General features: G+C 29.3%; 68 protein-coding genes and 6 non-coding genes across 74 annotated transcripts; 39 read left to right on the top strand and 35 right to left on the bottom strand.

Moving 5' to 3' along the window:
- Positions 1-25,254: 25,254 nt before the first annotated feature.
- VNE69_12803 lies at positions 25,255-27,738 on the bottom strand. The gene has a single exon (XR_010574026.1). It is a non-coding gene; the product is annotated as a 5.8S-23S ribosomal RNA (ribosomal RNA).
- Positions 27,739-27,772: 34 nt separating this feature from the next.
- VNE69_12802 lies at positions 27,773-29,017 on the bottom strand. Its single transcript, XR_010574025.1, has one exon. It is a non-coding gene; the product is annotated as an 18S ribosomal RNA (ribosomal RNA).
- A 43,430-nt stretch (positions 29,018-72,447) lies between these two features.
- VNE69_12136 (DDE-TNP-IS1595 domain-containing protein) lies at positions 72,448-72,894 on the top strand (the record flags this gene model as incomplete). The annotated part of the gene is made up of 1 exon (XM_065475224.1): positions 72,448-72,894. One exon carries the CDS (start codon positions 72,448-72,450, stop codon positions 72,892-72,894), a length of 447 nt encoding a protein of 148 aa, XP_065331296.1.
- A 3,568-nt stretch (positions 72,895-76,462) lies between these two features.
- VNE69_12135 (dolichol monophosphate mannose synthase) lies at positions 76,463-77,167 on the top strand (the record flags this gene model as incomplete). The annotated part of the gene is made up of 1 exon (XM_065475223.1): positions 76,463-77,167. The coding sequence occupies one exon, from the start codon at positions 76,463-76,465 to the stop codon at positions 77,165-77,167; it is 705 nt and encodes a 234-aa protein (XP_065331295.1).
- A 235-nt stretch (positions 77,168-77,402) lies between these two features.
- VNE69_12134 (actin-related protein) lies at positions 77,403-78,392 on the bottom strand (the record flags this gene model as incomplete). Its single annotated transcript, XM_065475222.1, has 1 exon — positions 77,403-78,392. One exon carries the CDS (start codon positions 78,390-78,392, stop codon positions 77,403-77,405), a length of 990 nt encoding a protein of 329 aa, XP_065331294.1.
- A 569-nt stretch (positions 78,393-78,961) lies between these two features.
- On the bottom strand, positions 78,962-81,994 carry VNE69_12133 (valine-tRNA ligase (VARS1); the record flags this gene model as incomplete). Its single annotated transcript, XM_065475221.1, has 1 exon — positions 78,962-81,994. The coding sequence occupies one exon, from the start codon at positions 81,992-81,994 to the stop codon at positions 78,962-78,964; it is 3,033 nt and encodes a 1,010-aa protein (XP_065331293.1).
- Positions 81,995-82,281: 287 nt separating this feature from the next.
- On the top strand, positions 82,282-83,121 carry VNE69_12132 (meiotic recombination protein SPO11-like protein; the record flags this gene model as incomplete). The annotated part of the gene is made up of 1 exon (XM_065475220.1): positions 82,282-83,121. The coding sequence occupies one exon, from the start codon at positions 82,282-82,284 to the stop codon at positions 83,119-83,121; it is 840 nt and encodes a 279-aa protein (XP_065331292.1).
- A 534-nt stretch (positions 83,122-83,655) lies between these two features.
- On the top strand, positions 83,656-84,630 carry VNE69_12131 (glycolipid 2-alpha-mannosyltransferase; the record flags this gene model as incomplete). Its single annotated transcript, XM_065475219.1, has 1 exon — positions 83,656-84,630. The coding sequence occupies one exon, from the start codon at positions 83,656-83,658 to the stop codon at positions 84,628-84,630; it is 975 nt and encodes a 324-aa protein (XP_065331291.1).
- Positions 84,631-84,777: 147 nt separating this feature from the next.
- VNE69_12130 (peptidyl-tRNA hydrolase) lies at positions 84,778-85,182 on the top strand (the record flags this gene model as incomplete). The annotated part of the gene is made up of 1 exon (XM_065475218.1): positions 84,778-85,182. One exon carries the CDS (start codon positions 84,778-84,780, stop codon positions 85,180-85,182), a length of 405 nt encoding a protein of 134 aa, XP_065331290.1.
- A 108-nt stretch (positions 85,183-85,290) lies between these two features.
- Positions 85,291-85,857, bottom strand: VNE69_12129 (uncharacterized protein; the record flags this gene model as incomplete). Its single annotated transcript, XM_065475217.1, has 1 exon — positions 85,291-85,857. The coding sequence occupies one exon, from the start codon at positions 85,855-85,857 to the stop codon at positions 85,291-85,293; it is 567 nt and encodes a 188-aa protein (XP_065331289.1).
- Positions 85,858-86,665: 808 nt separating this feature from the next.
- Positions 86,666-87,277, top strand: VNE69_12128 (uncharacterized protein; the record flags this gene model as incomplete). The annotated part of the gene is made up of 1 exon (XM_065475216.1): positions 86,666-87,277. The coding sequence occupies one exon, from the start codon at positions 86,666-86,668 to the stop codon at positions 87,275-87,277; it is 612 nt and encodes a 203-aa protein (XP_065331288.1).
- A 212-nt stretch (positions 87,278-87,489) lies between these two features.
- On the top strand, positions 87,490-88,884 carry VNE69_12127 (elongation factor 1-alpha 1 (EF1A1); the record flags this gene model as incomplete). The annotated part of the gene is made up of 1 exon (XM_065475215.1): positions 87,490-88,884. One exon carries the CDS (start codon positions 87,490-87,492, stop codon positions 88,882-88,884), a length of 1,395 nt encoding a protein of 464 aa, XP_065331287.1.
- Positions 88,885-89,192: 308 nt separating this feature from the next.
- Positions 89,193-90,347, bottom strand: VNE69_12126 (actin-related protein; the record flags this gene model as incomplete). The annotated part of the gene is made up of 1 exon (XM_065475214.1): positions 89,193-90,347. One exon carries the CDS (start codon positions 90,345-90,347, stop codon positions 89,193-89,195), a length of 1,155 nt encoding a protein of 384 aa, XP_065331286.1.
- A 570-nt stretch (positions 90,348-90,917) lies between these two features.
- On the bottom strand, positions 90,918-91,274 carry VNE69_12125 (eukaryotic translation initiation factor 1A; the record flags this gene model as incomplete). Its single annotated transcript, XM_065475213.1, has 1 exon — positions 90,918-91,274. One exon carries the CDS (start codon positions 91,272-91,274, stop codon positions 90,918-90,920), a length of 357 nt encoding a protein of 118 aa, XP_065331285.1.
- A 1,607-nt stretch (positions 91,275-92,881) lies between these two features.
- Positions 92,882-93,535, bottom strand: VNE69_12124 (uncharacterized protein; the record flags this gene model as incomplete). Its single annotated transcript, XM_065475212.1, has 1 exon — positions 92,882-93,535. The coding sequence occupies one exon, from the start codon at positions 93,533-93,535 to the stop codon at positions 92,882-92,884; it is 654 nt and encodes a 217-aa protein (XP_065331284.1).
- A 32,895-nt stretch (positions 93,536-126,430) lies between these two features.
- VNE69_12123 (pol polyprotein) lies at positions 126,431-127,114 on the top strand (the record flags this gene model as incomplete). The annotated part of the gene is made up of 1 exon (XM_065475211.1): positions 126,431-127,114. The coding sequence occupies one exon, from the start codon at positions 126,431-126,433 to the stop codon at positions 127,112-127,114; it is 684 nt and encodes a 227-aa protein (XP_065331283.1).
- Positions 127,115-130,337: 3,223 nt separating this feature from the next.
- Positions 130,338-131,846, bottom strand: VNE69_12122 (protein sel-1 like protein; the record flags this gene model as incomplete). The annotated part of the gene is made up of 1 exon (XM_065475210.1): positions 130,338-131,846. The coding sequence occupies one exon, from the start codon at positions 131,844-131,846 to the stop codon at positions 130,338-130,340; it is 1,509 nt and encodes a 502-aa protein (XP_065331282.1).
- A 4,157-nt stretch (positions 131,847-136,003) lies between these two features.
- On the bottom strand, positions 136,004-136,702 carry VNE69_12121 (uncharacterized protein; the record flags this gene model as incomplete). Its single annotated transcript, XM_065475209.1, has 2 exons — positions 136,004-136,198; positions 136,256-136,702. The coding sequence occupies 2 exons, from the start codon at positions 136,700-136,702 to the stop codon at positions 136,004-136,006; spliced, it is 642 nt and encodes a 213-aa protein (XP_065331281.1).
- A 9,446-nt stretch (positions 136,703-146,148) lies between these two features.
- VNE69_12120 (uncharacterized protein) lies at positions 146,149-146,868 on the bottom strand (the record flags this gene model as incomplete). The annotated part of the gene is made up of 1 exon (XM_065475208.1): positions 146,149-146,868. The coding sequence occupies one exon, from the start codon at positions 146,866-146,868 to the stop codon at positions 146,149-146,151; it is 720 nt and encodes a 239-aa protein (XP_065331280.1).
- A 5,381-nt stretch (positions 146,869-152,249) lies between these two features.
- On the bottom strand, positions 152,250-152,870 carry VNE69_12119 (uncharacterized protein; the record flags this gene model as incomplete). Its single annotated transcript, XM_065475207.1, has 1 exon — positions 152,250-152,870. The coding sequence occupies one exon, from the start codon at positions 152,868-152,870 to the stop codon at positions 152,250-152,252; it is 621 nt and encodes a 206-aa protein (XP_065331279.1).
- Positions 152,871-154,704: 1,834 nt separating this feature from the next.
- On the bottom strand, positions 154,705-155,406 carry VNE69_12118 (uncharacterized protein; the record flags this gene model as incomplete). Its single annotated transcript, XM_065475206.1, has 1 exon — positions 154,705-155,406. One exon carries the CDS (start codon positions 155,404-155,406, stop codon positions 154,705-154,707), a length of 702 nt encoding a protein of 233 aa, XP_065331278.1.
- Positions 155,407-159,276: 3,870 nt separating this feature from the next.
- On the top strand, positions 159,277-159,978 carry VNE69_12117 (uncharacterized protein; the record flags this gene model as incomplete). The annotated part of the gene is made up of 1 exon (XM_065475205.1): positions 159,277-159,978. One exon carries the CDS (start codon positions 159,277-159,279, stop codon positions 159,976-159,978), a length of 702 nt encoding a protein of 233 aa, XP_065331277.1.
- Positions 159,979-167,816: 7,838 nt separating this feature from the next.
- Positions 167,817-168,545, top strand: VNE69_12116 (putative SP-containing protein; the record flags this gene model as incomplete). The annotated part of the gene is made up of 1 exon (XM_065475204.1): positions 167,817-168,545. The coding sequence occupies one exon, from the start codon at positions 167,817-167,819 to the stop codon at positions 168,543-168,545; it is 729 nt and encodes a 242-aa protein (XP_065331276.1).
- Positions 168,546-171,618: 3,073 nt separating this feature from the next.
- VNE69_12115 (protein sel-1 like protein) lies at positions 171,619-173,127 on the top strand (the record flags this gene model as incomplete). Its single annotated transcript, XM_065475203.1, has 1 exon — positions 171,619-173,127. One exon carries the CDS (start codon positions 171,619-171,621, stop codon positions 173,125-173,127), a length of 1,509 nt encoding a protein of 502 aa, XP_065331275.1.
- Positions 173,128-173,783: 656 nt separating this feature from the next.
- Positions 173,784-174,479, top strand: VNE69_12114 (putative SP-containing protein; the record flags this gene model as incomplete). Its single annotated transcript, XM_065475202.1, has 1 exon — positions 173,784-174,479. The coding sequence occupies one exon, from the start codon at positions 173,784-173,786 to the stop codon at positions 174,477-174,479; it is 696 nt and encodes a 231-aa protein (XP_065331274.1).
- A 343-nt stretch (positions 174,480-174,822) lies between these two features.
- VNE69_12113 (tryptophanyl-tRNA ligase (WARS1)) lies at positions 174,823-175,977 on the bottom strand (the record flags this gene model as incomplete). The annotated part of the gene is made up of 1 exon (XM_065475201.1): positions 174,823-175,977. One exon carries the CDS (start codon positions 175,975-175,977, stop codon positions 174,823-174,825), a length of 1,155 nt encoding a protein of 384 aa, XP_065331273.1.
- A 96-nt stretch (positions 175,978-176,073) lies between these two features.
- Positions 176,074-177,057, top strand: VNE69_12112 (uncharacterized protein; the record flags this gene model as incomplete). The annotated part of the gene is made up of 1 exon (XM_065475200.1): positions 176,074-177,057. The coding sequence occupies one exon, from the start codon at positions 176,074-176,076 to the stop codon at positions 177,055-177,057; it is 984 nt and encodes a 327-aa protein (XP_065331272.1).
- A 519-nt stretch (positions 177,058-177,576) lies between these two features.
- On the top strand, positions 177,577-179,565 carry VNE69_12111 (GPI ethanolamine phosphate transferase; the record flags this gene model as incomplete). The annotated part of the gene is made up of 1 exon (XM_065475199.1): positions 177,577-179,565. One exon carries the CDS (start codon positions 177,577-177,579, stop codon positions 179,563-179,565), a length of 1,989 nt encoding a protein of 662 aa, XP_065331271.1.
- Positions 179,566-179,928: 363 nt separating this feature from the next.
- VNE69_12110 (ribosomal protein eS31) lies at positions 179,929-180,384 on the bottom strand (the record flags this gene model as incomplete). The annotated part of the gene is made up of 1 exon (XM_065475198.1): positions 179,929-180,384. One exon carries the CDS (start codon positions 180,382-180,384, stop codon positions 179,929-179,931), a length of 456 nt encoding a protein of 151 aa, XP_065331270.1.
- Positions 180,385-180,436: 52 nt separating this feature from the next.
- On the top strand, positions 180,437-181,354 carry VNE69_12109 (geranylgeranyl transferase type-2 subunit alpha; the record flags this gene model as incomplete). The annotated part of the gene is made up of 1 exon (XM_065475197.1): positions 180,437-181,354. The coding sequence occupies one exon, from the start codon at positions 180,437-180,439 to the stop codon at positions 181,352-181,354; it is 918 nt and encodes a 305-aa protein (XP_065331269.1).
- Positions 181,355-181,438: 84 nt separating this feature from the next.
- Positions 181,439-181,690, bottom strand: VNE69_12108 (nascent polypeptide-associated complex subunit alpha; the record flags this gene model as incomplete). Its single annotated transcript, XM_065475196.1, has 1 exon — positions 181,439-181,690. The coding sequence occupies one exon, from the start codon at positions 181,688-181,690 to the stop codon at positions 181,439-181,441; it is 252 nt and encodes an 83-aa protein (XP_065331268.1).
- A 162-nt stretch (positions 181,691-181,852) lies between these two features.
- Positions 181,853-181,923, top strand: VNE69_12905. Its single transcript has one exon. It is a non-coding gene; the product is annotated as a tRNA-Ala (tRNA).
- A 464-nt stretch (positions 181,924-182,387) lies between these two features.
- On the top strand, positions 182,388-182,663 carry VNE69_12107 (putative SP-containing protein; the record flags this gene model as incomplete). The annotated part of the gene is made up of 1 exon (XM_065475195.1): positions 182,388-182,663. The coding sequence occupies one exon, from the start codon at positions 182,388-182,390 to the stop codon at positions 182,661-182,663; it is 276 nt and encodes a 91-aa protein (XP_065331267.1).
- Positions 182,664-182,759: 96 nt separating this feature from the next.
- Positions 182,760-182,830, bottom strand: VNE69_12904. The gene has a single exon. It is a non-coding gene; the product is annotated as a tRNA-Ala (tRNA).
- Positions 182,831-183,747: 917 nt separating this feature from the next.
- On the bottom strand, positions 183,748-184,293 carry VNE69_12106 (serpin-type proteinase inhibitor 11; the record flags this gene model as incomplete). The annotated part of the gene is made up of 1 exon (XM_065475194.1): positions 183,748-184,293. The coding sequence occupies one exon, from the start codon at positions 184,291-184,293 to the stop codon at positions 183,748-183,750; it is 546 nt and encodes a 181-aa protein (XP_065331266.1).
- Positions 184,294-184,340: 47 nt separating this feature from the next.
- VNE69_12105 (uncharacterized protein) lies at positions 184,341-184,898 on the bottom strand (the record flags this gene model as incomplete). The annotated part of the gene is made up of 1 exon (XM_065475193.1): positions 184,341-184,898. One exon carries the CDS (start codon positions 184,896-184,898, stop codon positions 184,341-184,343), a length of 558 nt encoding a protein of 185 aa, XP_065331265.1.
- Positions 184,899-186,006: 1,108 nt separating this feature from the next.
- VNE69_12104 (serpin-type proteinase inhibitor 10) lies at positions 186,007-187,149 on the bottom strand (the record flags this gene model as incomplete). The annotated part of the gene is made up of 1 exon (XM_065475192.1): positions 186,007-187,149. The coding sequence occupies one exon, from the start codon at positions 187,147-187,149 to the stop codon at positions 186,007-186,009; it is 1,143 nt and encodes a 380-aa protein (XP_065331264.1).
- A 5,358-nt stretch (positions 187,150-192,507) lies between these two features.
- VNE69_12903 lies at positions 192,508-192,578 on the top strand. The gene has a single exon. It is a non-coding gene; the product is annotated as a tRNA-Ala (tRNA).
- A 33-nt stretch (positions 192,579-192,611) lies between these two features.
- VNE69_12103 (ATPase-AAA-core domain-containing protein) lies at positions 192,612-193,436 on the top strand (the record flags this gene model as incomplete). The annotated part of the gene is made up of 1 exon (XM_065475191.1): positions 192,612-193,436. One exon carries the CDS (start codon positions 192,612-192,614, stop codon positions 193,434-193,436), a length of 825 nt encoding a protein of 274 aa, XP_065331263.1.
- Positions 193,437-193,579: 143 nt separating this feature from the next.
- On the top strand, positions 193,580-194,191 carry VNE69_12102 (glucose-induced degradation protein 8 like protein; the record flags this gene model as incomplete). Its single annotated transcript, XM_065475190.1, has 1 exon — positions 193,580-194,191. One exon carries the CDS (start codon positions 193,580-193,582, stop codon positions 194,189-194,191), a length of 612 nt encoding a protein of 203 aa, XP_065331262.1.
- A 1,423-nt stretch (positions 194,192-195,614) lies between these two features.
- On the top strand, positions 195,615-197,012 carry VNE69_12101 (aspartate-tRNA ligase (DARS1); the record flags this gene model as incomplete). Its single annotated transcript, XM_065475189.1, has 1 exon — positions 195,615-197,012. The coding sequence occupies one exon, from the start codon at positions 195,615-195,617 to the stop codon at positions 197,010-197,012; it is 1,398 nt and encodes a 465-aa protein (XP_065331261.1).
- A 2,685-nt stretch (positions 197,013-199,697) lies between these two features.
- VNE69_12100 (serpin-type proteinase inhibitor 9) lies at positions 199,698-200,885 on the top strand (the record flags this gene model as incomplete). Its single annotated transcript, XM_065475188.1, has 1 exon — positions 199,698-200,885. The coding sequence occupies one exon, from the start codon at positions 199,698-199,700 to the stop codon at positions 200,883-200,885; it is 1,188 nt and encodes a 395-aa protein (XP_065331260.1).
- A 2,655-nt stretch (positions 200,886-203,540) lies between these two features.
- Positions 203,541-204,731, top strand: VNE69_12099 (serpin-type proteinase inhibitor 8; the record flags this gene model as incomplete). The annotated part of the gene is made up of 1 exon (XM_065475187.1): positions 203,541-204,731. The coding sequence occupies one exon, from the start codon at positions 203,541-203,543 to the stop codon at positions 204,729-204,731; it is 1,191 nt and encodes a 396-aa protein (XP_065331259.1).
- Positions 204,732-206,962: 2,231 nt separating this feature from the next.
- Positions 206,963-208,132, top strand: VNE69_12098 (serpin-type proteinase inhibitor 7; the record flags this gene model as incomplete). Its single annotated transcript, XM_065475186.1, has 1 exon — positions 206,963-208,132. The coding sequence occupies one exon, from the start codon at positions 206,963-206,965 to the stop codon at positions 208,130-208,132; it is 1,170 nt and encodes a 389-aa protein (XP_065331258.1).
- A 1,111-nt stretch (positions 208,133-209,243) lies between these two features.
- VNE69_12097 (serpin-type proteinase inhibitor 6) lies at positions 209,244-210,410 on the top strand (the record flags this gene model as incomplete). Its single annotated transcript, XM_065475185.1, has 2 exons — positions 209,244-209,709; positions 209,770-210,410. 2 exons carry the CDS (start codon positions 209,244-209,246, stop codon positions 210,408-210,410), a joined length of 1,107 nt encoding a protein of 368 aa, XP_065331257.1.
- A 2,905-nt stretch (positions 210,411-213,315) lies between these two features.
- VNE69_12096 (WD40 repeat domain-containing protein) lies at positions 213,316-214,659 on the bottom strand (the record flags this gene model as incomplete). Its single annotated transcript, XM_065475184.1, has 1 exon — positions 213,316-214,659. One exon carries the CDS (start codon positions 214,657-214,659, stop codon positions 213,316-213,318), a length of 1,344 nt encoding a protein of 447 aa, XP_065331256.1.
- An 85-nt stretch (positions 214,660-214,744) lies between these two features.
- VNE69_12095 (RAD3-like DNA-binding helicase) lies at positions 214,745-216,793 on the top strand (the record flags this gene model as incomplete). The annotated part of the gene is made up of 1 exon (XM_065475183.1): positions 214,745-216,793. The coding sequence occupies one exon, from the start codon at positions 214,745-214,747 to the stop codon at positions 216,791-216,793; it is 2,049 nt and encodes a 682-aa protein (XP_065331255.1).
- Positions 216,794-217,098: 305 nt separating this feature from the next.
- Positions 217,099-220,935, top strand: VNE69_12094 (endonuclease; the record flags this gene model as incomplete). Its single annotated transcript, XM_065475182.1, has 1 exon — positions 217,099-220,935. The coding sequence occupies one exon, from the start codon at positions 217,099-217,101 to the stop codon at positions 220,933-220,935; it is 3,837 nt and encodes a 1,278-aa protein (XP_065331254.1).
- Positions 220,936-221,660: 725 nt separating this feature from the next.
- On the top strand, positions 221,661-223,670 carry VNE69_12093 (heat shock protein HSP 90; the record flags this gene model as incomplete). Its single annotated transcript, XM_065475181.1, has 1 exon — positions 221,661-223,670. One exon carries the CDS (start codon positions 221,661-221,663, stop codon positions 223,668-223,670), a length of 2,010 nt encoding a protein of 669 aa, XP_065331253.1.
- A 4,186-nt stretch (positions 223,671-227,856) lies between these two features.
- Positions 227,857-228,321, top strand: VNE69_12092 (uncharacterized protein; the record flags this gene model as incomplete). The annotated part of the gene is made up of 1 exon (XM_065475180.1): positions 227,857-228,321. One exon carries the CDS (start codon positions 227,857-227,859, stop codon positions 228,319-228,321), a length of 465 nt encoding a protein of 154 aa, XP_065331252.1.
- A 79-nt stretch (positions 228,322-228,400) lies between these two features.
- VNE69_12091 (uncharacterized protein) lies at positions 228,401-229,540 on the top strand (the record flags this gene model as incomplete). Its single annotated transcript, XM_065475179.1, has 1 exon — positions 228,401-229,540. The coding sequence occupies one exon, from the start codon at positions 228,401-228,403 to the stop codon at positions 229,538-229,540; it is 1,140 nt and encodes a 379-aa protein (XP_065331251.1).
- Positions 229,541-232,096: 2,556 nt separating this feature from the next.
- VNE69_12902 lies at positions 232,097-232,168 on the top strand. The gene has a single exon. It is a non-coding gene; the product is annotated as a tRNA-Phe (tRNA).
- A 47-nt stretch (positions 232,169-232,215) lies between these two features.
- Positions 232,216-232,839, bottom strand: VNE69_12090 (uncharacterized protein; the record flags this gene model as incomplete). Its single annotated transcript, XM_065475178.1, has 1 exon — positions 232,216-232,839. One exon carries the CDS (start codon positions 232,837-232,839, stop codon positions 232,216-232,218), a length of 624 nt encoding a protein of 207 aa, XP_065331250.1.
- A 1,427-nt stretch (positions 232,840-234,266) lies between these two features.
- VNE69_12089 (uncharacterized protein) lies at positions 234,267-234,896 on the bottom strand (the record flags this gene model as incomplete). The annotated part of the gene is made up of 1 exon (XM_065475177.1): positions 234,267-234,896. The coding sequence occupies one exon, from the start codon at positions 234,894-234,896 to the stop codon at positions 234,267-234,269; it is 630 nt and encodes a 209-aa protein (XP_065331249.1).
- A 3,163-nt stretch (positions 234,897-238,059) lies between these two features.
- Positions 238,060-238,671, bottom strand: VNE69_12088 (uncharacterized protein; the record flags this gene model as incomplete). The annotated part of the gene is made up of 1 exon (XM_065475176.1): positions 238,060-238,671. One exon carries the CDS (start codon positions 238,669-238,671, stop codon positions 238,060-238,062), a length of 612 nt encoding a protein of 203 aa, XP_065331248.1.
- A 2,506-nt stretch (positions 238,672-241,177) lies between these two features.
- VNE69_12087 (uncharacterized protein) lies at positions 241,178-241,786 on the bottom strand (the record flags this gene model as incomplete). Its single annotated transcript, XM_065475175.1, has 1 exon — positions 241,178-241,786. The coding sequence occupies one exon, from the start codon at positions 241,784-241,786 to the stop codon at positions 241,178-241,180; it is 609 nt and encodes a 202-aa protein (XP_065331247.1).
- Positions 241,787-245,748: 3,962 nt separating this feature from the next.
- VNE69_12086 (uncharacterized protein) lies at positions 245,749-246,417 on the bottom strand (the record flags this gene model as incomplete). Its single annotated transcript, XM_065475174.1, has 1 exon — positions 245,749-246,417. The coding sequence occupies one exon, from the start codon at positions 246,415-246,417 to the stop codon at positions 245,749-245,751; it is 669 nt and encodes a 222-aa protein (XP_065331246.1).
- Positions 246,418-248,819: 2,402 nt separating this feature from the next.
- VNE69_12085 (uncharacterized protein) lies at positions 248,820-250,184 on the bottom strand (the record flags this gene model as incomplete). The annotated part of the gene is made up of 1 exon (XM_065475173.1): positions 248,820-250,184. The coding sequence occupies one exon, from the start codon at positions 250,182-250,184 to the stop codon at positions 248,820-248,822; it is 1,365 nt and encodes a 454-aa protein (XP_065331245.1).
- Positions 250,185-250,392: 208 nt separating this feature from the next.
- VNE69_12084 (armadillo repeat-containing protein) lies at positions 250,393-252,627 on the bottom strand (the record flags this gene model as incomplete). Its single annotated transcript, XM_065475172.1, has 1 exon — positions 250,393-252,627. One exon carries the CDS (start codon positions 252,625-252,627, stop codon positions 250,393-250,395), a length of 2,235 nt encoding a protein of 744 aa, XP_065331244.1.
- A 547-nt stretch (positions 252,628-253,174) lies between these two features.
- On the bottom strand, positions 253,175-254,971 carry VNE69_12083 (putative regulator of nonsense transcripts; the record flags this gene model as incomplete). Its single annotated transcript, XM_065475171.1, has 1 exon — positions 253,175-254,971. One exon carries the CDS (start codon positions 254,969-254,971, stop codon positions 253,175-253,177), a length of 1,797 nt encoding a protein of 598 aa, XP_065331243.1.
- Positions 254,972-255,316: 345 nt separating this feature from the next.
- Positions 255,317-259,678, top strand: VNE69_12082 (serine-protein kinase ATM; the record flags this gene model as incomplete). The annotated part of the gene is made up of 1 exon (XM_065475170.1): positions 255,317-259,678. One exon carries the CDS (start codon positions 255,317-255,319, stop codon positions 259,676-259,678), a length of 4,362 nt encoding a protein of 1,453 aa, XP_065331242.1.
- A 238-nt stretch (positions 259,679-259,916) lies between these two features.
- Positions 259,917-260,507, bottom strand: VNE69_12081 (uncharacterized protein; the record flags this gene model as incomplete). Its single annotated transcript, XM_065475169.1, has 1 exon — positions 259,917-260,507. One exon carries the CDS (start codon positions 260,505-260,507, stop codon positions 259,917-259,919), a length of 591 nt encoding a protein of 196 aa, XP_065331241.1.
- A 266-nt stretch (positions 260,508-260,773) lies between these two features.
- VNE69_12080 (putative signal peptidase complex subunit 2) lies at positions 260,774-261,310 on the bottom strand (the record flags this gene model as incomplete). The annotated part of the gene is made up of 1 exon (XM_065475168.1): positions 260,774-261,310. One exon carries the CDS (start codon positions 261,308-261,310, stop codon positions 260,774-260,776), a length of 537 nt encoding a protein of 178 aa, XP_065331240.1.
- Positions 261,311-261,571: 261 nt separating this feature from the next.
- VNE69_12079 (DNA replication licensing factor MCM4) lies at positions 261,572-263,881 on the top strand (the record flags this gene model as incomplete). The annotated part of the gene is made up of 1 exon (XM_065475167.1): positions 261,572-263,881. One exon carries the CDS (start codon positions 261,572-261,574, stop codon positions 263,879-263,881), a length of 2,310 nt encoding a protein of 769 aa, XP_065331239.1.
- A 290-nt stretch (positions 263,882-264,171) lies between these two features.
- Positions 264,172-264,507, bottom strand: VNE69_12078 (polyribonucleotide nucleotidyltransferase; the record flags this gene model as incomplete). The annotated part of the gene is made up of 1 exon (XM_065475166.1): positions 264,172-264,507. The coding sequence occupies one exon, from the start codon at positions 264,505-264,507 to the stop codon at positions 264,172-264,174; it is 336 nt and encodes a 111-aa protein (XP_065331238.1).
- A 4,387-nt stretch (positions 264,508-268,894) lies between these two features.
- On the top strand, positions 268,895-269,395 carry VNE69_12077 (uncharacterized protein; the record flags this gene model as incomplete). Its single annotated transcript, XM_065475165.1, has 1 exon — positions 268,895-269,395. The coding sequence occupies one exon, from the start codon at positions 268,895-268,897 to the stop codon at positions 269,393-269,395; it is 501 nt and encodes a 166-aa protein (XP_065331237.1).
- Positions 269,396-269,522: 127 nt separating this feature from the next.
- Positions 269,523-269,876, bottom strand: VNE69_12076 (homeobox domain-containing protein 13; the record flags this gene model as incomplete). The annotated part of the gene is made up of 1 exon (XM_065475164.1): positions 269,523-269,876. One exon carries the CDS (start codon positions 269,874-269,876, stop codon positions 269,523-269,525), a length of 354 nt encoding a protein of 117 aa, XP_065331236.1.
- Positions 269,877-272,348: 2,472 nt separating this feature from the next.
- Positions 272,349-272,867, top strand: VNE69_12075 (uncharacterized protein; the record flags this gene model as incomplete). Its single annotated transcript, XM_065475163.1, has 1 exon — positions 272,349-272,867. One exon carries the CDS (start codon positions 272,349-272,351, stop codon positions 272,865-272,867), a length of 519 nt encoding a protein of 172 aa, XP_065331235.1.
- Positions 272,868-273,020: 153 nt separating this feature from the next.
- On the top strand, positions 273,021-273,596 carry VNE69_12074 (uncharacterized protein; the record flags this gene model as incomplete). The annotated part of the gene is made up of 1 exon (XM_065475162.1): positions 273,021-273,596. The coding sequence occupies one exon, from the start codon at positions 273,021-273,023 to the stop codon at positions 273,594-273,596; it is 576 nt and encodes a 191-aa protein (XP_065331234.1).
- A 273-nt stretch (positions 273,597-273,869) lies between these two features.
- On the top strand, positions 273,870-276,935 carry VNE69_12073 (condensin complex subunit 1 (CND1); the record flags this gene model as incomplete). The annotated part of the gene is made up of 1 exon (XM_065475161.1): positions 273,870-276,935. The coding sequence occupies one exon, from the start codon at positions 273,870-273,872 to the stop codon at positions 276,933-276,935; it is 3,066 nt and encodes a 1,021-aa protein (XP_065331233.1).
- A 173-nt stretch (positions 276,936-277,108) lies between these two features.
- VNE69_12072 (transcription initiation factor TFIID subunit 11 (TAF11)) lies at positions 277,109-277,534 on the bottom strand (the record flags this gene model as incomplete). Its single annotated transcript, XM_065475160.1, has 1 exon — positions 277,109-277,534. One exon carries the CDS (start codon positions 277,532-277,534, stop codon positions 277,109-277,111), a length of 426 nt encoding a protein of 141 aa, XP_065331232.1.
- A 146-nt stretch (positions 277,535-277,680) lies between these two features.
- Positions 277,681-279,561, bottom strand: VNE69_12071 (glutamate-tRNA ligase (EARS1); the record flags this gene model as incomplete). The annotated part of the gene is made up of 1 exon (XM_065475159.1): positions 277,681-279,561. One exon carries the CDS (start codon positions 279,559-279,561, stop codon positions 277,681-277,683), a length of 1,881 nt encoding a protein of 626 aa, XP_065331231.1.
- Positions 279,562-280,928: 1,367 nt separating this feature from the next.
- On the top strand, positions 280,929-282,704 carry VNE69_12070 (DNA ligase 1 (DNLI1); the record flags this gene model as incomplete). Its single annotated transcript, XM_065475158.1, has 1 exon — positions 280,929-282,704. One exon carries the CDS (start codon positions 280,929-280,931, stop codon positions 282,702-282,704), a length of 1,776 nt encoding a protein of 591 aa, XP_065331230.1.
- Positions 282,705-282,990: 286 nt separating this feature from the next.
- Positions 282,991-285,087, top strand: VNE69_12069 (protein transport protein SEC24; the record flags this gene model as incomplete). Its single annotated transcript, XM_065475157.1, has 1 exon — positions 282,991-285,087. The coding sequence occupies one exon, from the start codon at positions 282,991-282,993 to the stop codon at positions 285,085-285,087; it is 2,097 nt and encodes a 698-aa protein (XP_065331229.1).
- Between the last annotated feature and the right edge of the window lie 3,271 nt (positions 285,088-288,358).

The raw sequence follows: 288,358 nt of genomic DNA, 5'->3' as shown, positions 1-288,358 counted from the left end.
GTCTACCCACTGCTTTTTTATTAATGGAAGCTATATCTAGCTTAACATCTTTTGTTTTAATATTTTTATTAATTATAGTATTTGTAGATGTCTTTGAAACATCTATACATTTTCTTTTGCCATCTTCGGACAATCGATCTTCTTCTTCTACTTTGACAGTAGAGTCGATGTTTTTGACATTAATTAAAAAAATCTTCCTTTATAATTTCTAATTTAGAAATATCATTATTTCCAGTAGCTAACTGAAGGGTTTCGCTGCTGGTATCATTTGGAACATCGGAAGGTTTATCCTTTAGTTCTACACATTCTTTTGAGTGATTCTCAATCATTATGTGGTATAATGGATCATACCACATGATTGTTAAAAACCAATAAATACTTAAACGCTGATGCTTCTTCGGAACGATAAGTTATGGTCGACTATTATTGGTCAGCCAAATCTTATTTCTTCCTATTGGTTACCATGTATATAAATAAAGAAATTTCATGAACAAACATGGTACATTATCAGAACAACTACAAACACTCTTCCTTCTACAAATCAGATAAACAAAACTCTTTCCATAACAATAAACAATCCTTTCCCTCTAACTCTTTAACTCCGGTTTTCACGGCTCCCCAAACCGTAGCATCATTAAATGCTTTCTTGGGTTAAATTGCGATGTTACCCCCCCCCCCACCCCTAAAAAAATAAAAAAAAGGGGAAAAAATAAAAAAAGGGGAAAAAATAAAAAAAAGGGGAAAATAAAAAAGGAATAAAATTATGCCCCCAAAATGAACATAAAAAATTTTAGAAAATTAATATATAAAAAAGAGGAATTATTGATATTTCTTCTTGAAAAAAATATATTAAAGGTACCAATGTGCAATAAGTGCATGACGCCCATGACCAAAATTAGAAATAATTTGGACAAATATCGTTGTTACTTACGACGAAATGGGAGAAAATGCTCAAACAAAGGTAACATTTACAAAGAAAGCATTTTTAAAAGTTCTAGATTAGATATCGAAGATCTTTTAATTTTGCTGTGTGAATGGGTTAAAGGTGTAAGCAATGTTTCGGCTACTATCGAATTGGATATAGATAGTAGTACCGTATCTCGCTAGTTTACGCGTTTTAATAACGCTGTATTCTTATCCTATTTCAACTACCTTCAAAACAAAACCATAGGAGGTTTAAATTGCGTAGTTGAAATAGACGAGACATTGCTTGTTAAAAGTAAAAACCATAACGGTAGAATCCTTCAATACCAAGTTTGGGCCGTTGGTGGAGTTGTACGAGGAGACAGCAATTCTTTTTTTTTCGAAATTGTTGAAAATCGATCAAGAGCTACTCTTGTCGATTTAATAAAACGAAAAATCGCACCTGGATCTACAATTATTACTGATTGTTGGCGGGGTTATGAAGGGTTTTCGGAACTATGTCCGGATTATAACTATTTACATTTAACTGTAAATCATAGCCAAAATTTTGTAAATACAACAACAGGCGCCCACACCCAAACAATTGAGGGAATGTGGTCTGTAATTAAAAGGGAATTGCGCAAAGAAGGAACAAGCCATGGTTCTTTAATGAATCTCATTCGAAAGCTTTATATAGCTCGTTTTAAGTTAATTTATAGAGAATCACTACTTGAAAGAATGTTGTGCTTTTTTGAGATTGATAATATATCATTTTTAAATTACGATTTAGCGCCCGAATTTGATTTTAAATTGATTGAATAAATTTTGTTCCCTATTTTTTTATTTTATTCCTTTTTTATTTTCCCCTTTTTTTTATTTTTTCCCCTTTTTTTTATTTTTTTAGGGGTGGGGGGGGGGTAACATCGCAATTTAACCCTTTCTTGCTATAGGCAGGCTTCCCGGTAAACACGCCAATTTGAGCTCAAATGGCTATACAAAAAAAGAGTTCTTATCTGAATATAAACATTTCTACGCTTAATTCACGCGAACCGTAGAAGGAACCGAAACTACCATCAGAGAGCACATTCAAAAAATCTATAATATTAAAACAGAACTTTCGCTCAGAAATCTAAATGATTTTGAAACACTTTCCAATTATAACAAGTGGAACGACTCCCAAGCAGGACAGTTTACCATAGTTTAATTTACGATAGCATGTACAAAGAAAAACTTGCTAAGAATAGCTATATTGCTCTAAGAAAACAGCTTCTTGACATAATTTACCCAAAAACTAAATGCAGAATACTTTCTAATAAAATAGATAAAATTAAGCTGACGGACTATAAAACCATAAACGAATATATGGAGAAAATTTTACAAGAATTAGAAGGATATATACACGTAAATGAATTGACAAGGAAGGAGGTAGAAAGAAAACAAGTAGAAATCTTCTTTAAAGGTCTAGGTACACACACCACAATAAAAATTACAGACCAACGACTTAAAACGGCTTCATTCGAAGAAGTAATTAATTTTTTATCGGAATTTGAAGAAACCATCATAGCACAATTGACAGACGCTAAACAATACTGTGCAACCACGATATCTGACTCTAAAGTAAAAAAAAACCTTTTCAAACAACCAATGGTGTAAGTATCACCAATCGAAATTTCATAACACAAAGGACTGTTCCCTGCATAGGAATGATAAAGAACTGTGGTATCCCACAAGTAATTCATTTTTTTTTGTTTCTTTGTTTGTTTGATCTGAACGAATTGTTTACAAACAAACAAAGAAAACTATAAATATAAATTTTGCCCTTACCCATACCTAAAATTTGAACTAACGATGAATATGAGAAAACAGAGGAACGAGAAACAAAACATTGTAAATAAAAAATTTAATATAAACGACCACGACAACATGCTGGAGCATTTTTACCAGCATGGCTACGTCAGATTGAATTCAATAGACACAAAAGTAGCAATAGAAATGACAAACAAAAACAACGAAACATACAAAACAATGACATTCGAAATTCATATCGAAGGACTAAACGAACGACTCAAACAGGAAATTGTAATTATAGAAGACATTGAAAAGATAGATATTATTAGGTGGTGTAAAGATTTTGAAGAACTGATAACTAGTAACAAATGGAGTAAAGTGATAGTATCTAAAGTCCTAAAAACACTCATAAAAGATGAAAGAGTCGAAAGGGAAGAATTGGAGAATTCTTGGAAGGACATTAAAACATATCTGTTTTCCATACTTTATCCCAAGGAAGAGGAGAGACTATATGCTAAGAAACTGGAAAGGATTTATCAAATTAAATTTAGATCGATAGTTCAATATAACAAAGAGATAAAAAAATTAATGAACATTTATAATAAAATTTCGGATATGAATGAAAAAGAATATGACAAAAAAATAGCGACCGTATTTTTTAACGGCTTAAGCAAATATACCTATGGAAAAATCTTAGAACTACAAATAACAAATTATGAAGAGTGTTATGCATATTTACTGGATATCGAGAAAAAATTAACTACGAAATGCAAAGAAATGAACGAAGGAAAAGGAAAGAATGAGAAGATAGTTCCAACGAATATTCAACAAGATGAAAATATTAAGAAGAATTATGAGGAGAGAAAATTTTGCAAATTACATCGCTGGTGTAATCACACGACCGAAGAATGCACCAAGTATGATCCAAAATATTATCAACATAGAAATAATCAAGAAAAGAAAGAGAAATTCAATTTGATAAGGGAAAGTAAAACCAAATTAAAAAGGATTGAGTTGAATGTGGTAATAAATAAGATAGACACAAAAATTTTATTAGATACTGGTGCTGAAAGAAATTTTATTAGTCAAAGGATGGCAGATAAGTTAAATCTAGAGATTGTAGAAGGACAACCAGTGACAAATATTTTCGCAAACGGAGAAATGGAAACTATTTGCAAGTTTACTGAAACAGAAGTATTTATTCATGGAATGAGTAGACCGATAAAAGCTGAATTTTATTTATTAAAAGAACTTCCCGAAGATGTGATAATTGGAAGCCAATTTATGTTAGACAATGAAATGGTTTTGGATTTTAAAAACAAATCCGTGATTATAAATGGTAAAGTTTTAAGGATGAACGAGACTGATGACTTAACTAAAGATGAGATCGACAACATTCTATTTGAACGTATAGGATTAATTAAGAATAAAGAAATTCTAAAAGGAACAAACTTAGAAAGAAATATAAAAAATTATATTAAAGAAAATGAAAATTTTCAAAGAATAAAAATTGCGCCCGTGAAATTGTTTTTTGATGAAAATATAAAAAATGAGAACAATACCATACAAAAAGATGAAAAAGAGAGAATCAAAGTCGATGATGAAAAAAGAGAACAATTTATAAAAGACATGCATGTTTTATCTGTACATGCAGGAATGAGCACTTTATATCAAAACTTAAAAGGTATATACAAAGTCAAAAATATAAGAACAACAATTAGAAAGGTAGTAGAAAGCTGTGAAGTATGCATTAAATGTAAGGAGAATAAAAAGAAGTCGAAGATAAAATATAGAATATTTTCAGAGAGGATATTCAAGGTATTATCCAGTGACATATTTGGACCCTTCAATTTAAATAAATACCAGCATGATGAGCTTGATAGCAAAGGATATTTTTTGACACTGACCGATGTATATAGTAGATATACGTTAGTAAAATTTTATACGAAAGTAACTAATCAAGAATTGATAAATACCATAAAGGCTTGGATAAAAGAGTTCGAAGCACCTGATACAATTATTTGTGACAATGGTAAACAATATACGAGTAAGGAATTTGAAAAATTTTGCAATGTACAAAAAATCAAAATAACGAATTAGCCAATGTATCACCCATCATCGAATGGAATTAGTGAACGATTAAATCAAACGATAGCTGAAGTTTTGAGAATATACAAAGGAGAACAAATCGATAACGTAACACAAATGATAAACAGAAGATTAAACATCAACTTTCATAGAGGAATTGGAATCGCACCGATAACGGTTATAAAGTCTTACTCCTATTTTGATTTGGATAAAAAGGAGGTTAAATATGATTTAAAATCATTGGTAGAACCAAAACATTTGTCAAAATCGGAACGAACAGAAATAAATATCAATGATGTAGTCTACATAAGAAATTTTAATGCTAATAAATAGAAGACAGATATATAGGGCCTTACACAATTGAGAAATTAGGTGATAAAAAACTATGGTGTAAAATAGAAGGAAGAAGTGAGTTGATTCATGTAAATGACATTAAGGCTTTAAGAAAGTGATATAATAAGTTTTTTTTTCCGGGAAGGGTAGACTGTGGTATCCCACAAGTAATTCATTTTTTTTTGTTTCTTTGTTTGTTTGATCTGAACGAATTGTTTACAAACAAACAAAGAAAACTATAAATATAAATTTTGCCCTTACCCATACCTAAAATACGAACTAACGATGAATATGAGAAAACAGAGGAACGAGAAACAAAACATTGTAAATAAAAAATTTAATATAAACGACCACGACAACATGCTGGAGCATTTTTACCAGCATGGCTACGTCAAGAACATAAAAGGAATTTACTAATTACTGAAATAAAAACGAATACATCCGATGGAATTAAAATTTTAGGAAAAAACAATGTAGCAGCAGACACCTTGTCACGGTGCTTCATAATTCAGCCAGCACCTCTAAAAACCCAATATGAAAACGCTGTCAAAGAATCATGCGTATATAAGGATGAAAAGTTATTTAGAAATCGAAATGGGAAATATATTATTAAGCAAAATTGTATTGCAAAAATTTTAAAAATCATCCACGAAATTTCAGACCACAGAGGTATATCAACGATATATAATAACATTAAAAAATACTTTCACATAAGTAAAATAGTAAAACACATAACAAAAGTGGTCAAAAGATGCAAAATATGTAGACATTACAAGATTATCAATAATAAACACCAACAAAATGCAAAAATGGAATCTCCAAAACTATATGAACGAATCTCAACAGACATATTTGGATCGTATCAAATATTACGAACAAAAAGACAATTCAACTCCTGAGGAAAAGACAGGATATATCCTACTATATCAGATATATTTTCAAGAGAGAGCAAATTATTTTTTTTTAAATCTATTAAAACAAGACAAATAATCGAGTCGATAGATTATTGGACAAAAATAAAAGAACAGCCTAAGCACGTAATAGCAGATAACGGCAGGCAATACACGTCGTCAGCACTAAAGAACTATTTTGAAGAAGTAGGAGTAAATCATCTATTGATACCTACTTATACACCCAAATCTAACGGAATCTCGGAGCGAATAAATCAGACCATCGCATTTATACTATCCATTAATAAAAATCAAAGTATACTAAAAACAGTTAAAACAGCCGAGGAAACTTTAAACATAAACTATAATAGAGGAATTCGAACATCTCCATATATTATAACCAATAAGCGAGATTTCTATGACATTGAAAACAAGCCACAGACATACACACCAAAGCAAAAATCTATTAAACATATTCCACCTCTCATGAAAGGAGATACAGTTTATAAAAGAAATTTGACCGCCTCTAAACTTGATCGCAAATATGGACCAAAAAGGTTAATTGAAGAAGTAGGATCTAAAGGGAATTGGGTAAGACTTAAAGATGAAAAAACGTGGACGCACATTCGAAATTTGAAGTTCTGAAGGAGGCCAGTATGTGTTATAATGGATCATACCACATGATTGTTAAAAACCAATTAATACTTAAACGCTGATGCTTCTTCGGAACGATCAGTTATGGTCGACTATTATTGGTCCGCCAACTCTTATTTCTTCCTATTGGTTATCATGTATATAAATAAAGAAATTCCATGAACAAATATGGTATAACATCAGAACAACTACAAATACTCTTCCTTCTACAAATTAGATAAACAAAACTCTTTCCATAACAATAAACAATCCTTTCACTCTAACTCTTTTAACTCGGGTTTTCACGGCTTCCCAAGCCGTAGCATCATTGAATGCTTTCTTGCTACAGGCAAGCTCCCCGGTAAACACGCCACATTATCTCAATTTTATTTTTTGATGCTTCAGTAATTTGATCACTGTCATCCATCAGATTATTTTTAATCAAATTTTTTAGTTTGATGTTTAGTTTTTCTAGCTTGTCATGGAAGGGCTCTGTCGTACCTCCTGCGGAAGTACAACTTTAATAAAGATAAGTTAAACCTATAATGTTTATTTCTTATATCTTCCATACCCCTAAGTATGGAATTATTTTTTATAATTTTTTATTGTTTATTTACAGGGCAAACAAATCAAGAAATGTCAAAAATGATATGTTTGACATGTGGGATACCACATCCTACCCTCTTCTTTTAATGTCTTTTATGTGGATCCAATTTTCTCCTTCGTTCACTCTGGCCCAGATTCCCTTGTTTCCAATTTCTTTGATTGTGTATGGTCCTTTATACTGTTCATCCATCTTACCGGCGTTGAATTCTTTAATAAATACATTTTCGTTTATTTAAATTTTTTTATCATTATTAAGGTTTGGTATAATGGGAGTTGTTTTATTTTTAGGCTCTTTGTTGGTGGTTTGCCTTTTGAATGGGTCAAAGAAACTGTATTTTTTCTCCAGTTCGAATGGTGAGCATCCGATTGTTCTTTTATAATTGACGTTTAGCTTGATGTTGATTTTATTTGTTGTTTCTCTGATGTTATTAGATCTATTCATTCTTAAGCACTCAGCTATTATGCTGTTTTGTCTTTCAGCCATTCCGTTACTTTGTGGATGATATATTGGGGTGTTTATAAGTTTAATTCCAATACAGTTTCCGTATTTTTCTCTTAGTTTTTTGCCTGTGAATTGAGTGCCGTTGTCAAAGATAATTTTTCCCGGCTGTTGGAATTCTTGTATCCATTTATCTATACATTTTATTATGGTATCTTCCGTGATGTTATACAGTAGGTATACCCTTGAGACTCTTGAATAGACATCTGTTATGGACAGATAATATGCCTTGTGACGAATATCTTCATAAATGAAGTTTTCGAGTTCAAATGGTCCAAATATGTCCATTGCAATCGATCCGTACATTTTATCGGAGGTTATTTGTAATTTTTGAATTTTTACTTTTTCTTTCTTGTTTAGGTTGCATATTTTGCAGTTTTTTGTTACATTAATTATCTTGCTTTTTATTCCGTTGATGCTGTAAAAGGGAGATAAATTTTTGTTCAATACGATTATTCCTGGGTGACCAGCAATTTCATGTATCTTTTTTAGGAAGTTTTCGGATTCGGAGTTTTTAATTATTATTTTATCATCTTTGTTCTTTTTCCAGTTTTTTGTCCCAGATTTATTTTCAGATATTTTCTCTGCATATAAGTCTATTGTATTTATTAGATCGTTTTCGTACTTAGCTTTTTCTGTTCTGAAACATCTTGATAGATGATCTGCTACGGTGTTGTCTTCATTAGCTATTTGTTTTATACTGTAGTTGTATTCTAGCATCATCGCGTCCCATCTTTCTATTCTTCTGCTTATTTTGCTTTTAAAAAGGCAGTTACTATTATCCGTGTGTATTTCTACATAATTTCCAAGTATAATGTTTCTACATTTGTCCATTGCGTAGACTATCGCGAAGTATTCTTTCTCTACTATTGTGTAGTTTCTTTCTGTTTTGATAAACTTCATGCTTATATTTAGTATTATTCCGTGTTCCTGTGATAATACTGCTCCCATTCCGAGTTCTGAGGCGTTGCAGTGTAGTGTAAATTTTCTGCTATAGTCTGGTAGTACTAGGTAGCTTTTATTCTTTAGTTTGTCTATTAGCTTATTTATCGTTGAATTGTCTTCTTTAGTTAGTTTAACTATCTGTTCTTTCCCTTTTAGTTTTTCTGTTAAATTTAAAATTTCTAAGCTTAAATTTGGGATGTATTTTTGTGATGACTTTTATTAATGAATGTGAAACATCATCACATTAATCATTTAGTTTATAATATTTTCTCAAACTAAATGTCATTCATTTGTTTGTTTACAAACAATTAAATATTTAAAATATTTAAAAATAGCCCCTCACCAAAAAAGAGAGGATGACGAGCAATAAAAGCAATAAAATTCAATATAGTAAAAATCATATTTACAAACAACAAACAAATAATCTCATTGAGACGTACCTCCGCTTGGGGTACGTCAATTTTCTATACCAATTGAATATTCCTATTATTTTCTGTAGGTCTTTTTTGGTTTTACATTTCATGTTTTCGATTAGTTTACTGTCTTTAGTGAGAGGGTACATTTTACCGTTAAAGATTCTTGTTCCTAGAAGTTCTGTGTTTTTGGTGCAGAATTCTGATTTAGCAAAGTTTACAATTACGTTGTGCTTCTGTAGCCTTGTAAATAATTCTTTGAGTGTGTTCAGATGAGACTCGTAGTTCTTCGTGGTATAATTATGTCGTCTATGTATACCGATATATTTTTGATCCCGAAGAGTATTTTGTTCATTGTTTTCTGGAATGCTTTGGGGCCATTTTTTAATCCGAAAGGGAGTCTTTTGTATCTGAATGTTTTGCCGAATATAGAGAATGCTGTCCATTTCCTGCTTTCTTCTGTTGGGAGTAATTGGTTAAATCCATTCGTCGGGTCCAATTTGCTTATTACTTCGCTTTTTCCGATTTGATAAATGATATCGTCCATCTTTGGAATTATTTCTACTTCGTCTCGATAAAGTTATTAATTTCTCTGTAGTCTATTACTAGTCTTATCTTGCCGTTTTTCTTTTTCTTAAAGAATGCGGGGCTGGTGTTCCTTTCGTTGCATTCCTCGATTATATTAGAGTCCAATAGTCGTTCTATTTCTAGTATTGCGTCTTCTTGTAGTTTGAAAGTACTGCATAATTAATTTTCTTAAGCTTTATGTTGTTTTTAGACACTTGTAATTTGACTTGATCTGTGTTTATTGGGTCGCTTTCTTTAATTTTGCTTTTATAGTCATCTATGATTTTATGTAATTGGCGTAATTGCCGGGAATTGTGCCAGAGGCAAGAAAGCATTCTAAGATGCTACGGTTATTAGAACCGTTGATTCCCAAGGTATGGTTTTGTTTAGTGTAAATAGTTTTATTTGAGGCGTCGTTGCCCTGTTGTGAAGGATAGGAGAGCTTATTAGATTTCTTGTGCATCATATTTATGTTCATAATTTCTTTATTTATAGTTGTTGGTAACCAATAAGAATATATTGTTTCATGATAGACCAATAGACGTCGTGTTTCAAGATGTGTAAGAAACATCGTTGACGTGTGTTGTTCTATTGGTTACTTATGATCCATGTGGTAGATATTATACCACAGTAATCTTGCTTCATCTTTTGTAATGAGCGTTTTCTCAAAAGGTTTTTGGAATTCTGTTTCTTCTTGATTAGTTTTCATACTTATGGTTGAGTTGTTCCAAATTATTTTCCTTCTTGTAAAGTCAAGTATAATTTCATTTCTCGATATAAAGTCTCTGCCAAGTAAGATATTAACCGGTAAGTTTTGTAATAGATATAATTCTATTTTACATGTTTCGTTTTTTCCCTTCAGCTGTAATTCTAATTCTATTAACGTACTGGTGGTTTCGTTTGATTTATTTCCAAACATTACCTGGATCTCTTTACTTTCTCTGGTGGTAAGATTCCATTGTTCTACGAGGTCTGCTTTGATGAGTTTAATCCTGCTCCACAGTCTAGAGTTCCCGTTGACTCGTGTCCCTTATTGATTATGAGTGGAATGTCGAGTTGTTCGACAATAGTAGGATTTTCTAAAATAACGTAGTTTAAAGTGTTTTTATTTTCTCTGGGTTCTGAAATCTTCCTCGTTGTATTCTTTAGGTTCAAGTTGGTATCGGGAGCTACTGTCTTCATGTTGAGGTTAAATTTTTCGTTTTTAACTTTGCTAATATTTGATCGATTTGTTTCGTTGCTTTGCCCGCAATCTCTCGTTGTATGTCCCAGAGTTTTGTGGACTTTACACCACTTTTTCATGAATCTTATACTTGAGATGTTGTTTATCTTCCTCGGTATGTTAAATCTTGTTATGATGTTTTCTTCCATTATTTTCAGGGCTGGTATGATTTCAAGTTGTGTTTCGAGGTTTTGTTCCTCAAGATATCTTACCGTTTCTAAGCCAAGTCCTCTGTAAATGGATTCCTTTGATCTTCGTTCGTATTCTTTCTGGCTGCAATTAGATACCTTACTGTAGATGGTTACTCGTTTCATGATTTCGTTTATGTAGTTATCAAAGAAAATGTAGTCAGTTTGTTTTTGATTATCCAGTTCTACTATTAAGTTCTCGACTCTTTTCTGTGAGAACACCTGTGAAATGATGTAGTTCTTGTTTTCTTCGTAGTTATCTTTCAAATTGGCTTTGTCTATAATCTGATCTTCAATGAGATCGAATAAAAATAGTTTTTTGTCTCTTCGTTCCATTGATTCCTTTGGAAAATTTCTTCAATTTTCTTAAACCATCCTAGTAGATCGATTTCGTAGATATCGTCAATCATTTCTACATTTTTGGTGATTCCTAGGTCCACTTCACCTGTCTTAATTCTTATAGGACTACTTTTGCTTCTTGAGTTTTAGAGTTGTGTTCTGCGATTTCTTTTCCTCGCGTGGGTTGGAGTTCATGATGTTTGTACTCTCTTATTGAATTCAATCTGTCGTACCTCCTGCGGAAGTACAACTCCAATAAAGATAAGTTAAACCTATAATGTTTATTTCTTATATCTTCCATACCCCTAAGTATGGAATTTTCTTTTATAATTTTTTATTGTTTGTTTACAGGGTAAACAAATCAAGAAATGTCAAAAATGATATGTTTGACATGTGAGATACCACAAGCTCCAAATATGTCTGCTGAATCAAAACTAAATCAGTAGTGCTAGATATGTATCTTTTAAGATCACTAAGATCTTTATTGTTATCTTTTTTTGATGTGTCAAAAATTAAAAAAAATTAAAATTAAAAATGTTTATTGTAAAAAGGACACTCAGCATCAAAACAAACGTTCCTAAATCATCATAATAAGTTCCATATAAAAAAAAAATCAGTTCCGCTTAAAGAAAAATACATTCAAATAAGGAAAACAGATAGAAGCAATACAGAGTGATAAGAAAAATCAGCAAAAACGAAGAAAAGCCACACAGCCACCAAAAACTCCACTGCAAAAGAAAAATCATCAATAATCGCGCTTACACGCCAGCATACCTTTACGGCCTTGCTTGTAGGAGAAAAAATTCGTTCCCATAGGATACATCCTTAGTCATAATACGACTAGAGACCCAATTTCATGGATCTGATGAAAAACGACATCGCCTGGCTCAATACACCATTTAAGAACACAACTCAGTTCAGCGGAAAAAATACAGCATCAGTATCATGCCCGACCTCTCCCAGGTCAATTATATAAATATAAATTTTGTCGTTAACAAGTTAACTTAATTTTTCTTCCATTTCTGGATATTTACTTTTTTAATTAATCTTCATTAATTATTCATGTTATTGTTGATCTCCTTGAGTTTGTTATTGAATAGTATCGCTCTGGAGACAACCATCCTGTCTAGGAACTCAATGATCAAGCAGAGTTCTTTTATATGTTTCGGATTATTCTTCAACCCAATCTTATTACCAAGAAGTTGCTTTGTTTTTTCTTGGTTATTTGTTTGTGAACATGTTAGTAGAGGCAGTTTATTTCGCCACGATGATCTTATTTCGTTTAATGACGAGCACTCTAACAGGAAGTGTTCTAAATTTTCTTGTGGTCCATCGCACAAAAAGCACATCATTCTATAACTCACTGGAATTCTCTTTGCATTGGCTATTGAGGAGGACCACCTTACTAGATTACATCTTAATCTAGTGTATGTTCTTATCTTTCTATTGTTGACTTTGTTTATGACATATTTCAACTGTGAGCTTCTTATGTCATAAATATCTGCTATTGATGCAGCTACAGAAGTATTTATCGTTCTCCTTCTTCTTAGTACATCAGTTATTTTTGTAGTAACAGATACATTGTTACTTGTTTCATAGTCGTTGCCGACGAATCTTTTTAACCACCTTTGCGTTCTTGTAGACCAGGTGGTTTTTCTTTCTTTCGGATTGATTGAAATTATATCTGAGATTATGGTTTTATTGTGTTTCCACTTGTTGTATGCTCTAAAGCTACTTAAAGCTGCTTGTATATGAATTCGTTCAATACTGAACTCATCCAATAATCTATCTAGGGGAACTAATACCTGTTGGAATATCATCCCCAATGATTTCCTTAAGATCCTATTGATCTTACCCGCTCTTGTACTAGACATTCCCCAAAGTTCATTGCCATACATTAGTGTGGGAACTAGTACACACTTTATCAAGATCGCCTTAAATATTATGTTGATGCCATTATTTAATAACTTTGGCATCAGGGCGTCTAAGGTTTTCTTGCCACGCATTGCCGCGTCTCTGACCAAATGTTCTTCAAGTGTATTTCTTTTAATTAAAACACCCAGATATCTATATTCTGTGACTTCTTCAATCACGCCAAAGTCTGTATTGATGGAATACAAACTTCTAATTTCTTGAATATTAGAGTTAACATTCCACTCTAATACTCCACTCTTCTTGCAGTTAATTTTCATTCTGTTGTCAACTGCCCATTTCGAAATTCTTTTGATCTTATTATTAAGATCATCAATGTTGTTTCCAAAGACAACGATATCATCGGTGAACATCAGTCCTGGAACTCTTGTATTTGATCTTGGGATCAAGACACCATCTATGCCGTCAAAAATATCATTGATAAATATATTGAACAGCATTGGAGAACAAGGGCATCCTTGTCTCACTCCTTTTCTGTAGCCATAGCCACTTGATGTTTCTCCGGCGATTTTTATTCGCATGGTGGTGTTTTTATATATATCCTTTATTGTATTTATCAAATACTTGGGGATATCTAGATTTTCTAGCTTACTAAATAATAAGTCGTGACTTACATTATCATAAGCTTTCTCAAAGTCTATGAAACACATCACTGTGTTCACGCCTCTGAATTCTCTTCTTCTTACTACTTCAAGTAGGGAAGTAATTTGGTTCATACATTCTTCACCTTCTCTAAATCCTGCTTGGTATTTAGAGATGATGTTATTTTATTCAACAAATTGGGTCAATCTGTCGTTAATTATCTTGAGATAGATCTTACTAATTGTGTTAATTAAGGAGATTCCCCTATAATTATTCAGATCTGTCTCATCTCCTTTTTTGTGGAGGCAAATCATGTTTGACATACTCCAGTATTTTGGTGGGTTTTCTCCACTAATGTATTTATTAAATTCAGTTAACATGAATCTAAAAAAATTGTTCTCTACTCTATTGATGAGTAGATGTTTGTATAGCTAGGTTGGAATCTCATCAGGACCGGCTGCTTTGTTGTTTCCACATTTCTTTAATGCAGATATAAATTCTTCTTCTGTAATCTCTGGTGGGAGGTCAGCAAGATCTGTTTTCTTATAGATACTAATATCTAAATTGTCTGATGCTAGTTCAGCATAAAATTTGTTTGCTATTTCTAGCTTCTCTTTTTGGCAAGACTGGAGAAGTTTATTGTGGTTAGAGAGAGCCACTTGATCCAATTTAATAGACACACTTCTATTTTTCAGCCATTGCCAGAATTCTCTTGATCTATTACTTTTAAAGAGCTTTATTCCTCTCAAAGCCCAAAGTTTCGATCTATCTTTGCGAATCAATTTCTTCGTATCCTCTACTCTCTTTTTGATATCTACGAGCCGGGCTAAATTGATTTCATTGTGATTTTTCATAACCGCTTTTGCTGCTAAACGCTTTTCTTTGAAGACTTTTAAGTATCTCCATCTCATTGTAAGTCCAGTGTGGACCCTTTTCTTTTTGTAGATCTTTAAAGATGTACAAGCTTTTTTAATAATCTCGGGAAGATTATTCATACTTAATTGTTGATTACTCAACTTCATTTTAAGCCTTTTAATCACTTTCGGATTTTCCAGCATCTTTTTATCATAGACTAGTTGATCAGAGATCTTATCAACAGTTAGTGAGATATATTTTTTGAGCACTAAGTGATCACTTAGTACCCAAGACTTTGATATAATGATCTTCTCATTATCGTATTCTTTCAGCCTAAAGATGGTATCAATTTTTCTCTTAGATCTTTTCCCATCTTTGAGAATCCTTGTACCATCTTTGCTGTTATACTTCATCGTAACTGGTAAACCAATTACTACTAGTTTTTTCTTGGGAGAAGAACTCTGCATATTCATATCTCCCATTACTATAATTTCACTATAATAGTTTCTGAATTTCTCTTTTTCTAGAAGAGACAAAAGTCTGGCCAGCACCTCCCTTTTGAGATCCCTGTCTTGTGGTATGTAGACATTTAAGATTAAGTATTTAATCCACTTGCCTTCTGATCTAAACTCAACCACTGTTTGCAGAATGTTTGAGTCAGTTCCCTTTTTGCTACATCTAATAGCTCCAGTGTTTCTCACCAGAGTTATTAAACCTGGTTTATTTTTTCCACTGCTTGGTGTTTCAACAGCAGTGTATTTTTCTAGTCTAAGGGATCTATTAGATTGTCTCCAAGTTTCCTGTAGACACATAATTTCTGGTTTCTCCTTCTTAAGAAGAAACTCAAGTTCTTCTCTCTTGTGGGAGAGATGGTTGATGTTGAGACTTAAGAGTTTTATCTTCTCTCTAATCTCTTTTATTGTTTTATTAGTTTTTTCTAATCCTTTTCTGTTATCATTTAAAACTTTGAAGCCTTCAGCTTTAATAATCTTAATCAATAAAATTTTATGTGTTTTTTCAACTACTATCTTTGTTAATGACGCATTTCTACGTCTAAACTTTCGTATTGTAAAAATGGCAGAATCTAATTCAGACTCTCTTTTTACAAGACATTTTCTTAGGTCTTTACAATCGACGGGAATTCTTTGCATATTAACTATACAGAAATTTTCTTGGAGTTTTCTAGTCCATAGATTTTTCCGCTGATAAAATGAAGTTATGCACTTCATCCTTCTACGGCTTCTGAAAGCTCCAAAAGGTTTATTTAATCCTGTAGGATTAGTGATTTTTTTATTTAATAAAGATAATAAATATTGAATTTTGAAAGAGAAATATCTCTTGTAAAACTTAGACTTTAAAAGAATATCAACTTTATTCATTTTTAGAGTCCTTCATTTTCCGGGCAGGTTCACCCATCATACTATGTAGGTAGATAAAATTTTTATATGCTAAATTCTCACTACCTAAATTCTTCTTTATGTACTTACAAGCTTCCGTAAGTGGTATAAAATTTTTATTCATCTAGAAACCCTCAGAAGCTCCTCCAGAATTAAATCCTTCTTTGATTTCAGAAAGTCCACCATAAATGTCTCGTCATTACAGACATATGCCTCTGGGATTTCGTCCAAGAGATTTTTTACTGCTCTTTCGCAGGTACCTTCTCTGAGCATCAAGAGAATAGACTCTTCATCTCTAAACTGCTTTAAGAGTGGGATGCCTTTTCTCTCAATAGTGAGTAGAGCAGCCCAAGCGTCTCTAGCTTGGTGCTCCTTCCATACTCCCAGACCTCCTACCAATACAAATTTAAATTTGCATTTGGATATAGGACATCCACCTCTAATAATTTTAATAAGAACTTCTTTAGAAAGCCCTTTTGCCCAGTTCTTCTGAGGTTGAACTGGGTTTATTTTCGGATCAAGTCCATTATATGCCCAGAAAAAACTTAAGTCCATTATGTGCCCAGAGTTTGTAGTTAAGTCCATTATATGCCCAAATCTTTATAAATCGATAATTGCAAAGACAAATATCCAAAACGAAAAATATAATGAATAATTTTAATCATGTTTTGCTGCCAACAAAATTGCTAGACTTCCCAACAAATTTTCTACGAACTCATTCTTAAACATGACCTCTTCCAAAAATCCCGGTAATTGGCTTTTCTTTATCCCACACATTGCCTTAATTTTTCCTTTTATTCTGTTCCATAACGACTCGACTGTCTGTGTGTTAATTCCAGTCTTGGGATTCACAAAATAAAATTTATGGTTGACCATCTCATGATTAAACCCGGAGTATATTTTGAATTTCAACATAAGCAGCCCAGCTGTCGGAATAAATAGTTGTGCCGGGCATGCATACATCGGTGATTATTGGATATAAAGTATTTCTTGTTCTATTAGAAAAAAATTTTTAACTGAATCTTGCAGGGCTGATGCTTGTATCAACGATTCCGAATACCCATACCTGCCCACTTAGCCACCTACCGCGATTATATTTTGTTTTGTGTACAAACAGGCTTTCTTCAATTTGGCATATTTTGCCTGGACCACCTAGTCTAATATGGTTCTCAACAAAATATTTGCCCACAAGAGTTCTTAATTCTCAAAATATCTTTTTGATCAATATTTTTTGAATGCAAAAGTCATTAGCTATATCCATAAACTGTTTGTCTGCTGCCATAAGATAAATGACAGTAAAAACATCGATTATAGGCATTCTAAAATCCTTAAAAAAGGAACCATGTCTAATGCTTAAAGTGATGCTATACTTCGGAAACAACTTATTTTTGCATATCCAACAGCGACCATCTACAATTTCTTTTTGTCTTTCAACCATTTTCAATCCACAACCGCAACGAGACATTTCATTGAGAAGCATTTCCCCCCTAAGGTATTGTATGTGCTTCTCTACACTCATTTGTTAGAATATCATATTAGTTTTCGAAGTCAGAAAGTTCTCTTCGACTCATTAAAGTATTAGCAACTTGCTTTTGAAAATTCAAAAAATTGATAAAAAACTTAAGTCCATTATATGACCAGAGTTTTGAGTTAAGTCCATTATATGCCCAAAATTTCTAATCCTGGGCATATAATGGACTTGATCCTTATTTTCTTGCCAGATTTCTCTTGGGATTCCTTCTTAGCCATTTTGGGGCTTGAATTTTTCTTTCCTTTGATGGAATTTTTTTTCTCGCCTAGTGACATTGTTAGGCTTTCCTTTTTGGGAAATTTAATACACTTCCCTAGGTTTTCTACTTTAATAGAAGTAAATCTATTAAGTTCTTTTAATTTAGTATGTTTAATACTAGAGTTTTTATTAAGACCAAATTGCATCTTTGGCTTAAAGGTATGTCTGACAGACTTCTATCCATCTTTATTGATTTGGTATAGCTTAACTCCATTCTTTGGAGCTTTGCTTCTACCAGATATTATTGCTGAGATAATTTTAAGATGATTATCTACTGCTTTCTTATTTATGTCAGCTACATCGAGCTTAACATTATTGGTATTTACAACTTCATTAGTTATATTTTTTCTTTAGAGACTTCAATTGCTTCTAAACACATTCTTTTGCAATCTTCTGACAATCTATCTTCTTCTTCTACTTTAGAGGCAGATTCGAGATTTTTGACATTAATTAAAATATCTTCATTTATGATTTCTAAATTAGAAACATCATTCTTTCCAGTAGCTAACTGAAGGGTTTCGCTACTGGTTACATTTGGAACATTGGAGTTATTATCCTTTTGTTCTACATGTTCTTTTGAGTGATTCTCTATCATCATCTCAATTTTGTTCTTTGATGCTTCAGTAATTTGATCACTGTCATCCATCAAATTATTTTTAATCAAATTTTTTAATTTCATTTTTTGTTTTTCTAGCTTATCGTGGAAGAGCTCCAGATATGTGACGTACCCCAAGCGGAGGTACGTCTCAATGAGATTATTTGTTTGATGTTTGTAAATAGCATTTTTACTATATTGAGATTTATTACTTTTATGGTTCATCGTTCTCTCCTTTAGTGAGGGGCTATTTTTAAATATTTTAAATATTTAATTGTTTGTAAACAAACAAACTTATGAATGACATTTAGTTTGAGAAATATTATAAACTAAATGATTAATGTGATGATGTTTCACATTCATTAATAAAGATCATCACATCCTGCCCACTCCTCCGAATTTGATATCATCTTCATGTATTTCATTTTCAAATCCCTCTAACTTATACCACTTTCCTTTCTTTCCTGCGTTAGTTACTGTCACTGGTCCTAAATATTGATCATCTAATTTCTTTGCTTTAGAGTTTCTCACGAAAACTTGTTGACCTATTTTGAAAACTGAGGACTTCCTAAATCCGCCCGGCTTCTTGGTATTTTTCCTACAGCTAGTTTGCAATTTATCAGTTTTAATCCCGAAAGGATCATATGGACTTTGTCCTATTAATAAAGTCGTTGGAGATGCTTTAAGTGCAGTATTATAGTTGTGGTTATGTCTTATGTGGATTCCTTCTGATACTGATTTCAGATTTCTACCTTTATATAACCTAAGGCATTGCGTGATTGTTTGGTTCAGTCTCTCACTGATACCATTACTACTTGGGTGATATATAAGAGTTGCTATCTTTTGTATTTCGTGATCTGCACAATATTTAATTAACTTCTCTGAATCATTATGAGTTCCATTATCAGGTATAAAAATCTTAGGCCTTCCATAAACCTCTATCCAGCCTTTAATAGATGTAATTATACGCTCCGCTGTAACCTTATAAGTAAAATATACTCTTAGCGTTCTCGTATATACGTCTATAATAGTGATATAATATCCCTTATGGCATGTGCCATTATGTATGTAGTTCTCTAGACTAAATGGTCCATAGATGTCACTCGATGTCTTTTCGAATGGTGCAGAGGCTACAATACTATTATAAGATCGCTTTTTTTTCTTATTAACTGTCTCAATACACTCTTCCATGTCATCATTTCAGTATTTTATAGTTATCGGAGAATCCTCGACGATAGGTACTTTGAGCTTAGGAGCAACATCTCTCCTTATGACGTTTCTTGAAGCTCCAGAGTCCATAAAAAATGACGTTTGATATTCTTTAATTGCCCCTTGTAGTTCCGGTGTTTTAGTATTTATTCCTTTCTCGCTAATTATCAAGTTCCTAGTCTCTCTTTTCTGTTTTTCATCCTTATTCTTAATTTTTTCCTTTATATATTTCCGATAAGTCTCGCAATCTCTTGAATCGTGATCATTCTTCTTGTGGTATTTGCACCACTTGTTATTGTTTACTGCCTCTAAAGTCTCTTTATTAGGTTCTTTTCTTATAGGATCAAAAACTTTCTTCTCCAGGGTTACTTTTTAGATAAAATTTTCCTTTCTAACGTGTAAAGAAATCTAATTGCATCTTTATAGTCTTTAAATTCATGCTTGAAAAGCTCTCCATCTGTATATGGACCAAGTCCATTGTAAAAAGTCTCTTCTACTCGCCTATTGAACTCTGTTTTTGAGAGTTTATTAATTGCGGCATAAATGTTAACTAGTTCTTTAATTTCTTGGATGTATTCTTGGATGGTTTCATAGCTTAATTGTTTAATAGAAGCTAGTTTTGTTAATATGCTTCTGCTATGTTCTATCGGAAATCTAAGACCGATCAGATAATCGCGTGTGGAGAAAAAATCTTCCACTATCCTCTCTTGCTCGATCAATGAGTCTTTACTCATTTTCCTTATTACCATCATCAGCTGTTTGGGTTTCCATTGGTTTTCTTCTGAGATTTTCTCGATCTCTTTTAACCATTCTATAATATCTATTGTCCGTATATCTTCAATGTAATAGATATCTGTAGTGAACCTTTGTTCTAAACCTTCTATTTTGGTTTCAAATGTAATATATTTTCCTTTTAGTTTTTCTGCCTGCTTCCCTTGGTATTTCGACAGTTTCACCTTGCTTGGGATTTCACTCGTTGAATTCAACTTGACGTACCCCAAGCGGAGGTACGTCTCAATGAGATTATTTGTTTGATGTTTGTAAATAGCATTTTTACTATATTGAGATTTATTACTTTTATGGTTCATCGTTCTCTCCTTTGGTGAGGGGCTATTTTTAAATATTTTAAATATTTAATTGTTTGTAAACAAACAAACTTATGAATGACATTTAGTTTGAGAAATATTATAAACTAAATGATTAATGTGATGATGTTTCACATTCATTAATAAAGATCATCACAATATGTCTGCTGAATCGTTACTAATTCAGTAGTACTAGATATAAACTTTTTAAGATCATTAAGATCTTTTCTACTTTTATTTTTTGACATGTCCAAAAAATCATTTTTACAAATTCTTTCTGAAAGAATTTTAATTTTTTTAAGAAAATATTTCATCTCTCCATCTTTTTTGAAAGTAACGCTAGAGTTACCATCATCAGCATAAACATGCTTAATATGTTCTGTTAAATACATTTCTGTATCTAACTTGTTGTTTTGACCATCAAAGTGGTCACTTGTGGCACTACTGTGCTCGCTCCTGCTTTGTTTCTCTTTACCCTTCATTAATTGAGTTAACCTGTCATTTATTATCTTGAGATAGATCTTACTAATTGTGTTAATTAAGGAGATCTCCCTGTAAAAAAAATAAAAATAAAATAAAATTGTTTATTGTAAAAAAGACAGAATCAGCAAAACGAAGAAAAGCCTCCAAGCCACCAAAAACTCCACTAATAAAGAAAAAATCATCAATAATTGCGTTTACACGCCAGCATACCTTAACGGCCTCGCTTGTAGGAGAAAAGTTTGTTCCCATAGGACACATCCTTAGTCATAATATGACTAGAGACCCACTTTCATGGGTCTAATGAAAAACGAAAACGCCTGGCTCAATACACCATTTAAGAACACGACTCAGTTCAGCGGAACAATGCAGCATCAGTATCATGCCCGACCTCTCCCAGGTCAAATATAATTAAATATAAGTCTTTTTGTTAATAATATAACACTTCTTTCTTCTAATTCTAGATCTTCATTTTTTTTAATTAAGCTATATTAATTATTTTGTTTCGTTATCTCCTTCAGTTTGTTATTAATCATAATTCTTCTAGAGACAACCATCTTGTCTAAGTAATCTATAATAAAACAGAGTTCTTTAATCTTATCTGGGTTGTTTCTTAATCCGATTTTATTACCAAGGAGTTGCTTGGTTTTTTCTCGGATATTTGTTTTTGAACAAGTCAGTAGAGGCAGTTTATTTTCAAAAGATGATCTAATGTCAGTTAAACAGACGCACTCCAGCAGAAAGTGTTCTAAATTTTCTTGTAGTCCATCACACAAAAAGCATTTGTTTCTATAACTCATTGGTATTCTTTTTGAATGTGCTATTGCTGAGGACCACTTTACTAGGTTACATCTCAATCTAGTATATGTTCTAATTTTTCTATTATTTATTTTGTTCATGACATATTTTATTTGTGAATTTCTTATGTCATATTGGGTTGCTATTGATGCAGCTAAAGAAGTATTTAGAGTTCTTCGACTTCTTAGTACATCAATTATTTTTGTAGTGATAAGTCTACTATCACTTGATTCATATTCGTTGCCAACAAATCGTTTTAACCATCTTTGTGTTCTTGAACACCAAGTAGTTTTTCTTTCTTTCGGATTGATTGAGATTATATCCGATATGATTGTCTTATTGTGTTTCCACTTGTTGTATGCTCTAAATCTACTTAAAGCTGCTTGTATATAAATTCGTTCGATACTGAACTCGTCCATTACTCTATCTAGTGGAACTAATACTCTTTTGAATATCATTCTGATAGATTTTCTTAAGATCCTGTTAATCTTACCTGCTCTTGTACTTGACATTCCCCACAATTCACTGCCATACATTAGTGTGGGTACTAGTACACATTTTATTAAGATCGCCTTGAAGTAGAGATTGATGCTGCTATTCATCAACTTGGGCATCAAGGCGTCCAAGGCTTTCTTGCCACGCATTGCTGCGTCTTTGACCAAGTGTTCTTCTAGCGTGTTTCTTTTAATTAAGACACCTAGATATCTGTATTCAGTGACTTCCTCAATCACACCAAAGTCTGTACTGAGAGAATACAAACTTCGGAATTCTTGTATGTTAGAATGAGCAGCCCATTCTAATACTCCGCTTTTTGAGCAGTTAATCTTCATTCTGTTATTAACTGCCCAATTAGAAATTCTATTGATCTTATTATTAAGATCATCAATGTTGTTTCCGAAGACAACAATATCATCTGCGAACATCAGTCCCGGAACTCTCGTATTTGACCTTGGGATCAAAACTCCTTCTACGCCGTCAAAAATATCATTGATGAATATATTGAACAGCATTGGAGAACAAGGGCACCCTTGTCTCACTCCTTTTCTGTAGCTATAACCACTTGACGTGTCACCACCAATTTTCACACGCATGGCGGTATATTTATAAATATCCTTTATTGTATTGATTAAATACAATGGGATATTAAGTTTTGTAAGCTTCTCAAATAATAAGTCATGACTTACATTATCATAAGCTTTTTCAAAGTCAATGAAACACATTATTGTGTTCAGGCCTCTGAATTCTCTTCTTCTCACTATTTCTAGTAGAGATGTAATCTGATTCATACACTCTTCACCTGCTCGGAATCCTGCTTGGTATCTAGAGAGTATATCTTGTTCTTCGACAAATTGAGTTAACCTGTCATTTATTATCTTGAGATAGATCTTACTAATTGTGTTAATTAAGGATATTCCCCTATAGTTATTTAGATCTGTCTCATCTCCTTTTTTGTGGAGGCAAATCATGTTTGCCATGCTCCAGTATTCAGGAGGACTATTTCCACAAATATATTTATTAAATTCATGTAGCATGAATTTAAAGAATTTATCTTCTACTGCTCTAGTCAGTAAGTGTTTGTATAGCTCGGTTGGAATCTCATCAGGACCAGCAGCTTTGTTATTTCCGCATTTCTTCAGTAAAAAATAAAAATAAAATTGTTTATTGTAAAAAGACAGAATCAGCAAAACGAAGAAAAGCCACCAAGCCACCAAAAACTCCACCAATAAAGAAAAAATCATCAATAATTGCGTTTACACGCCAGCATACATTGACGGCCTCGCTTGTAGGAAAAAACTTTTTTCCGGTTTAACAGATCCTTAGTCATCTCTGACTACATATTTCGCGGACCTGACGAAAACACAACGCCTGGTTCAATACACCATTTAAGAACACGACTCAGTTCAGCGGAACAATACAGCATCAGTATCATGCCCAACCTCTCCCAGGTCAAAATAGAAATTTGCACCTAAATAAAAAAATAAAATAAAATTGTTTATTGTAAAAAGACAGAATCAGCAAAACGAAGAAAAGCCACCAAGCCACCAAAAACTCCACCAACCAGAAAAACATCAATAATTGCGATTACACGCCAGCATACCTCAACGGCCTCGCTTGTAGGAGAAAAATTTGTTCCCGTAGGTAACAGATCCTTAGTCATCTCTGACTACATATTTCGCGGACCTGACGAAAACACAACGCCTGGTTCAATACACCATTTAAGAACACGACTCAGTTCAGCGGAACAATACAGCTTCAGTATCATGCCCAACCTCTCCCAGGTTAAAAATATGAAGAATTACTCGAAAGTTAACGGTGTTCTTCTCACCAGCAATGGGTCTCCCACCCCTAGAGTATAGCTGACCCTACTTACCAACCAGCAGCCGAAGGTTGGTAAGACTTAGAGATCTGCACCTAGTTAAAAAACATCGGTCCCACCCTCCGCGACGTGGACGCTCTCTTATGGAGGGTAGAAATTTGCACCTAAAATAAAAAAAAAATAAAATTGTTTATTGTAAAAAAGACAGAATCAGCAAAACGAAGAAAAGCCACCAAGCCACCAAAAACTCCACCAACCAGAAAAACATCAATAATTGCGATTACACGCCAGCATACCTCAACGGCCTCGCTTGTAGGAGAAAAATTTGTTCCCGTAGGTAACAGATCCTTAGTCATCTCTGACTACATATTTCGCGGACCTGACGAAAACACAACGCCTGGTTCAATACACCATTTAAGAACACGACTCAGTTCAGCGGAACAATACAGCTTCAGTATCATGCCCAACCTCTCCCAGGTTAAAAATATGAAGAATTACTCGAAAGTTAACGGTGTCCTTCTCACCAGCAATGGGTCTCCCACCCCTAGAGTATAGCTGACCCTACTTACCAACCAGCAGCCGAAGGTTGGTAAGACTTAGAGATCTGCACCTAGTTAAAAAACATCGGTCCCACCCTCCGCGACGTGGACGCTCTCTTATGGAGGGTTAGAAATTTGCACCTAGTTAAAAAAAACATCGGTCCCACCCTCCGCGACGTGGACGCTCTCTTGTAAGGGTACCAAATCTAGACATAAAGTACGCTCTCTTATAGTATACAACACCTACTATGCATACAAAAAAAAGCAGTAACCTCAAAATGTCGGCATACACCTTCATTCTTACAGTTCTGCTTAAAAGAGTAGTATTCTCCTAAATGTATCTTTGAGCTACGCTTCAGGCTTAAGAGGCTTTCAGCCTTAATCGAAACGACGTAGCTAAGCAACATAACTTAATAGTTAATCGCACTACCAGTGGTCATCACTTAGAGTTCCTCTCGTACTATCAAAGTTCACTCAAAAATACTTACAGTAGGGTAAAACTAACCTGTCTCACGACGGTCTAAACCCATCTCACGTTCCTCATTACCGGGTGAACAATCCAACACTTCGTAACATATACACTACGATGATCAGAAGAGACGACATCGAAGAATCAAAAAGCAGAGTCGCTATGATCGCTTGCCTGCTACAAGCCAGTTATCCCTGTGGTAACTTTTCAATCACCCAATACATAATGAATGTAATTGGGATCGCTAGGCCAAGGTTTCCCTACTAAATACAGTCATATGCATAAAGTAAAGCAGATTTATTCCCTTATAATAAACTGATGGTTACCATCCATCATTCATCTACCTTAGGACAGCTGTGTTACTTTTTAACAGCTGTACCGCCCCAGCCAAACTCCCCATATATTCTAATAAATAAATATTCAAACATACTAGTGGTTTCACAATACTTCTCCCACCTCTCTACAATATACCGAATATTTATTAAAACATACTAAAGTCAAGCTCAACAGGGTCTTCTTTCCCCGCTGATAAATAACAAGCCCGTTCCCTTGTCTCGTGGTTTCACAAAATTGTAAGTAGGGACAGTAGGAATCTCGTTGCTCCATTCATGCGCGTCACCAATTAAATGACGAGGCATTTGGCTACCTTAAGAGAGTCATAGTTACTCCCGCCGTTTACATTCGCTTACACAACTTTAACAATAAATGCACTGGGCAGAATTCACTTCTTGTAAATACAAAAAGCTATGTTTTTAATAAACAGTCAGATTCCTTACATAGTAAAAGTTCTAGCATGCTAGAGCCAATCTTTATCCCAAAGTTACAGATCTAATTTGCCGAATTCCCTTACTTACTTTAATTTAAAATATTTGTTATGATACAAAGACACCTGATGCGGTATAGGTACGGTTAAAATTATTTTATTTTTATCAAGTATATATAATTAACTATTTCTTATCATGACAATCCATAGTTAAAATAAAATTTAATTCATTTATCTTAAATTTATTGAAATATACTGTCATTATCAAGTTACCTTATAATAATTTAATAAAGAATTATTAATCTTTTTTGTTTTTATAAATAACACCGATTCACTTCAATAATAATTGAAAACCCTAGTCTATATCTATACAAATATATTGTTACTGCCTCCAAGATCGGCTCATTTGTTTCTTCTATATATACTCACATATATACTTCAATACAAACAAATTGCACAGCTACCTAAATATTTATTAGAAACATCTCATAAAAGTAGTAATCTTCTTCCATTTTATACAATAATACATTCGGTAGGTACGTTGTAACACGTTTCTTAGCGGATTTCTACTTCCATAACAACCGCCCTACTGTCTCAATGTATTCATCATATTTATGGTATAATATCTACTATTTAGAATATTTAATGTTTCATAAGGTTCATCCCTTTTTGCACATCATTCTTACAATCATGTGCCCACTAGTTATACAATAGATTCATTATATAAATTTAATTTATATAATTCCATAGAATTAAAGATTTCTCATAGTTAAAAAACTATAACAGTGTCCTACATCTATGTCCTATATAATAATAACTGCTGTCCTGAGAGACATTTCGCTGTGAACCAGCTATCACACAGTTCGATTGGTCTTTCGCCACTATACACATCTTAAATCATCGATTTGCACGTCAGAATGATTATGGTCCTCCAATAAACTGTTGCTTATCTTCAACCAGAACATGTATAGTTCACTGTGTTTCGGGTCTTATAATTATAACTAATCAAGTTAATAAAGATTAAAAAATTTAATTTTTATCTTGCTATAATTATAATCTCCTTGGTCCGTGTTTCAAGACGGGTCCTTAAAAATAAGGCTAAACTCCACACATTTTCACAAGTTCCTTCGCAGTACTTATTTTCTATCGGTATACCATTATATTTAACCTTAGATATTTCATTCTACCTTTATTCAAACTGCACTACCAAGCAGCTCTACTCAAGTACATTATTCTATTCTATTAATAACGAATATAATATTCTCTATGAATATAATTAATAGAATAAACCATTTACAACTCCAATTAAGGATTACAATGGAGGGTTATTTCTTGTTCACTCGCTGCTACTAAAGAAATCCTAGTTAGTTTCTTTTCCTCCTTTTAATGATATGCTTAAGTTCAAAGGGTTATCAATACATTATAAATATATTAATTAGGTAAATAATATACTTTCGTATTCTATTACGACCTTCATCGTTATGGTATCCTATTGATCCCATGTGTGGGTAAATTTAATAATTACTAATTAATTTAAATTTAACTTATTATGATCCTGCTAATGGTTCTCCAACAGCAACCATGTTACGACTTATATCAGATCTAATACATATTGTTCAAGTAGTTTTCACTAATTTCACAACACATATCATCTTAGATAGCGACGGGCGGTGTGTACAAAGAACAGGGACACATTCAATTCTACTTATTTAATAAAATTTACTAGCAATTCCAAGTTCAAATATCTCTTACAAAATATTATCCCATAAAGATTATATATCTATTGTATTGCGCGTGCAGCCCAAAATGTCTGAGGGCATAACGGACCTGTTTTAATCCTTTCCTTCCTACACTGATTGTGTCTGTCTATTAATAAAAGGGTCTCACGTCTTGTTGAAATTAATCAAAACTTCACAGCATCCATTGAAAACGGCCATGCACCACTATTATCATTCTCAGATCGAAAATCTTCTCTGAATAATAAAATATTGGTAAGTTACCTCGCGTTGAGTCAAATTAAGCCGCACAATCCACTCCTTGTGGTATTCTTCCGTCAATTTCTTTAATTTTCAATCTTGCGATCATACTATCCCCAGAGCCAAAAAACTCAAATTTCTATCATCTAATACAATTAATATCATATCACATCGTCGGCATAGTTTACTGCTGGAACTACAATGGTATCTAATCATCTTCGCTCCTCCAGCTTACGTCCTTGTTCAAAAAATACATACAAGTGTACAGCTTTCGCTTCTGTTCGTCCAGTCAGGGTCGTCACATTTCATCTCTCTCCCAACTATACAGTACACCTCATATTGCTTCTTAAATATAAACTACGGACTTTTTAACTGCATCAATCATCATACACACTCTTGGAACAAGTATTACCGCGGCTGCTGGCACTTGATTTGCCCTCCAATTAATCACCTCATATACTTTTACAATATGAAACAATAGAATATTACTTCCCATAACTGCCTCAGATAAAATCCATAGGTCAAGTTTCGCCCCTGCTGCAATCCTTAGACTTAGTAGCCGTCTCTCAGGCTCCTTCTCCGGAATATTACAAAGTAATACCGTTACCCGTCATTGCCTTGTTAAGCCATTACCTTAACAACTAGCTGATAGGTCTCACTCTTACTGTATATGTCTTATGCTACACTTTAACGCAGTTATACTAATTTAATACATTAAATAAAGTGAGTATTACTGAGCAGTCCATTTTTCCATATCAAAAACATGCATGGGTTAATCTTAGGGAATAGCGTCTACGTCAGGCAGAATCAACCTGGTGTTGTGTATTAAAAATCAATATATTTGATTTTAATCAGTATTTATGAAAATATTAGAAATAAATATATTTCTTAATACAAATTCTTATAATATAAAATATGAAAACTATAATTGTTTAAAAATACTTAATAAATGATATAATATCAGATTGGATGAAATAAAATTTTACAAGGGTAAAAAATTATTTTAATAAATCAGCAAATGATTGATTAATCACTGATTCACTGATCAAAATTGTGACCTGAGATTAGCAACATTTATAATTGTGTAAAAATTGTATAAAAAAACATGGATTCTAAATGATGCTTTATAAAGAGTTGAATCTACATGATACTACAGTATTATACATGAACACAACTTATATATTTATCTTAAACTATGATTATTCTGATAATTAAATGATCTATTTTCTATTTCTCAGAAATAAAATTATATTGTCTATTGCACATTTGTTTTGTTTTATTGTTGGGTCAACAAATAAATAAGTAACTTGACATCTATATGATGATAGATGTCAAATTGACGTCGACTTATACATAATAAAAATATTCTAAACCTTTTCCAAGGTGAGTTTGTGATGTATACTACAAATATTACATCATATATAATTGTATATTAATTTATGTTAGTAAAAGTATTTATGCTCTTAAAATATATTTTTATTGCTTAACTTACTGAAAGCTTTATTGGCCTTGCTTGATTAGATTACATGCCTTTCTTTTATTTTTAATTTAATAACGTTTTACAAGAATACTAATTGTTTGTATCTTACATAATAAATATCTTTCTAAAGTTTTTTTTATTGACTTTTGCCGATCAGTGATAAGATGTTTGACAGATTTATTTTATGTGATATGTCATTATGACATGACAGTAGCCCTACAAAAATATATAATTATACAGGTATATTTTGTTAGTGTCATACCCTCACTATGACCAATTATACTCAAGGAAATAGTTGTTTCAGATCAATGTTTTAATTGGTACTCGTGTAACCAATTATATTTGATTTGATTCAGAAAAAACTATTTAAGAAAATTATTTTTAAATAAATATGAATTACTCTTCAACTTGTAAATCTATTTACATTTCCTTTTTAAAAACCAACAAGGTACCGCAAGACATGGCAGTTAGCTTGAGATAAATTCAAACAAAATCATTAAATTTTCTTAAATATGAACATTGAGCCACAAAATTAATATATAAAACGATGAAACACATTTAAAAATTATAAATCAACATACCATCATGACCAGGCCCCTTATTTGGCCGCGACAAAAAGATTAATATTTTTTTGGGGGGATAATTTTTAAGACATTTACATATAATTTTACTTAAAGAGGTGTTGTAACTGTATATAACCAATGTGGGAAATCGATGTAGCTGTTACAAGAATTGTAAATTTTTTAAATTAATATCTCATCCCTTCTTTATAAATGTTTTTAATGATATATGCAGGCAAACAAATCTCTACTTGTAAAAATATGTTTCGTCAATATTTGATCGGATACTATAGCAAGAATATATTAAAAAACATATGTTTCCAAAATATTTTGTTTCTCATTAAAAAAAATATGTTTTAAACCAAAAAACATAAGAATAACTGTTGTGGATTGAATATCCAAAGATATATTTTATAAATAAATGCCCTTTAACTTGGATATGTCTAAAAAATAAACATTAAATTATTTTAACTCTCGTGGATCCATTTAATTTGACCATAATTAACAATATTTACAAGTAACCCCCGTTTAGTGAAAACTTCAATTTAAATTTATAAGATTATGTTTCTGAATTTGTAAAACGTTTTTGTGTCTCTCAGGATATATTGTCTCCAACAAAAAATTAGAAAATATTAACAAAATGCATTTTAATGTCTAAAAAAAGAAAACAATAATTTTTTAGAAATAGGCTCTTGATTTAATAAAGAAATTTTTTTTATCAAAAACAGTCGTATAAATATAAAATAAATAGATTCCGATTATAAATTTAAATATGAAAATAATTTTTGCATTAGATAAGTGAAATAAAAAAAATATACAATTGAGAATTGTCTCATGGCTTTAGGTTTTTTGCGAAGCGACCCAAAAAACATTAGAATTAGGCTATAATGGCTTATTTCTTCTTCCGTACTTTATTATCTAAATTTTCTCTGGGTTCCAAATTCATTTTATGTATTTTGTCTGTATCATGTCTCACTGCAGTCTTCTAGCTCTAGTTCAATTGCATATATACTGTGGTGTTTGAACAATAACATATTACGTATTTTACAGTTCATACGTTTTCTATAAGCTTAATTTATTTTTGCTATAAACAATGACAACTAAATATGGTTTCAATATTTAAAGAAATCATTGTATCGTTAATCTTAAAGTCGTAATGTATGAGATACAGAACTTACAACTGAGTTTTGATTTCTAATAAAACACTAGTAGAATCTGATTCTATTTTCATTTAGATTAAAACCAATCCAAAATGTTTTTAGGTCTTTATTATCGTAAAAAATCTGGTACTTCATTTTAAACTATAATTAATTTCATTTATGCGAAATTATTATACGCCATATAAAATGTGTAAACTTCGTGCTCTTCAAAATTTATACGTCAATATGTTACAGTATAGTAGAATTTGAATTATGGATTTTTATATTATAAATTATAATTTTTTTCTGGATTATTTTTATATTGGCGATAATTATATTATAGATATTTGGCTTTTGAGTAACATACAAAACATTGAAATACGAAGAAGTGAGAAACAATAACAGAATGTACATAGTTGTTTGTCTAAACACCCTATCGGTTTCAGGCATTTAATAGGATGCTTAAACTTCCTATTTGAGTTCAGATTTATGTGGTTCGGGTTAAAAATCTTTCCGAAATACAAATTGCTGCAATATCTTTTTTATCTAATTTTTTTCAGACATACAGAGCCGATTCGATTATTTTTAAAAAAATATTTGTTTTAGAAACAGGATTAATTTACATTGTATTGTCCAGACAAACATAAACACCTTATGCTGGACTTCCAATATCAATTTACATATAACATTTATGCATTTTCTCATATTATAAAGTTTTTCTTGAATAAAGTAGTCATTATTCATCATATAAAATCAATAATCGTGTAAGACACTACCGTTACTAGTATTTTAATTTCCTTTGTACAAATCGACTTTCATCATCTTCAATAAGACCTTTGCATCCTTTTAAAAAATTTGAAATATCCTGGATGAATTTTCAATTTGTTACTTTCATATTTTTTTTATATAAGTATTATTGTTTTAATTTTTAATTATTGTTTTTTCTTAATATTTTAAAAGTACACTAGCGTATGCATTCTTTTTTTTATAACGCTATCAACTTGATTCGTTCTTCTTCTTGTTTTTTATTTAAACTTCTACCTGTGCTGGGTGAATTTAAAAAGGAAAGATCATGGTTTCTAAAAAAGTATAAATTACATCTAAGCAAAACTTAAATAGAAAATTAAACCATACCAACCTAAAAACAATAATGGGGTAGCTTCTAAATGTTTTAGGTTCAATTGTTTTATACTAATTATACACATTTTTATGAGTAATATGTTTTCGTTTTTTTTTGTGGAAATGTTAAAAAAATTCTAAAAAATGTCTTTATGATATATTGGATTTAAGTTTTACAAAAACATAATTCGAATAAAGATGTATAAAAATATAATACATGCTCTTCGAAAAATCAGTTTGAGAATCTCAACTAGATTAAATCTTAATGACACAATAAGTATGAAGTTATAAAATTGGTGTGTTTTAAAACACGAAAAAATAAAAACCATTTAACATTATTGGTGTAATATAGTAGAAGTAGATATATAAAAAATATGATGCCATCATTGACTTTATAGCCACAAAAATGGGTTTGTATAAAAATAGAAAGTTTAATCAGAGTTTGTTAATCTGACATAGATGTGACTTATAGTAATAATGATCTAAGGTGAAATGAATCCAAATGTATCATATCCCAATTTGTAAGTACAAAAAACTATACTCTAATGCCGATGCTTTTAAGTCTCATGATATGATGTATACCCTGGTCCCTACGAAATATATCATAAAATATATCGTAGAACTCATTCAAAACGAATTAAAACATAAAATTTAAATTTAATTGATATATTACCGTACATAACGAATTGTCAATTACAAAATACAAATTGATGATTTAAAATAAATATATCATTTCTAAATCCTTCTAAACTCATAAAATTTTACGTCTAATAATACGTAGACCTTTTACAACAAAAAAATGATTTTATAAGTATATAAGCCAAGAAAAAAAAAAATATGATTAAGATAAATTTTAGTAAAAATATGCTAAACAAAGTTTTTATGTAGATTAGTATTATTATGTTTGTTCGAGCAAATATCAATTAGAAATAAACTCTATTGTTGAATAACTATAAATAGCTATAATATTATTAAATACCCCTTATGTCTACTATTCTCAACATGGCACCCGGTACGGAAAACTCGTATATAAGGATGAAAGCACCCAACTTAAGTTAAAAAAGTGCACTTGTAGATTGCATGAAGTTTGAGATATATTTTAAAGACAAAAATATAATTGTAGATGAGGAAAAAATAAACACCGTCTTATTATTTTCAGACGATGAAGCCGCTTATTTCTTATACACAAACAAAGAAAATTTTACAAAAATTACATGGCGAACATTTAAGGGAAGAATTAAAAAATACATGGAAAGGAATGCTTTAGAGAAAATTTTAAAATCAAAACAAAAATATAATGAAGCAACAGCAACTTGGATAAAAAGAGTTCTTCCCCTGGCAAGTGCAGCCAACTTGCCTCAAGAATTTACTAAAATGCTTATTAAGAATACATGTGTTAACTTAGATTCAATGTTGATTATCCAAGAATGTTTGATGGAACGTAATATTTACAAAGAGAAAGAAATGATACTAAAAGATAAGATGAAGTGGAATATATTAAGAAAACTGTAAAAAAGATAAGAGCTAATAGAGAGACAGTAATGAGAAGAAAAGGCGTTTCAGAGCCAAGACATAAAGAACCCATTAAACAAACTGACAAAACTGAAATGAAAAAATTTAATCAATTAGTAAAAGAGCCTATAGATAATAACAAAAGTGATAATGTAACTGAGATAAAACTAAACAGTGTAAATATCTCCGCTTTTATGGATGAAGGATCAGGTGTAAACATTATCAATGAAAAGAAAGTAGAAGAAAGAGGACTTATTGCATTGCCCTGTGAACATACAACAATAAAAAACGTGTTTGGGGTAGTAACAGAACTGACTAAAAAGGTAGAGGTAACATTAAAAATCAATGATATTATACTTACTCAGGAATGTTATGTAGGAGCTTTTAAGAATTCCAATGAAGATATAGTTATCGGCAGGCCAACTTTAAATAAAGTAAAAAAACTTAAAAATGAACTTTCGGAGCTTGTAAGAAAATTTCCAAAGGTTTTTGATGGAAAGACAAGTAAAGGATACACGGATATAATGTGTGAGATAAACACTCCGATAGGTAAGACAGTGAATATAAAATACAGAAATATACCACAGGCCCTAATGAAAGGAGCACAAGAAACAATTAACAAATTATTAGAACAAGGATATATAGAATGTTCGACATCAGCTTGGTGTAATCCCATAAGACCAGTATTAAAACCAGATGGCACTGTTAGAATTACAAACAATATGCAATTTCTGAATAACCTAGTTGAAGATAACAACTATACAATACCTGTAATTCAAAACATAGTAGATGCCACGCGAGGCAAAATTTTTTTTACAGTTATAGATCTGACAGATGCCTACTATCAAATACACCTGAAACCTGAACATAAATATAAAACTGCATTTTATTTTAAAAATAAACTATATCAATACACACGGATGCCACAAGGCTTTAAGAATTCACCTGGCATGTTTCAAATGATAATGGATAGATTACTAGAAAACCACCTTGAAACAGCTTGTTGCGTCTATTTAGACGACATAATAATTTTTGGAACAACAGAAGAAGAACATGACAATAACCTAGCTAATGTTTTGACGATACTTGAAAAAAACAACTTCAAGGTTAACCCAACTAAATTACAATTTAAACAAGAAACTATTAAATTATTAGGAATGATGATCGATGGAAAGAAACAATATCCAATAGAACAACATCAAAAAAGGTATTAGATTTTAGTACCAACTACAATTAATGAGGTACAACGATTTCTAGGATTAGCCAATTATTACAGAAGGTTTATCTCAAACCTAGCTACAATATCTGCTCCGCTTTATGAATTACTTAAAAAGAAGAATGAGTTTATATGGAAGGAAGAGCAACAAAAAGCATTTGATATTATTAAAGAAAGAATCAACAGTAAAATTGCTAGACATATTCCTGACTACGACAAACTCTTTATACTATCCACCGACGCATCAAATACAGGAATCGGTGCTTGCCTACAACAAGAACACAATAACGAAATTGCAGTAGTAGATTGGGCATCAAAGAAACTGACAGATGCTGAGAAAAAATATGGAATTATAGAAAAAGAATTTCTGGCGATGGCTTGGAGTATTACACACTTTGATTATTATCTACGAGGAAAAAAGTTTAAAGTAATAACAGATCATTCTGCAATTTTATCTATGAAAGATAAACACATTTTTGGAAACCTACGACTAGAACGAATGAGAGAAAAATTACAGGATTACAATTTCGAAATTGAATATCGAAAAGGCAAAGAACTAAGACGCCGATGCAATTAGCAGGATTTATGAGGATCCAAAAGGAGTTGAAGAACTTAGAACTAAAAATAAAAAAGTATTAATCGCTTCGGATGGGAAGTGGTACTATAAAGTAAATGAAAATGAAATTAGATATTTCCCCGAAGTTCTTGAAAGAAAAGACATTTTATATAAAGCACACGAAGTAAACACCGTGCATGGTGGAATAAGTGCCATGACTTACGAATTGAAAAAGAACTATTATTGGCCAAAAATGACAGAATCAATAACAAATTATATAAAAAACTGTGAATCATGTGTCCGAAACGATCAAAAAAGCTTAGGAGGTGAAGAATTTGTAGAAACACAAAGGCCGTTAGAAATATTTGGAATGGACCTAATGTTTATTGATTAGAAGACGACACTTATGACTTGTATAGATTACTTTACACGTAGATGTATGATTAAACCCTTAAAATCAAAGAAAGCTAGCGTTTGTAGAAATGCAATAACAGAAATTTTTAAAGAGATTGAGTTCCTGAGAAAATTATTACAGACAATGGAAAAGAATTTACAGCTACAACTATAAAAGAAATCATGTCTAATATGTTAGTTAATTACCATAAATATCTATAGACAAGCATCAGTCTAATGGTAGGATAGAAAGATTACATAGGAAAATTTGGCAAGCATTAAAAAAAATAGAATGTAATCAAAAGGAAACAATAGAAGAAATTTTATATGATGTAGAAAATAAAATTAACAATACATTTAATAGAGCAATAGGTTGTACCCCGAACGAAGCATGGGATGATCCTGATAATAAAACATTGAAAGAATTGAATAAAAAAGATTCAAAATACGGAAAAGAATTTAAAAAACTTCCACGTGAAAAATTTGAAATTGGAGAACAAGTGTTTATTCAACAAAATCCAATGCAGGCACAGGACAAGCTCAACGATAAATACATTGAAGAGGGAATAATACATACAGTGTTAGAAAATGACTCTTACTTAGTAAAAGTAAACGATAAACTGATCAAAAAGAGCCACTCTCAGCTCAAATCAGTACCAACTATATGATTGCTTGTTATAAAACCAAAATACATAAATTTTTATTTATTACCCTTAAATGGAAACAGAAACTAGTCAAAGAACTAAAAGTATATGTAGATCAACTTTAAATATGGAAATAAGACTCTTGAACCTGCAGTCCAATCTAAAAGACGAAGAAAAATTCAATTATATAATTAGGAATGCAAGTACAGATTTGGGAGAGTATATATTACAAGAAGGTTTTACAACATGGAAGGGCATCGAAAAATGTGCCGAAGACCAAAAACTCACAGCTGACACCGTTTTAAAAGTATGTGCAAACACAAGGAAAAGCACTGAAACAGTAACTGAATATCTAGGCAGACTTGGAAAGGACTTAAAACGGCTCGGAGCCACGGATAAAATGATAATAAAATATTTAAGCCTTACTGTTGCTATGGGAAATGTGGAAGTCACATGATGTTAAGCCTACACACTGATATGGAGGAATTTTTGGCTCACACTTCTAAAATACTTACAAGCAGAACAAGAATGAATAAGCTCACCAATAAGAAAAGTTGCAGTTTTTGTAAACAACAGGGACATGAATCAAAAAATGTTTCAAAAAGCCAAATTTTAAAAAAGATCAGTAGACCGCAGTCGTATTTTCGGGCGGGATGTTGAATAACTATAAATAGCTATAATATTATTAAATACCCCTTATGTCTACTATTCTCAACATCTATTAATAATGATTTTCATAAAAAATAAATAATGCATATTTCACGCTTGTAAACGACATGAGTTCTTTACAAAGACACATTATTATAAGATTCAAATTCAAACTTTTAAGTCATTACTTTAATAGTAATATATCAGAAAAAAAAGAAGTGTTGAAGAAAAGTGTTTTTTTTTGTGTATTGAGAAAATATGTTACACTAAGTATTTATTTAATTTCTAAATCTTATGAGATGCAATTGAAGCATTTCCCTATCTTTATTACATACTTCTTCAAGTACTAACTTTCTACATGTTATGTCAACGTGATACATCTTATGATTTATCATCACAAATAATAAATCATCGTCAGTTATATATAGACACACGGGCATACGATGCTTGGAACTGAGTTTACTAGTAATTTGATAGAGTAGGAATGGATCATATAATTTTCTAGGGATTTTCAACAGTTTACCATCACATTTGTCAATTACTATTTCTTTTTTTGTGTGTTGATATGTGTGTTCATTTTCTGCTAAAGAAATATTTCCATCTTCGACTGTCTTAAATTCAAAAGATTTTGATTTTATTGTCGTCGTTTTATTTTTTCTTTCTTCATCGGCATAAAAAAATTCTTGAAAATATTCATTATGTTCGATAGTAGGAGGTACTAAGCAATTATCTATTTTCACGTCACAATATTCTTCCGAGCTCTGAATATAAATGTCCGAAGAAGACTCGCTTTCTTGTCTTGATCCATGAGATTCTTCGTAGTGTTCATTATCACAACATGATCTTGAGGATAAGCAATATGAGCGATTATCACAAGGTCGTCGCTTATGATACTTATCATTGTATGAGTTTTTATCAATACAACATCTTTTTGTTTTAAAACAATGCTGTTTATAATCATAACTGCAGCACGGTCTTTTATTTAAATGACATCTACAATTATTTTTACGATCATTAGTGCAAGCTCTCGGTCGTGTCTGTTTACAGCACGATCTCTTGTCAATGTAACAACATGAACCTTTATATCTTTCAAATTGACGGGGCGCTGATTCTTGAGTTAGAAAACACTTTTTGGATTCTGTCATTTTACCTTCTTGATCTTTAATGTTACAGAATGATGTTGTTTCTTGCGTATTACAACACGACACGTGAGGTTGGTTTTTCATTGTAAAACCAGATTTGTTGACTAGCATCTGATTGCACGAGCATAGACTTTCGGCCCTTTTATCTGTACTACAACAGGTCTTAGATTCTACATTCTTTGCTCCGCAACATGATTTAGGTCTCTCTTCCTTAATAGCACAACATTCTTTAGTAGATTCACCTAGTATTTTAGGTCTACATGGACAATCACCTATGCACATTGCGTATTTACTACTGATTCTGTCTTTGATGTATGGGACAAGAGCTCCATTAGAATACAATACCATGGTCTCGGGGCAATCTTCCCACCCGAATACATAGGCCTTTTCAATGTTCATTTTATTCAATAAGTTTACCATGGCATTGATATTTGTAGAATTAGCTACAACCCCTCGTCTACCTACAGCCTTACAAATATCTTCGGGTATTTGTTCGCATGTTCCTTCTGCAATGACAGCAGTAAATGGTCTTATTGTTTTAATGAAAACAATGAGCAAGTTCACGAAAAACATATTGGGGTTAAATTTTTTTCTTTATTTATAGTTTTATTTGTTTGTTTAAATAACTTTTTAATCAACAAACTTAAACAATTTTACATATAAACTCAAACAATTTTACAATATTACAAACAAACTCAAACAATATTGCAAACAAACTTAAACAATTTTACAATGGAACTTTAACAATATCGCACACAAACATAAACAATGAAACAAATTTATTAATTCAAAAGATTATAATGTAGATATAAATTTAACAGGACAAATATGACAAGTCATGTTTTTTAACATGATAACAAAAGTAAAATAAGTGATGTTATGAAAAACGATTCCCACCACCAAGTTGATATTGTCGGTATTTATCCTTAATTCTATTTAAAGAAATTATTGTGCTAGTTGACAACATAAATTTTAGTTAATTATTGAGTTCTGTACGTCTATGATATTTTAAAGAATAAATTCCTGATGAATCTCTATTGTTGTGACTATATGTATGTTATTTTTGTACCATACAACACACAATGAATGTTTATTGTTTTTTTCGCATCATTCTTTAATTTTTCAAAGAATTAAAATAAAGAAATGATAGCTATAGATCTGTGTACATATAATTATACTAGAAAGAATTTAAATTAAATTTAATCAGAAAGATACTACAAAATCAAATATTGATTCGATATTAAAATCCAACATTGTAGAATCTCTAAATATACTTTAATCGATACATGACCGTCTGAACCCTGCATTTAAAATTAAAAAAAAGTAAATGTCGTAGCCCATCAAGTCCAGCCAATCATCTTTCGACAAATGAACGTATTTGATTGGCTACTTAAACTATTTAAAACCATTTCCAAAAGAGGGGATGGAAAATACAAATAAAGCAATTGACATGGCGACAACTGCAAATAATGCAAACTATTTCTCCGGGGAGCCAGGTGAAGATGTAAACACCTGGATACGAGATATAATGATGTTGGGAGAGGTCTCTGAGTGGACAGAACAACAAATAAAAAAAGCGCTTATTTTTAAAATGAAAGGGAATGCTTTATCCTGGGCATCTCAAGTCTTAGCAGGAAAGATGAACTTAATAAGCCTAGCAGACTTTATAAAAATGTTGAAGGCCAGATTTGGAGCGAATAAAGATAGTGACATAACATTGAGCCGATTTCTCTCTCTCCCCATACCAGAAACAAGGGAAGACTTCTCTAAAATGTTGACACAAGCCACGATCATCTCTGAAAGAAAACAAATTTACTTGAATGCTTTATTTCAAATGATTATTAACAAATCCCCACCTGAAATAAAATCATTATTATTCCAAGCTTCTAAATCGGCCGAGACGTGGGAAGTATTTGTCCAAATGGCGGAAGAAATAGCATGGATTCCATATCCAGATAAGATGTTGTCTAGAGTAGAAGAATACGGACGTAAACCATCATTCAATTACAATTATGGCAGAGGGCCAATTAACAACAAAAAACATGGCAGAGAGACACCATATAACAAAAAACATGACAAGGTGTCATTTATCAGAGAGAGACAATCATGAAATTCTCACTTAAACAAAAAACATTGCATCGTGCATGGAGAAGGATTCCACGCAACAAGAGAATGCAAAAAATTATCTAAATTTATTGAAGAAGAAAAGAGAAAATCATCTGGTAGCATCAACATAGTCGAAGAAGAAGAAAAGAAACATGATAACGAAATAAACGACGATATTTTTTATTCCTTATGTAGAGTTATAAATAGCGATAATCCCTTTTTCGTAGAAGGTTATATCTTTGATAACAAGAAAAGTGTTTTATTGGATACTGGAGCAGATGTGTCACTCATCGGACAATCAGATATACCAATTGATCTGCATAAACATATTAATACATATTCAGGAATTGTTAAAGGAGCAGGTAATAATACACTAAAAATTATCGGACAGTTAAAGAACGTTACGATAAAAATAAAAAACAAAACTATAACATTCTCACCACTAATAATGCAAGATACAAGATACATAATTCTAGGATCTGAAGTAATTAAAAGAAATTTAAGCTTAGTCACTGAGATATTTACAGAAATATCACCAGATAACCACAAAAAAGTTAGATACTGCAACGAACTAAATAAAACAAAAATCGAGGAACAATATAAAGATTTATTCAAGACCGAAATAGGAGAATTTAATTTATGTACAGCGGGGAAACATAATATACAAGTTAATAGCGGTAAAATAATCTGTCAAAGAAATGGTAGAATACCAATTATGCAGGAGGAAATAATTGAAAAGGAAATCCAAAAATTACTAGAGCTGGGCATAATTAGAGATAGTAAAAGCCCTTGGTGCAGTAGGATAGTCATGGTTCCAAAACCAGATAAAACCTGGAGAATGTGTATAGACTATAGAGGTTTGAACTCTATTACAATAAAAGATTCCTATATGTCACCCAGAATCGACGAAATTTTAGATACTTGTTCCAAAGCTTCATTCTTTTCAATCCTAGACGCCACAAGTGGATTTCAACAGCTCCCCATGGAGGAAAAAGACAAAGAGAAAACAGCTTTCTCATTTAAAGGTCGTTTATATGAGTACAATAGGATGCCGTTTGGGCTGTGCAATGCTCCGGCTACATTTCAACGTGCTATGGACAATATTTTCAGATGCGAAAATAGAAAATTTATCATACCATACCTAGATGACATAATTATTTATTCTAAAACAAAAGACGAGCATGATAAACATTTACAAATAGCATTGGGTAAAATTAGAGCAGCCGGATTATCATTAAACCTAAAAAAATGTAAATTTTATAAAAATGAAATTAAAATACTCGGAAATATCATAGGAAGTGGATACATAAAAGTTGCCCCAGAACGAATTAGTCAAATAAAGTCCTACCCAATACCTACCACTATAAAAGAGCTTAGAGGCTTTCTGGGGACTATAAATTATTGCAGATACTTTATAAAAAATATAGCAACCCTCACTGGACCACTATATGATGTACTGAAGGGAGAAAAACAAAGCTCAAATAAAAAGATATATCTGAACAGTGAGCAAATAGAAGCTTTTAACAATACAAAATTGGAAATGGGGAAAAGTACTATCAGGACTCAGCCCGATTTTCAAAAGGAATTTATACTCATGACGGATGCATCAGATTCGGGAATAGGAGCCGTTCTATTACAGGATAACGGACAAGGTGAAGAAAAAATGATTGCGGCTTATAGTAAAAGACTAGACAAATGTCAGAAAAACTACTCAGTAACAGATAAAGAATTACTTGGACTAATAAAAGGAATAGGTCACTTTAGACATTATCTATTAGGGAAAAAGTTTACCCTTAGAACAGACCATAAAGCACTCGTCTATCTAATGCAAACAAAAGACCTATCAAGCCGACTCTTAAGATGGTCATTAAAACTTTCCGATTATGACTTTAAAATAGAACATGTAAAAGGAGATCATAATATAGCGGATGGATTCAGCAGATTTTTTCAACAAGAACAAGTAAACCACATAAATACACAAATACTTAGTGTAGAAGATAAGAAACAGATTTTGACAGAATATCATAAGATCTCTGGCCATGGCTCCGCGAATACTATGAAATTTATGATTTTGCAAAATTACGCATGGAAAAATATGCATAAAGAGATTGAAATATTTTGCGCCCAATGTACAATATGCCTTATGTCGAGGGGACCAAGAATTAAAACTAAAAATAAAGTAATCATATCGGAAAGACCCAATGAACTCTGGGAAATTGATTTACTTGGGAAAATGTATGAAAGTACTGGATCAAAATATGTATTTGTAGCAATTGACCACTACACGAAATGGATAGAGACTAAAATACTGTCTAATAAAAGCTCAAAAGAAATTTATTGTGCTGTAGAAGAGTTAATAATAAAAAAGCACGGAATACCAGAGAGAATTTTGACAGATAATGGACTAGAATTTAGTAATCAAGAAGTACTATCACTACAACAAAAATATAATATAAAATGGAAATTTGGTTCTCCCTAACACCATCAGACAACTGGAGCAGTCGAAAGAGTAAATCAAACTCTTAGAAACACATTAAGAAGAATGTCATTATTTGGAGAACGTGACTGGAGCCCATTCTTAAAAAAAGCAACATTAGCTGTAAATCTTTCGTTTAATCGAGCTATAGGAACTTCACCGTATATAATGAAATATGGACATCAGATAGAAACAAAAAGAAAAGAAACTTGGAACAATTCTTAAAAGATATTCTAAACAACACTTGCTAGAGAAAAGAAATAAAAATTTTATTAAATACAAAAAAGACATAATTAAGGGTAAAAGAGACATCAAAGAAAAGTTAGAAGTCGGGGAACCAGTAATGATCTATAGAAGTTTGCCCGGAAAAGACAAATTAAGCTCAAAATGTTTGTTGGGTATAAAATATCAGAAATCTTATCTGACGATGCTTATCTAGTGAAGCCGATGAATAACAAAGGAGAATTTAGAGTTAACAAAAGTCACGTAAAAAGAGATACGTCAAAAACTAAGTGAGGGGGTGTCGTAGCCCATCAAGTCCAGCCAATCATCTTTCGACAAATGGACGTATTTGATTGGCTACTTAAACTATTTAAAACCATTTCCAAAAGAGGGGATGGAAAATACAAATAAAGCAATTGACAGTAAATATAAAAAAAATTATATAAAGAGACTTTAAAATTTATTTTGAATCAAAAAAGATGATTTTTATTACATCGGTTTGGGGTATTTTATAAGACAAAGGAACTATAAAAGGTACTCATAGTGTTGTCCTATTAATTTTATTCTTACTAAATATATCTCTTGAAACGAAAACAAATTCTTTATTGTTTGGTATTGTGTCTCGGGATCGTATAAGTAAACGAAATTGACGACGTGGTTCATAGTCCTGTGCTTATCAGCGCGATTTATCTGTACAGCAACATATGTTCTCCATTGATCAGTAACCACAATAGAACATGATGATATATTATATTGCATTACCTCAAGGAGAAAAGCCGCATTTATACAGCAAACAAAACAAGTAAGGCAACCGTCATTTATGCATTATTCAAATTTTATAAATGAACTTTAATTTTTTTCCATATAAAAAACTCATCTGTTTTTAAAATTTTGGTTTTTTTTGTATAAAGGGTCTTTCAAATTTTCAATGCGGGTTCCAAACGGTATTGTACCATTTTTTTTCTCCTTGTGTCTTTTATTGATTACATTGACAAGGTTTACGACGTTTAAGATATTGAACAATTGATTCGTTTTATTTGGGCCATTGATATTTTCTTTTTATAGCATGAAGCATTGTATCTCTTCCACCATAGTTTGTAACTTTTTATATGCATCCTCAGGAAGCGCTGGCCTATCTTCGACTGGCGATATGTTCTTTGTTTTTGTGTTATTTACTTAATAATACTGTGTACCTTTAGAATCGATGAGCTCATCTTTTGGGCACTTCAAATCGTTAGTTCGGTTTGAATGCTCATCTGTTCTATTTGATACATCGGCCTCAATGATTTTTGTGCCTTTCTTGTAGTGTATCGGGGAACCAAAGTGTGGTATCCACCACTTAGGAAAGTATGTAAAATATTTTTATTATTAATATAAGATCTTCTTTCCATTACTCCGTACCCCTCTCCGGATAAAATTATTAAATAAATGTTGGAGGGAAAACTGGAAGAATTTGGCGGGAAATATTTATAAATTATTTTTATGATATTTGGAATATCATACAAAGCTTTAAAGTTTTTACCCTATGTTCTAATTTCATATTATAAAATATATGTTTAGTTTAGGAACTGTGTGGGCAGTGTATTTGATTATTAGTTTTAAACCAAGTCCAAGGATATAGTTTATAGTGCTTTATTCCCCAAGCCATTGCTAGATATTCCTTCATAGTTAATAAGTATTTTATTCGCTTCAGGCAGTTTTTTTAAGATCCCCAATCAATAGTCATAAGTTCACCAACTTTAAATTCTTAAAAGCCGCACTTGATTCCGTTATAGCAGTAATTATTGTAAGAACAATAAGTTTTGTAAAGTCTGTTACGTTTGTTGCTATGACAGAATTTATCTATAGTTTTATGTTGCAAAATGCGTCTCACATTCTTCATTCCATTATAATTAATCTTTGTTTTAAAGATTATCAAGTGCATCATATAATGGTTGCGAAACTGTTGCTAGCCGTGCGATATATTTTGTATAGTAATTAGCAAATCCTAGTTTTTTTTGTAGGTTTTTCTTATTTTTGGTACTTTAAAATCTAAAATCTTTCTCTGATGTTCTCTTTTTGGTCTTTGAGTTGACTCGTTGATCTTAGATGGCAAAAGTTTACTTTTGTACATTTATAATGCATTTTTTTCCTATAACTTATTGTAGAACTTCTAAAAAGCTCTGATCAGCTCTTTTCGGGATCGCCATATACAATTATGTCGTCTATATAGGCCTTTTATTTAGTTTTCATGAATCGCATAAGATGTTGTCCATTATCTTATGAAAAATTGCAGGTAAATTCTTTAAACCTTATGGCATTTTAGTACTTTGATACAAATTGTTCTTAAATAAAGGGATGTTTTAAATTTATCCTTAGAATCAATTTTAATTTGGAAAAATTTATCCGTTAGGTTTAATACTGTGAAAATCTTTTTGCTCTGTGTCATATCGATAGTTTCATTTATTTTTGAGATCGAGTAAAAATTGTCCTCTACGATTTTATTTAACCATCTGTTGTAACAGATATTCTATATTTTCATCGGGGGTTTTTACTGGGGGCATGATTGCATCATGGCTAGGTTGTCTTTTTATATAACTTGAATTTAATAGCTTTGTTATTGCTTTTCAGTTACCTTTTATGCCCCATTTGGTATATTTCTTTTTTTTAACATTGACTCAGGTTACTTCTTTTGTATTTATTGTGCCTATTATTTTATTAGAACCTTCTGATGGTTTACTTTAAATACTTTACAACCCTTCTTCTCAAGTTCACCTATCTCATGTCTCAATTTTTTTACATTTACAATAGTTAGGGGTTCAATCAAAAAAATGAACTGAATATTGGTCATAATGTTGAAGTTGATCGTTATTTGGATGTTATATAAGGTGAAGTTATTTCTACTTACTCTGTTAAAGTGTTTTCTTGTCCAAAGATATTAGTTTTAGTAGTCACTTTTATTTTGTTGTTAAGAAATATCTTTTCTTCTACCAGCTTCCAACTAATTAAATTACAATTACTTCTAATATCTACTATTGCATATATTTTATCGCCTGCAATACATACTACCGTTGTCTTGACTTCTCCTAATGGTGTTTGTAGATTGTTAATTATAATTTTTTAAGTACATATTTTGTTCTCTTCTGAAACATATTTGTTGATTATTTTTTGCTTAATGCTAACCCAATGGATTTTTTATTTCCAAATTTTCCTTTTTTCATTAAGTATTCTTTCCTCCTTAATAATTCTATCTTATTAGAGTAATCCTCGAATAGAGACTGGTTGGAAAAGTAGTCTCTAAATGTTACAAATCCTTCTATAATAAAATGTCCTTAAAATTATTTAATTGGCGATTTCTTCCTAATGCCCGAATCATAAGCAATAGTTATAACTCTTGCTAGTCATTCTCTCACTGGTTCATTCAACTTTTGTCTAGCTTCTAGTACTTTAAAAAGTGTAATTTTTCTCTGTCATTTTTTTCAATTCCCCTTTTAGTTGCTTCATATTACATTTATAGATTTTTCTATTTGTGTAAGTAGAATTTGGGCCTCCCACTCAAAAATCATAAGAAGATTTCAATCTTCTCCTTGTCTTGGATAATATAATGGGGGTTATACTGTAACTCCAATATTTCAAGTCTGCCTTGGTCTTAACAATTTTGAATATTAATCCTTTCATTTTCAGTTCCATACCGAGTGCCATGTTGAGGGAGTATACAAGCGAAAGGGGTTAATTTTTTATATAGTATATAGACACCAACCTAATATACAAAGCTCTTCTATTGTTAATACATTTGTAAATTTTTTTTAATTTTGAAAAAGATTTAAATAATTCATATAATTGTGCATTTTTCCTAGATGTTAGATGTTGATAGCACTTATATTTAGGAGCGCTTATAAATTTTGAATTTCAATTTTTAATACTAATATGATAAATGCTTATAAAATCTTTTGACATACTACTATTCTCATAAACATACCACTTCTTTAGCAAATATATTCTTAGCCAGTGCACTTAGAGTCTGCCCACGTATTCCTCTCTAGCATCTTTTGTGATCGTAATTCTAATCTTTGTTCCAAAAGGAGATACACCAACGCCTTTGTAGCGAAAAATATTGGATGTATTCTTCGAAAAAAAATTAATTTTTAGTTTTTTTTTTATCGTTCTTTAGTAGTAACTTGACCTTTTTTCATCCTGTGTCTTCTCTAAAACTATTAAATGATCATATTCATTTCTTAAAGTAAAAGAATAATATTTCTTAACTCTTCATTCACAACTATGGTAAGTCTATCCTGATTGAAATTTCAGCTTCTCCAATGTCCTTTCTTTTTTCTTCTTGTCAAATTAGAAATACCTGGTATCGGGGTATTTTAAAATATTTAGATATTTTCGTCTCGACTTTATTTCTGATCAATTAAAATAAGATCTTCTATACTTAGTCACGTATATATTTTTAACTTCGTGAAAGTAGATTATAACATGTTAAATGTTATACATGTTAACCACATCTTTTTGTCTTTTCATATAATCAAACTTCCATATTCGACCACATTTGTTGGATAATTCTCTAAGCATCTTTATGAGATTTACAGTTAGGTTTTTTATTCAAAAATATTAGAGTATATATTATTTTTACAAGATTTATAAAGATACTTTATGGACTTTTTTATCAATTTTTTTATAGAAGTTCTATTTCTTTATAAAGAATGTAATACTATAATGATTTTTACTATTTCATATGTTTATATTACTCGCCGATCTTGCTATTTACAGATTTTAAGAAATGTTATGAACTTCTCCAATTCGGAAGTTAATAAATCCTTTTGGAAATTTATCTAGTATAGGAAAATTTGGACCTATATTCTTGATTATGACAATATGAAACACCAGCAAATAATCTTTCTTTTTAGTGTGTATTTTACAAAGAGTAAAATCAAAAAAGCAAATTATAAGTTATAATAAAAAAAATCTCTTCAAATTATATTATATATGTCAAACTCGTCTCTATTAAAGTATTTTAACTGGGGAATTCATTAATTTTATGTGTATAAATTTTAACGCAAGGAGTTCGTTTCCCGCCAATTTAGAAATTTTGTATCGATAGAATCACAACGTAAGAATTAAATTTAGACATTATAATGTTATTTGTAAAAAGCAAACCGAATAAATTTGACATAATATTTTTTTTCCTTTAAGTATGAATTATTGGTTTGCAACAAATAGATAGAAGTAATATATTATTTGCATGGTGTCGTAGAATTTAGCCGTAGGCGGATTTAAATTTTTTTGATTCATGTTGAAATTTCAGTATAATATTTTGATTACAGATATATGATCTATATTTCGTGCTGTATGCTCTATGAACTTTCATTGAGTATTTACTCATCATAGGTCTGTTAATGAAAATACGAACTCTATATATATATATATATTTTGGCGCTACTTCATTTTCTTGCCCCCCCTAAAAAAAACATACATAAAAAAATACAAAATCGTGTTATTTTTCAAATCTAAACATTTTTTTTTAGGGGGGGCAAGAAAATGAAGTTAAGGTATTTTTTGTCGATTTGAGAATTTTTAAATGCCTCCTTCAGATTCCTCATTAAGGGGTTAAAAAATTTTAATTTTTTAATCCTTAATAAGAAATTTAAAGGAAGCTATTCGGGAGCTAAATATCTGCGAAGATGCGTGCTTTAGGCACAATGAAGCAGTAATTGATTTTTTTTTAGATAATAGTCTTCTAAAAAGATCGATTGCTTGCAGACATTGTTCGACATCAGAACGAACTGTTCTTATGAACATTAATGGATGTTCCGGCTAAATTGACGGTAAAGCTTATCGTTGTGTTAATAAAAAGTGTAGTTCGAAGAGCTCACTTAAAAATGGTACGATGTTTAAAGGGATAAGCGTTCAATTTCACAAAATTCTTAGAACATTCTATGGCTGGGTATTAAATTATACTACTTACCAAGCAATAGATCTTTGCAAAATATGTGAATATTCATATATTAAAATCAAGGATACAGTGATGGAAGTCATTGCTTCTAAAAGCGATGATAGCTACCAAATATGAGGAACTTCTGTTATGAACAATTTGATTAAACCGCCATATGCAACGGGGAAATTGTATCCAATCCTCCTTCAACTTTGGATTCCATGTCTGGAATTCAATGGATTATAGGCGGCATAGTAGAAGGTAACTGTAGAGAATTTGTTCTTGAATTGCTACCGAATCGACAATCTGGTACTATTGAAGAGTTTTTTAGACACAGAGTAAAACGTGGCTCTATTATAATTTCTGATGGATACCCTTTATGCCCCCAGCCTCTAGAAATTTTGGGAGTGAACATTACAAAGTAAATCAATCGCTTGGGTTTATAAATGCGGAAGGAGACCACACAAATAATATAGAAAATTTGTGGTCCCATTTGAAGAATGAATATAGATCGAGAATGGGGCTTAAAAGGCATAGGATAAATTTATTTCTAAAAGAATTCGCTTGGAAAAAAAATATCAATTATTTTAATAATGATGATCATAGGTGTGCTTATATAAAAATTTTAAAACTTCGTAGGTTGGAATAAATAAAATTTCTTCTAAATAATTTTTTTTCTGGGGGGGGGGGGCAAGAAAATGAAGTAGCGCCTATATTTTGATTAATATGCTAACTTATGTTTTGCAAAAACGTGGGATTATCCGATCACATTAGTTTTTGTTATTATAAGTTATTTTCTGCATTTTAATGGCAAATACATATGGTATAGATGATTAAATTGCTTTTTATAATTTATGATGTCCAGTCAATACCTGATAAAAAGTATTTTCAATGCTCTATCTTAAGTTTTATTTAATTTTAATTCCCTATGCAACCTTGCTAATCAAAAGAATTATTGATTACTTTTTTCCATATTACAACATGTCTATTTTCTACAATATATAATTGGATCCACACATTTATCTTTGTTGACTATACGGATTACTTTTAATAGATTTTGATAATCAAGAAAATTTTATAATGAAAAGGGTAAGAAGTGTAACACATGACGAATTCGGCAGCGTCCATTCTAAAATATTTGAATGTTGTTCTTTAAATATTTTATAATAAATTAGCCCATGTTTTCATTCCAACAATTTGGCGACAACGCCAGGAACTTTATCATTTTCAGAAATGAAGAGAAAGATGATATACAGCAATTCTTGGAGGAATTATTAGATGTGAGAAGACTGAGAGAGTACGTGAGGGTAAACTTGTACTCCTGTTAAAAATGTTTGCATAAAAAAGAGGCAAGGGATTGGATAATCCCCCAGCCAATTGGCCTTTAACTTGAAAGACTGACAATTTTATAAGAAAGGTTTGTTGGTAACATGGCGACGAAAGTGACCATAGATAAACTTATGGCTCCCAATATCATGCTGGATCTCTCGTCAACTATTTAGATAAGATGGCGGGATTGGCGCGAAGGGGGAATGTTCCAAAAGGCATATTGATTGCCTTTGTGTTGAAAGGATTATAAAACAATATAGCAAACATAGTTTTAATAATCAGTAGGACATATTATTTTACGAATATATATATATATATATACAAAGCCCTAAGTAATGTTAGCGCTGAGGAAGATAGATGTTATACAATAATTTCGCAGGGGAGGTTAAAGGAATGCAAAAGCGAAAAGTTGCAAAGACCACTTTAAAATTAAGGGGATCCTGTGAGTAACGGCTAAATAAGGTGTTAGATTCGCGGGAAAAGACCATATAGTGTCAGGATGTAAATTATATAGTTTTTATAGTGATATAAGAGAAGACAAGAAAAGTCAAAAAGAAGGTAGATCTAAAGGAATTTTTTTATAATTGCTCTGTTCCAAAGTTCGAGGTTAGTAGGACTACGCTTCAGAAAGCGTCCTTAAACGATTTACGAGCTAAGTTTAAAGTGCTCATCGATAAGGAGCTGATATAAATCTAATTAGACTAGAGCTTTTGAAAAACAAACCCGCTGTTAATCGTTCTAAACAACAGCTTTGGGCAGCAAATGGATCGAAAATAAAGATCATTGCAGAAAAAGTAATTAAAATAAAGATTGGTTAGTGGGTTGATATTTGAAATAAATTTATTATAACAAGAGATATTACTATTCCATGTATCATAGGACATATTTACTGTTTAAAACAATTAAATTTGATATCTGGGGATAATAGAATGGAAATCCAATCCGGGTTAGTGACAAAGCGTAAAGCCATAGGTTACCACAAGATCATCACAAAGATGATAAACCAATACTTGGAAAATTATACAAGTTAGGTGGTGCGAAAGAAGATATAGCCTCTAAAATAGTAAAAGAATAATTGAACATGGAAATCATAATATCTAGTGAAAGTGCATGGAGAAGTCCGATAATTATTGTTCCAAAAATGAATGGAGACCACAGGTCATGTGTGGACCATAGAAGATTGAATGATGCGACTATTAAAGATGCATACCCAATGCCACGAGTAGAAGAATTTATTATAGCATTAGAGGGAGCTACTTACTTCACAAGATTGGATGCAGAATCGGGATATCATCAAATTGATATGGCCTTGTGTGATATCGAAAAAAACAGCCTTCGCCTGTAGAGAAGGATTATTTGAATTTACAAAAATGTCATTCGGGCTTGTTAATGAACCTGCTGCATTTCAGCGGGCGATGAATAACATTTTAAAAGAATTCTTATTCAAATTTGTTGCAATATATATAGATGATATACTAATTTATAGTAAAATGGAAAAGATCATAGGAGAGATGAGAAGAGGGTACTAGAAAAGCTCAATTCAGTATGACTAAAACTTAAAAAGGAAAAGTGCAAATTCAAAATACCCACATAAAAATCCTAGGTCATGTTGTGTTAAAAGAGGGAATAAGTGTGGATGGAGAAAAAATGAAAAGCATTCAAGGATTACCAGTTCCTAAAAGTAAGAAGAAATTACGATCCTTTTGGGGCTTGAGTGGTTACGAGGGATGGACCCTCGTTGAAAGTAGGCTTCTAGTACGGTACTTATAATAGGCTCCTTGGGCCTTGTTTGTTTAACAATAAATTGTTTAATGTTTGTGTCCTTTGTCTGCACCTCCTTTTCCTTTTTGTTGGGAAACAACAATAATTTTTTTTAAAAATATTAAAGAAATTTGTTTTTGGGGAAAATGAACGTTTCCATGTGGTTATAATACCATATTCTGCCCCCATAGAGTTTAATGTTCTTAATATGAGTCCATCTACTATTTCATTTCGGTTTGATCCAGTTCTTTATTGCCGACACCTAATACCTTCTTCCTCTTGCTCCATTTTTGTCCTAATTTTTTAGCATTACATATTCTTTCTCTACAAATGTCTCCAACTTTTACCAAATAGATTTTTTCTTCTTTTAAGATACTAATATGGTTGTAATCTCTCTGTAATTGGTCATAAATGTTAAATCCATTAATGATTGAAAATGTAGAAGATTTAATCGTTTTATTATAATTATAATTAATCGGATTTTCTGCCTTTATAACGACTTCTCGTATATTTAAATATTTGTTAAAGTTCAGAGTGAATGAAATTGTATTATTTATTGTTTCCGATACACCATTAGAGCTTGGTGTGTATGGGGGTATCAAGATATGTAGAATTTTTTCTTTTATTAAATAATCTTTCGTTGTTTTACTTATAAACTGGCGTCCATTATCTGATATTATAGATGTTGGTTTTCCAAAAGTTGTAATCCAATTTTCAAAGCATATATACACCGAGTCCAAATTTATAGTGCATAAGAAATTAAGTTTTGTATATCGGGAATATTTATCTGTCATAGTAAGTATATATACTACCTCTTTCCTTTCTGAAGTAATAAAATTATCAAGACTTTAAGGACCAAAAATATCGTTACTCCCCTTTTCAAATTTTCTTTATGATACTATATTACCAATGATACGTTTATTAGGATGCTTATTTTTATAAATTCCGCAAATTTTACATTGGCTTATGGTATTTCTTTAAAGATTTGTTTATATAGTAATAACGCTTTATACTGTAATATAGGGTAGAAATTCCTCTATGAAGTTCGTATTCATGCAGAAATGAAATAGATTTCGGTTCTAGGATAATTCACCGACATCAATTCACCGAAAAATTGAAATCTATAGTTTTATGGGGATATTCATGATATATATATATATGTTAAATGAAATTTTTTTATGTTTGAATCATATATGTTGTTCAATATAGCATTTGAATATTAATATATTTATATCACTGGCGTGTTTACCGGGGAGCTTGCCAATGGCAAGGAGGCATTCAATGATGCTACGGTTTGGAGTGCCGTGAAACCCGGAGTTTAGATAGTTTGAAGGAAATGCGTGTGCATTGTTACTGTGATGTTAGTTTAAGCATCACAATTATAAGGGCTATAAAATATAGACCCATCAAATATTTCATTCATGACATTTCGAATCGTGAATAAATTAACAAACAAAAGAATATTGTAAAAACATGCTTACAAATGGAAAAGCACTAATTTTTATCCAAATTGTTGAACATAACTTTTAAATTAAAAATAAAATATAAAAGAAAGTTTGTTTTGGAAGGGTACGAATGATCGAAGAGAAAGATACAATTCAAGGCAGAGAAAAAGCCATTAATAAAAACAGTTATAAAAATAAACAAATATTTACTAAAAACATTTTAGAAAGCTATTACAGAAATAGCACAGTTCCTTTTATACAGGACAGTTACGAAAAGAGTTTGGCTTATCTGAATTATAGAAGGAAGAGTGTTTTTTAGTGTTCTAGTGATGTACCACGTCGATAATGTATTTTCTTTATTTATAGTTAGAGTAACCGATAGAAGCAAATGTGATATAACTAATCAATAATAGCTGCCAATCATTGTCTGTTCCGGTAAAGGATCTGCTTTTAAACCAAATGGTTAATTATAGAACATGTGGTATAATCCATTATACCACAATCACTAAATGAATAAAAAATGTAAAAAGTATCAAAATCTTTTAAAAATTAATCTGAAAATGATAGATTATGGACAACGCAACATCAATTCCTCAAAATTAGGCCATACAATGTACTAGTATACTTGTAGCATTAATGTTTTTACATTGCATTGCGGTATAATGTTCTATATAGAGATTTTGTAAAAAAAAGTTTCATCCAGTTCGATACCAAAGTGCAATGAAGGTATCTGTGGTATTAAGTGCCACATTATTATTTTTATTCTTATTTTCCCTCCAAGTGAATTTTCTAAAAACTATTTTACTATAAATATTTTCTCTTTATTTTACCCCACACAGAAAGGATGAGAGAAATGAAGAATCATACAAAAAACTATGGGAGGCCATATGGAAACCTGCCTTCTCACAAGAGAATAACCAATTACCCGCATGGGATTAACAATAAAAACAATTCAACTAAAACAATTTTTGGTCAGGGAGAGGCATTCTTGAATGCTATTTACAATTTGGCCTGCTCCTTGGTGGTAACACCACAGTATCCTAGGCACAATTGGTAGGGCTCAGGTTTGTGAAGAAAGATGTTGTGGTACCCTCTAGTGAGGGAGCCAAAACGAAAATATTGCTCCAACAGGGAGCGGATGTAAGTTTGTTTTTTAAATGATTTATTGGGGGCGGAACTCATCTTTGTGGTTCCTATGTTGCCTTTGTTGTAATTAATATTATTCTTGTTCATTATCATTTTGTCGTACCCTTCTTTGAATATTTTTTATTTATAAAAAAATAATTTCTAGAAAATTCATTTTTGTTAAATATTGAGATAAATAAAAAATAGAAGAAATGTAAAAATTATGTGGTAGGATACCACAGATGTATACTTTACGTAAAAAATTGTACATTTTTTTTAGATTTTCAAACATTTTAATTCTGAACCCCAAATTTATATAATGCAGATTGAATATTTACTCTCAGAAAATGGGAAGAAAAAATTAATTCTAGAAGGTCATCTTTTCTTTAAAGAAAAAGAGTGATGGGAAAATCCAAAATATATTGGAAATGTGAATATTATCGAAAGCACAAGTGCAAGTTTAGAGTGATTACAATGTGCAATGGGGCAATTAAGGCGAGCAGCGAACACAAACATTCTGGAGATGCTGCTAAAGTCGAAGCCGATAAAATATATGCAAATGTTCGAGACTTGGCAAAAACCTCTAGAGAAGCGCCACAATCAATTATATCAGATTGTTTGTCCCTATGCAGCCAAGCTGCAGCTCCAAAACTGCCATTGATTGACAATATGAAGCGTAGCATTTATATTTGACAAATTGCAGAACCCGGCCCCGCATTCCCAAATTCGCAGCAAGAAATTAAATTCACGGACGAATTTAAAGAAACGACAAGAGGTGAACCCTTTATACTGTATGATTCTGGAGCAGATGAAAACAGAATTTTAATTTTTTCGACGAATCACAATTTGCGGCTTTTGGCAGATAGTCAACTTTGGTACACAGATGGCACCTTTAAAACCGTACCATTATTATTTCATCAATTGTACACAATTCACGGTCTAGAACAAAGTGCTTCTATTCCCTTGGTCTTCGCTTTATTGCCAAATAAATTAGAGCAAATCTATTCTAAATTTCTTTGCACTTTAAAAAATATGGAACCATCATTAAATCCGCAATCCATAACTGTAGATTTTGAAAAGACCACGATGAATGCTATTTCAGTACAGTTAGCTGGTGCAAGTGTAAAAGGATGCTTTGTTCATTTCTCACAGTGCATTTTTCGAGCCGTTCAAAATCATGGATTCAAACTACTGTACGATACAGAACCAGAATTTGCACTGCAAATAAGATCGCTGGCAGCGATCGCATTTGTACCTTCCAATGTTGTTGTTGAGGTTTTTGAAGAACTGTGGGACAGAATACTGCCCATCGAAGCTCTGGCCGTCTTAGATTATTTTGAAGATACTTGGATTGGCCGCCTAAAACCGAAGACGACGTCAAGCCTCGAAATTTATATAGCACATATGGAATATGTACTCCAAAACAATAGATGGTCTTTCGAGGACCAACAACACGGCCGAAGGTTGGCATCGTGGGTTCGAGTCGCAGGCTGGTGGTACTCTCCTGAATATTTGGAAGTTTATAAATTGCTTAAAAAGGAACAATCTATAATGAAGTTCGAATAGAACAATTACCGTCTGGCTTTAAAGCTCCTTCTTCTGAAAAAAGTATCGCGATTGCAGAACGAGAATTCTAAATGTAGTGTCCAATTTTAATCAAGAAAATATTATAGAATTTTTTCGTGCCATTGCCCATAAACTGACATTTTAATATTAAATTAAATAGATTTTTATATTTAATGTTATTTTTTTATTTTTATAAACATTCTGATACTTTTTACATTTTTTAATTCAAAAAGTGATATAAATATATTAATATTCAAATGCTATATTGCACAAGATATTGATACATACATAAAAGAAAAAATTTAAAATGAAATATATATATCATGAATATCCTTATAAAAAATATATATTTCAATTTTTTGGTGAATTGATTTTCGGAGAATTGCTGTCGGGGAATTCTCCGGACATCATAAATTTCTTTACTTAGTTAAATTTAACTATGTAGCGCTTTTCTTTATCAACTACAAAGTTACCTCCTTTGTCTTTTAGACAACATTCTTGGTTTAGTTTAATAATTTTTTCGTCATTATTGTTTTCATTATTTCCGATTCCAATGAAATTTCTTGATAGGTTATATGCCATAGAATTTTTATTTCCATCTATATGATTTAGTGAAAAACTAAATTCATTTAACAACAATTTCCATCTATTAATTCTTGATATTTCTATTTTATTTTCATAGATACGATTTTTACTATCAGTATAAATCATTACATAAGATCCTTGGATTATGTTTTTAAAATTAAGCATAGATAAAACTATTGCCAAAATGTCTTCTCAACAATACTGTAATTTAATTCTGGACCAGAAATTTTTTTTTTACTATAATATCTAATGATTTTACCCTTTTGTGTTAGCGTACTTCCTGACCCTATTTCGCTACGACAACTTGTAATGTAAATTTGCTATCGTAATCGGGAAATAATAACTTGTGATTACCCAGAATCCACTCTTTAATTCTGTCAATTTCCTTTCTCATTTCGGTTGTTAGTTTGATTTAATTTTCATTCTTGTTCTTTAACATATCGATTAATTTATTAATCCTTATCGATAGATCTGGAATGAACCTTCTGTACCAGTTTATTACTCCTAACAGTTTTTGTAAATCTTTTTCGTTTTTATTTCTTCTCGAATACACTATTAATTAAATAATTAATTTTTGAGAAAATTTCTTTGTGTTTTTTTTTGTAACCCAAAATTCAATTTCATGTGTAAAAAATTTCGATTTTTCGAAATTTATTTGGATATTTTTGCTGAATAATATTTCTAGGATTTTTTCTAAGGAAATTAAATGACTTCACTTTGTTTTATTATAAATCACAATATCATCTATAAAAACAAATATATTATCTAAATCTCCTAAATGTTTGAAATATTCCTTTGAAATAATTTTGGACCGGGTTTAATCTGAAAGGAAATTCTCTTGTATTGCAACTGTCGTCCTAATAAAAAAACGATGTATATTTCTTGATTTTTTCATCTATTTTTATCTGATTAAATCCGTTACTTAAATCAATCTGCGTAAAAAAATTGTTAGATCCCATTATTGTTAGACAATCCTCAATTTTAGGTATAATTTATGGGTCATCTTGCAAGGCTTTAATTACTTCCCTATAATCTACTACTAAACGCAAATCCTTATTTTTCTTTTCTATGAAAAATGCAGGGCTTATTATATCAAAAAAACCTTTTTCAATTATATCTGCATCTAAAAGTCTTTTAATTCCCATTTTCGCCTTTTCAATATGTTTAAATGAAACTGTATAGGTAATCTTCTTTGTTTTTAAAACTGGTCGTATTACATTAAACGAAGCTAGGTTTGCTTTCATAAAGGTAAATTTTTTGTTTTTATTAATATAGAAGTCTAATAGTTTATTATTCTTTGCTTTCGCTAACCTGGCATAATTTATTAACTATTTCTTTATCTAGCAATTCTTCCGCATTTCCTGCTTTATGTACCATGTCATTTCGTAGTCCATCTAATTCTACCGTTCCTTCAGCGTAATCTAACTTTGCACAATGAATGTCAAGAATTTCGTTTCCTATAACAAAATTAACGGGGAATTTTTCTAAAACGCAAAATTTTACTTCAAAAGGGGTTTCTTTTATCGTAACAACAGTATTGATTATTTCACTTGATTTTTCTGTTTCATTAATTCCAACTATGGTTTCAATTTGCGCACCTTCTTCTTTCTTTAATTGAATTCATAACTGCTCTTTTAAAAATATAATTTCTCCTTGATCCGCTATCTAATATCATTTTCGCATCCTTATTACCTATTTTTCCATTACAGTAATGTCTTCAGAACATTGTCCACGTAGTTTTATAATCATATTTTTATCCTTATGATCTGCAAATTCAGGCAATCTTTTTTTATTCTGTAAGGCGTATCGACGCTTAAAACCATGAGTACAGTTACTCTTATGAAGTTAACACCATTTCGGGCTATTAAGTTGAGTATTTCTGTCATTATCAAATTTCTCTTTTTCATAATGGGTATTAGGTTTCTCGACTTAAGTTACAATTTCATTTTCTATTAGAACAAGGTGATTATAAATGTGGACTGTTGTTGGTCCAACAGTCTGTAAAGAAGGTTTACTATTAAATTGTAATTTTATCTTTCTCATCTTCATACCCTTATGAGAATGATTTTCTTTTATATTTATGGGCGGGAAATCTGGTCTATTTCCCCGCCAAAAACATGAATAATACAAAGGTGGAGAATATCTACTTAATGGTATTCTCTAGTTTCCAGAGCCATCTGAGGACCACTGAAGAGCTGTCCCTTGACAATAAATTTTATAGATTTCCTTACTGATCATATTTTGTCTTGTTAATTCTAAATGTGTGAAATCTCCTAGTCCCTTTAAAAACACTTCTTTCATTTTATGCAGAGCTTCTCTTTTTTAGATCATTATAATATGAATAACTGTTAAGTATTTCCTCGATTGTTTCAAATATTCTTTGATACTAAAATAACATATTTGGCTTGTATTATCTAATTTATGTATAGCACGTCTTTTTTGTTCCGGTGGCTAAATAAAATTTAACAGTGACATTCTTAATGCAACATAAGAATCTGATGGTAAATAATCCTTTCTTGGATCGTGCATGAAAACCATGTAAATCAAAGCCATTTGTTCGTCATTCTAATCATTTGCTTTAGCTAACATCTCAAATTTTTGGAGTTGATTTATGGTTAAATCTTGTTGGATCTCATAAATGTTATAAATTTTTACTTTATTCTTAACTCCAGTTCCTTGTATATTTTTTCAAATTCTGTATGTTCTTTTTCTTTCTTTTGATCTTTGATATGAGTTTTCCTCGTTGAATTCAACTTGAGGTGGTCACGAGGGATGAACCCTCGTTGATAGTAGGCTTCTGGTAAGCTACTTATAATAGATTCCTTGGGCTTTTTTTAAAAATAAATCGTTTATTGTTTGTGTCCTTTGTCTGCATCTCTTTTTCCTTTTTGTTGGGGAGAAAAACAATTTTTTTTAAAATATTTAAGAAATTCCATTTTGGGAATAATGGAATTTTACATGTGGTCGTAATACCACAGGGCAATACAACTATTGCTTAAAGTTTATTAAAAACCATTTTACTACTGAACAAGAGCTGCTAGAGTTATAAAATTGATTCAATACCTCAGAGAATATCTATTATTAGGAAAATTTACATTAAAAACGGATCATCAGGCTTTGGAATATTTGTTTAAGTCTATTAATGTAAAAGCTAGGTTTGCTAGATGGTCATTACTGCTACAAGAATATGATTTCGATATTAAATACATTACGGAACCATCAAACTATACAAATCGCCTAAGCAGAGAATTTAAAAAACATGAGGAGACTGTTTTAGAAATAAATTCAATACAAAAGAAAAAAATCAAAACAGATAGGAGGTTAGTATTATTAAAATTTTATCATGATTTATCAGGGCATGGATCAAAACAGAATATGAAATATAATATTGGATGAAAATATAATTAGAAGAATTTGGGCAGAGACATAAAAATTACGTAGATAAATGTGAAACGTGTTAAAAAGAAAAGCCTCTGAGGAAATTCGGAGATATGGTGGTATTAGTATCAAAGACAATAGGAGAAATTTAGGAAATAGTCATATTAGGGCCCTTGAGAGAAAACGAGCAAGGATATAAATTCTTATAACAATGATTGACCACTTTTCGAAAGTTGCTGAGGCGGTGCCGATTTATACAAAAGACAAGAACACGGTAATTTATTTTGTAGATAAAAATATAATCAGGAAGTATGGTATGAAAAAATCTATTTTTTTCATAATGGCAAAGAATTCAAAAATTATATATGTGAGGAATATGCGAAGACCAAAAAAATTCAAGGGAACATGGCTCACCTAATAAACCTACAACTACGGGGCTTGTTGAGAGGGTTAATAGAACTTTATCCATAAAATTAAGGAATGTTACAGAATTTGGGGAAATTTGATTGGGTAAAAGGAGTTCCTAAAGTAGTCAGAGTCTATATGCAATCATATCATAGGGCAATGGGGTTTGCACCAAGAATTCTTAACAGGAAGAGCTTCAAATAGGATAGATATAAAGAGGGAATGCATCTCCCAAAAGATAAGAAGGAGTTTCAGGAGCAAGCGATTAAAAACTTGGATGTTTACAGACGAGAAAACGACCCTAGTAAAAAGCTAATTCCGGTAACAGGATGCCATTAAGGTGGGAAATAGAGTTTGGTATTATATAATTCTACCGTTTAGAAAAAAATTCAAACCAAAATGGGAAGAAAAAGGAACGGTTGATGAACTGCGATTCAATTCATTTGAAGTGATGCTCGATATGGGAAAAACGGTTATGGCAAGTCGAAATCACGTTAAGCTTTTAAGGTAAGTTAGTATAGGAAGTGTAACACATGTCAAATCCTGCAGTGGCCATTCAAAGATATTTGACATGTTGTTCTTTAAAAATTTTATAATAAATAAACCTATGTTTTCATTCCAACAATAAGATTTATATGACATGGAAAATCGACTTTGAACATTCTAATTATTCCTTATAAGTAAAAAGTTATCAAAATATTTTCTTAATACTCGTATGTTTGTTTTAAGAAATTTGTTGATTCAATTGTTTAAGTTTGTTAATTCACAATGTTTTCTTGTAGTGTAAATAAACATGTAAAATATAAATAAAATTTTTATGAGGGTAAATAAAAATGGACCTGCAACTTCTAGTATTCATATTCAACAATGTTAGTCTTAAAGAACAGCTGGACATACACGTTGAAGAATTGATCAATCTAACAGACAATGTGGCCTATTCTATAAAGACTGATGGTAGAGGAGGAATAGAAATTAAATCAAAGGGGCCAAATGATAATGAATGGAGTATGCCTAAGAAAATTGCTGTACATGAAAACGCCGGAGAATTACTTGATAGTGGAGCTCTAATTGTCAAGACTGAAGGCAACAAATACATGCTTGCATATGCCCCAACACCGAATGTTTTTCAGTTAAAACCAGAAAAATTTAATTATAATATACAAGAATACAATGAAATGGCTAATGACGAAAAAAACAATCGAAGCTGTTTATAATTCCAAACCTAGGTTTATAGATGGATTACAGACCGACAAAAGGTCTACCTTTTATGAGTATAAACCAACCTCTCAACAAAAGAATGTAGCTTCTAGCCCGCAAACGAAAAAAAAGAATACGAAAGTAAAAAACGACGATAAAAACGTTGATGAAGATTCTGTAAGTAGCAATGCAGACAAAGTATTGGTGTCTATTTCTGTCATTGGATTTACATTACTACTAATCGCGTTATAAATAAATTCTTACAAGTGATTTTTCTATTTGTATATATTTTATTTATTCTACATTTTTCATAAGACTATTATTTTTTTTGAAGAAATAAATATTAATAATGTTTTTCAGTTCTTATACATATAATAATAATTTTGGAACAAAAATCTTCCATTGTAAATAGTCAATTAGTTTTGGTGCAATAAGTCGGCATTGTTTTATGATGTTATGTGATGTTTTTGTATTGAACAGTTATAGGCAAACTGAATTTAATCTATATGTTGCTGCATGCAGATTCACATTTTTTATAAATAAAAAACTGAAGATTTTTTAGTGCAAAAAGTCCTACCAACATCTGATAAAATTAGAGCGGAAATTTGACCAAAATTAATATTTTTTTTTTTCATAATAGTTTAGATTTTGTAATTACAAAAAATTATCGAATATCTTCCACAAATATACTACGATACAACATCAACTTATAGCTAAAGGTCCAAAACTTTTAAACCGGAAATATTAAATCGACGTAAAACAATTTATTCAAAAATCTGGTTCTAATCAGTACACTTTTACATAAAAAGTCATAGATTGGCGTTGTATCACATCAACATTACAAAAAAAATTGAACGTATTATATCACTAAGTTGAATCCTATCTAATCATAATCCAAAAAATACATAGAAGATATTGGTGAAATAATAACACAGAGCAATGAATTTTTTGAAAACTTTCAACAGAAAAGGTATAATATCAAATCTATTAGTCTCTGATGTTTTTTCTTTAAAGCATTTAGTACAGATTAAACAAAAATAAAGCTATTTTTAAATAGTAATTTATTATTTCATATGATGATATTTGGTCAATAATATAGCTTTTTTCCAAGTATGTGAATGCACAGTTTACAATACGATTATGTGTATTTTTTTCTGTCGTTAATGACAAAATTTATCAAATTTAGAAAACGACTTTTTGATATCAATTCCCATTATAACAGCAGTAAAACCTCATTCTTGTCTTATATTGTCAACTTATCTCCATATTTATATGAGGAAATTGAATTCTAAAACGTCGCACTTACTTAATTGTTGACTTTTAACAGGATTAATTGATACAATTGCTTAAACTAATCATGCGTTCTTCGATTTTAAATCCAAAATTGCATTTGACCTCTATATTATGTATTTATTTTAAAATTTGTGTCGATATTATTAATTTCATGTATATATATATTTCAAAGTCCAAAAAAAAGTATGTTCTAATCTTTGTTGTCGTTTAAAATATGAACAATGTCCTGATAATAGTGTTCGCCCCGAAAACCAGGTACCGATATATATATATATATAGCAATAACTTGCCGGATTAGGACATATCTTGAAAACTTGCTCTCAAATCTCTTATTAAATATTATATAATTTTCCAAAGACGATTATAATATCATAACCACATAGTAATGGGCGCGAATGTTTTTTTCTTAAACGAATGGTTAGCAAAAAAAATATATTAAAATCTTACTTATTGAATCACATCCTGATTATATGAGAAAATTTTTGAAGAAATATATTAAAAAATTTAACATCTATTTAGAGCACTAACTGAAATAAATAGGACAAATTTGTAAATTTCAATAAATTTACCCTTATAAACATCATAAAGTTAATTTGGGGCTGTATTGTGTACTGCCTAAGAATAAAAGGCATCAATTTAAAAAAGAATAATGACCACGATACCTCTTAAATTTTAAATCTTACTAACTCATTTATGTGTTTTTTAAAAAATTGGAATAAACCCCAATTAAAAAATGAAGTAACAATGTTCTATCGACTTGAAACCAAGGACTAAACACATAAGATATTATATACCTTTTTGATACTTCTAACTCTTCTTGGATCGTATAAAAATTTAAATGGAATATAAAGCGGTTGTATCTGTATTTTTGGACAAATCATCTTTAATATAACATTAATATTTCTTGTTAAGGTACAATTGTATATTTTATTCTATTCATATTAATATTCCGGTTGTAAAGTAATTTTGGACTTTATCTTATTCTTCAACAAGCCTATAAAATATTTTTGTTAAGACATAAAGTACTTTTCATATATATATATATATATTAGAAAAACTGTTTTAGCTAGGGGCGTTCATTAGAAATGATTAATATATTATCAATTGGGTTTATAATTGAAAAAATCTATTCTTTAAGAAACTATAATAATTAAAGATTATATTAGTACAAAAAAATTGTATTTTTGTAAATAAAAGAAACATCTAGATTGAAACCGCACAATTAAAACTTAATAGCTATAACAATTTAAGAAATATAAATGTGAAATTTAAACCTTTCTTTCACTCTGTATTGTAATCCACCTGATGGTATAATTTGTAATATATTTTAGCATGAAAAAGTACTTCGTACTTGTATTTCGTGAAAAGATTTTAGATCTAACTTAAAGCATATATTCGTAAAAAGTTCTTGTGAACTATTGCAAGCATCAATTTTTTTTATTTTTTCTATAAAAAATTACTATATTTCAAAGGTATTCTCATATAATTTCTGGATAAATACATCATTATAAAGTAAACGAAATAATATGCGCAGAAGCGACTTTTCTATAAATCCATGATACTTAACTCTATAACAACTCTTGATTCATTTTTACACAAACTAGTAGTCCGTAACGTCTGATATAAAATCGATCTCGACCTAACTAATATCTTTATAAATATGAAATTAAGCAATAATTGAACTAATTTCAGACAACTAATGATATCAATGGTGATGAAAACATTCATATCTTTATAGCATTATCCTTGGATATAGTAGACACAAGTTTGTTTATTCGTGCAGCTTTCAGGCTTTTAGGAATTTTTAAATATATATATAATAGTTAAATAAAATATTGTTTTCCTGAAATAAGAATAGTAGTAGAATTAATAATTCTATTTAGCTAATTTACAAAGCCATCGTTACTAGAGAAGAGATGTTTAGATGCCTTTATAATATATATACAGGATATAAATAGATTCTCGATGTACACAAACCATATTACTGATAGTTATTTAGAATTCACAAAATAGAAGAGATATTAGATATTATTTCAATAAAAAATCTAAAAATGCTTTTTCGTCATTTTTATAGTATTGTTTTGATTATATCAAATTCTAATACAAAAACTATATACTAAAGCGTAAGTATTTCTCTTTTGGCGTAAAGTTTTATAATTAAATGTTACTTATAGACTGAAATTCATCTCTAATTTAATATGAAAAGTTTGCAGCTAGTAAATTTTGTTTATGTTACAAAGCTATATCTTATAAGAACATAAAAATGAAAATGAATGAGTAAAGATAATCATAATTTAGATTTGAGTAACTTCTATGCAACTGCCAAATCATGAAAGCGGGAATCTCCTTATGAGCTAGATATATTTGACGAGAGGTAAGACATCTTATATTTTAAAAAACAAATTTCATATTATATTTAAATTATCAAAATTATACATAGAATTTTTAAAACAAAGCGATATTTTCTCACATAGATAATCCTTTTTGCCACAAATAAAAAGATAGAATATTGTTAGGAATGACAAATGAAAAAAAACAAAAATACTTATCTAAGATGAAAATTCTACATGTTTTCAACAAAAATAACTATTTTAGAACTAAAAGTTGATAATATGTTACATAAAAATTAATGAATAAAAAACATGCGGAAGAATATTCGATAAGCCCTTTATCTACTTTTAATCAAAGTATTTATGAGTTTTTTATGTTTGTCTGGTTAAATAATGATTTCCCTTCGTTTTATTCGTTAGAGACAAATACATAAGTTTCAAGGGCATGGAATTTAAAATACATCGTACTCTTTTTTACCGATATTTAATCATAAATTCAGGCGACCTTTATAAATGAAATAATGATTGCAAAGTTCTTTTATAAAACTAATAAAATGAAATAGAATATAACAACGTGTTCATATTTGTGAGACTACGATAATATCATGGGAATACGGAAATATAGCGTGATGTACTTGATTTTAATCTGGGTATTTATCAAAGGGGATTTAATATGTAACTTACATTCTTACATTGCTTTGTAAGTGCCCATCAAATTTTAAAATTCCAGAGTTGATTAAAAAAATATACAATAAAACACACAGAAAAGCAAACAAGGCAATTAGATCCCGTAAACGATATAAGCTTTTGTTAAAGATATTTTCCCCGTGATTGTAATACAAAATCAAAAAGGAACACGCCAACGAAGTAATAACAGATACTAAATTACAATTATTCGTATCACAATATCAAAGATGGAGAAGATGATTTTTTTTGTATTAGACAAGTGATAATTTGAGAATTAGAGATATTTGTTAAGATTTGAATAGTTCAAAATTAATATAAATGTTCTTATATAGTATAAACAACCCGCATTATATTAGAGATTTGAATATAAGACGCAATCTGTGGCAACATGATAAACCCCCTATCGCTGTTTCGACTCCCAAATTTATAATGATGGAATATGCTTCTATTTCTTTGAATCTAATGAAATTATCTAAGAATATACTTTCTAAGATTTTTAACATAAAAACAGAAAGATCAACATTTAAAAAACTAAGACACCTCTACTCTGTATGTATTAATGTCGTTACTCGAACATATAATGGCCAATATGCCGAAGTGTTCTTTAGAATATTTTTATTAACGGATAATTTTAATTCTTCCGTTTGAATTCAACCCAGACACTATCGCGATTTGGGCAGGAGGAATGTAAAATCTTGTTTTGATGAGCTCCCGTCATATATTTGTATAAAACAGATAGATATTCAATAAAATCGGTAGCAAAAACTGACAATCTGTGTAAAGGCAAGAAAGCTATTCATTGCAGCAATAATGTTGGGCTTAATATAGAATACAATAACAGTCAACGTTATTAAATAAAAATCATAACTATTACTTTTGATCGACATTCATAAAAATGCAACAGCCAAGAGACTACAATGCAATTGTGAGAAAGAGAACCCTTTGCTTGCAAAAAAAAACCTTCATTACTATTAAATGCCAAATTTAATGTTAGTATATGAAAAGGCTAGTGACATATCTTTTTTTCAAATGTAATTATATGCAATCATCTTGTTTACAAGGCTACAAATTGTTTTTATTTAAACGATTTTGTATGTTTTTACAACTTTTACTTTAAATTCTTATGGGTATTCTGCCACATTTTTTTTATAAAATATTTAAACTTCATTTTGGGCAAATATCACTTATATTTTTTATAATCTTTTCATTAGTTTGTTTCAACTTTTATGATTGCATGTTCGCATAAATATTAGTGCATAAATCAATATGCCCTACGTATTTTTAACATATTGAACAAAATCAGTCCTACAGAAATATTCTAAATATCTATTTATTCACCAAAAACAAAAAATCAATAAATTATTGAATATTCTTATTCGATCATACAACTATACCTAAACATAAATAAAGCAGGCATAATTTACAATATTAACTATATGTAAAATCTTTTTCTTTGGGAACAATTCATTGAACTTTGAATTGAACCTAAAAAAACTAGCACACTAATAAAACATCTTGTGCAAATAAGTTAATATATAATTAAGTCATGTTTAAAAATTAATTACATTATGTAATTCACCTTTAAAACAGACATAAAGGTATTATAGTATGCTTTGGGGGGTTTAACTTGTGTTTCGACTCTATGCTTCAAATATTTACTTTGTTGTTTTTGTTTTCATGTAATTTTTTACTGTTTTGTAATTTTAGAGTCAAAAATCAAAGACAATAATTAATTCTGTTTAAGTGTACACGATCATAGTGTCATACCCTCACTATGACCAATTATACTCAAGGAAATAGTTGTTTCAGATCAATGTTTTAATTGGTACTCGTGTAACCAATTATATTTGATTTGATTCAGAAAAAACTATTTAAGAAAATTATTTTTAAATAAATATGAATTACTCTTCAACTTGTAAATCTATTTACATTTCCTTTTTAAAAACCAACAAGGTACCGCCAAGACATGGCATTATGACGTCATACGCCGACAAAGAAGATTTTATTCATGCAGGGAGCTTTAACAAACCAGGTTCAAATCTGTCAAAAATAAAGAAAGACTTTAAACAGTACTCTTTTACCTTTTCTCCCGATCCTACAAATTCGTTACAACTTTCAAAGTCTATCACAGAACTTAACGATTTAACAATACAGGATATTTTTCAATGGACTTCAGAGTTCAAAGAAACCATGGAACAATGCCAATGGTCAGCATCTCTTTCAATTGCCGTGCTGCATTCAGTAGTTACACCTTCGCTTTTAGATATACTTCCAAAGAAGAAAATTTTGGACATAGAAAAGCATTTTCTTGCGCTAATTTACAGCGCCTATCCCGAACAGGATTCCCATTGGTACTTAGATGCGATCCAAAGAACAAAACAGAATGATTTTACATATATCGAACAATATCATAATCGAATTAAAGACCTTACAACGAAACTAAAATGGTGTTTAAGAATCTCCGAGAAAGATATGAATAGTAGAATATCTGAGTATTTTTACCAAGGTTTAGATATAACAACGAAATTAGAAATGGCCAAGATTAATCTAAGGGATTCTATATCCATAATGAATCAAATTAAGGAAATAGAACAGACAATTATTAACCTTGGAAAAGAGCCATGTGTTAAATTGGATTTTAAATCCATGAAGAATAAAAAAGAACACAACCAACAGAAACCATTTTGTACATTTCATAAAAGCCGTGGACATTACACGAAAGATTGTAGAGCGCTAAACAGCTCTAAGGGAGGCGTTACCCAGAGAAATGATAAAAATTTAATTCTTAAAGAACCAGATACCCCAATTGGGTTGCCCGAACTACTGGGAAATGTCAACCAAACCCAAATTACCCTATCATTCGACACAGGAGCAAGCAGCAACTATATGAGTAGATCAATGGTAAAACAACTTGAACTTACCCCTCTTATAGTCAGAAACAGGCGAATCGAATATGGAAACGGTATTACCTCGAATACTAACGAGGCCGTCGAAGTATATTTAACAATAAAACAATCAGAAAGCGTCAAAGAAAGAGTTATTTTCATCGTACTCGACGATCTCATTCTGGACTGTATATTGGGAAGACCCTTTTTAAATAATACCAATACAGTAATAGACTATCACCAAAAATCTATTTATATTCTAAATAAGAGGTTTCAATTTACGAACAAAGATTATCAAGATTGGATAAACAATCCAGACTATATCATTTACTCTAAATCAAAAATGATCACAGAAGACGACAGTACATATATTCCAGATTCTATTAAATCATACATAAAAGACGTACAAGAAAACAATCCGTCACTTGGGCAACTACCTTCGCAAGGTTTTCAGATAAAAACAACTACTAATACTCCAGTATTTTTAAAACCTTACCAAGTGCCCATAAACATACAAGAACCACTCAAGCAAGAAATTGACAATCTTTTAAAACTAAAGATAATCCAAAAGAGCACGTCTCATTACGCATCACCGGCATTCCCTATTCTGAAGAAAAACGGGAAAATTCGGTTAGTAATAGACTACAGAAAACTTAACTCAGTAACAGTAAAACAAGCATTCCCATTTCCAAATATTCATGAACAATTACGATCATTACAGGAAGCATTTATTTTTTCACAAATAGATCTAAATATGGGCTATTACCAGATCCCAGTCGCTAAACAAGATGTTCACAAAAGGGCGTTTGTGCTTCCATGGGGACAATATGAATTCCTAAGAATGCCTTTTGGGCTTGCCAATGCGCCCAGAGAATTCCAATGATGTATGTCCGACCTTTTGGGTCATCTCGAATTTGTAAAAATTTTTCTAGACGACGTACTAATATATTCTAAATGTAAACAAGACCATGAAGAACATCTTAAAATTGTATTATCACTTCTATGTAAGGCAGGCGCATCAGTTAATTTTGAAAAATCCACTTTCTTTGTGCCAGAAGTAACCTATTTAGGAAATATAATTTCATCTAAAGGAATAAAACCAGACATTTCCCGGGTTGATAAATTTACTATAAAAAAAAACCCAAGAACGAAGAAAGACTTGATGAAAATTATTGGATTCATTAATTGGTTCAGACCTTATATCAAAAATCTTTCAAGTAAAATAGCATTCTTGACCAACAAACTAGCAAAGAAAAGCAAATTTTCGTGGACCAAAGAGGAAGATGCTTCAGTAAAGAACATTATTTCGGAGATCAAACGACAAACAATGTTAAATTATCCCGACTACAAAAAACCTTTTCTACTTACTACAGATGCATCCGAAGAGGGATTAGGATCTACTTTACTTCAAGACGAAAACCTTATAGGACTTTATAGTTACAAATTTTCAGAAGCCGAAAAAAGATACACGGTTATGGAAAAGGAATTTCTAGCAGTAATTAAATCACTCAGACACTTTAAGCAAATGATTTTTAATTCAAAAATACACATCCAGACAGACAACGCAAATTTACTTTTTACAACAGAAGCCCTGAATAAACGAGTTCAACGCTGGAAACTATTACTTGACGAATATGATTACACAATCACTCATATTAAAGGAGAAACAAACGTAGTTCCAGATCACTTATCAAGGTGTTGTGCACTAAGGGACTACATTTTTGGAAATTTTAAATATAACCTAAAAGAAATCTTAGAACAACAACTGCAAGATTCTAAACTGCAAGAAAGCGTAGCAGATTCACCACAAAGATATATACTCCATGATTCGGGCATTATATCAGACAATGTAAACCGACTTATCCTCCCAGATACTATATTTACAACATATTTAAAGCGAATTCATGACTATTTAGGACACCCAGGAGAAGTTAAGCTTTATAATTCCATAAAAACTTATCTAACGGGAAATAATGTTAAACGAAACATTCAAAATATTAGTCAGCAATGCTTTAAATGTCAAACAAGTAAAAACTTTCGCGCAAACTATGGAGAACTAAAAGGAAACCTTTCTTCAAACACGCCATTTAAAGATATATCTACGGACATAATAGGTCCATTTCGCTCAGACGAGTTTAAGTCAAATATAGTTGAAAACAAATTTTACATACTAACAATCACAGACAGATTGACACGATGGACAGAACTAATTATACTTCCACAGATTACCGCAGCAGCAGTTTCTGAGGCATTCGAAAACAATTGGCTTAAACAGTGCCCCATCCCTCAAACTCTACTTTCAGATAGGGGTAAACAATTTATATCGCAAAAATTTGAAAATATTTTACAAGCGTATAATATCAAACATATTCTTACTTCTCCATATAATCCTACGGGAAATAGCATCAGTGAGCGGATTAACCAAACCATCGCTACGATACTAAGAATCAATAAAGGAAACTTTTTAAGCGAGACGATTCAATTAGCGTTTAGAGCCTTAAATTACGCTGCTCATAAAACAACCGGGTTATCTCCATTTGAGTTTAGGTTTAAATATAGTCCACTCGATCCCTTCAAACGAAATTTATCATTTGACACTCGAAGTATAATCCAAAACATACATACAAAAACAGCTAAAGATAATGCTAAATTAAACAAGTCTAGAATAATCGGTCACAAATTTGCTAAAGGTGATTATATTTACATTAAGAATGTAAACGCAAAAGAAAAACTCGAGGACAAATGGCTAGGTCCTTTTATTGTGGAATCTATACAAGGGGATCAGTTGAAGGTTCTGGAAGACGATAAATTTACATTGGTAAATATCAAAAGAGTAAGGCCGGCTAAGGTGGGGGAAACTGTCATACCCTCACTATGACCAATTATACTCAAGGAAATAGTTGTTTCAGATCAATGTTTTAATTGGTACTCGTGTAACCAATTATATTTGATTTGATTCAGAAAAAACTATTTAAGAAAATTATTTTTAAATAAATATGAATTACTCTTCAACTTGTAAATCTATTTACATTTCCTTTTTAAAAACCAACAAGGTACCGCCAAGACATGGCAATGACGTAACAGCAATCTGTAGAAGTCGTATAATTACGAATCCTACTACAGAGTAAGATGATATGCCTGGAACGACCTGGTTGGTTGGGGGTATAGAAAATGAAGATAGGGACTGTTTTCTAAAAATTGTTCCTAATAGAACTCAGGCTGTGATGTTAGAGCTTTTTAGGGAGTATGTTCTCGAAGGAACGATAATAAGAACTGATGGTTTTGCATCTTACCGTTCTGCTGTTCGTGACTTCGGATCTGTTCATGAAGTTGTTAATCATAGTGTTGGCTTTACTAATGAGTATGAACATCATACTACTAAAATAGAGAATCTATGGAGTCATTTAAAAACAGAATTAAGAACAAGAAGAGGAATAATGAAGGTGAATATGGAAGATTTTATATATGAATTCCTATTTAGAAGTAAATATCTAAAAGACAAAAATATCGATACTTATGCTGAAATTTTCAAAAAAAATACTTTTGTTAGAATAAATGTGTTGACGTTAGACGAAATATGAGATTTAGTTGAATTGTGTTTATTTTTACCCATGATTGTTATTCCAAAAAGATATTTATATTTATTTCTGAAACATTGTTTCAGACTGAGACGTTTTACTGATTAGAATTACCAATCATGATATCTGGACTATCCGCCGTCCACATAAATGGTTTTGGTTTTTTTTAATTTTTTATTTTTTTTAACCCCTGTGATTTTGAATTTAAGGAGCGCCTCTTTTTTCAACTAAATCATTTAGACTCATCAAGTTACTAACAAGTCTTACGCCTCCGTTAAGTTTACCTATAGCCCCAATGGGGTTCCTCAAGCCAGATAAAGACCTTCTAATAATCTTTCTCTCTTCTAAACTTTAACTATATTTTTAAGTGTCCCCAGCAATGTCTGCGGGTTAGTATGTCTTCTTTTTACTACTTTTTTTTCTGGAGGGTCACAATTTTACATTTTTCTATCTTGTAATATCTAATTTCTTCCTGTTGCAGGTATAAAAACTTCCTTAAATTCTACTTTTATGCCCTTAATGCTAAGACCCTCTTCTTTTTTATCTTGTTTTCGTTTCTTTCCGTTCGACTTTTTGCTTGCACTTCTCCACATTTTCTATATTCTTGCGCACTAAGCTCTGTGTTTGTAGACACCTGCTCTTCCTGACCCCGAGTACAAATTAAACTATTTATTTTATTATCTTCTTCCCTTCGCTTCCTTACGAAGCAATCCCCTGCCATGTGTCTTAATCTACCACAGTAAAGCAATATTTATTTCCCTCGCTTACATTATTTTTACTTACCCTTAAGACTGCTTCTCTAATCGCTAATTCCTCTAACTGACTCAGCAAACATTTCCATCATTCTAACTTTGTTTTCTTCATCATTAACTTTATCTCTCCCTTTCTAATTTCTTTTTTTATTTCTTCAATAATTAGAGTCCAATTGTCTCCTTTCCTTATCCTTTCAACCATAAAAATTTTTATTATTTCTAAACCCATTTCATAAATTTTGCTTTCCACATAAGCATGTCAACAACATCGTGCTCTAGCCTTCACACTGTTCTCTTAACTTCTTTTTGAAACATTTTTCTGGTCTCTTGACCATAGCCATCACTTGTTGACTCTCGATTAGTATCGCCATAGTATTTATTTATCATAATGAGAGGTAGATATTATGTAAATTTAAAACATTCAATCTAAAAAAGACAATGTTTGAATATTTTATTTTATCTTTGTTAATAGGTGCAAAAAATGAAAATTATGATGAAACTTAGAAAAAACATCAGATACATGATAAATAACATTTCAAAAACTTATTATCAAACTTCTTGTTATCAGAACAAAATTGTCAGTAGTTTATTGATAACATTAGTTTTTATTCATGATATTTTTTTTATACAGCGAATCGCAAAATATTTTGCGACTTTCCGATCGGAAATTCAAATGATAGGTGCTCTATTGCGAGCATTATTAATTAAGAAAATAGATCGAAAAACGTTAAATTAAGAAGCATCGATAAGTTGTTGCTAAAATTTGATTTGAGATATAATGTTTCGAATATGTATATTTTCATAATTGACGATGATGCAGATATTAAAACCTCTCATTTGTACTTATGCCAAAAATACTAAACGAAATATTATAATGAACAAATTTATTTAAAAAAGATTCAGCTTTAACACCCGTCGCACATTTCAAAATAAAATGATTGATTTAGATAATGCATTTATGATCGACAAAATAAAACTTTCATTGTTTACATATAATTGAAAAAAAATTGATGCTAAACCTACATTTACAATCAAACACTCAAGGCACGATCTTTTTGATTTATTCTTACATTCTTTAAAAAATTTTGCAAATATAATGTTAAGAAATTATATCTGCAGTTTTCTGTTAGCAAATTTGTAATTATTGTATTGACTTTAATTTATCTCGTATAAAATGCTCCAAATCTATTTTGTGAATTACTCTCTGAAAAAATATTATGTGTTCAAGAAAGTATTGTTTTGCGATTTGAAATGTTCTTCCATCAATATTTGATCTTGAAAAATAAGGCGCAATAGAGGTACTATTATAAAAGTATTATAAATTTTCAATATTTGTTTTTTTCAAAAAACTGTTATTTTTTTTATTGTGAAGAGAATTTTCCTCGTTTGTCTGACTGAAGATGTATACTTTGAGTATAATAGTATCAATTATCCAGTTGAAATGTATCGATGAGAAAAAACGCTTTTTTCTTGTAACACCGTTGTTTAATGTATATATTGATATGTTCAATGTTAAACTAATCAAAAAAATTTCAATTAAACGTAAAGTTAAAATTGCGATATAACCATTCAATAATGCGAACACTACATCTCGTGCATTAAAAGTTCCGGTAATTTTTTTTACAGAAAATTTTAAATTTCAGAAAAAAAAAACACGATTTTCAAAAGATGAATAAATCATAAATCTGCTTATCTTAATTTTTAAGAGTACATTAATTTTTTGAAAATTTGCAAATATGCTTACATATTAAGGTAGTCTAGAAAATTGTAAACCTTTTTATTAAAAAAGTTGTAAATTCCTTATACTCGGAATAGAAAGGCGAGTATATACAAGCTACTTGTAGTTTAGACCCTTTAGTCATCTAGAAATTGATTGAAACCAGCTACTGATTCATTGAAATTTAGCTACAGTAAAAACTGTACTTTATATTTACAATTAAGCGACAAGTTGCCAAATACATTTTTCGCCCACTATTGACAAAGACGAATTTCTTTTTTACCTACTCATAATAGACATATCCTTTGTAATGTTATCTGAATTGCACTCGCTCTATTCACCTCTATATTAACTTTTAGTTAAAAGCAAGTTGGGCGTTTGTTTTAACTAGCGTATTGCTAAACACTATAGGGTTTAAGATGCGTTTCATTCTAGTCTCTTGTTGTCTCATAAGATTGTTCACAAGCGTAGAGGTTTATATGATCCCGAAAAAAACCTACGTTTATTAGCAATAATAGGCACAATAATGTACCCTTAAAAAGTATTTCTAAATAGCTCTAAATCACCTTATTAATGAGCACATACGTAATTTGAATCCAGTAAATATTATATGTTCCTCATTAAATCATTAAAGATAGACCAACAGCTCTTTTAAAAAAACTTAAGTTTGTCAGGTATCGAACCAGTTTTAATGTATCAACACATTGGGTTTGTTGTCTGAGTCATGATCTCTTTTCAGGTTTTTTAATATAATAAACATTGTTTTTATGGTAAATTTTTTTTACTTCAGCCCCAGTCAAAATGTTAATAATGGAATTTTTACCTAAAAAACATCTCTCTTTTTTTATATTCCTAATTTGTTTAGCTCTTTATTGTTTTAACCAAATCATCATTTATGTTTCTACCCCCAAGCCCGTAATTTTTCCTCCGTTCAGAAAAACTTTAATATTTTATCACAGTTATATTTTCTCTTTATTTACTTCAAAGACTAATACAATTATAAAACTCTAAATTTTAATTAATACATATTTTATGTTATAAACAAATAAGCCATATTTGTTATCTTTTTACATTTCTGGTCTTGTCTTTGTTTTGCCCTCAAATGTATAATGTTATTATTCCTACTAATAATGAACAAGGCAATATTGCTTGTCTTCTCAAAATGTTACAAGAAGTCTTAGACAAGTTAAATGTCATTTATCAAATTATAATAGTCGATGACGGCAGTACAGACGACACAATAAAAGAAATACACCAGTCTAACACTAAGTTCCTCAAATTAGTTTTAAGACCCACTAAACTAGGCCTAGGCTCGGCGTATCAAGCCGCTCTAGAATATTGTAAATACGAGTATACAATAATATTAGACGCTGATTTGTCCCATGACCCGTTTTACATTCAATCCATGATACGAATACAGAACATTACTGGCTGTGATTTGGTCTCAAGCTCTAGATATATAAAAAATGGCGGAGTTTATAACTGGTCACTGTATAGGAAATTAGTCAGTAGAGGCGCGAATAATCTGGCCAAATTGGTGTTAAATTTACGTAGTTCTGATTTGACAGGTTCATTTCGACTTTATAAAACTGAAGTCTTGAGAATATTATTAGGGAATTGTGTTTCTAAAGGATATTCAGTACAAATGGAGATGATGTGTCAAGCAGAAAAAAGAAGATTTAAGATTGAAGAATGTCCGATAATATTTTATGAGAGAGAAGTAGGAGTATCAAAATTGGGAAGTAAAGAAATTTTAAATTTTTTACTTTCAATACTACAATTATTAAAAAATAAATTTGAATTTTAAAATTATTATAGTAGTCGATTTTATATAAAATTTGTAATAAATTTTACTATAAAAATTTTAAATATGAAAATTTTAAATATAAAAATTTTAAATATGTCAAAATTGTTACAATAGAAAATTTTAAATATGAAAATTTTTAATATTAAATTTAAAATATAATAAATTTTTAAAATTCAAATTTTTTTACACTATCGATATTTTTGATTATAATCTAATAATATAAATATAAAATACTTTATGGTTTATTAAGTACCCATGAATAATTCTTCCTTTTTAAGATATTCACTCCACATTCTATATAATCCGCTTTCCCTATATTCAGTGCTTTAAAACTCCCTATATTCCCCATAACTGCCCCACCAAAAAATGTATGAAACAGACTTGGCTGGTTAAAAATGCAGAAATTGTTTTTTGATATTTTCTCGCTTATATTTTTCTCTAATAGATTGGTGATATTTGGTATTAAACTTCCTCCTCCTGATATCAAGATATTATTTAATAAGTCGAATTTTCTATCAGGTGAATTTGACTGGAGAATGTCTTCTAAGTAGTCAGTAATTTTTAGTATTTTATCGTGTAGATAAAGAAATTGTTGAATATTGTTTTCTTTTTTATAGAAATCTTCTTTTTTAAATCTAGCGTATTCTAATTTCTTAAAATTTAATAATCCTTCATTAGTATTATTATCATTAATACATCCATTCTTATTAATTGAATCAAACTTCTGTTTTATTTTCTCTTTATTAATTTTCTCTAGATATTTCTTACTTATATCTTCACATCCATATTCTATCTTCTTCCTACATGTTATATACCCATCTACTACACTTACTATCTGTGTAGATCCTCCACTTATTACTATATTTATACTAGTAGTCTTCCCATACGAGAATGTGTCAAGTATACTACTTTTAGAGAACATAAGAGAAGAGGCGAGACTCTTCTCCATGACTTCACTGAGTATTCGCTCTTTAATATTTTCATCTTCAAATGTGTTTTCACTTATTAGAAGATAAGAAGTGTCAAGAGGCAAATGAGAAGTCATAAGTGAGATATAAGAGTCAATATTGTGGATAGTGGAGGATTGTACAGGAGAAGTGAAGTCATTCTTGAATGTCTTGGATGAGTTGTAGTGCATGGGATATTCCTTGTCAGAGTAGCCTATTTTGAATGTCTCTGTGCCTATGTCTACGATTACAGAACTTAAATCTGAGGAGACGAACATAATCAGAAAGGGGGCTAAGAAATGATGATTTACAATCCACTAGAAAGACAAGATATTATAAATATGGTATTTTTTAAACATATAAAATGATCAAATCTAATATGGCGTGCTTAATCTCAATTTTACAAGTATAAGTTGCATGTTAGCGTCTTTTGCTCGTAGGTAGAGTCTAAGCTTATAATCTTTTCCACATTGGCTTCGGTAGTCCAGAGGAATGCTTTCTAGCGTGATCATCTTGGTGTACTCTTCTAATAAGTCTTGTGAGACTTAGTCACAAGACTGTCCAAGTAACTACGTATAGATTTTTCTGAATTCATTTATAATGAGTTCGTTCTTAAGGACATATTATTTTCTTAACTTATCGTTTTCTTGCTGTAGATTTTCTTGTGATGTGACATCTATTCTGATAAGTTTGATCTATTCTTATTTCCACATCTTTGTTGTTTATATACTTTTAGTTACCCCATATGTCCATGTCGCATTTTATTTATGCTAAACTCAAAATAGTCAAAATATAAATAAAAATGCATAAATATAAAATACAATATAAATTATAAAGAATATTTTTATTATATTCCATTTATACTCTTGATATGAGGTACTAATGCTTTGATATATTCTATATCTTCTTCTTCTATCCCTTCTACTTCTATATCTTCCTTCTCTTGGTTTCTTATATTCTTAACTTTACTCAAAATTTCTTCAAAATTTGTTTTAACTATTTCTTCACAATTTATCTTAATTATTTCTGGGAAATTTGTCTCGTTGATTGATTCCTTGAAATATTGACTATAAATCTCTTGAGTTATAAATGGCATATAAATACTGAATATCTTTATACAGTCAATGAAGACTATAAATAAGACTTTTATATATTCTTCTTTTTTGATCTTCTTGACTATTTCTATATAAATATCACAGAAGTCGTATAAGAAGAATTTATGGATTGACTGGACAGCAGTCATAAATTTATAGTCTCTGAAGGATTCATGAGTAATTTCTATTACTTTATTTCTTTTTTGTATTAACCAGACTAATAATTTATCATAATGTATGACATGTATGACATCATCTTTTATGACATTATCATGTATGACATCATATTTTTTATTTTCGTCTTTTGAGGCATCATCTTTTAAGACATTAATAGAGACATCATTAGAGACATCATCTTTTTTAATATCATCATCATCATCTCTTGAGTAATTTAAAAATATATTTTCTTTAAGTACTTTCTTAAGGAATATTGATGCATTGTATATTTTATTACAAAATCTTCTTGTTCCTATTACTCGTTCTATATCTAATTTTATATCATTTATCCCATTCATATAACTCAATAATGTAAATCTTAATGCATCAGCTCCACAGCACTCTATTCCATTTGGATAATCTTTCTTTATTATTTCTTCAGCACTCTTCTGATTTTCTTTACTAAGATTCCCTGATCTCATATTTTCTAATAAATCTTCTAAACTTGCTCCTTCTATAATATGTAAAGGGTCTATTACATTCCCAAGACTTTTACTCATTTTTCTACCATTAGCATCTCTTACTATTCCATGTAGTAAGATATTCTCAAATGGGATCTTATTAGTTAATTCTAGAGACATCATTACCATTCTCCCTACCCAGAAGAATAAAATGTCTTTACCTGTTTCTAATAAATTAGTAGGGAAGAAATTTGAGAAATCTTCTGTCTCTTCAGGCCAGCCTAAAGTGGCAAAAGGCCAGAGGCCTGAAGAGAACCAAGTGTCTAAGACATCCTCGTCTTGTTCAAATTTAGATTCATCTAAATTTGTATTATATTTCTTATTAAATTTCTCTACTGCTTCTTTCTTAGTTCTTCCTATTGTCCAAATATATGATTTATCAATACATGATTTATCAATACATGATTTGTCAATATATGATTTGTAACTTGAATCTTTGTAATTTATATCTTTGTAAGATGAGTCTGTATAATTTATGTCTTTGTAAGATGAATCTGTATAATTTAAATCTTTAGAAGACAATTCTTCATAAGATGATTCTTTAAATTTATAGGCTGGAATTCTGTGTCCCCACCATAATTGTCTTGAGAGACACCAGTCTCTTGGATTTTCAAACCATCTATACCAATCTTCTTTAGATTCCTTAGGAAATATTTTAATTTCTTCATTTTTCACTACATTTATCGCTTTCTTAGACATTTCTTCACATTTCAGCCACCATTGTTCTTTGATAATTGGTTCTATAAGATCATTAGATCTTGAACAAAATGGCAAGGTTTGTTCATGAGGCTTTTTCTCAATGAATAAATCTCTTGATTTTAATATTTCAAGTATTTTATCTCTAGCATCTAATCTTTTACATCCACACAGAGATGATTTCTTATTCTGTTCATTTATTATGATTTCATTTTTAGAGTTAAATATTTTGATCTGTTCTAAATTGTGCCTTTTTCCTATCTCAAAATCCACGGGATCATGAGCTGGCGTGATTTTTAATACTCCACTTTCGAAATCTTTATCTACTGCCTCATCAAATATAAATTTCATCTTTTTATTTGTAATTGGATTTATAGGGATAATTTCCTTATATTTATTGTATCTTAAGTCATTAGGATGAGCACACAAAGCAGTATCTCCTAATATTGTCTCAGGTCTAGTAGTAGCCACAATCACATAACCATAAGAATATAAACTATCTTCTTTATAAAAGCCTTCATTAAATTGATGTATGTCTTCATTAAATTGATAAATGCCTTGACTGGCTTGTTCATTATATTTGATATATTGTACTGGGTACTTGATTTTGTAAATTACTCCAAATTCATATTCTCTACCATCTACATTTATAATTGTATTTCCTTTTACACTCACATGATCTATTTCTATGTCACTCAGAGTAGTGTTTAATTTACTACACCAATTTACTATCTTATTTTCTCTGTAAATTAACCCTTTCTCATAAAATCTACAAAAGGCTTCATTTACACTTTTATTCATTTTCTCATCCATTGTGAACTTCATCCTCGTATTATCAGAACTAGTACCAAGTCTCTTAAACTGTTCTATAATTCTATTACCATATTTCTCTTTCCAATCCCAAGTGGCTTTAATAAATGTATCTCTATCAATATTAAAAGATTTATCAAATTTATCATTGTCTAATTTAACTTGATCAAACTTATTTTGATCTCTATCAATATTATTTTCACTTTGTTTAGATTTAGTTAGTTGTTTCATTACTACACTTTGTGTGGCTATTCCAGCATGATCAGTCCCTGGTAAATACAACACTGAGTAATCATTAAGTCTCTTATATCTCACTATAGAATCTTGTATTGATACCATCATAGCATGGCCTATATGAAGGGAGCCTGTTATATTTGGAGGAGGCATGCACATGACAAATTTCTTAGATTTATTTACAGGAGAAAAATCTCCTAAATTTGACCACTTTTTTTCTACTTTTTTCGGGTCATAACCTTTGGTGAGTTTGATGGGTTTAGAGTGTTCCTTGGTGGATATTAGAGATATTTTCTTGTTTAGAAATTTCTCCATTTTTTGTTTCTTTTTTTCTTCTTTTTGTTTTTTTCTGTCTTCTCCTGTGACCATTTTATTTTAAGAGGGGGATGTAAATAAATATTTATGCATTAAAAAATTTAATATTTATGCATTGAAAAATTTAATATTTATGCATTAAAGCATTATGTGTAATATTTGATAAATATTAAATTTTGATCATGCATTAAAAATTAAATTTACTTCATAATATTGTATATATTATAAAATTAGGATTATGTAAGATTTGATAAATATTAAATTTCTCATTTATGCATTATAAAATTTAATTATTTTATATGTCAAATCATTTATTTAAATTTTAATTTTAATTTGCATAAATGAGGAATTTTCTTAGGGATCTAACAAGACACACTTTAAGAAACATTTCAAAATTCCCAAATATCCTCCAGAGACTCAAATTCTACGAAGAACTAAATAACTCTCTTCTCTCTAATACAAAGAAGAACAAGAGAGAAATCTACTACAACTCTGTGGAAATATTCAAGTCTCAGTCTTCAGTAGACCGGCTTATTAAAGAGACATGTATCAAATTAAAATGTACTCAGTCTGATTTATTAATTTCTACTACACTTAAAGGGATTTATTATGGGAATATTGTCTTTTATAAAAATAATAAGGAAATTATAAATTGTAGAGGGACTTCTTTGATACCAGACATGAGTGAGATAGAAAGAGTAGAATGTAAGAGTAAAATGATAATAGTAGTAGAGAAAGACACAATATTCAGTAAAATAATACGGAGTAAAAATCAAGAAGATACAAAAGATGTATTAAATGATACTAATTTAAAGAGTAGTGATGACATACTCTTCATTTGTGGAAAGGGTTACCCTTGTCACAATACCCTCGCTCTCGTGAATAAACTCAAACATATAAAAATGTACGGAATATTCGACTTCGACCCCTACGGCGTAGAAATATGCACCAAGTACAAGACAGTACAAAGGATAGGAGTAAGAAGAGAAGACATAAACAAGGAGAATGTACTAGAACTCACTGAGAATGATATAAAGAGAATCAGATCATTAATAAAGAAAGGCATATGTGTAGAAGACATGGAATATATGTTAGAGAATAATATAAAGATGGAGATAGAAGGAATATTTAACCGGCCGGGATTCGACATACTAGAATATATAAGAGAGAGAACTGAATAATAAAACATATTGGAGGAACATTAAAGTATATAGCAAATATAATATAAAATAAGATTATATAACAAATATTAGTAAGGATATATATGACAAATATATTATATAATAAGATTATATAGCAAATAATATATAATAAGATTATATAGCAAATATATTATATAATAAGAACATTAAATTATAGAAGATAACATATATTAGTAAGAATATATATAACAAATAATATATAATAAGATTATATAGCAAATATAATGATTTATATAATATCATAGACGAAGACATTATGGCGCAAAGAAATATTAAGAGTAAACAATAAGACAATTTCTTCTTGAAATATTAAGGTACTTATGTATGAGTCAATGTTTCTAATCTCGAATAAAACATAGACATACAAAACAACAAAATGCAAATCAACTAAATACAACTTACATTAACTAGTATTAACTAATAATAACTAATTACATACAATATCAAAATCATTTAAGGGTTGTTTATATTCTGAAACATATTATATAAATACTAATATTTACATTTAGTTTTATGATCTTCCTGTACTTCTTAAACTTAATCTACACTAAAGAAAATGCAGTCATTTTCATCTTGTGTAGAAACTCAGATCTAAAAGGAATATCCGGGACACTAAGAAATTTCGAAGAAATGTTTAATAAACAATACAAATATCCTTATGTAATGGTCAATGATCAAGAATTCACTGAAGAATTCAAAAATACTATAAAAAGCATCATATCAACCACAGTCCAATTTGGTAAACTTACTGAAGATGAATTTGGAGTCCCAAAATTCATAAATATGAATATAGTAAAAACAAATATGGAAATATTAAAAGCTGCACAAATAATTTATGGTGACTCATTATCATACAGAAAAATGTGTAGATTTTTCTCCGGTAAATTTTTCAATATTCCACTTTTAAAACAATACAGATATTATTGGCGTATAGAACCAGATGTCAAATTCTACTGTAAGATAAATTATGACCCATTTACATATTTAAGACAAAATAATAAAGATTACTCGTTTGTAATAACAATTAAAGAGTTTATGGAGACTATACCCAGTTTATATAAAGAAACTATAAATTTTATAATGAAAAATAAAGTTTTAATAGGTAATCCTGTTATAAGTAAATTTGTAGTTGATAATAAGATGACTTATAATGGATGTCATTATTGGTCAAATTTCGAGATTGCTAGTTTTGATTTTTGGAGATCAGAAGTTTATAAAAAATATTTTGATTTTTTGGATAAGAGTGGTGGGTTTTTTTATGAGAGATGGGGTGATGCTCCTGTGCACACTTTAGCTTTAAGTTTGTTTTTAGATAAAAGTAAGATACACTTTTTTGAGGATATTGGGTATGAGCACCCGCCTTTTAATCATTGTCCTTCGTCTCCTAGTAGACAAAAAGAGTGTAATTGTAATCCGAGGAATTCTATAGACTGGGCTCCTCAGTCATGTTTAAAAGACTGGATCAATGATGTAATACTTTCTAAATAAAATAATTACTAAAATGTTTTCTAAAATGTTTTTATATATAATATATTTTTTATATAAATATTATATTATATAAGTATGTAATATAAGTATGTACTACTCTATTGTATAATTATAATATGTTTTTATTGTATGTTTTTTTTAGTCCCAATGAAGGGCCTTCTTATTATAGGAATAGTTTTTATATTTCTGATTCTTCTCGTTTACTTCTCATTAAGGAAGTCCAAATCTTCTCCTTCTACTACAATCTTCCTTATTAATTCCTCTCTTAAGATGTCAAAAGGCAAGATCATCTCCCAAATAGCACATGCCTTTTCTAATATTTATAGACTGAATTATAGTGACTGGGAGAAGTCTAGTATTGTAATTTATAAAGCGAGTAGTAAAGAGATGGAAGATCTAGCAGGGAGAGCTCATAATAGCGAGATTAAGTATAGTAAGATACATGACGCGGGGAGGACACAAATAGCATCAGGGAGTAATACAGTCCTGATAATAGGGCCACTTAGAAATACATATTTAGAGTGGTTTACTGACCTAAATAAACTATTATGAAACTTATATTAAAGGCGATATTAACAATGTATTAAATTATATAATGTACTATATAGAATTATATACATATATAATACATTATTTACTTATTAGATTTATTCAGTAGATTTATTTATTTAGTAGATTTATATCATATTTCTCTGTTATTGATTCCCACTCTTTTCTTAATATCTCACTTCTTATTTCCCTATACTCCAAAAGATAATTAAAATTATCTTCATCCACTTCTATAAATGGTAAACTACTCACATACTCCACTATTTTATTATACTGTCTCTTTATACTCTCAATATTACTAGTAGCTTCTTTCATATCCTCCTCATACTCTAATATCTTCTTAATATTATTATTTCTATTCTTAATATTATGTATCTCCTTAGATATATTCTGTATTTTATTTATTAATTTGTCTCTTATAGACAAATTTGTATAATATTTGTTTATATTGATATTTGAGTCTACTACTAGATCAGTCTTCTTTCTCTCATATGTGAATGAAGAAGGGAAGTGGATGATGTTTCTTAAGACGAAGTTCTTGAAGATGAACATGTTCTTCTTAGACGCGTCTAGGAGTAACTTGTTATTGGTGAGGAGTTTATTAATATCAGATTCCAGTTCATTGACGAAATGGACAGGGACGAATTCAAAGAACTCTATTTCTCCCTTGTCATTCATAAGGGGAGAGAGAAATCATAAACACAAATAAAGTGTAAAATAGTATTGTAATATTGTAATAGTATATTATAATATTGTAATATTGTAATAGTATTGTAATAGTATATGTATTGTAATATTGTAAAGTTATAGTATATATACTTTATACATAACATAGAATATTATTACAATACATACATTATTATAATACATATTATAACATATAATACATATTTATATATATATGATTCTATGACTAATAATATTCCATCTCATTGGAATCTTCATAATTCAAGTCTAAAAATGTACTGGGAGAAAACTGCTCATTCATAAGAAAGGACATGAGGACATTTAAGAATAAAATGATCATTAAGAAAATGAATATTCATTTCTTAAATATCTTCATGTACCAATTAGAACATAATCAAACATATGTACCAATTAGAACATAATTAAACATATGTACCAATAAGAACATGAATATCAAAGCCATACGCACATTAATTTAGTACATAAGTAAAAAGATGAATCTGTGATAAACTGAAAGATGAAACAATTGATAATGATCTGAAACTATCTAAGAAATCTTAAATAGAGTAAATATGCCAAATAAATATAGTTCTTCAATACTAGTTTTTCTTCTTCAGTTTATGCTGAATTTTATTTTTATAGACCAAATAAACAAAACTTTAATAAATTATAAATGTAAAATACAAAACTATTATAGCCCATTACTATAATAATTATAGACAATACTATTATAATTATATACAGTACTATTATAGCACATTACTATATCATATTTATTTCCTTTTTTTTTATCCCTCATATGAAGAATCTTGATATCTTTAAGAAGATCTGGGCTCTCTCCACTCTTTTCTTCGTTTTAAATTACTTCCTTTTCTTATTCCTTCTCTTTGTCAGACTTCCTTTATCTCCCTTCCCTCATATTCTTAATATTATCTCTCTTTTTATTTCTTACTCCATAGGCTTAAGGAAGACTAAAGATCTTTTTAAATTATTTAATGAGTCTAATTTCTTCTGTCTAGTCTGTTTCTTATTCCTTCCTTCTAATATTCTTCTTTTTCCTTTTTTCTTACTGGGAATTTATAATTTGATAAGTTTCGTCTTAAGTAACAGGAAGGTATTTGAGAATATGTTTATTCTTGACTTATGTATGTCTCTCAGTACAGTACATGTCATGATAGGGAGAGTGGCTTTGTTTTCTGAGTTGATATGTCTTAGTATTAATTTCTTGATGTTTTTAGTAAGGAAGAGTTCTTTAGGGAGTTTAATAAGTTATGGAGTTATGGTTAGACAGCAGTATATTTATAATAATAATATGAGGAGTGTAGTAAATGAGATGAGAAATAAATATCAAGAGATCATAAATAAAAAAAATATCTTCTATAATAATAATAAAAATAATGTATTATTATAATATTTGATAAAACATAGTTTGATAATATTTGATAAAACATAGTTTGATAATATTTGATAATACTGTATTATACATTACTAATACAATATTACTAATACAATATTATAAATATTATTATAATATTATTATCAAATTTATTACATCTAGTTTTCTTTTTTTTTTTTTCTTGAAAATTTTTTATATAAAAAGAATCTTTTTTTTTACCCCCCTAAATGTCGACTCAAGATAAAAAACAATTAAATGTTTGCTTCATTGGTCACGTAGATTCCGGAAAATCTACTGCTGTAGGTCAACTCGCTTATCAATTAGGAGCTATTGATAAAAGACTCATTGAGAAATATAAGAAAGAAGCTTCTGATAATAATAAATCTTCTTTCTTCTTAGCTTACGCTACTGATACTACTGCTGCTGAAAAAGAGAGAGGTATTACTATTCAAACTTCTTTAATTAAAATTCCTACTAATAAATTTACTCTAAATGTTTTAGATTGTCCTGGACACAGAGATTTTATAAAGAATATGGTCACTGGTGCAGCACAAGCTGATGTGGGTGTAGTAATGGTCCCTGCTACAGGATTTGAAGCTTGTGTAGGGGAAACTGGTATCCTAAAAGCTCATATTACAATATCAGCAGTATTAGGATGTAGTAAATTAATAGTCTGTGTTAATAAAATGGATGAAGTAGAAGAATCAAGAAGAGAAACAAGATTTCAAGAAATAAAAAATGAAATGTTAAGAATTGCTAAATTATATCATAGTGATAAGAATCCTATAATATTACCAATATCTGCTTTCTGTAATATAAACTTAGTAGAATCTAGTCCAAGATTTGAATGGTTTAAAGGATGGACATGTCCAAAAACTAAGACAGTAGTAAATACTTTAGAAGGTGCACTTGATTTCCAAGAAGAACCACCAAGAATGAATGATAAACCTTTAAGAATGCCTATAGTTCAGAAACATAAGATTTCTGGTATAGGATTCGTCTATACTGGTCGTATAGACACAGGATTCGCAGTCCCGAACATGCAAGTGCAAATTGAGCCAGCAGGCGTGACTACAGAAATTAAGACACTTGAAATCCACAGAGAAGCAAAGCAGAAAGTTCATTGTGGAGAGAATTGTGGAGTGGCATTCAAGAATGCCACCAAAGGAGACTTCAATCAAGTCAAACCAGGAAATGTCATCTCTGATGCTAAAAATAAACCAGTACAACTTTTTAGAGGGTGTATTGCTAAAATAGTAGTAGTAGACAAGAAGAAAGGCCTAGCAGCGGGTTACACACCCACTTTAGATCTTGGAATAATGCATGTACCAGTTAAAGTACAACATATTTTAAAGAAGAAATCACCAAAAGATACTGCGCCAGTAGACAACCCAGAGAGAATTGAACAAGGAGATAATGCCATGGTCGTTTTAGTACCACAAAAGCCTTGTGTCATGGAAATGGCCTCAGAGTTCCCATCTCTAGGTAGATTTGCTTTAAGAGATAGTAATAATATAGTCTGTATTGGAAGTATAGCGTCATTATGTAGTGATGAAGAATTAGAGAAGTATGGAGTGAAGATTGAGAAGAAAGCTACTGAAACCAAGAAAGGTAAGAAATAAACTTATTAGTTTTATTTAAAAAATATTGTTTTATAATTGTCTTGATTAAATATATTGTGTTTTATTTTGTAAAATTTAACTTGATTAATTATGACATGTCAAATGTACTCCTGTCAAATATATCAAAAATGTGCTCCTGGTAAATATAACCCTGTCAAATATATCAAAAATGTGCTCCCGCCAAATGGAACCCTGTCAAATATATCAAAATTATACACATGTCAAACATATTAAAACAATATATTTGACACATTTGTAACATAACATCATAACATTTTTAATAAATTCTTTTAATTTTATTTTTGTTTTTATATATTAAATAATATCTTGTCTTTTAATACTCTCAATCTCCCCGCTTCCCATTCCTTGTCACTAATCCAGCACTCTTTACTAATCTCAAGAGATTTAAACAGTTCACTGCCTTTATAAACATAACTCTCATCACTCAGGACTGGTATGACATTATTATAAAGAAATTTAAGCTGATCACAGAGATCTGAAATATTAATCTTCAGATTCTCAGTGTAGACGACTCTAAGATTCATTCTCTTGAGTCTATCAAGATTAAAATAAAGGAATCTTATTCTACTTATAATTTCACTTATTAAATCTTTATGATTATTCTTATACTTTACAATATCATTTTTAATCTGACTTCTTTCTTTATTAAATATAGGCTTCCCCATTTTATTATCATTATTAATAAAATGTACAGTCTTAATATGCTCAGAAATATTATTTATTTCTTTACTTTTATAATCACAGATCTTACAACCATAATATTCTATATCTTCTGTCATTCTAAGTTTCTGATATTCTTCTACATAGTCCTGATCATCACTCAAACACACACTAACTAAGAAGTCTTTATTATTAACTTGTAAATAATCTTTATTATTATTATCCAAATTATCTTTTAAATTATAATCTTTTTGATTATTATCTTTTAAATTATAATCCTTTTTTATTGTAAAACAGTCATGTAAGACATAATCTTCTACTATATACACATTATAATGTGTATTATACTCGTCTACAAAGATACAATGTTGTATACCAAGTCCCATACTCAGACTTAGAGAATAAGGCTGACACAAGATTCCTTTACATTTGCCCTTAAGAAACATGTCAATAATCTCAAGTAAGGCAGTTCTACCCAAGACACCATTGAAAATAAATGAAATGTAAGAACCAGGCGGGATGGGGTCTAGACACTTGTAGAGAGAGTCAATATACTCCCTGATATTGTAAATAAGTGGAGGAATATCTTTAATAATGTATTCTAAGTCTGAGTGGATGATAAACTTGTCATGGTTTAATAATACAGTGATTATATCAGAAGAAGGAATAAAATCGTGTGTGGATTCAGATTTACTGAATGTACTGGTGAGATATTTACTGACAATATTGAGTTGATCAATTCTCTCAATATTAGTGTTCTTAGGCTTATAATATTTGGACATATAAAAATGAGGGGGCAAATTATTAAAACTTAATTCAAGTGTATTTGAAAATGAACAAGATAAAATTTACTAGTTGAAGCTACACTGGGGGATAAATTTCATAGTAGAAAACTGGCAAAAAAATATTTAAAATGGGATATGATAACTTTTTATAAAATGTAATAAATTTCTATAAATGTAATAAATTTTATAAAATTTAATATGATAACTTTTAAAACATGTAATAGATTTTATTAAATATGATAGATTTTATTTCTATAAATATTTTGAGATTTTATTTTTAGCATAAATTACAAATAGAAAATTTCAAAAAATTCCAAATTTAAAAAATCACAGAAAAAGATTCTGACGATATTTTGGAACTGAGTTTTATAAAAAGATATCGACTTATAGTATACGCACTTAAAATAGTTAAATCAAGGCACTAGACTTATTTAAACATAATACGATAAAACAAATATATGCAAAAAAAGAAGGGGGTAGAAATATAAAGAACTTCTTTAATGACACGCGTAATGTTGACACACTTCACTTCATGTTTTTAAATTTGTGTAAGAAGTTTATTTTGGTTTATATTCTATCAAAATCTATCTTTATATTATCCCCTTCTGTATTAGTGAAACTATCTTCTATATACCCATTATCTTTTAATATCTTTATCTCCTTCTGCATATACTTCAGTTCTATATCAGCCCGCTCATTATTCCCTTCTCTTAAACTTAATAAAACAATATCATTAGGCTGAATCCACACACGCTTGTAGTCCTTTCCTCTTACTTTAGCTATACGCTTGATAGAATCAGAACAATCAGCGACAAACTGGCCCTGGCCGAGGGGGCTCTGGATGATACCGTAGACTGTATTGACATTGTCAGCGAAAGACAGTGGTCTGTCTATCATATTCTTATTCCTCTGTTTCTTAGCCATTTGGGGATAGAAAAAAATATAGAGAGATGAGAAAGGAATGTGGAATAAATATGTAATAATGTAAAGAGAGAAGATAATAAAAAATGTAAACACATGAAAGAAACTGGATTAGGGGCAAGTAATAAAGCGACACATATAATAATTTAATCACATAAATGAATACTCACTGTAGATCAAGACATATAAAATGTGAATAAATTCAAGACAGAATTGTATTAGACAAATATTGAACAGTGTAAGGAAGATAAGTCGATCTTAAACTAGATCACGTCGAGATACAAGACTCTGTCTTAACTAAAATATTATTTCTCGAAGGACGATTTAAAAAGCACTTTATAACTACCAATAAACACATAAGCCCAGTGCACCTGAAAATAGTATCTTGCTGTATATTCAATTGTAATATATTAAAAGAGAAAGGGCACTACAGGCCCCCAAACTTAAGGGTCGAATAGTTTTCTAAAAATTAAACTCAAAAAAGAATATCTGAACACTTATTATAATCAAGTATTATAAATATATGTTTGTACAAATCATCTTTTTACATATAAATTACATCTCAGAAACATACTTGTCCATAAGAATATTATTTTCTTTGCACTACTATAAATATTATAGAATATAAAATATGTGTTCTATATCTATCATTAGTCCTATATTTTAGAAAGCGAGATGTATAAAGATCACCAGATAAAACAAAAGGTGCCCTTGACCCAATTATCAAAGGAAGAGTTCCAAAGAGCATGGCGGGTTCGAATTTCAGAGACACCAAATTGTTTCTACCTTATAAGATAGACAGACAACTCAGATAATCAAAATGTCCACGAGAATCAAGAATCTAATGAAACTTGTGTGCGTCCAGTTATAAAAGGATTAACATCTAGTGTAGAAAAGACTCTTAAGTCTAAAAAAACAGTATCCTTCTAGCGGGATCTAATACCACACAAAAGTATTTGGTATAGCCTTTTTGAACCCCGCGGCGCAAATTCTAGAGTTAAATATTAAAATTAACTAAGAGACTAGACGAAGTAAAGAATATGTGACTCATGGGCTATAACTTACAAAAAGTTGCTAATACGGCAGCCGAAACTAGAAGGAGACTGGTGGTCAACGCAGTCCAATAAAAATGCCGGGCTGGTTATGTGGCGGGGTAAGGAGCGTGTGCGCGATACAGATGATTTTGGGATCTTTGAGTTTGTAAATTAGTGTCTATCATCTGGTTATAGATACCCATGTTTGTTAAGTATATCCGCCGTGAGGTCACTCTAGATGCGATTTGAGGTCTAAATGAGAAAGTGTTCTCTTGGAGCCAAAGTATGATGATACGGCGAAGCTTGCTGTGTCGATAAATTATAAGTGGGGAGTCTATGCGAATAAGAATCTCATAGTATCAGTTGGACAAATGCCAAATCCTTTGGTCCCTATGTAAGGGTTCTCCCCATCTCTTGCCTGAAAAGAAGAAAAAACAAACAGAAAGATTTAATAAAAACATCTATCAACTAATTTAATACCACACTTGCACATGTAAATTGACCTTACATATCCAAAGTATATTAAAGATTATATAAATAAATATCTAGTATTGTAAAATACAAACTTATAATATATTAATCTATTGCGTGATATTCAGATATTTCACTTAAATACCTTACATCTATACATTTGCTCTTTACTAAACTTCGTATTATTTCTAATTTGTCTTTCTCTCTACTTTCTATTATCTTCTTCTTAATTATTTCTAATTCTTTATCTTCATATCTTTCTAATATTAAATTTATAATGTCAATTCGCTCATACACTAGAATACTTTCTATAAGAAGATTATAATCGTAAGAACCTTTCAAGAAAATATTATATATTAATTCCATGAAATATGTTTTAGAAGAATATGTATTTAGTAAATATTTATATTTACAGTATCTACTACATCCTGGGAAAAGACATGAACACACTTTAGTAGACTTAATAATAGTACTTGAAATGTATTCATGACCCATTAGTTTATATTTTATTATATTAATTATAAGGTCTTTATACTTTGGTACATTTATATTGTACTCATTAAAATATATCATATAAGATAAATAATCATCTAGATGAGAGATATCAGGATTACGTTTGAAAAATGAGAAACCATCTCTGTATCTATTAGAAAGATAATAAAAGTCAGAGATGATACTAATAATATTATTAATTGAAAGGATAGTAGAATCGTCTTCTAGTATTAAAATAAATATTTCCTCGTCTGACAGGATTAACATATTGAGGGAGACAAACTAGAAATATGTTGAAAAAAATTTGAGATTAAATAGTCGATGACTTAATTGATAGAAAAACATTAGATTCTTTATATTTTATACGATCTAAATTAGATACAAAGTCGAGCATTTAATATTGAATTTTATCAACCTCTTTATAGTTGTAATTAAATCAGTTAGAATTAATTGTAAAAACTAACTGTCCCGTATAATTGAAACTCTACTATATTTAAAACAGCTTTCTAAAAAATTGTTAATATTAATAACTTTATTGATGGTGTTATTGCTTCTCTGACATTCCATACCCTCCAAAGACAAACTTCTAAAAATATTTTATTTTTAATATAAGAATTAATTAGCAATTAAAAAAAAGGAGAATTCTTTTGCATTTATAACCGTATTACCAGAGTATTATTTTATTTTTTTTATTGACGCATTGTGTCGACGTTATAAAATATTTGACAGATGATATTTTTGACACCTACTATTGTGATGTAGTCCTTAACATCACTCTAACTAACTCATTTTTAAAAGAAAATACAAGATCATTGTAATAGTGCTCTTCTTATATCATAATAATATCAAAAATTAGGAACTTGTTGAAATAAAGGAGATGTAATTCAAGTCCTCACAGTAATTAATTAATACGCTGCATCTATAAATATAATTTTTTATTTGTTCTTTATTTCCCTTTTCTTTATACTTGAAGGCGATTATTAAGTCACAAATGGTGAATAGTTTTAGGATTTTTTGAAGTTAAGGCATGAAATGTGTGCAGCTTCCAACCACAAAATAATTTTCGCCTATTTTCGAAGTTCATTTATTGACCGAAATAATACAATTAGATCTAATAAAATTGTATGTACACACCTATAATATTTATAAAATCGATGTTTGATACTTAGTGGGAATTTTTTAAAATTTACGAAAAAGATAAATAGAACAGCGGATTATAATGTAAAGTACATAATTTCGTAAAAATTTGATTTATATCTGTAGTAGACAAGTGTGTAATACGCACCACAAAAGGAGGAAGGGTTGAACTACGCGAGCTTGCTTATAATTATAATACCTCACGGCATTGATAGTTTTGCAAATATTGAAAATATATATATTTATAGGAAGATCTAAATGAGGGTAAGGACAGAGTATGAGGAAAAAATAACAAACCAACCTTCCGAAACGGTAAGGGGCAAAATTAACACAAGAGAAATGACAGGGGCCAGAACACACCATTGTGCCCACCCAACCCACTTCTGAGACTCTTGCAGCAGTACTTGTGAGTACCTAAGCGAGTGAAGAAGAGTGGTCTCAAAGAGTATTTCTATCAATCATAAATAGATTTGGTAGAATGACAAGAGGGGGGTGGAATAAAGCTACCGAGTTCTTCTGTGGAAAATTTGGGTCTAACATGAGTTCACTAGAATTTAAGGGCAAAGCGAAGAAAGCGCTCACTGGAAATAGTGGTAGACAAATGACGGTCCGGGAATTCTTAGTGAATATTACCAAAAGAAGAAAGACTGAAACTGGCTCGAAAGAAGGGAATAGTCTCTTTGAAACCGAGCTCTTTCTAAAAGCACAAAAATTGTTCTTGGAGAAACTTAGTTGTATCCATACATGTGTGGACCAGGTAGAAAGAACGTGGAAGATTTCTTCCTTGAAGTTGATCTGTTGAAACTTGATCCTACAGTCTAGGCGGTAGATAGTCACGTTAGATCCCACCCCTCTCATAACATGACAGAGATGGCAAGGATACTGCAAGCTGCACAGATCTGCTATCAGGAAATGGCCAGTAAGAAGCCCAAACCTTCGTCTTGGAAGGAAAGTATCTTGAAAAAGAACACTGAGATCGAAGACAAGGTAGTGCTTATCAAAAAGGCCAGGGCTTTTGATAAACTTATAAATGATGAAAAGCATGAAGCCAAGAGGGTAATGCGTGAACTTAACATGCTTGCATGTTTATACCGAGATACTTCTAAGGCTATTGCTATACCTAACGAGAGGAAAGCCATATACTCAAGGAAGCTAGAGGTCTCAGACCGACGCAGAAAGTATAGGCGTGAAAATCAAAAATTTGAGCTATATAGGAGCAATTTCTATAGAAGACTCAAGTATGCCAATGAGGTTACTCATAATGTAAGCAAAAAAGATATTAGTTCATTCTGGTCTACCATGTGAAATCAGAAAGAGCAATTCGAAGACTGCAATAATCTCTAGGAATATCTTCTAAAATACATTCCTGATAGCCAAGGTTAGATCACTTCCCCGACCTTGCAAGAATTTGTAGAAATTATTAAATATTTACCAAATTGGAAGGCTGCAGGCTGTGATGGAATCTTCGATTTCTTTATTAAGAAGTGTGAAGTTCTACACCCATTCCTTTACAAGATTATTAAGGAAGTATGCCTGGATAGTAAAGAACGCGAAGCTTGGTTCTACAAGGGGATTACTTATTTAATACCTAAAGGTATCCCCACCAGTGGTAATGACTTCGGGCCTATTACCTGTATGTCGAACCCCTACAAGCTTACAACGAAATGCACTACAAAGGCAATGCAGCTAATTGTAGAAAGTAGAGGGCTACTAGCAGAGAACCAACTAGGGACAGTTAGATAAGTCCAACAAGCAGGGAAACAAGCTGAAGACCATGTGGATAGATGTAAAGAAAGCCTACGATTCCGTAGACCATTCTTATCTATTAACGTGTATTAGTAAGTTAAATCTCCCTCAATGGATAAGTAAATTCTTAGAAGCCACCGTTAAAAGGTGGCACATTGAGATAAAATCAGGATCGGAAACGATACTGAATAAGAAGATTGAATGAGGCACATTACAAGGGGATTCCTTGTGGCCGCTTTTGTTTGTACTATGTATGGACCCGTTGAGCAGGAAACTAAATTCAATTTACCCAAAAGTAGGAATACAGACTCACAAAAGTGTTTATGTAACAAACCATCTTCTATTTATTGATGATCTTAAGCTCCTCGCAGAGAACGATGTCGTTTTAAAACTGATGAATAAGGAAACTACAAAGTACTTCTCATCTGTAGGTTTGGAAATAGACAGAAGTAAGTCTGCAACTAACTGTAGTGATTGTAGTGAAGATGCTGTAGCACTAGAAGGGCATCAAGGATACAAATACCTTGGAATTACAGAGGATGCCTCTAGTGCTGTCAAAAGAGAGACTTTTGAAAAAGTAAAAAATGAGATCTTACAGAGGGTTGAAAAACTGTGCAAGACTCAATTAAATGGTAAGAACAATATTCGATCTAATAATAAGCATGCTATATTAGTAATAAACTATCATATAGGTCTTTTTAAATGGAGAACAAAAGATTTCAAAAGTCAAGATTATGATAACTGACAGTGTACGTATTAAGTATCAGCTCCATCTACATCCAGACTGCAAGGAATGACTATACCTTCCGAGAACCTAAATGGGAAGAGGCCTTATAAGTATCGAATATAGAAGCGAAAATATTCTTGAATATTTATATATAAAATATTAGATGGATCTAAAAATAGCTCACTAAGACGAGCAGCGATACTTAAGGTAGAGGCAGAGGGCAAATCCCACTTTTTTACAATTTAAGAGCATCTAAGGATTATGTATAGCTTTGCAGGAGAGACAACTTAGAAGATGCTAATAGAAATCCACAAAAGAAGCGCTTTACAACAAAATTAACATATATTAAAACCATGGAAAGTTGTTTAAGCTAGGATTAATATTATAGTAAGCATTATAGACCCTTCTACCTGGCGTAATGGAACAATCAGGCTATATCCGAAGTAATTTACTGCTTTCTACAGGATAGAAATATTTTCTGTGGACAAGAGGGACAATGCCCCCATTGTGGATCTCATAGGAATGCCGTGGATCATTTAGCTACTAAGTGTGATCGAATGTTGGGTTTTGATTATATGAAAAGACACAACGAGGTAGTTGCAAGCATTCATCTCTTACTATGTATTAAATATGGTCTTAAGAAGACAAAGAAAATACGAGGCATTTCAGTACAAGAGAACATGGAAAATGATCGTGCAGAAATAAGAGTAGATACGAGAATATCCACTAATTTAAAGGTGATCCATAATAAGCCCGATGTTTCAGTTGTTTGACAAGAAGAAGAAAGAAATTTTTATAGTTGAAGTTGGTATAACCAACCAGGATCGACTTACTATAGTTGAGAATGAAAAACTAAGAAAATATGACCTTCTTGCAAATGAACTGGGACTAGTACATAAATTCTACACAAGAATAGTTCCTTATGTAATGACATGGGATGGAGTGGCGACCAAATATTACAGAAAGTACATCGGGGAGCTGGAAATTCAACCTCTCTGGAAGCATACATTCAATCTATTGTGCAGAAGAAGACTCTAGAGTCCTTCTCTAAGGAACGACGGCGAGTATACGATCAGGAGGATGCAGGAGAAGAAGAAGTGGCTAGAGTTGTAAGCGCACTAGCGAATATGGCGACCGTTAAAGAAGTGGTGTCGGCAAAGATGAATGAAGCTGAAAAAGTGAAGTTGGAAAATATTTCTTATTCCACAGAAACTGAAGTCTATAAAACGCCAAATCCCATAACCGATACCGGTAAAGCTGTGCTATAACCATTTACGACCAATGATACATTAACTCTTAAATCTTTCTTTGTTTCTTTATAAATCGTGTTATTAATAATTTATAGATTGATTTGTATTTTTAGTAATATTCGTTTTTTATAGACAACGGATTAAAAAATGCATATCCCCTCATTTCGAATTTTTTTTATCATATAGACCAGGGTTCGGCAACCTTTTTGAAAGAAAGTTCGAAATGGGTAATATAAAAACCTTAAAACGAAAAACGGGTTAAGCTCAAAAAAATATTTAAGAAAATTATAATAAATCCTCTGGAAATCTTTTTAAAAAAACATTCGTAGCAAATAATACGATTATGAGTTTTTTCAGTATTTTTATATTAAAACGAAAATTATAATTAAATTTATTTACAAGAGTTTTCTTAAATTATTAAGAGAATCGAAAAAAAATTTAATGGTTTTATATAGATTTAATAGACATTGTTTTCATAAGAATGCGAAGCAAATTTCTTCATAATTACTTTGAAAAGAGGTTTAAATTTTGTTTTCGATTAAATCTCGAAGAAATAACAAAAATTAACTACGTGTAGAGAAATTCTAAGAACAATACTTTTTAATGAGAAACTTGATTTTGATGTCATCTGCAATTTGGTCATAATTAATGATTTAAGATGAATTGGCAGCTCTTAAACAGTTATCTAAATGTTTGTCCGTAAGTTGTGTTCGATATTTTGATTTTAAATGCGTCATATTCGAAAAAAAAGCTTCACAATTATATGTGGTTCCACAATAAGAAAATATTTTGGTTGCACATTTTCTTAAAATGGGGAAACTATTATCTGAAACCCATTTCCATAAGTCCTTGTCTAAATAATGAGATTTTAAAACTATATCATTCTTCAAATATTAATTTCAATTTCTAAGCCGTCCATGTTAACTATATGAAAAAAAATAAAAATTTTTACTGGTAAATCAGAATCAAAAACATTAGGGGATTAACAAAAAATGGAATTATTTCCTCTAATGATCGCAAATCATGAAATCTTTTAGAAAACTCAATCAGTAATAAATCTAATGCGCCTATGTACGATGTAGGATCGAATTCATGAATACTTAAATTTATTTTTTCAATCATCAACTTAGTATTTTGAAAATGAGATAAAAATTTCTTCATTAAATTGTTTCTAAAAAGTTTTAACTTATTTTTAAAAGAATTAATTAAGCTTATCATATCTGCAATATGTGAATTCTTTTGTTGTAATTTTAAATTTAGCTCGTTAAATTTCATTGTGATATCCGCTAAAAATCCAAGATCTAATAACCAACTTTTGTTTTCTAATTCTATATAAGTTTCATTTCTCATTGCAATAAATTCCTTTATTTGAGGTAAAAGCTTAATAAAGCGTTCAAGAACTTTGCATCGGCTAATCCATCTCACTTCTGTATGAAGAACTAAAACTTAAAAATCTCCGTTTTCTTCTTCCATAAGCAGCTTAACAGCCTATGTTGAGTTGTTTTGGCTCTTATCGAATTTATAATTTTAGTAACAATTAATAAAATATGAGCCAAAATTAACACTTTTTGAAAATAAAACTTGTTGATGAATTATACAGTGATATGAAATAAACTTTTAGAAACAATATATCTTTTCTACATAACCCAATAAATCCGTTTTCTTTTCCGACCATTGCTCGTGCACTATCAGTAGTAATAGAAGAAAGTTTTCGAAGTGGTATATTTTTATCGACAATAAATTTTTTAAATATAGAAAAAATGTCTTTTCCCGTTGTACGAGCAGTTAAAGGTAGAATTTACAAAAATTTAACTTTAGTTGAAAAGTCATTAAATACCAGTTTTATAGAAACAATTAGTTGTGCTGTGTCAACTACATCGGTAGATTCATCAAGCTAAAAAGAGAAATACATACAATTTCTTAAGTCTTTATCTAATTCTGATTCTAAATTATTAGCAATTAATTCTATTCTTCTTGATGCAGTTCTAGCTGATAACTGCAACATATTAATAGCTTTTAAAATTTCTCTTGTTTTCAAAATCTTCAAAAAGAGAATCCGCTGCTGTTATCATAGTCTATTTTATAATTTCTGCATCAGTAAAGGTTTTTTTCTTCTTAGCCAACAGATGTGCAACTTTTATTGAAGCTACAGCGGGCGCCTTCGAAAACTCTTTTGGCTTTGTATAATATCTCTGCTGTTTTACAATGGCCGATTTTAATGATATCAACTTACTTTTTCGCAGTTCGGAATTCAGTGGGCATTCAATATTTATATTTTCAAGCAAACCATTAAAGTGTCGTTCCAAGATACTTTTTTTGCATATTGCAATGCTTTTGTTGCACAAAAAACAAATACACCTACCTTGAAATTCTATAAAGAAAAATCTTCTTCCCATGAATTATTGAATTAATAATTTCATATTTTTTTTTGAAGGTTCCATAAAGGGGTAAAAAAATTTTGTAATAAATTTTTAAAATTTTTTGAACGTTGCATTAGCATGTTTTATGGCATAATTATTGTTAAAATAAATTTTAAAGAACTTTATAATTGAAAGAAAATAATTTTATTGTTATAATCATCATATGTAAGAAAATTTTTGTCGAAAGGTCTTTTTGCTTAACGAAAAGTAGATTAACTCCTTATAATGTACTCCCAATATTTAGCATTAAAAATATAATTGATCAAATTTTTTTCAAAAAATTGAAATTATAAATTTTTAAATTTCTTCTCAATATGAAAAATGAAAACGGGCGCTTTTTTGTCGACCCCTGTTGTATACTATATATTGAACGGGCAAATAAAATGTAATCTTAATACAATTATGGTCACCTATTAAACTAAAACGAATTTTTGTATATGAACACAACATCATATTTTCGAATTTTATTTTTTTTAATTTATTTTCCGAGAAAATTAATACTCGAGATTGAAGCTAATGAATGAGAAACAGGGTTTAGTTTTTTTTAAAACTTTTTTTATTTTTTTTAGTGTTTATAAAAATTCTTAAAAATTGAACTTTAATAAAATTTTGAGAATTCATGAAGCATATCTAAAAAATTAAACGAGAAAAAGCATTGTCGTAGCCGATCAAATGCTGACCAATCATATTCTTACAAATGGACAGATTTGATTGGCTACAAAAAGTATTTAAAAACATTTCCGAAAGAGGGGATGGAAAATCCAAATAAAACATTTGACATGGCGACAACGACAAACAATGTCGGATGCTTCACAGGAGAAGCAGGTGAGGATGTAAATGTCTGGCTGAGAGACATAATGTTGGTAGGGGAAGTTTCGAAATGGACCAATGATCAATTCAAAGCGGCATTGGTGAGCAAGCTCAGGGGGAAAGCATTATCATGGGCTTCCCAGACATTAGGCGGGAAAATGGAGACAGTCAGCTTAGAGGAAATACTTCATTTAATAAAGAAAAGATTTGGATCGTATAAGAACAACGATATAACACTAAGCAGGTTCCTCTCAATAATGGTCCCGGAAACGAGAGAAGATTACTCGCAGATGCTACAGGAAGCTACTGTAATATATGAGAGATCTCTTATAAATTTGGACGCTTTGTGCCAAATGGTAATTAATAAATCACCAATGGAGATAAAAGCTCTGTTATACCAGACCGCAACTACAGTCCAGACGTGGCAAGGATTTATACAAAAGGCGGAGGAGATATCGTGGATTCCATATCCCGATAAGATGTTAGCTAGGACTAAGCTACACGACAACGCGGGCAGAGGGCCCCACACTAATTTTTACAAAGAAAAAGGATTTAAAAGAAACATAACCCATGAAAAACTACCGCGGCATCCTAATAAACGGTGCACACTCCACGGGGAATGTAACCATTCCACAAGAGACTGCAAAGCACTTACCATAATACTCAATAGAGAAAGAAACAACTTGAAGAGAAAAAATATAAATGCCGTTGAAGAATACGAAAGTGACGAGAAAGATCATGACAATAAAGAAATTGAATTCTATTTACATCATATACAAAATAGTTTTAACCCATTTTTTGTGGAAAGCCGTCTCTTTAATAAAAATACGAAAGTACTACTAGACACTGGGGCCGATGTTTCGGTCATAAATTACAATGATATTCCACAAGAAGAACGTAATAAGATTATTAGATATAATGGCGTAGTAAAAGGTATAGGAAATGAAATATTAAAAATAGAAGGCTATTTAAAAGACTGTATAATCGAAATCAATGGAAAAGGTGTGATCTTCTCACCCTTAATAATCAAAGACATAAAATATGTTATAATAGGAGCAAATGTAATATGCGACAATAGAAAACTGATTTTAGATATTCTAAATGCACCAAAATATAGAATCAACCAAATGTCGAATTCCGCATGTGATTTAGAAGAGAACAAAATTTTGAAAGAGTACGAGGACGTCTTCAAAACAGAAATAAGCGACTATAACCTCTGCACTGCAGGTAGTCATCGTATACAGACGAACAGTACGAAGATAATTTGCCAAAGGAACGGAAGAATGCCAGTATCACAAGAAGAAGCCGTAAATGAAGAAATCAACAAACTCCTAGAACTTGGAATTTTAAGGGAAAGCAGAAGTCCCTGGTGTAGCAGAATACTGATGGTACCGAAGCCTGACAAAACATGGAGAATGTGCGTAGACTATAGAGGTCTGAATAGCATAACAGTAAAGGACGCATACATGACACCTAGAATCGACGAGATTTTTGACAGTCTATCAACTGCAACTATTTTTACAATACTGGACGCGACTAGTGGATTCCATCAAATTCCTTTACAAGAAGAAGACAAGGAAAAGACAGCATTTTCGTATAGGGGGAAATTATACGAATTTAATCGTATGCCGTTCGGACTATGTAACGCCCCAGCAACATTTCAAAGGGCAATGGACAATATATTCAGGAAAGAAAACCATAATTTTGTGATCCCATACTTAGACGATATTATAATATATTCAAGGAACAAGGAAGAACATAAGAAACATGTGAGAATAGTATTGGGAAAAATAAGAGCGGCAAATCTATCGCTTAATAAGAAAAAGTGTAAATTCTTTAGATCGGAAATAAAGATCTTGGGGAACGTCATTGGAAACGGAATCATAAAGGTAGACGAAACGCGCATTAAGGATATACAAGCGTACCCAATTCCTACCACCATAAAGGAATTAAGGAGTTTTCTAGGAATGGCCAACTATTGCAGGGATTTTGTGACAAAGATGGCAGAAATTACGGGACCCTTGTATGATGTACTTAAGGGCGAAAAACAGACATCTGGTAAAAAAATTAAACTTACTGACAAACAGCTGGATACGTTTAAAACCGTTAAAAAAGTACTAAGCCAAAATACAATACGTACACAGCCAAATTTTAAAGCTCCATTCATTCTGGTTACTGACGCATCTGAAACGGGAATAGGAGCGGTGCTGCTGCAAAAGAACAAAACTGGAGCTGAAAAAATGATAGCCGCCTTTAGCAAAAGACTAGATAATTGTCAGAAGAATTATTCAGTTACCGATAAAGAACTTCTTGGCTTGGTTAAAGGAATAGAACATTTTAGACATTACCTTTTGGGAAGCAAATTTACGCTCAGAACGGACCACAAAGCCTTAATCTATCTATGGACAGTGAAGGATCCAACTAGTAGGATTCTCAGATGGGCACTCAAATTGGCGGAATACGACTTCGAATTGGAGTATATAAAAGGAGAGCATAACATTGCTGATGGCTTTAGTAGATTTCACCAAGAGTGTGAAACATGTAACATTGATTTACATCAGTTATCGAATAATAACATCAACGACATACTAGAGGAGTACCATAAAATATCAGGGCATGGGACATCAAATACCATGAAATTTATGATTTCACAGGCACATAAGTGGAAAACAATGCACCAAGACATTTCGAAATTCGTAAGCAATTGCAAAACATGTCTTCGTTCGGGATATCAACGCGTGAAGACAAAGAACAAAGTAATACTTTCAGAAAGACCCAATCAGCTGTGGGAATTTGATCTGCTTGGAAAACTTTCGGACAACAGCGGAAGCGGATACATATTTGTAGCGATCGATCACTACTCTAAATGGATAGAAACCAAGATCTTACGAAGCAAAAAGAGCTGTGAAATATATAAGGCGATCGAAGAATTAATCATTAGTAAGCATGGGATACCCGAAAGAATCTTGACAGACAACGGCTTAGAGTTTGACAACAGCGTGGTACAAGCATTAGGTTCAAAGTATAATATATCATGGGAATTTTGTTCGCCATACCATCACCAGACTACAGGCGCGGTTGAGAGGGTCATACAAACATTGACGAACAAAATTAGAAAATTAGCAAACTATGGCGAAATTGGCTGGAGGAAAGTTGTCAAAGAAGCTACATTGGCAGTAAATCTATCGTTTAACCGATCAATAGGAACATCGCCGTACATTCTAAAATACGGTCAGCAAATAACAACAGCCATAGATGAGAGAATAGGAGTTACCCCTAAGACCTATACGAAGCAAGAACTTTTACGGAAGAGGGACTTAAACTTTAAAAAATACAGCAAATACATCGTTAAAGGGAAAAAAGATATAAAGCAAAAGTTTAAAATAGGAGAAGATGTTTTAGTTTACAGAGATTACCCAGGAAGTGGAAAGTTAGAAGCTAAATGGTCACCTGGTTATATTATTGTCAAAATTTTAAGTGAAGACGCATTTCTGGTAAAAAGGAAAAATTCAGCAGGCGTATTGAGAGTTAACATAAGTCATATTAAGAAGGACACGTCGAAGACTGATTGAGGGGGTGTCGTAGCCGATCAAATGCTGACCAATCATATTCTTACAAATGGACAGATTTGATTGGCTACAAAAAGTATTTAAAAACATTTCCGAAAGAGGGGATGGAAAATCCAAATAAAACATTTGACAAGCATAATGTGGAATTTTTGAAGAAAAAATGGAACACAATATGTCATTGTTCGAAGCATAATCCAGGGAAATGCTCACTTTAGAAGGGTAAAAATTAGAAAAAAAATTTCCGTTCGGAGCGGACTTCAAAGAAATTGCTTACTTGAGAAAGGTAAAAATTACGAAAAAAAAAATATCCGTTCAGATTCGACGCCGGGGAAAATGTTTTCACGAGAAGGGTAAAAAAATTAAAAAAAAAAACGTTGGTATTTATTTGTAATTTGTATATAAAAATTCTTTAATTTTAAGGGCAAGAAAAATAAATTGAACAACAATGAAAGACAAGAAGTTTTTGTCTTTTTAATGACTATAATTGTTGCAACAAGGTTAGTAGAAAAACAAGAAGAGGTGCTTTTATGAAAAAAGCAAAAAAATTTATCTTTTTTGAAGATGTGATTGATGGTATCACAGAGCTCACGGCGAGATTTACAGTAGGTCTATATAGATCATAAGATTCTTTACCACCAACGAGAAACGCTATAAAATTGATTATATAAATTTTTATTTACGTCTCAAATGGGCATGCTGGACGAGACAGATTGTTTCCATTATTGCATACAAAAGTCGACGACGCAACACAAAAAAGATTTCCAGGGGGTCTTGAATAGCTGTGATATATGTCAATCAAAGCGAAATCTAGTAACTAGACCAGTTATTAGACCAATTGTAGCAAAGTATCCAAGGGAAAGATATGTTGCAGACTTGATTGATCTCCGGCTATATCACGAACTCAACGAAGGATATAAATGTTTATTGAATATTTTAGATTCTTTCACCAAATTTTGTTGGATGATATCACTGCTTGACAAAACAAGTATTAGTGCAGGGAATGCCTTCGAAACATTGTTTAGGACATTTGGTTCTTGTTTTATACTTTTTACTGATAACGGCAGAGAATTTGTAAATCAAATACATGTCGATATATGTCAGAAATATGAAATAAGACACGTAAGGGGAAGAGTCAGATGTCCATGGATACTAAGACAGATAGAACGATGCAATCTGTCAATAAAGTGAATGATTGCATTTACTCTTAGGACAAAAAATATTTTTTTGCAATGGACCAAGTTAAAGAAGAAGTTACTGGTCATATAATATTTAAAGACTCTCTACTACCAGTTAAACACCATTTTTTAATGTTTGGCAGACCCATTAGGGACATAATGGACGAGTCTAGAATCACGGGTATTCTAGAATCGATTAATAGCGAAAATCACGAACAAGAGTGTGAGGACGAAGAACGCGCTGAAGAAAATTTATCAGATGTTCTAGATTGCAATACTTATGTAGAAATACATCAACTATATGCAATAATAGCACAAACCTTTTTTAAATGAAAATTTAACACGATGCAGCTAGAATTTATACACGAACTGCTGCAGATAGAATGGTACAAAGAAGTATGCGGAGAAATGATTTCTTAGAATTTTAAATAGGGGGTAGAGTCCTTGTAAGAGCTTATTTGGACAACAACGTCAATACAAGAAGACATTCTCTTTATGAACATTTAGATGCAGAAGTCTATGTATAACAGACATTATACAATTTAATAAAGTAAACTTATGAAGAGAGGATAATAATGGAATTATAATAGAAGAAATAAGTTCAAGAGATCTGAGGTTGCTTGGCAATAAATAAAGTACTAAAAATATTGTTTATTTTATTTTCTCCTTTTTTTCATTATTCCCTCCCATTATTATAAAAAAAATTTATTCCTCAAAAAATCGAGAAAAAATTTGGGCAGTCATTAAAATCGAACATTTATTTGTATTTATTTTCTGGTTCGCTCCTTACTGAAGAGATTTTTTTAATTTTTTACCCCCCCCCCCGGAGTCCGCTACAAACGGGCATTCCTCCGAACTGTGACCAATATACTCATTAATTTGTAAAAAAAATATTTTATATATATATACATCCAGATGATCACGCTAAAGAAGACGCTAGAAAGCATTTCTCTGGACTACCGAAGGAGAGGAGACGAAGCCGATGTGGAAAGAACTATGGAGACGAGAAGCCACCTACAAGCAGGAGACGCCAACGCGGAACCTATCCTTGTTAAACTATAAATATAAACTACAATAAGCATACCCTAATTAAATTCATTTTTTTTTATATATACATATAATTTAGCAAATCAAGTAATTATTAGACAGCAGCTCTTTGTTATAATCTTAATTCGCCCATTAAAAACACAATGAACTGATCCAATTTGGCAAACCCCTATTTTTAATTTAAAAATCTAATTTCATGTTTTATATGTTCATAATGTATGTGGGCGTTAGAAAAGTGTTGCTATAGAAGCAAGATCTTTCCTATAAATTTTGTTTATATATTTTAAACCCCAATTAAAAGTTAGATTGAACACGCTTCATCCTTAGGGACATTTTTTAACAAATTGTTCCGTCGCGCGACAATTTTAAAACAGTCATGTATCTGTGGAATATTGGATTATATCACATGTTCTATAATTAACCAATGAAACCTTTAAACGCTGATGCTTCATTGAAACGATCATTGATCAGCAGCTATATTTGATTAGTTATATCACATTTGCTTCTATTGGTTGCTCTATACTAAAAATAAATAAAATCCATCAACGACATGGTTCAACATCTGAACACTAACAAACACTCTTCCTTCTATAAGTCAGATAAGCCAAACTCTATTTATAACAATAAACAATCTTTTCCTTCCAACTATCTAAACTCCGGTTTTCAAGGCACTCCAAACCGTAGAATCATTGAATGCTTCCTTGCCACGGGCAAGTTCCCCGGTAAACACGCCAGTATCCTTGGCATATAGCCTTTTGCTGGAATACTTATATAGTTTTTTATGTAGTTATGTTTATTACATTTTTTAGCGTCGTTATTGTATTTATTTAATGATTACCTCTTCATCTTTCCGCATTCCCTTCTTTGCAAACATTTTTTATATTTTCTTTTTAATTTATCATTCTTTGTCAACACTTTAGACATGGGCTTGATACTGAACAGGAAGGGGTATTCGAGAATCCAATATGTGGATTTCGGGAGGAACTCCGGGAACTAACAGAAAAAATTGTGAGTATAGATTGTGAAAAGTAATTAGTAAGAAAGATATTATATTATACCCAAATAAAATAACTTCGTCGACACTATACACAAACATTGGCGTATTTACAAATGTAGAAACATACAAACAACTTTCGTTTATTGTGGGACTAAACTCGACAGACTACTTAAAAATTTTAACATGTATTTAGATAGGTGTGACAGATGATGTTTATGACATCTGCCCAAGTGATTTAGTAGTGTACGTCACAAAAACATTCTTGGCTAAAATCAGCATTAGTGTAAATAAATTTGGGGTCAAAATTTCTAAAATTTTGCCCTTTTTTAAAAAAAGAAAGGAAGAGAAAACTTCAGAAAATACCTAAAACTGGATATGTATATAAAAATGTTCTAGAAATAAGATTTTAATAAATATAAAATTTTAAAAACAAAATTTTAATAATTTTTCGAAGGTATTCTGGTCAACATCTTTTAATAATATAAAGTGCCTAATATATATCTGAAAGATAATATGAACTGCACCTAATGGGTATAGAGGCTTTATATGACCTTTAATTCCCTTTGATAATGTCTGTATGGACACCCGTTTCATTATTTCGAAAAGTTTGACTATGATTTACATTTTATGGTCCCTATAATAGTCCTTCAAATTTCCATATGCCTTTCACATATCAGAATAAATGAAGGATCTAAAATTTACGTGCTTTAAAAAGATCGGAAGCAATGCATTCCTGTTTTTTTTTTATTCACGAAAACTATCTTTTTTCTTCAGTTCTTTCCACCATGCGAAACACCAAAAACCTTAACAAAAAAAATCCCTCTATGATATTTATTCTTTCATTTTACTTTCGTCTATCCCTATATTGAATTGCTTTCCTCCTATCTGTCATAGATTATTCGAATACCTCTCATAAATATTTAATTTAAATAATTTTTCACGGGGTAGCTTACATTTTTTATGTATCAATTCAATGTTATTGTTATATGTATTACTTTAATTTTCATTGCCTACAAATTTACTATTTTTAACATAAGTAGGTGTTCTACTTTAGTGTATGAAATTATGTATTATTCAAAATTGAAAATCTATGTCTACATTTGAAGACTTACACCGTAAGAAAAAGTTTAATTTGATACGAAGGCTCTATCTCAACCATATTTTATACATTTCTATTTGTATTTGGAGTTTGCTAAACATACATAAAAATTTACAATTTTCTCGTTACTTAACATTTCTTTCCTTTTTTAAAAAGGTGCAAAATTTTTAAAATTTTCCCTAATTTTTTTCCACAATGCTGTTTTTAGCCACATTCTTACATAACTACATTTAAAACATATATACCTAAAAAATTTACATTATGTTCAGTTGAACAAAAGCATCTCTGTATTATACATTACAATCTTAATAGATAAAGTCTTTATTAAACAAAAGAAGACACAAAATTTAGATATATTGCTATAATATGCAATTTCCTATGAATGTTATGCGTTTTTTTCTTCCTGTTGTTGGTTGAATATTTAAAAGACTAAAAATGAATAAGAGTGATTTTATGAAGAAGCCAAACTAAAGTTTTAATGACCTATTGATTAGAAACAATGTTGTACGCAAAACTGTTTAGAAAACACGAGTTTATTTATTTCTGAAGTTATAGTCCAAATGTCATTCGCTCAAATATTTTGAGCGAATGACATTTGATAAATAATTGGAAGACATTTGACATGTTATACTTTCAATAAACATTGTTTGAATTTCATTTATAGCAAATACACTCGTATGAGTCAAGATAAGATTATTGGCTAAAGTAAGTATTAGCTACAAAAAATCGATATAGGATTTTTTTGCCCCATTTTTTCAAAAATGAAGGAGAGAAAATGATCAAGAGAAGAATTGGAGATCATATATAATGATCTAATAATTAAGAAACAAAATAGAAATATGTAGCGTCTGTAATCAAAAAATGAAACAAAGAGGGGATCAAAGAAGTCTCATAAGGTGTCCATGTAGCTCGTGTAAAAACACAATTTCAATTTAAAATGGAACTTTCTTTCGGGATTCTTTACTAAAACACATTAATTTATTACAAATACTAAATATGTGGATTCTAGGTTATTCACGTAAGTCCATTTCTCAAGTTTTAGGTTGTATTAAACTTTCTATATCAACTGTGCTAATAAAGTTAAGAGAAATGAGTCTTTATGATAACTATTAATCAAGTATAGGGACTATTGGAGGCGAAAATACCATAAAGGAAATTGATGAGACTAAGATTGGGAAGAATAAATACAAAAGAGAGGAAGTAAGTAAAAGGATTTTGGTGTTTTTGAATGGTTGAACGTACCATCCAACGTAGAATCATAGTTGTATATATTAAGAAAAGAGACAAAAGAACACTTACTGAACTTCTTTTAAAGTATGTAAGTAAAAGCAGTATTATATATATAGCGATATGTGGGGAGCGTATCATTCTTTAAATACAATATTTAACCAACATCATATGGTTAATCATACATTACATTTTAGAGATCCAAATACAGGAGTACATACATCATCATATATATAAAAGAATTTTATTTAATTTTTTACCCCTCTTTTTTATGATTTTGAAAAATCCAAACTTCTTATTAAAGCTTATTGTATCATTGTAATATCAAATATAGATTTACTGCCTTAATATGAATATTCTAAGTGTGTATGTTATTAGTTAATACTTTTTTTGATTTAATTATTATTTTTGTAAAACTCAGTTCCAAAATATCGTCAGAATCGTTTTTTAGAATTTATTTAACCCTTCTAGAAAAAATTCAAAAAAACATTAACCAAAAAAAATTGAATAAAAATGTCAAAAATTGAGCTTAAAAGTTCTCAAAATTATCTCATTATAATGATTAAATCTTTTTAGCCCAACTCTACTCCTTATATGTTACTAAAAAGTATTTTCCAAAATCATGTTTCCTCCTTTTCAAATTCATCCCAAAATGGAAACTTAACAACATTAAAAGGAAAAATACATATTAAAAAACTAAACATTCAAATCCCGTTTTCAAAACGGGAAAACATACGCTAGTCATATATATAAAAGAATTTTATTTAATTTTTTACCCCTCTTTTTTATGAATTTGTAAACTTTAAACTTCTTATTACAGCTTATTGTGTATTAAAAATATCAAATTTACATCTAATGTTTCGATATAAATATTGTAAGTGTGTATATTATGTGTAAATGCATTTTTATTTTGATTATTATTTTCGTAAAACTTAGTTCCAAAATATCGTCAGAATCGTTTTTTAGAATTTATTTAACCCTTCTAGAAAAAATTCACAAAAACATTAACCAAAAAATAAGTAAAATATAAGTGTCAAAAATTGAGCTTAGAAGTTTCCAAAATTATCTCATTATAATTATTAAATGTTTTTAGCTCAACTTTACTCCTTATATGTTACTAAAAAGTATTTTGTAAATTCATGTTTTTTCCTTTTCAAATTTATTTTTCCCAAAATGGAAACTCAAAAAATAAAGTAGAAATAAATGCTATGAACAATATATCAATCCCGTTTTCAAAACGGGAAAGCATACGCTAGTCATCATATATATAAAAGAATTTTATTTAATTTTTTACCCCTAAAACTCAAAAAAAGAGAAAATTTAAAATGATATAATTTTTGTTTTAAAACAAAATTAAATGCTTTCACTGTATTTTATAGACAATTTTAGACCAGATACGTTATTTACATTTTATTTATAAATCATTTTCGAAATGCTTAGAAATATGATTTTCTCCCTTTTAATTTCTTCCTTTTAGAGAATGAAAACAAAAACAATATGAAACAAAATGTAGAAAAAATTTGTTACTAATGTGTGAAATTAACTCAATTGGATTAAAATTTGTTACTGAATTAACGTTACCACTGCTATGTTGATTCAATAATAATACTTAACTTCTAAAAATCACATTTGCTCCTTTTTAATTCTTCCTACCAGAAATGGAAAATCAAAAATCAAAAATCAAAACAAGAAACAAACACTAAAAAGATGATTTACAAACATTAGAAATTTATCAACTGAATAACAAACTCAATTAATTTTTATTTAGACTAATATCAATGCTATTTATTAAAAAATCATAGTCTCATTTTTGTTTTCTTCTTTCCCAAAATGGAATTTCAAAAACTATAAATAAATTTTTTTTCTTTACCCCTCATTATGTTTATGAAAAATCAAGCAAACAACGATTTGAATAAACAACCCAAAGCAACTGTTACTATCTTTCAGGAGATATGTAGTAATACAAAAAATAACAATGTTATTTTCTATGAGGCCAACACCTCTGTATATAATCAAAAAAATAAAAAAACAAATGCTGGAGAAACAAAAAAAAGGAATTCTATATTCAGTTTCTCTAGCGACAACAAAACACCAAGCAAACCAATAAACAACAAAAAAGAATTAGATGACTTAAAAGATAACAGAATAATAGAAGCTCTTACGGAAAGATTAGATTTAGCATGTAGAATCACAAGCAGAAACCATGCTGAACATTATTGTGGAGATCTGAAAGAAGAATGTGCCTTTTGTGGTGCATTACATTTTGCTGGAGAAGCAAGCAGCAATGGATTATACAAAAGCTGCTGTCATTTTGGGAAAGTTAAATTACAAAGAACAAGAGACTTCCCAGATGACATTAAGAATTTATATATAGGAAAAAATAAAGATGCAAAAAACTTCAGAGATAATATTAGATCCTACAATGCTGCTCTTTCTTTTGCTTCTCTTGGTGCTCAAATAGAAACTGTATCCAATGGACCGTATGTATTTAAAATACATGGTCAAGTGTATCATAACACTTATAATGTAAATAATATGGACTCTAATGCACCAAAGAAGTATGCTCAATTATATGTAGTAGATAGTGATATGGCAAATGTTCAAAGAATGATGAATCCATCTAATAGAAATTGTGATATATATATCATGAGCAAATTAGATGGATTTATAAGATCTGCCAATCCATATTCCAATGCATACAAGAATATGTCTGAAGTAATAAAGGAGCAAAAGGAGATGGGAAAAGAAGTTAAAGACATTTCTATGGTCTTTAATAAGAATTTAGAAAGAGATCAGAGAAGATATAATGCTCCCTCTACAAGTGAAATCGCAATGATTTTTACTGATCCAAATGGAGAACCACCATTTGAAAGGGACATTAAAGTATATAGCAAGGGTCTTAGTTCTGATAATTTACATTTGGATATTTTAAGTCCACATTTAGATCCAATGACGTATACTTTGTTCTATCCACATGGCGAAGCTGGATGGAACGCAAATTTAAGGATTGAGTCTTATCATGGGGAATCACAGAAGATATCTTTACTACAATATAAAGTAGCACAAATATCTATAAGAAAAGATAAGTTCAATCCTTTACTCTATGGAGGAAAGTTATTTCAACAATGGATTGTAGATTCATATCTACAAGTCGAAGCAAATAACTTAAACTTCATAAAGTTAAATCAGAAGAAGTTGAGGGTAGATCTTTACAAAGGCTTAGTAGATTATGTGAACAATGGAATAGAAAGTAATGCTAAGCCTGTAATTTTACCATCAAGCTTCCAGGGATCTCCAAGAAATATGAGGGAAAGATACCACGATGCAATGTCTGTCGTAAGAAATTTCGGCAAGCCCGATCTTTTCATTACTATGACTTGCAATCCAAATTGGAAGGAGATAAAGGAGAATCTATTTGAGGGACAAACTGCAGTTGATAGGCCTGATTTGGTAGCAAAGGTCTTCAACTTGAAATTAAAAAGCATGATGGGGGAGATTTTGTCAGGAAGAGTATTTGGGGAAGTTGTGGCTCATGTCTATTCTATTGAGTTCCAAAAACGTGGACTTCCCCATGCTCACATATTGATAATGTTAAAGGACAAGATTCGGGATGAAAATATGATAGATAAGTTTGTAAGCGCAGAGATACCATCGCCTATGGAAAATGAAGTGTTACACACCTGTGTAACAAAACATATGATTCATGGACCATGTGGACTAAGTAACTTGACAAGTCCATGTATGGAAAATGGTCTCTGCACTAAGGAATATCCTAAGGAACATAATACTGAAACAAGGATCAATAAAGACGGATATCCTGAGTACAGACGATCTAGAGGGGCCGAGTACAATGTAAGGGGCAACGTTGTTACTAAAGCTAACGTGGTCCCTTATAATGCTTATCTACTTGAAAAATACAATTGTCATATCAATGTAGAAGTTTGTACTTCTATCAAGTCAGTAAAGTATATTTTCAAGTATATTTACAAGGGATTTGATTGTGCTGAAATGAGAATAACTGACAACAATGAAATTGATCATTTTGTGAATTCCAGATATGTCTCAGCACCAGAGGCTACCTGGAGATTAATGGAATACAAGATGCATGGAAGATCTCATAAGATCCATAGACTTCCTGTGCATCTTCCACAAGAACAATTGATCACTTTCGAAGAAGGCAGAGAAGAGGAAGCCGTTAGATTGTCCGATCTTAGACAGACTCCTCTTTTAGCCTACTTCAAATTGAATGAAGTTGATGAAGGAGCACATCGATTTTCGTATAGTGAGATACCCTATCACTATACATATAAAAGGGGAGAATGGATTAGGAGAAAGAATAAGTATAGTAAGATAATTACTAGACTTTATTCTGTATCTCCAATAGAGAAGGAAAGATTTAGCCTCAGAGTTCTATTGATCAATGTAAAGGGGGCTAAATCATATGAGGATTTGAGAACTGTAAATGGTGTAGTTTACAGTTCTTTCGCAGAGGCGGTGGAAGAAAGAGGACTTCTTCAAGATGATAAAGAATGGGAAAGGGCTTTGGATGAGGCCGTATCGACCGAGTCCCCATCAATAATAAGAGCATTGTTTGGATATATTTGTGCTTTCAATAAGCCTAAAAATACCAAAGAACTCTTTGAGAAGTATCTTGGAGATATGTCTGAAGATCTAGATCAGAATAGTAGAGACGAAATATTAAGTAGATTAAAAGATATAGTTAATGCTCATGGATGGAGCTTAAATGCTCTGGGTTTAGATGAGCCGATTAACTATATCAAGAATGAAAGAGCCGTCTCTGGCATTGAACATGATCTAGATCAGATGATATCCTCTTTGAACGAAAAACAGAGAAATGCATTTAATACAATAACAGATAGTATAGATGAAAAAGGCAATTTATTCTTTTTAGATGGACCAGCTGGATCAGGAAAGACATATCTATACAATGTCCTGATTGAATATCTAAATAAGAATAAAAAATCTTCAATACAGATGGCCACTACAGGAATTGCTGCAGATCTATTAAAAGATGGAAGAACAATGCATAGTTGTATGAAACTTCCTGTTCCTTTGACAGAGACCAGCGTATCTAGACTAAAGCAAAATACTCCAGAAGCAGAGAGAATAATAAAGGCCTCTTTATTGCTAATAGATGAAGTTTCGATGATGTCAAAACATGCATTGAACGCAATAGATGAGGTGCTTAAAAGACTCTGTGACAATGATGATGTCTTTGGAGGGAAAACTCTATTGTTGGGTGGTGACTTTAGACAGACATCAACCATTGTAATGAAGGGTACTCCAAATGATATCATCGAGAACTCATTAATTAGTTCAAGACTTTGGGTACATGTCTGTGTACTAAAGCTTGAAACGAACATGAGATCATATAATCAATTGGAGTTTAATAAGTGGTTGTTAGATATAGGCGAGGGGCGTACTAGAGATAGTAAAGGATGTGTGGAGATACCCAAAGAATATCTTGAAGAAGGGGACATAGTCGATAGCATTTTTGGAACAATCAAAATTGAAGCAGGTGATGATTCTTTGTTTGATAAGATTATCTTAACGAGCAAAAATGAACATGCAAATGAATTGAATGCCAAAGTGTTAAACCTACTTAATGGATCTTCGAGGGTATATGTGAGTTCTGATGCTATAGAATCAGAGGATATCGAAGAACAACTGAGATTTCCTCTTGAGTTCTTGAACATGCAACAGCCATCAGGACTTCCTCCACATAAGTTAGTATTGAAGATAGGGGCAATAGTGATGTTGTTACGCAATATTGATCCTAAGAATGGATTATTAAATGGGACCAGATTGAAGATAAAAGGTCTTAAAGATAATTACATCTTAGGTGAAATAATAACAGGAAGGGGAAGGGGCACCCTTGCTGTTATACCAAAGATAGACATGATGCCAAGTGACACTCTTCTTCCGTTTGTACTTAAAAGAAGACAGTTTCCTGTGGTATTGTCACATGCGATGACAATACATAAAGCACAGGGACAGTCTTTTGACAAAGTGGGAGTGTATTTGCCTGAGGATGTATTTTCTCATGGTCAATTATACGTAGCTTTGTCAAGAGTGAAGAAGAGTGAAAACTTGAGAGTCAAGTTGGGGACAAGAGGAAGCAATACTAAAAATGTAGTTCTACGTGAACTAATTGGCCCATAAGAGCCAAGAGATGAAGAAATGCGCCGTGAGCGTACAAGCACTATGCCATTTTTCTTCCAATAAGGATGAGATAAAAGATGATAAAATGCGCCGTGAGCGTACAAAAACTATGCCATTTTTTTAAAGAATAAATATAATGTGATAAAATTAAAACATGTACCCATGCAAACACAAACAACCCGTTCTCAGAACGGGTGTGCATACGCTAGTATACCATAAAAAGTAATTGGAGATCTCTAAAACATTCTATACCAAATAGAAACAGATCATCAAATAGCGCTAAACTTTATTTATTTAGATATATGATCCAAAGAAACTCCACAACTCCAGTGTTTGAAGCTTTATAAAAATATTTATTCTAGTTTTTATTTTTGTTCCTTCCTCATCATTTTCTCTCCTTCATTTTTGAAAAAATGGGGCAAAAAAAACAAAAAAATCCTATATCGATTTTTTGTAGCTAATGCTTACTTTAGCCAGAATATTATATATATTTTTCTGTCTATGTGTGATCCGGCATGTAGCCTGATCCGAAGTAGAAGAGGGCGAGTCTAAACTAACATATTTATTTATATTGTTCTCTTGTTTTCTGCTCATCGGAATTGTGGGTTAGGGGTAAATTCCGTTTAAATAGTTAATTAGATTAACTGTCAAACTCTTTGAGATGTAAACAAACAAACAAGAAACCGAAGTTCTACTAAATTAGTAGTACTTCATGAGACATGCACTTTTCCTACTTTTAGTTTGTGTATGTCAAGCATATCCAATGTTTGTTTACAATACTTCGAGATGTTTGACAGCATCAATGATCATTGTATGATTGGAAGGCGTATCGTCAGTGCATGTCTGCAGCCTGACACTATGTATAAAGATTTAAGTCAGATTTAGATTTATATTAACTTTGATTTCAACTTATTTGACAGGAATATAAAAATTAAAAAAACAAAATATTATTTTTCTCTTTCTAGTCTCCTAAGAGCTTGTAAATATTTGCTATTATAATAAGTAGTACGTATTGTTGAGTATGGCATGTCAATCTCTGATATAGTAAATATCATCTGATATTTACTATAAATTGATTAAATAAATAAACCCATGTTTTTCGGTAATTATTCTGACCACAACAGTTTGGCGACAACCGCAAACAAAAAAATCTTTAGGAACAGTAGAGAAGATGATCCTGATGCATTCTTGGCATACATAAGGGGATGGGCAGTAATTACAAACTGTGGAGAAGAGGGAAAGGTTTTCTTCCTTTGTGATAATTTAGCAGGGGAAGCAGCTATATGGGCGGAATCGGTGCCATGGAGCTGTCAATTTGAATTCTTGTGTGAGGCATTTCTAAAAAGATTTAAAGGAAGATTAAGCAGTTGTGGACACATAAAAAATCTAGCACGGTGCTTATACCAGTCGGGATCGTTTTTATCATACTTGGATCAAATGAGGAGAATTTCAATAAAAGCTAAACTTCCGGATAATGTCCTAATTGCATTCGTACTTAATGGACTACCTGATGATATTGGAGGAATTTTATTGATGAATACGCCGTCTGAACTTACATGGAACTATATCTATAATGCTTGTGAAGGACTCGATTGTAGTAATAGATCGAATACGTATACGACATTACCTCAAAAGGCCAAAGAAGAAACGATGGAGATATGCAAAGTGCAGGGCAATGGTGAGTGTTGGTATTGTGGCAGAAAAGGACATTTAAAAGAGAATGCGAAAAAAGAAAAAAGGAACAGCGTAAAACGAAGGTAAGACAAGTTGGAATGGAAATTAAAGAAGAGGATGAATGTAATGAAAACAAAACTTTTAATTATTACAACGCTATTAGGTCCTTAGGTAATGCCTCAAATAAAGACCTCACCGTAGTAGTTAAAATTGGAAAATTCCATGTACAAGCGCTAGTCGACTCAGGAGCATGCGTAAACTTAATTAAAGAAAAATACGTTAGGAATTTCAAACTGGAACACACAGGAAACCTTATCTCTGCAAACGGTACAGAAATAAGAACTTTGGGTATGACAAGACAAAAATTCACGATCGGAGAAAGAGTTTTCGAAGAAAATTTTGTTGTAACTAACGAAATAACTTCAAATATGATCATTGGTCTCGGTTTCCTTAAGAAACATAAAGTCAAAATTGAATTTGGAACAGGCTGTCGCATTGAATGGACACAAAAGGAGTGTGCAAAAGAAAATCTGGGAGAACATAGGATTATCACTCAAAATCTCCCTCCAATACGAACGCGTGTTATAGGTTTGGGGCGGAAGCGGAAAAGGAAGCGAAGAAAATTGTTAAACAATATCTAAAAGAAGGTGTCTTACGGGAGGCTCATAGTCCATGGAGAAGTCCAGTGGTACTGGCAAAGAAAAAGAACGGAGATTGCAGGTTATGCGTTAACTACAGAAGACTAAACGAAATAACAATAAAAGACTCGTACCCCATGCCACCCTCCACAAGAGAGCGTCCACGTCGCGGAGGGCGGGACCGATGTTTTTTAACTAGGTGCAGATCTCTAAGTCTTACCAACCTTCGGCTGCTGGTTGGTAAGTAGGGTCAGCTATACTCTAGGGGTGGGAGACCCATTGCTGGTGAGAAGAACGCCGTTAACTTTCGAGTAATTCTTCATATTTTTAACCTGGGAGAGGTTGGGCATGATACTGAAGCTGTAATGTTCCGCTGAACTGAGTCGTGTTCTTAAATGGTGTATTGAACCAGGCGTTGTGTTTTCGTCAGGTCCGCGAAATATGTAGTCAGAGATGACTAAGGATCTGTTACCTCTGGGAACAAATTTTTCTCCTACAAGCGAGGCCGTTGAGGTATGCTGGCGGGTAATCTCAATTATTGATGTTTTTCTGGTTGGTGGAGTTTTTGGTGGCTTTTCTTCGTTTTGCTGATTCTGTCTTTTTTACAATAAACATTTTTATTTTTGTAGGAATATATATCAATGTCAATGTCAATGTCAAATATATAATCGAGTTGATATATTTGACATTTGTTCTTTTAAATAATTTTATAAAAATAAACCCATGTTTTGTTCCAACAATTTGGCGACAAGCGACAAAAATATTCTTCTCATCTTCAGAAATGAAGAGAAAGACGACCCACAACAGTTCATAGAGGACTTGATGGAAGTGGGCAGGTTGAATGAGTACAGCGAGGGTAAGCTGTTACTTACATTCAAGATGTCTCTTAGGGAAGAAGCAAAAGATTGGATAATGGCCCAACCAGTAGGGCTAGACTTGGGTGAACTAATAGATAGATTCAGGGAGAGATTTGTCAGTAATATGATTCTGAAGATTAGTTTAGAAAAGCTTGCAGCATTGAAGTATACAGGTGGATCTATTCTGAACTATCTCGACAGAATGGGTGCCATAGCGAGGAAAGGAAATGTACCAGAACAAGTCCTGGTAGCGTTTACATTGAATGGTCTGCCGAATAATCTAGCTAACATCGTGCTTATTAACAACAAAGAGGGCCTTACGTGGAAATACATCTATGATTCATTAAAGAATATTAAGGATACGAGAGAGACCGAGCGAAACCAGATAGCATCCTCATACGGTCAAGAAGTTAAAGTCGAAGCAATAAGAAACAAAGTTAATAGTAAAAAATTAAGCTATTCAAAAATTAGATGTTTGATCTGTAGCGAGCAAGGACATGTGGTCTCTCAATGTCGTTTTAACAGTTTAAGGAAAAGCTCTAAGGTGAAAAAACAAGTTAGAGAGGTTAGTATACCATTAGGGAATGATGAGATAGATGTGGAAGAAGAGGACTTGAATAAATTTATTTTTAATTATAGGTTATTAAATAGCAGAAGTAATCGATCCACTGTTAAGTTGGCTACACTTGAGAACAGTAAACGACCGTTTAAGGTATTATTAGATACAGGTGCAGAAGTTAATTTGATTAGGCCGGAACACCTTGAAGACAAAACAAGATTGACTAGAGATAATCTTCAATTACGGGCGGCCAACGGGTCACAGATAAGAATCATAGGGAAAACGATGCTGAAAATAAAAATAGAAGGATACATATTTGAAGACGAATTTATTGTAACACGGGACATCACCATGCCGTGCATAGTAGGATGGACATTATTGGACAAATATGAAGTTGACCTAAGATTTGGAAATGGAAAGGTCAACATGGAGTCGGGACAAATCCTTAAAGGAAATGCAATTGGATATCATAGGATTAACACGGGAGATAGTGAGCCAGTCATGGCTCAGCTATATAAATTAGGCGGAACGAAAGAAAAAGAGGCATCTAAAATAATAAAAGAATACCTTGAGCTGGGGGTGATACGGCCAAGTGAGAGTGCTTGGCGAAGTCCAGTGATTGTAGTACCAAAAAAAGATGGAGGATATAGATTGTGTATAGATTACAGGCGGCTTAATGATATTACGATTAAGGATGCATACCCCATGCCTAGAGTGGATGAGTTTATTGATGCACTAGAGGGTGCAAGTTATTTTACTAAGATGGATGCAGAATCGGGATATCACCAGATCAATATGGCTCCAAAGGATATTGAGAAGACTGCCTTTGCATGCAGAGAAGGACTTTTTGAATTTGTAAAGATGCCTTTCGGTCTAGTAAACGGGCCAGCCACATTTCAGAGAGCAATGAATAACATACTGAGAGAGTTTTTATACAAATTTGTGGTTGTTTATATGGATGATATCTTGGTCTATAGTAGAACGTTCGAGGAACATCAAGCGCATGTTAGGCTGGTTATGGAGAAGTTGGTAAATGCTGGAGTAAAGCTGAATGAGAAAAAGTGTGAATTTAATAAGAAAGAACTTAAAATCTTGGGGCATGTGATCTCGAAGGAAGGAGTTAGGATCGACACAGAAAGGATAAAGAGTATTGAGGAATTGCCGATTCCAAAAAACAAAAAGAAATTGCAATCATTGTTGGGGCTATATAATTACTGTTCGAAATTTATAAAAGACAGTCATAAGATAGTAAGCCCATTGTATAGGATCATTAAGTTGAAAAAGGAAGAGGAAATCAAATTTTGGAAAAGGGCATCAGAAAACAGGCAGTTTATCGAAGCCATAGAAGCGTTAAAGGCAGCTGTGAATAAAGCGACATTATTGACTATCCCAAATACGAGAGATAAATTCATTTTGACGACGGACGCGTCAAATGAAGGAAGTGGAGCCATGCTATCCCAGGTAATAGAAGGAGAGGAAAAAATGGTAGCATACTTTAGTTCTTTGCACACGAAAGCGGAAAAAAATTATTCTACAACAGAACAGGAGTTGTTGGCGGTAGTCAAAGCATTTCAACACTTCAGAGAATATCTACTGTTGGGAAAGTTTACCTTAAGAACGGACCATCAGGCTTTAAAGTATCTTTTTAAGTCAAGGAATATTAAGGCAAGGTTAGCGAGATGGTCGCTCCTCCTTCAGGAATATGATTTTGAAATTGAGTATATTGCGGGACCCTCAAACCATGTAGACCATTTAAGTAGAGACTTCAAAATAGAGATGAAGAAAATTGAAACAGTAAGCACTGCTGAAGAAAGGAAAGTTATAAACAGGGAAAGGGGACTAGAACTGGTCAGATTTTACCACGATATGTTGGGCCATGGCTCAAAGAAAAATATGAAATATAACATGAGACGTAAATATGAATGGAAGGAAATTAACAAAGATATAGATCAGTTTGTAGAGAACTGCGAAATCTGCCAACAGGAAAGAGAACAAAAACAATTCAAAGATATTGTACCATTGGTGGCAAACAACATTGGTGAGATTTGGGAAATTGACATAGTAGGACCATTCAAGGAGAGTGAGGACGGGTACAGGTATCTACTGACAATGGTAGATCATTTCTCAAAAACGGGGGAGATTATCCCGATCCATACAAAAGACATGAACACAATAGTGCATTTAGTGGACAGATACATCATAAAGAAATATGGAATTCCGAAGGCAATTTTAACAGATAATGGACGAGAGTTTAAAAATCGAATCTGTGAGGATTATGCAAAAGAGAAACAGTTTACTTGGAAATACGGATCACCATACAGTCCGACCACCACAGGATTAATAGAGAGATTTAACAGAACAATAGGAATTAAACTGAGGAAGATCACGGAATTTGGCAAGTTCGATTGGGCCAAATGTGCAAAAAAAGTAAATAAAGCCTATATGCAGTCCTATCACCGTGCCATAGGCTGTGCGCCCATAGAATTGCACCAAGGATTAGTTCTTAATCATATGGATCTGCAGGAAGGAATTAATATTAGAATGGATAGAACAGACTTTAGGACTAGAGCGAAGGAGAATTTAGAACGATACAGAGGGGAGTATGCAACACATGAGAAAACGGGTGCGCCCCAATTGGAAGAAATAAAGGTAGGTGACAGGGTATGGTACAGACTAATTTTGCCCCAAGGAGGGAAACTGGAACCAAAATGGCAAGATAAAGGAACGGTCTTGGATAAAAGGTTTAAATCGTATAGTGTTTTACTTGACGACGGAAGAACGATTACAGCGAATCGAAATCATGTAAAACTTTTAAAGGGGAAGTAGTGTAGGAATATATATCAATGTCAATGTCAAATATATAATCGAGTTGATATATTTGACATCTGTTCTTTTAAATAATTTTATAAAAATAAACCCATGTTTTGTTCCAACAATTTTTATTTTTTTTTTACTCGTACCCCATGCCTCGGGTTGACGAGATATTAGACTCTCTGCACGGATCAATCTTTTTTACTAAATTAGATGCATTATCAGGATATCACCAGATAAAAATGAATGAAAACGACATAGAAAAAACAGCTTTTTCATGCGGGTGATAACTTTATGAATTTATGTACATGCCATTTGGTCTAGTGAATGCTCCAGCGACGTTTCAGAGGATGATGAATAGAATATTAAAGCCGTACCTCGGGAAGTCCACCATGGCGTATATGGATGACATTATTATATATAGTAGGACTTTGGAAGAACATAGGGATCACGTTAGAAAAGTGTTAAAATTAATTAATAAGGCAGGATTAAAGCTTTACGATAGCAAATGTTAATATGAACAGAAGCAAATCCAAATACTTGGACACGTAGTAGAACATAGAGGGATTAGAATTGATTCAGAAAAAATAAAGCGATTAAAGAACTAAAATTCCCCAAAACAGAAAGGAATTAGAATCTTTTTTAGGGACGATTAACTATTGTAGTAAGTTTATAAAAAATTTATCGAAAGAAACTACATACCTTTACGGATTAATAAAAAAGAATTCGGAAGTAGATTGGATTAGAATTAGTAACGAAGACAAATATATTAAAGCTATCGAATCGCTAAAAGATAATATTGGAAGGACGTGAGTACTCGGAATGCCCGATCTTAATGAAAAATTTATTCTTACTACAGATGCATCAGATCTTGGTTCGGGGGCAATACTTTCACAGATACAGAGAGGAGAAAAAAAAATCTTATGTTATTATTCTAAAGTGCATTCTAAGGCAGAAAAAAAATATTCAACGACAGAAAAAGAATTATTAGCAGTAATCAAAGCAATTGAGCATTTCAGACATTATTTAATTGGAAAGAAATTTCTGCTAAGAACAGATCATAGTGCGATAAAATTTCTATTCAAGAGTACAAACATGAAAACAAAGTTCGCAAGATGGCGCTCTATCTACAGGAATATGATATAGAGATCGAACATATTAAAGGACAGAATAATCCAAGCGATTCGTTAAGTCGAATGATGGGGGAAACGCAGAGCATCAAAGTTATAAAAGAACAAAGTGAAGTCCTGAAACTTGTGAAATGGACACACGAACGGTTAGCACATGGATCAAGAAAAGCAATGATGTACGCCTTAAGGAAAAAAAAAAGGTCTACAAAAGGAAGTTATAAAGACAATACAAAATTGCCTTAAGTGTCAACAGATGGGGTCATATTACATCAAGAAGAGCATCATTCCGGTTAGAGCAGATAAATTAAACGAAAATGGGAAATTGACATATTAGGGCCTCTACCGCAAAGCCAAAAAGGATATAGATATTTGTTAACCATAATCGATAATTTCTCGAAGGTAGCGAATGTAATACTATTGCGGACTAAGGATGCAATGGAAACGAGTGGGGGACTCGAAGAAACTATTAAAAAAATGGGCGCACCAAAGGTTGTTATATCTGATAATGGAAAAGAGTTCGTGAACCAGAGCATGAAAAATTTTGCAACGATACATAAAATTGAATGGAGACTGGGGGCACCATATACACCTACAACTACAGGGTTAGTAGAGAGATTCAACAGAACATTTGTGGAAAAGTTAAAAAAGGTGTCAAATTTCGGGAGGATTGACTGGGTGCAATGCATTAAGAAACCGTTGGAAGGATATCTGGATTCATTTCATCGAGGAATAAACTGTTCACCGCGGGAAATGTAGTCGAAGAAGAAAATGTCAAAACAACAAAAACAGCACATAATTCAATATAAAACAAGTTACTGCAAACCTACAAGAAGTAAAACTAGAGAAGAAATTAAAGTTGGAGATAATATACTTTATCATCACCCAGTCAGTAAAGAACATAAATTAGCAGCAGATTATAATTTTAGTGGAACAATTATAGCTAAGAGGTTTGGATCTGTTGACATCAAGCTAACAGATGGAAGGATAATTACTTTGAACCTAAGTAACGTGAGAAAATGTTTTTTTTGAAAGGAGGAAGAGTGTTGAGTATAGCATGTCAATCTCTGATATAGTAAATATCATCTGATATTTACTATAAATTGATTAATTAAATAAACTTATGTTTTTCGGTAATTATTCTGACCACAACACGTATGATGAAAAAAACATTTTTTTAGATAATTATCTATTAATGATACTGGGAGCTGGGATACTTACAGCCCCCGCATTTGAGGCGCTACGATTTTTTTTTTCGAACCCCAAAAATGAAGTGTAAAAAAAGGAGGAGCAAAGAAGAGACAAAAATTACTAAGCACTTATTACATTAAAAACAATAAATAAATATATGATTTTATACAAAAATTAATTTTAGACTTAGTTATAATAATCTCTTAGAGTATTGTGTCTTTTTCCGCCCTTCTTATTTTTTCAATTTTTTTTAATTGTTGGTTTATTATGAAAGTAGATTTTTGAAGAAAATCTACTTTAAAAATAAACCAACAATTAAAATTATAAATATTAGTTATATAAGAAAATTTAAATAAATGTTCAACGATCTATACAGATTGTTAAATCAAAAAATTTAATTAAATATGTTAAGTTATTTAGAATTTTATAGTTTTATGGTTATATTCTTTTTTTAAATTAAATTTCGTATAAGAATATATATTTATTTGGTATTTTTACTGTTTGAAGATGCAAGTAATTTGAGTACTAATGATTGCTTCTCCTTTATTTTGCACTTCGTTTTTGGGGTTCAAAATAATAAAGTGAACACCCTCAGAGGGAGCGTTTTTGTCCCCAATTCTAAAAAATAAGAAAGGTGAAAAAGACACAATACTTCAAATGATTATTATAACTAAATTTAAAATTAATTTTTGTATAAAATCATATATTTATTTATTGTTTTTAATGTAATAAGTGCTTAGTAATTTTTGTCTCTTCTTTGCTCCTCCTTTTTTTACACTTCATTTTTGGGGTTCGAAAAAAAAAATCGTAGCGCCTCAAATGCGGGGGCTGTAAGTTCTCTTTAGCCATGATACTGTGCTTGAAAACTAAACTTAAAAATTATTTTTTTATCCTCCCAGGATGTTAATGCATACTTTAATGGTCGTTTTTATTTTATATCTAGGATATATATTTAGAAATTATCAAGAAACAAGAAAAAATACTGAACTACAATATTTAAATTCGAAAAAAAATGAAATAATGGAATGTGCAGAATTATTATTTATGGATAAACCTGATTTTATATACCAGGATTATAGTATAAAAAAAGACGAAGAAATAGCAAGAGTGATTTATAATTCCCTTCTGACGAAGTTAAAATTTCCCATTAAGGTAAAGGTTGATGAAAGGGAGGAAGCAATTAACCTTGAAGAATTGGAATTTACACCATATTGGCATTCACTAAATGAAAATCTAGATCTAAATGGCTACGTTGGGAAAGAGAAAATGATTTGTGAGTTACTTTATTTTCTAGGAGAAAAAACAAAAAGACTTTATAGAGGTCTTTTATGTTTGAATTTTAATGTATTTACAATTGATAAGAGTGAATTAGAAAATGGGATTTCTTCTTACATGAATATAAAAATGGAAAAAGAAACTAGCCATGAAGTAAAAAAAGTATTTAAAACAGGATATTATAAAGAAATCATTAAAAAAATACTCGATGGAGAAGATATTAGATTTAATATTAAGCCAACTACAGAATCTTCTCCTATAATGGAATTTAGTAAAGAAAAGGGGATAACGCCATATGATAATATTATTGATTTAGAAAATAATTAATAAAAAATTTATTATGAAGCAAAAACCAAATTTTATCTTTTTTTTTGTTTTATAATATATACAGTATTAATTAAAAAAATTCATAGTAAAGTAAAATACCGGATAAAAATAAAATATTGCGCTAACTATTATATCCTACATTTAATTCAGAAAATTTCTAGCTTTTGTAGTATGAAAAACGCACCACAATAATCAAAATTTAAAAAAAATTTCACAGAGCAACTTTCGACTAGTTTTGTAGGTAAGAATGTTTTTTGCAATCTTTTATTATTATTTATTTTCCTGAACAATTATATTAATATTGAAAACAAAACTTTATAAAATTTACCTAATATATTTAAAAATCTTTACAACAAGCTATTAATTTTTATTTAAATATAATTTCAACGTCATATTTTTTAAAAAATTTGCAATTAAAACAATTAAATATTCGTTTCTATTAAAAAAAAATTAAATAATCAGAAATTTTGTCCTCGAACGATAAGGGAAAGCTTTAAATATATACTCAAATATCTGAAAACATTTGAGAAGATTAATTTTTTTTAAAAATAATTTGTTGACATGTTATCAGAAACAGCGAGAAACTAATAATAGAATATAAGAAACCAAAGATTGAAATTATACGGAAAATTGATATTCTCAATTTTATCATAGGTTTAAAAGACACATAGTTTTTACAAACACAATACAATTATTGTATTTTAGTATAATGATAAACCCGATTTAATATTTTTCACAAGAAACACGTAGTCTTTTATTTATTCTCTTTGGGTTAATCAAAGACTATTATAATGTGTTCTCGTGCAACCTGCATTGACAATAACAAAAACACGTCTTATTACGGATTTAGTCTTCATAAAATTATTAATGTCCTTTTAATATGTATATCTTTCGTATGTGGTATAATCGAAGTCTTTTGTATTTTGCATTGAAAAAAAAATCGCCATGTATTTCTCTAAAAATTTTTAGATTGTAATATATTATATAAATATTTTAAGAGAATTTGTACAAAATTATAAACTTATGAATTAAATTTTTCTTCCTTTGGAAGTAAGAGGCTGGGAGAACCCTCACATAGGGGCCAGGGGGATTTAAGTGTGATCCTAATCCAATTAGTACTGCGAGATTCTTATTCATTAAAACTACCCCATCTTCTTACGAACAACAAGCTTTGCCGTATCCATTATACTTTAGCTCCAGGGGAACACTTTCCATTTATACCTCATATCGCGTCCTAAGTGATCTCACAGCGGATATACTTAACGGAGATTGTTATCTATAACCCGAGGAGAGACATCATCGTACTAACTCAAAGGTCCCTACAATCACCTGTATTGCACACACGGCTCCTTACACGATCACATAACCAGCACGGCATTTTTTAATGGGCTGCGTTGACCACCAGTCTCCTACTAATTTCGGCAACCGTGTTACAGAATCTTGTAGGATAGGGTCCACGAGACCTTCTATTGCCCTACTTCGTCTAGTCTCTTAGTTAGCTTTAAGACCCCACTCTTGAGTGCAACAGCTTTGGATTCAACTAGGCGTACCCATTAAAATACTTTTATGTATCTTTAAGTCCCCATAAGTGTGATACTGTTTTTTCGGCCTTAGGGTGCGTTTCTACACTAGATGTTAATCCAATATTGGCTTGATACACACAAGTTTCATTGAATCAACTTAATGATTATCTTGGATATTTTCATCATCTAAGTTGTTCAAACTGAATCATAGAAAAAAGAAAAAATTTTGGTGGCTCTGGGAATAGAATCCAGCCATTGCATGTTGAAAGCATCGCCTTCTACCACTGGGCTAAGGACACCTCTTATGAATTTAATAAAATTTACAATTATATAAAGAAAGAGTGCAAATTTGATATCATGTATCAAAAGCCTCTCGAGGACACAAAATGAAAAAACATACAAAAAAATCTAGAGATTGTAGTGCTTCTCAGTTTTACGATTCTATAAAAACGGAGCAGCAAAAAAAAATAAAGTTAAATTTAATAAAATCAATAGTAAACATCCATTTCCTAATTCAACTTACATGATTTTAAGATTTTTTAAAGTGTTATCTATGAGCTATGAATTGATAAACTCTTTATTCCGCGTTGTATAATCATTTCGATTTCATACTAGACCAAAAATTAAAAATGTTATTAGTGTAGAATCCATTTCATTGATAAATTTAATGAATGATTTACAATAATGTGTTCAAGATTAGGATTTACTGCTCCGCATAGATAACTATGATTGCCGTTGAAATAAGAACTGACCATGATAAACAACAGTTCCTTTATTCTTGTCAGTAAATTTATCCTTTGAACAAAACTTTACACAAAATAAAATTAATGGTACATGACCGTTTGGAACCCGCTTTGAAAAATTCAAAAAAACAGGGAAAAAATAAAAAAATTATAAAAAAGGGACTTGATAATTTATTTTAAATAGTGACAGAAGACAATTTATCCGTGATTTTTGGGAATTTGGAAAGCCCAGTGGGACTGTAAAAGGTACTCATAGTGTTCTTCTTTGTTTATATCTAGATCGAATATCTCTTATAGAAATGGGCTAAAACCAACTAAATTATTTGGTATTGTGACTCAAAATCACAAGGGGTTGCCGCATTGATAAAGTGGTTCATAGTATTGTGCTCCATTCCTTTGCTTGTCTAATGTGGCATCATATGCTACCAATTGATTAGAGATCATAATAGAAATAGGTTATACATTATCTTGTATTACCTCAAGGAAAAGGCAGCATTCTACTAGTTACAGAAACGAGCAAGGCGCATGCTGATTCAGCATCAAATGTTTCCAAAATAAACTTACTTTGTATTCCATGTATAAATACATTTCATCACTAAAAACCTCATCAGAATCAACAAACTTTAATTTTGCGAATTTTGCCATTTTTTTAAAGAGGGGTCCTTTAAAATTAGAGGAGGGTTTTATTTTCTTAAAGCGGGTTCATTTTCCCACAGCGGGTTCCAAACGGTCATGTACCCTTGTATATTATAGGAGATAATCTTTTATGTAATGAAAATTCTAATAAAAATATATATTTTAATTGTTCGACTAATTGCTTTCGGTTTTTTTTTATAACATCATTTTAGTGTAAAAACATATTTTACATCGCTCAAATTAATATAATAATATTTTTTTGTTATTTAATAACTCAAATCAATATATAAATATATTTTGTTTTTTTATTTAATGCTTGATTTATTGTTTAAAAATAAGCTTATCGTAGATTCTGTAGGTTATGTAACAAGTCAACACAGTCCCAATAATATAACTATTTAGTAGAAATCTTATTATAAAAATTATATAGATATACAACTTCAGTATATAATTATTATCATTAATTTGTATCTTTTTTATACATTTATATCCTTTCATCATATCTTTCTTAGTGCCAATTCCCTGCGTATAGGCGAAGTATAAGCTAATTAAGCCTTCTGTATTGTTTAATGAACCAGAGGTCAAATAATAGGCGAAGGCGGTCTTATAAGACTGCTTTACTCCCTTACCATAATAGTAACAGTCTCCTATACGATTAATATATGACAGAGAAGTCTTCTCATGTTTCAAATACAATCTAAACAATATTATATCTAATAAATCTCTAATATTCTCGTCTTTCGTTATTTTACAATTTTCTAATAAATATATCGCATTTTCCAAGCTTGACTCAGAGCCCATTTCTATTGTCATGAGTAGATACATGAGACAAGACATGTACTTTCTATTTTTATATTTTTCATACGCTTTATTTTGTAGATCCATTACAGTCTCGTCATATTCTAATATAGGCTCAAGTCTAATGAGTGCAGACTTGTAGTCTTTTTTCTTATAATAATTTCTGCCGTCTATAAAGATAGCGGGCAAATAGCCCGCGGAAACAGACCTAGACAAATAATAAGAAGCATAAGTCTCTATCTTAAAATGATTCTTATACAATAAGTATAGTCGGAAATTTGTCTCGTTGAAATTACTATCGAAAATAACATCAAAATGCTCTTTAGCTCCATGAAAATCTTTGTATTCATTGGACATTAATATTTTCCCTATGCCATTGTAAGAAATATAATCCGTGCCTAGATCCTTGCCCTTAATAAAATAGTTAAGCGATCTATCTAAAGATTTCTTAACTCCGACTCCATAAAAATACGCTTCTCCTAAGTAGCCAAAGGCTTTGGCTTGTCCCTTAGAAGCCAAATATTCAGGAAGAGAAATTTGGCCTTTAAGATCAATTTTCTTATTGGACAAATATTCAAAATATAATTTTATACTCTTAGGATCTCTATTTCTTGCCATAATAAGAAGATTTTTATAATTCTCTTCTTTATTTTTATAATAAACTTTTGGTATGAAATCATATCCATTTTCTAAATATCGAAAATAACATTTTCTACAAATTTCTACTACCAAATTACAAATATAAAAATAAGATGCATACATCCCATCTGAACTTAATACAAGAGAAGAATAAACAAGTCTCATGTATTTATCAGTCATCAACAAATCCAGAATTTTATCATTTTCATTGAGAGTGGAGGATTCATTCTCTGGCATAAAATATTTCTTGAGTATGTAAGAAATAAGATAATCTTCATCACTTTGAAGGTTTTCTAACATATTTATTCCTTTGACGATATTCCCTTCTTTTAAGACTACATCCTCAAGTGAGGAAGAAAATATTGAATTTAGAAAAATCAATAATATTTTCATGCCCCTGTTTGGCATAAATTTTTCTTTGGGTATAGATGCCCGAATATCGCACTTTATCAGAGGATGTTCACCTTGTTTTTTTTGAACCAAAAAAACGAAGTGCAAACAAAGGAGGAGCAGGTGGAGTACCATAATCACTAGGTACTTATGTTTTTAAAAACAACAAAAAAATGTCCAATTGGATGCAAAAAACGATTTTAAATTAAATTTCTATCGTTAACACTTTCCGACTTTTTTAATTTTTTTTAATAGTTGGTTTATTATAAAAAGAGATTTCCCTTTGAGCCCCATTTACATTAACCAACAACTAGAAAAAAAATACCCTTGAGATATAGAAAAATGCATTACATATTTACGGTTTTGGGAGAATTCACCAAACCATCAATTCATCGAAAAATTGGTATATACTTTTATAGTGATATTCTTATTTTGGGTAAAGACGAAGAGGAAACAACTACAAAACAAGTCTCGAAGCAAAAGGGGAAAAGTAGACACGGAATTATAATAACAGGTGCCAGAACACACTAGTGTGTCTAATCAATTTATGAGTACCGAAAGAATGAAAAAGAGTATCCAAAAAGTATTTTTATAAATCATAAATAGATTTGGTAGAATGCCAAGAGTAGGATGGAATAAAGCTACCGAGTTCTTCTGTGAAAAATTTGGGTCTAACATGAGTTCACTAGAATTCAAGGGCAAAGAGAAGAAAGCGCTCACTAGTAATAGCGGTAGACAAATGACGGCCCGGGAATTCTTAATGAATATTACCAAAAAAAGAAAGACCGAAACTTATTCGAAAGAAGGGGATAGTCTCTTTGAAACCGAGCTCTTCCTAAAAGCACAAAAATTGTTCTTGGAGAAACTTAGTTGTATCCATACATGTGTGGACCAGGTAGAAAGAACGAGGAAGATTTCTTCTTTGAAGTTGATCTGTTGAAACTTGATGCTACAGTCAAGGCGGTAGATAGTACGATAGATCCCACCCCCCTCATAACATGACAGAGATGGCAAGGATACTGCAAGCTGCACAGATCTGCTATCAGTAAATGGCCAGTAAGAAGCCTAAACCTTCGTCTTGGAAATAAAGTATCTTGAAAAAGAACACTGAGATCGAAGACAAGGCAGTGCTTATCAAAAAAGCCCGGGCTTTTGATAAACTCTCAATGAGGAAAAGCGTGAAGTCAAGAAGGTGATACGGGAACTCAACATGCTTGCATGTTAACACCGAGATACTTCTGAAGCTATGCTATACTCAACGAGAGGAAAGCCATATACTCAAGGAAGCTAGAGGTCGCAGACCGACGCAGAGAGTATAGGCGTGAAAATCGAAACTTTGAGCTATTTAGAAGCAATTTCTATAGAAAACTCAAGTGTGCCAATGAGGTTAATCATGATGTAAGCAAAGAAGATATTAGTTCATTCTGGTCTACCATGTGGAATAAGAAAGAGCAATCCGAAGACTGCAATAGTTTCGAGGAGTATCTTCTAGAATACATTCCTGATAGCCAATATCAGATCACTTCCCCAACCTTGCAAGAATTTGTAGATATTATTTAATATTTACCAAATTGGAAGGCTGCAGGTTGTGATAAAATCTTCAATTTCTTTATTAAGAAGGGTGAAGCTATACACCCATTCCTTTACAAGATTGTTAAGGAAGTATGCCTGGATGGGAAAGAACCCGAAGCTTGGTTCTACAAGGGGATTACTTATTTAATACCCAAAGGTACCCCCACAGTGGAAATGACTTCAGCCCTATTGCCTGTATGTCGAACCTCTACAAGCTTACAACGAAATGCACTACAAAAGTAATGTAGCTAATTATAGAAAGTAGGGGGCTACTAGCAGAGAACCAACTAGGGACAATTAGCAAGTCCAAGGAGCAAAAGAACAAGCTATGATTAATATAGCAGTCAATTAGGAACATAAAAACAAGCTGAAGATATGTGGATGGATGTAAAGGAAGACTACGACTCCGTCAAACCATTCTTATCTATTAAAGTGTCTTAGCAAATTAAATCTCCCTCGGCGAATAAGTAATTTCTCCGAAGTCACGGTTAATAGTTGGCACATTGAGATAAAATCAGGATTGAAAACGAAAATAAATAAAAGATCGAAAAAGGCATATTACAAGGCAATTCATCTTCGCCGCTTTTGTTTGCAAAATATGGGCCCGTTGAGCAGGAAACTTAATTCAATTTACCAAAAATTAGGGATACAGATCTACAAAAGTATTTATGTAAGGTATCATCCTTTTTTATTGATGATCGGAGACTCCTTGCAGAGAACGATGTCGTTCTAAAACTGATGAATGGGGAAACTAAAAAGTTTTTTCCGACTGTAGGTTTAAAAATGAACAGACTTAAGTCTGCAACTAACTTAATGATTGCAGTAAAGATTCAATAATACTAGAATAACATCAAGAATACAAATACCTTGGAATAACAGAAGATGCCTCTAGTGCTGTCAAAAGAGAGGCTTTTGAAAAAGTAAGAAATGAGATGCTACAGAGGGTTGAAAAACTGTGCAAGAAACAATTAAATGGTAATAATATGATTTGATCTAATAATAAGCATGCTATATCAGTAATAAACTATCATGTAGGTCTTTTATAATTGGATTTAATGGATTTCAAAAGTCTCGATTTTGATAACTGACAGGTACGTATTAAGTGTAAGCTCCAGCTACATACAGACTGCAAGGAAAGACTATACCTTCCTAGATCCTAAATTAGAAGAGGCCTCATAAGTTCGAAGATAGAAGCGAAAATATTCTTGAATATATATATATATATATATATATATATAAAACATTAGATGCGTCTAAAAATAGCTTACTAAGATAGGCAGCGATACTTAAAGTAAAAGCGGAAAAGCAATCTCACGTTTATTATTAACGAGTATTCTAGAGTTAGGCATAGATTTGTAGTAGGTATAACCCAGAAGGTGCTGATAAAATTCTAGAAAGAAGCGCTTTACAACAAAATTAACATATGTTAAAACCATGGAAAGTTGTTTAAGCTAGGATTAATAATATAGAAAGCATTATAGGCCCTTCTACCTGGCGTAATGGAACAATCAGGCTATATCCGAAGCAATTTGCTGCTTTCTTCAGGATAGAAATGTTTTCTGTACAAGAGGGACAATGTCCCCATTGTTGATCTCATAGGAAGACCGTGGATAATATAACTAACTTGTGTGATCTAATGTTGTTTTTTGTTATATGAAAGACACAATGAGGTAGTTAGATGCATCCTTCTCTTACTATGCATTAAATATGGGTTTAAGGAGAGCAAGAAAATACGAGGCCCTTCAGTACAAGAGATCTTGTAAAATAACTGTGCGAAGATAAGAGTAGATACGAGAATATCAACCAATATAAAGGGGACCCATAATAAACAAGATATTCTTGTGTTTGACAAGAAGAAGAAAGAAATTTTGATAGTTGAAGTTGGTATAACCAACCAGGACCGACTTACTATAGTTGAGAATGAAAAACTAAGAAAATATGACCTTCTTGCGAATGAACTGGGACTAATACATAAATCCCGGACAAGAATAGTTCCTTATGTAATGACATGGGATGGAGTGGTGACCAAATATTACAGAAAGTACATCAGGGAGCTGGAAATCCACCTTCTCTGGAAGCATATATTCAATCTATTGTGCAGAAGAAGACTCTAGAGTCCTTCTCTTAGGAACGACGACGAGGATACGATCAGGAGGATGCAGAGAAGAAGAAGTGGCTAGAGCAATAAGCACACTTGCGAATATGGCGGCTGTTAAAGAAGTGGTGTTGGCAAAGATGAATGAAGCTGAAAATTCGGAGTCGAAAAAACATAAATTACTCCACAGAAGCTAAAGTCTGTGAAGAGAAAAATCTCATGAGCGATACCGGGTAAAGCTGTACTATATCTATTTAAGATTAATTATAAATTGATTCATCAAATCTCATTATCTTATATATTTATTTTCATAATCTGATTAAAAAGAGATTTCTTATAAGTGAAAACCGAACCCTAGCTTTCTTGTGAGATTTAATTGTATTTTATGATTTTTTAATCCATGTTTATACTCAAGTAATAAACATTTTTTTATTTAAATAAATACATCAAATGACTTCTTATTAATGAGTAAAAAACAATAAACAAAATATTTTTATTCCAATTCAAAGGCCCCATAAGAGTTTGTTATATTATGAGAGGCATTCATCTTCTTATATTGTAAATTAATATCATCTTTTATCATAATTGCATCTTCTCCTAAACTCTGATTAATTTCTTCTGCAATTTTTTTAAAATCTTTTTTATTAAACACTCTTAATACTTGATAACCATAATGTTCATTCATTTTCTAATCTTTTAACTTATTAACTATTATACGCATCTTTTCATTGTTTATCTTTTTCACTTTAACATGAATACACCTCATAGTTCTATAAAAACTTAAAAGATGATGTAAGATAGATCTAAATAAAACATAAAGCGCTGCTTCTTTCCCGTGACGAACCTTGTTAATATCAAAAATATTCAAACTTTTCCGATATGTTGAAAATGTAACATCTTCTTTTAAAATCTCATAATCTGTCGTGTTAGAAGCTGCAGGCCAATTATATTTACTTTTCATAGGAAAATTCAATTTATCTATAATAGCTTCAAAGATAATTTTTTCCATTGTTCTTCCTTCATAGAAATCAACTTTATGATAAAATGGTTCGACATCTGGATGAAAAAGTATTTTACAACACTTTTTTAGTTCTTCATTCGTAAATTCAATTTTTTCAAATGAAGAATCATCTTCGGAGTTTGTCATTACCTTTTTTATATTTAAAATAAATATCAAGGTAAATATTAACATCTTAAGGCACCAGTTCTAATTTATTTTAATAAATTAAATTAATTGTTTGGAACTTTCAAATATGTAAATTAGGATATTAAACAAACTAGTGAATGTTTTATTTTTAATTTAGCTTATTTTATGAGTCATATCAGCACAATCATGATATTTTGATTAATAATTGACTAGTATGATTTTTTAAAAAATTGTTATAGATCTGCAAATAATTGGATTACCACTCGACTATTTTTGATATTAAATTTACATTTAAGATATTAAAGGCATTTGTAAAAAAAACAAAACTTTAATCTTTATATTGCACCCCGTCACCAATAATGCTGCTATATATGATTTAATACGAAATATTTCTTTCGCGTACCTATCTTTAATAAAATTTAGCTTCTAATTAAAAAGTAAAAGCAGAGTAAACACACTGTTTTAGTTATTATAATTGATATCGTGCGTATCGTTCATAATATACTATCCACAATACGTAAATATAAAACGATTGCATGAATATAAAACCTATCTAGCTAAAAAGAGTTAAGCATTTTATAAAATTAATATACATAAATAAATCTTATGTAACTGTATGCTGATACAAATACTAATATAGCCAATAGTAAAAACAAATAAGTAAATTGTATGTGAAATACACGCAATATATAAATTAGATATTTAAATTTCAAGAAGAAATTGGCACAAAATCATCATTCTTAGTCTAAGTTATGGTATAAATTGTTTCAATAAGTACATATTAAAATTATGAAGCTTAATCTGGGGTTTAAATTATTAAATATAACTTAGTTAAGAAAAAGAACATGTTAAAAGTGCAGAACTTTAAAACCATTACATCTGTGTAAAGAATACTTCAGTTTGACTTTGTAAATACAATATTCACTGATGTAGAATTTGTGTTTAGCCGCAGTTGTATGGATTAAATTCAGAGTTTATTATAGATAATTGTCAACGAAAATCAATAATTATTATAGTAAAAATTATATTATGTGGAGATTTAATTGACACAACAAAATTTTAGCTTTTTATGGTATCGTCAGTCTACAATATTTAAATGTTATATTGAAATTTAATTCAATAAATATAAAAAAAATGTATTTTAGACCATACTAATCTCTTTCTAGAAAAACAATTATATTATTATTTAACCATAATTGTTCCCGGGTTCTTTAGGTTTAACTAACAAAACCATTTTCGAGATTTTGAAACTTATCTTGTATATTGCCAAACGAAATCTCTAAAATTTATATTCTGAACTACATTTTTTATAAAAATTATCACAATATATTTTTCATGCAAAAAGAAAAAATCTTTTTAATATATCGACGAAGTTTTGACGAACTATTAATTTATAATTGACATTTATAGTTAATATATCAAAACACTATTAACTTTTACATAATGGAATATTGTAAATGTAACTATACAGTAATATATAGAGATAAAAAATTTTATATATTGTATGTGTTTTAAATAAATACTAGAATGTGAATAATAACATGCTATAAAAAAAAAAATAGGAATTATTTGTGGCGCGCAAGCGTTGACCCCTCCCAACAGAAAGTAAAAATAATAAAAAATAAAAAGAAGACAAAAAACTTTTTATAATCGATGTTTAATATTAAGTTTTTTAAGCCTAGACATGGGGAAATCTGTGTACCTTCTTCAGTTTTACATTTCACTCTGTTGTTTGAGAGAATTTTTGTAATTGTAACTTCTTTAGAAAAAAATAGATAATTTTAGTTTTTTGTTTTATAATTATTATCAAAGTCTCTAGCTACAATTGCCTTGTCCCAAATTTCATAAGTACATTTAGAGATATGGACCAATGAATACTGATCCATTCTTGCAAGGAAATTTGGATCAACTGAACTAGTTTCTGTTTTTTCTTCAAGAACACTAATCACAACTTCATTTTTATTTTCTGAATCAATCATCAATTCAACTTCTTTCATGCTATCATCCAAAGACTCGTTGCCATCCAGGGCAAAAACAGATTATAATTCTGGTATTTTTAAAAATAAGTTAAATAAAATCTGCTTTGTCGCACTATGTTTGACTAAATTATAGTGGTATACGACCTTATTAAGATCATTAAGCCATTACTTTTCATCTTTGGTTTTAGAATTGCCAACAGCAATCAAATCTTCTTCAAAAACATGTTATTAAATAGTGTGAGTTAAAGTTTGGTTGAACCTTTCTATTTGCCCGTTTGATTGTGGGTGAGCGATTTACTATGTTTTTGAACAATAACAAAGTTTATTTATATGGAAATTGCAGAAATCCTTTTTATTATCGATTTGAAGGATCTTGGGAGGACCAGTCTTATTGTATAATAAAAATTTTAGGTTTTCTGTAACCTCTACCCCTCGTTTTACTCTTTAATGGAAAGGCCCAGGTAAACTTAGATTACACATCAATTATTGTCGAAATCCAACAATACCCATTGATTAACTTTTTATAGCGCGTCATATTGATTAAATCGATCATAATTAGTTCCATTGGTTTAGAGGCCGTAATATGAATTTGGCGCTCTTAATTTTTTAACGGTTGCGATTGTCCACATACGATACATTCGGAGACGACTATTCTAGTAATGTCCCTAGGAATTTAGAAAAAACCTTATTGCATGATGCTATAAATCTGTTAACGCCCTGTGAAGAAGCCAGTTGGAAGCTCTTCATTCAACTTCCATGGCTTTAAGCTGTTCACTATGAAAAGCTTTAGATGGCTTCCATTAACCTCATCCCTTAATATAATGCCCCATCTATAAGAAGGGAATAGACAGCTTTTTGATGCTTTTCTAAAACAACTTCATTATCCTTGCCTTGTAAAATTAATGTTAAATTATCATAATCAACAGCATTTCTGGTGGGGTAGAATCATTTTCCAGGCATAAAAAATCATTTTATTTATCAAATTGAATAATTCAAGTGTTTTTTATTGGAAATATTTATGTTTTTTAAGTATGCCATATAGCAGAGGTGGGCAAAAGCCGGCCCGCGGGCCGGATCCGGCCCTTTTGCTAATTTTATCCGGCCCGCTGAAAAATTCTAACGCAATTTTTTTAAAACTCTTATGAGATTTTGTTGACATAAACATTATTAGTATGCGAACTGTATATATAATAGGCGAAATAAAATAAGCGTTTGGCTGATTACACTAGTGTGAACGATGCGGGTCGCTCGCATGGCGGGGTTTTCATCGAACACAAAGTAGATCGCGCTAGGTTTAAAATGCATGTGTGGACGACATATGCTGCACTCCTCTTAGCCTCTCAATGTTTGGGGGACGGCAGATAGCAGCCCAGGTATTGTTAATTATTATTTTATTCTGGTCGCATACTTATTTTTAGTTCGAATCTACCATTGGTTTGCATATATAAAATTGAAAAAGTGGACTTTTTGTAAGTAAATTTTTAAAACTTTGGTGTTTTTTTATTGTTTTTATTTAACTTATTTTTTTATAGCCCTTTTAAAATGAGAGAAACTAAAAAAAGAAAAGTTGATTTGGAATGCAGAAACTTCAATGAAGATTGGACAGTAAAATATCTTTTTACAAACATTAATAAGAAAGCAATTTGTTTAGTTTGTCAGGAAACAATTGCTGTTTTCAAAGAATACAATTTAAGCAGGCATTTTACAACAAAACATCAAAAATATGCATCACTTTCTTTACAAGAACTTCAAAACATAGCTGAAAAGTTAACAAGAAACTTGAATCAGCAACAAAAATTTTTTACCAAACGAATTGATGCTGAAAATCTACTACAAAAGCAAGTTATGCTGTCGCACACAAAATTGCTAAGTTCTGTAAGCCGTTTTCAGAAGCAGAATTTGTTAAACAATGCATGGTACAAGTGTCGGAGATATGTTGTCCTGAAAAGAAACATATTGTTAAAAATCTAAGCCTTTCGAGAAGAACAATAGTACTCCGGATTGAAAATATTTCAGGAAACTTACTTGACCAGCTAAGCAGAAAAATTGCTGATTTTACCTATTGTTCTCTGGCTAGATGAGTCCTGCGATATTACTGATACAAGTCAATTATTAATATTTATTCGCGGCATTAATAAGAAATGTGAAATTAGCGAGGAACTTCTTAGTGTGCATCCAATGAAAAATACAACTACTGGTAAAGACTTTTTTCTCGCTGTTGAAGAGTGTTTAGTTAAAGTTAGTTTAATTTGGAATAAAATAGTAAGCGGCACTACGGATGGCTGTCCTAGTTTAACAGGGAAAAATATAGGCTTACTTAAACGAATTCGCGACAAAGTAAAAAAGTTTCAATTAGAACACGATATAATATTTTTGCACTGCATTATTCACCAAGAAATGCTGTGCAGAAAAGTTTTGAAATTGAATCACGTCGTTACTGTTGTGACCAAAGTTGTAAATTTTATCCGAGGACGTGCCTTAAATCATCGACAGTTTCTTGAATTTTTGAAAGAAATCGAGAGTGACTACTACGAAATTCAATATTACACTAAAGTGAGATGGCTTAGCATTGGTAAAGTTTTACATAGATTTCAATATTTGCTTGATGAAATAGTATCATTCTTGTCGATAAAAGAAAAACTACAAGATTTTCCTGAATTACAAAATGAGGCTTGGCTAAACGATTTTTCGTTTTTTAGTAGATATAGTTAAATATTTGAATGAACTAAATATAAATTTACAAGGTAAAAACCAATTCGCTTTAATATGCACTCAACCGTCAAAGCATTTGGCGTGTTTACCGGGGAGCTTGCCTGTAGCAAGAAAGCATTCAATGATGCTACGGTTTTGATAGCCGTGAAAACCGGAGTTAAAAGAGTTAGAGTGAATAGATTGTTTATTGTTATATAAAGAGTTTTGTTTATCTGATTTGTAGAAGGAAGAGTGCTTGTTATTGTTCTGATGTTGTACCATGTTTGTTCATGGAATTTCTTTATTTATATACATGGTAACCAATAGGAAGAAATAAGATTTGGCTGACCAATAATAGTCGACCATAACTGATCGTTCCGAAGAAGCATCAGCGTTTAAGTATTTATTGGTTTTATATATCATGTGGTATGATCCATTATACCACAGCATTTATGAAAAAACTCGATTTATTTGCTGAAAACTTTCATAATAAATTATTAAATCATTTCCCCCATTGCAAGCACTGCGAGGATCATTAAAAAATACAGATTTTAGTAAATAAAGTGCAATAACACAAGACCTGCATTCTGAATTCAAATGAAGATTTCAAAGATATTGAAAAACCTTTATCATTAATTAGCCATCCTTTCAATTTCGACGTGCAAGAAGCTCCTGTTGAAATTCAACTATAACTAATTGACTTACAATCAAATAAATTACTAAAAGAAAATTTTCACTCAAACGAATTGAGTGCTTTCTATGGATCGTTAAATAATGAACATTTCAAACATTTTAAACTATGCTCAGAAACATCTTGTTTTATTTGGTTTGACTTATATTTGTGAAAGAACTTTTTCTTTAATGGTTTCAACGAAAAATAAGTATCGACCACAAATTACTGACGGAAATCTAAACTCGGTATTAAGGATTGCTACAAGTGATTTAGAACCTAATTTTGAAGAAATAATGTCGGATGAATATTCGACATTTCATGTTTCGCATTAACATTAAATATTTATTTTAACGTTTGATGTTTTTTTCTTTTTTGAATTTTTTTTACTATTATATTTAGAGATGCAATATAAATGTTAAATTGTAATAACCATGTGTCAATATCAAATAATTAATATCGTTAGGACATAAATAAGTAACAAAATAAAACCTTTTATTGTGTGGTCTATCTAATAGCCATTTATTTATAATAATATTTCCTTAGAAGGTACTTGACATATTTTATTCTAATTGAAATGATACTTAATATTTTTGTTAAAAAAATACGCAGGGAAAAAACTTCATCCAAAATTTCCGCTTGTGTAAAGCAAAGCCGAAATAGTCCTCCGGCCCGGGAGACATTTTAAAAAATTCATTTTGGCCCACAGCTTTAAAGTATTTGCCCACCTCTGCCATATAGTCTAGTGGCATGCTTAAGAGTCTCCTGTGTATATAAGTCGTGGGTAGAATCTATTTTAAGGCATTTATATTATCTAATTGAGATATGATACAGACAGAAGGTTTTCTTAAAAAAACTTAGTGTTCAATGCTTGCACAGGTTGGAAATTCATAGAGGTCAACGTCTGCACAGGTTGGAAATTCATAGGCCAACGTTTGCACGGGTTTGAAATCTAGGAGGTCAACGCTCGCGCGCCACATTATTTACCAAATATTTTATTTTTCTTTTATTTTCTTCCATACGTATTTTCTAGAAAAATTTTGCTATAAATATTTTCTCTTTAGTTTACCCACAAAAAATACAAAAAAGGATGAGCGAGAAGAAGAATCACTTCTACAATTATGGGAGGTCACCAAAGGACTTACCCCCTCACAAAAGGACTGCTAATTACCCACATGGGAATAGCAATTAAAAAGCAGTTTACTAAAATTAATTTAAATGCAGGGAGAAGCATTATTGAATGTTATTTACAAAATAACCATCTCTCTGGTGGTAACACCACAAAAACACATTTGAAAGTGTGTAGAACCTTGGTATTATTTTTTTCGTTATACATTGAAGCGTATAAAACTCAACAATAATATTATCTTGGTCTAAAAATTTTTTAAAAAAAATAGAACTTTTATTTAAACTTATATTGTTAATACTAATTGATATGTCGGAATCACATATATTATATGGATTAAATCAAATAACTAATACTAAAACACATAAATCATAAAGTCATGCATTTTAGTTTACATTCTTCGACATTGACATTTATGTGCTGTGTATCAGAAACCTTTTACTGTGTAAATGTAATACATTCAAATATTAACATTTACTCAATATCCTTTTTTACTTATTATATGAGGGGATCTTGTTTGTTCGGTTCCACAAGTATGCAGTGCTACGTAAAATTAAACTTTACTATTATGTTATATTTATAAAAAAACAGGAAAATAAAAAAGCAAGTTTCAACCGTAGACAAAATTTGACCTAGTATGTGGAGAGATAAATAATTTTTTTTTCTACTTTATAACGTATGATAACACATCATGATGAAAAAATTCAACTATAGAAGAATTTCGCCGTCATTATCGGGGGTTCCGAGCTGTAAGATTCATTTATAGAAAAGACCATGGATCTTTTCCATTGATATAAATTATTTGAAATTTCTTTTAAATTTTTTGAAACTTTACCCCATGAAAAAAAATCTAATACGCTAAAAGAAAACTTAGAAGGATTACAAAAATTGCGTGAAAACAATGGCAACATAAGTTTGACTGCTTTCGAGTTGCAGATTACTAGGAAACTTAAAGAGTCATTATATCTGTGGTATAATGGATTATACCACATGTTCTTTTATTAACCAATGGAAACTAAAACGCTTATCCTTCGCCGGAACGATCAATGATGGGCAGCTATTATTGATTAGTTCTATCACATTTGCTTCTATGGGCTACTCTGTATTATAAATAAAGAAATGCCATCAACGAAATGGTACATCACTCGAACACTAACAAACACTTTCCCTTTTATAATTCAGATAAGCCAAACTCTTTTTATAACAATAAACAATCTTACTCTTTTAACTATCTAAACTCCGGTTTTCACGGCACTCCAAACCGTAGCATCATTGAATGCTTCCTTGCCACAGGCAAGCTCTCCGGTAAACACGCCAATATCAAAGGGTTTCTTTTTATATTAATTTTTAGCATTTGCCTACGGGGGTGGATCTCTTTTAATAGTATAAAAATTCTTATTTAAAAAAATCGTAAATTCGAGTTCTGGGGTGGATCTTGCAAGTCGGAACCTTCGGTAATTAGAGTCATCTAGCTTTTTAGTAGATATTGTTACTACAAAACTTTCCAATTTTTTAACATAAAACCTTTGTATTGATCTTAACGCGGAATATTTGAGTTCACAACATGCTATTTGACTCATTATGCTATCATTTACTTGTATGTTTATTTTAATGTACTACTTTATTGTATTAAATCCAATAGTTACAGATAAATCACTAAAAGAGTTATTTTTAAAAAGTTAAGTTTAATTTCTACTGAATATAAAATTGACTGTTTCATTTCTTAATTGACTGATGAGCAAATTTCGTAGTTAGTTTGTTATTAAAGTTAGATAGTGTTTTTTATGAAACAATACGATCTGGTACATAACTCTCGTTATTTTATGTAAAAATGAGTTCTTATGGTACATGGCCGTTTGGAACCTGCTTTGGAAAAATGAATCTGCTCTGGAAAAACGAACCCGCTTTGAAATTTGAAAAGACCCCTATAAAAAAATATCAAAATTGGTAAGAACTAAATTAGCTAAAATTAGAGTGTTTTTGACCATAGGAATAAATTAAAGTTATTTAAAAGAATTGAATAATGCATAACCGCCGTGGCCTTACTTGTCTTGTGACTAGTAGAAATGCGGCTATTCTCCTTGATGGGATACAATATGTAACAGAGTTCTATTGGGATCATTTTCAATGATAGCATATGATGCCGAATTATACGAATTACTGGGATTGAGCATAGGAGTGTAAATTGCGCCATAAATTTCGTAAACTTTAACGATCCTGAGAAACAATACCATACAGATTGAGAGATTTTGGTTTCTTTCAAAGAAAATATGTGGCCTAGACATGGAACAAACCAGGACAGCTCAATGAGTACCTTTTAATGTCTCTCTGGTCCTATAAAAGAACTAATACAAACCTATAAATCTTCATCTTTTATTTTCTTAAAGAAATTACCAAGTCTTTTTTTGACATCTTTTTCCCTTTTTATAAATTTTCAAAGCGGTTTCATTTTTTCAATCCGGGTTACAAACGTCCATGTACTGTTCGTATGTCTTTTAGACTTCTATATCAAAACTATGTTTAATATGCTGCAATCTTTACTAAAATTATATAATTAAGTACTTTAAGAAAATAATTTTCCGATTGAAAAAAAAACGTCATTTGATTTAAGCAAAATAAATAATTTGATTGAAATACATTTTTTGTGTGTATTGTTAAAAAAAGAAAAGATTCTATAATGGCTTTCTCGATATTAATTGTATTTAAGTGCTTGCATTGATATTGCACCTAAAAACCTACTTAAATAATTAAGTTTCACTACCTTATTTTTACTTATATTAAGGTTAAATTGTTTATATAAATATTTAATTTTACGGAGATTCAACGTGAATATGTTTTAGATAGAGCTTGATGTATACAAAAAATTTTATATACGTTATTACCGATAAGGTTATAAATGCTAAATGTAATTTGTAAATTTATGTCAGAATTTCAATTTTTAATTATGCTATAATTATTAAAATGGGAGATATATAACAATTTATAATTAAATTACTAATCAAAAAAATAAATGTTTTAATTTTAACTAGGGAAATTTAATATAATAAGGAGCAATACAGCAAGAACCAGTTAAAACAGTCATAAATAGCAAATTGGATTGCATGTTGCGCCCCATATTAAAGGTATTTTTTTGTAGATTCCCACCTTGACTATTAATATTTGCTTGCATTTCATAGACAATGTTTTCGCAGTTATTATTTTTACAAACTTGCTCAAAATTTAAATTATTTTTTTCTTTTAATTTGATATCAACAAGATTATAAATAATTTGTTCAACTTCTTCTTGATTAATTTTTTTAAGTGCATAATTCATACATAACAAAGCTTCACATAATAATTTAGTTTTGTCCCCAAGATCATATAGCAAAATTCGAACCGCCTCTTTTTTTCCGAAGCGTACCTTTCTATCAGAAATCCCTGGTAAAGCATGCGCATATAAATTAAAAAATAAATTTTTCCGCTGAATTTCATACTCTGTACCGTCAGGGGCCTTTGGCCAACTAAGTTGCATTTTAATAGGAAATGTGATTTTTTCCAATTTTGTATCATACACCATTTTTGTTATTCTTTTTCCATCTTCCAAAGTAAAATTACGATAGGTATGGTGAAAATTCTTTTGTAAAAGTATTTCCTTGCATTTAGCAAAATTTCCACTGCTTTCAGTAGTTATTTTGGACGCATTATTTTCGGTGCTACAATTAAATTTTCTTATATTAAAGAATAGTAATGTAGAAAAGGAAAACATATTATAGGGGTTCAATGAATTTTTTTGTAAAACAAATATTAATTGTTAGAATATTAAATATAATCTTTAATATTCAAGTATTTATCCCAAAATATAAATATCATTTGTTTAAAATTAATTTTAAATATTTTGAAATTAAAATAAACAAACAAAAAATAAAAATTTTCATTAAAAATAACCTTAAATTTTTGTTGTTACCAGTCATTTAATTTTGGTAATCAAATACTAAATTTGTACACTTTCATAAAAAAATTGATCAAACAAAAAAAAAATCTCATGATAATTTATCAAAAAATACAATACATTTAAGCATATTATTAGGTGTGTTGCTTCTTCTGCTCAAATAAAACAAATTTAACTTTTTTTCTTGTGGTTATGAATGACCACTTATGTTTTGAATATGTAAATTGATCATTCTTTCTCATCATATTAAAAACAAATAATTTATACTACGTAAAAATAATTTGATTTTGTCAATTAATAAAATAGACTATATTGTTAATATTTATGTGTTTACATAGTTATTTAATATTAAAAGAATTTATAAGTTCTAATTCTAGATTAGTATTTTCGATTTTACTTTGGGAAAGAAAATTTAGAATTTTTATTTATCTGTAGCAAAAAAATAAATGATTAGAAAATTTGCTTAAAAATATAAAAAGTTAGATAATTGCTTACATTATAAGTAAAATGTATGTTATATGTAAAAATTTATTAACAACAAACTTGTGGAATTTTATAATATCATTCTTTATTTGCGATTATATAATTGAATAATATATTTAGATCGCTATATAGTAATAGTCACCGTTCAGACCGGACGCCCGTTCGGACTGGACGCCGGGGGTAAAAAATTAAAAAAAAATCTCTTCAGTCAGGGGCGAACCAGAAAATAAGAACAAATAAATGTTCGTCTTTAAGACAGCTCAAATTTTGTCTCGATTTTTTGAGGGGTAAATTTTTGTTTTTTTTTATAATAATGGGAGGGAATAATGAAAAAAAGGAGAAAAATAAAAAAAACAAAATTTTTAGTACTTTATTCATTACCAAGCAACCTTAGATCTCTAGTACTTATTTCTTCTATTATAATGCCATTATCATCTTCTTTGCATAATTTTACTTTATTAAATTGAATTATGTCTGTTACAACATAGACTTCTGCATCTAAATGTTCATAAAGCGAATGTCTTCTGGTATTGACGTTGTTGTCCAAATAAGGTCTTATAAGGACTCTATCAACTATTTTATGTTCAAAAAATCCTATTTCTCATTATTAGTTTTTTTTTCAATACACAAAAATAAAAAAAGAGTAACATTTTATAAAACATAATTATAATTCCCATATTCGCAACAGGAACGCATAAACTAGTTTAACCTAAAAATTACAAATAAATATCAGCGATTTTTTTGTATTATTTTTTTAACCATATAAAGTAAACATTTTCCCCTGCGTCCGGTCCGAACGGATATTTTTTACCCTTCTTAAGTAAGCATTTCCCCTGGCGTCCAGTCCGAACGGATATTTTTTACCCTTCTTAAGTAAGCATTTTCCCCGGCGTCCAATCCGAACGAATATTTTTTTTTTAATTTTTTACCCTTCTTAAGTAAGCATTTTCCCCGGCGTCCAGTCCGAACGGGCGTCCAATCCGAACGGTGACAGTAATTAAATTATTGCTGTTGTAACTCTAACAAAAATAATCGTCAACTTGTTTATTGTTATTTTCCATCTCCTACTCTGTGAATGTTTTTAAATACCTTTTGTAGCCAATCAAAACAGTCCATTTATAAGAATATGATTGATCAGTATTTGATCGGCTCGACATCAATAATTCTTCTTCGTCTCATATTAAACTGTTACTGCATAAGTTCATCTAATCTAGAATAGTAATCAACAACAATTACTTCTTACACAAATATAAAAGAAAAGTTTTAATAATAAATATGCATTTTCATTTGACTTGTCTGGTGTTTTCAATAGCCATAGTATACCTTAGAATAAATTATAACAGAAAACATATTTTTAAACCAACAACAATCTTAAAAATATTCACATATAAATTTAGTTAATAATAACAAACGTTTTATCTATTAGGCCATAGCTAGGTATAAATTTCTCTTAATCAGAGATTGATTGTTCGCTTCTTCTGTATTTTAAATCTTGTCTCTCAAATTATCTTCTCACTTTCTGTAGTTCCAAACTCAAGATACTAAAAAAATAATCTCGAGAATTCTCTATAAGACCACTAAAAAATGCAAAAATACGTATAACAACTTGATTTTTGTTGTATTGCCTATTGATTAAGAAATTGGGCCAAACTACAATTTAAAACTATCCACAAACACATATCTCGTAATAATATAGTTTTAAATTTTTTTTTTCGATGTTGTCTTCGAAAAAAGTATTATGGCTAAATTAACAAAAGACTAGAGAAATGTATAGGACAAAGATTCCAATATACACTTCTTTACTTTAAAATAAAGAAAAAAGTTATTTAAACTTTTTTAGTAATTTTTTTTGCATTTAAAGTAGAGTATTAAATACTTATTTTTGTGCGTATTATAATTGTTTTAATTCGTAGGGTATGAAGTTTTTTTTATTTTCTATTTGAATATTTAAGTAAAAAACAGTTTAAAATTTAAATTATGATAATTACAAAGCGATTATTACATAGAAATTAGATAAAAATTTTTTTATATTGATAATTAATGCACTTTTTTTGTTTTCAATGTTATTTTAATTTTATGATATATGATTAAACATCTAAGGATGTCTGGATATTAAAACAAAAATAAGGTTTTAAACTTGTAATACCTTGGGGTATGTCGGGCAATCAAATCCTTAGTTATTTTTTTACAATGTACTGTATTAATACCAAATTGACCAGTTAATTGTTTACTTCAAAACTGGGTTAAGAGTATACCCTAATTATTTATTTGAAAAACGAATAAAACTTATGTTCTATAATGGTCTGAGTATCTAATGAAGAATCTGAATTAAATATTTTTAGCTACTCTTCTAAAATAATATTTTTTTTTGGTTATACATTAGATGGTCAACCAATGATGTGTAACTGTTTTTTAATATAATTTTTATGCTTTTTCTTTTATTAATTATCTTGTTATAAACCTGATTTAGATAGCGTGATTTTTTGACAGGCATCGATCATAAATCGAAATGTATTTCGAATGTAGGTAGATTCAAATTTACGCATTTGAAGTTTTAAATACATCTTATGTATTATCAATTATTACTAATATGTAATTGGTCACACGTAATGAATTCTTCTAGTGTTTAATATACATAAAATTACAGTGACAAAGATATTTATGTGGTTTTGAATTTAACAGATGTGGAACAAGATAGACAGTAATTATGAAAAAAGTGTTTTTTGCTATTTAACAAATCTTCTTAAATTTTATTACCTTTACAAGAAAAAATTTTACGGTGGTATAAGTTACAGATTTTAAGATCTCGACGGTAATTCATTGTTATGTTATGATGATACTAGTATCGATATATTCCAGACAATGTGTTTTTATTTATGATAATAAAAGAAATATATTATTTGAATTTACATAAGTTTAATCTTGTTGAGCCATTTAAATGTAGTAATGAAATATTGATTTTTTAAAATTTTTTTTGAATAATATCAGGTAGATGTTTAATTTTACAAATAATGATATCAGAAAGTGCTATCTGGGTTAAGTTCTCGACTTACCCCCCCACCCCTAAAAAAAATAAAAAAAAATAAAAAAGGGGGGAAAAATAAAAAAAAGGGGAAAAAATAAAAAAAGGGGAAAAAATAAAAGAAATAAAAAATTTGACCCATAATGAGAATTAAAGAATTTAGAAAACTCATCTATAAAAAAAATGAGTTAATGCAATTTTTAATTGCAAAAAACATTTTGAGGGTCCCTATGTGCAATAAATGCAATATACCAATGACTCAAAATCGGACCAACACTGAAAACTATCGTTGTTATTCAAGGCGTGATGGTAAAAAATGTTCTAACAAAGGAACCATAATGAAACAAAGCGTTTTTAAGAACTCAAAATTGCCTATTGAGGATCTTTTAATATTGCTTAGCGAATGGGTAAAGGGTTCAAGTAATTTGGCCTCCACGTTAGAACTTGATATAGGTAAATGTACGGTATCAAGATGGTTTACGCGTTTTAATAACGCCGTGTACGTCTCTTATTCAACATATATAAACAATCAAACGATTGGCGGCGTCGGTTGTATTGTTGAAATTGATGAAACTTTACTTGTAAAAAGTAAAAACCATGCGGGAAGGGTTCTTCAATATCAAGTATGGGCAGTTGGAGGCGTTGTGAGAGGGGATGCAAATTCTTTTTTCTTTGAGATCGTAGAAAATAGAACAAGAGCTACTCTTGTTGAATTAATTACAAGAAAAATTGCTCCGGGGACCACAATTGTGACAGATTGTTGGCGTGGATATTGTGATATTCAAACAATCTGTGTAGAATATGAGTATCTACATTTGACTGTGAATCACAGCCAAAATTTTGTTGATAATATAACTGGTGCGCATACTCAGACTATAGAGGGAATGTGGTCGGTTATTAAAAGAGAACTAAGAAAAGGAGGAACTAGTCATGGTACTATTATGAATCTTGTAAGAAAGATTTACATTAACAGATTCAAATTAATATATCGTGAAAATCTATTGGATAAAATGTTAGAATTTTTTCAAATAGGTAATTTTAGTATTGTAGCTTATGATATTATTCCTGAAATAGACTTTACAATTGTGGAATAATTTTTTTTGTTTTTTTTGGGGGGTAAGGGGGGTTAAGTCGAGAATTAAACGTTTTTTTATTTTTTTTTATTTTTTCCCCTTTTTTTATTTTTTTTTATTTTTTCCCCTTTTTTTATTTTTTTTTATTTTTTCCCCTTTTTTTATTTTTTTTAGGGGTGGGGGGGTAAGTCGAGAACTTAACCGCTATCTGCGTCTTTCGTGCAGGGTTTACTAATTAGAGGTTCTTTCTTTTATATGAATATTTAGAAAAACTGTTAAGTGTGCATTTATAAGGTGTATTGATAATAAAAAAATCAAGTCAGAAGTTCAGAATATAAGTGTCCGAGAAAAAGATTTATTTTCAGATTATAAGTATCACCCAGAGTTCTTTGGAGTTTTAGGTATATTTTTAAGTCAAAGTGTATTTAATATTAGATTGCAAGACTCTGGTTCTGTAAAATAAAATATAAAGCTTCCTTAGGTAATAAAGAACTATAACGAGCGTATAACTAAAATTTATTACTATAAAAGGCTTCATTTTAAACAAGTGTCATACGAACCATTTGTTTTAAAAAAAAGAAGTTTGTCAAAATATATAAATTTTCATGAAATTAATTTTATTATATGAAACACATATTTAATATTTCACTTTCTACATCATTCTGAACTTTGTTCCCACTCATCTTTTTTAGTATAAATTCGGGAATCTCCTCAGATTTTAATATTTTCTCATAATACATCATTCCAAAATCATATTCATTAATACTAACTTCAGTATGACTCATTTTTACTGGTATAAAGAAATTACTAAAATACATCCTCAAAATATTGAAGAATATTTTGTTTTCCTCTTCGTCGTCTCTCGGAACATTCATTTTTATATTAGCCTCTTCATAGATGTCTAATATCTTCTCATACAAGTCGGCTGGCAAATATTTCTCTAATATGACACAAACACCAGAGTAAAATGTATAACACATTACAATATCCACATCCCTGTTCTTATAAGGAGTTATATCCTTGCAAGCTAACTCATCAAGCATCTCCTGAGAATAGACAAATATCTTATGAGATTCAATTAATAAATCTTCATACTTCTTTAATTCTGAATCTTTATTTATAACAAATTTTACTTGGTCACAGGACACATTCTCTTTATTTAAATATTGTTTAAATGTATCAATGAGATTTTTATTATTGATAGTTTTTTGAACTTCGTCAACTAAGAATGTGCTGGTCATTTTGGGGGCAAAAAGGAAGGAATTTAAAACTAAATTTATATATAAAAATTTGACATTTGAATCCAATTTTTTTAAGTACTTAGTATTAAAGCGATTTATAAAATAGATACAGTTGATTGGAACTTGAGCTTAACTGTGAACGACGTAATATATATTAGGCGATTTTTGTGATTTCTACTTGAGACACTTTTGATTGATAGTTTCAAAAATAAAAAAAGAAAGCAACTTATAGTCTAACAGTAAGAATTAACATATTTATTATATCTAAACCTCATAATATTATCTAAAATAGGTCAATCTGTATAAGTATATTGAAATTAGTTAGAATCATCTTTATATAACGTATATGACTTGAGTTATAAGACTTGTAGTATAAATAGAAATTAAATCGAGTAGTGTATTTTTTTATGTTTAGAGCTTTAAACTTCTGTTACGGGTAATTTTTAACATGTAATTCATTAAATTATTATAATTACTAACAACTTGTCCGTAAAACAGCTAAAATAATATTAAAGTTACGAAAATATAGATTATACTTAGACCCTTGCACATATTCTTAAGGTTTAACGTTTGTAGGAATTCGATAAAGTCATCTTTAGGTAATTACTTAGTATATAGGAAATTTAAGATTTAAATACGTATGATATTAATATTTACAGACAAATTTTTTAGGGCAAGTATATATTTTTTCTTAGTGTAAAGAATAGTTTTTTTTTGTTTATGAATGTGTTTTGATTATGATACTCTTTAAATTATGACCCAATTGGTATTGTTTTGAAATCTGCAAACATTTTTCAACTAAAAATTAACATGCTAACTAAATCAATTGCGATATCTTATAACCTTTCAGGTGTCTCTTTATATACAACCTCAACTAACAAAGTCGATATGGAAATTCAGACTAATGATACTTTCTTTGGTTATTTTGATTTACAAATTTTTTAAAATAAAAAATTCAAACATTATTTAAAGATGAACAATTTTTTATTTCGTAAACGATTTTTTTTGATAGAACTTTTAATATGATTTAATTCTTTTTTTCTAATAAAAGCGATTTAAATTATATCTTGACCATATTGATTGTAAGCATTGTGTTTATATGTAAAAAAGTGTTTAATTGGGATTCTCCAAACTGTATATTTCTTAAAGATGGATATTAGTATCAATATTAAGAAACAAGTTTTACTAAATGCCAATTTGAATATTATTCTTGTAGACGTCTATTACAAGGAATTATTGTCTGATTGGCGGAACTCGCCACAAATTGAAAATAAGATAGTTAAAATATACCTTGAAGTTTAAAAGTAGTTGAAGGCGGCCCTTTATATTTCCCAATACCTCTTTTAGGATTCAGTTGAATACATCAAAAAAATTTAGGTCATGGTAAATACTATTACACGATTAATTGTAAGCCATGATCATAAAATTGGAATACATATATGAAAAAATGGCAAAGACATAAAGGAATAACTTTAAAAATATATGAATATACATGCGAAATCTGAATAATATTAGATACTTAGGTTGAGTCTATAAAAAAATCTACGACCCACTTTATGCTTGATGATGATATCATCTGAAAATAACTTTAACGTAATATTTGTAACGGCTTTAGGCGATTTCCTGCAGTCAAAACTCGATTTATATCAAGAATTACGGACAGATGCTGCTCTAAAGGTTTGGGTCTAGTGAGTAAAAACCCCATAAAGGGAATTCAACAGGATCTCGGCGAAGAGTCCAATGCTCGTATTAATGTTTTCGTATTAGTTACATAAAAGAAAAAATACGTAGTTTAATGAAAATATCAAATAAAAAAAAGGTTAATAAAATAGATTTATTTCAGTCTACTTAAATTGGAAAAGCCGGTATTACTTTTTAGAGTCATATTCATCCTATTATATTCTGAATTTATATCAAATTCTTTTCTCGTTGGTATCTTATATTCTCTAAAACTGTCATTAATTTCTTCAGCAATGTTTTTATAATCTTTTGGATTAAAAACTCTCATAATTTTGAAATTATAATAATCGTTCATCTTTAAATCCACATATTTATCAACGATTTTAATTAACTTTTCGTTATTAATTTTTTGTACTTTAGAATTAATACATTTTAAAGTCCTATAAAAAGATTGAGAATGTTCCATTATAGACTCAAATATCACGAAAATAACTGCTTCTTTGCCTTTGCGGACTTTTTTCTCGGGCCAAGTGTATAAATATTTCCAATAAGAACTAAATTTAATATCTTCTCTTAAAATTTCATAATCTTTCATATCCTCTGCTACAGGCCAGTTATATTGGCTTTTCATTGGAAAACTCATTTTATTTAAAATAGCTTCATGAATTATTTTAGCTAATGTTCTAACTTCATAAATATCATTTCTATAATATAATATTTCAGTATCGGGTTGGAAAAGTATGTTAGTACACTTTTTTAATTCTTCATTTGTAAAATCTTCTTTTGAAGTTGTTGGTTGATTACCAATACCTTTTACCTGTTGCATATTATTTAATATTAAATAAACGAAAAACATCTTATGGGTTAATATTTTTTTCTTTAAATATCTAATTAATTTAAAACTTTAAATATTAAAAACTTCTTGAGCGTGATATAAAAATATATATCAACACATTACTAATACTATGTTTGTATTTTTTTAGTCACGAAACACAAAATCATAATTTTTTATTATTAAAATTTTAGATTTATTTTATTTATCTAAGATGTACATTCTCAATCCAATTTATTGAATACTAAAATTTGATTGTTTGGTATGTTTTAAATTTGATAATGATACAGTACTTTAATACTTGAAAAAATATAGTTATTATTACAAAGATACAAATCTTATGATATTTTATTTTATCGTCTATCATTATCTTTAGAATATAATTTTAATTCGATTAATACTAGATATTGTGTAATTTATTAGAAATATTTAGTGTAAAATTGTGGCATTGGCTTTTCACAAGTAAATAATAACATACTTTTAACACAGAAAAATTTAATTTTCTTTTTTTATATGATAACGTTTTACATCATAATATTATGTTTTAAAAATACAAATACAATCATTGTCAACAAGAACATTTCCTTATTGCGATTATTATATCATGAAAAAACAATTAGATAGTAAATTAATGAATTATCATAACATGTGTCATAATAATACATACGTTGCCAAATTAGTATTTAGAGCATCTACCAAGAGTATATAAAACCAGAACAGCTTTAGCAAACGTTTTGGTCGCAAATTTAAAACATCTCGCCAGTTTTGTGCTAAAGTGATAGTGAAATTGTAGTAATCAACGAGCAATTCAAGTTTGCCGTTTGCATGACAAACTTTATATCTAAATCTAAATTATTAATTAAATATAGGCATTATAGATCACAATTCGACGAGATTGACGTTATATAATTGATTGCTATTATTTTTCGTTAATTTTTTGATTATAAAAACGAACAAAAAACAATGCTAATTGATAATACAATTTACAAAAATAAATTATTAGGTTTCATAGGTACTGTAGATTAGTGTGTTATATTATTTATTTATAAAACTTAATTGATTTTTTTGATATAATATATATGCTTACTGTAATAAGAAAATATTTCTATATTATGCTACGATACTAATAAAGAGCAAAAGAACAGAATTTTGATATAGTAATTTTGTAAATATAATTCATGTATTAACTATATACAAGAGCTGTCATATGCCTTGTCCTCAATAAAAAATTATTTAAAAAGCTCAACGTAGATAAATCTTATTAATTTTTAAGTTTTCAGCTATACTTTTATAACTTACAGAGTCGTATTAAGAACACTAAATCCAAAATATACATCGTTCCGATTCACTGTTCCAGTTATTTTTAATTTTATAACAAAATAGTAACTATACTTTTACAATTTATCTGATGTTAATAGTTTGAACTTGTACTTATACATTAGCTTCGAATTTACCAAACTCATTTCGACTTTTATTGTGCAATAATGCCATATACTTCTAATATCTACAATTACTGTTATATTGCCTCTTTATAAATGCTTGATTTTTTACTTTTTAATTATTTATATCTATTTTTAATGTTGTGTCACCCCAATACTCTAAGTATTTTACTAAAAAATCGAATAAATAGAATAAGTTGTTTTCAATCTTTTACTGTAAGAGATTATAATGTAATATTTTGAATTTTAAATCATAAAACATGATGTTTTAATTTCTTATTTCAAGAGAGCAAATTTTTAGTGTTTTGAATTTTTTAAATTTTTAAAATAAGTGATTTTAATATTTGAGAAAAACTTAAAAATATCATAAATAGAATGATATTATTTTTTTGCAAAGTTATAAACTTCCAAAATAATTGTATAAGTTGTATTTATTTGATTAATATTTTTTTGGGTTCATTTGTATGCTTTGATTATTGATTTTGAAAACTAGACCTATTCAAAGCTACATGATCTATAGATTTTGTTTTCCTCTTGTCTTCTCTTCTCCTGCAGTTCATTAAAATGTTTTCAGAAACAATATTGAGATTCAAGAATTACTATAAAACTATATTTGATTCAAAATATCAGATTTTTTTTTCTTGCGTGTTACATAGTGACTGTGCCATCTTAGGTAATCGAATATAGTATTATTTGTGGTTTATATTACGAAGAAATTATTTGTTTTAGATAGATCAAAATTAAAACATTAAATCTTATCTCCTATATTTTATTTCTAGTTTCCAATATTGGTCGCATCTAATAAAAAGTAAAATTGAAAAATTTGGTAATAACACATATATTTAAAATATGAGCTATATTATGTGTACTATCCCTTAAATTATGTACTTAAGCATTGAAAATCAATTTATAAAGTGCTTTTTTATGATTTTTTATACCTTTATTCTGTATATTTACGATACTTAGAGTTACATTTCTTGTAAATTATACCATTTATTTAAATTGGGAGAATTTATTAATATAAGAATTAATAAGTATATTATAATTTTTAACATGTATTTCAATTTATATAGAGAGCATACATCGATAAATAAGAATGTTCTTGATACATGATCGTTTGGAACCCGTATTAAAAATTTATAAAAAAGAGACTTAACAATTTATTTTGATTATAAAAGATTATGATTTTACCTCGATTTTTTGGGCATAAGTTAAGACCAAGAAACTGTAAAAGGCACTCTAGTGTTAGTTCTGGGTTGTTCAATGTATAGACCGCATATTTTCTTGAAAGAAATCAAAATCTTTAATTTGTATGGTACTGCGTCTCAATATTGTAAAAAGTTTACGAAATTGACGTCATGATTCACAGTCCTGTGCTACAGCCCCTTGTTTGCCTAATGCGGCATTATATACTACCATTGATAATGATCACAATAAAACCAATAATACATTATCTAGTATCACCTCAAAATGAATAGCCCCATTTCTACTAGTTACAGGACAAATAATGCACACGCTGGTTCTGTATTTTTCTATTTTTTTGAAACTTAATTTATTTTTATTCAAAAACACTTCCTTTTTAACAAATTTTTTCATACCAATTTTGTCATTTTTTATAGAGGTCCTTTCAAATTTTCAAAGCGGGTTCATTTTTCCAAAGCGATATCCAAACGGTCATGTACCGAAATTTCTTATGTCAATATTGAAATTCAAAAATATTAATTGCAACTTTGAATAGCTGCTAGTTCTTAAAATTGTAATATATACATAGACTAAAATTACATTCGAATTTTATCATTAGATGTAATTACAATTTTTTTTATGATGATTTATCTTATATTGAAAAACGTGTTTGTGATTTTCAGATAGTAATAATGAGTAATATAGTTTTTATGTCATAAAAATAAATTGTTTTCTTTTTAGGATGTTTTTATTAAACAAAACGATAATACAAAAAGACTATTATTAATATACGTATATATATTATGTACGGGGTTTCTAGAGACAACCTCACGAATGACGCAATAGTACTTAATGATGTTTTTTACCAGGCAAAAATTCAAAAATTATAATTAAAAGATTTATTTCGCCTGGGTTTTGATTTTCATTTATTACAGGAAGATATATTTTCAGAAAAAAAAAATGTAAGTATTTGAGGATTTTCTTCGAGGAATATTCAACACATAGTTGTCTTTGACTTAAGTGGCATAAAATTGATAACTACACATTTAATTTCCGTGATTAAAAAGAATCTACAAAATCAACCATTTTTTATTCAAAAATAATATATTTTATCTTGTAAAATGATGTGATTGTATGTGTTGTGACTCATGAAATAAACAAACATCAGGAAATTAAAAAGATCTTAACATGTTTTTCTTTAGTTATTGACAGTTTATACTTTAAACATTGAAATTTTATGCATATAAATAAAAAAAAAATGGAACCCCATAATATGTTCATATTTTCTTTAGTACTCATTTTAAATATGAAAAAAGTTATGACTAATCCTAATGACGATTTACAATTCGAAGAAGTTGAATTTACAAATGAAGAAATAAAAAAGTGCTGTAAAATACTTTTTAGACAAGAGCAAGACCTAAATTATTATCAAAATGACTTTTATGAAGCAAGAACAATAGAAAAGCTAATTTTTGAAGCTATTTTAAATAAAATGACCTTTCCTTTAAAAAGTAAGTATAATTGGCCACAAACTTCGAACGTAACAGATTATGAAATTACAAGAGAAGAGCTTAAATTTGATTCATATCTAGAATGTTTAAATATGTATGATATTAAAAAGGTCCGTCGCGGAAAAGAAGCCGCCATTTATGCTTTATTTAGATCTATTAGCAATCTGTCTTTTGATTTTACTAGAACTATAAATTGTATTAATGCTGAAGTAAAAAAGATTAATATTAAAAAATTGAATGCAATTGTTAATAAGTTTATCGATTTGAAAATGAATGAACACTATAGTTTTAAGGTATGGAGAGTTTTTAACCCTAAAGATTTTAAAAACATTGCAGAAGAAATTAATTTTAACTTAGGAAATCATTCGATGAATACAATTGATGACATCAATTTAAAATTTAAAAAGATTAATAACTCTAATAATAACATGGCCACTTCTTCTAATATTCTGGGATTGCAATAAAAATTTTTCAATAACTTATTGTTTTTTATTCAATATACCATGCTTGCTAATCATGTGGCTTCTCTAACAAATAAAAACCGAAAATTATTTTTTATGTAATGACTTACGATATAATAGTAAAAAATTTTCACAACGCGCACATCAAAGAGCCACGATTAACCCTATAACAGAAGCATACATACAGACAGAAGTCCTTAAAATTGCCTTTAAGGCCTAATTATGCCAATCAGACAGGAGCTTGATGCTGATCAGGAACGGGTATTTAAGAGCCTAATATTTAGATTTCAGAATTAACTCCGGAAGCTGTCAGAAAATATTGTTAATATGTTTTGTTTAAGTAATTAGTAAGTAAGATATATAACCAAATAAATTATATTCTTTTATTCATTTATGAAATTCATGCTATATTGTGGATCAAAAATACTATCGCCACATACGAACAAACAATAAAATGTGTTAGTAGCCCCAAGAAAATGGCACATAAGGGGTTGAGCCAAGAAATATATAGATATATACATAAAAATATCTAATTTGAGAAAGATTTCATTTGCCTTTAATAAATATCAACCATCTATCGATATCAGAAACATTGATAAACGACGAGAGACTTGAGCTGCTTATCTCAACATACATATTTTTATATATCGATATTATTTAAATAAACTAAGGAATCTGCCTACTAACTAAATAATAAGCTTAGTATAGTGGGATCATACGACGATGTTATCTAGACCCATGCACAATTCTAGTTTTTATACATAAATTTTACTGTAAAACTCTAAATTCTTTTATTTATAGACTATTTCTATAATTAAAAGGTTACGTAGCACAAAGATGAATTTTTTCTTGTACAAATGTACATAGTAAAAGGCTTAAATTATACACATAATCTCCTATATTCTGTTTTAAATAATAGCTTTAAGTTTAATTATGAGAATATGCTGTTTTAATTAATGATATTGTTATAAACTTCGAATAAGCTTTAATTTAACTGAATTCCCCCTATTATACTTATCTTTTATTTTGAAATGGGAGAATATATGATTTAATTGTTTAATTATAAAGTCCGATTTTAATCAATGTACCATTACATGTGTTTTATGCATTGTATTTACAAAACAACTTATTCAAAAGACTATTTTAGAACTTTTTTGTAAAATAATCAATAATTTATACATATTTATTGTCATTATATTTCATTTTTTTTTCTTAAGTTTAAAGGAACATAAATCTTGTTATGACATTCAAAATTTGTGTTGTATTGTTTTATTTGATTCAAATAAAGAGTTTATCTAAAATTGTCTGTTTATTAAGAAACCTTTTCTTTTATGTTTGTGTTAGAAACAATTGTTTGTGATAACCGTGTAGATTGGACAAACTTGTGCTGAAACATTTTGGTATATGATAAATAACGATGATTAAAACCTATAATTTAAACAATAAAGAGTGCAAAACAATACAATCTAATTAATAAACGGTATTTTTTAAAAAATAATGCAAAAATATATGTAAATAACGTTTTATAAATATGACGCTTAAGGATTACATGAAAGAAGATTCGTGAATAGAGTACAATCGTTTTAAAAACGTTAACTTTGCGTTTGTGTGTTTCTCTTATCAATTGCCATATAAATTTTTTTTTTACAGATTAATATACGTGTTTATGTATAGTCTATAAAATAATAAATGGAATTTTCGAGTTGGTATTTACAATAATATAAAGGAATCTCCAACGAATATATATGTTGTACACATCGAATAACAACAAATATATTATACGTTTGTTTACATACTTGTTTTTGTTATTACAAACTAAAGAAGTCATTAAGAAATATAATTACCTCATATACCACAATACGACACAAATTATAAATGATGGTTAACCAATTCAAACGGGAGTATTAAGACATTAATAAATTTTACTGTATAAATCGTGCGGCTATTGATAAAAACACTCGATTAAATAATATAATTAATATCCGACTTGTACCTAAAAAAAACTAGCATCAACAGACCGAATGAAAACTAAAAAAAATTGGGAATATTATTAGAAATTGCTAGTATTTTCGTTTATTTTATTTCAATTCTCATAAATTTTTTCATATAATGTCAAATTTCTTCGTTTTAACTCTGAAATTTTTTTAACGAATAATGAATACCATTCAGCATATCGGTTTTATATCGACACAATTACTTAAAAAAAAACATACTATCAGCATTTATATATATGGAACTGAATTGGTTATAATTTTATTTATTTAATTGCTAGTGCTTTTTTCGGACCGAAACAATATATCGGGGTTATTTCTAAAACAAAAAAAAATTCGATTCTCGACATTTATAAAGTTTCTTGGGAAATAATTTTATATAATACAAACTTTGATAAATTAATGAAGCCCGGTCTTGAGATTTTAAAATTAAAGAAACGCTTATATTTAACCAAAAAATTGATATTAATACATGATCATGTATCGTCTCTATAAGAGTACCATCACGTAGCAACACAAAGTGGATGTTCCGTCCAAAAATTAAAAAAAAATTGTTTTTACACAATAAAATTCTCTTTTAGAGTAAAAAAATTAAACGTAAAGTATTGTATCTAAAAAATAACATTATAGGCACAAAAAAAGAGCAGATGTTAGGACATCATAAAACGAGATTTTCGTGTGCATACATCTGCTGATGTGTAGTAGACATAATTGGAAACACGCGAAATAATTTGAGAGATAGCTTGAAGTAATAGAAATAGCAAAAAAAAATAATAGAAATAAAGTATATAGCAAAAAGACAGAGGTAAAAGGCATGTATAAATGTTTAGAAGTTGTAGTGATGAATTTAAATTAGGTTTTATTTATATAATTAAATTTTATATGATCTATTTATCATATTTAATAAAAAGAAATAATAAATTTTAGATCAATGATCATGTATCTTTTGAATTAGAGTTTAATACGTGCTGTAAAATCTAATTTGTTTCATATGTCGGGGCAACTGGCTGAGTTCGAACCTTTTCTCACTTAAGGAGAACACCTAGAGATAAATGAAATAAACGAATAATACGAACGTTTTTTCCTAAGAAATTTTGGTAATTTTGTGGTATTATAGCTACTACAAAAAAAATTTCTTCATAATTTGTATTTTTGGAAATAGACATTAACCGGTCTATTCGAAAAATTAATTTTTTATTTAATTTTTACCTCGCTCCAGGACAATTTAAGAGACGAAAACAAGCAAAACATGCATGACTATTGCCCTTGGATTACAACATCATGGAAGAGCGAATGTGCATAAGAAAAACAATTCCCAACTTATATGGCAACGCAGCTATTCAAAAATAGTAATACTTTAAATCTAATAGAATTATATTTGCTCAGAGGTAGCTCCTCTAGGTTTCGTCAATTCCAATAAAACCCCATTGTAATTCATGATGTTTTTATAAATTGTACACCTTCTGTATTCAAATTTTATAAAAAAATCCAGTCCCATACTAACTTTAATCTCATTTCTAGTTAATATATCACATTTAAGATGTTACCAGACTACTTCTGTTGGACTTGTAGTCTCTCTTGCTTCGTTTATAAAGCCTTCTTCAGAATTACAAGACGCCGTTCGCTGTTGATGAATATTTCCCATATTTTATGCAAATCGTTCGTTTTTTATGTATTTTTTAAAACCGTTTCATAGTCTGTATAGTTCAGTTGGGTACTATATCCATTCTCAATTCAATGTTTTCCCTCTATTGGCTACCACAGAACACAATTAGCTGTATCACCTCTTTCCGATGGCGATTTAAGAATTATTCCTTTTATCATGGCCATTTCGTTAGAATATGTCTCTTCAAAAATCCTATTTTTTAGTGCTTAAAATTATCCTTTTTCAGAGCTTCATAAATTTTTTTGGCCCCGAAGACATATAAACTGACAAGGGGATTTTTTGTTTAGGTTTAGTTTGGGCTTGTTTTCCAGAAAAAGAACACAGAATATATAAAAAATAATGTATAGGTATTCTGGGTGTAGAAATGAAGTTTTATTAAATTTCTGATTGATGTTCACGTCCCGTCTTTCTCCTACACTTAATCCATGGCAGTCTATGTACGAATCGTCTTTAAATATTATTATTATCTCAGGACAACACGTCCGTTCTATGGGGGTTTTAGTAGATTTTTGTTTACTGACCAACATATTGCCTCAAGTGGGCCTTGAAAGATTTTTGATTCACTGTCTAGCGGCTCCAGACATACCATAAGGGTAAAATATATTTGAAAAAATCATCTAAAAAACAAACAAAGTTTATAACTTAAAAAAAGTTAATTCGAATGAAATTCAACAAATCTGTGAAATTTCGACCTCTGGGTATATGATCTGTAAAAAATATTCTCCACCTTACAGTCTGAGCTCAGATTTAGTACCTAAAAAAATGGGGAAGGTCCGGGCTTAGCCTAACGCCAAATTTGGTTTTTTTTGTTATAAAAGTTTTGCACTGTTAAGTCTGTGTGTGGTGAGTGCAACAACCCTCGCACTGTGTATTATGTGTATTCTTCCAATTACGATTTGTTTTTTCTGATTATTATAAAATATACATTTTAAAATATTGCAAAATCTAATTTTTTGATTAAAACATAATTCATAACAATTTGATTTTAAAAAACCTTAAATATCAATGTTAAACCTAGGGCTATAAGATCTTAAACAAAAAAGTTTTATTCACCTCATACATAAATGGTTGCATTATCATTATTAAAATAATATAAATAACACCAAACAAATTTTTTCCAAAAAGCTTGAATTGAGATCCATATCAAATCGTTAAATGAGAAAACATTATTAAAGAAACACAAGTGATTAAATTAATAATAGATGACATTAATTTAATTTCAGTGACATAAATTTTTTTGCTTGGCAATCACTGTTAATTTGTATTGTATATTTAGAAGCTTTTAGTTAAAGATTTAATATCGTAAATGCAATAATAATATAATTCTTTCGGCTCTTTATTTTTTTTGTTTCAATCTAAATCAATTAAAAATTGTATTTTACAAATTAGATATTTAAAATTAAAGTCACATTTGTAATATTTTAGCTTGAAATTTGTTTAAATCAATAAATTGAAAATTATTTTTTTTATAATATGAAACTATCTACAATCCCATAAGATGTATTTTGTTTCGATACTAATCATTCTAAATATTTTAAGATCATTAAGTAAACCTATCTCTGGAAACACAACCGAAAATCATGATGATGTAAACAGTTGTAATTGTATTATAATCCTTTTTATTATCATAATAAAAAAAACATTGAATAGGCAATGAAAATTATTAATACAATTACCAGTACTGTTTTAAATAAATTTGAACTTCCATTATAAGTAAAAAACTCATATTATTTTAATGGACAGAAAATGAAAAAACAAAGAGAATATTAATCGCGAATCGTTAAATAGGTATCAATTTTTTAGGCACCTAATTGGAACAATAAACAAACTGGTAAAGAGCAAGCGGTAAATAGAGTATTATATTTTCTGACAATGAATCTATGACAACTATATCAAGTTTTCATGTGAATTAATTTAAATATTGCTAAATTTAATATTGGCCATGTAAAATAATTGTTTATAAGTATGTTAATATCGATATAAAGGAGTCAGTTTCATTTTTTCAGATTTTATTACTATCAATAATATTGATGGCGTCATTGGAGGGTTAGGAGAAATTGCTGAGGTCCCGAAAGATACTATAAACATTTTTAAAAATGTCGAAAACGGTGTAAATACCGACTAAATCTCAACATATCGACCAATGTCAAATTTTAGGCAATGGGGCTGGTACATACACTTTGTTTGGTAATGATTCCATAAGAAAATAAGTACAATAATATAATTGTAATTTAAGTTTAAGATTTATTTATATATTTAGTACTTGTGAAAATTTTTCTAATTTTTATTACTGTTGTTTCAATACATTATAGATTTAATTATATCATTTAACTGATCCAAAATTAAAATATGAGAGTTATAATGTTTGTATAAGAAACAATGGCTTTTTTGAATGATCAATATCTTCACACTCAACGGTTTCTAATTTAGCAAAAAAAGACTAAAGTTGGCATATTGCCATAAATTATAAATTAAAAAATATAAGTAAACTGTTAACTAAATAATATAATAAGCGAAGAACAAAATTTAATTCTGTTTGGTAATTATTTGTAGAGCTATTTTTATGATTTTAGACCTAAAATATACATATACGTTAAAGATTATGTAAATAACAAAATTTCAAGTATTTAGAATTTAGTTTGACTGCAATTCCTCAGTTGTCAAAAAAGACGGAGAAATTTGTAATATTTAATATTCCTTTTATGTTTATCAGAGAAAAAACATTGTACCTCTTCTTTAAAACATTGATTGGAAAAGGAAAGAATAAAGAATAGCATTCTCCGAAAAAATCACAGGACCATTGAAGATATGTTCCATAGATTTGTTTTCTAACATTTACCTTTTTCATTTTTGGGGAAGCAAAAATTTTAAAAGGAGATGGTGTGGTTTTTTGAACAACTTTTTAGTAACATATAAATAGTAAAAGGAAGTTATAAAGATTTTTATAATCGAACTAAAATTGTTTTAACTTTTTTAATTTGCTTTTAAGCATTTTCTTTTGCGCATTTTAGTTGGTTATTTGTTTTCTTTCGGGGGGAGGTTAATTATATTCTCAAAAAGTTTTCCGAAAATATACTTTGCTAAGTTTTACAAATAAAATTATAAGCTGTATTAACAAATAGTGAACGCACTTATAATTATAAAATTGGTGCTTAATCTTTTTGGTATTATAAATACATAATAAGCATAAAATAATGGTTTGAAGATTTGAAAATCAGTAAAAGGGGAGGAAGTAAGAAATTAAAAAAATTTCTTAAAAATAGTAAAAGTAAATAAATATCCAGTCGGTATTTAATTTTTAATAAAGTTTACTTTAAAAGGTTTCTCGGGGTGGGGGAAGAGTACCAAACTATTACTTACCTTTAGAGGATGTTCACTTTATTTTTTAAACCGAAAAAATGAAAAGTAGCAGTGACCCTCAAATTACTGCTTTTTAAACATAAAAACATCAAATAAATATATATCGCATATAAAATTTGATTTTTAAATGACTAAACTCTTTTTTCTATATAGTTCAAGCAAATACGGCTTATTTAATATCTTGATTTTTACAATAAAGCTTGTTTGGATTGTATATTATGTGTTTAATAAATATATATCTGACTGGTTCCCTCTTTTTAGCAGTTTGTCTATTGTAGAAAAAATTTATGAAAAAAAAAAACCTAATATTATAAATCAACTGAAAAAAATAAATAAAATTAACGGGGCTAAATCTGCATAATAATTTTATTTTTAGTAATAACATAATTTACTATCAAAAATTTCAAATAGTAATAAGTTTTTTTTGTTATACTTAATGTTACAAGCGTTAGGTTATTTTTGTCTCGTTCCTGCTCCTAAATTTAGGAAACTAAATTTTTAGGGTTCGAAAAAAAAAGTGAACACCCTCTAAGGGGATAGTTTGGTACCCACATCCTTTTTTTGTTTGTCCCCCTCAATTAAATCCCTAATGGTTAATATACAAACAATGTAAATAATGATATTAATAGCACGGATTGAAATTTAATTTATAACTAAATAAGTACTTAAAAAATTTTTAATATTAGAAAAAAACAGTAAATGTTAACTCATTCTGCTCCTCTTTCTGCACTTCATGTTAAGGCATGAAAATAAAAATTTTGCATAAAATTAGTAAATTAACAAATATATTTGTTCTATAAAAAAAAATTAGTTAACCCCATAAAATGTTTTTAACATCTTTGTTGTTTTTCTATTTTTTACAAAAATCATATGCTAACAATGAAATCGATAAAATTATATCTACTAAAGAAAGTAATATAGAGCGACAGTTAAATCAAGACTATGTAAATGACTTATTGAATCTGCCCAAACTTGGTCCAAAAGAAATAGGACAAATACTAGTAAAGATGGTATTCGAAAGTATCTTTGACAAAATGACATTTCCGATAAAAATGCAATCTAATTGGCCCCATGTAAAGGGGGAGGACTATGAGATAAAAAAGGAGGACTTGACATCCTTTTTTTTTAATGAACCAAAAAAAATTCGCAATCTAAGAGAGAATTGCCTTGGTAAAAAAGATGCGGTATATATGCTAGCAGAAAATATTGCTAACAAGAGTAAGAAGATGTTGGGTATTCTTGAAAACTTAGTTTTGGTATCTAAGAAATTTAATTATGAGGATAGAAAAAAAAAATTTAAAAAATGCGTAAACGTTATACTAGATGAAGATATGAAATTAACAGTATTGCAGGTTTATGATGAAAATAAAATCAAAGAATTTGATGCTGAAATTACAGACAATATTTTAGATGAAAGACATGATTATAAAAATATAACTATTATAGATTCGATAGGGAGAGAGCAAATTGTTTCGAGTTGTGAGTTAATTAAGGAAATTGAGACCATCATTAACTCAATTTATAGCGCTTTCATTTTTTCATTAAATCAATAATAGTAATTTTTGTTATTGAAATAAAAAAATAAATATTTAACACATGGTTGAATAATAAATAAGTTTAGTACTAATAAAAATAATGTTTTAAAGTGTAAATAATAATTTTTCTTCAAAATTAATCTATACATTCTAAAAGTGACAGCAAGAAAATTTGAACATTGATAATGAGATTTAGTCTCGTTGGTATTAACTTTTGTTTCATTATTCTTTAAAGACAAATCGCATCGAAACAAAATCTTCGTTGATAAAGTTGTATTGCAAAGAAAGAACATGATTATAAATAAGACAAATATTTACTTCAGAGACTCATAATATTATTAAAATATCTAAAATTTCTATAAATACTTATTATTACATTTCATCTGAAAATCAGATTTGTTGCAACAGAGGTACAAACAACGATCCCATAATAAATTTGTAAGCTTAATATCGTAAATAAAATACTGAATTTTTTTAATTCCAATTGAGGCGTTTGAGAAATTTTTTTGGCGATGTCAGTAGCAGTAAACTCTTACTGATTATAAAAAAAAATTTTCTATTTCTTATAATTATGATTCTATATTAATATGCGCACCGAACAAAATTGAAAACATTACTGGAATTAACTCGAATACTTCAAGGTGTAATTCTAAAAGCATGTCAATATGGACACTATAAAATAAATTTATGTTTAAGGACAAAAAATTTGAATATGTTAAATAGCGGGTACAAATCATAGCTTTCAGTCTCATATTTTGATTTGGAAAGCTAAACACATCATTCATCTATATAAGCAAAAAAAAAGTTTTCAGGGAATATAATATTCTTCCCAATAAAATATCATGTCGTGAAAATACTCATATTAAATACTTAACCCGGCTTTTTATTTATATAGATTTTTAATGCTTGTAACTTTTAGGATCAGGTGCAAAGCTAAAGACATTGCATCTAGAAGAGCTAATCACCTCACACAAATTCAGTTCAGTCTAAAATTCATTTTTTTTGTAAATTTTGTTTTGCTGCAGTATACTAAAAAATATAAGCAGACTAATGAATCTTTTAAATTTTTTTATGTTAATATTACACTAGTGTAAAAAGACTCACAAAGTCTCCAAAACTATTAATACTTATAAAATTAGTCATATGGATTAATTATAGTTGTAGATCTAAATTATACTTACCTGATAAAAATAGTTCGTAACAAACATTGATCTAAATGTGTAAATACAACCCCCGTTATGTCATTATTGAAACATTATTAATATATAAGTGATTTATCTGAAAAATTATATTTAAAATATATTTGTTATAAAATTTATTTATAATTCACCAATACGTTTATGTGGCTGCCTTCTAGCCGTCGACGTAGAATTGTTTTTAATATAAATGTTTTATTAGATTCTGATATTTTCGAGCCTTCAAGTCCATTATCTTCCTATGTTTCATCCTCTCGGGCGCATTTGTTTATATAATTGCTGACGCACATTGGGGTCAAATCTTTTATTGTCGAATAGATGTACTTACAGGCTTGTCATGTTTCCTGTCAATTTAAGTATTTTCTTGGTCTCTCAATAGTCCTGTCTCCATATGCAACATTCTTTAAAATATACATCGATTCAGTATGCACCTGTATTTGTCACAGTACAAAAATGTTTTATGTTTTAAAAGGCAGAAAGTTGCATACCAGACATACTTTAGTAAGAACAATCGACTATATTATATATTTAGACTTCAATTGTGTATATTTTATTATGATTATGGTTCCACTAGATTCCTATACTAATTGGTATAGACTTAAAAACCATTCGGTATAAGGTCGAAGAACTATAATCATGAAACATCTAAAAGAATTTAAAAACTAGACTTCCCGATGATTACAGAGCAGAAGAAGTTTATAAATACACAAAAAGCCATTGAACTTCTCTTTTTCCGCCGGGCTTAAGATTAATCTAGTTTTTAATTACGTTTTTAATTATAATAAACTTGTAGTTTTAATTTATGAATTATACTTTTTTCAAAACAAAACGTTTCATGTAATGAACTGTCTACTTAATTTCTAAGTTTTTAGAATTTGTTGGATAAATTGAGGATTTAAATAAAAATGTATCAGGGTTGATTTTTCTTGACTTTAGATGTTATTAGCATTTATGTTTTCTGCGTCATTTATAAGTATATTGCGCATCGCATTTATGATTTCTGTAGTATTAATAATGCTTTGTGGTACTATGAACTATTAGGCCTTGATTTTCTACACACTCTGTTTCCTCGGCACTGTGCACTTTCATACACTACTTGATATTCTTCATTTCCTGGTCGTATCCTCGTCTTCGACCAGGAAATAGACACAAAAGTCTTATGGTACGAAAGACGAAATTTATGCATCGAAAAAGTAAGAAGTTTCAGCTCCCCGATACTTTTCTGTAAATTAAAGTAATTTCCCGTCTCACGTAATCAATAAAGAACTATTCTAGTTCGGATTTGTATAAACTTTATGTTTTCTTTCTCGACTATAGTAAGTTGATCCTGGTTGGTTATACCAATTCTAAATATCATTGGAAATTAATTCTTTGTTCAATTTTGTAAATTGTTAAATGTTTATTGCAGTTAATGAAGTTCTTAATTATCACACTATTTAAATAAAGCACTTTTTATTACAAATTTACAAAGGAAATGGTTTTTCATTACCCAACAATGCTTCTTTTTCTAAATAAAACAAGTTTTCCTCCCGCGTTTGAAATAAGCCTCGCGAACCATTTAAATTTAGAGTTATAAATAAAAAAGCTTCGATTTATTTGCATGTCTTATGTTTTTATTCCATAAACAACTACTTCAATTGTAAGTTTTTACTTTCCAAATTTTTAAAATATTAGTTGAACCACATTATTTGAAGCTTGTAATTATAATTTCCACCTTACAAATAATTTAAAATATAATTTAATTTTATTAAATATTATCTTAATTTAATTTTAATAAATTTTATTTTATGCTTTTTTTTATTTTTATGCTCTTTTTTTTCTTTTTATGGTAAATTTAACCAACAAACAAATTTTTTGTCTATAAATAAAATAAAAATTTTATGCCAAACAGGGGCATGAAAATATTATTGATTTTTCTAAATTCAATATTTTCTTCTTCACTTGAGGAAGTAGTCTTAAAAGAAGGAAATATCGTCAAAGGAATGAATATGTTAGACAACCTTCAAAGTGATGAAGATTTTCTTATTTCTTACATACTTAAGAAATATTTTATGCCAGAGAGTGGATCCTCCACTCTCAATGAAAATGATAAAATTCTGGATTTGTTGATGACTGATAAATACATGAGACTTGTTTATTCTTCTCTTGTATTAAGTTCAAATGAGATGTATTCATCTTATTCTAATATTTGTAATTTGATATTAGAAATTTGTAGAAAGTGTTATTTTCGATATTTAGAAAATGGATATGATTTTATACCAAAAGTTTATTATAAAAATAAAGAAGAAGATTATAGAAATCTCTTTATTATGACAAGAAGTGGTGATCTTAAGAGTATAAAATTATATTTTGAATTATTGTCTAATAAGAAAATCGATCTTAAAGATCAAATTTCAATTCTTGAATATTTGGCTTCTAAGGGACAAGCCAAGGCCTTTGGCTACTTAGGAGAAGCGTATTTTTATGGAGTCGGAGTTGAGAAATCATTAGATAAATCTCTTGATTATTTTATTAAGGGCAAAGATCTTGGCACGGATTATATTTCTTACAATGGTATAGGGAAAATTCTAATGTCTAGTGAATATGAAGATTATTCTGGGGCTAAAGAGCATTTTGATGCTATTTCTGATATAAATTTCAATGAGTCAGATTTCAGACTATATTTGTTGTGTAAGAATCATTTCATGATGGATACCCTTGCTTCTTATTATTTGTCTAGGGCTGTTTCCTTGGGCTATTTACCTGCTATCTTTGTAGACGGCGAGAATTACTACAAGAAAAAAGACTACAGGTCGGCACTTATCAGATTTGAAGCAATATTAGAATATGACGAGACTGTAATAAATTTACAGAATAAAGCGTATGAAAAATATAAAAATAAAGAGTACATGTCTTGTCTCGTGTATCTACTCATGACAATAGAAATGGGCTCTAATTCAAGCCTAGAAAATGCGATATATTTATTAGAAAATTGTAAAATGACGAAAGATCAGAATATTAGAGATTTATTAGATAAAATATTATTTAAATTGTATTTGAAACATGAGAAGACTTCTCTGTCATATATTAATCGTATAGGAGACTGTTACTATTATGGTAAGGGAGTAAAGCAGTCTCATAAGACCGCCTATGCCTATTATTTGACCTCTGGTTCATTGAACAATACAGAAGGCTTAATTAGCTTATACTTCGCCTATACACAGGGAATTGGGACTAAGAAAGATATGATGAAAGGATATAAATGTATAAAAAAGATACAAATTAATGATAATAATTATATACTGGTATTGTATATTTATATAATATTTATAATAAGTTATCTATTAAATAGTTACATTATTGGGACTTTGTTGACTTGTTACATAACCTACAGAATCTACGATAAACTCATTATTAAAAAATAAACTAAGCATTTACTAAAAAAAACATATATTGAACTTTATAGACAAACACAATTCATTTATAAAATAACTTGAGTCATATATAATAAATAACATAATATATTTGTATATTAGAACTTATAAAAAAAACATAAACTTTATATATATTAGAACTTATAAAAAAACTTATTATATTGATTTGAGCTAATAAAAACCACGAATAATATTTGCTTTAAGCTTTATTGGAAAACATAATAAAGCAATAATTAAGCTTTAAAAAAAAAATAATAAAGCAATAATTAAGCTGTATATGACAATAATAAAAAATATTATAATAGTAAAGCTTTATAAAAAAAACATAATTTAGTAATATCTAAACTGTCTAAAAAATACTTATACACTAATAATTTATAACATATTAGTCTAATACAGACTCTTAAAAAAAAAATCTAAGCTACAATTCCAATTTTAAGTTTGTGTAACAAATGTTTTTGTATGTTTCAATGTACACCAAAATGAATTATATATATTATAAAACTCATTTAAAATGTCTTATATATATTATACAACTCATTTAAAATGTCTTTTTTCTTCTATATTATTTCAAAATCTCAGTTGTGTTTCACTTTGAAACATGTTTCAAATTTTAATATAAAAATTTTTTTTTATAAAAAAACAATATGAAATATTTGGTAAATACACTAATAATATCTTTATTTACTGTCCAAATACTCTCAAGAACTGTCAAAGTTGACGAGGATGTTGTACCAAAAAATGAAAATCTAAAAAATCTTCCTGAAAAACTTACAACCAAAATCGAAGACTCAACAAGTTCAAGCTCAGAAGACCACGGAATATTTATTAAAATATCTGACAAAAGAAACAAGTCGTCAAAACCAGTAAAAGAAAAAAACAGAACTGAAAAAAAAGAAAAAAAACTTAAACCGCTTGTAAACCAGAAACTAAAAAAACAGGCTGTTAAAATTGACAAGCTTAATAAAGGCCAGATAAGTCCATACGATTTCGCAGTAAAGAATGAAGCCCATAAACCAGAAGTGAATGTGCCTAAAAAAGATATAAAGCCTACTTTGTCCTTGGATTCAACTTATAAAACACCTACTTCCGATTTCTTGCTTAAAGATTTTAAGCCTAAATCAGTAAACATTTCATTTACAGAGAAAGAAATTAAAGATTTAGAGAAGTTTAGTAAAGATCTTGATAATTTTTTACCTTCTATTAATAAAATAAGTGTAATAGTAAAGAATGTTATAAAGTTTAGTAAGAAAGATGATGAGAATAAGAATAAGAGCGACAAACCGAGTGAATTGTTTAATATTAAGGTTATAGAAGTATCAGATGGGAACACTTCTAATTAAAAAATAATTTATTTAAAAATGAAAAAATATATTAAGTATATTTTTATTTGTAAGGTTAACTTTTATTTGTAAAATTAACTTTTATTTGAAAAGTTTTAGATTTTTACTGTAAATATTTGTAATATGTTTTTTATATTTGAAAAAAAATCTCGTTCCCTTGGTTTTTTTTGCTTTGTTAAAAAATGTATTTTTGAGTTATAAAAATTATTTAAAAATGTACTAAGAAGATAATTAAGTTTAATCTTCTTAAATTGATATCGTTCTTTGGAACGAGTGAAAAATATAAAACTGTTCACTTTGAAAAGAACTTAAAAGGGCAAAAAAAAATCAAAATTTATATTTTTTATAATTTTTTGCAAAAATTATCTAAAACTTCATCTGTCACATTTTTCCTTCTTTCCTGATATTCTTTCACAAATCTCTGTATAACTTCAATACAAATATTCTTAATTTCTCCAGAAGACATATTTCCTTTTTCATATTCTTCTTTTATCCTCTCTAATTCACTACTATCAGTATGAAAATATCTAAGATATTGATAGGGTATATCAATACTAGTGTCTCCTCCTAATAACCTGTGCTCTTCTAATGTCTCTTTACCGCCACTGTAAGCGTATTTTTTTATTTTTTTGGCAATTTTGGCGGGTGTGTCAGTTAGAAATATCGAACTAGTGTTGTCGCTAGCAGACATCTTTTTATTGACTCCTTTTAGATCTGGTAACAATGAAACATAAAGTGTAGTCGGTTTGGGCTCTTTAAGTATATTCGCTTTATCTCTCGCTAGTCTAAAATATGGATCTTGATCAACTGCACATGGTATCAGACACATTGACCCTTTTTGTAAAAAATCAAAAGAAGACGCGTAACATGGCGCGATTTCTTTAGATGGGAAATTTATCATCCCAATATTGGAATTCATATCAAATCCGAATACTTTACAAGCTTCATTCAATGTAATGGATTTAGAAATTTTTAACACGTTTTTTTCAAATAAATGTGCTGACGCAACATTACTGAAAATATAAGTCAAATCAGGATCAAATCCAAATGCAATTATGTCTTTCATGTTTTCTTTGCAATATTTCATAGATTCTTCTAGAGATTGATTTTTAAATAAAAATTTTTCATCATCAGTTAATTGTATTACTAGAGGACATTTAAACGTATCTTGGAAATATTTGCACAGTTGGAAAGGTATGACATGTCCCAAATGCATACTTTCACTGCTTGGTCCTCTGCCAGTGTACAGATAAATTTTTTTATTTTTCATTTTTTCAAGTAAAATGTCAAAATCCCTATGGGCGAAGACAATGTTCCTTGAAAAATAGAAATGTGCTGTAGATTTAGAAAATTCCTCTAATTTTCTTGTTAAATCTTTTGTATAAGATTTACAACCAAATTGTGAGATAATTTTATTATAATTTATTGATACTGTTTTATTGTCAGTATTAACTTGTGCTTCCCATGGCGTGATGTTTTGAAATGTGTCTTTGTCCATTAGGGCGAAAAAACTAGAAAAAAAAAATTATTTTTTTTTTTTATTTATTAAAAATTTTCGCTGGTTCTTTTAAATTTGAGCCCTTGTTTACAAAATATGGACAGTAAGTTTATTATCAAAATATGTCTTAAATCGCCAGACTCTGTAATATTTGCAGAATTTATATGGAAAAATAAAGATATTATTATAATGAGAAATGCAATGTATGAGGAAAGTCCTACAGTGTATTTATCTTTGTCTGTGAATTTATCATACATTAAATCTATAACGACAGTTTCTGAAGAAGAATTTGTCAAATATAAGAAAACAGTAATGGAGTCTCCTGGGAATGAAGGATATTTTAGTAATTGCGCGTGTAAAGAAATTAATGATGAAATGAAGATTAATAATGTTATTAATACAGAAATTAAGACTGAAAATATAAGCGATATTTATAGACCGAATATACAGAAATTTGTGGGCACAGTCCAAATTGATGATAAAATAGAAATTAATAACTCAAAATCTTGTGTAGAAAACATTTGCCAAGATGCTCCACTTGACGAATCTGCTAAAGAAGTCGAGACAGTCAAAGAAGCCACTAGTGAAGATTTAAAGATATTAGAAGAAAATATCAAAGTCCTGGACATTAATCAAGACAGAGAGACGAGCGAACCAAAGACTAGACCATGGGACGAATTCAGAGAAATGACCCAATCTCAAGATGCGCAGGCCTCAGCTGACAAGATAAAAATGAGAATTTGGCACAACAAAGACCAAAACTGGAAGAATAAAAAAGACGACAAAAATGTACTACAAGGAGTACCAAATAGACAATTTGATAAGACTAAAAGACCAGATCCTCAGAAATACGGGACTGATAGTGTCACTATGACGACCAAGAGGGATTATATTGTCACTTACAAAGGCAAGAAATACGCAGATTTGCGGATTATGATGTCTACGATACAAGAAAATATGAAAAAATGTAATGACGACAAAGAAGACTGGGGAATTAAAGGGGACGGGACAGCGATAGAAAAAGGTAAGAAAATATTTCACAGTGGAAAATCAAAATTCAATAATAGAAAGTTCTTTTAATTTAAAAATAAATAAATCTAATCATGATAAAAAAATATACTTTAGTTATATTTAAAATATGAATTTAATTAGGGTAAGCTTATTGTTGTTTATATTTATAGTTTAACAAGGGTAGGTTCCGCGTTAGCGTCTCCTGCTTGTAGGTAGCTTTGTGGCTCCAAATTCCTTTCCACATCGGCTTCGTCTCCTCTTCTTCGGTAGTCCAGAGAAATGCTTCCTAGCGTCTTCTTTAGAGTTATATTCAAAATATGTTATAATTTTGCGTGTTTTAGATTTGTTTGTTTATGACAGCATTTTACTCAATTTTATCAAAGATTATTATGAATTTGCTTCTTGATCTTTAAAACAAATATTTTTGATTTGTTTTTATGAGCATGTCAATTATTTGAAGATTTTTATTTTTTTCGTAATTTCTAATATTATTAAAATCTTAAAACTCATTTAAATTTCTTTATTAAAATTTGAAGTTTTGATGAAAATGACAAATCATTTAATATATTTGTCCCTTTACCCCATACAATGCTTTATAAAAGCCTTTCTCTTCTTATCATTTTCTCTTTCTTAAATGGCATTTTTAAAAGAGTAACCTTTAGTCCAGAAACATCTCAATTATCATCTACTCCCAAATACAATTCCGTCATTTACATCGTCTTAGACGCTCTAAGATACGATTACATTCTCAACAATCTCCACACTCCTTCTCATTATCTTCATAACACCATGTTGAAATATTACTCTTTACCTCACAAATTTGAAGCCTTAAGTGTTTGCGGCATTCCAACTTCTACTACTTGTAGAATAACAGGATTATTGACAGGAACACCTTCAAACTTCTTAGAAGGCAGTAAAACTTTTTTAAGGTCTGAAATTTATATTGATAATTTGGTCAACCAAATGTATAAAAAATACGATGGTAAAATATCATTTTTTGGTGACTCAACGTGGCTATCTTTGTGTCCTGTTTTGTCCAAATGCCCGCATTTCGCTTTTGACCCGTACTCGAAAACTGATTTAATAAAAAATGAAAACCTATCAATTGATAATTTATTAGACAGAATAGGTGTCGATAAAGCTATTCTATGCCATTTAATATCTCTAGACTCATTTGGACACATTCATAAATCAAACATGCATTCTGATCTTAAAAATTCTCTACTTAGATTTGATGATATGATAGACAAAATATATAAAAAAATGGACACTGACACATTATTAGTTCTTACAAGTGATCATGGCGTAACTGATCAAGGAGAACATGGCGGCACAAGTTCACATGAAATGTCTTCATTTGTATCTATAATTTCTAAAAAACCTATACCAATTTACAAAGTATCAGAAAAAAAAAATTTTATACGTAAAAATTTTATAAGTAAAAAATATGATTTAACTAATAAATCCTATTCTAATCGTGTAGACACACAAAAGTGTAATATTGTTCATCAAGATGACATTTTACCAACTATTTGTTATTTACTTGGTATTTGTGTACCGTACAATACATATGGAAATTTGATACCTGAACTTGTAAATGATAACTCTTTTGAGAATATGTTTTACAATCAGAAATGTAAAATGTTAAATAAAAAACAAGAGGTATTTTTAGAAAGTGATGGTGTTTTTAAAGCTCATTATGTTTTAAGTCAAGATATTTATAATGAATTTTCTGGAATGAACACGACCTACCTAATTATTAGTTTTGTTTTGTATTTGATATTGGCCATGTATTTACTGGTAAACACTTTTTCATATTGTAAAACATATTTGACACGACAGAAATTATTAATATTTGATATTTTAAGATGTTTAGTACTCGTTTTCAGTATTATAATGGTTTCTCATTCTGTTGGAGCTATCAAAAATGAGATTTTAATTTGGATACTAGTTTTTTTAATTTGTAATAAGTCTCCCAAAAATATTCCTTTTATATTTTTATATTTCTTACACAACAAAACAGGCGCCATTTTTGACATTTTCTTCTATCTTTGTTTAATTTTTATATGTTTACAATATAAAAATAAGAATTTTTCGTTTTTTATTATTTTGAGTCTTCTTAAAGATTTCTTCCCGTCTTTTTTTTCTTCCAATTCCAGAGAGCTCATTTCTTTATACCCGTCTTTTTCTGTCATGTCTTTGTTAATTTACAATCCTAAATTTAATATTTGTCTTCTTTGTCTTCCTTATCTCAGTCTTGATGTTTTTACTACTTTTTCAGTTTTAAATTTAATAGGTGGAGATAAGTCGATAAAATCTATTGATTTTTCTGTTGCTTACACTTTTACTGATTCCCCTTCTGTGATTGATAGTCTTATTCCTGGTATATTTTATTTTACATATAGTAGGTCTCTAATTAAGAAGAGTGGGGTTATTAAGTATTTAAATTTGTTCAGTTTGTTGTGCGTTTTTGCTGTTACGTGGTGGGAGTTTGATAGTATGAGTTTTTATTTCCATTTTGCTGATCGATGTTTCTTTGCATGTCTTTTTTACATTTTGGATTTAATTCTTAAATAAATGTTTATTTTTTTTATTATTTGAATATATGTAGTTATTAAATATATGTAGTTATTAAATATATGTAGTTATTAAATATATATAGTTATTAAATATATGTAGTTATTAAATATATGTAGTATAATAACATTTATATTCTATTTTCAATATTAAATTTGTAGTAATAAATATCCGTAGTATAATAACATGTAGTTTTGTTTATATTAAAAATAAAGTTTTAATTTATATACTAAAAATAAAATAGAGTTATATTAGATAAAATTGTATGCTATTTTTTTAAGTCATATATAAAGTACTAAGTTTAGATATTATTTTATACTTATAAAATAGACAAATTGTTTTTTAAGAAATGTTTCTTTATTTTTAAGCACTAATTTCTTGTTTATTTTCGCTCAGTCCACATTTCCCACACTTGTAATTAAATTTCATATTCCTCATAAACGAGCAATCATCACATTTCTCACACATTTTCCCTATTACTTGTACAGATCCGTCCGTACCTATTCTGAAGTTTTTAAGCCACCCCATTTTTTCTTTGACTACTGCTGGCTTGACTATTTTTGGAGTTTTAAATGCTTTCTTTTTCTTGTTTCCTCCTCTAAGTCTCAAGACTAAATGTAAAGTGCTTTCCTTTTGTATATTGTAGTCACTTAGAGTTCTACCATCTTCGAGTTGTTTACCAGCAAAGATTAATCTTTGCTGGTCTGGTGGTATTCCTTCTTTGTCTTGTATTTTAGCCTTTACATTTTCAATAGAGTCACTTGGTTCCACTTCTAGGGTGATTGTTTTTCCTGTTAGTGTTTTGACAAATATTTGCATTTTTGGGGGGATAAAAAATTCTTCTTTTTTTATTTTTCTTGTTTCCCTTTTGATGATTTTACACAATACGAAAGAAGGAGAATATTCGGAGAATGTCGAGATATTAGAAAAGATTATTGAGTGTGACACGATAGTGAATAAGTATGAGAGATATATGAAGAGACTCTCTTATTGTACAGAAGATTACAAAGCTTGGAATTATTTAAAGAAGAAGTTTCTTGAAGATCAAAATGTTATTTTGAGTCAAGACTTTTCTAAGCTGAGTCAAAGACAAGTAAAAGACGATTTTATAAAGAGTCAATTAAATTGCACTGTTAAGGCCCTTGGCTTTAATCCCAAATCTTATGAAGCTTGGTACCACAGATATTTTATTATTAAAAATAATCTAAATTTAGAAGAAAAGGATCTTCTTCTTCTCTTGATCAAATTAGACAAGAGAAATCTCCACTGTTGGAATTATATTAATAAATTATACAGTAACTTCGACTTCATCCCCAAGGATGTCTCAAATTATTCCTACTTGCACTACGCAAGGGGCTTCGCCCCCCTCTCGTGCATTTTCACAGACTTGAAAAATCAAGGCATGTGGTTTTATTATGCGAAATTGAGAGAGGAGGAATTATTAGAGAAGGAATTTTATATAAGAAAATATAAGGAAGAAATATGTGTCATCTTCAGAGAGCCCTTTGAGGGCTCTCTGAAGATGCAAGATAAGACATTTAGTAATATGCCAATATTGTGCCTTACTTTGCCCTTGTGTAATTTTGAGCATGTCTTTGTAAATGACAAAATTTTTAAAATGAAGAAATTTATGCACAATGAAAAATATTTCAAAGAAATAGAAGAATTAGAAGAAAATTGCATATTTAATAAAATATTCAATTTAGACTTAAAATGGGAACTAGAAAGTAAAGGGAACAAATATCTTGAGAATATAAAAAATGATAAATATGAAATTTACATATACTAAAAAAAATAAATTTATATTGTTGAGAATATATATTTAATAAATTAATCCTAACAATAATATATATAGAAGATTTATATTATTATTTTATTTCTTTATGTTCTTCATTTTTTCAGAATACATTTTCTTAAGAAACTCAAGATCAAGAACTTGCTTAGGATCCCCTAAGATCAAAACTGAGTCAGTCTCCTCAAACTCATAAACTTTAGGATTCTCAATAAAAAACTTCCCTTTTTTTAAACTGAAATTCACTTTCTTCACATCTTCTAATTCATTGATTTTTAACATACCAAATTTACTGAGGATTTTGGACTCCTCGACTTGAAGATCTCTGGTCATAAAAAGGGGAGGAAGGAACAAAAATAAAAAACTAGTTTAATATAAGACTTTATCTATTTAAAAAGGAGTTTAAATTGGAAAAATGTATGCACAGCATCATTTTTTATATGTAACTTTGATTTATTCTTTTATTTATATAACACATATTATTTATATTTGCATGGGGCCATAGCTCAGGGGTAGAGCGGCTGCTTTGCATGCAGTGTGCCCGGGTTCGATTCCTGGTGGCTCCAAAAATTTTATAAAAATATTTATTTTTTTGAATTATGAGATCGGAAGCCTGACGATCTACAGCCGGAGAAAAAAGGGATCTATATTGGGACCGGAAGACGATAGGAGCTAAAGAAAGGCCGATTGAAGAAGTTGCTAGAACACTTATGTGAAATTCCAAATATATAAATCTATCCTTAAATTTTATCTATTTTTTTTCTACTATGATATTTAATATTGCATTTGATATAAATAGTCTCAATTTTAGATAACATAGGGAGTTAATGAACTATTTTTAAAAAAACAATTTTTCTTCTAAAAATTTTATCTTATCTTAATTGAGACTTTTCTAGCAGCGCATGATTAATGTATTAAAAAACATATAAAGTTTTCTTTTATATCATTAATATACTAGTACATATTGCTTATATATTTAGAATCTTTTCACAAGCTTTCAATATAAAAAATTTTAACTTTTAAATCCCCAATGAATTACTATCTTTTATTATTAAGTCTATCAACAGCATCAAATATAAAGAAAGAAAACGAGATCACCACATCAGAATTAAATCTAGACAAACAAGTAGGGCTAAAGTATATCAACGGACAAGTATTGTTCAATCTTGAAGAAGAACATTGTAAGAGCAAAGATATTCATAAAATGCTAAAAAAATCAGATCTTACATTTATTGATATCTTAAAAGAATACTCGTGTGTCTATTTATTTATTATAGGTGTTATAACACTGTTTAACGTACAATAAAAAAAGATTTTAATTCATAAATAATTTATTAAAAAACATAAAACATGTATTGAACAATGTAAGAAGAAAAGAGTGGGATATAACTGATACAAAAAGTGGAGCAACCGGGAATCGAACCCGGGCACACTGCTTGCAAAGCAGCCGCTCTACCACTGAGCTATGGCCCCTTAACAATCTAAGTAAACAGTACTAATATTGTCTGTGTATAAATAAGATGATAACTCGACGTTGCAGGTATTTAATAGCATTTATGATGACGATTTTATGTATAGAAAAATGATAACGCATTCGTGTGTTTAAAGTCTATCAATTTATCACAAATTATTAATCAATTTATAGCACATATTATTAATCAATTTGTATCAGTAATTATTAATCAAATTATATCACAAATTTTTAATCAATCATTGCAAACATTTTCGTTAAGAGGACTTTTTATAATAGTCTAAAATCAATAATTACAAACTATCATCAGCATATTTCACAATTTGCATGGCAAAATATATAATATAACTTAGTCAGAATCATATCATTTATTTTAAAAAACAAATTTATACATTTCATTTGATTGGAACTATTAATATCTCAATTTTGAATATTAAACAATTTTCATAGCGGCGGAAATAGAAAAGGTGCGATCGTATTTACAAATATATTCTAGTATAATTATCTAGATTCAAATTTTAATGAACTAGAAATATATATCCCAATCAAAGCTTATTTTTAAATATTAATGCGTTAAATTACATTGAATTGATACGAATAACAACTATAAATCATTCTGAGAGAATCTATATATTTTTTGGAGTAGTACAAAAATATTGTTTAGTCTGGAGATAAATTAAAACTTAAATAATTTATATATAATAAAAAATTACCAATACACGGCCTATATGTGCAATTTTTTCATAATATGATTTCAAATGAGTTTGTTTGTACTAAATATCATATATGAGAAACATTGTAAAAATATAAGTTTATTACTTGTTTTTAATTTGCCATTCTAAAGTTTTTGAGGACTTCGATTATTTTTTACGCAACTTCCTCATGCTTAATTTATAAAGCGGTTAGTTGATTTATGTTTTTAGTTCTCATTGCCTGTATATCTTCCCATTAAACAAGGTATAAAAGAATTCAAATGCGAATAATTATCTAACCTAACATGTTTAATAACATAAAACAAAAAAGGTCTATTAAATATTACCTCTTTGATCTTTTTAGTTTTATAAAAATTTTTAGATTTTTTTTCTCTTTCTTCGTTGATATCAACCATAGCAACATGCTCATAATCATTTTGAGATTCCAAAAATTTATTCGATAATATGAGAAATTGTTGGTTATTTCTCAGTACTTTTTTAACAGCATCCGTTTTCATTTCTTTAATAATATCAACTTTCGACTCCACTTTAAATTTTGGTATTTTAAGACTTACAAAATGTTTTTTAGTTTTTAACATTATGTTAAACAGTGCACCTCTGCTATTTTTTAAAATCAAATTGTGAATATCTTTCAAATTATATTTTTTAGGAAGTACAGCTACAAAACTTAGGTTTTTAATAGAACACGATAATTGAACCATTTGAAACTCGGTAGTTTCTATTTCAAACATTTTTTCTATCTTCTGTATCATTGGTATTTTAATAATTTGGTTTTTATTAATATAAAAATTTTCATTTACTAATTTATTTGTAATGAAGATTTCCAAATACATTTGTATAAAACAGTATTCACCAATTTTGGGTTTAACTTGTCCTGTATTGTACTAGGTATATTGTTTAACTTAAATTTAGTATACTTATTTATTGTAAGATTTATTAGTTGAGATATTTCATCATTTTTCAATACATTAAAAAATTCTTGAATTTTTACATACGGAGACTTGCTAATCATTTTATGAAAATCGCGAGTTAGATTTAGATCTTTGTTGCAAAAAACAAAGTTTTTGAGGTACAAAAACCCTCCCGATTTTTTATTATACCAATTGGTTTTTTCAAAAATATCGGAAAGATTATGAAATAGATTATGAAATTCTTTATTGTATGATTTTCTACATATGTCAAGTTCAAGGAACATTGATTTTTTATTATTAGATACATTACCAAATCCATTAAAATATATCCAGAGCAAATTAATAATAGACAAAGGAGAAAAAACAAATGTATTGTCTGATTCTTGTAGTAATTGAATGAAGATATTGTTAGAGATATCTAGCATCATATTATTTAAATTATACATTTAATGAGGGTAAGAAAAAAGTTTATACTTTTTGAGTATATCAACATATTTGACAGATAACTGTAAACTTTTAATAAATAAATTGTAATATTTTTATGAAAGCAAAAAATCTGTTTAAGTAAGTTATATATTTACTTATTGCAAAAAAATTAACTTCTATGAACCCCCGCCAAATATCAATATTAAATAAATTACGCGAAATTGTCAATCTAAAATTAAAACCAATAAATGTTTTTAAGGAAATATTAATGCACTCAATTACAGATAATTTTCCGTATATACTACACTTTTCTTATATATTCAAGTACACATACATTCTAACCAACGCAAAGGTTTGTAGATATGAAATAAACCTTTTATTTATCGCAATAATTTGTATTGTAATTATACATAAAATCAAAGATTTTTTTATAATACGTAAGTTTTTTTCATAAGTTATGACTTGTGTTAAATTAAATTATTCTTGTTCATTGATACATTAAAATTTACGGTATAATATGATTATGAAATGATAATATTAATATTTAATGCAAGAAATATATTTTCTGTGCATATTTGAAAATGATCAACATATTTCAATGCGACTGAGCCATCGACACAAACAAATTCGTCATCATCAACAGACAGATGACTAATCATAAAGTGTTTGTTGCATGTTATGTCATAATCTGAGAAATTGCATATGATAGACGTATTTATAAGATTAATAACGCCTATTAGAAATAAACTATCAAAGTGATTTTTTCCAGATCTATGCCAAGCGATTAAAAATAATAAAACATCTACTGCTTTTAAATGTAAATTATTTAAATCCGGCTAGCAGCTAGTAGAGCATCTCCCACTACGAGTGACAATGTGTTTTATGTGCATGTAGTAATTTTGTGAAAAAAATTTAAAATGCCGAATATTTTGTTTATTAAAACAATAATAAATTCTAATGATATGTTCTTTATGTATAAGTTCATTATGTATTAACAAACAAGATATAATTAACAATATTACAAATATAAACTAATTAATAATATAGGTATTGATAATTATTATTTAAAAAAAATTCTATATAAAGTAAAAATTAGTAAAAATCTTTAATTGATGATTTTTATTTTAATTAAAGCAAATTTTTTTCGTTATTATTACCCGAATATTTTCCCATAAATATTGGTGTATAGACAGATCTAGATAAACCAAGATTAACAAAAACTGAATCAACTATATAAAATAAAAATGGTCTGTTCAATATTATTTCTTTTAGTTCTTCTTCGTCGTCGTCTGACATATCTGATGATGAATCTTTCTCTTTAACGCCTTGTTCGTTAATATCAACCATTGCGACGTGTTCATAGTCATTTTCAGACTTTAAAAAGCTTTCTAACAAATCTGTAAATTCTGCTTTATTTCCAATAGCCTCTGTTTTCATTTCTTTAAAAATATCAAATTTTGATTCTACTGTAAATTTAGGCATTTTAAGATTTACAATATTCCTCTCTGCTTTTGCCATCATATCATGAAGTCCATAAATGTTATCTTTATTTATTTCATAATGAATATCTTGTAGCTTTTTATTATTTTTAGGAAGTACTGCGACAAATTTCAAATTTGCTATATTTAATGACACACCAACTGCTATAAAATCATTTGTGTCTAATACTAACATTTTGTCTTTTTTTTGCATCATTTGAATTTTTATTATTTTATTTTCCCTGATATAAAAATTTTCATGTACTAGCACATTTGAGAAAAATGTTTTCCAGACACTTTTATATTGTGCAGTATTCAAATTTTTTGCAGTTAACACATTATTTTTGATATTCAAAATTTCGTTTATCTTCCATTTGGTGGTTTTATTCACTGTTCGTTTTATTAGTTTTGATAAAGTCTTTGCCTTAATGCCTTGTTTAAATTCTTGTAATTTAACATTTGTCGACGTAAAAATTTCTTTATCTATAAGTTTCAGGTCTTTGTTGTAAAATACGAAATTATTTATGTACACAAATCCTTTGGATTGTTTTTTATACCAATGAGTACTTTCAAAAATATTGCAAATTTTTTCATTTAAATCTTTAAATTCTCGATTATAAGATTTTAAATCATATTCATTTCTGTCTTTTAGATTTTCAGATCCGTTGTAATACAACCAAAGTAAATTAATAACCGACAACGGAGAGAAGACAAGTGTATTTTCTGATTCTTGTAAAAGCCCATAAAACATAGTGTTAGATATATCTAGCATCATGTTATTAAATGTATTCATTTAAATGGGGAGAAAAAACTAATTTAAACCTTAAAATTTTTAATATGATTGACAGGTGCCTATTAAAAGAAATGCAATGATATCATGTCTACAATATATTAAAATAAAAAATATGACTAGTTTACGAGAGTAGGGCATTTATGATTATCAAATCTACATAAGTATTTTATAAAGATAATAGTTTACAAATTTTAATTTTTTGCCATGTTTTACGAGATATTGACTTTAGCTTTTTTTTAACACATACATAAAATAGCAAAATATTCTTGCACATGGTTTAGGCTGTATTTAGATACCTTAGGTCTTTGATACATCATCTGTCTATAAGATAACAAATCATATATTCTTATGTCAATTATAGTTTGACAGCCTACAAAGAAAGGAAAACAAAACTATAAAATAAATGTAAATATACAATATTTTTTCAAAATTATATGAATTTTTCTGACGCCCAATTTTTTTGCTCTTGGTTTTTATTTAGAGTTTGGAACTTAAGTTTACATGTTAAGTGGTAAACATACAACTTTCTTTAAGGAACATCAATCCTGGCATAAAATATATATATATTTTATAATTTAGAATTTTAAACATGTTAAGATAAATTCCATTTTGATACATAACATTTTGACCAAAATTTTTTTATTATGTGTTATAATCAGTAATAATATTAAACCCCAATTATGTTAAGCACTTATATGGGGGCGATACCTAAAGAAGAGTTCACAAGAGAGGACTGTGGCCAAGTGGTCAGAAAGATGTTACAGGAGTTAGAGCGTATATTGTATGAATTGGATTTGAGAGATGTAGATAGAGTGAAATGGAAGAGTGAGCTGTTCAAGTTGGCTTCGATGGATTTAAAAGATTTTATTGTGAGAAATATCAAAAAGGAAGAAAATATTGAAGGAATAAGGAAGAAGCTATTGTTAAGGATTAAGGAAGTAGAGGAAAAAGAAAAGATATATGAGGAAATGAGAAAAATTATTTCTAGGACTATAAATGAAGAAATTAGTAGAGAACAACCAAGACAAAAATCGAGAGTACCGAGATGCTTCTATTGTGATAGACAAGGGCATAGGGTGTTTGAATGCAGACTGAAGATTAATAGAGATAATTATTATAAAAAGAATAACAAGGATAACAGTTGCAAAATGGAAGTAGGTAGTGAATCAGAGTCAAGTCAGGAGCGAGATTTTAGAAGATCAAAAAGAGGACTTAGAGTCAAATTTGAGAAAAATCAAAAAGAATATGCCGTTAAAGAGGAGAGTAAGAGAATCAGATTAAATTTAGATAAGTATGCTAAGAGTTTTGGAGAGGTTTTTAAGTTAGGAAAAGAGGAGATAAAATATTGTAAACTGGAAAAATGTAAAATTAATACTGAAGCGGGTATGAAGGTATTTAAAAAGGGACAAATGGTTCCGCAGGCGTTGATAAAAGATACAGAGCTACATCTAGAAGATTTATTAAAAAGGAAAGTGATAAGAGAGTCAAATTCAAGTTGGAGGAATCCTATAAGGTCAATCAGAAAGCCAAATGGTGATATAAGACTGGTTAGTAATTTGATGGCATTGAACGATATTGTACAAAAGGACGAGTATAGATTGTCTAACATAAGAGATGTTGTAAGAGCTACACAAGGTGCAAAATATATGACGGTTTTCGACTTAAAGAGGCCTTCTATAGTATTGAGATAGAGGAGGAGGATAAACATAAGACGGCGTTTGATTTTAATGGCAAGGTTTATGAATGGAACTCTATGGTTATGGGATATAAGAATAGCCCGCAGATATTGCAGAGAATTATGGATAGGATTTTTAGAGATATGAAAGGCAAAGGATTAGAGGTGTATATGGACGATATTGTGTTGTACAGCCGAACGATAGGAGAACACGAGCAATTAGTGAAAAGGGTATTAAATAGACTGAAGGAAAACAATATGAAGCTGAATGCAAATAAAGTTCAGTTTTGTCAACGGGAAGTTAAATTATTGGGAGTCACTTTAAATGGAGAAGATATAATACCGTCAGAGATAAAGAAAAATGAAGCCCTAGAGTTTCCGATACCAACATGCGTGTCAGATGTAAGAAGATTTTTAGGAATGACGGGTTGTTTCAGAGATTTTATTAAGAATTACGCTGGATTGACAGTTAGGTTGACAGATAGTTTAAAAGGGAAGAATGATAATTGGAAGTGGACGGATGATATGAAAAACGAGTTTAATAATTTAAAAGAAGTATTGAAAGGCCTAGGAAAGCTGCAAATAGCAGACTATCATAAAGAATTTTTGTTGAGGACTGACGCTAGTAATGTAGGTATGGGCGCAGTACTGTTACAGAAATAAAATCAAGGAGAATGGGTGCCAGTACAGTGGGCGTCTAAGAAGTTTACCGTTACGGAAGTTAATTATGGTATATCAGAAAAAGAAATGTACGCAATTTTTTGGGGCGTTAAAAAGTTTGAATATGAATTAAGAGGTAGGAACTTTAGAATAGAAACTGATCATAAAGCGTTGGGCGAAATAAGAAACAAGCCCGACTTTAAGAATGCTAGAATTAATAGATGGGTCGAGAAGATTCAGGAATTTGATTTCGTGATAGAATATAGAACTCCAGAAAATATGGTCGTAGCCGATGCGCTAAGTAGGGTATATACAAAAGAAAAAGATGCAAAGAAAAAGAGAAATGAAACACGCCGTGATAGACAAAAAGAAGGGAAAAGAAATAAGCATGTAAAAATTGTAGAAGGTAAAGAATACTGGGTATTTGATAGTGGTAGAGAAGGCGAGATGCCTTTGGAACAAGACAGAGAGAGATTAATAATGGATTGTCATGTAAATTTGAGCCACAGAAGCAGAACAACGGTATATTATGAGTTGAGGAAACAGTATTATTGGCCAGGAATTAAGGATCAGATCGAAAAGGTCCTTAAGAATTGCGAGACTTGTCAGATTTTTAATAGAAAAACGAGTGGCGGTACTGATTTAGTGAACACGACAAGATATTTAGAGAAGGTTGGCTTAGATTTAATAGAATTTAGGGATGAGAAAGCGTTTATTGTTTTGGCAGTTGATTACTTTACAAGGAGATTATGGGGCAGAGTATTGAAGAGCAAGCACGCATCTGGAATTGCCGAATTTATCAAGGATTTGTGTAAACAGGGTAGAAAACCAGAGGAAATCATTACGGATAATGGTAAAGAGCTTTGCAACGAAAAAGTTACCGAGCTATGTAGAAATTTGGATATTAGTCATAGAAAGGTCAGCGTTGAGTCGCACAGAAGTAATGGAAGAGTAGAAAGAGTTATTAGAACTGTAAGAGATAGTATTTTAAAGAGCCAAAAAGAGCAATTCGAGAACAAGGTTTATGAAGCTATTGAGAAATATAATTTAAGTTTTCATGCTGGTATTAAGTGTACGCCAGTAGAAGCTTTAACCGATAATACAGGAAATGTTAGTATGGAGAATAGTCCAGAGGGAAAGTATGCGCAACAGTTCAAAAGTTGGTTTAGAGAAAAGTTCAAAAGGAACCAGATAGTTAGGGTTGCCAAGAATGAGAATTTAAAGGGATGTAGTAAGTATAGTAAGGGCCGATTTTTAGACATGGGAAGAGTGATTGAGCTATGTCCAGGGGATTCATATATAGTGAGATTAGAGAATGGAAGGTTGGTGAAAAAAAGGCATTATGATCTTAAGGGTGTAGGGGATTTAAAGTATGTTGAAGGAGACTAACCGTCTGGAGGGGGGATGTTATAATCAGTAATAATATTAAACCCCAATTATGTTAAGCACTTATATTATGTACATAATAAAAAACGATTTTTCGTATACTAAACCATGTTAATTTTTGGTAATGAGCTTTATTATTGCAACTATTACCTCATATGATTTATGAAATTATGTATTTTGAAATACTGGTCACATGTGATATTTTAAGGTATAAAATCACACCATAAATATAGTACTAGCGAAATTTTACATTATTTCACCCAGTTCTCATAGAAAATATCTTTATTGACAGATCTAAGTAAGTATGCATTATAGACCAGCATACAAAAAGGAATACGAGACCAGATTTGCAGCAACTTATGGTATAAAAAAATCCTTTTAAGAATTATGATCAAAATAATAAGACAAAATTAAAGAACATAGTAAATACACAAGTGTTTTATGCAGCAATAATATCAGACAATACGGCCAGAGGTTACACTATATTTACAAATTCGCTTTCGTCCTGCAATACGACATTTTTTTTCGTTTAATTTTTGGACAATTGCTGGGTAAACTCAGATTTCCAGTTCATTGTCCTCCTTTTGCCCCATGCTGTTCATATTGATTTTACACTTACGCATTATTTAAATTTCTTTTGCAATTGTCAAAATCTCAAAAACTTATTGTAAATTATCAATATATCATCGTCTTGGGTTTCTAAACTATAGATGTTTTTCATTAGAAATATTTTGTCAAGATTCAGTGTATTTTGTCAATTGTTTATAAAAATGCATTTAACTTTGTAACATATCCGAAGAATGAGACTATAATGTTGCCTTTTCGACTACCTTTTTTTTATAACGCGCTTACATGCAGGAGTTATATATAACTTAACCATATTTATACATGAAACGCTATCATGAGTCTTTCGTCGTTCATTGTGTTTATTTATTATTTTTCCAGCACATTTTATGTCTATTAGTTTTTTTGGTGTATGGCCGTTTGGAACCCGCATTGGATAAATGAACATGCGCTGAAAATTTAACCCCTATAAAAAAGAACGAACATTGTTAAAACAGAGGAGTTTTTTTAAATTTGAAAATGAAGTTAAGTTTATGTAAAAAACTTTGAATAATTTAGAATCAGTGTGCTTTACATGTCCTATGGCTAGTAGAAATACTGCTATTCTTTTGAGGGGATACAAGATAATGTATTTTCTAGTTCTGTTATGATCAATGGGGAGCACATGATGCCGCATTTTGACAAATTACAATGATGGCGCAAACGAATGTGAACCCACCCACCAATTTATAATCCTTAACGATCTTGAGACACATACTCAACAAATTTGGGATTTGGGTCGTTTTTGGGGAAACATTCGATCTAAGCATGTAATTCTCATGGTGTCACTATGAGTATCTTTTACAGTTCCTTTGTGCTCATCAAATACCTTTTAATCAACGTATATATCATCTTCTTGTATTATTCAAAATAAATCGTTAAGTCTCTTTTTTAATAATTTCTCCCTTCTATAAATTTATAATGCAGATTATAAAAGGCCATGCATTGGTTACAAACATATCTGTGTTATTATGAGATTCATTTCTTCTACACGATAAATGTGCCGATTAAATATAAATTTCTTCCTATTTTATGGGGTCATAGCTCAGCGGTAGAGCGGCTGCTCCGCAAGCAGTAGGCCCGGGTTCGATTCCTGGTGGCTCCAATTTTATTTTTATATTTTTAGTATCCCCTTTTTATGCATCAAGATGAAATTTCAGATGACTTTGATTTTTCTTTCTCTTCTTTAGACTGCGACTTTTCAAATTCCATGTCTTCAGGACTTTCTACTATTTCCAAATCCAAATTTTTGTCATTCAAGCGCGCTTTAGAAAATAGACATGACAATATTATCGTAGTCTCTGGCCCATCAGGATGCTTAAAATCTACATTTATCAATTCAGTCTTAAAAGATTTGTCTCTTGTTCCTGAATATATTGAAGATGTCACTTTATACAAAAATAAACTTTTAACAAAATCCAAGATATGTTTGACTGATATTGACGATCTGGAATATTTCATAAGAAATAAATCTAAAATTAATCAGATGACTAATTTAATAATAGAAACTCGTCTACTTCCTTACATGCACAAATCACTAAACAAAGGGCTCTGTATCACTTTGTCTTATTGTACAAAAATACAGAATTTTACTGGGAATTTTCATTCTTTGCCTTTTTCTAAGTTTGATTTTTATCAGCCTTCTCTTTCTATCTACAAAGTCTTAAACAATTTGTATGGTAGTAGAAATAGAAGAATATCTATTTCTTATGATAAGAAGATTCTTAAATATATATTTACAAATTCCCTTTTCCATCTGAGACTTGACTCTTTATATTTTGCTTATGAGTCAATTTCACTGGCTGATTATCAGATGGAGGAATTTTTAGATTATGCTGTTTATGCAGTCTCGTCTTCTTATAAAAACAAAACAAACAAATTTGTAAAAATCCAAAGTTGGGCTTATGAAGAGCATTTTGTGTGTACGAAATTGTGTACCGAATTTAAGAAATATTCAACCTGAATAAAATAACTAAAAAGCATAAAAAAATTAACAAGTCTTATAAATGCATTTTTAACTCTGTATTAACAAATTAAATTTATATTTGATAATTTATTAGGTTAGTTATTGTTATTAAATATGTTCCCTTTTTTGTGCCCTTAATTATGCTCATTCCTATAAATGATTTCTTTAATACAGAAGTCGAGTCGCTGGGGAACTTATCAAAATACAACTCTCTAATATTTGATTATTTCATGCACATGGGCTACGGAAATCTGTGCATAAACTACGCCAAAGATTTAGACATGGATTTTACATTTCCTCCTTTATTTCTCTTGAGGTCGAAGATCCGAGACCTTATAGAAAGCGGAAATATAGAAAAAGCAATTGAAGAACTTAATGAGCTAGATATAAGTATATATAGAAATAAAGAAGTCTATGTAAATATAACATGTCATAAAGCATACGAATTAAAGTTTATTAAAGATGAAGTAGAAGTAATACAATTCTTAAGAGAAGCACTTGGAGAATTGGCACTTGAATATGAAAAAGAAGTAGAAGATTTTCTGGAATATTTGATATTTAATAGTACTAATGTAGATATACAAGAAAAGCGTGTTGAGTTGGCAGATAATGTTAATTATTTTATACTGGAAAATATCAGTGCAAAGGAAAATGAATTAGAGAAAATTATAAAAGGAATAGTTTTGGAAGAAAATGTTTTATCTAAGAAAAACAAATTTACGGATTTTAAAGAGAGAATATTAGAGAAATAAAACCATAAATTGTAAATAAAGTATGAAATTGTAATAAATATAATATACATCTTAATATTTGTAACTTAAAATATATATTGTTATAGATTTTTATCATTGTAGAAGAAGTCTTTTCGTATTGCTTAAAACACATTTAAAGTGGAAATTACATTGAATTTGCTTGGTAAAAAATTAAATAAGGAACTAGTCAGATCACAGCTACCCATATACTAAATACTAGTAATTATCATCAGTAAGAAAGAACAAGTTCTTTCTAAATTTCAAAATTGGATAGCTGTCTTTACTCTTCATCCTAGTTTTATAGTTTTCATTGCTTTCACAATGCTGACTCGATGAACTAAACAAACGATTCTGAATAGTAAAATCGACGTGAGGGTAAAAGAAAAAATTATATTTATAGATAATTACAAAAACACGATTGTGGGGAGAAAGAAAAATGTAGCATAAAATGGTTTATTATTGGTTACTAACACTTTTTTATTTTTTTCATGAATTTCTAAGAAATTACTTTTTCTTTAGTATTTTGAAAACTCAAAAAATTAAAAAGCAAAAATGTCAAATTTATCAAAAATTATTCTATAAAAGCAAAGAACTACTAAATTTATAATACAAGTTTGTGTCTTATGTTATTCATTATATTTTTATATAAATCTTCATAAAATGCTTATGAGATAAATAATAACTCTGCTTATTTTATTAACAGTTGCAGAAGTTTAAAATATTTGCAAATTTATAAAATAAGTAGCGAAATAAGACAAAATGAAAAGATTTGTGATTTTATAAATATATTCAAATACTAGAATTGATTTATTTAAATACATACATGTTCTGTCTTAGCTACACATAATAATTAAACATTGTTGAGAAAATTTTTAGGATTGAATAAATATAAAGTATGCACTATAATGTCATTTTAGTATAGCCTGGTAAATTTAAATAATGCTAAAGTCACTTTTATCCTTTACGTCATGTGTATTACTTCCTATATAACATAATAATCCAACAAAAGTGTTTCTTAATGTTTTTTGCAAATATTTTGATTTTCTATTAATTCTCTATAGTTTTGCTAGTATTACATAAGCTGTTAAAATTTTTCAGCTTAAAATAATAAAATTTTATCAATTAAATAAAATCTTTAAAACCCCATTTTAAAAAACAATATTAGAGATGTCCGTTACTAATACTTCAAATAACTCGTTAAATCTATCATATATTTTGAAATATTTTACATTTATCTGTATTTTCCGACCCTTATTAAAATGTCCGTTATAAAAGACAATAAAATAAAACTGAAATTAAAAACGACTAAAAATATGATAAATAAGTCGAGTGGAAAGTAAATACCATTTCCAGCCTAACAAAGTCTATTTTTACCTATACTATTAAAAATTATCTTATTGGTAAAAAAAATATTTGCCCCAATATGAGCGAACTAGAATCTTCCCTTGAGAAATTGAACATTAATATGCCGTTAATAAATTTATCAGATCTAACAGAAGAATATCTTGACAAAGAAATAAGAATAAGAGGATTTGTAATGAATACCAAAGTGGGTAAAAAGTTTTCATTTCTTACTCTTAGAGATCTGAATGATACTTTACAATGTATTTTAAGTACAAATGAAGAAATAAAAAAAGTCAATAATGAATCATTTATGGAAGTAGAAGGCAAATTATGTGGGGTAGCTCAAAAAATAAAAAGTTGTTCTATAAATTCAATGGAATTACAAGTAAAATCTTTCTCTTTGATAAGTGAAAGTGAGGCAGTCTTGCCTTTCACCTATAAAGACGTGTCTTATTCTAAGGCCGAATTAGAAAAATTTAATATGAGTCCTGTTGCTTATCATTTGTGTCTTGATAACAGATCTTTATACTTGAGATCACCACAAGGATACGCCTTTACGAGGATAATCGACGGAGTTATGTTTAAATTTAGAGATTTCTTGAGACAAAATGGATTTATTGAAGTAAAAACACCTAAATTAATAGGTGGAGCCAGCGAAGGCGGCGCAAATTGTTTTAAAGTTGACTATTTCAAGAGAACTGCTACTCTGGCTCAAAGTCCCCAGCTTTATAAACAAATGTGTATAATTGGTGGATTGAAAAAAGTATATGAAATTGGTCATGTTTATCGTGCGGAAGAAAGTAATATTAATAGATATCTGAGTGAATTTATAGGATTAGATTTAGAAATGGAAGTTACTGATAATTATCTGACACTTATTTATTTCATTTATGACTTGATGAAAAATATTTTCACTTTTTTATCAGAAAATTATAATAATGAACTGGAAACAATAGGAAAGTATTTTGATTTTGAACCATTCGTTTTTACTGACAAACCTGTCATTTTGGATTACGTCGAATGTATGAAATTGTTAAAAGATGAAGAGAACATTGAAATGAAACTTGAAGATGATTTTAATAACGAAAATGAAAAAAAGTTAGGTGAGATCGTAAAGAGAAAATGGAATACTGACATCTTTGTAATAAAAGATTATCCTGTGTGCTGCAGACCATTTTATACTGATGTTGATAAAAATACAGGACTAACAAAAAGTTATGATTTTATCATAAGAGGAGAAGAAATTTTATCTGGTGCTCAGAGAATCAATTCTTATAAAAGACTTAAAGAAAATATTGAGAATTTCGGGATTAATGTTGAAAGTTTAGGAGGGTATGTTGAAGCATTTAAAATGGGGGCACCTCCTCATGGTGGATGTGGAATTGGATTAGAAAGATTTATTAAGGCTTATTTTGGTATGAAAGATATTAGATATTTCACACTTTTCCCTAGGGATCCCAACAGATTATACCCTTAATAAAAATTAATCTTATATATTTGCTGTTATTTTTAACAGTATTTTTATTGTTAGAAAAAAATTATAAGTTTAATGATGACTGGGATTAATTGTCAATATTATTATCCGCTTATTATTTTAACTTTAGTTAAAGATTATATATTAAATTATGTAATTAGTTTAAACGATTAAATTTATCTAAACATTTATTTGGGAAGTCATTTAACTTAAATCAAAAAATGCCATATTTTGCCTTTAGCAATCTTATTAATAATTTAAATCGTATGATGATAGACATATTTAATAAATAATTATCAAATATTAAAGGGTATTCTAAATTCATTGTTTTTTTCTCTGTTGTCGATTAAAAATTACTTTGATTTATTTTAATGAATTTGTAGATTTTTGAAGTAGATATAGCTAAAAATAAGCTATGAAGCTATTATACAGTATTTGAAGTCATATATTGGGAAATTTACATTCTTTCTTTTGCCAATAAACTATATTAAAAAAGAAATGTTGAATATTATAATTTGTAATAAGTAGCTAAACTAATACTTGTGTTTTTGATGAAATTTAAAAATCGCGAAAAACAAGGATTTATGATTTTGATTATGGTATAAAATTGAGTGTTCTCTGAAATTGATGATATAAAAGGGTAACCATATATCCAAATACGATTAATTAAATTTTTGCAGATTAGTCATAGCTCCATAAGGACTGCGATGATGATTATTTTTTTTTTAAAGTCTTTGGAATTTTTTTTAGTAAATTAGTATTTAAAATTTTTATAATAACAAAAATAATACGACAGTAATATCTAAGATCAAAAAAATCGAAAGAATATGAGAAATCTATATTATATTCTTTTCAAATGATGTCAATTTACTATTTTATAGGTTGTTTCTACAAATAAACCAGTTCTTCCTAGAAATAATTTGATTTTATAAGACGTCCATAATCTAATTATAAGAGATAAAAGCATGGACTACACAATTTGATGAGAAAATCAGAGTCGTTTTGTAGTTTAAAAAGTTTTAATTTAAAATGAAGTTTATTCTGATTTTTTTTTTGAAAAGATGTTACATAATTATTCAATAAAGAATATTGTTGTTTCAATTTCCAATAACTTTTAAATTTAATTTTCAGAAGCTAAAGAAGATCAAAAAAATGAGCTATGGTTGGTATAAATGATCTATATGTTAATAATATCAATCGTTTGTCGTCCCAGAAAACATCAAAAAATAATACCAACAGGCCTTTTGTTTTTATATTCTATTTTTTTACCCAAAATAAAACCTATTAAACCCGTTTTTATACAATTTTTATAATAAAATACACGGGTAAAAAACAAAGAATGAATGTTTATTTACCAAAAAATGACTTTTTAAAAAATAGTGACTCAAGGTAAAACATTTAGGAGCCTAAAAATATTATGGATACGTTTATAACTATTAGTTTGCTGTTTTTATAAATATTGAATTTATTTATAATAAAAAAATACAAAAGTAGAGCTTCAGTTTGTTTTTAAAAGGCGGAAAATATCTACAAAGTAAATGGCTCTTATAAAAAAATCGTTAAGATATTACGATGTTTATAAATGTAATTGTTATAAAGGTAATCAATATAAAGACATCAAAGTGATAAAAAAAATATGACAGATTTGATAGGATTACTAGAGATCATTATGGGGACATGTTTTTTATTAAAAAATAACAGACATTTAAATACACTATGTGCAACATGTAAAACAATACAGAGGGAACAAAAGTTAAGATAGGTGCGTCCCATATATAGCGCGACTACTGTTACCAGAAAATAAGTATGTAAATTGTGAAATGCTATAAAAATACGTGTACAATCAAATGCGAAATTAATGCGAGGCTTAAATTTTTTATAATAACTTGTAAGTATAAAATTATAAGAATTTATAAATGCAATAAAATTTTTATGGTAGAATACTATCACTTTTAGCGCAGTTATAATAATGAATAACTTTTATAGAGTTAAACCAATATATTGAAAACATTTCTTGATGCACAAAATAAAATACTTATAATGATTTATCATATACATAAAAAAAATCAAATAGAGAAAAATATTGTTGTTATGTCTGCGACATTAAGAATGCACTATAAAGGGCAATTCTATAAAACAAACAAGTTAATCAGTAAACAAAATAAAGTCCAATGCAGATATCATTGATTTTAAGACATTAATAATGACATTTTAATTATAAAGCGTAGCTAATAGCTAAACTATTAGATGATAACACGATAAAAGTTATTTTTGACATGCTCGATACGGCATCGATCAGTAAAATTTCGTTTTTTGGAACCTTTTCTGATATAAAATATCAAAATAATATAAAATGCTTTTAATTTTTAAAACAACCCATTTCATACTAATTTATATTGGTAAAACGTACTGTTGACTATGTATTGACAATTAACAAATTCAAAAACAAAAAATCCTATATTGAATTTTTTTTGCTAAAGCCGACTTTAACTCAATAACATTATACGCGATAACTTTTCTTCGTTGTGTCAAAATTCCATTTATTAATTTTTTCTAAATCTTATAAATTCAATTTATTCGAAAAACGATGCTTTACATTTTACAAAGTTTATACTGAAATATACATCATATTTCAAATCTATCAAACGTCATAAAAACTATATATTTTTGTTAATCGTTATACCCATAATGTACAAACTCCACGATATGATGTTAGATATATCCGATCAAGTATATGATCAAATGTTACAGGAAAATACAAATACCTTTGTGTTCTCTCCTTTGTCCATTATTAATTTATTTTGGATATATTTTAATGTTCATGAAAAAATTGTCAAACATGAGAGTCCAGAATTTGTATTTAAAGATTATATTCAATGTATTAAAACATATAATGACGAATTCCACGATTTAAACATCGAGTTTTGCAATATATTTGAATCTTCTCAATGGTATAAAAAACAAACCGAAGGTTTAGTGTACCAGGATAACTTTGTATTTTGTAACAAAAAATTAAACCTTATAAGTAAAATTAAACAAGATATTGTTGATACGCCGGATTTAGTTTTGAAAGAATTTGAACCAACTTTAGAAACTGAGCATATACCAAATCTAATAGTACAAACTGTAAATAATAAAACCAAATGGTTGTTAAACAAGATTCCAGATGTTTGTCGTAAGAATTTTGAGATAAAATTTTTGAATACCGTGTTGTATACAAGTGTCTGGGAAATTCCTTTTTTAACGGTGTTAGATGAGCAAAATTTTTATATCAATGAAAATACAACTGTAAAATTACCAATGATGCAAAAAATTGATAGAATGTTCGAATATGATACTGTAGATTTTTTAGCAATTGGATTGCCATTAAATGTATACTGTATGAATCTTATAGCAGTGCTTCCTAAAAATGGCAAAAATCTTTGTGATATTCAAAAATTTATCATGGGAAATAATAGGAATGGATTGAATGATATAATGGCAAAAGCAACAGAAAATACAATTAATCTTACAATGCCAAAATTTAAAATCGAATCTGTACTTAATCTTGCATCTAAAATGAAAAATGAACCTGTGAAAAAAATATTAAAAGAAAATAACATTGATGAAAATTTCATTAATTTTGAAAATATTTTTTCTAATTCAAAAAATCATTTTGAACATATAGCTATGGTTGATATTAATGATCATGGCGCAAATGATATAGAATTGGAAATTTCATCTGATACATCAGAGTCGGATCAAGTTAAAGAAATACAACTAAACAGACCCTTTTTATTTTACATTGTTGAAAATATAGTATTAGACGATGAAGCTAAAAGATTTAGTAGTGTGCCGATTTTTATGGGAAGATATTCTGGAGAAAATATTGAATAAATTCATTTTAAACAAATTTATATATGTTTTATTGCAAATTAAGTATCAATAAGACAAGTATTTTTATCGCCGAGCCTAGCGGATTAGCTACCAACACGTTTTTTGGAATCTCTCTTATTCAAATGATATAAGTTTCAAAATTTCATCAATTAAAGTTTAATATCTATAGTCAGTACACATTTAGATTAAAATCTTTTAGTTATAAATTAATTTTTCACACACGGGGGACTTGATCTCATATATGCAATACGCAACGTCAAAGCGAACGTCTGAAGCTAACAGAAATACATTTAAAATGATTAGACTATTAAAATTAAAAAAATTTATTTCGTATATATGAAAGTAAACAAGACTCGTTAAAGTATGATCTTCTCGCAAAATACTGCAAGGAGATGATAAGGTTTTATGAATTGATTCCGGCAATATTTGATAAAAATAAAGCCGAGGACTTAGATTTTGTAGATAACATACTCTTTCATGGGGAATCGACGAGGATTACAAATTTGTAAAAAAGAAAGTATTGTACAATATTTGAAAGTAGAAAAAAAACACAACATAGGCAAAATCCCCATTAATAAACGTCTATATGAGATACGTAAACAATTTTTTTTCAATATCCCACAAGAAAATTTATTATACCTTTTCAAAATGCAATGTGTGTTCACTGGCACAAGTTCTTTAAAATAAGCAATTTTAAAAACATTTATTAGCTAAATAGTCTTTTGAAAGATGTAACATTGACCTAGATTATGAGAGACTAGTATCGAACAAAATATTCGAAGGAGCAATCATCAACAGACAATGCATGGCTCTTATTTATTTACATAAAATCTGCAGCGTTTCAGAAGGGTTTTTATTGCATTATACTTATCTATGGATTTCATAAAAAACATTAATTAAACAATAATAAAGATTATGGTGTCAAGATTAACTGGAAACTTTAATGAGAAAAATATTTTGCTTTTTATGACACGCATCGTCATCCGCGGCCAGGATCAAGTTAAAAGATTAAATGAACACTTATTCGGCATTTAAAAAACATTTTTACTCGGGAATTTATTTCTTATATATAAATTGTTGTATCTATTATATTCTTTTTCTAATTTAACGTTGTTGTACATTCTATAATTAAATTTTTAAATCTTTTTTGGAAAAGGGAGGTTTAAGACTTGCATAGAAAAATGATGATAAAGATTGCGTTGAAGAAAAATCATCTATAAAACTTAAATTTGGTGTTGTAAACAAAATATAAGTATAGCAGTAGGCATTATTTGCTAAGAATGGGCAAAAATTGTTATTATAATTCTATAAAAATTTTCCTTTAAGCGATATAGTAATTTTAATCTTCAATATAATACAAAATTTTTAAGACTTGTTGTATTTGAGCTTAGATATGTAATTAAACTTTATGTGATACTCGGTGCAAATTGAAATAAAAAATTGGCAGAAATCGATTTTTTAACGTAAAAAAATTTGATCCTCTTATTTTGTCTTAATAATTTTTTTAGAAACTATCTTCAATTTGTTTTTTCTATAAAAAACAAATTTCATTATGCTTTATTCCAATGATAAAACATGGAGACATGAAAACTACGGACAATGAAATTTTTCAAATTAAATCAATTAGATTTATTTGTAAATTATTATATTATTCTATAAATACAATGTAACAATGTTATATATATATATATGTGTAAAGCTTAATTTTCATATCAAAGGCCGAACCTTAACATTAGTTGATGCATCTTATAACATTTATTTATAATTATTTACAAATCCAAACTGTCTTAACATATTGCAAAAATTATAATCAATATGGAAACTGCCTGGAATTAAAACCATGATTTTTTACTAGTTAATAAGCGTATAAAGATTAATTACAAACTCTATTATAATGTTTAAAAAATTGTGCTGATATTGTAAAAATGATAATTATATACTAATTGCTTCTTTATAGTTAACAACAAATAGACGTATAAGGCTATAAAGCTTATGGTAAAAAGTAAAACTAATTACGATAAAAACTAAATTACATCTTATAAAATGATTTTACCCATTTTTTTATCATTTCAAATTTTTTGATATTAAAAAATATCAAATATTCAAATATTACATACTTACAACCTTCAGTATAATTTTGTAACAAATGGTCCTCTATGGTTAAGTTATAACTAGTTCGGTTCTAGTAACACAACGAGCTAGCCATATTAAATAATTATCTACAAATTATTACATACGTCAAAATCACCTTGAAGAAATATTTAATTAGTAAAAAATACAAAGTTTTTTTTTTAATTCTTAATTAATGATTGATATCACAAATAATATTTAAAATTCGCTAATACATGTAAATTTATAAAGAAACTGTTTAGAATTTTAATTTTAATCCAAAAACCTAAAATTGAAATGTTTTGAATTTTTTTCTCAAAAAAAGAAGAAAATTATTTATTGTATATATTCTGTTTGTTCTTTTACTTGTTGGTCGTTTTGCTTGTGCTGTCAAAAATCGATAAATACATTTTTTGGCCTAAAAGGGACGATTGATAGAACCATAATACTCTACACAATATTTTCAGTTGTTATGGTAATTATAATTACAGTTCAAATCAGTCAATTTATTTTTGAAACTATATATTTTTATTTTTTTTAGCCATAATGTATAAATTGCACGATATGATGCTAGATATATCCGATGTTATATATGATCAAATGTTACAGGAAAATACAAATACCTTTGTGTTCTCTCCTTTTTCGGTTATTAATTTTCTTTGGATATATTTTAATGTTTATGAAAAAATAGCTGGAGATACTTGTCTAGATTTTGACCTTAAAAATTTTGTTCAACGTAAAAAATCATATAACGTCGAATTTACAGATATAAATCATCAAATTCGCAATATTTTTGACAAAACCAATTGGTTTTTAGAACAAGGACATTCTGAAGGATTCGTATACCTAAATAACTTTATATTTTGTAAAGACGAGTCAAACCTAATATTTGAAATCGATCAAAAAATTACTAGGTCACCAAATCTAATTATTACTGAATATCAATCATCATTGAAGTCAGAAGACCTATCAAAGTTAATAAGTCAAACTATAAATTCTGAAGTTAAATGGAGATTAAACAAGATTCCAAATGTTTGTCGTAATAATCTCAATACAAAAATTTTAAATACCGTGTTGTATTCAAGTGTCTGGGAAATTCCCTTTATAACGGAGTTAGAAAATGAAAATTTTTATATTAACAAAAATAAAACTGTAAAAATAACAATGATGCAAAAAACTGATAAAATGTTAAAATTTGAAACAGATGATTTTATAGCGGTAACATTGCCGTTAAATATATATTGTATGAATTTTATAGCAGTGCTTCCTAAAAATGATAAAAATCTTTTTGATATCCACAAATCAATTACTGGAAACAATAGGAATGGATTGAATGATTTGATGTCAAAAGCAACAGAGCACTTCTTAACACTTACAATGCCAAGTTTCAAGGTAGAATCGGTACTAAATCTTGTATTTAAAATGAAAAATGAATCTGTAAAAAAGATATTTAAAGAAAATAACATTGATGAAAATTTCATAAATTTTGAAAATGTTTTTATTAATTCTCAAACCGACTTTGAACATATAGCTATGGTTGATATTAATGATCATGGCGCAAATGACATAGAATTAAAAATGTCATCATCATCAGAGTCAGATGAATTTAAGGAAATACAACTGAACAGACCCTTTTTATTTTACATTGTCGAAAATATAGCGTTAGATGATGAATTAAAAAGATTTAGTAGTGTACCGATTTTTATGGGAAGATATTCTGGAGAAAATATTGAATAAAATAATGAATTTAACATTTCAAGCTTATTTATAAAAATTATCAATGTTTTATTGCAAAAAAATGTGAGGACACGATCTGACAACAAACGTATTTTACCTATTCAAAGCTTATAACTCGGTAAATTTTTAATTATATTTTATATAATGAAAGTTTGCTAACTTATTTTACGCAAATTAATGCCAAAATAATCAAGTTTGTCTATTTATACCGATAAAAGAAACCTTTCGATTTACGTGAATCTTAAAAATTATCATAAAAAGAAGTTCCTGATCCAGCGAGTCATTATACATTTAATTATCTTCGGTATAAAAAAAACATTTACCTCTTATATGTAGATCGTTTTATATCTAGCAGCATAAATAGTTTTTTTTGTATGTTGAATTGTCTGTAAAAAACATATCGTACTGGTTCATAAATACAATAGACCACTATTCGCTCTTTTTTCCACACGATTTTACTTGGTACTACATTGCGTCGGAGCTTTTATCTTTTTTATCTCGAATTACGTCTACAATTTATTAATTTAAAATACCAAGGTTCTTCGAGAATTAACATCGAAACTTCATATAATTTAAGAGACCACATGAAAATACAGATGATTGTCTGGGTCGTAATTGTTTTTGATTTTTCTAAACACATATCATTTCATGCCTAAATTGATGTGCGTTTTGATCAACAATTTTGTGTATTGAACCTATAAAATTGCATTAAATGCCACGAAGCGTTTTAATAAACATGTCATACTGTTATATACAAATTCCAACAATAGAAAAAAAATGTTTGTTGCATAGCGACACATTGTTTTGAGTATCAATATATTTTTTCAATCACATAACAATTCATAAATATCGATAAAGCCTACTTTTACAAAATCATGTGCTTTGAAAAAAAACTTTATATAGTATGCATTGCATTTCAATGCACGAATTGAACATAATGCAATTTTAATCGAGGATTTTAACATGTGAACACATCATAAAAATAGAATAAATGTAATTATCAAATTTGTACAAAAAACAATAAATAATTAATCGGTTTTAAAAATATTGATTTATTCTTTTTTTAAAATAAGTTACAAAATTAATATGATCAAAAATAAAAATCAGATCTATCTGTGCGCACAATTTATTTATACTTGTCAACCTAAAACTTTAATATTTACACATGTTACAAAATAATAGCGCTATATTCATTATATACTCAATCATCTGCAACAAATGACATTTCAATGCCATTTTTCTTCATAACGCATCTAATAACAGTCTCTATATTTGCTGTTAATCGAGATAACTACAATTTTAGCCTTATTCGTAAAAATACTAAGGTATTACAATTAGAACAAATGTTATTCGGCATCAACACTTATGGAGGCCAACGCTTGTGGCGTTTTGAAAAACCCTTTTCTATATTTGTGATAGTCTCTTACAAATTGGAAGGTAAAGTTTTATTAAAACTAAACTACATCGATTTTTGATAACTTTTTTTTGCTGATGTCTCAAATATACATAGAAAGTTTTGCAATTGATAACAACTAATTTATTAAGTTTTGATTTCTATTGTAACACTTTAACAATTAGTTTATACTCGTAGTGCACAATTTTAAAAGCAAAAATTAATAACAATTGGGTGTTTATCGAAAAAAATATTGTAAAGTATAAGTGCAAAGTTATGGTTCCATTACATTTATGTTTGTTGACATGTTTACCACAATATCACGAGTGGTTTTTAGATTAACCCAATTTTTTTGTTTCGCACTTTTCAAAAAATTAAAGTGATATTTAACATGTATAAGTTATGGATTTAAACAACAAATAAAAATTTTTCTTTGTAAACTAGCTTACAAAATCTATATGAATATTTATTTAGTTTTTATTATATTATATATGTTTGAATTTCTCAAAGAAATCAACATGATTATAAGGAATTTAGATACAAATTGTATCTAATAAAAGACATAACAAAGCGGATATTGCTTAATTTATTTTACACAATCACATTTTAATAAATTTTAAAAAATGTAGCTTATGGGTATATATATACAATGTTGTGCCCATTGAAAAAAAATTTATATTTCTGTCGAAAAGCTATAAAATTAAAGTTATTCAAAAAATAAACTAAAAAAATGGAATGTATATCATTAAATTTCTATTATAAATGTGCCAAATAAATCAATTAATCTAAAAATTATAAATGTTTTTTTTAATCCTTAAAAACGTATAAAATGCACGACATGGTTTTAGACTTATCTAATGATCTATTTAACCAGCTTTTACAAGAATCGACAGATTCTTTAGTATTCTCTCCTTTATCCGTTGTTAATTTAATTTGGATTTATATCAATGCATTCGTAAATTTATCCGGACATGAGTGGCCAGAATTTAGTGCTGAAGATTTAGAACAATGTAAAAGAATTTATAATCAAGAATTCAAAGATCTTAATTCACGAATCAATCGCATTTTTATTGAATCATGTTATAGTGCAAAAAGATCAAAAAGCTATGTACAAACGAATAACTTTATATTTTGTAATGTGGATTTAAAACTAATAAACACGATTTCTGATGTGATTTTAAAATCTCAGAAAATAATAATTCAAGAATTCGGATCTAACATAAAAATTGAAAATTTGTCAAAACTTATTACCTATACAGTAACATATTTGACGGGCTGTGAATTGAATAAACTTTCACAAATATGTCATCATGATATAAGGAATACGTTATTGAACACAACACTATATAAAAATGTTTGGAAATTCCCGTTTTCAAGCGAATTAATATCAGAAACATTCCACATCAACGAAAATGAATCGAAAGAAATAACAATGATGCAAAAAACTGAAAAAATGTGGGAAATCGAAACCGGAGACTTTCAAATGGTGGAAATTATATGTTCAGTTAATTCTTTGAGATTTATAGCAGTGTTACCTAAAAATAATATGAGTCTTCAGGACGTTCATAAACTAATTACAAAAGATAACAGGAATGGTATTCACGATATAATGGCGAAATCAGAAAGACGGAATGTTTGTCTTAAAATTCCAAAATTTAAAGTCGAATCTACATTCGACATTCTATCCGAAATGAAAACAGAGGTTGTCAAGAAGTTATTTAAAAAAGAAAACGGCAACGAAGAATTTAAAAAAATAATTACATTATTTTTAAATTCCAAGGAAGACTTCAAACATGTTGCCATGGTTGACATCAGTGAGAAAGGCGTAAAAGAAATTGAATCCAATGCTTCATCTTATTTCACGCAGTCAGAGCCGGTCAAAGAAATTACTTTTAACAAGCCGTTTTTATTTTATATCGTCGATTTGGTATGGTTAGATAATATAGAACCCGGGGAAATGGTTTTTATTCCATGTTTTATGGGAAAATATTCGGGGGAAAGTAACTAATAAACTTTTTTATTGACTGAAAGCAAGTTTTTTATCTTAAATATCTAATTTAATGTTTGTTATAAACAAAAAGTCCTGAAGATGTGGATATATAATTGTTTTTCTTCGATATGGTGCGAGGATGAATCTTTCTAACAAATCTTCATACAAAGACGTTAAAAAATCGAATTCAATGTATGGATGTGTAGTAGCTATAAGATTACGTGTTTTTTATGCGTTGTACTTATATTAAGTTAAAACGGGGTTTCATCAATGTAATGACATTTGCGTTATCAAATTATTTGTATTATTTAACGTTGTATTTGTTTTTTCCAGTTTTTCAATAGTATAAGATTCCTCATCTCAAAATAATAGAAAACAAACACCACGTCATTAAATATAATTCGCATTATAAAACTGACCAAAAAACTCTAGACAAATAATGTGAAGCCTTGTTATTGTAAAATGTAATATAACTTCATATAGTTTTACAAATTGACTTTAATAAACTTTGGTAATAATATTTTTTGGTATAAATTATGAGACTAAAATATGGAGAATTATTTTCGGATACAACTGTATATTGAAAGCTCTATCTATATTTTAAAACAGTAAAAAAATAAAATCAATGATGAAATCTAATTATATTTTCGAGCGTAAAACAAGTCTATATTTTGTTATATAAGAATTTGTCAATAAGTAAATCAATTTGTCATAAAAAAATAACTTGTTCTATTTTAGTATCTTTTTTCAATATGAAGGCATTGGTAAATTTGATATAATCATATAACAATATTTTTGCTCATAGTTACATCATTTTTACGATCTGATGGCATGTTACCAATTTATAATTTATTTTTAATTAACACTATGAAATTGTGTATATTAAAAAACTGAGTAATAACAAAAATATAAATCATACTGATTCAAAGTATAAGATTAATAATTTATTTATATTAATTGCATATTTTGGCGCATTGTCTCGATATATTGATTTATAAAAGTATAGAAAGATCTCAAAATAGACGCTATATTAGAGCATTGTTAGACTTGCAATCATCAAAATGATAAATTAACTTTCTTTAAAATCGGTTTTATTTATTGTCCTCCTTACATGAACAATATAAACATAATGATGCTAGACACATCTAATAATATATTTAATCATATGTTACAAGAGTCTGATAGTACATTCGTATTCTCTTGTTTGTCAGTTATTAATTTACTTTGGGTTTATTTCAACGTTTTTGATAATTTAGCTAGACATGAGTATCTGGAATTTAGTCATGAAGATGATATTGAATGTAGAATTATATATAATGACGAATTTAGAAATTTATCATTTAAGTTACGCAATATTTTTGAGTCTTCTCATTGGTATAAATTACAATCAGAAGGATTTGTGTATGTAAACAACTTCGTATTTTACAATAAAGATTTAAAACTTATAGAAGAAGATGTCAATCCCGTTCTCAAGTCTTCGAATGTAAAAATTCATGAATTTGATCCCGAAATAACATCAGAAGATTTAACGCAGCTAATAATTCAAACTGTCGATTGCGAAACTAAATGGAAGGTAAATAAACTAAAGAAGATAAGTCTTAACGATTTAAAAACTTAACTACTGAATACTGTGTTGTATAAAATTGTATGGGAAGTTCCTTTCTCATTGGAATTGGTGGAAGAAATTTTTTATATTAACAAAAATAAAGAAATAAAAATACCAATGATGCAAAAAACCGAAAAAATGTTTAAATATGAAACAAATGATTTTATAGCTATTGGAATGCATTTAAATATTTACTGTATGAATTTTATCGCAGTTCTTCCTAAAAACGATATTAGTCTTATTGATGTTCATAAATTTATTACAGGGGATAATAGAAATGGACTACATGATATGATGGAAGAATCCACAGAACATGTGATAAATCTTAAAATGCCAAAATTTAAAATTGAATCAAAATTTGATCTTTTAGCAGAAATGAAAACAAATATTGCAAAAGAGAATTTAGAAGAAAAAAAAGTAAATGAAAAATTTATAAAATTGGGTAATTTTTTTTTAGATTCTAAAAATGATTTTGAACATATTGCTATGGTAGATATTAATGAACAAGGTATAAAAGAAGTCGAATTAAAATGGAATCAATACATTCCAAGGTCGGATTCAATTAAAGAAATAACATTAAACAGGCCTTTTCTGTTCTATATAGTTGAGAATATGCCTTTGGATGAAGAATCAACTCAATTTAGCAATGTACCTATTTTTATGGGGAGATATTCAGGTGAAAATAACTAATAAATTATCTAGTTAATTTAAAAAAATTATATATATTATATTTTAAATTGATAGGTCCGAATAAACATTAAAAAACATGAAATTCGAAAATAAGTGGTATATTCGTATTTCGGGAGATTTAATTTCAAAATTTGAATTATAACTTAGGAGAATTTTTCATAAAATTTATAAAGTCAACACAATGATGTCAAAAGAAAATTTAAAAGACAATATAGTCTTGGTAAACTTTTTAAACTATAAGTTGACCATTTCATTTATAAACCAATTTTTATCGTAAAAAAAATTATAGTTGTACTTACGTTTGTATAACTTATGTAAAAAAATCAAAAAAATCAAAAAATCGTCTCAAAGAAAATTTAACCAAGGTATATAGAGCAGGAAGTATCACAGACTTATTGAATCTCTTCATTTATCTTAACTACAACTCATAGAAGGATTGCGGCCCAACGAGCAAAAAATTATTTTTTCTAAAATATCTAATTTAACCAAAATTAAATTGTAAGACTCTTTTTAGAACTTGTTGTGCGTTAACATTGTAGATCTTCTCTATAATATGATGTATATTTGCGTTTGAATCATTATTGAAAATAAATGTAAAGTACATAATAGCGATTGTATTATTGACTTGCAGATAACCCCGTAGGATAAGTATAGATAATATTTGTTAAAAAATGAAAATTGTCCCGATGTTATAGAAATAAATATCAACTAAAATATTGAACAACAATCGAAGGTATATTGCGTCTTTTGATTTTTTTTCATAAACTATAAGAAATTAGTCACTTATGAAGCCTAATTTTTAGAATTATTGGATGACTTAACACGAATTTTATACGAAAAAGGAAAGATTATAATCGGTCATTGGGCCAACTTAGACCCAATATAGGTTAAAAAACAGTCGTCTATAAAAATATTTTACTGGAATCATCTTATAATTCTTATCAAACGTGACCTAGTTCTATGCTGGTGTTGATATTGCTAAATATTAAGATTTAAGATTGAGAAAAGGATTCATTTAGAATAGGTTTGAAATGTGCCAAATATTTGCATATTTACAAGATATAATGCCAGTTATAGAATTAATCTGACTAAAGTCTAAAATTTTTCACATAACACTCGATATTAAAATAATTTAATTATCTTAGAGAATCTTAAGAGACATATAATGGACTACTGTGATTTGTTAAAGAGGACATTGATGAAAGAACAGAAATTGAGTTTTTTTTAATTATAGCCAAAACGATAAACTCAAAATTAATTTTCCTACATCATATTTTTAATTGTAACCTGGGCAGTAAACAATTTTATTCAATTTAATATTTATAATTTATTTTGGCATATATTATCTAATTGCGGAATAAATTGTTGATGTATGTATCGCACCACAAACAACAATTTTAAAAAAACAAATGGTATAATAAAATGTCTGCCTATGACTATTTAGTTTTCAGTGTAAGCATATTGATATCATACGCGCTTGTTTGAAGATCAAATTAATTTTTGTTAATATATAAATTCCCCAGCTAGTTCTTTTTTTAGATAATTTTTTTCCAGTTCGTTCAATATTATATATGAGACCTAAAATTTGGATTAATTAGGTTTAAAATGTGCTCTTGACATTTTTTATTATTTTTAGAGTTATCTAATGCCTCTTAGATTCTATTCATTGCTTTATTAGTTTTTATCTTCGATGACAATATTAGAATAAGAAATTTTATTCATATAAAATTAATTTTTTTTTTCTTAGTAAATAAAGGGTGGGGAACCTCACATGGCACCAGAAGGATTAGGTGTGATCTTTATACAACTGGCATTGTGAAATTCTTACTCACCAAAACTCTTTTCTCATAACATGTCAATGCAGCAAGCTCGGCCGTATCCATCATATTTTTATTCTAAGCATCCTTTTCCATTAATACCTAGATCGCGTCAGTGACCCTGGGCGGATATACCTAACAGGCATAGTTCACTATAATCCGAAATTAGATATCATCGTACTAACTCAAGAAGCACATAATTATCTGCATCGTCTACACGGCTTCTTACCCCGCATCACTAGCCCGGCATCTTTATATTTCTGCACTGACCTCTAGCCTCTCTCATTAGTTTCGGCCACTTTGTAAAGAATCTTGTAGAATAGGGTCCACAAGATCTTCTATTGTCCACTTCGTCTAGTCTCTTAGTTAACTCTAGTAATCACTCTAGAGTGCACCAGCCATGAGGCTTACTAAGCCGTACCATCAGATACTTATGGATCATAAAGTCACCACAAAGGTGATACTGTTTTCGGCTTTGAGGTGCGTTTCTACACTAGGTACTATCCCTTTGGATCTGTATCCCCACATGTTTTATTGGATCAACTTAATGATTATCGTAAACATTTTCGCCGTCTAAGTTGTTCCAACTTCATCTCATTAAGTAGAAGCGATTTTGGTACCTTCGGGATTTGAACTCGGGCATTGCTCAACGGAAGCATCTTTCGACCATTAGGCTGAGCACTTGATTTTATTTTTAATGCTAAAAATTGTAACGAGGACTAAATGTCTGAGTATATTAGATCCCCCTCAAAAAACCTTTAAATTAAATCTTTTACTCGCCGATCATCGGACTAAGCCTATATGTATGACACAATTCTTACAACCACAGCAACTAACCTTATGCAATTACAGCTCTTTGTTTTCGAGCCTCGCCCATCTTGATAATCACAAATCCTTCCACGAGACTTTGTTCCTTAATAGATACTCAGTCCATCAAACTGTGTTTTTTTCACAATAGTCTTAACTTTTCAAGAGACTTAAAAACATCAGATTAAATGCTTTATAGTCTTCTAAATAGAATAATACTATATGATTTTATAATATAATTAATAAGACAATTCTCCTTTATTAAATATTAAAAATTTTTATTATGTGTAAAGTAATAATCTATCCCCTTTCTTAGTAAAAAGCCAAGGTAATCTCTGGTCAAATTGTATATTTTCGTATTTGCCTTTAATTCTATTAACAAGCGCAAATTGATTTCCGCCAATATTAATATAAAAAATCAATATGTCATTTTCTGTAGACACTGCCAGAAGGGAACGAGCAGGGTTGTAAGATATTTTCAGCACATCACAATCTTGGGCCATGGTATGAATCACTACATTTCTCTCATAATCATAAATAACTATCTTCCTCAAATTATTAATTAAAAATATGAGGTTACGATAAACAGTGAAGTCTATAATGTAAGAAAAGATCTTACAATCACTAATTAGAGACTTAGTAGTTATATTATATATCTTAAGGGAGTTAGTTGTAGTGACTATCATAAGATCATCTTTGGTCTTGATATTAGTAAGCTTGTCAATCTTAGAAACTTTCAGTGACTCATTCGTCCCCATCATTTTTACAGATTTGCTTGTAATAAATAGATTATATTTGTCACAGGAGAAATTAACAATGCCATTATTTTCACAAACTGGTCTAATGGCTTGAGTCTCCAAACAAAGCTCGCATATTTTAGTACCTTCTGTTTCACATAATAAAAGTATTCTAATTGTTTCACCAAATTCAACTTTAGAAATAAGACCAGGCATTTCTCCGTCGTAAACTTTGTAAAAATTTTTCAACTCGTAAATCTTAAGATTTTTTTTGTCAACGAGTGCTACGCACTCGTTATTTTCACTTAAAAATATTTTACCACTTACGTTATAAAATTTAGAAACTTCTTTTGGTGTACTAATATCTTCAGATATCGTATTATTTTTTATAATATCACTAATCTTAAACGTCTTCTTTTCTCTAGGAAGATATTGTCTCAAATATGTGGTTCTAAGCTCTTTTTCTAAATCTTCTTTATTCATCTTTAAATCTCCCAATTTTCCAGTAAATTGTTCGTTAATATCTAAAACAAGATTTTGTTCATATTCTTCTAAATCTTCATCCCAAATATCTCCTATAACATTTTTCTTAATAGGAACAGATTTTACATACTCATGTTTTTTTACAAATTTCTTATTAATTTTTTCTTCATTTTTTTTATTGGTTGGTTTTACAGCAAAATTTAAAGGAGTTTCTTGTGTGTCTCTAGAAAATTCTAAATTGTACGGTCTGTACATATCAACTGTAGAATCCAAACAAACATTTTTTTTATATTTTCTTACCATTTTAATATCTTCTTTAGTTATCTCATAATACTTATTATTAGACTTTATTACTCTTTTATTTCTCTGTTTTCTCCTATTCAAAAATTTATCTATTCTATCCATTATTGATTTATAACGGTCGAAAAAAAAAATAATGAAATATTGAAAAAAAATCAATAACTTTGAAATTAAACAATTTTTCCCCTTAATGGCGAGAGTAAAAATTAATGGAATATCTATTGACCTCCCTTATGAACCATATGAGTCTCAAATTCAAGCAATGGAAAAAATTTTAAAATGTATGATGGAGCACACAACAGGAATGATAGAAAGTCCTACTGGTACTGGTAAAAGTTTAAGTATAATTTGTGCTGCATTGGCTTATAGAGAACATATTAATAGAAATTCTGTACCAACTGACATACCAGCAAAAAAAACAACATCTGGCGAAATAGAAATAAGTGAAACAAATGTAAGTACTCCAATAAATGATTTTAGAATTATTATTTGTTCGAGAACACATAAACAACTTGATCAACTAGTACAACAACTTAATAAAACAAGATACAAACCAAGAATATCCATATTGGCTAGTAGAAACCAATATTGTATTCATCCAAAATTACAAAATGTCAGCGATAAAAACACAGCCTGTTCCGAATTAGTGAAACAAGGCGCTTGTAATTTTTTTAATGGCAAAGATAGGTTGACAAAACGAATGGGCGCAAAAATTTTTGATATTGAAGAAATTGTAAGAGAAGGCAAGAAATGTGGCGGATGTCCTTACTATGCATCTAGGAAGTTATTAGAAGATGCTGATTTGATTTTTGCACCATATAATTATCTTTTAGATAGAAATATAAGGTCTAATACTGATATAGATTTAAATAATTCTATTATTATTATAGACGAAGCTCATAATATTGATGATGTATGTAGATCATCAGGATCGATAGAATTAACTTCTAAGATTATAGACATAGTAGTCAATGAATTATTAAATGCTGTGAAATCAGCATCTTTTTTAGGAGATATAAAAAAAGATTTTATGAATTTACTAGAATTTTTTAGGAAATTAATTCTCAACGCTGAGAAAATGACGACATTTGACAAGATAAATAAAAATACCAAATCAATAATTCGTAAAGGCAAAGCTATCAAAGCAGAATTAATCAAAATAGGTATTACTTGTGAATTTATGATATTAGTGAAAAATGCACTTTCTGCGATATTTCAAGTAGAAGAAGGTAAAGATTTATTAAATTTAAGTACGTGGCATGTTATTGAAACATTAGACTCAATAATAAGTCCTTTACTTTTTTCAGATTGTGCTGTTTACTCTTATGTTTTTACTAAAATTGAAAAGGATTTTCAAGGACGGTCTAGTTTTTCTTATAATTTTTGGCTTTTAGACGGTGCTTATGTTTTTGCTCCTTTTGTTAAACAAGTCAGATCTTTGGTTATTTTGTCTGGTACTTTGTCGCCATTTGTGTCTTTTTCTTCCGAATTAGGTCATAAATTTGCACATGAGCTTGTCGCGCCTCATTTGATCACCGAGAAACAAGTGTCTATAAGTTGTCTAAAAAAAGGACATTTAAAGCAAGATCTTCTTGGTACATACAAAATAGCAGAGAGTTTGACCTATTTAGACCAAGTGGCCAAGATAGTCTATGACATGACTCTAAAAGTAGAAGGACATGGCGGGACTCTTGTGTTTGTCCCTTCTTACAGTTTTCTTGATAATCTTCATGGCAGAATCAAGTTATTAAAACTTGAAAATTTGTTCTGTGAACCCAAAGCGGGCTCAAGTAGCGAATTCGAGAGTGTTTTAAAGAAATATCACGCCAGAATCACAGCCAAGAAGCCTGTGGTCTTGATTTGTGTTTATAGAGGCAAGGCATCAGAAGGAGTTGATTTTAAAGATTCCTCAGCTCGAGCAGTTATTTGCGTAGGAATTCCTTACCCGAGTCTTGTGGATATGAAGATAGAATTAAAGAAAGAATATAATGACAAATATAAACATTTTAATGGTCGCCGGTGGTATGAGACACAAGCTTTTAGAGCAGTGAATCAAGCAGCTGGCCGGGCTATTCGTCATAAAGACGACTGGGGGATAATATTGATGTTAGATAGTAGATATCAAGACAAGAGGATATCTAGTCAGTTGTCAGGATGGGTTAGTGAATTTATGAGAGTTCATAATGATTATGACTCATGTCTTAAAGGAATTAATACATTTTTAAAAGATAAAAAATAAATTTCAAAATAAATTTTTTAATTTTACTAAGATATTTTAAAGGACTGTCAGGCTGCAGACCTGCACTGACGATACGGCTTCCAGTTGAACAATAATAATTGGACCTGTCAAATATCTCGAAGTAGTGTAAACAAACATTGAACATTTGACATGCACAAACTAAAAGTAGGAAAAGTGCATGTCACATGAAGTACTACTACTTTAGTAGAACTTTGGTTTCTTGTTTGTTTGTTTACATCTCAAAGAGTTTGACAGTTAATCTAATTAACTATTTAAACGGAATTTACCCCTAACCGACAATTCCGATGAGCAACAAAAAAGATAACAACTCAAATAAATATGTTAACTTAGACTCACCCTCTTCTACTTCGGATCAGGCTACATGCCGGATCACAAATGGCGACAACGAAGAGATTTGTAAAGAAGAAAATATGGATTCAATACTCTTAAAATTAAAAAATTTAATGTCAATGGAAAAGTGGATAACTTTTCAAGGACTAAAAACTGAAGATCCAAAGACATTTTTAGGGCAATTCTTAGAATATGAGAAGCAATGGCCTCAGAGCACCCTATATGCAAAAGCGACTTCAATGCTTAAGGGAAAAGCCGAACTATGGTTTAGAGCGAACGAAGAATCGATGCTCACATATAAGCAATTTGTTGAAAATTTTAAACGTAATTTTATTAAAAGAGAATCAGAAATAGATAAAACTGAAAAATTCTGGGACCTAATCAGGGAAGGCCCAATTCATCCAGATATGCTGTCATACAGTTACAGCCTACATATATACGCTGGACAATCAGAATCCTTATTTAAAAGAAGTAAAGAGAAACTCAGAGATTTATTAGATGACGAATACCTTCGCGATGGTATAGAAAGATGTCATGATTGGAACGAGTTAGAGGAATACATAAAGTTAAAAGAAGAAAGATTAAACAAAAAAATTCGAATCTTCTATAAAAAACAATATAAAAATAAAAACGAATATAAAAATAAAAATGAATATAAAAATAAAAATGAATATAAAAGTAGTGAAAGAAAAATAGACTACAGGGGTAACGAGACAAGAGTCAGCCCCGATTCAAAGCCTTATAAAAAAGAATTATTTAAAAAGAATGAGCAAAAGAAAGCTCTAATTATCTCGGCAAAACTACTAAAAGTAAATGATCGAAGACCAAGAGTAAAATTAAATTTTGAAGATCAAGTTATAGTAGCATTATTGGACTCCGGGGCTAACGCATCAGTTATACGTAGAAAAGAAGCGGAAGAGCTGAGTGATGAAATTCTAAAGGAAAAAGGAGAAATAAAAGGTTTTAATGGAACAAGCAGAGTGATAGGCTCATGTAAACTTAAAATAAAACCAAATAATCGCTCAGGAGCGGAAACAATTACCTTATTAGTGGTGAATGATATGGAGGAAGCAATAATTCTTGGAATAGAAGAAATTGAAAAATTAAATATGATAGACTATATTCCAATAAATCAAAAGAAAGTCGGTAAAAAAAGATCAATACCTAAGAAAAAAAGGATTGTATTAAACGCGGAAGTTACTACAAAGAAGGAAGATAGTAACCCGGATTTGAATGAATTAATTAAGAACATCAAATGTGAAAACACACTGTTAAGAAAGAAGTATACACACACTCTTGGAAAATATACTAAACTATTCTCTGATGATAATTCGTTAAATAATATCGAGATCGAACACGCGATCGAATTAGTAAATGGAGCTACTATGTCTCCATGCCCAAAGTATAAAAGATCCCCAGAAGAACATAAGATCATCCGAGAGGAAGTAAAAAAATTCATTGAAAAGGGTATAATCGAGGAGAGTGAAAGCCAGTATATATCACCAGTGGTACTAGTAAAAAAAAAGGATGGAGGTATTAGGTTTTGTATAGACTTCCGACGATTGAATAAAATAACAATACCATATGAATATCCGATACCAAGGATTGATGAGACCCTGGATCAACTACAAGGGGCTAAAATATTCAGCACAATGGACGTTGAATCGGCTTATAACCAGATATCTGTAAGGCAAGAAGATAGATTTAAGACTGCTTTCTACACACGAGAAGGAATCTATCAATGGAGAAAAATGCCTTTCGGGTTAATTAATGCACCCTTTACATTTCAAAAGATCATGAATAAATACTTTGCGAAATATATGCACAAATTTGTAACAATATACTTAGATGATATTTTAGTATATTCAAACGATCATGATAGCCATCTACAACATTTAGAGACTATTCTGAGTATAATTAAGAAGGTAGGGCTGAAACTAAACAAGAAAAAATGTCAATTTGTACAGGAAAGTGTGGAATTTCTTGGATTTAGTGTGTGCAACGGAGAGATTTCAATACCATTGCAGCAAAAGATGCGTTCAATCAATTGGCCCGAACCGAAGACAAAAAGAGATGTCAGGGCATTCAATGGATATTCTTCATTTTTTAGCAAGTTTATTAATAATTACGCAGATAAAATGAATCCATTATACGATACGATTAAGGGAGCTAAAAATTCAAAACTGAAAATGACAGAAGAAGCTTTGCAAGCATTTAATAATATGAAAAAAGAAATCGCCAATGCATCTGGCTTGAAACTACCAGATTTTAGAAAGAAATTTTACTTATATACAGATGCATCGAATTTGGCATTAGGAGCAGTATTACAACAAGAAGATGAACATGGAGAATTGAGACCCATTATATGCATCTCAAGAACTTTGAGCCCAGCAGAAATTAACTACACGGTAACAGAAAAGGAGTGCCTAGGTGTAGTATGGGGAGTTAAAAAACTACGAGTTTATCTAACACAACAGTTTATAATAAGGACGGATCATCAAGCATTAAAATGGCTACTAAATCTAAAAGAGGCTACAGGTAGACTAATGAGATGGATATTGACCTTACAAGAGTATAAGTATATAATTGAATACATACCTGGAGAAGAAAATGTAATGGCCGATGCACTCAGTAGAATTGTGATGATAGCATCAAATACTCAAGAAGAGGAAAAGCTATCCGCCGACGAGAAGGTTCGAGTAATACTAAAAAGTCATCACGAGTGCGGACATGGCGGTGTTGATGCAACATACGTACTCACATTGAGAGAAAAAAAATGGAAAGGCATGTATAAGGACGTGATCGAAACGATAAGAAGATGTAACATATGTAATCGACATTCACGTGGGGCCACTAATTTACAGAAAATCAGACTTCCACTGATGAATCCTCTGGATAGAATAGGGATAGACCTAGTAGGTCCTCTACCGAAAAGTTATAATGGAAATAGATACGTAGTAATCGCAACGGATTATGTAACTAGATGGTGCGAAGCAGAAGCGATAAAATCTAAATCTACAAATGTAATTGCTTTATTTATACTAAAGAAGATAATTTGCCAACATGGACCCCCTAAGGAAATATTGTCTGATCAAGGGGCGGAATTCACGAGCAGATTAATAAAAACTATATGTGGCATGATGAATTGTAAGAAATCGTTTACTTCAAGTTACAACCCAAAATGTAATGGGTTGGCAGAGCGCACTAATCAAACCTTGATAGGTAAACTAGCTAAATTAGTTGATGGTAGGTGGAAACAGTGGGATGAATACCTCCCCTATGCGATATTTGCTTACCGAATATCTCCAAGAAAACAATCGAAAAGGTCACCGTATGAACTTTTATATGGGAGATTACCAAATTCGTTTCTAGAGGCTAAGATAGATGATAACATCCTTGAAGATAATGGCCTTATAGTCGAGAGATTAAACGAATTTCGGAAACTAATGATAAATGAAGAAAAAGAAATACGTGCAAAAGAAATAACAAAGGTTAAAAAAGGTAGAAGCCCTGACGATATTGAAGAAAATGATTACGTAAGAAGGAAAAAACTGTTAACTGAAAAAGAGAATAAGTTAGATGCAAACTTTGATGGAATCTATAAAGTAATAAAAAAAGGGAAGAATGGAAACTATGAAATTGAAGGTTTAAATGGAATGCGATACTCAGTGAATCGAAAAGACTTAATGAAAATTGAAGAGTCAGATCCAATAGATTGGATTCTTTCGAAGGAGGGGAGAGTGTCAGGCTGCAGACCTGCACTGACGATACGGCTTCCAGTTGAACAATAATAATTGGACCTGTCAAATATCTCGAAGTAGTGTAAACAAACATTGAACATTTGACATGCACAAACTAAAAGTAGGAAAAGTGCATGTCACATGAAGTACTACTACTTTAGTAGAACTTTGGTTTCTTGTTTGTTTGTTTACATCTCAAAGAGTTTGACAGTTAATCTAATTAACTATTTAAACGGAATTTACCCCTAACCGACAATTCCGATGAGCAACAAAAAAGATAACAACTCAAATAAATATGTTAACTTAGACTCACCCTCTTCTACTTCGGATCAGGCTACATGCCGGATCACAAGGACTATAGAAGTTTCATGTGAAGATGAAAATTATAAAAAATTTGAGATTTTTTTATAAATTTTTATAAATTTCGAAATTTCACTATGAGATTTTCCAAAATATAAAGTTATTTTTAAAAAATTTATAATTTTTTTGGATTGGTCAAATTATGTACATGTTTTCATTAAAGTTAATGGGCCTCCTTTAAATAGTTGCACAATCAAAAAATACATTTACTCTTTTATTTTTTAAATTTCTAGCTGCTCAAATAGCTCCTTCTTTAAAAAATTAGAAATATCTTAAATAAGAGAAATTAAAATTTTACTGTCATCTCACAAATAAAACTAATTTGATTTTCATTTTTTTGTTTTGTTTTTTTCTTGAAAAAATGAATTTTCTTGAATTTTTTTTTCTATAAATAAATTTTCCCCCATAAACCTTCAATGGAAAGCGGAGAAAAAAAAGAACAATACGAATTCGACGTAAATACAAACCAACTTATGGACATCATAATTAAGTCAGTTTACTCATCATCAGAAATATTCTTAAGAGAATTAATTTCTAATTCTTCTGATGCAAGTGACAAGTTTAGAACTTTGTACTTAGAATTGAAAGAACAAGGACTTGCAGTTGATGACCCGTCTTGTGCAGAAATAGAAGTAATTCCCAATTTAAAGAACAAGACTTTGACTATTAAAGACAATGGAATAGGAATGAAGAAATCTGATCTTATAAGCTTTATTGGTACCATCGCCAGCTCTGGTACAAGAAAATTCAAAGAAGCTTTAGAAAAGAAGGAAGCGGGAAATGGAGACATAAATCATTTGATTGGTCAATTTGGTCTTGGTTTTTATTCTTCTTATCTTGTCGCTGAAAAAGTTGACATTATTACTAAGCATCCTCAAGATGAAGCTTATGTTTGGTCTTCTAACGGGAAAGAGAATTACACTATTGAGAAATACGAAGGAAAAGAATTTAGCCATGGAACATCTGTGATTTTGTACATTAAAGAAGGAAATGAAGAATATTTAGAAAGCGACAAGATCATGTCTCTAATTAAGAAATATTCTCAATATGTTCTTTATCCTCTTTTTGTATACGTAGAAAAAGAAGTAGAAGTTAAAGACGAAGAAGAGAAAGAAGGAGACAAAAAAGAAGATACAGACGAACCAGTAGTAGAAGAAGTCAAAGAAAAGGTAGTGAAGAAACAGAAAGTTATAGAGAAAGTCAGAGTAAATATTGACAAACCTCTTTGGGAGAAAAATATTAAAAATGTGCCTGAAGAAGAAATCCAAAGTTTTTATAAATCCATTTCTGGAGACTGGGACAATTATCTAGCAGTAGAGTCCTGGACAATAGAAGGATTTATGACTATGAAATTATTGCTTTTTATACCTAAGAGAAGTAGAATGGACATGTTCAGTGCGAAGAATAAGAAGCCTAAGAATTTCAAGCTCTTTGCTAATAATGTCTTTGTAACTGACGACTTCGGCGAGAGCATCCCCGAGTGGATGAACTTCGTAGTCGGAATCGTCTCAAGTAATGACATTTCTATGAATGTGTCAAGAGAATTAATTCAACATGGAAATGTTTTCAAGTTAATTAAGAAGACTGTCCCTCAGAAATTACTAGATATGATCACTAAATTATCAAGAGACGAAGAAAAATACAACGCATTCTACAAAGAATTTGCGAATTGCCTAAAATTGGCCATTTCTGAAATCACAGACTCGCAACAAGAGAAAATAGTAAACTGCCTAAGATACACGACTTCTAAATCAGAAGGAAAGCAGAGATCATTTATGGAATATGTTGAAAATATGAAAGAAAATCAAAATCAAATATTCGTCTTGACAGGCTTAGGAAAAAACCAAGTCGAGCATAATCCAATTTTGCAGGCCTATAAAGATTACGAAGTCATTTTCATGCACGAATCAGTGGACGAAGTGATGCTTAGAGGATTAAAGAAATATAAGGAAAAATCTGTCCAAAGAATCGACTCAGAAGGCGTGGAAATCGCGGAAGAATCAAATGAGAAAAAGGAAGAACTTACTAAGGAATTTGAAAATGTTCTTACAAAAGTCAAGGAAGTACTCAACAATCAAGTAGAGAAAGTCGTCTTGAATTTGAGACTTGAAGATGTCCCTGCTGTAGTCACTACTACTAAATATTCCAACTCGGCTGCTATGGAAGCAATTATGAAATCTCAAATTATGGCCGAGTCGAATCCACTCGCTGCATTCGCCGCGGCATCTAAGAAGGTTTTAGAACTAAATCCTTATGACGAGATTATGACAAGCTTGAAGAAATTACTAGAAGAAGACAGGCAAGAAGAATTTAAAGAAACCACGGAAATATTATTCAACACTGTACTTGTGAACTGTGGATTCGTAGTGAATGATCCTATGAACCACTGCAAACAAGTTTATAGAAAGTTAAGAAGATCTGGTTAATAAAAAATTATTATTTTTATATCGAAACAACTTTTTATTATGAAAACTTTAAATTTTATATTGAAAATATAATAAAATTTTATATAGCAATTTTAAATTCATATATTGTAAGTTACATAGCATAATTAGATTATTTAACAAGAAATTTCTGGACCTATGGATTTACATGGCCTAGAAATATTAAAAAAAATTACAAGAATCATGAGCGATGGACAAGTCTCCAAAAGACGTATTGATACGATATTTAGGGTCTTAATTTAGGACAACGAGAAAGTAACAATCTCTCGAAGATGGACGGTAAGTGATCATCTCTTGCTGAAGAGAATGATATCTCATCCTTCTCCAGTGAGAGAACGGTCATTTGCCTACAATAGGAAGAAACTTGAGCATCCAGGAATGGAAGCTAAGCTTTCAAGAAAGTTGAATGAAAAAACATTCACACTAGATGAACTCTCTAGAGTTTTAAAAGACGTTTGTATATCGTCCAAGATAAACAGTTAAGTGGGGACATTTAAAGGATGCCCATCAGATGGAGACACGTAAATGTCTTTAAAAGTTTTAGATATGCTACTAAGCGTATGCTAACGAATAGGTCCGTAACGTCTGTGCATAGGTACATGTTACTGAAGGATAAAATTAAGGCAACAAAGATAAAAGTTCGGAAAGATCGAGCCAAACTTTGGGCCTTTAAGGGCATTGAGCTCTATAAAAGTAACAGATCCGGAGACTTCTGGAAATGGTTGAAAAGTTCTTCTAACGTCACTGTTAGATTAGACAATGTTTGCTTGAAAGATGTATCAGGCATGGCTCATAACGAGCATAAAAAGAAGTTAGAGATAGCCAATGACTTTTACGCTAATCTAGCTAACTCAATTTCAGACGTTGAAAATGTCTATCAAAAAAATATCGAAAGGGATACTCCAGAGCAGAGGTGGGCAAATACTTTAAAGCTGTGGGCCAAAATAAATTTTTTAAAATGTCTCCCGGGCCGGAGGACTATTTCGGCTTTGCTTTACACAGTCGGAAATTTCGGATAAGTATTTTCCCTGCCCATTTTTTAACAAAAATATTAAGTATCATTTCAATTAGAATAAAATATGTCAAGTACCTTTTTAGGAAATATTATTATAAATAAATGGCTATTAGATAAACCACACAATAAAAGGTTTTATTTTGTTACTTATTTATGTCTTAACGATATTAATTATTTTATATTGACACATGGTTATTACAATTTAACATTTATATTGCATCATTAAATATAATAGTAAAAAAAATTCAAAAAAGAAAAAAAAAACATCAAACGTAAAAATAAATATTTAATGTTAATGCGAAACGTGAAATTTCGAATGTTCATCCGACATTATTTCTTCAAAATTAGGTTCTAAATCACTTGTAGCAATCCTTAATACCGAGTGTAGATTTTCGTCAGTAATTTGTGATCGATACTTATTTTTCGTAAAAACCATTAAAGAAAAGGTTCTTTCACAAATATAAGTCGAACCAAATAAAACAAGCTATTTCTGAGCATAGTTCAAAAAATGTTTGAAATGTTCATTATTTAACGCGCCATAGAAAGCACTCAATTCGTTTGAGTGAAAATTTTCTTTTAGTAAATTATTTGATTGTAAGTCAATTAGTTCTAGTTGAATTTCAACAGAATCTTCTTACACGTCGAAATTGAAAGGATGGCTAATTAATGATAAAGGTTTTTCAATATCTTTGAAATCTTGAAATCTTCTTTGGAATTCAGAATGCAGGTCTTGTGTTATTGCACTATATTTAAAAAAATCTGTATTTTTTAATGATTCTCGCCGTGCTTGCAATGAGGGGAAATGATTTAATAATTTATTATTAAAGTTTTCAGCAAATAAATTGAGTTTTGTCATAAATGCTTTGACGTTTGAGTGCATATTGAAAGCGAATTGGTTTTTACCTTGTAGATTTATATTTAGTTCATTCAAATATTTTACTATATCTACTGAAAACGAGAAATCGTTTAGCCAAGCCTCATTTTGCAATTCAGGAAAATCTTGTAGTTTTTCTTTTATCGACAAGAATGATACTATTTCATCAAACAAATTTTGAAATCTATGTAAAACTTTACCAATGCTAAGCCATCTCACTTCAGTGTAATAGGGAATTTCGTAGTAGTCACTTTCAATTTCTTTCAAAAATTCAAGAAACTGTCGATGATTTAAGGCACGTCCTCGGATAAAATTTACAATTTTGGTCACAACAGTAAAGACGTGATTCAATTTCAAAACTTTTCTGCATAGGATTTCTTGGTGAATAATGCAGTGCAAAAATAATATATCGTGTTCTGGTTGTAACTTTTTTACTTTGTCGCGAATGCGTTTAAGTAAGCCTATATTTTTCCCAGTTAAACTAGGACAGCCATCCGTGGTGACGCTTACTATTTTATTCCAAGTTAAACTAACTTTAACTAAACACTCTTCAACAGCGAGAAAAAAGTCTTTACCAGTAGTTGTATTTTTCATTGGATGCACACTAAGATGTTCCTCGCTAATTTCACATTTCTTATTAATGCCGCGAATAAATATTAATAATTGACTTGTATCAGTAATATCGCAGGACTCATCTAAAGCCAGAGAACAATAGGTAAAATCAGCAATTTTTCTGCTTAGCTGGTCAAGTAAGTTTCCTGAAATATTTTCAATCCGGCGTACTATTGTTCTTCTCGAAAGGCTTAGATTTTCAAAAATATGTTTCTTTTCAGGACAACATATCTCCGACACTTGTACCATGCATTGTTTAACAAATTCTGCTTCTGAAAACGGCTTACAGAACTTAGCAATTTTGTGTGCGACAGCATAACTTGCTTTTGTAGTAGATTTTACAATATTAATTCATTTGGTAAAAAAAAAATTTGTTGCCTATTCAAGTTTTTTGTTAAGTTTTCAGCTATGTTTTAAAGTCCTTGTAAAGAAAGTGATGCATATTTTGGATGTTTTGTTGTAAAATGCCTGCTTAAATTGTATTCTTTGAAAACAGCAAATGTTTCCTGACAAACTAAACAAATTGCTTTCTTATTAATGTTTGTAAAAAGATATTTTTCCGTCCAAGCTTCATTAAAGTTTCTGCATTCCAAATCAACTTTTCTTTTTTTAGTTTCTCTCATTTTAAAAGGGCTATAAAAAATAAGTTAAATAAAAACAATAAAAAAACACCAAAGTTTTAAAAATTTACTTACAAAAAGTCCACTTTTTCAATTTTATATATGCAAACCAATGGTAGATTCGAACTAAAAAAGAGTATTCGTTCAAAAAAATAATAATTTACAATGCCTGGGCTGCGATCTGTCGTCCCCCAAACATTGAGAGGCTGAGAGGAGTGCAGCATATGTCGTCCACACATGCATTTTAAACCTAGCGCGATCTACTTTGTGTTTGATGAAAACCCCGCCATGAGAGCGATTGTCGCGAGCGACCCGCATCGTTCACACTAGTGTAATCAGCCAAACGCTTATTTTATTTCGCCTATTATATATACAGTTCGCATATTAATAATGTTTATGTAATAAAATCTAATAAAGAGTTTTAAAAAAATTGCGTTAGAATTTTTAAGCGGGCCGGATAAAATTAGCAAAAGGGCCGGATCCGGCCCGCGGGCCGGCTTTTGCCCACCTCTGGTTTAAAACGTTCTTCTCGGACAGATGGGAAACCATCAGTCCACAATATGTATTTGGGACAAAATGTTATAGCTCCGTAATTTGAGTCTTTTATAAACAGAGACAGAATGGGTAAATTATTTACTAAATAAGAATTTTCATATATTTTTTAAAACTTTAAACTATAAAAAGTAAGAAATATTAGAATGACGTATCAACATATTTAGTAATTATTTATATTTAGTTTGACTGTTCAATATACCTTTTTAAGTATTTCTCCTATTTTAAAACATATGTCTCCCTTTTAATTTCTTTCTTCTAAAAATGGCAATTCACTACAATAACCTCCTTTTAACATTAAAATTGACTTTTTAAATAAAAAGGGAGATTCTTTTGAAAGTTGTGTACATGAATTTTCTTTTAATATGACAAATTTTGCAAAAAAATAAAAAGAAATATTATTTGCTATATAAAACTAAATTCGAGAATAAAGGAGGTTTCTGTTTAAGGTTAATTTTTAAATTTTACTATAAAACAAAAAAAAATAGTGCCATTATGAATATCTTAAACTTTTTTCATGGTATTATGTTTGTACAAGGAAGTGATAGGAGACTTGAAGATGCTGTTAATGCAATCTTAAAAAGTATCAACAATGGAGAGTGTGTAGCACTTGGTACTAATGATGAATATTATAGCGCGACTTTGAATTATATGATGGGAGGGGATATAGATATCAAGTTTAACGATATACGCAACAATGGATTTGAATATTCCAACATACACAGCAAACGAGTGTCTTGTGAAAAAAAAACCATCAAAGAAATTATTATTGAAATTGAAGAATATATTAGAACTAATCCAGATATTGACAGCTCAAAACCACTTATTTTGATATACAATAAAGATGAATTAGGATCATATGTCGGTTCTGGTAAGACCATTACTTTGGGAAATATAATAGAAGAAATTGAAGAATTTGAATACAGAGGGAAAAAAAGAAAAATAGAAAAAAAAAACTAAATTTAGATATATTTGTGATGAAAAATCTTATATAAAGGAGGCATATATTGAAATGACGAAAATCCAATATGCTATTAAAATGAATCGTTATTTCCCAGGGTCATATATTAGAGTATATGATCATTGCATTAGATTCAGAATAAATATAAAAAATTTGTATTGTTTTTTTGAATTAAATGATTATGAAGCAGCAGACCTTAAAAAAATAGTAACGATTTATGAGGAAAAATGGTCTAATGATTTTTCCTCAATTTTTGATACTTTATGCAAAGGTGAATATGTCGATTTGGATTTATTACTATCAAAAGATATGCCAAAAGACAAGATAAAAGAAGATTACCAAATAGAACTATATGATGCAGAAGTAGAAAAGTATATGAAACATAAATACCGATCTAAAAATAAAAGCAAATCGTATTTGCACTTTATAAAGGAAGATAAGTTTTTTAACAAAATAAACGAAAGTTTAAGCGAACACTGTCGCAAAGAAATTGAGAATTTAATTAAAAGGACCTATGACTTACTCGAAATGGAAAACTTTGAAGAAATTGAATTGTTTGGTTACTTAATCAAAAAAAATACAAATTCTTTAGTTTTTCTTACTAGACGAATTTTAAACGATAAGAATTCGGGGTTAAAAATATTACTTGCACATTTTTTATATAAAAATTCAGTAATATTCGAAAACGATTTTAATATATTAATTAGAGAAGAAAATGAAAAGGAAAGAAATGGCGTTATAAACGCGATCTCAGACCACTTAACACGTCAAAAATTTATAAGGCTTCATTTATTATTTATTTTTCTTTTTATTGAAGCAGAAAGATTTATTAATGAAAATCATGAAAATATGGATGATTTTTTCCAAAATCTAAAAAAACTTGATAAACAAGCTGAAACTTTTTACAATATATATGAACCCTTAGAGACTAATCATAAAATAGGTATTGATTTGCTAAAATTAATGAATTTTATGAAAAAAAAATTGATTGATGACCCTAAAAAATCTAACGTACAAATTCTATGTGCACTAATATCGTTATTTACGGGATCAAAAACAAACTATATGCTTAACCTAATCACTGGCGAATATGAAATGTTTGAAAAGAATAAGATCATTAGACGCATGGGTTTAGACCCTTCCAAGGTAGAAGAATTTAACGAAAACATTAGAAAGGAGGTTATTTTGTTGACAAGAAGTTATTATCAAAGAAATTAAATAAAGATCTTCTTATATTCTTACTTACGTATATCTTTCAAATATTTTTTTGATGTAATTTATTATTTTTTCTAAAAATTATTCTAGTACTTCTACAAAAAACTATACGAAACCGCCGAATGGCCATTTCTATTATATAAGGTAAAATGGAACTTTAAGTAGTATTATTATAGGTGTTTTTTGTTGTGACGTTTAGTTTTCTAAAACAATGTAGAAAATTGAATCAAAATTGTAGTATAAATAAAAGCATGACTAGAACTTATTATCTAGTACAACAAGCGCAAAAGGAGGGAAGAAATATGCGAGAATATGCCCGATTTATCGATCGCTAGAGTACGTGAAAGTGTTAATTCACTAGTATTGGAAGATTATTTGGTTGGTGGAAAGTCCGCCAACGTATAAAAGAAAATTCGAAAAAAAATAGCCCTATAAAATGAATTTGAATCAAAGAAACAGAATCGGGAAGAAACACCATAAACTAAAAATCAATTTTATAATTATATGATACAAAATAAATCATAACAATACAATATGACAAATATATATACACTTCTTATTTAATTTTATGTCATTAAAAGACGGTATAAATTTTTTACTAAAATTTGAATTTTCTCTAATGAAAGGACTCTCCTTAAAATAGAAAATGAAAGAACATTTTAAAATAAGAAAAAAGACAATTTGAAATTTAAGACATAAAAATTTAGCAGCGGGAAGCTATACAAAGGCCCAAATTATTTATAGAACACAGCTATATTTATATACTGACTCAATTCTTTAAAATTGCAATGGCATAAGTATTGATATTATAAATCATTAAGTTGATTCAATGAAACTTGTGTGTGTCCAGCCACAAGGGGATTGGCATCTAATGTAGGAACGCACCTCAAGGCCAAAAACAGTTTCACGCTTTGGTGACTTAATGATACATAAAAGTATCTAAAGGGGACGGCCTAGTTGGAGCCCATGACTGGTGCACTCTAGAGTGGAATTCAAGAGCTAACTAAGAGACTAGACGAAGTGGGGCAATAGAGGTCTCGTGGACCCTATCCTATAAGATTCTGTAACACGGTGGGCGAAACTAGTGGGAGACTGGTGGTCGACGCAGCCCAATAAAAATGCAGGGCTGGTGATGTGGTCGTGTAAGGAGCCGTGTGTGCAATACAGATGATTGTAGGGACCTTTGAGTCAGTACGATGACGTCTCTCCTCGGGTTATAGATAACCATGCCCGTTAAGTATATCCGCTGTGAGGTCACTCTGGACGCGATTTGAGGTATAAATGGAAAGTGTCTCCTGGAGCCAAAGTCCAATGGATACGGCGGAGCTTGCTGCACAGGCAAGTTGTATGGAGAAATTTTAGCGAGTAAGAATCTCACAGTACTAGTTGGATGAAGATCACGCCCAATTCATCTGGTCCCTATGTAAGGTTTCTCCCTACCTCTTACTTGCAAGAAAAAAAACTGTTATACGTAACAAATAAAACCCCCGACTCAAGTCTTAAAACTTGCAAGAAATACTAAAAGAAGATTTGATACTTTCATCACAAAGGCTTATAAGAAGTCGGAGTATATGACTGAATGCAAATCAAAAAACGAAGAAAGCTTCTTTCACTTGGTACTTTCTTCTTACTTTACGAAGATGAAGCAAACAGATTGAATAGATAAGCTATCTAGAGAAAAGTTGCTAGATCTATCAATAATTGGAAAGCGCCCCAAAGACTGCAAATGCAAAATTGTAGTTGCTCATGGGGTTACTTGAAGTAAAACATTTCTAGGGATACCTGTGCTAAAATAATAGGCATAGAAGAGAAGAACAATCTTTTTGTAAAATAAATTAAAAAAGAAGGAAGAGTTTTTCTCATTAGAGACGATTTCTGCTTTCAAGCTGCAGTAGCTTTTGAAAACACCTCAGACAAAGTAAGAGTGACATTAGCCGAAAATGAAGTAGGCGACTAAATACCAGAAACAGATCAATTCTAACGAAGCTATTCTTCGATCTTTGCCAAAATCTGAGGAAGTCTTGCCTATTGATAGGGTAATAAAGTTATAATAAGCGACCTATCTGATAAGCATTTTCTTTGTTTTTTGTTGAGTTTTTTTTCCGAGCTGAAAATAAGTCAGTTGGAAAACGACATGAAAGCTTATAGTGTACATCTAAATGAGTAGTAAAAGAAACTCTTATCAAAAGACTCTTATTAAATAATATTTAAATTATAAAGAAACAAGTTATATGGCTTTTGGAGGCATTTAAATTTTTTTCTACTCAACAGTGACCGAACGTTAGTAACTTTACTTTACATCTAATCCTAAAGGATATTTTATCTCGTACAAGCAAGGACTTAATGATGTGATGTGTGTATCAAAAATAATTGACTAAGGATCTTTTTATTTGTTGGATGGCTTTTCTTTAATATGAATAGGTTTTTTTTTCTTACTAAAAAGGGAGAAGTTCAAGGCCCAAGTATAATTAACTTTATTCATTTTTTGTTAACATTTTGAAATAAAATTAATATTATGACTTTACTTGAAAAGTATATTTGTTTATTGATATCTTTTAAGGGAGATTAGCTCAGTGGGAGAGCATTAGACTGAAGATCTAAGGGTCCAGGGTTCGATCCCCGGATCTCCCAAAATATTTTTAAAAAAATAATTATTTTTCCTATGTTTTTTAAATTTTTTATCTCTTTCTTTGCAATTGTTTCAATATTCTTGTAATTTGACGCTTATACTTCTTATACCACTGTTTAAAAATACAATTAAAAATCTTTTTCATTCCGTATTCATCTGTTTTAAAACTCTCAATTAATCTTATTATCGCTGTTTTGCCCCATTTATCATAAAAATATAAAAGCTGAGAAATCTGGCCTATATCCCTTCCCATTTCGTCATACCTTTTCCTACAAGTTCTACATGACGTTGAGGAATTATAGTTCATGACAACATAAATCAGTTTACGACGTATTGCGTTATTTAGATCGTTAAAACATAATCTATTTTTACTTATTGTTTTTAAAAAATATTCCAGGCTTTGATTTCTTAATAAATTCTCTAAAAGCTCGTCTCCTGGCATTTCGTCTGAATCAAGAAAGTCATCACTATCATATGTAAATCGAGGTTCATGTATGTATGTAAGATTATTTTTATTAGTTTTATCCGATTGTTTTATAGAAATTTTTAAGTTTTTAACTTTTCTTTTAATTTTTCTTGTTTTATATTTAGCTCTTTTATTACATTTTTCGTGTGAATTTTTTTCTGAACTTGATGATTCGGTGTATTCGGTGCTGCTTTCAAGACTAGCCATTAATGGGTTATAGATTTGTAATGCGTTTATATAACTTTATAACATGTACTATTGCATCATAATTAAATTATTGTAAAAATTATGAAAAACCTGGAAAAATCATCTCGGCAAGTTAAGGCCACACTGCATGATTTTGAATATTGATGACTTGTTTTTGTTGTCATTTTTTCTCTAATGTTTAAATTGTGCTCTTTTTCTTTAGCATTCTTCTTTTTAAAAAATTTCTTAAAAATCTAATTAATGTAAGAATAAAAAAAATGACATGACGTAGAAATACAATTTGCAACAAAAAGATATTTCTAAATTATATGCTGTTCTGCGAATTACACTCTTTTATATATGTTAGTTTCTATAAATCTTTATTTTATTTGACCTAGAAATTTTTTCATCCATTGGAAACATTCAAAGCAAAATAATCATCATAATTATACAAGTAACCTTACAATTCAATTGTTTATTGCTATTTTACCTCCATGAGACCGTTGAGATCTCGTGACAATTGCATCAATATTGACAGAGACTAGACTGTAAAAACATATCATTATTATAAACTATTCCGTAATGTGTATAATATAAAATACATATCAATGAAATTTATACTATAAGCTTAAGTGGTTTAACTCAATGCCAGGTTCTAGTAAAGAAAACTAAATAGAAGTCCTATAATAAGGCATAGCATTGACGACAAAGAAATAGAACTTTTAGCAAAATCATTATTAATACATTTCAGAATATATAAGAAATTTTAAATCTAAGAATTTTTTATTATTATTTGGAATATATCTAATAAATTTTTGATAATAAAAATGAGCGGCGGAATACTATCCCGGCCTTAAAATAATTTGAAATATTATCTTGGATTATTTGAAGGACGAGTTGGTGAAATTAACAGAAAAATTTCAGGTTCATTTTGTTGGATTTAAGCAATAAAAAAATTCTAACATGCCGACCATGTCAAAAAACGATTTAATAAATAACTAAATTTGTAACAGAAATATGTAACGAAAATAAAATTAGTCTATGTAAACTAAGCAGTTTCTCACAATTTAATATTATCTAATCTGATATAGACCTTGGGTTTTTTTAATTTTTTCTCGTTGTATCGTCATAGAATCCCCATTTGCTTGACATAATCAGGCTTTCTAAGGCCATTTTACAGACTCTTATCTGTATACGGATCTATTGAAACTATTTTTTTAAAAAAATACTTAATTATCATATTTGTCCGAAAAATGACTTTAAAGCCTATATGTTAATCAGACTGAGCTTGATACTGATCAGGAGGGGGTATTCGATTGACCAATATGTGAATTTTAGAAAGAACTCCAGGAGCTATCTGAAAAGATTGTGGGTGTATCGTTGTGAAAAGTGATTAGTAAGTAAGATATTAGGCACAAATAAATTATATCATTATTATTATTTTTTATTTATAATTGTTTGTTTTTTTCTCGTATTCTTTTATATCTTTTTGATATGTCTCGCTTATAGTCCTTATACCATATTTTTGCCAAATAATTAAAATGTTTTTGATTTTCTGGTGTTTTTAATTCAGGAATTAGTCGATCAAACTCTACTTTACCCTCGTTTAAAAAATACCCTATGAGGTGCGATACTCGAACTATATTTTTTCCCATCTCGTCATTATTTTTTCTAGAGTTATAACATCCTATTTCGTTATTATATTTTATAATTGTTATGACTAGTTTACGAAATATTGCCCCATGTAGATCATTTAGATTTGATCTATTTTTATCTATCGTATCTGAGAAATATTCCAGACTGCGATTTTTTAATAAATCTTCTAAAAGCTTATCTCCTCGCCTTTCTTCTAAGTTTAATGTTTCATCACTTTCTATTATAAGTAAAGATTCGTCTAATTTTGCTTTTTTCTCCTTTTCTATTTCATCTAATTGACTTTGAAGAATTTTTTCGTAGATTATTTTTTCAATATGTTTTCTGTTTTCATGTTTGATTTTATAACATTTTTCCTTCAAACAGAGATAAAATTTTGAATTAATTGGGTCGGTGGACTCGGTGCTGCTTTCAAGACAAGTCATTGTGGGTTTATATTTATATTAAGTTTATATAGTTTTAAAATTCGTATTATCGCGTCTTAATTAAACTATTATTAAAAAAATTATGAATCCCCGTAAAAAAATCATAGTGATCAAATGCACTCTATAATAGTTTTTTATCTCAAAAAAGGCAATACAGTCGTTTTTTATACAATGTTATTCTTTTATTATTCATTTTGATGCTAGCTTTTCTAAAATTAAAAATATAATAAATTTTTTAAAAATCCAATTTGCTAATAATAATGATACATAGACTATCGTGTCATTACAATATCTAACGCAAATACATTTAACTCATTTGAATTTAATAACTTAACAACTATTTCTATTTTGTCCAATTCGATCTTTAATTTTTGGCTTGAAAAATAATTTACGAATTATTAATGTAAAATTGGCATCATTTCCGTTAGCTTTACACATGAATCATAAAATCATAATATTTAATGGTATGGAAAGGCTCAGAAATCAGATAAAATTAATTAATTTTAATTCAATTGTTTTTGTACATTTAAGAAGTTAGTGGTTCGATTAAAAGCTTAAAATATAATTGGAACGTATAATCATGATCACATAATTAATATATAATTTTTTAAACATTGTAAGTTTATATAAATCTTTTTATTAAAACAACAAACCTTCTGTACTATAAAATTTGCCCAAATAACCAATATTTCTAGAGAGAAATTTATACATGAGAAGATTTATATCAGTGAACCCCGCCATTTATTTACACTTATGAATATTATAATATTGACCTTATACAAGGGATTAAAAGAACCTGCGTTATAGGCCAATGTTTACTGCAACATATCCCGTATTTGTTACCCAAACTTTTTCACTTAACGATATGAATGAGACGTTACACAATATATTCTTTGCGAAAATATTAAAAAGTATGGTTTCCTTATTTAAAGAGAAATAAAACACTATAATAAATTTTATTCAAGTTTTTTTTGGAATATAAGGAATCGGGATTTTTAATATATTACGGAATTATTGGTGTTTACAAAGTTAGGCATTTTATTTTTTATTACACAAAATAAAGCTATAAAAATTTGTTAACATTATGATCAAAAGACTTATATTCACGAGACTAAAAAATAAAAAAGCGACTACAATTATTGTAAATATTCTACAAAAAAAAACAAACTATCTAGAATAAAATTTTAGCAAGTGATTTATAAATTTATGATGCCTTCTCACTAATGGAAGAAAAAAAATCTACACAACAAAATGTTTGTTGATGTGAAGTCGGTCATAGAATACTTAAAGGCTTTAACCATCTACAGACAAATTATAAAGTGTGACTGTGTGTTTTATATGCTAATTGAGATAAAACTATTTAAAATGTGTTTTTTATTGTAAATATGGCTTTAGCTAAAAATAAAAAAACCAAAACTAGTACTTTAGGGGGAGGAAGTTAAAAATGCCACTTACAAAATTTGGAATGATTTTTTTTTGCAATGAAGAATAATACAAATGACTTTTATGACTTATAGGTTTTTTTTCTTGCAAGTAAGAGGTAGGGAGAAACCTTACATAGGGACCAGAGTGGTTTGGGTGTGATCCTCATCCAACTGGTACTGTGAGATTCTTACTCACTAAAACTCACTCCATACAACTTGCCGGTGCAGCAGCTCCACCGTATCCATTTGACTTTGGCTCCAGGAGACACTTTCCATTTATACCTCAAATCGCGTCCAGAATGACCCCACAACGGATATACTTAACGGGCATGGTTATCTATTACTTGAGGAGAGACATCATCGTAGTGACTCAAAGGTCCCTACAATCATCTGTATTGCACACACGGCTCCTTACACGACCACATCACCAGCCCGGCATTTTTATTGGGCTGCGTTGACCACCAGTCTCCCACTAGTTTCGGCCACCGTGTTACAGAATCTTGTGGGATAGGGTCCACGAGACCTTCCATTGCCCTACTTCGTCTAGTCTCTTAGTTAGCTCTAGGATCCCACTCTAGAGTGCACCAGCCATGGGCTCCAACTAGGCCGTACCTATTAGATACTTTTATGTATCATTGAGTCACTAAAGGGCGATACTGCTTTTTGGCCTTGAGGTGCGTTTCTACACTAGATGCTAATCCCCTTGTGGCTGGGCACACACAAGTTTCATTGAATCAACTTAATATTTATCGTGGACATTTTCATCATCTGAGTTGTTCCAACTGCATCATAGAAAGTAGAAACAATTTTGGTCTTCCTGGGAATCGAACCCAGCCACTGCTCAATGGAAGCATCGCCTTCTACCACTGGGCTAAGGGCACCTTGACTTATAGGTTTCTGAGCCAAATAAACTCTAAAAGGGATCTAGTACAAAAAATTAAAAAAACAAAACGAACAAGTTGTTCAATAAATATAAGGTAATATGAAAATTTTCAGGCTGATGAGATGGTAATCTGAAGAACCCTATAATAATCAACCTCAACTACTACGGAATTAATATGCCTGGAAAACCATGATCAATCGAAGATACAAGGAGTAGAGAGAACATTGTTTCCGAAAATCTGCAAGAATGAACATACGCCGGTTATGCCTTCTATTTGGGTATTTTTTAGTGGAAGAGATTATAATACCCCGATAAATTTGCATCACATTATCTTACTGTTCGCGACTTCGGATCTATTTATGAAATAGATATGCACAATGTTGGGATCTTCCTTAATTTTGGTCAATACATGACTATAATATTAATCAGGAGTCGTTAAAAGGCCAATTAAAAAAGAGAAAAGGAACAATAAAGTCAAAATAAAAGATTTAAACTTCTAAACATCTAAATAAATATTGACTGTCATTCAGATCTTTTCAACAAATACTTTGTCTAAGATGATCGTTTCTTCTTTGTCTTGCCCCTGTGTTTTTTTAAAAGTGCGTCGAAATTATAACAAACATTGTTTATGCTCTATTGAGAAAAAAGTTAGTACAACAAAAAATCAGAAAACAAATCCGAATCAATAAGTATTATACATGAAGAGAATTGTATTTGAGAATTTTTTGAGTCTACAAATTATTTCCCATGTTTATTACAAAAATATTCTTTATTAAAAATTTATCATTTTACATGGCATACATTTTTATTAGAAATGTCTACTAAAGAGATAGAAACTTTATTTATAAAACATCTTTTATTGGATTTTTAATATTGCGTCCTTAGATTCCTGATAATATCTTTGTATTTCTTTTATAAATTCTTTCTTTTTGTCTGGTATTTTAAGTTCAATTATTAATTTATCTAACTGTCCTTTGCCATGTGTATTAAAATATGCCATAAGTAAACACATTTGACTTAAGATTAGTCCCATCTCGTCATTATCTTCTTTGATATTTTCACTCAAATTGTATAAAATTAGTTCTTCTAGATCATTTAAAGATGTTCTATTTTTATTAATTGTATCTGAAAAATATTCCAGGCTTTGATTTTCTAATAATTCAACCAAAATGTCACCGACATCTTTTTTTATTTCTATTTCTTGATCATTTCCAGTTCTAAATGAATCTTCACTTTTTACTGTAAATTGAGGCTTCAACATTTTTTCAAGATTTTCTTTTTCTATCTTTTGTTGTTCTGTTGGATTTTGAATATTTTTTAAGATTTTAAGCTTTTCTTTTAATTCTCTTTTTTCATTTTTTCTTGTTTCTCTTTTCCAGTTTTTATAACTTTTTTCGTCTATGTTCGGATGGATTTCTGAGGAACTTGATAATTCGACGGATTCAGTGCTGTGTTCACTACTACTCATTTATGGGGTAAATAAAATATAACGAATAACTTGCAGTATATGATAAGAATAGGATACGAGCTAATAATGAGCATGCAATATCAGTAATAAACTATCATGTAGTGGGAAAATTAGAACCAATTGATTTCAAAAGTCCTATTTTGATATCTACCATGTACTCATTTAGTACCAGGTCCATCTACGACAGGCCTGCAAGGAAAGACTATACCTACCTAGATCCGAAATGGAAAGAGACCTCATAATATTGAAGATAGAAGCAAAATTATGATTCCGAATATTTAGAAAACATTAGATGGGTCTAAAATAGCCTATTAAGACAAGCGGCGATACATAAAGTAGAAGCGGAGCTCAAATCCCACGTGTTACAATTTTCGAGTTTCTAAGATTAGGTATAGACATGTAGGAGAGATAGCCCAGAAGATGTAATAGAATCCCAGAAAGAAGCGCTTTACAATAAAATTGACACAAGGACAACAATTTAAGGTGTTTAAGGCTTGGAATAAAGATTTAATAAGCATCAAGGACTCTTCTACCTGGAGACCCGAAGGAAACAATCCGGCTAGATCCGAAGCAATCTACTGTTTTCCACATGATAGAAAAATTATTTGTGGACAAGAGGGACAATGTCACCATTGTGGATCTCATAGAAAGACCGTGAATAATTTAGATTCCAAAAGTGGTCAAATGATGGGGGTTGATTATATGAAAAGATACAACAACGCAGTTAGAAGCATTTTTCTCTTACTTGTATTAAATATGGGCTAAAAGACAAAGAAAATACTATACACCTAGTAGTACAAGAGAAAGAGAAAATGTCCGGCGTAAATAATAGTAGAAAACTAGGATATGCACTAAAATAAAGGTGACCCATAATAAGCCTGATTTTCTTGTGTTTGACAAGAAGAAAGAAAATATAATAGCCGAAGTTGACATGGCCAACCAGGATCGACTTTAAATAGCCTGAATATAAACTAAGAAAATATGACATTCTTGTAATAGTACATAAATCTCCTACAAGAATAGCTCCTTATGTAATGACATGGACTGTAGTGATCACCCAATATCACAGAAAGTACATCAGGGACCTGGAAATCCGACCATACTTGGAAGCATACAATCAGTCTATTGTGCAGAAGACGACGAAGGTACGATCAGGGGATGCAGTAGAAGAAGAGTGGTTGGAGCTGTATACGCACTAGCAAATATGGCGACTTTTAAGAATTGGTGTCGCCAAAGGGGAATTTAGCTGAAGGTTTGGAGTTGAAAAACGAAAACAATCCCACAGAAATCGTAGGCTGTGAAGAGCTAAATTCCAGGATTATTTGTGCTACAAATATTTACACTTAATTGGAAACTAACTCAATAAATAATATGAAAAAAATAATCTGCAGGATGGGTGAATATTGTGAATCTACAAAATAAAACTCACGTTTCATACGTTTTGGTCTAAAAAAGCCTTAGCAGCTAAAATTTGATATGAAGGGGGCTTTGCCTTTTTTAAAAAATGAAGAAAAAATCGAACGAGACACGAATCGGGAATCTTCTACAAAGGATTTTTTGTTCTAAAACAAAGCATAAGTGTATTATATATAAATTTTAATGAATAACTTCAGGTTTAAGGATGTGTTTATGTTCTTACAACAGAATTGCCAGAAAATGTAATTGTGACTGGTTTTTCCTTTTTATATATAGTCAGGAAATAAATTAATTCTTTCATTTTTTAGCTTTATATTCATTCTCTTATTTTTCCGAATAAAAATTTTTTTGAACATTAAAAATAGTCGAACTAAAACTCTTATTGTCGTAAAGAAATTAGGAAAGGCGAATATCTATATAGTATATGGTGTTGGGGTATTATCAACGTTTTTTGTCATATTAATATAGATTGTTTGACTATTTTATTTTTGTTACTTCCTAATCATTTTCTTTCCCATTTTGATGACAAAGGTAGCAAAAATCCCCACCCCACATCGAAGTTTTGTCGACTAAAGTGCACCTTAGCCTATAACTTTGACTTCCCACTGTTTTTGGCTTACATTCAAAAAAAAAAATAATTATTAGGCGCTACAAGAACCTTATAAAAACACAAACGGTATCATAAAATTAAATTTTTTAATATTTAAAAAAATTTTAGCCAATTTTGCAAAACTTTCAAAAAAAAATTATTTTTCTTGGGATAAATTTTTTTTAGTTTTTAAGTCGCGTCTTTTTGAATTTAAATTAAGTCAAAATTAACGTAATTTTTGTAAATGCTCCATTGAGACGTAAGTTGATTTAACAATGTCTTCAAAAGTAAATATCAACAAGGAAACAAATTTGAGGTCAAAAAAATATTAAAATAAGAGAAATAGAAAAAAATCCTTAAATTGTTTCTTCTGTTTATGTCTTATTAAATTTCAAAGAAAATGAATTTAACTTCAAATTTTATGTAATTTTTTTAAATTTTGTTTTATAAATGTAAATGTTTTTTAATATTTGCGAAAAGTCTACTAACAAATTTTTTTTATTATTTTTTTAACAATTTACGTACTTGGTCCTTAGTTTCATAATAACATTTTTCAATGACATTTTTAATAAATTTTTCCTTATTTCCTGGTTTTTTAAATGAATCTATCAAAATATCTAATCCTTCTATGCCATATTTTTCGAAATATGACATAAATATAAACAATTGACTATAATAAAGCCCAAAATTGTTGCAGTCATCTTGACAAGATTTAGTCAAATTGTATTTAACAATGTCTAGTAGATCTTTTATGCATGATCTGTTCTCAATTAATGTATCTTTGAGATATTCCAAGCTTTGATTCATAAATAATCCCACCAAGATGCTACGATGATAATTTTCTTGTTCAGTTCCGGTTCTTTCTGAAGTTTTAATATACGCTTTAAATCTAGGTTTAAGTAATACTGTAGAATTTTTCTCATCCATATTTTGTCCTTCTGTTGGATTTATAAGATTAAATGAGATTTTGCAGTTTTCCTTGGAATCTCCATCTTCATTTTTTCTTGGTTCTCCATTACATTTTTTACAGCTTTTTCCGTCGACGTAGTGATGAAGTTCTACGGCAGTTGGGATTTCGACGAATTCAGTGCTGCTTTCATTATCACTCATTTATGGGGTAAAAAAAATATAGCTTATAATTTGCAGATCAAATATATTTCAAAAGTTTGATTAATTTTTACCCCTCTTTTCAATGATTTTGAAATCCCTAAACAATTATTTTTTACTTATTATGTAAAAATAATATCAGATATAAATTTAAAATAATAATTTGATAATTATATGTGCGTATATTATATAACAATGCGTTTTTGTTCTAAATATTTTTTTCAAAACTTTGTATCAAATAACATATGAATTTTTTATAATTTATCAACTTATCCGAAACAAATAATAATCAAAAATTATAAATACTAAAAATCAAAGTTAGGCTTAAAAACATTTAATATTATCTAATTAAATTTTCTTCATGTTTTACTTTAATTTAATTATTTATATGCCAATTAAAAATGTTTTCTTATTTATAAACTCAAGTTTTCATTTTAAAATTCTTCTTTCCAAAAATGGAAAGAAAAAAATAAAGAGGTTCATGTTAAAAAAACATAATTTACAAATCTCATTAAAAACTGAAAGTATGCGCTAGTGTATGTATATTTTGAACCTACAAAATTACATAACTCACGTTTTAACATTTTTTGTTTACTCTTAATATTACTATATAATTATTTGTTATATTTCTTTAATCATTCTTAATATATAGTTAATTATATACAATAATATATGCCTCTTTATATATTTATATATATGTCCTAGTATATATTGTATTATATGTCTTATTAAAGATCTTACTATGTGTTTCATTGCATGTTTTATTATATATCTAAGAGTATGTTTTATTGTATAACTTATTATACACATAGTTACATATGTAATTATAATCATTACTAGGGTATGTTTACCCATTCTGGGGGCGAGTGTTCTATATTTGTTTTGTCACTTGTTGTTTATTAACACTAGAATTTTAATAAACAGTGAATTGGCATTTAAACAAGTATAAAGAAATTCATTGCAGAGGATTTCTAACTATTATTTGCACATAACTTCGTATGATTAGTTAAAAAATTAATTTAAACAAAAAAATTTTAACAGTTTATAATAATAAATATATGGTAGTCTTTATATTTTTACATATGAGCTTTGCGATTTTACCATTTAAACGCCGACTTTGCTGCAATTAACCAGTTTTTACGATCTATTTATATTATTTACACCATGATATTAAGTATAATTCAAAAAACTATTCATTTTTTTTGTTTAATAGATGTAAACCTTATTTAACCTATACTTTCTTATGTACATAAGCAAATCGTTCTTTTATTCTAAAAAACATAGATCAATGTATTTTCTTGAGCCAGATTGGTATAATCCGATTTTTAATTTTCAAAAATATAGTTGGTTTTTTTTGTGGGACATACACTTTGTTTTTTTTTGTGCTGTTTAATCTAGATCTAAGATAAAATTTTTTTTAATTTTATCATCATAAAATAACGTTATAATTTACCTTCAATTTTCGCCTATGATACAAAAAAAACGACAAAAATTTAATATTACCATATTGTATAGCTCCATAATATATAAATTATTTGGGTATAATATTCGGCTTATTAATTACTTTTCACAAGATACGCTTACAGTCTCATCTGGCAGTTCCGGGACTTCCTTCTGAGATTCACTCATTGGGCTCTCGAAAACCCCTTCCTGATCTGTATCAAGCCCATGTCTGGCTGACATAGTTAGGCTTTCTAAAGTCATTTTAAGGACTCTTGACTGTATATATGCTTCCGTTCTGGGTTCTAATCTGAGCACTTTGATATGCGTACGGTGAAATTAGTTACTATAGCTCCAAATATAATTATTTTTAGTTAAACATATATTTTTAAGGAAATTTGGGGTTCTATAAAAAATTTTGAAGTACAAATAGGTATAAATTAATATAGGCGGAAAAAATTTTAAATATCCCTTAAGGGCGTTAATTTTTTTCCTAACAAAAAAAAATGCGATTAAAAACGAGGAGAAATTGAAACCAAAGTTAACTTACCAATTATTCATTTTAAAAATACAAAATTTGATTATGGGAATGTTGATCATCAATCTTTATTTTAAGATCTAATCCATTTAAATATTATAAGTTACTTAATTCTATATAAACAATTTGAGTAGTAAAAATTTGTTTTCAATTGTTCATCGATGACCTATTTATTCATAAACATTATATTTTCTAAATTTCGAGACTTTTAAAAAATCCTTATGATAAACAAGACTAAAGCGTAGAATATTTACATATTGATAAAGACGATTAAAAAAACAAAATTCAATGTATAATTCTCTATCCAAAAATATATTACAGGGATTGGGTCGTTGCAGTGCCATGTTCGAGGTTCTATGACGTCATAGATTTTTGGATTTTCAAGCTCTTTAATGGTAAAAAAAGATGACAAAACAATTACAGTCGAAGTAAATACTTTGTTTTAGAGTAAGCGAGAGAAAAAAAACGTTCAAATTGAAAACCTTTTAATATGTTATTTATATCGTAAAACCGTTTCGTCTACATAAGAAAACAGCACAATCAATCTAATAGGTCTACATCGCAGACAAGAAAAAAAACGACTTACTTTTGATACAGACCGTATATATAAGAACTATAGTTGATGTGCAAGCGATTTGGTTCTTAAAGAAATTTCGAATAAAAATGCAAACTAACGTGAATTTGATCATATCTCAATATCGAAAAAAAACTTAAATAGTCGATATAACAAGAAACTATCTTTTTTTAATAAAGTTAAGGGCAATTACCCAGACAAAATAAATAAAGATGCATCTATGTCATAGACATTAGTAGGTTCTCAACCGAACACCTAGTTTTTTTTTTAAAACGGAAGTTAAACCCCACACGACAGGGACTTATAAATACTTCTCGAAGGTTACCATAGCCTGTATGGTCGTGTTAGCAAATAGTGACCAACATGTTAGCCGTATGTATCCCATTGAAATCAATTAATTCTTGGTATTTATATTTCCACTTGGGCGTCCCCCTCTGAAAGTTTCATAAAATTTTTTTAGGAATGATTTATCTATTGTACTTTGGAACAATCCTAATTAAGTGTTACCATAGTTAATGCTAGTTTTTATCATTCGCGTGAGGTTTTACAAAAATTTTATTTAGACATCAATCAAAATTTAATGTATCCTTGCTTCCCAAATACAAATCATTGAAGTTTTTTTTTCTGTGGTTAGATTAAATTTTCATTCTACGGATCGCGTAATTAATACAAGTATGTAAAATTTATTGCTTTTAGATTATGGCGATAAATGTCGTGATTTAACAGAAATATGATAGGCTGGCCAAGCATGGAAAAGCAAAAAAAGACATAAAATGATAAAATTTTTTCTAACAAATATGGTATTATAGAAATTCAAACATAGAATTTTAGAAAGTTTATTCGGTTATATAGAAATATAAACATGGCACTTTGGCGGGTCGATTTCTTGTAATCTTAAATTTTTAAGTTCAAAAATACAGGTAATTTTTGTCTCATTTTTTTTTATTGACTTCCTTTTATTTGTGAGGGAGGTTAGAAAAAAAAGAAATCTAAAAAATGCCTTTATGTACCCTAACTTGTATTGCCACAGATGTTTGATAACAAGCAGGTGCAATTTTTCGAAATCTTAGTTCTTAAGTAACAGAATTTTAAATTTAACAGTTTAAACATAAACTCATGAATTTCAAGAAATCTGATTAGTATATAATGACGTGTAAGTGACAAATTGAAGCGCCCAATTCGTGTATAGTATTAGTAATGAGACTAAGATGGTATTAAATAAAAATATGTTATGTATTTGAATCTCCTTATAATGTCAATTTTTACATAATAGATACATTAAAGTTTTTACATACTTAATTACTTGATGAAAACAATGATAATTTTTTTGTTGTAGTTTTCATAGCACTGAGGTATACAATAAAAAGAAATATTTTTAATTTTTATATTAATTTTAATTACATTTATCGGGTGTTATAGTTCCTGATAATATTTTCTAATTAATTTAATAAAACATAACTTATTTTTTGGTATATTGAGTTTATTAATTAATTTATCAAAGGTATCTTTACCAAAAAATTTATAGAATGTTGTAAGTATCCACAATTTATAAAGGATTATTCCGTCTTCATAGTCTTCATCTTCGGTCTCTATTATCATGTCACGTTTAATACGTGCTCTTAAACAATCTATACAATCTTCATGTTCACTCAGCATTCCTGATAAATCTTCTAGATTTTGATTTGAATAAATTTTCCTTCGCATTTCCCCTGCGATGTAAAATGTTCGGCGAAGAAGCTCTTTTTCTGGCAAATCTTCTCTGATTACGGTACTTTGTTGGTTAGATGTTTCTGAAGGGGGCCCTATATTTATTTCATATCTTGGGTTTATAGGAATGGCTATTTTAAATAATTTTTCGAGAATTCTGCTAGTGTTTTTTATTTTGGGTATGCCTTTGTATTGTTGTGAATACTTATTTTTTTTTGTAGTAACTAAAAGGCTTAGGTTTTGCTCAAGTCTTCGGATTTCCATTTTTTTCCTATTCACTTCAAAATTTTTATTTAATTCACTGTCTCTTTCTAATATTATTTCAGAGTAACTTGATGAGTCGCTGGATTCATTGCTTGTTTCGAAATATCTCATTTAAGGGATTTATAAAATATTTTTTATATATGTGGAAAACTAATATAAAATATTGACATCATCATATAATACAATATCATCAATACGTTTATAAAAAAGTTTGTAGTCGTTTAGATGCCACTAAAAATTTTAAATCGATTTTGAATTATATTATTGTACGAATAAATAGTGCAATGATTTTTTTATGAGTCATGGCCATGCAAAATATCGAAATTCAAATTCCATCTATATTATCGAATATCTTACTATATACAAAGAAAACATCTTTTTATATGTATGACATTTGTCTTATTACATACGATAATATATTTAATTAAATTTTGAAAAATATAACATATTATAACAATTATAGCGTAATCATGCACGTTCATGGCTTAAAAGTAATATTAAGATTAAACTTATTTTGTTAAATATAATTCTGAAGCATACAAAACATTACACCACCTTTCTGACTACGAATTATTGGTTAATATATAATCGCAGGATGCCTATTATTTAGTGTTCGAAAGCATTGTGTTGAATCATATTAAATTTCAAACGATTTCCATGAGGTAAAATTCTTATTTTTTGATGATAACTCTATTCGAATTATGAAATGTGTTCATGGCAATCTTCAAGCCGATTCATACAATTCGTTTTGCTTCGGCCAAGGATGGTTACTTCTAGTTTGAAAACAGCTCCAAAGCCAGAGATAATGTAGGTTCTATGTCTCTTGCTCAGGTGTAAAGCTCTTGTGGATCGAAATAGGCGGGTTGTGCGCTCTTGAATTTTTTTTTCAACGTAATTTTTTACCATACTGGACAACGCAGTCATATATTAAGTTTTCTGATTTAGGGTGCCATGTATGAGATGCAGAGCAGTGCTATCACGTGTTAGTACAAGGATGTCTGCCGTAGGATTAATAACCGGGCCAAAAACTTTTTTTATGAAAGGCAATTACAAATGTGATATGGTTATAGATGCGACAAATTGATATATATGACGACATTTGCTTTGCCGGCAAATTTAATGGATTGTGGTTTAACGTAAGAATTATATCGTATAAGTCGCACAGGATGACGGCTTCGAGCCATTCTGGTATCCATTCAATCTTTGTTTTATGATTTAACTTGCAATAAATACAATGTATAGTCACATTAACTGGTACTTTTCTCAGATCTAAGTTTTTTATGCGCGCTGAGTCCAAGATAATGTACATTGAGAATTATTTCGGAGATAAACATTAAAATAAGTCAATATTCTACAGGATCATCATTTGAATTATAAATTAATGTCATATTTATTTAATTTTTTTTGTCTTTAATATGTAGTATTTCAAAAAGCACATACAAACCAAATCATTTCAAGACATTCAATAGGATATTCATTTTGAAGCTGATCATACGCGCTTTTATTAAGAAAAATAGAGTTAATTTGAGAAGAAATATCTCAGTAAAAAAGGTCATACGTGAATATGTACAAATATAATTGTAAGTAAAACGAAATTGTTAAACCACTAAATATTTTTTTTATAAAATTTTGCTAAATAACCAAGATTGTCGCTTCTAAAAATACGGTTGATTTTTTATTACAGTCCATTTACAATATTGATAAAGCTTATTGTCTTAGTTCAATGGTATTCAGTATATTGAAAATTATTAACCAATACTAATGTTATGTAGTGGTAAATTTTTTTAGCAAAATATGCAGAGAATGTCGAGTATATATTAAATTTGTTGCCTAAATCAAATTAATTGTTTCAAAGCCAGCTTAAGTTTTTTTTATTTTAGGCAAACTGAAGACCACGAAAGAACACGGAAAGACGACAATATATATGAGACAAAAAAGAAAAGGTGCTCTCTACGAAGCAGTTGAATACGATTTTGTACTGTATATACGAAAAGCAACTAAAGATAGATTTTGTTTCTAGTCAGTAAAATGAAATATAAATATAAAAAAATATGGTTTTTAAAGATCAATATGCCTCGCTAGAAATGTTGAATCTACTTAGGATCCAATGTTCTTTTTTAGATTTGGTCATGCCTGGTAGGTTTAATCGCTAAAACAAATGCGAATATAAGTACTCCTGGCTTAATGACATTATATTGAAGGAATAAAAAAAGGTCATAAAAAGACATTAATATTTCTTTGATGATCATAAATCTAACATCGACCGTATAATCAATCTGACATTTCATGAAGCAAGATTAAGATTAAGTCAAAGAGATACTCATATGATGGAAAGTATTAACTTTATTATACTACAATATAAAATGTAAATCTATATAACTGTTTTAAAAAATCTAAGTCCGAGGGAATTGCGCTATTCGATGATTTTGAACAGAGAGTTCATTATAATTATAAAAATCTTAGGCAAAAAAATTTATTTTTTTTCTAGCTGTTGTGTTTTAAAATATGCTTTTTTAGTGTAATTGTTGTTCTTCATAATAGTTTTCTCTAATTTTATATCTTAACTTAGAACTCTCTCCCTTTCCAAGGAATAAATATTTATCTTCTCCAATTGTCTCTGTATAATTTTCATATAAAAATTTTTTATTATTTTTAATCTTATAGATCTTACATTTTAAATCTAAATATACATCTGGAGAGATATCGAAGATCTTCTTAATATAAATAAACTCATAATTTATATGTAGAGTATTATAAGGTAATATTATCTTAGTCAATTTCAATATATCTTCATTGTTAAATCTGTCAAGATTTACTAGTATTTTCTCTTTACTACTAATATTTCTATACACAGGCAAGGCGTATTCTTGATTATTCACTTCACAAATAAGCATATTTATATAGACAGGCATATTACTGCTTATAATAAAACTATTATTTACGTAAGAGGCATTTTCTAAATTAAAAATAATAGACTCATCCTTGAAGATTCTATTACCCGAAATAATAGTTATATCATATTTAGGAATATCTAAATCCTGATGAATCTTAGATAAAGGCATACCAAACTTGATAATATCAGATTTATTAGTCCAGTCATCAAATAATCTAAAAAGATTTAACCAGTTTGGTAAATTAAATAAATTAAAAGAAAGTGACTTAAAATGATCTACTAATTCTATATTAAGGGAAGATTTGAGTTTATCTATAATATTGTGAATAAATAAATACGAAAGTTTTGGATAAATCTTAGAATACAACATGAAAGCTCTATAATGAAGAAAAATATAAAAATCCTCATCGAGTTTAGATCTTAAAATTAGTAAATTAATATTAAGAGGTAGAAAAGGGAAAATGGTAGCATAAAAAATCTTATTTGGTTTTATCTTTAAAATTTCATCAAGTAATTTCGTTGGTCTGTAATTTGTTTGTTTATAAACAAACTTATAATTATCCACACAAATTAGAGTCTTAGACATGTATTTTTTATAAAATGCAAAATATTTATTTGCATTTTCATCTATAAAAATATTATGTCTAAAATAAAATTCTGATTTTTCAGATTTAGTCATCATCATCTTATTTTTATCTCTAAAATAAATTTCTAAATATTCAATTAAATGACTTTCTAAATTTTCTATTTGATTAGAAATATCTTCTGAATTTATAGAAATTTTTGTAGTACTAAATACAAATTTTTCATCTCTGTAAATACAAAATATATCAAAAGGAATATCAAATAAAGAGATTTTATTTGTTACTCTAATGTTTAAATATTCATTTGCTGTAATTAAATTTGTCTTAATATCTTTATAAGGTATTTTGAGTAAAAAAGATTTTTTTGTACCTGTACAGTACAAATTTATAATATTTTCCATTTATGCCCCGCATAAAAAAGAAATATTTATAAGAAAAAAAACAAACAAAGTCGTCAAAATCTAAAAATGCATAAATTAAAAACCACATATAATTATTTCAAAAGAATTCTAAAAATTACTTATATTGGTATGTTAAATACGTTATTTTTAAAGGCAAAATAAAACAAATGCGCTTTTTTACATACAAAATTCAAAACTCATATTTTTTTTATTGTTTTTTCTTAATAATAATTTCTTCGTTTTCTGTTTTTATTTTGAATTTGTAATATTGTTTTACCTTTCTACTTAAACTAAAACACTTTTTACTGAGAATTAACCCTATTAAATATTTTATATCTTTTCTATATTTCTTCTTTTTACTATCAATATAATATTCAATAATATCTCCTATTCCTTCATTAATTATTCCTTCAGTGTACAAGACATAATTAGTCAAAAGTCTAATTATAATTAGTGCATTTATATTTTTATAAATCTTAAATAAATATTCATAAACTTCTTTTAAATTTTCTATATGTAAATCTTCCGTATTATTTCTTAATATATATTCGTATGCTTGTAAACTACCACATCTTAAATTTATATCATTATTTTCTATATTTTCTCTTATGAATCTAATTATAAAATTTTTATATTCTGAATTTCTCATTAATTCTTCTAAAATGTTTTCACAGACTTCTTTACAAGTTTTATTCCCTTGATAAAAACTAATTATCAAATTATTTATGAAATTTATACGACAGAAATCTAATTTCTGACAACATCCTTTTTTCTGTCTTAAAAATAAATATCGAATTCTCCATTTTAGAGAATTATTCTGTAAATTATTGACCATGTCAAGTGCAAATAATTCACTACAAATATTTATATTAATTTTATTGTACTTTTCTAAGTAGTATAAAATTTCATAAAACTTCTTCTGATTATCTGATTTCGTTCTACATTCTTCTAAAACTTTACTTATAATTTCTAAATTTATCTTTAAATTTGGTATATAAAATTTAAATAAATTTATCTTGTCATAATTTTCTAAATCAAAACTGTGTTCTTCTTTTAGATATTTGGAAATTATAAATAACAAGTCATTCACAACTGCACTATTCTGATAATTCTTAATTATCAAATCAAATATTTCATCTTTAGTAAATTCTCTGATTATTCTTTCACTTGTTTCTTTTGGTATCATTTTCGTCAAAATTAATTCTTTTTTGAGATTTAATTCATGAGATCTCAAAATATTTCTGAGTGTCGTACAAACTATAAAGAAATCCGACTCTAATTTCATACAAATAAAATTATAAAAATTATCTAATGCATTGCTATGATCAGTACAATAATCTAAGAAATTTGGCATAATATTTATCATCTTATTATCTTGTTCATATAAATTTAAGAATACAGAAATGTCATTATTTGTACTAAATCTTACTAAATTCATATCTAGTTTTATAATCTGGCTTAATATTTCAATGTCCACTGAGGCGGCTATTTGTTGTAATATTTTCTCACTTGTAATATTTCTTACTATAGAAATATAATTGGGAATAATAAAGGCCTTGTTAATGGCGAAAAATTTTTGGACAAACATAAATTCTGTCTCTCTGTTAGTTAAAATCTCATTTAAAAGATCTTTAAACTCTTTTGTAATTTCAATAATATGAACTTTGGTCTTTAAGAAATGAATATTATTAAATTGTAAAATTTCATTAATTATTCTCAACATATCACTTCCATATTTCGTGTTCTCTTTGTTTCTTAAGATTAAATTTATGACATAATTTAATTCATAAATTTTTTCATCCAAATTTTTCTCCTTTTTGGTTTTTATGCTGTTCATGCTGAAAAGTGAATTTATATCATTTTCATGAAGAGTTTGTTTGTTTATTTCTGGGCCGTCGATGACGTATTTTGTATATTTAAGCAACAAAATGTAATGACTTCTTGAATTTAAAGAAATGAGTCTTTCTTTGAAATCTACTTTCTCTATTAGTTCATCAAAAAATAATTTATAGAATTTTATGAATTCTAAATCATCTGAAATATTTTTCGCATAGTCTTCTTTTAATTTAAAAGAATCTAGAAGATTCTTTATTTTTGGATTATCAGAATCATAAAATATTTCCAATAAACTTTTAAATAGTAAATAAGAGTGGTTGTCGTTGTTATTTAATATTTTCACCAGTCTCAAAACTTTATCTTGATAGACTGAGTTTATATGTTTCATAATAAGATTATTTAGTACTTCGTTGAATTTTATAAAATCTTTATATACGAAGATGACAGAATATAAATGAGGAATCAAAGATTCATTTTCTATATTTAATATGGTTTGAGCAGTGTATTTAATCATGTTTTCTGGAGTGGGCTGTAAATTATTATTAATGAGATTTTGCTTGATATTTGTCTGTATTTGTTTTAACTGGGAATTAAGTTCTCTTTCCATATTTTGGGGCAGAAAAAAAATTTTATATCTTAAAATTTTAATAAACACAGATAACAGTGATTAATTTGTTGTTTTAAGATAAACGTGGTATTTATTCTATTTGTTATCACGTGAACAAAATAATTAATTTTTTTTCAATAATAAATAAAACTCTTTAAGAATAGCATATAATTTTTTTTCGGTAATAAATTAAATACCAATGAGACAAGTCAAATATGATTTCTTTGCAGTAATACTGTTTAAAGAATACTTTCAAATGTAAAACTAATTTGATTATTTAAAAATTTTATTTTATTAAATTGTTAAATCATTGAAATAAAAGACTAAAAACTTCTATATTTTTTTAAGTCAGAATTATTATTTTTTGTATACCGTTATGACGTGTCTTCTAATTTTGTTTATTAAATTAAACAAAACATATTAAAAAAAAAATAAATCCAAGATAATTCAATTTAAGTTCTTTAAACAAATCGAAATTAAAGTATCCTAAATTCCGTTATTAATTAAAGACTAAATTACTCGAACACGGTTTATTAAATTCAGAATTCTATAACCTTTCCATGAGTCTTATTTCTTCATCGAGACTGTCTTCATCTACACTTACTTCATATTTAACACCTATGCTCTCACAAAGATTAAACAAAAGATTTTGTATTTCAACAGATCTAAGTTGAGAACAAATCTGCTTAAGAAACGGAATGTGCCGAGTTTTTACACAATAACCCATTCCAGATATCAGAGAAATTATTATTCTAACCTTTACTTCTTTTTTTATATTCATTTGATAAAACTTATTTATGAAATTTTCTTGTTCCGTATAATCAATACATCTTAATAATCCACTTACTACTTTTGTATAATAAATAGCTTTAAGCTTATAAGTTTCCCCAATCAAATTAATAATAAATATAAAAAAATCAATAATAATTTTATCAAGTAAAAAATTTTGAGATAAAAAAATCAAAAAATCCATATCTTTGAATTTCCAGGGAGTACATAACAAGGAAAAGACAAATTTTTTGTTTTTTTTTAATATTTCATATAACTCCCCATTAAATTTGAAAATGTCTTTTTGAAAATGATCTGACAAAAATCCATCTAAATTCATTAGATTGTTAGTTTCATTTTTAGGGAATACTTTAGTAATCATGTCGTTTATAAAGATACATTCTATATTTGAGCATTTATTTCCGTATGATAAAATTTTATCTAAAAAATCCCGAGTTCGACTATTAAGTTGTTCGTCGATCAAATAAAATCGACTTACATTTTTTAGTATCAGACAACAAATTTCGATATCTTTTTGTCTAAAAAAATGTTCTAATAAATTGAAACATTCATTTGGATTAATATATCTGAATTTTACTAATTCTGTAATTAAATAAATTCCATTGATTTGATCATTTCTATTATTAATTCGATTTTCTATCATTTCTTCTAAAATTTTATTGATACTTTTTTTACATATCATACCACAGTTTTTTATAATTCTTGCTAACATTGGCAAATAACACAGGTTATGTCTTAATTTGTTGTATACGACACTTATCATTTTTACATTTTCACTTTTACGGAGAAATTTGGAAGTTTCGTCTATTTTAGCAATATCATTTGAATTATTTTTTAGAAATTCGACGATTTCTTTAGCATTTTTAGGCACAGAAACAGATTCGTCGCCCGAACATCTGCTAGTGTAAAAATCAAATTCGTTTTTTTGTGCTTCTATGACTTGTTTAAAATTCGTGTCTTCTTTATGTTCATCATATGGTAAATCTATTACTCGGCAGGCATTAATAATACGTTCTACCTCTTTTTCTTTAATTAATTCCAAATCTATCATCCCGATTTTCTTTTTTTCTATATTTGCTAGCTCTAATAATTTTTTATCTTCGTGAAAACACATAATATATTCAATATAAAAAATTTTATGAATAATATTTTGATCTAAAAACAAATTCATTACATCTTTATTTGGTTTATAACTGTCATTATTCAATAAATGTGACTCGATGAACACTATTTTGTGCCAATAATTAATTTTATAATTTAAATTCAAATACAAATTATTGATAAATTTATTATCTTTTGAATATATAGAAATGATTCTAATGACATTTTTAATATCTTCTATTGATGATATTTTAATATTTAATAAAGAATTGACAATCTCGGAATAAAATTGTTCCATATTTTCTTCGTAAAGTTCATTAAATAATATTTCCATGTTTTCGGAATTGAGATTTTTCACTTTCTTTACTAAATTCATCTTTTTTTTTAATTGTGAGTTTCTATTTAAAAGTGGCTTGTTTTGCGAAAGATGTAAGCGTTCTAAGCTCCAGTTCATTATAAAGGGGCAAATTAAATTTCTTAGGATGATATTTTTTTTTAATATGTTTGTTATTTAAAACATTAATTTGTAATATTTACTTTATTTCGGCAAGTAATTAGTGATCTAAAGCTAAAAATTAAATGTTTTCAAATTTCGCACTGTAAAGTGTTTACTAACAAATTAACAACGAAATATTTGACACTTCTGTCTGATATATCAAAAATTATAAACAAAAAAAAAGAAAATTTTAATAATAGCCACTTAAAAATACTTATTTTAAAAATTCAAAATTGTTCAAAATATTAGCCCTTAGTTTTTCGCTTTTTTTTCTTAAATAAAATTTATCAAAATTTTTTAGCCATGTTTGATTCTGTTCATAAGATAAATCTTTACAAATCGAAAATAAATCCTTCAAATTATTTAGAAATTTTAACAGAGAGTTTAAACCAAGTCGTATCAACAGATTTATTAAACACAACATTAGAATATCTTCTAGACGACAGAGATCTACTTAGTATTGACAAATTTTTATTATTATGTTTAAAAAATTTGAAAACTAATATTTATTTTGAACAAGTCTTTTGTAAATCTAATTACCAGAAACTTCTTAATATACCAATTAATTATAATATTTATATAAAATTTAATCAAATTATAGAAATTATAAAAAAACCAGTTTTAGTAAGAAATGAATCATTTTATAATTATGTTTTGTATAAGAAATTTAGTAATAATCATAAATTGGACAAATTTTATGAAGTTAGAGAATTGAGTACGGTGGAATGTACTATTTATACTGAATTTTTGTTATTCATTTACGAATATAATGCCAGTGATGAGGAGTTTGTTTGTCATGCAAACAAACTCCAAGTTTGCATAAACGAAAAAAGTATAAATAAGGAAACATTCTGCATAAATAATGAAAAAAATTTGAAGGAAATTTTGATATCTATAAATCACAATCCTGAAGATCATTTTTATAAAGAATTAGAGAAGTTTGATTTTGCAAATAATCCTAAGGATGAAGAATGTCTAATAAGTTTTATTAAGACTTTAGTAACTAAAGACATTTATTCGTTTGGTAAAGTTATCTTAATTTATCAAAATATAAAAGCAACTAGGAAACTTAATTTCGCGTATTTTGCTTATCTTTATCTTACATATGTAAAATATTCCAGCAAATATATAAAAGATAGAATTTTAAATATTATTCTTAGAACAGATTTCTCAGATATTATTGATATGATTATTGAGTTTTATTTGGCTCAGAATGTTCCAACTTCGGATTTAGATGATTATTTTGCTAATTTAAATGAGTTTATGGAATTTAATTATAAATCGTATATCCACATTATCTATCCTTTATTATATTTCAAGTATAATATTAGAATAGACAAATATGATCATTATATCAAAGTACATTACATTTTAAAAGATAAAGAGAATATAAAAGGCCATGAAAATAATTTTGATGGTAGTATTGGGTATAAAGAAATTTCATTATGCCTTTTATATGGCCATTTTGATCTTAAAAAATATAAACAATTGATACGATTTGATATTAATAATATTTTAAATATCATTAGACATGAATATATTAATAAGAATTGTAAGGTCTGCATATTCGAAATTTTGAAATATATGGTACTTGCATTGGATATTAAGATTAGTGAAAATGTATGGAAATATTTCAAAGCTATAGGTTGTATAATTTGTAAAGAAGAATGTGAAGAATTAAAACTTAATAGAAAGAACAGCATGTTAGAAAAATGCAATAAAAATGCATTTACAAATTTTAAAGAACTTTTAAAGTATCCAGAAAATGAAGTAGAATTGATAAAAAGATTTATAGAGAAATTTGAAAATGATCAAGATTTCAAGTTGACGATCCAGAGGATTTATAATGATTTGCCTAATTCAATTTTAGACATAATTGGATATATAAAAATAGAAGAAAAAATGAAATCTCCAAATAAAATCAAGATTTGTAGTAATCCACTAGATTATTTCAAAGAGATTTGTATCGATAATTTGCGAATTACAAACTATGAATTGTACAGTGAAGCCATGGATTCATTGTTTAATAATGTTGTAAGTAAAAAAGAACTTAAGCCTGTTGATGATTTAGTCATTTTAAATACTAAGAAATATAGAACATTTTTAGAATTACTAAACGATTATCTTGTTTATCATCTGACGAACCAAGAAGATACAATATGTAATATACCAGATATATTTAAATATACTGAATTATTCAGTACCAAAATCTTAGAATTTACAACTTACAATATGTTGGCTCATATGAACAAAGACTTGATTAAGAATTTGTTTACTAAAATTATCCTAGACAAAATTAATCATAAGATTCTTAGATTCATTTTAGAAGTAAATTTCGTCTTTAAATTGGATATTGATGATGATTTACTAATAGAAGTTTGTAAAGTTGTTGATGATTTTTATTATACGATTTATTTAGTAGAGCAGAAATTACTAGCAGATAAAAATGAGTCGAATTTTGATTTATTACAAGAGACATACTATAAAATTAAGGATTATGATCGAGTACAAGGAATAAGTAGTATGTTTATTAGACCCAGTAAAACTAATTTATTTTATGAGTTTAGAATTGACAAAGAGAAGGAGAATAATGAGCATGAGATTTTAGAGCAGTTTAAAGTTATTGAAGAAGATCTCGGTGAATGGAAGAATATAAATATTGATGATAATGTATCAAGACATTTTAGTATGGATTGTAAGATAGTAGAAGAAGATATCAAAAATCTCGAGATTGTTACAAAGAGAAGGCAATTATCAAAGGATTATAGACTTATTAGATTACATGAATTATTATATAAAAGTTTAGAATATAAATATAATAAGCCCGGAGATAAAATCAATTTTGACCTGATTGAAGACAGCCTAGAGAAAGTTGAAAACAAAATCGAAAACAATTTAGTTAAAATTAATTTAGAGGTTTTAAATGAATTCTACGTGGAAATAAAAAGAGATCACATTTCTCAATACATAAATGATAAGAAATATGAAAAGGCCATAGAAATAATTTATTCTTTATTTGAAAGAAAAGAGTGGTCATTTTATTTCGAATTAGGTGAAATATATTTTCTTATGGGAAATAAGTCCAAATCCAAAGAGAGTTTTAAGAAGATTCTCGGAATTTTTACTAAAGATGATCCTGTTTATGATAAAGCCTTGATCAAATATTTAGAATTAGTAAATTCCAAGGAAATGTTTTCTAGGAATATTTCCAATATTAAGAATAATTCCAGGGTCTGGTTTTTATATGGAAAATTGACTGACAATATTGATTATCTTATGAATTCCCTTCTCATAGACGGTGAATATAAATACGAATGCATACCCAGAATATTCCATATTTTAAGTACTACGAATGAGAAGAAGTTTCTTACTAAATCTTTTAAGTCTGTAAGTCGACTTCTCGATCAGCCTTGTCTTATGTCTTTACTCGTACCATTTTTCAGTCAGATTTTGTGTAAGATAAATAATAAGTCTATGAAGATTTTCATAAATGACGTAGTAATTTCCTTAATGAATATTTATAAAGAAGTTTACTGGTCTGCTTTATATTTCATAGACGAGATTAATACAGACAAATTAGATATAGAAAAAAAGATTTATCTAAATAAGATCAAGAAGATGCGGGATGTTTTATATGACATTTCTAAATCTAAAGATATTAAAAATCTCAAGAAGGATTTCCCTGATATTTTAAATTGTCTCGGATTGCATGTCCCGAATAAATACCCTGTTATTATTAAGGACATAGAAAATGACGTCTTAATTTACAGGTCTCTTCAGGCACCAAAAAGAATATGTTTTTTAGGGGATGATGGTAAGAAATATTATTATTTATGTAAATATAAAGATGATTTAAGGAAAGATAGTAGATTTATAGAAGTATGTAGATTGATTAATAAGTTGTATGAAGATAGTACTAAATATTATATAAGGACTTATGAAGTAATACCCTGTTTTTATAATTTCGGCTTGATAGAATATATTGACAATTTAGTATCTTTAAAGACCATTGCCACACAATATTACGATAATATAAATCTAGTAGCCAGGAAATATTCCACTAAGAAGAAGATAGGAATGAAAGATTTTTCATCTGTAGTGGCTTCTTTTAAGCCTTTTATGGATAAATTTCTCAGGCTTAATGTTTCAGATCCTTACCAGTGGTATAGAATTAGAGATAATTATATTAAGACATGTGGGGTTATAAATATAGTAGGATGGTTTATGGGATTAGGAGATAGACACACAGAGAATATTTTATTAGATCGTAGTACTTTTGATATGGTCCATGTAGATCTTAATTGTATATTTGATAAAGGGAAGTCTTGTAGTATTCCCGAGTTAGTGCCTTTTAGGCTGACTCAGAATATTTTAGATGGATTCGGGGCACTTGGAGTACACGGCACTTACACTAGTGCTTGTGTAAGAACTTTAGATTTATTACAGAGTAATAGAAGTATAATATTGACTAATTTATTATCATTTGTGTATGATCCACTACATGAATGGAATAAGAAAGAGAGTACAGGGAAGAAGATAGTAGATGGATTGAGTAATAAGATAGAGAATGGAGATGTATTGAGTAAGATAGAAGATTTGAATGAGGAAGCCATGGATCAGAGCAACTTATGTCAAATGTACATAGGGTGGCTTAGTTTTATATAATCCATAAAGATATAATATAAATATAATGGATGGTCGATATTAATATTAAGATAGGTATATAGAGCAAATAACATATAGATCAAAAATAATAGATAAGATATAAAATAATATAATGATCAAATACTATTATAAGATATAAGATAAGATTTCATAAATTTATAAGATATATTAGATGTAATATAAGTTTATTTATAAACAAACAAATTCACAATACAACTAATACTAGAATATTGTATTTTTATTGTGTAAATATTAGTGCCTTGATTATGTCCTTGTTTCTTATGAAGATATAGTTCCCTTCTCCTACTAATTTAAGTATCTTCTTACACTCCACTGTCTTCTCCCCTATGATGATCTCATCCCTTTTTATTTGTATGATTTTGTCCTTGTTCTTTATTATTGTATTAATTTTCAGGATATCCACTGGCTTACTATTTGTCTTCTCTTGTATCTCCAGATTACAGTCATAGAAGATTTTCTCTCTGTTTTTATATGTCACTAGAAACCCGTGCTCCATTTCCACTACTTTCCTTATCTCGTCTACTTTCAGATATAAGATGATATCTTCTATATTCTTCATATTACTGAGTAATATCTTATAGAGAATATTCATCATACACTTCTTATTTATAAATAGAAGAAGATTGTGTCTTATTACTTTATATAGTCTTATATTAGAGCACTCTGAGTGGGAGTATATCTTTATGGTATTATTTACCAATATTAAGATATATTTACTAGTAGCGTAGAAATCATCACAAGAGACTGGGATATTTAAGACTCTGAATGAAGAGAAAGAAGGAAGATTAAAGTAAGAAGGATTATACATAAGAAAAACAGAGAGAGAGAAATAAATAAGAAATATGAAACATCATAATAATAAGATGAAGAACATGGGGTTATCAAGTAAGACTACAATTAGATGAGATATAATATAAATGAGCTATATTATAAGTAACTAAGATATAATATAAGTAAATAAGATATAATATAAGTAAGAATATTATAAAATAATATATATATTTAGATTATAAAGTATATATATAAGATATATATCTAGATTATAAATATAAAATATAATTTATAATTAAAAAATCACTTTTTATTGAAAAATTCATTCACTTGGTCTAAAAACTCGTCTGCTTGTAGTACCCCGTCTTTGTTAAACAAATCAAACACACTTTTACTCCATTTCTCTGGTATAAGTTTATCATTCTTATACACTAAAATAGTGTACACAGGATTAGGGGGAGAAATATCAGTACAAACACGCATTTCTACTTTTTCATTTTCTTTTACTAGTGTAAACTTGAAAGTAGTAGTCCTTAATAAATCACAAATATAAACAACAGAATTAAACCCACAGTAAAAAATAAGACTGAATATCAAATAAGTCTTATACTCCTCAAACTCGTAGTGAGTAGAGAAATAAGCCAAGAATGCTGCCAGGATTGTACTTGTAATACCTACTGCGAGAGTGAAATCAGTGTAGAGATTATTGAGTTTACATTTTAAAACTGACTGCATAAAATCAAGCAAGATCTCGTCAGTGACAAGTTTGAGATTTCTGAGATTGTAAATGTCGCCTTTTAGAGGCCTCCTTGAATATTTGATTTTTAACTTATCAAGCATGGGGGCAAAAAAAGGACGACATTTTATGAAAGACATTTTATTTGAAAGGCATTTTATTTAGGAATAAAAATTAAAAGGAACATTACATGGGAGATCCACAGAAGGAAAAATCAGTCAGCAAATACAAAAAATAAAAACAAATTTAAAATTAAGCAGCAAATACAAAAAATAAAATACAAATTTAAAAACAAATACAAATACAAAAAATTCAAAATCAAATTTATAAATTCATAAAATTTAATTTTTCTCCACCCCAAAACAATGACCACAAATTCTCAACAATCTTCTGTCTTCTCATTCCATGACGCCAGTAATGACGCCCAAATGAACTTAACTCCATCTCAAGAAGATTTATCATCTTCTGCTTATTCTCCTATAATAGAAACAGAACGAGTAAAACTAATCTGGGGTACATCTATAAATGTCCAAGAAACATCAGAAAAATTTAAAGAATATATTCGTAATATTCCCGATTTCCACTTAATATTTGAAAACATGAATTTGACTAAAAATTATATTTTTAATTTAGACTGCAGTCTCTTAAACTCAAATCTAAAAAACCAAATCCATTTTTATCCTCTTGAAACTCTTCCTATTTTAGAAAACAGTCTACAAGAAATATTTCTTGAATCTTTTCCTAACACTTTTAATATTTTAAAAATTAGATGTAAAAATATTGGAAAACGGGTCAATATTAGAAATATTGACCCGAAAGATATTGACAAAATAATCAAAGTAAGCGGAATGGTATTAAGAACATCAAATGTCATACCAGAATTGAGTAAAGCTTTGTTTACTTGTATAAAATGTAAAGATGAAGTAGAAGTAGAAAGTGTAAAGGGAATAATTAATGAACCAGTTTATTGTAAATGTGAGAGTAAATTTACTTATGAAATAAAACATAATAGAGGAATTTATGAAGACAAACAAATAGTGAAAATACAAGAACTTCCTGAAAATATTCCTGATGGGACGACACCTTTGACTTTGACTGTTATTAGTAGAGATGAATTGGTAGATAGTTTGATACCTGGAGATAAAATAGAAGTGGTGGGTGTATTGAGAGCAGTGCCTGTTAGATTGAACACACATTTGAAGAAAATTAAAAGTACTTTCAGGACATATTTGGAACTTATGACTTATGAAATATCTCAACCCAAGAAGAAAGAACAAAATGATGGTCTAGATGATGGCCAAGATAATGGTCAAGATGATACCTTTGAATTTCAGAATTCTAAGCGCGATGATAAAAAGTACGAAGATTTTAAAGAATACGAAGATTTTAAAAATTTTAAGGTTGACTCTAAAACTAATATAACTGAAAATATAAACTTAGAAAATATAAACTTGGAAAATATAAACTTGGAAAATATTGAAAAATTGAAAAATGATCCAAATTTATATGAAATTTTATATTCTTCTATTGCCCCGTCTGTATGTGGAATGGAATCTGTAAAGAAAGCTCTACTTCTACAATTATTTGGAGGAGTAAGAAAAGAATTAGGAAATTCTAGACTTAGAGGAGACATAAACATTTTATTAGCAGGAGATCCTGGTATTTCTAAATCTCAATTACTAAGTTTTATTAATAGAATTTCTGAACGGGGAATGTACACAAGTGGAAAAGGCACTAGTGCAGTGGGCTTGACTGCCTCTGTCTCTAGAGACCCCGACTCTGGTCAATTTGTCCTCGAATCAGGCGCCTTGGTTTTGTCTGACAATGGGATTTGCTGTATTGACGAATTTGATAAAATGTCTGACAGCACTAGAAGCGTCTTACACGAAGTCATGGAACAACAGACTGTATCTGTAGCGAAAGCCGGTATAATTACTACACTGAATGCTAGATGTAGTATCTTAGCATCTTGTAATCCTATAGAGAGTAAATATAATCCAAAAAAGAGTATTATTGAAAATATTAATTTACCTCCTACACTTTTAAGTAGATTTGATGTGGTGTGTCTTTTAATAGACAAATATGACGAATCAAGAGACAGACAAATTGCTAATCATATTATAGGCATGTATTCTGGAGAAGAAAGTATTAAGACTATAGATATAAGCTTATTAAAGGCTTATATACAAGAAGCGAAGAAAATAAACCCGAAATTAACAGAAGAAAGTATAAAAGTCTTGAGTAAGAGTTACTGCGAATTGAGACAAATAAACAATGGAAACACAATCACTGCGACTACGAGACAATTAGAAAGTTTGATAAGATTGAGCGAAGCGCATGCGAGAATGAGGTTTAGTCGAGTAATTTTGCCGGCTGACGTGCACGAGGCACTGAGAATCGTCAAGGAATCTTTGCTTATGTACGCCATTGACCCCATAACAGGGAAAATAGACATGGACATGATCATTTCAGGACACAGTGCGAGTAAACAGAAATTATTGGCGGATTTACGGGACTGTGTGGTCAAATTATTAAAGAAAAAGAAGTATGACTTTTTAGGCTTAATTAATGAGACTAGGAGTAATGAGAAGATGATGCAAGAATGTTTAAGAGATTTGGAGAATGAAGAAATAATCTGTAAAAACAGTACAGGAGTGTATGAAATAATAAATTAAAAAGGAATTTAGTATTTAATAATATATTCAAAATGTTATAAAAATATTTATCTCTTTTTTTTCGACAAAAATATTGTAGTTTTTATATATAACAGTCTTTTGTTTTTTCTTATACGACAAATTTGAAGTTTTTTTATACGACAACATTAAAGTTTTTGTATACGAAAATATTGCAGTTTTTTTGACTTAGATTGAAATTTGTTTACATTCATTAAATTTCTCTATGGTGCTTTTTATTGTGGTAAACCCACCAAACATAAAACTTTTCCCAGTCTGTCATTTCTTTCTCATTAAAAATCTTTTTTTTTTACACTTATAATCTCTTGTATATATTTTACTACTTCTTCTGCTTTATCTCCTTCTATCGTACACTTATCATCTTTAATAGTCAATTTACACTGGTAATCCTTTTCTATTTGTTTTAAAATACATCCTTTTTGGCCTATGACTTTACCTATCTTATTATGAGGAATTGAGATCTCTTTAATTACGGGAGATAGTAAACTTCTAGTGGTGATGAGATAAGTTTTGTATTTATCAGTTTTAAGTGGTGGCGGCAAATCTTTAAAATTTTTTAAAAGTTCATTAATTTTTAAAAGTCTCTGTTTTCTGATCTCTTGGAGCATGGGCGATAAATGTTAGTGAAACATCTTATTAATTATAAAAATTAAATATATGTATATTGTAAACATGTAATGTGTATGCTGAATACAAAGACAAGTAGCGTAAGCATACAAATAATGACAGTAAACAATAATCATCCGACTTTATAATATACATAAAAAACACTAATAAGAATGGGATTAAACATGTATCATAATTTACATATTAAAACATGATATAAAAATAGTATGTGTATAAAATTTTTATTCTTGTATTTTTATTAAATTACCAAAAGATTTTCGATTTTTGAAGCAGTGGCGTGTCAAATATAAAGAAAAAAAATGTTTAATACATGATCTATGATTTCAATATTAATTGGCATCTTTTAAACACGATTAAACTTGTAAGAGCGTATTTATCTTAATTTTTTTGGTCATTAAAGATACTGTATGATAGAATCTGGCTTAATAAATTTGTTGTATTTTTTATTCTATTCTTTTAAAATGAAAAAATTAGCAAAACACATATTAAAATGTGATTTAATTTTTTTAGCTTACAATTTGTGTTTATTGCTGCGTATAAAACAAAAGCGTTGATTGATTTAATTTTAAATGTTTAAAATTTGTCTATATTAAAAAAAAGATGTTTAATAACGCGTATAATCAAAAATTATCTATAGTTCTGTAATTTTATATGTGGTAGATGCACAAATAAGGCAAAAACTTTTTAACCAAATCTATGTTCTTATCTTGATTAAAATTTTATGACCGTTTTTCTGCTAAACTTGTATATTGAATTGGTAAAAAAAATTTCATTTAATTTTAATTCGAGGTAACAAATTTTTTAATGTAATTTTTTCAATGATTTTAATGTTGTACATAACAAAGTATTTATAATTCATTGTTCTTTTTTATTAGTGTAAAATTTTTTAAACTAAATATCGTTGTCAAAAAAAAATTAATTTTTTTAATTTTAATAATACGTTTAATGCGCCTTCTTAATATCAATCTTATTAATTGAATATGAGTATTTATAAGAGCAGAGATTCTTTTATTCGAAGTATCAAATAAAGTTTTGCTAAATACTATATACTTCGTGCAAATGTTGTATAAAATTAATAAATCGTTATAGAACTTCATCAATGTAGTATTAAATCTTCTTTGTTATTATTTTTTAAGTTTGTCGATTTATATTTTATTAAAGCGTATTATATTTCAAAAAAATTTTGGATATCTAATGTAAAATATGTTTTTTTTTAATGAGCAAGACATCGGCTTAATGTCTTATAGAATTCTTACTAAACAAATTTTTCCTTGACCTTTCAATACATTGGACTTTCCCACATGATTGCAATTTTACCATGGATTATGGTTTTTGATAGCTTTATAATTAGTCTATTATGATCCATACAAAAAAAAATTGTTCTAGTGATATTTTATTGAAGCGAAGAGATCAAAGCTAGATTTATAAATTTTATAATGTTATCTATGTTTCAAAATTGATTACACCGGCTTTAAGTGCCAAGTTGGTATATTTCCTTCTAAAAACTATCCTTACGCAACAGAATTTTACAGATATGCTGTACGCACTTTCAATGCATTTAATTCTAGTTTGTAATACTCTAAAGTTTTTTTTTCATCAATATTTAATTTTAAAGCGGGACGTTTTAAGATTTTTCAAATTAAAATAGCAAAATAAGTGCCTAATAGAATTCCTATGGATCATGTAAAATTAGCTGCATATTTTATGTCGACTAAACTCTTACATGCTCATAAAACTATATCTAAAGTGTTTACTCGCGTATTGATACTATTTCTAATTTTTCATGCTTATAAAAAGACATTAGGCGAAAATTTTGCTTTTTATTTGATATTAGGGCCACGAGTCCTCCAACAGTATTTCCATACCTTTAGATACATTTGTTGTCACTAATTAATACAAAAAAAATTATCAAAAGTATAATATTGGCACTGGTTGCACTGCATCTAATTTTAGCATAAGGGAATTAAAACATTAATTATTGTAATTAAAAAAAATACAAGTTTTTAGAACTTTTTTTTGATCTTATTACTAAAATAATTTATTTTTATCTTTATAGTACATACTCTATGAGCATGTCTTAGACTTATGAATAATCTATATTTCTCATACTATTATGATTCATTATGCTTACAAAATTTAAAATATGACTCATTGGCACAAAAATAGAATCATAAGGTTGGATTTATATTTTCGACATTTGTTTGTAAAAAACGAAACGCATATTATTATTTTACCAACATTTTAATGAGACAAATAATGATTTACTTATATTTGATCAAAGTTAACTTGAATATTTATAGATTTTATGACATTAAGTCATTGTCATTAGTAAAAAATAATGACATTTTTTGAATATTTTTTTAGTTTTAGATGATCATACGGTTTTTTTTTAAAACCAAGTTCAATGTACGTCTTAATTATGTTATTGTACACGTGTTTATAAACATATGCTTCTAGATGTATTTCTTAAGGTCATGATAAAATCATCAGTTAAAAAGTATTTTAAAGACTATTTACCTGTGTAATCGCTCTATTATGTGACACATTTGTACTAAAACTAAAGAATTTTTTATTTACTTTGGCTGTAGATGTTCTAAATATCACCAAAACAATATTAAGTTGTTTAAATTAATTAATTTATTTAATTAGAAATTTTACTATTAGAAAATAAAAAATAGAGAGAAAGTTTTTTTTAAAATTACTATATGTATTTTTCTTGGAATTTATCATAATAAAACTACATTAATTTGTTTCATAGTCTTTTTAATTTATATTTCAATTTTTGAGCTCTATTTATTATACTTAAAAAACATTATAACTTATTAGATGACCTTTTATCGTGTTATTACATAAATGTTGTCCCTTTCATAAATTATTTTTATCTATAAATTTTTCAGGGTTTTTTTATTTCAGGTTCTTTTTACCGTTAAATCCATATTAGGAAAAATAACTAATATTGCCTAAATATGAATTAAATGCTCTGTGAAGATCAAAAAACATATAAAAAAGTCTTCTTATAAAGTTTCATAGAAAAAATCGTTTAATTTTTCTCATATAGTTTGAATATCGGAAGTGGGTGAGATCGCGATGAGAATTTTTTATTTGGGACAACCAATTCTCAATAGTTTATCATAGAATTCTGTTTTTTGACTTAAATATAGCTTTGAGTTCCAATAAACAGAAGTTCTTCAACAGTCGCAATATAAATGCACTGAGGAAGTATTTGTAGAGCCTATTTGAAGACTATTTGAATAAAAATAGACGAAAACCTCCCATTTTCCCCACCATTTGAGTAAGTAATGTTATGTCTTAAAAACATGATTTGTCGTTTCGCCTATATTTTCAGTAATAATTTATTTAAATCTCTCTCTTTTATTTTTCCTAGGGGAAGTTATGTGTTACAGGTAGTCATAATTATTTTGTCAGGTGGATATTAATAGTACGTTAAGCGTTATATGGGAAAACTGTGTAATTGTTCTATATCGCGCGATATTTCTATTTTTGATCATGACAAAAATCAATATATGACCTGTTGTGATCTATCAATATATTTAACTGTAACTGTAAATTAAACTTTTGACATTTTTTGATTTTTTTTTGAAATATATATTAAAATTAATGACAAATAAAAAGACCAAAAGCATGTTCTTAGCGACAGAATGCTCTAAAATATATTAAAATCAACAATTTCTTATTCAGTATAATATTATATTGATGACTTCATACAATAAAATTTTAATATAATCACCAATATAAAAAATGATCAATAAATTTATAACGATATAAACTATCTTAAACAGCAATTTTTTATTATAAAAAACTATTTATTTGTCAATAATATATTCAAATACAATATTTTTACAGGTAAATAATTAAATAAATTTAAAAGTGATTTTTTTGTCTTTTCACACTTGACAATCTTACAAATATACAAAATCTAATTTTATCAATTTAAATAAAACTTTAAAGTACTTTTATAGAAACTTATTAAAAAATTTCACGCCAGGTACTATTTTTTTTATAATTTTAGTTCTTATAATACAAATTCGAAATTGATTAAGTGTCCTTGTTTGTTTAAATTTAAGAATGTTTATTGACTTTTGATTTGTTGTTAAAATGACACGTCATGACGTTATAATAAACAAACAAATTTTGACTTGTTAAATTTTCGACTCGTAACCTTTTAAAAGTTATTTAATCCTCATTTTCAGTCCATTTAAAACTTTTTTGTTTTTTTTACAAGATTCAAAAAAATTAATTTTTAATTTATTTTTATTAATTTTTAATATAAAAATTCTAAAAAATGTCAAACTTGTTTTTTTTTCTGAAACATGTAAATATTTGTTAAGAATTATTTATTTGTTTATTATGAACGAGTTTACACACAATTTAGACAGTATTAAAAATATTTTACAAATTTACAAATTAAAAAAGAATAAACTAAATGATAATAACTTGTTAGATGAAATTAAATATCTTGTTAAGTCTAATGACAAATTAGTTGATACTTGCGATATTCAACAAGAAGTTTTAAGTGATTACATAGAAGAAAGAAGGAAGTGTTTTAATTTATCGGCTGTTGCACATATTGAATCTCTTCATAGGAAAAATAAGCTTCTTAATATTGCTGAAGATACTGAGCATGTGTTTCTTCTTAATGAATATATTAAAATTTTAGTAGAAGAGAAATCAGAGCAAGTTGACTTTCTTTTAAGTAATTACGAGACTTCCGAGTCTTTTGTAATGAATGGCAGTTTTAATTTACAGAAATATAACGGAAGATTTTTTAAATGGAAAGTTTTAGTTAAGGTTATAATAATTTGCATTTTAATATTTTACACCGCGAAGATTATCTCGTTTTTTTTATAATTAAATTTTATTTCGTATATAAAAAACATTTTGAATCATCACAAATGTTTTTTTAATAAAATTGCATGTTTTAAATTAAAAATTTTGACGTGTAAATTGAAAATTTAGAAGTTTAATACATTTTTTTTTAATTTTCGCATTTTTTAGCTTTTTCTATAAGTTTATATAATATCGGCACTGATATGTCTACTATAGTTGTTTCATTTGACTTATCGTCTTCTTCTCTTCCTTTCTTTTTTATTGTTTGCCTTGTATTTTGGAACCATTTCTGTATACTTTTTGGATGAATATTAATTAATAATGCCAAGTCTATTATAGTACTTGTACTTGGGAATTTTGTAATATCAAAGACGAGATTTAATACACAAGTTTGTAATCTTGATTTTCTTATCTGTCTGCCGTATCTTTGGTCGTATCTTGTGTATCTTGTTAATTTAAGTAGGCCTAGTATTCCTTGCCATTCTTTCGGGGATATGAACATAAGGATACTATTTTTTTAGTTTAAATACACTTGTTGTGTTTTATTATGTCAGATAACGTCATAAAATAGAAAACAAAGCTAAAAATTAATTAAATATGATTTTGAATAGGTAGAAAATATTATTTATTTTTTAGTAAAAATGGTATAAATTTGATGAAATGACAATATAAGTTAAGAGACAATAAAATGAAGCTAAAAATTTTTAATATTAAGTTTCCATTTATCTGACTAATAAACGTGTCTATTAAAATGTTGATAAACAAATATGTCAGAGATCATAATTTAATATACAATGAGATAATAAGAAGAAAGACTTTTTATAAAGATTTAAAATTTAAATTTAAAGAAATTATAAGACTAGATATAATTTAGTATGTATAAAGATTTAATATATCAAATGTACTTGTAAAATATCAAATATACTTGTAAAATATCAAATGTACTTGTAAAATATCAAATATACTTGTAAAATATCAAGTTACAAGAAGATTAAGATTTACTAAAGTATAAAGATTTAATATATCAAATATACTTGAAGAAAGTCCTTTATATTTAAATATAAAGGCACTTAGCACAAAACTGTGGCACTTATATTTGCAAATAAGCCTTTTATATATAAAACTGTGCATTTATAACTAAGACTTGTTTTTTAAATTAGAATTCGCATTTTTACAAGGCTATACTGTTTTAGTATGTATATAGATTTAATATATCAAATAATATTAAAAAAATGCGCTTTTTATTGATCAGTCTTTTAAAGCATGTTTTTTTTACACTTTCAATTTTGTTTATGCAAAATAGTATTTAAATAATCTAAAATTTATTTAGCATAAAGAAATAATAAATTTGATCAGAGATCTATAAGATTAGAAATATGAATTTTCTAAATGGACATGTACGAGATGAAATCATGAAAATAAAATAAAATGACCTACCCTTAAAATTATGACTTATAATGCATTCTTGATCAGAATCAATATTTCATACTGAGAGGAAGAAGCTTGAGATTTCTGCCCCAAATAGAACTAAAATCGACCACTTAAATTTGAGGGTCAGAAAATTATGCCTTAAAGATCCAAAAGAATTTATTCTTTTGAAATTTTCTAAACATTATTATAATTATGAATCAAGTTGATATTACCAACATAATATAAATATAATAATATTATGCTTATTTTCTTCAATTTACTTCTACTGCCGCGCACTCTATCTTGTCACACCACCTTCTATCTATGTTCTTGATTCAGATCCCTTCGCCGTGTCCCTGCTGGTGTGATCCTCTCTAAATATTATAAGAATAATATATAATAATATATAATAACAATAATAATATAATAATTATATTATTAATTTATTAGTAATAATTATATTATTATTTATCATATATATAAAAGAATTTTATTTAATTTTTTACCCCTCTTTTTTGTGACTTTGAAATTTCTAAACTATTTATTTTGGCCTTAGAAGTTTTTACAATATCATATATAGATTTAATGTTTTGATTTGATAATTGTAAGTGCGTGTACTGTATGTTAATACATTTTGATTTTAATTCTTTGTTTTGTAAAACTCAGTTCCAAAATATCGTCAGAATCGTTTTTTAGAATTTATTTAACCCTTCTACGAAAAATCCTAAAAACAATTAACAGAAGAAGAAATTGAATGTAAGTATCAAAAACTGAGCTTTAAGAGTTCTAAAATTATCCCATAAAGATTCTTCTGTGTTTTTAACTTCATTTTACTCTCTATATGTCACTAAAAAGTATTTTTAAATATTATGTCTAAACTCTGTCAAATTCAATCATCCCAAAATGGAAACTTTACAAAATTTAAGAATGAAAGACATATTAAAAAACTAAACATTTAGATCCCGTTTTCAAAACGGGAAAGCATACGCTAGTCATATATATAAAAGAATTTTTATTTAATTTTTTACCCCTCTTTTTTTGTCAATTTGAAATTTTTAAACTATATATATTAGGCTTTCTATGTTATTTAAATATCAAATATAGATTTATGGCGATAATTTGACTATTCTAAGTGTGTATGTTATTAGTTAATACTTTTTAATTTTAATTATTATTTTTGTTAAACTCGGTTCCAAAATATCGTCAGAATCGTTTTTTAGAATTTATTTGACCCTTCCACGAAAAATTGTAAAAACATTTGACCAACTATAATTTTGAATAAAAGTGTTAAAAATTGAGCTTTAGGAGTTTTCAAAATTATTTCAATGAAACTTATAAGTGTTTTAAACTCAACTTAATCATTCTATGCCACTAAAAAGTATTTTTGAAAAAAGACGTCTTCATCCTGTCAAATTCAATCATCCTAAAATGGAAACTTAACAAAATTAAAAGAGGAAATACATATTAAAAAACTAAACATTTCGATCCCGTTTTCAAAACGGGAAAGCATACGCTAGTAATTATATAATTATATTATGAAGTTTTGTTCTTTCTTGACCCTTTTATGGGCTTACCAAAGGAATCAATTTACACTGCTTTTTCTAGAGTCTTCACCACTAGAGTAAAATTATATAGTAAGAAAATTGCACTAGAAAAACAAATAAATGAGAAGATTAAAGAGCAGCAAGTACTAAAAACCATTTTACAACAAGAAGACAAGTTGCCTCTTAAAGAGTTCTCTTTCTCCTTGAGTAAGGGCCCTGACACATATTTCGAGATATTAGAAATATCTCGAAATAATAAAAATGAAGAAGACAGTGGCTTAGTTTACAAGGCCAGAAGGGTCTACCAGTCATATAAAGACAGTACAAAGATGACCTATCTCTGTGAGATAAAGAAGACAGAGTATTTTATTACAGCAGAGGATGGAGTCCAATGGAAAGGACAAGATGTGTGGAAAGAGTTTAGTGAGAATTTTAAGAATACGATTGAGTTTAAGAATATTGAACATTTCTTCGGGTTAACTTACAAACCAGTACAAACAAGACTTGAGAAGATTAATGAAACAAAGCAAAAAAGATAAAAACAAAACTTAATAATAAAGCTAATACAATATTATATAGACATTTTAATAATATCTAAATATTATAATAAAAACATTTTAATTATATCTAAATATTATAATATTAATATAGACATTTTAATTATATTTAGATATTATTTATGCCCTCTTTTTATGCTTGAAAATTTCTTAAAAGACATTAGGGCAAAAATAAAAAAAATAGAAACACAAAATGAACAATTAAAAATATTTAATTATAAATTAGAATCTTTATTAGTCTCAATAGACACATATTCTATAGAAAAAGAAACTAAAGAAGAAAAAGTCTCTTATAAAAGACTCACACCAGATTTGGAAAGAGTCAGCAAAATATTAAAAAAAGAAGAAACCAGTAAAATAAATAAGAAACATTTACAAGAAGAAAGAATCAAAATAGAAGAAATTATACCACCAGACATGTCTCATTCTCTGCTAGACACAAGTTTATTATTTGATACTAAAAATGATTTATTGAGCAGAGCCCTGGCAGATTCAAATATTAAAAAATCAAGTAAAGGCCACTTGATCAAAATACTCGAGATTTTAGAGAGCCACAAGGACGGGATCTTATGGGAAGAAATAATCAAAAAAAGCGGAGTGCCGAGATACAAATGTATAGAAATATTGAACTGTCTAGGGAAGACTGATCCACCTATAATGATAAAGAGACGAGATAAAGGATTTACATGTTACATAAATAAGAACAAATAAAGAATCAAAAATTTATTAGTACTGTATTAATAAATAAACCAGTACATTTTTATTACTAAAAAATAAACTAGTATTTATTTATGCTAAAAAATAAACTAGTATTTTTTATTTATGCTAAAGAATAAACAAATTGTAAATGCATAAACAAACAAATTAATAACTGCATAAACAAACAAATTGTAAATGCAAAAACAAATTGATTTTACAAATTTATAAATAAATCACATTTATTCATAATATTTTAAAATGTCTTTTTTGATGCCCTCATTTTTTATGTTAGAAATAGAAAAAATTATTCAAAACCTGCATAAACAAAAAGTAGAGGAAAATTACGAAAAATACTCTTCTTTAATAAACATCTCAGACGACTACAAAAACAAATCCAAAATCTTCAAACTTATAAAAGAAAACTCTTCTGATTATTCCTTATCATTCCCTTTAATTTTCCAATTAACCACAAAACTAAAAAATAATTACGAAGATCTTTTAATTCTCGAAATTTTAGAATATTTCAAAAATCTAAAAAATTCAAAAGAAATCGAATGGATTACAAAAATCATTTTTTTAATTTTAGATTTATCAAAAGATAAAAAAAAGAACAACGAGATAAAATTATTAATACTTGAAAATATTAGAATATGTTCTGAACATATTAATATTACTAATTATTTGTATAATTTTATGATGAACGAAAGTTCATCAGAAATAGTTTATGCTATATTGATGTTTATACCAGAAATTAGTGACGTATTTATTAGATCATCAGTGAAACAAACAAATTCGCAAATATTGAAAAATACGGGACAAGTTTTAGTAAATTTGAGTCAAAGTCAAAAAATCAAATTTCTAAATTATAAATATTTTGATATATTTTTAGATTCAGAATATTATTATTTAAGGAATTGTTATTTAGAGATAATTTATAATGTAGTAGAATGTTATAAAGAAGATTTAGAAGAAATTAATAATATTTTGAATATTTTAAAAGAGAGATTAAATGATATTTATTTTAATGTGAGATATAGAGCCCTGACCTTGTTGGGACAATTATTTGAGAATAATAGTATACCATTAGAGAAGAGAAATGAGATAATTAAGAGTATAGGAGAGAGGATATTAGATAAGACAGTATTAGTAAGAAAGAAAGCAGTGTCAATTTGTAATAATTTATTAATTAATAATCCTTTTATAACTGAAGAGAGTCTCAAAGAAGCCCATTTAAATAACAGAGTAAATAATGATTATAAAAATATAAATATGACTCATGTAGTAAAAGACAATGTGAATAATAATATAAAAAATAAAGATGAAAATAATATAAATATGACTCATGTAGTAAAAGACAATGTGAATAATAAATTAAATAATGATAAAATAGATCTTGATAAAATAGATAATAATGTAGATAATGATAGAATAAAATACTATAAAGATTTAAAGGAATTCCATGACATCATAAAATCAATCTTAGATAAAGTCATGAGTTTATTAAATTCTGGTCAAGTACAAGATAATCAAATCTTCCTTGATTTTGTCAAATTATGTCTTTATTTCGACATAGAAGGATCTAAAGATTCCTTCTCTCAGACTTTTGATTTGATTTGGGAAAATGACTCAATAATTTCTTGTTTTAAAGATATTATCATAAGATTAAAATCCAGAAAAATCTCAATAATTAATTTCCTTAAGAAATTTATAACTGAAAAACCTTCTGAATCATATTTAAAAATAATTAGAGAATTATATAAAAGAGGTATAATTAATATTTATGAAGATTTAATATCTGAAATTATGTCAAGTAAATCTTCATATTCAGAGTCATCTTCTTATTTATTATATTGCTTAGGTAGATATATAGAAAATTCAAGATATTTTAAATTATTAAATATTGTCACTGAAATATTATTCAGTGTAAAAAATACAGAAGAATTATGTCAAGGATTAAAGATTTACTCAAATATATTGAAATGTAAAATAAAGAAAAAAGAAGATAATAATTCAGAAATATGTAATCTTGTAATACACAATCTAATAAAAATGATCTTTTTAGATTATTGTGTAATTCAAGACAGTATAAATTTGATATACAAAATTAGTAAAAATCCTGAACATTTTATTAAGATTTTGTTTGTTAAGATGAGTCATAAGAATATTAATTTATTAAAATTAGTGTATAGTGTCGGATGTATAGGAATTAGTCATATGAAATATTTAGAGATATTAGAGAAAGTATATAAAAATAAGAAAGAGAAGATTAATATGACAGTACCTGAAGAAATTAAAGAGAGAAGGAAGAGTATAAATGCGTCAAGAATCAGTTTACAATCTTTTTTAGAAGAAGATGAAGAAAAATCAAAGATTTTTAAGGAATCAGAAGATTTATTAGAAGATAAAACAGAAGAAGAAATCTCAGATTTCTTCTTTTATTTAAAAGAGCATGATATTTTGTATAACAAAGAGAGTTTACTTTATGAATTCAGTCAAATGATACCCAATTTCATTACAAATAATATTAATAATAGAGAAAACCATGACAAATCTAATCAAGACAAATCTAATTATACTGAAAACCATGATAATAATAATCAAGAAAAATCTAATCAAGACAAATCTATTCAAGACAAATTTAATCAAGACAAGACTAATCAAGACAAATCTAATCAAGACAAATTTAATCAAGACAAATCTATTAATATTAGTAATGTTGATTTGGAAGAAGTAAGTCACTTGGCTTTATTTATGCTTATGTGTATAAGTTCAGAATATTTCCTAGAACATAAGATTTTATTCCTTAAATCTTTCACTAATAGAAATCTCAAAATTAGAGCCAATGCTGTCATTGCCATGGGCGACTTCCTTCTGTCTTACAATTCCTTAGTAGAAAATGACACTAAATTATTATTTGACTGTTTACAAGATGAAGACATTTCTGTAAGGAAGAATTCCCTCCTGACTATTTATAATTTACTAAGGAGGAATATTCTCAGACTTGGTTCTAATTCTGTTTATCTTACTAATTTGATTTATGATGAGAATGAAGAGATTAAGAATATTAGTAGGAATATTATTATTAATTTATCAGAGAGTAGTCATTTTATTACTACTGTAGTTTATGAGAAGATTAGTAGTAGTGTAGAAGGATATGATAAGTTTATAGAGTTCTTTAACCCACTTCTTAAAGATAGAAGTAGAGAGACGATATTCCTTAAGTTACTTAGGGCGGAGACGAATAAAGAAGTAATGAGATTTATGTATAACAAATTTGGATTTAATGAAAAGTTTATAGAAGACATAAAACACATAGAAGAATTTAAGCAATTAGAAATTAATACAAGTTAAAATAACTTATATATATAATATTTTATATAATAATAATATTTTATATAGTACGATTAGATAATAAGAAGAAAACAATATTTATAATAATTACACTATATTAAATATAGTATAATAATAATACTATATTTAATATATAAAATATATTAGTATTATTAAATATATATAGTTTAATTCTAATGTTGATCCCATGGGGCTTGCTTAAAAACTGTAGTGTGAGGGATCTTCCCATACATTCTTCTATGGGCCTCATGAATATGAGAAGGAAGAAGCGCCCCCTCTTCATTCTTCTCTTTTTGTATTTCCTTGGCTAATTCCACCATCTCCCCCACGTAGATCTTCGCCAGTCCACTGACTGCTATGACCAAATTCGGATTTACAGCCTGGCCGATGACTGAGGCTATAAATTTCTTCACTACATTTTTAGGGAAATTTGATCTTCTAAATGTCTCATACCTGAGGAGTTCCTCCTCAGGGAGATCATCAATAGCCCCTTGGTATTTAGAGAAGTCTTCATTGTATTCTGAGTCTGAAGTATTTAAATCTAGTGCTTCTGATTCTTCGTCACTAATATTTTCATTTTTAGTTATTTCTTCCTTCATTTTAAAAGGGAAAATAAATAAAATAAATATTTAATTATGTAAAAACTGTATTTTGTAAATATTTAATTATGTATAAATGTCTTATTTTATTTTAAATTAAACTATTATACCAAATTTAAATATTTTATTAAGTTAATCAAGTATATTTATTTTAGATTTCTTCTCTGCTTGGTTGTGGGGACTAAATGAAATATAAAAGGACTATCTTGATAATAAAACCCTATTCTTTCAAATTGTAAATGTCTTTCTAATTTTAAGAAAATCACTGCTTCCTCCGCATAATAAAAGATCTCCTTCTTAGAGTCAGGATTGATCTCGTCATTCTTCAGAATATTCTCATACTCCACTGTCTTTACTAAAACACTCCCCAATTCAGAAATCCAGGATATTTTACTACTAGTAGATTTATAATCTCCTTCTAGATTTAAATCTACTTTAATAATCTTCTCATTCATAATCTTCTCTTTTACTATCGCATTTCCCCAATTCATAAGTGTAAATTCTTCATTAATTTCTAAAGACAAGGCATCTTCCAGAGAAATGAGGAGAGACCCAGAAAAAAAGACTCTTTTATTTCCTAAAGAAGGATTCTTTTTATGTAAAGGGATTTCTCTATAAAAATCCTTATCTAGATTATTAATCTTAATTCTAAAACACCCTTCTCTGGGTACTGCCATGAATCTGGGGCTTACTGGGTCTATCATCTTCTTATTCATGGCCCATATCTTATCCCATGTTATAATATTAGTCTTATTTGATGACCCTTGTAAATTTATATATTCTTTAAGGGTATTCATTTCTAGACCAAGTCTCTTTATTCCTTGTACTGTAGACAATCTCGGGTCATCCCAGCCTGAGACTTCTTTATCTTGTATTAATTTCTCTATCTTCCTTTTACTTAGTAAAGTATCAGCCAGATTTAATTTAGAGAAATCTCTTAATAAAACACTGTCTAAATTTAAAACATTCAGAAACCACTTGTATTGTTCATTTCTATCTTTGTACTCGTCAGCTCTGGCCACAAGTGTCACTCCTTCTAAAGAGTCAATTAATGGGCACACGAAATCATAAGTCGGGTATGCTTTGTACTTGTCATTTCTACAATGTTCTTTATTAGTGCATCTGTAGATTACTGGGTCTCTCATCGTCTTATTCAAATTTGACATATCTATCTTGGCCCTTAAACAAAAAGTGCTTATTTCTCCTTGTAACATTTTATTAAATATCTCTAAATTGTAGTCTACAGTATTATTCCTTGATTTTGATTCTATTCCATTGAACCTTTCATTTCTCATTGTCTCTTGGTCTGTGTCATCGACATAAGCCAAATTTCTATTAATTAAAAATAAAGCTTTATCTACTAAATAATCAAAATAATCACTACTGTGAGTGATACTAGACACAGAAATATTCAGTGTTTTTAAATCTTTAAGTATTTCTTTCTCGTATCTCTCATAATCCTTAATAGGATTAGTATCATCAAATCTCAATAATAACTTACCATTAGAATTAGTGGCAAGATTGTAATTCACAAGAAGAGCCTTGACATGACCAATGTGAAGACAGCCAGAGGGCTCTGGGCAGAAACGAGTCACCAGGGGAGAAGAAACTTGATTCTTTGGTTCTTTTGGCTTTTTATCTTTAGTATTGAAATTCTTAAGAAAAGGCTTGTTGGATTTGAAAGCGGAGTCGTAAATATTTCTGAGATTTGAGAGGGGAAGATCTTTGTCCTTGAAAATCTTCAAAGTGAGTGGGTCTGAATTTATAAGACAGAAAATTATGTCATTTACTAAATTATTAGAGGAATCTAGAGAGTCATTGAGATTAAACAGGGTCTGCTTTATGTTTAAAGGATCTGGATTTAGTAAGTCTTGTAAATTAATATCTTTAGGAATATCGAGATCTTTACTGATAGATAAATCTTTGAGATAATTTTCTAGACTTTTTTCTTCGTTGGTGGGGATTTTTTGATTATATTTGTGAATTAACAAATACTGAAGAAAATCCAACTTTTTTGTATCTGTCATTTATGGGGTAAAATCAAGAAAAGAATGTTTGAATTTAGTACAAATAATATTTTAACTACTATTGCGTCTAAAATAGTATATACTTTTGTAATTTATATGAGTATTTTGTCAAGCTGTTTAGACTTATTATAAAAAGTTTCTTTATGTCTATGATAATATCTAGGAATCATATAAAATGTAATCCAGCATTATCAGTAAAGTGCATCTTTGAATTTGTTAAAAAACAAACAAAATCTAATGCAAGTAGAAAATACTACACAAAGTTCATCTTGTTTTCTGTGCAAGTTGAGGTAAAAAGACCTTTACATAGGAATTTTGAGGATTGTATTGAAAATGTCCTTCATTTGTTACTGTGAGATTCTTACTTACTAAAATTCATACTGTCGTAGCCGATCAAATACTGACCAATCATATTCTTACAAATGGACAGATTTGATTGGCTACAAAAAGTATTTAAAAACATTTCCGAAAGAGGGGATGGAAAATCCAAATAAAACATTTGACACATACTATTAACTTACAATAGCTGCAAGCTCTGCTGTGGCCATAGGGCTTAGGCACGAAATACGCTTTCCATTGATATCTAAAATTGCATCCATTATCTTCTTGCGACGAAAATACTTCTCGTGCGTTTAAATAAATCTTGAGTACATCTTCGCACTAGCTCAAAGGTCTCCACAATCATCTGTATTGCACACACAGTCACATCAAAAGTCCGCATTTTGATGCGACTGCATTGACCACTAGTTTCAATCCCATGATAATGAATCCTCTATGATAGTGTCCTCGAGACTTTCTATTGCTCTACTTCTTCTGGTTACTAAATTCCATGCCATCTTAGAAAGCACCAGCCATGGGCTACAACTAGTAGATACTTTACTATATATGATAAGTGGTTATAATATTATATCTTCTGCATTAAGCTGAGTTTCTACACTAGATGCTAATCCCCTTATGACTTAACGTATACAAGTTTCATTATTTTAACTTAGTGATTATCGTGGATATTTCCATCATCCTTGTTCTAAATAATTCATTTCATTACAATATTTTCATGCCCTGGGCTTCGAAATCTGTCTTCGACCACTTGGCCAAAGCAACTTCACAAATTTAATATACAAGACGATATGAACACCATAGAATTTGACATTTGTTTTTACTTTCAAAGTTTTTTTTCTACAATCGTGTCAACATCTTGGCAATTTCAAGCTAATATATTTTCTATCTCTTGGCTTTAACTCTTATTAATGTCCTTGTAATTCAATAAATACTTCCCAAGTTTGTTTTAATTGTATTCAATACAACTACTTATCATATTAATTATATTGTTTATATTGTCTAATTCTTTGTTTTCTTACCCACATTAAATGTCTGACAATCCAGAAGTCAATTCATTTTTATATTTTAGCAAGATCATGGAAAAAATAAGTCAAATATCTGGTAGACTAGAAATCACTGACATATTATCTTCTTATTATTCATCAATCATCTCCAAAAAGAAAGATGATCTCATTTATGTCTTATACCTCTGTACTCATACAATCTACCCAGAATACCAAAATCAACAATTAAACTTAGGTGAGAAAATAATCTTCGATGTCTTAAAAGAGTCCACTGGTAAAACAACTCAACATTTGAAAAGTGAATATTGTAAAACAGGGGATTTTGGTACTATAGGCATGACTTATAGAATCAAGAGGTTGTTCATCTCTAAGAAAACTCTAGGTGTCAAAGATGTAGTAGAAGGCTTAAGAAATATTTCAGAAATTAATGGAGTAAAATCTAGAACATCAAAAATGAGGAAAATGCTTGACTTGATTTCATTGTGTTCACCAATAGAAGTGAAATTTATGTTTCGACTTTTTGAGGAAAATCTGAAGATCAAATTCAGGCCAAAAACAGTCTTGACAGCGTTAGCTAAAGTATTTGATGATAGTTATATGGACAAAATTAAAGAAGCTTACAATCGGAGACCAGATTTAGAACAACTTACTAAAGTAATATTAGAAAAGGGAATATCTTCACTTGATTCTGATTTTGATATTGTACCAGGTATACCTCTAAAACCAATGTTGGCTCAACCTACTAAAAATATATCTAGTGCATTTAAAAGAGTAGAAAATCACAAATTTACATGTGAAAACAAATATGACGGAGAAAGAATACAAATTCATCGTCATAATAAGAAGATGACTTTGTATAGTAGAAATCTAGAGAATACAAGTGACAAGTACAGTGACGTCATAATAAAATCTAATACTGATAAAGATTTCGTGATTGACGGGGAAGTAGTGGCTTATGATCCAAATTTGAAGAAGATTTTAAGTTTCCAGAAATTGTCTACTAGAAGAAGAAAAGATTTCTCTAAGGGAGAAGGAGTGAATATTTGTGTCTTCGTGTTTGATATCCTGTTTTTTGATGGTAAAGAACTCATAAATAAAACTCTAGAAGAAAGAAGAGAAGTTTTGTACAGGGAGTTCTCGGAAGTAGAAGGCCAGTTTTATTTCTCAGAACACATAAATTGTGAAAATATTGAAGAAATTGACGAATTCTTTAAAATGTCTTGTAGTGGCAATTATGAAGGTATAATGATCAAGATATTAGGAGAAGGATCAAATTACATACCATCTTTGAGATGTAATTCGTGGATCAAGTTAAAAAAGGATTATATTGACAATGCGTCAGATTCATTTGATCTTGTTGTTATAGGAGCTTATTATGGAAAAGGTAAGAGAACAGGATGGTATGGTGGATTTCTACTTGCGAGTTATAATGAAGAAGATGAAATATTTGAGACTGTCTGTAAAATAGGCACAGGATTTGATGACTCGACACTGAATAAGTTGTATGAAGAATTGAATAATTTTGTAGTGTCTACTCCTAGTTCTGTAAGGTATAAAGACCAGACTAAACCAGATGTGTGGATATCTCCCAAGTTTGTGTGGGAAGTCAAGGCGGCTGCTGTCTCTGTGTCTCCGATTTATTGCTGTGGATTGTATGAGGACAAAGGATATTCACTAAGATTCCCTAGATTCCTGAAAGAAAGGGAAGATAAAAAGGCGACTGATGCTACGACTTCTAATCAAATAATAATGAATTATAAAGAATATGAACAAGAAGGCAAGGCTGGAGAAGAAATATAAGCACTAATAAATCTTAAATATATAACTAAATTTAGACTTATATTAAATCCACATAGACTATTAGATCTTTATCGTCCAGGAGAAAATAGCGTGAGAAGGACTAGGAATATCTTGTTAATTCAATGTATAAGATTAATATTATTTCAAAATTAAATCTAATAAATTTTTGTATACCAACTTATCTATACTTATAGTGTAGTTGGTATAAGATTCAGTGCTATAGAATTTGTTTGATTCTGATCTATTTTATCTTTTGCCTATAAATTTGTTTGCTTATGACCCTCAAATGCCAAACATGGAAGAAAAGGAATATTCCTACTCATTAATAGACGAAAAAAAGTACTACACTTCCACAATAACAAGCATCCCTACAAATCTAACAATAATGAAAAAATCAGACATTCCTTTTACTGTAAACATATCTCCTGAATTATTCAACGAGGAAGATATTCCCATCTCAGACGAGGAGATCATAAGATGCTCATCTTGCAAATCGTACATAAATCCATTTATCCAAATATTATCTCCTGGTTTCAAGTGGAAATGCAATATTTGTCTCAGTCTGAACGAACTGACTTCGCCTTTCTTCATGACTAACAGGAAAATGGCTTATCAAAATACAGACAAATTTAAACTGGAAGAAAATGCTATAACAAATTATAACTCGTATGACAGAGTAGAACTGAGATCTACTGTATACGACACATATGCTCCTGACACATATCTGGTGAGATCTCCATCTCCCTTGACATTTTGTTTCTTAATAGAAATAACTTACGAGAGTCTTAAAAATGAAATGTATCAAGTCATTATAAATACAATACTGGATTCTATAGACTCATCTGCATTTGACCCGAGATCAAAAATGATGTTCATGTTCTTCAATTCTGAAATACATTTGTTAGATAAGAAAATGAATCTTACAGTCATAACTGACACGTCATTTGTGCCTTATTTTATAAAAGACGACTATCTTTTCAGTCTCAACGAGAAAATTCAATTTGATAATTTGACTAGACACTTCTTAGAAATGAAAAGTACAAAGAATAATTACGGGGACTGTCTCAAGACTGCGCACTCTATCGTCTGTAAATCTGGCGCCATGATCTTGTCTTTTTTGTGCACTCCGCCTAATTTCGGGCCGGGCGCCATAAATCCAAGTAAATCTCTGAAAACTGACAATATCTTCTATAAGGAACTTTCTCAATTATTTTCTAAACATTTGATCTCTGTTACACAGTTCTTATTCCCTAAACTGAATATAGATCTGCCTACTCTGTCTGTCTTATCTAAATCTACTGGTGGTATGCTTTATTATTATCCAAATTTCGACGGATCAGATCTGGTCTTCGCTACAAAACTGAATAAAGATTTGGTGGATTATTTCGATCTTAGGATGAGTCACGACTCTGTGTGTAGAATAAAAACTAGTAAAGATGTATTCATCAAGGAATATAATGGATCTCTGACTCAGAGAACTATCGATTTACTCTCTTTCCCTGGGTTCTTACCACCACATACATTCAATATTGATTTAGAAGTAGTCGACAATATCAAGGCAGATGGAATTTCAGTCCAAGTCGCACTTATGCGCACTACTAAAAATGGGACAAGGATGATCAGAGTCATAAACTTCAAGATTCCTGTCTATGATATTCCATTTTATGAATCAATAGATTCTTACGCTATTTCTAGATCTCTGGCTCTTAAATCTTTCTATCATGAAATCCAGAAAAAGGAATCAGGTTCGGCTTATATTTCGGCCAGTCTTATTTCCATCTTAAGAGCTTATTCTAAGACTACAAATTCATTCAATGTCAACAATCTACCTGACAAACTGAGTCATCTTCCTCTACTAGTCCTATCTCTTTGTAAATCTATTCCTCTGCGGCCTGTATCTTATACTCCTCTGGATTTTAGATCTTACTACATGTATTTATTAGGTAACTCATATCCAAATCTAATTGATACCATAATTTACCCTACTTTATTGCCTTTACATCATGAAGAAATTTCTCAACAAAATCTAACTCTCGATTGTTTAGAAACTAATGGACTGTATTTACTAGATACAGGTGTGACCATATATTTCTTTATTGGTAAAGATTGTCCACAAGAAATTTCCGACTTATTATTCGATCCTGATCAAATGACTGGTAGATTTATATTTGATCCACCAGAAAATGATTTTAGTATGAGAGTTATAGAAATAATCAATGATCTAAAAAAAGACAGATTTCTTAATCCATTTTATGTTTTTATAAAAGACGATGGTAGTGCAAATTTACAAAGAGAAATATTCTTTACACATTTTTATGAAGATAGTCTTCATGGAATGCCGTCTTATGCAAAATTTGTTGAGATGATAAAAAATAGCATATAATAAAAAATCAATATTTTATGCAAATTGTGTCTTTTTATAGTTTTTATGCATGAATAAAACAGTTTGTTTGTTCAAAGAAACAAACTAATTAAAAGTATATAAACCTTAAAAAATTAAAAAACATAAAAAAAAGTGTAAGAATGAATTTACTTTAAAGGACAAGAAGAACCCTTCATTAGGTTGTACAGAAGTTCAAACAAGTGCGAATATTATTTATTCTACTACTTTAAAAAGTTTTGAGTGCAGCAAGCTCCGCCGTATTCATTTGACATTGCTCAAAAGAACAATTACCATAGGCTTGTTAAAAAAGTTATAGCCAATATGATTATTAAGCATGATAATAGAGTCTGAAAGAGAGACTTTATTATACAATACAAATATAGGCACTATAATCTTTACCTACATATTTAATTTTATGGGCTTATTTATACGTAGTCTCACACTAATTTCGTCCACCGTGTTACAGAATCCCAATCAATTAGGCCAAGAAAGCTTTTCTTTACTTGGTCTATTTATCTCGAAGAAGCCCGTCTAAAAAATAAAAGCCAGGGCCTTTTCTCATAGAATTACTGCAATTACTAGAGTGGCACTAATTTACGACTTTTTGAAAACCCAGGAGGTTGCTCTCCACACAAGTTTCATAAATCAACTTCAAGAATACCCGTTTATCTTTTTCGCTTAAATACAACGGTTCTCGTCGCATGGACTTGATTAATTTGTGCATCCTAATTTATGGCAAGATGAGATTGTGTTAAATTGCCCTTCAATTTTCTCAGTGCTTATTCAATCCCCCGCGTAATGACGTAATAATAAATCACATGAATTTTGATTGCCAAAATTTAAACGACTCTCAAATTCAAACATCCCCAGAAAATAAGTCATTTGATGAATCTCATGGACTATAAGTGTTATGTAAAAAGTATCAAAGTTGTGCACGTTGATACACATAATGGACAAGTAATGTCTAACTATTTACACGTTTCATTTTACTTTAAATTATTTATTTTTTCTTATGTTTTATTGAGTCGCCTTATTACACTCTCTGTGATCCGGCATGTAGCCTGATCCGAAGTAGAAGAGGGTGAGTCTAAGTTAACATATTTATTTGAGTTGTTATCTTTTTTGTTGCTCATCGGAATTGTGTGTTAGGGGTAAATTCCGTTTAAATAGTTAATTAGATTAACTGTCAAACTCTTTGAGATATAAACAAACAAACAAGAAACCAAAGTTCTACTAAAGTAGTAGTACTTCATGTGGCATGCACTTTTCCTACTTTTAGTTTGTGCATGTCAAATGTTCAATGTTTGTTTACACTACTTCGAGATGTTTGACAGGTCCAATTATTATTGTTTAACTGGAAGCCGTATCGTCAGTGCAGGTCTGCAGCCTGACACTCTCCCCTCCTTCGAAAGAATCCAATCTATTGGATCTGACTCTTCAATTTTCATTAAGTCTTTTCGATTCACTGAGTATCGCATTCCATTTAAACCTTCAATTTCATAGTTTCCATTCTTCCCTTTTTTTATGACTTTATAGATTCCATCAAAGTTTGCATCTAACTTATTCTCTTTTTCAGTTAACAGTTTTTTCCTTCTTACGTAATCATTTTCTTCAATATCGTCAGGGCTTCTACCTTTTTTAACCTTTGTTATTTCTTTTGCACGTATTTCTTTTTCTTCATTTATCATTAGTTTCCGAAATTCGTTTAATCTCTCGACTATAAGGCCATTATCTTCAAGGATGTTATCATCTATCTTAGCCTCTAAAAACGAATTTGGTAATCTCCCATATAAAAGTTCATACGGTGACCTTTTAGATTGTTTTCTTGGAGATATTCGGTAAGCAAATATCGCATAGGGGAGGTATTCATCCCACTGTTTCCACCTACCATCAACTAATTTAGCTAGTTTACCTATCAAGGTTTGATTAGTGCGCTCTGCCAACCCATTACATTTCGGGTTGTAACTTGAAGTAAACGATTTCTTACAATTCATCATGCCACATATAGTTTTTATTAATCTACTCGTGAATTCCGTCCCTTGATCAGACAATATTTCCTTAGGGGGTCCATGTTGGCAAATTATCTTCTTTAGTATAAATAAAGCAATTACATTTGTAGATTTAGATTTTATCGCTTCTGCTTCGCACCATCTAGTTACATAATCCGTTGCGATTACTACGTATCTATTTCCATTATAACTTTTCGGTAGAGGACCTACTAGGTCTATCCCTATTCTATCCAGGGGATTCATCAGTGGAAGTCTGATTTTCTGTAAATTAGTGGCCCCACGTGAATGTCGATTACATATGTTACATCTTCTTATCGTTTCGATCACGTCCTTATACATGCCTTTCCATTTTTTTTCTCTCAATGTGAGTACGTATGTTGCATCAACACCGCCATGTCCGCACTCGTGATGACTTTTTAGTATTACTCGAACCTTCTCGTCGGCGGATAGCTTTTCCTCTTCTTGAGTATTTGATGCTATCATCACAATTCTACTGAGTGCATCGGCCATTACATTTTCTTCTCCAGGTATGTATTCAATTATATATTTATACTCTTGTAAGGTCAATATCCATCTCATTAGTCTACCTGTAGTCTCTTTTAGATTTAGTAGCCATTTTAATGCTTGATGATCTGTCCTTATTATGAACTGTTGTGTCAGATAAACTCGTAGTTTTTTAACTCCCCATACTACACCTAGGCACTCCTTTTCTGTTACCGTGTAGTTAATTTCTGCTGGGCTCAAAGTTCTTGAGATGCATATAATGGGTCTCAATTCTCCATGTTCATCTTCTTGTTGTAATACTGCTCCCAATGCCAAATTCGATGCATCTGTATATAAGTAAAATTTCTTTCTAAAATCTGGTAGTTTCAAGCCAGATGCATTGGCGATTTCTTTTTTCATATTATTAAATGCTTGCAAAGCTTCTTCTGTCATTTTCAGTTTTGAATTTTTAGCTCCCTTAATCGTATCGTATAATGGATTCATTTTATCTGCGTAATTATTAATAAACTTGCTAAAAAATGAAGAATATCCATTGAATGCCCTGACATCTCTTTTTGTCTTCGGTTCGGGCCAATTGATTGAACGCATCTTTTGCTGCAATGGTATTGAAATCTCTCCGTTGCACACACTAAATCCAAGAAATTCCACACTTTCCTGTACAAATTGACATTTTTTCTTGTTTAGTTTCAGCCCTACCTTCTTAATTATACTCAGAATAGTCTCTAAATGTTGTAGATGGCTATCATGATCGTTTGAAT

Source organism: Vairimorpha necatrix, chromosome 12 (genome assembly GCF_036630325.1).
Source record: "Vairimorpha necatrix chromosome 12, complete sequence".
In the NCBI taxonomy this organism is placed as follows: domain Eukaryota; kingdom Fungi; phylum Microsporidia; family Nosematidae; genus Vairimorpha; species Vairimorpha necatrix.
This window is presented reverse-complemented; position numbering and strand designations above follow the sequence as displayed.